Source organism: Coenobita brevimanus, chromosome 101 (assembly GCF_032717465.1).
Source record: "Coenobita brevimanus isolate Jiangsu-jjx chromosome 101, ASM3271746v2, whole genome shotgun sequence".
Taxonomy (NCBI): Eukaryota; Metazoa; Arthropoda; class Malacostraca; order Decapoda; family Coenobitidae; genus Coenobita; species Coenobita brevimanus.
This window is the reverse complement of record NC_137054.1, coordinates 70,807,243-71,039,742: the sequence shown is the minus strand read 5'-3', so window position 1 is coordinate 71,039,742 and position 232,500 is coordinate 70,807,243. Positions and strand designations below refer to the sequence as shown.

General features: G+C 42.2%; 1 protein-coding gene across 1 annotated transcript; it reads right to left on the bottom strand.

The window, feature by feature from the left end:
* Positions 1–64,619: 64,619 nt before the first annotated feature.
* On the bottom strand, positions 64,620–183,858 carry LOC145415085 (uncharacterized). The gene is made up of 3 exons (XM_080284498.1): positions 183,315–183,858; positions 65,697–65,854; positions 64,620–64,784 (listed from the first exon to the last, which is right to left on the bottom strand). Exons 1-3 carry the CDS (start codon positions 183,856–183,858, stop codon positions 64,620–64,622), a joined length of 867 nt encoding a protein of 288 aa, XP_080140624.1.
* Positions 183,859–232,500: the final 48,642 nt, after the last annotated feature.

The following is a 232,500-nucleotide window of genomic DNA, read 5'->3' as shown; positions in this document are numbered from 1 at the left end:
TTTTTTTTTGAGCTTGTGAAAATTCGAAGATAAGAAAAAGGTTAGGTGGTCAGGTGCTGGTAGGTTCATAAATGGGCTGTGATCTTGGGCCTAACGAACTCGAAGTGACTAAGTTGTGGCATAGAGTATAAATCGGGTGAGTGAAGTCTAGAATACACAGCAATATGAACTGGTGAATGTGTGAATAAAGGAGAAGTGGCGGCAAGATTCAGAATAGACTAAAATGCGGATGAGGTTGTGGCAAATACCGACTCAGGCAAGATGTTTCAACATGGAATAAATTTGAAGTCCAAAATACGCCAGAATTTAGAGTTGAGGAATACATGACCATATAGGAAGTAGATGATTTTATGATAATGCAAAGTGTACGAGGAAAGCAGACCAGGCTGTGGGCAAACAAGTGGTGGTGAAGTTAGGAAATGTGTGACTAACTGAAAATATGTGTCAGGCTGAGAGTACACCCGGAAACCCAAATGTCTTAAATGTAAGAAGGAGCAAGTTTTGTTGGTTTTACTGATAGCTAATAATAATGCCTAAGATGTGGGCTGGACTGCTGGCTGCCTCTCACCTATGGCAAATGGCTAAATGTTGGGTCTCTGTTTTGCGTCTTGCATATTTAAAACTACGCTTACTTAAGTCAACCCCTCTTTTTTTTTTTTCCCTCACATATTAAGGGGGGATTGGCTATTAATTCCTATTTCGAAATCAGCAAGGCCTCAGACACCGACACAATCGCAGTTAATCCAAAACTGAATGTGTGTCTGAAATTTTTGCCTTAGACTCAATGTAAACTCTAGGCTTGGCTGGTCTCATTGGGGTGGTTGGCTGAAGGGTTCTGTGTTAGTGTGGTTAGGCACGTGTAAACTAATAACAGAAGCCAGGTGTGAGGGATAAGGCCTGACGGTTTGTGAGAGAGAGAGAGAGAGAGAGAGAGAGAGAGAGAGAGAGAGAGAGAGAGAGAGAGAGAGAATTATGGATCTTTCGGTAAACGAGATGAAGAAGAAAAGTTAAATTTAAAAGCATGGACTGCACGATAAGCCTTTGTTATGTTCCATTCTTTACCTAAAAGGCGACCAACAACAGTCAAATTGATATCCAGATCCCTATTTGTACTGCTAGGTCAAGTGACAAGGAGGAACGAGACACTAACCAAATAATTTTCCAAAAAATATAGCTCACCTACGAATCTAACTCGAGTTCGTCCAGTTGTTTAGCTAGATGTGCAAACCAATACATCATGGGTACTTGGTTAATGCTCACGTACTGATTTCTTTTGATGTAAGTACTGTTAACACTGGCGTATCAGGATGCTATGAGGAGACAGGCAAGGTACCCTCATTACCAAGGGTGCTACCACAAGGCCATATTTTACGACCACTGCTATTGTAACCTCATTGTACCTTCAGGTATTGTGGTGGTGGACCCTCAGTGAGACAGGGATCACCAGTGCCACCTCCACCAACCCACCATCCCCACCAACCCACCAACCCCGTCAGCTGAGGAGCCATTGTCGCCTACACACAAGCACTGGTCACGCCCTCCTTTATACCCTCATTGGCGTCACTTGTACCCACTTGAAATTACTAAAGACAGGGCATTAACAAGCACTGCACGATTTTATTACATTAATGGAACTTCAAATTCAGAGATAAATGAAGAATAGACATCTCCAACACTACCCATCCTGTTGTTAAATAGTTCTCATTATTTTATTACCCTTTCCTTGCACCTCAAACGTGTGTGTACTGTATAGGTACATATCTGTCCTTAGCATTAGTTGTTGTGTATCGTACCTGGAACTAATGCGAGTCAAGTTCACGTTGTTGTTCAAGCGGCAACGCACAGCTGAATGCATTCGTATCACAGTTTGGTAGGCGGTTGAGTAGGATAACATATAGGCTGAAGTGTGGGAAGTGTGACTTACTTTGGCTAACTAAGGTATGTGAAGGTCGAATCATGGCAGACAGGTTGGCTGATTGAACGTGCCTGTGAAAAGAACAAAAGGCGGGCAGTGATGACAAGGCACAGGAATACTTCGATTTTCATTTCAACAAGAGCGTGAAAGCTTGATGGGCGATTTGGATATATGTGTGTGTAAATAAAGTGAAAAAGAAGAGGGAAGTGGATGCGTGACTGCGAAGAACAGGACGAATTATATTAAACAGAGGTAGCTGTAATGGACACTGGATACATGTGGGTATGTTGATGACACGTGACATGTGGCCTGCAGGGAGAGGGCGGCGGAAACACAGACAGCCAGACAGGGTGGGTATGTATAGGCAAGACGTGGGTGGGCAGGAGGGATGGATCGTGGGCTGGATAGGGTCGAAAATTATCCTTATAAGTCTTGTCCGTGGCGCCTGAGGCAGGGGAGGGAGACAGGTGGAGGTCTGTCCCTCGGCGCCATCATGGTGACTCACAGGCAGAGGCTTGAGTTGTGGGATGGGGAGGTGGGATGTGAGGGAGGGAGCGTGGGGTGGGGTGCTGAGGTGTGAGGGAGGAGTTCAGGATGGGATGTGAAGCGAAGAGTGAGGTGGATTTGTAGTGTGTGCAATGGGATGCACTTTTTAGGTGTGGGGTTAACTGATAGGGTGTGAACGTGACGTGTGGAATGGACTGGTGGGGTGTGCGATGGGGTGGACTTCTCAGGTAGGAGGTGGGATGTTGGAGTGTGGGGTTGGCTAATGGGGTGTTAGCTAGTCTGGTAGGAAATACGATGGTCTGGCTGGGATGAGGTATGCAGAAGGAGTGTGGATTAGCTTGGCAGGATGACTTGGGCGAAATGAAGGAGAGATCAGATGAAGGGCGAATTAGTGGGACGGGGATGAACTACAAGTGTGGAATGGGTTGGTAAAGGTGACTACAGTTTACAGAAAATCATATATACATTCAATTTCCATGGGAGGTAGGCTAAATTAAAATAAAATATTATAAATTTCCTTAGTCTGTGGATTTGCTGTTCTTTAGAAGTGTATTCAGTATTTATCTGCTGGCCTTTGAGCTGGATCACTTTAAACTGGGTGATCTTAAGTTTACAGGAGAGAGAACGGAACACAGTAATGCATGAGTCTACCGATTATGTGACGAATATATTGCAAGAAAAATCGGTAGATGTCCACGTCTTCTGATAAAAGAAGAAAAATGTTAGTCCTAGTGTATGGTAATGAGAAAAAACAAATATACCCACACTTGAATAAGAGGTTTATATAAATGACTGCACGCATGTTGTGTGTGTGTGTGTGTGTGTGTGTGTGTGTGTGTGTGTGTGTGTGTGTGTGTGTGTGTGTGTGTGTGTGTGTGTGTGTGTGTGACGAGTAGAACACTGAAGGTCATCCTACATAAGCATGAGCAGAATTCCCGTAACGCACATGGATATAAAAAAACACAGCCGATAAGAAAAGCATATAAATAGTCTCATATAAACCACAGACGTAATCAGAGGGAGTGTCGACGTAGGAAAAGGCTGCCCCGTCTCGCTCCACCCCTCCCCACGCATCTGCCCCCCTTCTCCTCTCCACATTCAATTTCCCCACACCTTTCCCCACCCAGCATTACCCCACTCCTCAAGCCGACACCCCCAACAGACTCGTCCCCTCCTTTCTTTCCCCACTCTACTCCACTCCTCCTCTCTAAGCACCACTCCACCCTGCCCCTCCACACCCACCTTCGCCTCCCTCATACCCACCTAACACCACCCCACTTTTTTGGAGAAGGAGAGGGGAGAAGAGGTCTGGATTATGATGATGATGATGCAGCCCATATCCCCTTTACTCATTCCACGCTTCCTTTCCCCTATAAACTCCACCCTACCTCACTTCACTCTAGCTTCCATCCCTTCCCTTCCCTATCCAACCCCTCCCCACCCCATCCCTCCAGCTCACTCTGACTCGTCCCACCTTTCTTTCCACACTCCACTCCAGTCTTCTTCACCACGTCCCACCTCAACCCACCTCTCAGATCCTCTCAAACCCGTACCAACCCTTCGTTCCTTATCCAACCCTACTCTTCGCACTCCCACTCTAGCCCACCCCACTCCGCCCCTCCCGCCCCATTTGGTGGCAGACAAATGGGTGGCAGGCAGGCGGTGGGTGGGGGACTAGACACCCACAAAAGCCGCCCTTATCGTTCTGTTTGTTGCTACCTCGCCACTCATGCAACACTGCCATACCTCCCTTCACCAGCGTCGTACCAGGGTCCTCTTGCTCCCATAAATAAGTACACTGCCATACTTCCAACATCACCATACTTCCAACATTACCATACTACTATACTACCATTCTTTACACAATACTATACTTCCGTGCCACCCCAGTACCATACTTCCTTAGCTTTCACACTAACCCCTTCACTCTAAGTAGACTCTCCCAGACTCTACAGCATATTCTGACACTGGCAAGAACATAGTAAGAATGACGTTATATGACAGGAGGAGTTAAGGGAAATGTGCTTTACTGAGGTGAATAAGATCGTCTGAATAAGAATGACGAGGGCTGGGTTACATTACTTTCTCTCCCATCATACAACCATTTGCCCCTTACTCTCACAATACAGTATTCTCCTCAGGTTTACATTAACAAACTACCTCTACGCCCTGTTTCTATGGTTATACACAGTACTGCACACTTACATCCCGCTCAACGTTAAACCAAACCACTTGCTCCAGACAGACCGAAGCATCTGGAGAAACAACTTACAGTAATTCAAAGTCGTCAAACCCAAGAGTAAAATAACACGTGCTTTGACGATTTAACATATACCTTCCTCATCTGCGAAGACACTGAATAGGCTAACAGCAGTGCCAACCGAAATCTATGGCGAAATATCAGGCTAGACGCACTCTCGGTAAAAAAAAAAAAAAAAAAAAAAAAAAAAAAAAAAAAAATGAGGTTACGTGGATTATACTAAAATTGCTCCAAGCATGAGAGGGTTTAGGGTGACAGTCTTGGCTTTTTCAGGTGCCTTTGATGTACCCTCAGCTGAATAAAATCGTCTGGCATAATAAGTAGACCAGTAGTGTTGTCTCGACCATGAGAGTGTTAATGGCCACGGTCTTAACTCTCTCAGACTTCCATGACACACCAAGCACAAAAAAATCGTCTGGTAAGTACTAGGGCTTTCCCTGTCACGAAAGGTTAATGATGACAGTACTAACTTTAAGTGAAATAGGATACCTTGCCATGACTGACATACCTTTCATCCCACTGTGAATGTAATGATAATTGATGATGATGATGATGATGATGATGATTGTGATCTCGATTGAAACACTAAGGATTAAAGCAGGGATGATTATCGTGACACTGATGATGGTGGTGGTGGCTATAATTTTACCAGTGTTAGCCTTTCATGATTTTGTTCCCATAGGCTTAAGGATCAAAAGCAGACAATACCATCTCTTTAAATAATACCATCCATCCTCCTTCAAACACACCAGTCTCACCCGAACGTCTGGTGTAACGTAGAAGCAATCCAGATGCTGAGGGGTAGCTCTTAACCGAGATTGTTCTTAACCCTATCAATCTGAGGGCGCGAATCCGGAATTAACGATGCAGTTGGGGAGTTAATTAAATACAGTGATACGGCCTCATCCTTGAAGGGGCTAATCTGTTTCCTATTAATAATCCTTTTGGTAAACAATATCGTCAGGTGTTTGTATAAATATGATATCCAGGTGTATTTAATGAAGCAGAAAGGTAATTAACTCTGAAATAGCCTTTACTCCACCGGGTGCTTAGATTTCCTTGAGCTGATGTATGCTGTTTGATGTTGGTCTGATCGGAAAATCCAAATGCTTCCGCAACAACTAAAAAACTAATCGAGATAACTATTTGACACCTATGAATTCTCTTGCCTGGTTAAAATCGCGTGATGTTAACCCCAATAATTAATGAAAAGTGTGTCCATGGCAGCCGGGGAAGGAGAAGGGGTTAACTGGAATGGTTCTTATCCATCTGAATTCTATGATTCTTTAGGCTGGACATCATCATCTCCTTTTAGCCTGGACAATAAACAGATGTCAGTGAGCTAATCGAGAAAGATTTTGAAAAATTAAGCTAGATAGTTTTTACTCCACTGACGGCAGGATCTCCTTGAACTAATTACAAAGCATCAAGTATTAGCTTAAATTTTCCCCATATAAGTCCATCCACAACAACCAAGGATATATCGAAAGCCATTATATTTTTGGCAATCAGGATTTTTCACATTAAAAAAATCAAACTAGCCAAAGCCAAATACCCCAGGCGTTCACAGCAACCCTAAAGCGTCCATAGCAACCCCAAAGCGTCCATAGCAACCCCAAAGCGTCCATAGCAACCTCAAAGCGTCCATAGCAACCCTAAAGCGTCCATAGCAACCCCAAAGCGTCCATAGCAACCCCAAAGCGTCCATAGCAACCCCAAAGCGTCCATAGCAACCCCAAAGCGTCCATAGCAACCCCAAAGCGACCATAGCAACCATAAAGCATCCATAGCAACCCCAAAGCGTCCATAGCAACCCCAAAGCGTCCATAGCAACCCCAAAAGCGTCCATAGCAACCCCAAAGCGTCCATAGCAACCCCAAAGCGTCCATAGCAACCAAAGTGCAAAGTGGCGGCCCCTTCTCGACCGGTTGGACCACTTGATGATTACAGGAAGCCCCATATCAGGCAAGGTCATCTGCGCAGAGGCCCCTTGATCCACGGTGGCGGTGCCTGGAGCTGCCCACGACTTTATTACCGTGTGTGTCTGGGCTGGGGATGTGCATAAGTAATTAGGCAGCCGCGTGCACGAAGCTGGCAGTATTTCTAAGAGGGCGACAGGAACCTATATGTTTATTTCTTGCCCACTATTTCCAGCGCCTCATGAATGGAATTATGCATGAAGAAGTTAATAGAATTTCTCCTTGCAATCTGCTGATGATAAAAGAAAGTTAAACTAAATTTTTCTTGCATACTAATTTGGAAGCTTCGTGAGTGAGGTTGTGAAGAGTGCTGGGCTGGTAGTGAGTTTTTCTCCCTCACTTTCTTTTTCTTTCTGCTATTCCCATTTCACTCTAACTTGGCCTAATAGTGGCATCTCTCCATCTTGAATTCTAAGTTGTTACAAAAGACTAACGCTAGAATATGATGCAAGTCATGAAGAAGTGCTGCGGAAAGGATGTAGAGCCACAGTATTGTCTTATTCCGTCACTGAGCTACGTGAAATAAGCTGCAAAAGGACAAGACTCTCAGCCAAGTTAAGGTAAAACGACTATTACTTATAAATTTCGTGAGTGGGGTTGTGATAGGTGACAAGTTGATTATGAAATTTTTTTTTTTTACTCTTTTTCTTTACGGTGGCTTCTCGACATCTTTATAACTGTGTGTGTGTGTGTGTGTGTGTGTGTGTGTGTGTGTGTGTGTGTGTGTGTGTGTGTGTGTGTGTGTGTGTGTGTGTGTGTGTGTGTGCGCGCGTACCAAGCTGTGGAGGAAGTTGATAGTATTTCTTTGTGCATTTTTCTCAAATGATGAGTGAGAGAGAGAGAGAGAGAGAGAGAGAGAGAGAGAGAGAGAGAGGGGCTCCTATTACTCACTCCCAGCTGAATAAAATCGTCTGGCGTTAGTTGCAATAAGAGTACCAGAACTGTTCCGACCACGGGAGGGTTAATGGTACCAGTAAAAACAATCTCAGGGTCCTATTACCCATTTTCAGCAAAACAAAATCGTCTGGCTTGACCTGGGACATAAAGCAAGAGTTGTCTTTACCACGAGAGGGGGATTTCTTGCTGGCTAACTCTACAACCTTGTGCTCCGAGTTATGGTCAGAAATTATTGATGATTCTCTAGTAAGGATAGAAATAATAATTAATTTGTACTACTGCCTGATAACTTGATCCATAATTTTTTTGGAAGGTTAAAGATGGTTAAAAACTGATACCCAACTGCCCTTTAAAGATGGAAGTAATTTTAACTTTTATTTTTGTTCCCATCAATCGATTTCATTCAGCTCAGGTGTAACTTCTAACCCTCCGATAACATGTACCTTAATTAATCTAAAATCATATCTCCAGACGATTTTATTCAGCTTCAGAATTGTCTCTCGTCGTCTAAGCCTCTAATGATGAGGCAATACTCGTTTTCCTAGAAGGATAATCCATACACTGCCTCCCGAAAGAAAACAGGAAAATTTCACTTGTCGTAAGAGCAAAATCTTGAATATAATGTTTACAGAAAGCTGGATCATAAACATATACTTCATCTGTTTTGAACATTCAATATTTTGCTGTTACTTCTGGTGCAACTAACAACTTCAGTACGATGACGTTTGATAGTCTCATCATATTCGAGGACAATTTCATTATTTTTTAAGGTAAATTTTTCATAAGATCATCCGGTGAAACGAAGACAAAAGGAAACAAAGAAAAAAAAAGAAAAAGAAAAACTGTCATCGCTGTCAAGGCATGAACAACTAGGCTAACTGTATGACATCAAATACTGCAACATTCATTTACCAGACATTTCCAAGCAAGCCACGGTAAATTGGCAATGTGTGTGTGTGTGTGTGTGTGTGTGTGTGTGTGTGTGTGTGTGTGAATTCTATGTAACAATCTTCATAATCCTTCATGTGTTTATTATACGATTATTCTTTATGGCACAACACAGGCGCGCGCGAGTGGTATTCCTTTCTACTTTTGCACATGGGGTTGGTGCGTGTGTCAGGTGTAGTGGCGATCGTGTGACAGTCAGGTGGTCAGCGCGTAAGCAGGCAAACACGCTGCTCATCGGCCGCGTCAGGAGAGAGGCGCTGCTGACAGACGCACCTCAGCACGGCGTAAGGTCACAAGGATTCACATTTGTCAGCTTAGTTGGGTTTCCTATCACCTTTTTCTATCACGCCTCAATACTAACATGTTACTTATGTCTACGGTACTTAGATAAAACTTGCATAAGTAACAACACGCCTTAATCCTTGTCACTTAGGTTACTTAAGTCTACGTAACTTGGATAAGGTTTGCATAAGAAACATCACATCTTAATAGTCAGTGTTATGTTACTTGTGCCTATGAAATTTTAATACACACACACACACACACACACACACACACACACACACACACACACAAGTAGCCTAGCAAGTAACAAAGGAAAAACATGTTAGTGGCAATACGCAAAAACTTAGACAGGTACGGAACACGTGCTAGGAGGCGTCCGAATCCAGCGAAAATACGACTCAAGCTTTTTAATTGCCTTGGGTGCGCCTGTCACTTCACTAATTAGTCAGATGCAAATGAGCAATAAAGCAAGGGGGTGACAATTGCAGAGAGGTGAGGAATATCGCACATTTGCAGCCGTAGCACAGTTGCAGTTTAAACACGTACGCTGTTTTTTGGGGAGTGGTTAGGCTTTTGTGGAAATTGCCTTGCTGAAAAAGGAAGTGAGTTAGAGAGAGAGAGAGAGAGAGAGAGAGAGAGAGAGAGAGAGAGAGAGAGTAAAAAAGAAAAAAAAAGAATAGAATAGAAGAGACGAGATGAGAAGAGAAGGGAAAAGATAGAAGAGAAGAGAGAGAGAGAGAGAGAGAGAGAGAGAGAGAGAGAGAGAGAGAGAGAGAGAGAGAGAGAGAGAGCGTCATACTAGGATCCTGAATTACTTCTATCGCATGCCAGGCGTGTCGATGTCCTATCCCATTACACATTAAAATAATGGGATGCACTTAACACAGGAGGTGCAGCACACGCCTGACACCTCCCAGACCACCCCATCCTCACCATGTCCTACACACACACACACACACACACACACACACACACACACACACACACACACACACACACAACCGTATTCACAAAGATCCCTGCCCCTCCAATCCCACGACGTATTTTTTTATTTTTTTTCATACTGCCTCCACATGTAAATAAATTTTGAGAGAATTTTGGAATGAGGGGATAAGATGTACCTTTCATTAACCCTTTCAGTATTGGTGGGCTTTTCTATAGTTATATAAAGTTTTCTTAAGGTCATAACACAAACATGACTATCATGTTCCCTGGTTGAAAAGATTAATCGTTTTCTATTCTATTGTCCATAGAAGTAAAACACTGTCGTGAGTTAATTTACCTTCTCGTATTTTTAACATTCATATTAGGTGTTTTTTGGATGTGAAGTGTCTGGCAGCTGTGAGAGTAGAGATAAAAGACTTCTTATATATACAATTTATAGATAAAATTTTAACTCAGGAGAGCTTGTTAACGCAATCCATGTCCTCAGTCACCATCCTAGACCCATCTGAGGTCACACGGATTGTAAAATAAGTTACGTCTAAGAGGTTCCTGCGGCTTAGGTCACCCACAGTTTCCGGGGTGGTCACACCCAGGGCGGGCAGGAATGTTGACCACTGACCCCTGACCTCTCACCGCAGGGACAGTTTCATAGGACATAAAGTAAAGGTAAATGAGCAGGTACTAGTAGGTAATTAGGGTGCTTCTCCAACACTGACGCTGTAATCTTTGTTTCTCACAGGGTCTCAGCGGCCTTGATGAGGAGCAGGGCGAGCAGACTTCCCTCTCTCTTGTGTCATTTGGCCGGAGTAATACGGGTCCCCCCCTAATTATGAGCTTAATGTGATGTGGGGCCCCTCTGTTAGCCCTGATCCACCACCTCCTTCATTTCTGTGACCTGTTCGTGATTACTGCCTCATCTTACCTGTAATTATCTATCTATCTATCAATCTGTCTATCTGTCTATCTATCTCTTGCCCGACGACGTATCCTTTGAGAGGTGGCGTCGACAGAAGGATCTCCATTCATTTCTGTCCCTATTCAGTAACGAACTCTCTTCCCATGACACACCAACCTCACTCATATATTCTCGGTCCTTATCTTTCTCTCTCTCTCTCTCTCTCTCCTCCTCGCATCCACCTCACTTGGGCTGAAGTTGATAACGTACTGTAGCATATTCATTTGCATCCTTCATCTCATTTTCAATTCCTGGAGTCACCTCTCATGAATATATTAGTAGGGAAAAATCACGACGAAAAGGAGTTGATCTCTCAGGGTGACGCTGCATTTCCTCCTCAGAAGAGATATGCAAAGCTGTGTCGAGGGAAAAAAAATCCTTACATATCCCTCTGCCCTAAATAATGTGGAAATTTACTGTGCGTCTGTCTAATCTATGAAATAAATGGGTAAAGAATAAATGAGTCAGATGGTCACACTACACGGGGTTTAATTAGTCTTCTTTGGAATTTCTCCGTTGGCTGACATATTTCCTTCATGGGTATTTGGTTTCCTCCCGCAACATCCTTCGTTTGGTATTTCCCGCTCACGTCGACAGCGTATCTACTAAACAAGGACACAGGTATATTCACAGACATGGTTATTTGTATGACCTGGCACATGTCTCTTCGAAAGCTTTGCGTGTGACGAAAAATCACAGGTATACCAGTCAAAGAAAACATGGCTCAGCGTACACTGCTACTCAGTAAGCGGATACTTAGCTAAAGATGCAACTCACAACAAACACACACGATTTTTCGGGTATCTTGCTCTTTAATCTCCTCAAAGTGCCATCTCAGCACCACGACCCGTTCACAAGGGCACCAACTCTCTCCAGCATCACCACCTGCTCCAAGTACCCCTTCCCCATCTACAGCAACTTCTCAGCTGACAGGATATTGAATATTCCGTAGGGAGTCAGAGATCACCGAACATAAACCTTTCGCCCATTTCAGTGTGTCGGTACCTGAGCTATGGCATCGGTTTCGAAATCTCCCAGCGGGGATCGTGTGTTTTCTTTTGTGGCGGACGAGTGTTGCATTAAGCCCCCTCCTGGCCGTCACCCATCTTTTGTTGGGTGTGGAGGTAGAAGGGATATGTGAGGGTGATCGGCTTACCTCGCTCTCATCACTGGAGGATTAAGGAGAATTTGTACTTTAATGCTGGCAGTGCAGTGAAAACAGACTTGGAAAGGTGTAGGTGCATATATGTACACAAAATGCTTGAGAGCTGTGTCGTGTGTATACAAGATACGATATATTATGGATTTTATTGTTCCAGCGTTAATTTACTGCAGTTTCTATTCCCATTTTCTCTTTTTTAACTACGGAACTAAGCTACTCACCTTGTATAGCTGCCCAGATGAGTCCCAGGCTCTTCAAAGAGATGCTGAGGGGTGGAGACACTTGAGGGTACACCTCCTCCTCCTCAGGGCCCTCAGGAGCACCTAGCAGGAAGATCATGGTGTCCCTGGGGCTGAGTGAGCAGCAGGCGTGAGTACAAATGGACACAAACACAGCTGAGGGCAGCTGCTCGCCTTTAAGGACCCTGTTCACCCGCAGGCGCAGTGATCTAATCCCCACGTGCTCCACTCGGGCCGTCACGATGTGCTCAGCCGTGTTGGCAGAAGTCGCGCGTGTCTCACAGTTTAACATGTTCGCGTAACTCTCAGCCTCGGAGCGTGACGCCTGAGTGGCCATCATTCGTGAAGACCTCCCTCTTGACCGGCGTCGGGATGACCTGTGGCGCCCTGACCTGCGGTGTGCCTCGCTCACCGCAAACAGTGTCAAGGTCAGCAGTAGCAACAGTTGTAACCTCATTTTCTCGCAGTGCACAAAACTGTTTCACTCTCACGTCCCTGCGTTTCCAGCCTCCCACACCGCAATAGAACGGGCCTAGCGAGTGAGAGGTGTACCGATACGAATAGAGGGGAAAGAATAATATTAATGAAGGGGTGCAAACGAGTATAGTGAAGTGCTGTGCGAGGCTGTATGAGAAGTGAGTGGTGTGGGGTGGGTGTAGCGCCGCGGCTGGTGGGCACAGACTGACTAGTGAGCTGCGACCCTGACCAGGCACCCTCGCCCAACCTGCCTCCTGTCCTGCACCTCCCTCCCTCCTCTTCCTTCTCTCCTCCTTCCTTTTTCGCTTTTCTTTCCCTTACGTCTCTTCTGTCCATCTTCCTTGTCCACCCTTTCAGTTATCTCACTCTTTCTTTCCTATATCTTTTTTCCCTTCCTCTGTCTCTCTCTCCCTCGCCCAGACTAATGGCAGCCCTGCATCTCCCTCATCCGCCCTTCTCTTTTCCTTCCCTTATTTCCCTCTTCCATCATGTTCGCTATCATCATATGCTTTCTTCATCCTTTCCTATGTCTAATTCCCTTTTCTCTTACATTCTTTCTCTCTCAATTTTCCATCTGTCCCTCTTTTCCTACAGTTTTTTGTTTCCTTTCTTTTCCCTTTTTTTTCTGCCTTCCCTTCACCTTCTCTTTTGCCTCCACGATTTTGCCTGTTCTCTCTTCCCTCCTTCTTCTCAATTGCTTCCTCACTCCCTCTATCTTCCATCTTCGTTTTTCCCTCCTTCACGTGTCATGACCTTCCTCTCTCCTCCCTCCTTATCTTAGCCATTACCATATCCGTCCATACCAATCTTCAAGCTACTTTCAGGTCGATGTCTGTGGGTCTGAAGACACCAAAACACACACACACACACACACACACACACACACACACACACACACACACACACACACACACACACACACACACACACACACTCTCTCTCTCTCTCTCTCTCTCGCTGTTGAATTTATTGAATCTGAAAACAATGAAAAAAATAACAGTACCACGATAAAAAGAATTTGACAGAAAGGAGCAACCGTAGTAGAAGTCCCCAAACTGGAGTATATTATTATTATTATTATTTTTGTTTTCAGCCCCGGAAATAATGTTAAAAACTCGGCTTTTCAACGACAACAGAAGAGAGGTAACCTAATTATCATCTTGTTGGTAAATACAAAAGCACTGTAAATATTTTCTTTTCGCAGTTGAAGAATGGTTAGTATCGCCATGAAACTCTACTAATTCTACTTGTAAAAGATAAGTCACTATCACTTTCAGTTTATCGTTAAGTACTCAGCATCTTGAAACATGTAAATAAATGAAAAGGTACGTAATATTCTGAACATACCATGTGAAGAACTGTCAGTATTACCATCAAAATCTGACGAATAACCAAGTCGCATTAACATTCAATTTATAGTCCCGAGTCCTCATCCACACTGAATACGGAATAACGCACAATACCTGCTCAGGTGAACGTGTGTATTTCCGATTTCACACACCATATTTTCTGACCACGTGAAGAACTGGTGACGCCTAAGTTCAAGCGGACCTTCAATTTTGTGTCACTTTCTCGAGGTCTCTTATCTCCGTTTTTATCCATGCGGCTAACTTTACGCAAAAATATTCTTTTCTCACTAAGATATAGGAAATTAGTAAGACACAGAAAAATCTTTATATTTGCCTTCATTCTGTCACGAAAAATTTTGATCAGGAAATACTTTCTTGGACACACACACACACACACACACACACACACACACACACACACAATAGCATGATGGGCTGACTGGTGCTTTGTAGTGAAAAAAGAAAACCAGTGATTAATGGCCTTTCAAATAAAAACTGAAGAGGTTAGAGAAAAATGAAAGAAAAAAGCAGACTATTTCGAGAGGCCTGGGTACACAAGGCATAGAAAGATGGACGTCTTTTGAAGGGGGGAAATCTGGCTACAGGCATAGAAAACAGTTCTATAATTTTGTACTTTTGTATATGAAGGACTGAGAATACCAATGATCTCTAATGGACAAAAATCTGATGAGAGTTTGTAATAAGACAAGAGATGCGTGACAGTAGTAATGGAGAAGGTGTACAAGCACAGGGATCACAAGAACGGTGAGCAGTGTAACAGAGAGAGAGAGAGAGAGAGAGAGAGAGAGAGAGAGGTACAACACGATAGCAAAGAAAGAGGGACTTGTTCGTGTGTGTGTGTGTGTGTGTGTGTGTGTGTGTGTGTGTGTGTGTGTGTGTGTGTGTGTGTGTGTGTGTGTGTGTGTGTGTGTGTGTGTGTGTGTGTTACTACTGCTGCTGCTGCTACTACTACTGCTACTGTTTCTGCTAATGATACCTCAACTGTTGCTTCAGTTACTACATCTACTATTATTACTACTACTACAACAACAACTACTACTACTAACGACAACAGCAACAATACTGGTACTACTACTACTAATATTACTACTACTACTACTACTGCTACTACTACTACTACTACTACTACTAATCATCATCATCATCATCATCGTCACTGACAGCACAATGTTGAAAATCTGTCACTTTAGAGAATGGATTAACGATTATACAGTGGGCACCATCCGAATTTCGCTAAAACACACGTCACGGATTCTCCAAAAACCCACTGACACTTCATACAAACACACCCTCAATGAGACAGCCTTAGCATAGACATTACGCTTAAGTGGTGACATACGGAAGTGTACGCAAGAGAACTTCCGGACCTTAGGGAATGAAATACCAACTTATGCGCGGGTCATCACGTAAGGAAAATGAATCTGAAATAAATGTATAAGTGCGTGCGTGGGCCACATTTTCTATGCTTATGTTAAGAAAGAAGGAACAAGGGCTGATAGCTAGAAAATGTTGTCCTTTTCAAAGAATATAACTCAAAGCTAATAAAAATCAAGTTCCATTGTGTTACAGATGCGTGGGCACTGCACATGAAAACTGGAGGTCATAGGTAGCAGGAAAAACGGATGGAGGAAAACTGCTCCAGAGTTAATGTGTTGCCTTCATAAAAGAACGCAATTTACATGTGACATTATCGGCCTGGATAGAAAAGGAAAGAAAATAGTTGTGCATTGATTGGTGTTGCTCCGCCGACGTAAAGAAATGCGATGAGCACGCAAATATACTGTGCCTCTGAAGAATGGTGTTCAGCAGGAGAGAGAGAGAGAGAGAGAGAGAGAGAGAGAGAGAGAGAGAGAGCGCTTCTTCACAAATACAGTTGCTGGGTTATGCGAAGTGTGTACTCAGTAAACATCTTATTAAAATCTGGTTCTGAATAGGCAGTGTGTCTGTGTGCCTATTGTTCATATCATTGTCCAAGCAGCTAGGAGCACACTGTTCTTACCTGCACGAGTGTGGTATGTACAAGTATTTATTTAACTGTGTGCTGTTTATTGAATTGATATTCAACCGGAAATTATGGATGTGTTTATGTAAGCTCAGCACGGTGCGAAGTTGCGTACATTAGGTGTTTGCACGACTAATTTTTGCAGTTGCGTAGATAAAGTTTGCAAGACTGCTTTCTGCATGCATGTAGTGCGTCCCAAGGTAGAAATAATGAGCATGACTGGAATGTGTGTGCATGTGTGTGTGTGTGTGATAGGTGTGTAAAGTGTACATGACTTGTGCTGGGTCAGTAACAAATATATCATCTTAATGTTTTAACTGTTATGCATTGTTACGAGAAACGAAAAAGCTGAACACTGCTTTTGGAGTCAGCAAGTTCTATATATTATGGTACTTCGTGTGAAAATACTACTCCAGATGAGCTACGTGTACTATTTATCTATCTATCTATCTATCTATAACACCTTTCAACCAAAAACACCAGCCATCAAAAGAAGACTGAATCGTAGTGCTCACTCTGAAACCCAACGTACAGAGCTGTTTAGGTACTTGCTTGCTGTGTGTGTGTGTGTGTGTGTGTGTGTGTGTGTGTGTGTGTGTGTGTGTGTGTGTGTGTGTGTGTGTGTGTGTGTGTGTGTGTGTGTGTGCATGACTGGTGTGCGTGTGCGTGCGTGAGGGTTGCGTGCGAGGGTCGGCGTGGCTGCGTGTCAGACATACCAACACCACCGCCTGTCACCACCTGTCAGTTCCTCCCATCCCCACCTGCATTCCCCAGACCCCTAGCCCTCACCAAGAATTTCCCTCACCCTAGCTTCATCTTTTCCCCATTTCTCTTTTCTTTTCCCACTTTCTCCCCTCGTTTCTTATCGTGTTTTCCCTTTTCCATTCGTCTATCCTCCTTTTCATTCCTCTTTTTTACTTTTCTCTTTCAGTTCTCATTATCTATTGCCTAACTCCTATTTTCTATTTTTATTTTCTCTCCCCTATCAGATATTTCTTCAACTTTTAACTATTTTTATCAGCTGGCATTTTTGTTCGACTTTCAATTTGTTTTACCCTTTTATGCATTCTCCTTCCTTTCTCATTTTTTCTCCACTTCCTACGAGTAATTCTTCTCCCACTTTTTACAGTTTCTTTTCCTGATCTTTAATTTCCACTTCGTTTTCTTCTTTTCCTTTCCATTTATCTCATTTTTCTTTTTCCATTTTGTGTCTCGCTCATTTCTCATTTTCCCTTCTCAATTCCTTCTCTTTTTCAGATTTCTTCCTCTTTCCCATCCCCTCACTCCCGCTTCCATGTACTTCACCCTTTTCTCATGTTTTCTTTATCTCATTCTTGTCCAGCCTTCATTCTTGTCATTCTTTCATCGTCCACGTTTCGCTCCCTATTGTTTCATTTTCATTTCTCTCTCTCTTCACTCATGATGTCTCCTTTTCTGCCTTTTTTCCTGCATATTTCGACTTATTTTTTTTAATTTCTTGCCCTTTATTTTTCCCCCCCCTGTTCTCAACCATGTTTAATCTTTCTTACTTTTTTCTAGTTTTTTTTTTTCTTACTGGTCTCTTCGCCGATTATTATTTTTGTATACTTTCTCTTTCTCCCAACTCCACAGTTTTTCTTCTTTTCGTCCCACTGATTTTCTTCCAATATTCCTCACGTCTCTTTGTACTTTACTTTCAACCCCGTGACATCCATATGTATTTTATTTTCTTATCTTTTATTAAACCTAAACAGTTTCACTAACTCCCTTCAATCAAACGACGTGATTTTTCTATGTACTCTAGAAAGTAACAAACTATTTTATTCAGCTTGGGAAAGTAATCTCGTACTGGAGGGATTAATGACAGCTAAATTAACCTGTCCAGTTCGAAAAATCTCTAAGGAAGTAAGGAGAATCGTCTGTAGGCACAAAGAATAAAGTAAAATAAGGCCAAATAGAATAAGCATAATCGAATTGAAAGGGTTGTAGAGTTAAAGAGAGAGTGTTTTGGCTGAATTAATTAGTCTGTCATCTGCCCCCTCCCCCAGTCTGAGGAAGTCCTTACATATAAAATTCTGATTAAATGCAGACGATTTTATTCAGCTCAGGGGATGACTTAACTCGGATCTGCAAGGGTTAGTGCTGATAATCCTTACGCCTTGTCCTTCGTCAACATCCTCTGCTTCTGTCATCATCTGACTTAATCCTCTTGCACCTTTGACTCTCTGTCTGTTTGTCCTGTGTTGCAGTTGCTTTGTGTGTGTGTGTGTGTGTGTGTGTGTGTGTGTGTGTGTGTGTGTGTGTGGTTCCCTATCATATTCATCACACTTACTAATGTCTATAAGTCACTGTCAAATCAAATGACCATTGAGAAAAGAATTGATCTAAGTTGTTGCAAAATACCTTTCCACGACGTCGCGAAGAAAAAATGTCCAAGAATTATGTTGTTATTAAAAATTTCGATCCATCTTAGCGTAATGAAAATGGCAAAAAAAAAAAAAAAGTTAATCCTTTCATGATGAGGACGTCTTTTCTAATTCACATGTGTTATATTGGGACTGGTTTGTACAGCTTAGGGATGATATTCGGTATGTTGTTGTTATTACGTAGCCTTCATAAACCCCTAAACAACCAGAATTCGCCTTATAAGCTGAGTAAAATCGCCTGGTTGTAGTCTGATCAAAATCGAAATAAGGGTGCCATCCTAGTGAGAGAGAAAAAAAACTGAATCATGTCTTCCACCCATGTCTGCCTATACACATGACAACAGGAACTTATTCTTCCCTCTCTCTCTCTCTCTCTCTCTCTCTCTCTCTCTCTCTCTCATATAATTACATTTAGTTACCGAGAAACACTTAAAATTGTTAGAGACAGCTTTCATTCACCCTTTCACTCTCAGCATTCTTTCCTGTACCAAAATATAATCGTCTGCTGGTTTTCAGATCAAATAAAAAAAAGTCAATCCTCTGGTGTTCTGATCAACCAAAAAAGAAAAAAATGGAAGTAGTTGTAACGTGGAAAAAAAAGCGAAGAAAAAAACCGCTCGATCACATCCGTCTGCCAATCCACATGAGGTGGGATAAAACAACAGGTCCCTGAGCTGAGCGTCTCTCCCTTGTTTTGTTAGCCAGACGCACACGATAAGGAGAGGACACGGTACACAGGGTTTGAAGGGCCCTGGACACGTACACGCCATGAGGGCAGGAAAAGGTGCACATGCCAGACAAGTGTGCTTACATGAACAGGAAGGAAGAAGTACTGGATGTGCACATGCTAGACAAGTGTGCATACATAGATTAAGAAATACAGGTGGAAAAGGTGCACATGCCGGACAAGTGTACGTACATGGACATGAAGAAATACAGGGGAAAAAGTGCACATGCCAGATAACTATACGTACATACGAAGAAACAAATACAGGTGGAAAAGGTGCACATGCCAGACAAGTCTACGTAGATAGGAAGAAAGAACTACGCGGTGTCCACAGATTACTTTTTAAACATTGAAATGAATTTAAAAGTACAAAACCGAGATAATTTCACACGATTTTCTGCTTATTAAAGAGAAAATGTAACTTCTTGACAGTATTTATCACACTCCTATGTAAATGCCATCAGTGACACGAAGGAATTAGGTCATGTCATCCAATTCAATGATTAGACTATATATTATCTTATCTATATTTTTTTTAACTCTCGATCAAGCAGCCCCCAGTGAGGCGAAGTATCATCCTGCTTGAAGATAATAATTAACTGACGGTGTTCCAACAATAATTTCACATATTCAAAACGTCAAGGTAAATATCTATTGTATAATATGTAAAGATAATCTGTGAATATCCTGTATCATAATGCCCATAGTTATTAAATATTTCGCAGCAATAATCATATTCGGTTAATTTATGTTCATATATGCCAACCTATAATATTCAGTAAAGGAAACCGCACGCAGTTCAAAAGGATAAACACACAGCAATGGTTGAACTTTCATGTTTTATTCTAATTAATCCATTCGATCACCTGGCGTCATTTGATTGTATGCATACCTCCCAAGCGTAGTAAATGGTTTCCTGGGTTACAAGAAACTATTTGGTTTGTCACTCGTTGTACAGTCACCTATTGGCAGTACTACATCAAGTGAGTGGAAAGTGGGCGCCTCCATCTACCCCAGCTATCAAGAACTAGGGCACTGTAACCGGATGGGGCCTCTAAGGGATTGTATAAAGGATGGAAGGTTATTATTGCTCACAAGGTGCTACTCAAGGGATGATGAAGCTGGTCACCCTCGCCTTAAATATCGGGACTGACTGGCCTAGACCCGATGTCCTACGATCTTAATGGGGGAGAAAAATATTGCACGACGTATAAATGAACTGACGATATTATTCAACAACGAGAACCTGTACGCAATAAAAGGGTTAAATAAGCTAGATAAGACCAAGAAAAATTACACAGTTTATGAGTAGTATCAGGTAAATCACGAAAATGTTATTAAAAAAATCGTAATGTCAATCATCACACAAGTGCACACGGATAAAACAAAAAACAATATACACACTTCATTAATACAGTTAGACATGTGCAAATGAAGATTCCCTACTATTTACAAGATTAGGAAATTAAAAGTCATAAGTGTGAGAATATACAACATTAGACAGCTGGTTCATCAAAACAGTACACCACAGACAGACAGGGCAAGCATATGACGTGTAACATTATGAAGGTATGTAAAGTTACAGACTATAAAATTCTTGTTCATTATTGTTCTGTATTTTCGTGTACTCTGTGATGAAAATGGAGAACAAGACAAGCGACACCACTGACAGCCGCACCCCCCCAGCAATACTAAAATGGCAAAAAATAAAAAGATAATCATTTACGTGGGAGGAGCGACCCCCGAAAGTTCAACATTGACTACAACTTGATCAGGGTGGAGGTCTACCGCCGTGCAAAAATTCGTATTCCTAAGTGCAAAGCTGTGACTTTGTCCCCCCCTCTACCTCCTCCTCCTCCAGGGGACAGGGGGTGAGAAAGCCCATCCTTCTTAAAAGCTTGTTTAAGTGAAGGTCTACTACTGCACACACACACACACACACACACACACACACACACACACACACACACACACACACACACACACACACACACACACACACACACACACACACCAAGTTTTACCAGGCACACATTCACGATTACGATATCCTCATCCTTCTTCACTTCCCCATAGCTATTTTGTGATACGGTAAACAGGATCCAGAAACAAAAATATACAATCAGGGAGGGAACAGTCATCAAGAAAGGATCCTGTACATTGGCCTTTACATTCGACCACCCATTAATAAAAAAATAAAAAAATCGAAATTCTTGGTTCCATCTCGTTCCCAAGTTCCATGTTGCTGGCAAGGAAGAATTATTTCCTTGTAAGTCATATGGAAGAGGGGCTACAACACCTGTCACACGTGTCTCCTTTCAGACATGGTAGGCTAATTGTTTTCTGTCACATGTCAAGCTTTTGCCTAAACTTTCACACTTACATTTTTCAATAATCACGCACTGCATCAAGCCATGAAAAATTTAGGCATTTCGTGCTAGGCCTAAAAGAAAAAAGGGCTTAATATATCCCTCTAGATATTTTTAAAAAGTTATTGAAATTTTGATATGTTCTTCAATAACTTCTTCCTTGTGTGTATGTCAGCTTTTTCTATCAACAGGAAATAAAGACGGAAATTTATATCACATGAAATACAAAATACGTTCAGTTAGGTCTAAAAAAAATAAAGGAAATATATAAACAGCGTTCGTCGATCACCTATGAGACAGACGTTTGCCATACTATTCAGCTGTGTCTGCTTTACACTCGGGGCATGTCCACCGCTTCCTTCCCTTATATATTAGTAAAACAAATGTAAAGGAGAGAAAAGAATCACATACGGGTAGAAAAACGTACCAAAAAGAGGTGAAACATTAAGCAAAATTTATCCGTGGCTGTATACATGAAGCAGAACGGAACACAGAACACGAAAAAGAGGGAACACGCTTGGTGGGGTAGAGGCAAGCCAGCATCACTCCAAACGGCGTGCAAACAGACTCGCTTGGCCAGGAAAAGGTTGCTGGCTTCCTTCCCGTCTTTAATTTGTTGAGAAGAGCGGCAGGCAAACACACTCCTCACGATCCCTGGGTTGCGTTAGGGTTCGGGAAAGGAGAGAGAGAGAGAGAGAGAGAGAGAGAGAGAGAGAGAGAGAGAGAGAGAGAGAGTAGATCGCTCAGGAATTACTTGAGATGAAGGGTTGGAGGCAGAAGACTTGACACAAAAAGCTCAGACGGAATACCTACATCAATCCTTCAATGATTTTACTATGACGTGTCTGAAATGATTATCTCGACTTTCTACGCATAAATTACTGTACTGTAGGTCATAGCCCACATTTCTAGCGCTTTTCTCTATGAGTTTACAACAAGTTCTGTTCTCTGCATTTACATCAATCAATACTCAATCAAATGTCCCACCAAATGCCAGTGAACACGTATCTGCAGTAAACGAAAAACAATTATCGCAAACCGGACACCAAGCAAACAGCCAGATGTTGAGATGATCCGAATATGTTCCCATTTGCAGTTTCTAAGCTGTTCTGGCTATTGTAACTTTTTGTGCGATAAACAAATGTCATACCATGAAGACTTCTCATGTATCTATAGCACTGCTTCATGATATGGTTGTCACTCATTAAATTTCGTGTCCTCTCCATCACTAATTTTTGACAATTTGTAAAAGAAAAAGTTTGTCATACATTTTTGCGATTTCACAAAACAAGATCATTCCCCAAGAGACAACTTTATAACTTTGCTGATGGGAAAGATTTAGCAGTGGTTTCGGGGATGTTTCAGACCTCCCCTTGGTTATAGTTGGTGGTAAACAATATTAGGTCCCTCGCATTTAAACCTGAGGCACAAAAACCGCTAAAAGATAGGGTGTATTCCATTACTTATCCCCGCAAGCCTTCATGTGGCCAGCGACTGTGATTACAGGTAAGTATTAAAAACCCACAACACAGGGGTCATCATCATCATCATCACAACCCACTTACAATAGAATGGGTGGAAACGAAAATAAGGAAAACACAGACGTAAGGGAACCTGCCAACAAAATGCAAAGGAAAATTGGCAAAACGTTCATCCACTCACAGTGCAATACTTCGAAAATCATTTATACTTTCTTCACAGTTTTTACGGAAAGCCAGAACAGAGCATATTCCAGATCATGCTTCCTTTGTGCCGGGTCCAGCTTCCCCGCCCTGACATCCGCCACCTTTTGCCTTTCCCGCAACGTCTAAATTAACATGAGAAAAAACTCTGAGACACAAGAGGCCTCATTAGTCCACTTGTCTCTCTCTCCCACTGAAATTTGACCCCGATTCTCCAGACTGCTTTCAGCTCATCGTAATAGATTTTCTTTTATCTTGCTTTCCGGTCTTGTTCTTTTTCTTTTCTCCTGGAACTTTGAAATATATCTGCAAACCTTTCATTCACTAAACTCTTTTCAAAGATTGGTTCGTCAGTTAGTGTAAACATGTTCTTTCTATATAAATGGCTAAAATCAACCTTGTCTTGTTGTTTGGATAATATGTGATTCCTTCTACATACAAGCTTCGTTTTGGTGTGAGTTTTGATAGTGCGTGTGATGTTAATAATATAAGATAGACAATGCGTTTTTCCTTGAATAATTTCAGTGCTCGAGTAAATTATACCCCTTATCCAACTCTTGACCCAGTTTCCAGAGAAAGACCAAAGATATACGTAGTTATTTATTTTTTTAATGATTTCCGCCAGAGAGAAACCCATAGCATCAAAAGGGAATAAAGCATCAATAAAAATCGAGGTTTATCAATGACCACTTTTCATCCGCTTACGCTCAGTGTTACAGCTGCGTCACTCAACAAGCCAACTGCCGTCACCGTAAATCTAACCTTCCCTCCGTTACAAGGGGTCGCAGAGAGTAACCCGTCAGCTGTGTGATGCTAACATTATTTTTCCAGTGGGGCCCCTCCCTCCCTCGACCCCTGACCGCGCCTTTGCCAGTGTCCACAAGGGTGTGTGTCGTGTCGGGTCCTCCTTCCTGCCCACTGCACAAGTACCCTACATCACCAAGGCCCTCACCTCCCCCGCCCTCGCCCAACAGGTACGGGATAAGTAAGAGTACCTTCCCCGCCCCGCTACAACGCCCTTTGATAGAGCAACAGGCGCCCAGGAAAAGTAGAGCGACTATTAAGAGCACGAGTGAATTTTGATGAGGGATGGGTTTGCACTCTTGATATATTTTTTTTTTTTTCGTCTTATGGGATTTTGCAGTTAAAAAATGACGACGTACAAAAGATGGAGGGGCAAAACTTCACCTCGTAACCCACTGCGTCTACTTCACAACTGAGACATATTCAGTTTCCTCCCTGGTGAGGTATGATAAGTGGATCATATATGGGCAGACAAATACAACAATCCTTCCCCAGCTTAGGAATATTTGCCAGCAGAGGAAAATGAAAGGTAAAAAAAAAAAAGGTGAAATATTAGGAAAACTTTTGTCCTAGACTGTAATATGAAGGTGGCATTTACAATACATGCAAATCCTACTCATAGTTTTTTTTTGGGGGGGTGAGTGGGAAGTATGTATGCATTTTCAGGTGCCAGCGAGGCTTGGTATAAGTATCCTATTCATAATTCTTTTAGGGGAAAGGACAAGGATATATTCTGAGACTCCTCTAACCCCATACAAACACCCAAATTATTTTGCGAGACAGCGGAACGAATGTATCTCAAAACATCACTTAGAGAACCTATATATTCCATTTAAAACTATTCTAAGGAGACAAGGATGAGGACATTTCGAGGCGCCACCCCAATAGAAGTTCAATTTACTATCACACTCGGCTTTCCTAGGTCAGGGAACACGCTGAGTCGATATGATGTAATGCCCTGGCGTATTGTTTTTACGATCAGTGTATCTGTGGGTAGTTTCTCCGAGTTACGATGACCGAATTTCCGATCTTATTTCATGCTAGTTTAGGGAGATTGAAAATGATACGACACCCATATCTTTGCTTCGTGTTTGCTTTCGAGAGTAGTGAGTTAGGGTGAATATGGATGTCTCTCTTATTTAATGACTGTTTTGAGAATTTTCCCAGACCTATGGAGATCAAAATAATGTTTGTATTTATTTTGCGTTTGCTTCTGAGTTTGTGAAAATAAGGATGACTTTTTCCGAGTTACATTATGCAACCTTATTCATTTATTTTTACATCCGAAGTCTCGCCTACTTCATTCACTCGCTACAGTTTTATTCAGTTTCCAGTATACCACATCAGGTTCAGGCCAATTTTCCTATATTTTCCCATTTATATTAGAAGTCGATTTGTTTAACCAATCTTCGCCAAACACCTCGATCCTACGCCTCTTCCCCCATCAGCGCCTTCGTTCACACAGTCCATCTGCTTCCTCTTCCTCCTTCCTTGTGCCTCTATCGCCATTACCCTCCTCCAGCTCAGTCCCATACTTCGCCCAAACTTCTCCTGGAGCCAGATACACCGGCAGGACCACATATCACCCTGCCGAGGCTGGGGAGGGGACGGGGAGGGGCGAGGCAGACAAGATCGCAGGGTAAAGGTAAACATTTCCACTCCGCCGCTGACAAAGCTGGCGAGACATTGATACACGCTGGGATGAATGGGGTCGGGGAGTGAGATGTGTACTGAGAGCATTTTGACTACGCCCTTAGGAGAAAATTTCGTTTTAGAAGAGTGGTACATTGTTTTTTGGTTTTGTGTTAATCATCTAAGAGATACTTCCTGACAAAATATTAGCCTGCCTAAACCCAGTGTCTTCGTTCAGTTTCATTATAACTAAAAAGTATAGTTTCCCTAACTCTAAGAACTATATCATGTTCTTACTCGGTGGTTTTCTTTACTGCTGAACAGAAACCTTCGAAAACAGGCAAAATTTCTGATTATCGTTTATGAGTCTCAGTGGGTTATTCGAGACAGATTATGAAGTGGATTTAAGAATAAAACAAGAGCGGTAATATGGTACGTGAGTGGTTTGTTCCACTCTCTCTTCTCCAACCCATGAAGCCTCTCCTCATAAATGGTACCTCTTGTGTTCCTCTGATGCCAGTATATCATTTTCAAGGTTAAATGATTCAGGCTGGAAACTCCATAAACCACACCCCCAGCCACTCCTCCTCAACACATTATCACCTACAACAGCAACCAGACAGCGACAGATTAATCTCCCACGGCTGAAAAATGAGATCAACAGCTCAAAAAAACTCCAGGTGTTGATAAGCGGCTTTATAACGAGGTGCCAACAACGGGGCAGAGTCGACGGTGGTGACAACGAGGCGGGAATAACAAGGAGGCTCACACAGGCTAATAACGATGTGCTGCCCTTGATTTACGATGGGCCAGGCGCTGATGGTATATAGATGTTAATACTCCTGTAACAAGCGGACGCCGCTTTCCAATCGAGTGCTTGATGGGATTGGGTGTCAGTGATAGAAGTGATGGGGAAACAGTCTACCGGTGTATATATATTGTAAATCATCTATCTATCTGTCAATCTAATCATCTATCTGTCTGTCAGTCTCTGTCTGTCTGTCTACGGTATACTTAGGTGTGTGTGTGTGTGTGTGTGTGTGTGTGTGTGTGTGTGTGTGTGTGTGTGTGTGTTCATTTTTCCATCACTTCAGTGCTATCACATTCTACATATCTACATATGGAATTATGTACTAGAGTTGTTCCGGTCATGAGAGGGTAAATAATCTAAAGAAGGCCCCTGCGTACAGATAAATGTTAATGTTACTGGCTGCCGAAGAGATTACGGTAAAAAAAAAACAATAAAAAAACAATATAATAGGAAATGAACAAGATGAACACTGATGATGGTATAATGTTTGAAACTCTATGTATTAAGTTGTCTATCACATCCCTATCAAGGTTATTAAAAACAGAATAAGTAAAAAAGCAAAACCGAGAACTGCCACAGAAACAACAGTAAGGAAAAACACACTACTCACCAATGGCACTAAACACATCACACAGCCATCAGTAGCTACGTAAAAAAAGAAAAGAGAAGAAAAAAAAAAACTATAGTGAGGGTTAACATGGGCAGCTAAAACAGTGAACTAAGCAAACTGATATTCAACTCCTGCGTGGCTTGGCATTTAGTAACATCGTCCTTCAAAGTGTTAGTGTTGGTGAAGGTAATGAAAGGTAAATAATCTCCGAAAGAAAAATGTCAGTGGAAATTATGAACTTTAGGCACATAAAACTCAACCACACCCTCACCAGCACTAAAGCATCGTCCTTCAAAGTGCTAAAGCGTAGGTGAAGGCGATGAAAGGTAAATAATCCACGAAGGAAAAACTAATCGGTGAAAATTACTAACTCTGGGTACATAAAACTCAAGCACACCCTCACCAGCACTTAGGCCAAAACGCCCTAATTTGAGAACTAACTTAAAGGTGTGATGTTCAGGTGATGGTTTTGGTAGCGTCCCCTGGGTACTGTTTTCTCTCTCCCTTTCGACATAACTCTGGGCCCGAGGGAGTCAGGGGGACGAGTGAGGTGAGGTGAGGTGGAAGAAGATGGTGGAAAGATAACAAAAAAAGAATCTAATGTTTGGCTTAAGTAATAACATAAACGTTTTTAGTACCGGGAAAATTTGTCATGCTGAATATATCCGTCTGCCGTTAGCAAGAACAGTGATAAATCATCGCAGTGAGAGGATTACTGGAGACTATTTTTTTTCCTCTAAAGTACGTGAGGTCTCTCCTAAGACAGCACATTACCTTATTGCTTTGAGAAGAATACAGTAGAAAGAGCGACATAGTAACTAATGGGTTAAACATCCTCTTGTATTAATGTTACCCTTAAAAGATTTTCGTTACTAGTTAGTGCTCAGAAATTTCAAAGCAAACTACATCTAAAGAGTTATGCAATACTTACTAACTGATTTCTTGACCTTTATTACAAAATTATATAATACTTATCCCTGAGGAAAAACTAAGATGGAATGTCACCCACGTATTCCCTGCGTGTCTGAAAAGGCAACTAAATGGAGTGGGAGTGGAAACAGCATGATCCCCACCTACTTGTCCATACTGGCGTGAGGATGAAGGAACCCCGTCGCCCAGTACTTTTGTTGCAAGCAGCCTCGTACCTCCAATGGCACAGGGGCTAAAGGTTGGGGATACTTTCTGAGACTTCCTTTCTACTATAATCTGTCGGGAAAATGATCAGCAAACTCTATGTAACTGAGAATATGGGCTACAGTGATAATATGGCTTATACTGAAATGTTTTGATGTGTACTGATTGTTAGCTGAATTAATGAGAATAATTATTTAATTATGGCGCCCTCACCCATGCAAACGCACGCATGCGCACCGCTCGCTGGTGCAGTGTTAACGCTCTCGCTTGCCAACTGGTGGACGGGAGTTCGTGCCTCGCTCAGGTTGCGAAAAGTTTCACTGACGAAGTGGGTGGTTACTGTCCCCCTGGAGCAAGGGGACGGGTGTGTGCGTGTGTGAAGGTCACAGCCTTGCCCTTAGATCGGACTATATGAGCTCTCAGCTCCCTTCCGGAAGGGTAAAAGCTGACGATCACGACCATCAAAGTGATCCTGACCGACCCGGTGATTTACGAACACATGGGCGCGCACGCACGCGCATGCTCGCACGCACACGCACACACGCACACACACACACACACATACACACACGATTTTCTGCTCTAGGGGATTATTTTCTACTGAGCTTAGTAGTTGTCGCCAAATAGCTAGAACAGTTGACATTTTTTTTTTCTTTTTTTAGCAATCTTCTTAACATTCGCCCCCAAAACATATCTGGGAATTAGAAATCTGACTACGTTTATGTAAGATTTGATATTTCAGCCATAATGCTGTGTAACAAGTCTTTAGATGTGGGAGCATTTCTTTGAGCGGCCCGGTCATTCAGTCACTCCCTCAGAATTTTCGCACTTCAGGTGTTTCACTCCCGTAGACTTTAGTGCTGCCCAGTATTACGGCGCTAATATTCCTGCATATGTCTAGAAATTTTGTACATGCTACTTAACAAGACGTACTAAGCCACTTTATGCCACAAATCTGAGAAATACAAGGATTTATCAAGAGCTTCTTTCACTACGGAGGGTATGTTAATGAATGCATGCAGCGTCTGAACCTAGAAGGGATTATTATTCAGAACATCATATAACTTCTCTTCGTAATGATGTTTTAGTTGGGTAGCGTAACGGGTGACGAGTGACGGCCACCTCCACCTGTTTACGCTGTCGATCGTCTAATGTCGGTGATGAGTGACAGGCGGGAGAGGAAACAGCTCACGTCATAGGGATCCAAGTCACCCTAAGCCTCTCCTTTCGCCTACCACTTTAAACCTAAATCAGGCGTCGCGTTTATGGCGCTTTAACCCCTTTAGCCAGTGGATGTATTTTCTTTTTTATTAGTGTTACTTGGGGGCGATTTTATTTAGCCTGAGACCTCTATTAGTAAAGGCTATATCCAAACTATCTATCTCGAAAAGTTTGATAAAGAAAATATAATCGCAGGCAGTAAGTATGAAAATTAATATAAAGTTCAGAGTGCTGTTAATCCTCTTCTGTCGCTCACCACTTCAAAATAAAATCAGGCGTAGTGTTTATGGCTTTTTAAGGATATTTTAGGCTTATTTTCGACGAGTTAGTGAGAAGTGAAGAGGATGGTGACAGCTAGAGGAGGGGGCGGTGAGGCCGGTGTGATTCTGCATCAGCCAGTCTCCTCTCTCAGCTTCCTGCGTTTCCCATCAGCGACCCGGAAAAGGATGGGAAGCTTAAGATGTTTTAATGACCGGTGGTTTAGTTGCGACGTGTGGGTGATTAATGGCGGTGGTGGGGAGGGTGGTTAGCGGCGGTGATGACAGTGAATGATAGCAGGGTCGAGTAGAGGGAAAGTGGGAGGCAGAGATGCGGTGATTAACGAGTTGGGTGATGGCGGTGGTGTGTTAGATGGTAGGAATGCATGATCGTAAGTGATGGCCATTTATGTTTAGTACCTCAACTCTGTACCAGTAATTATCATCCCGTGTTAGGGGGGGAGATTGAGAGGTATAGGTGAGCTGATTAGAGGTGGGTGATGGTCGCTGTGCTTTGTATGGTAGGAATGCATGGTCGTAAATGGTTACATTTAGTTCCTCATCTAAGGCGGTGACATTTATATTCCTAAAAAACAGTGCTGACATTTAGGTCTGTGAGATGAAGCCATGATTCCAGGGGCTTGACTGATGTGTGAATAAATGTCTGACCCATTTCACTAAGCATGCAGCTGGTACTTCTTCACTTAGGTTCTCCTTATTTGCCTCTGGAATCTATCTAACCCTTTTATTAGGTTGGAAAGATGATGATGATGATGATGATGGAATATTATATTTATGTGATTAATGGAGTAGGGATGCACTCGTTTCGTAATTATGTTTTTCTGTGAGGATGTGATGTGGTTGTACTTTATCCATCTTGTCGCTGAAGATGTAACATTTCCTAAACACTATCGAAATCTATTGGATATTTGGACTTCTTACCTGTTACCTATTTCCATCTCACTCAGATCTGTATCTTTGAACGAAAATATGAAATGCCTTCTATATATAGGCTACAGAATAAAAGACTGCAAAATTTTAGTAATATGTGAAAGGAAAAAGATGAGGCGATGCTCTTTATGATGCTACAGGCAAATACATGACCAAGTTACTCTCAAGTAGGTTTATCATGTTTGAAAAGATCTTGCTGTTTACATATCGGCTGCAGCTAAAATGGTGGTCATAATCAGTATCTCTTTCAATCTAACTTTATTATAGAATCTGAGGAGAGGATACTATTACCAGCATTACTTCCCAAACTGATTGCTACACATCCCAGTAACTGTTTGTCAGATTCTGTTTTACTTTCACACCACGAAACAATTTATTCGTAAGGATTAAGAGGCAGAGGATTGCTGTTCTGCATGCCAAAATGGACGCCTACCCAACAGCACGCTCGGGAGTTATGAGAGTCGTAATTGGTATCATTAACAACGCTCCCGAGGTCATTAACAGGTGAGAGGAACAATTAACTCTCAGGTACCTTCGTCTCACTAAAAGCCTTGCAAAAGATAACCGGCCATCTTCTCCATCTTGGTTCTTTAACAGTCTGAGCAGCTGAGATTTATAGTGTCATTCGTAGGGATTGATAGTGTGATTCGGCCACTGAGAGTACGTATGAAAGGCGTGATAATTAACAACGGCCATAAAGAAATTTCCGTAAGCTCTGAAACTGTCCAAGAACTTTTAGTATACCTGGATACAAAATGTCGGCGGTGGCCAAACTGTTCACTGTTCCGTCTGTGCACATGATGGTCCCCCCCTGGCGGTAAGGGGGTAAAAGTCAGCGTGTTATTTACGAGGCTGTTGAGGGACGGACGGGGTCTGTGGTGTGCCGGCCAGATCAGCCTATGTGGACCTGAACACATTTACCCTGATAAATATAGTGCAGTTATTCTGAGGATATCCCGACGCTGTGATATTTTACCGTATCTATCCACACTAGATTCCGCACTGTGGTTCCTCGCAAGTTATAGATATTTGTATCATGGACTGAAACTGTTGGAGATAGATGAGAAACTTTGAACAAAATAAAGAAGTTATCCATTAATTTTTTATTGGGATTTGTTTCTCTCAGCCCAGATCCTGTATATCTCATTTCTCAGAGCGAGAGGTGGGAAGTGTAGGATCTTTCCATGTTGCCAGACTGACTGTGATAAACAAGGAACACTACAGGACAAAAATAATTGGAAAAAAAAAATGAAATTATGTATGACGTTTAAAAAAAATGCTCTTTTTGCTCAAATTTAGCGTCACATATTCAACTCCAGTCCATATTCAAATGCAGAATCAGCACAGGTGTTAGCGACCATAATCAGTATTCTTTGAAGTTTCATGCGTCTGTGGGATGCTAAGTTTAAACGAACAGAGTAGTTTCCAATGGTATAGAAATTGAAAGTTTATCGTAATCTGTTTCTCATAAAGTTCATCCCTAAAAGGTTATACTGTATGACATATATATATATATATATATATTTTTTTTTACTGTATTCTTTCAATCCATAACTATTATTATTTTCAAAGGAATGGGTCTGAAGTGAGTTTCATTAACCTCTTCACTACTGGGATGCTCTCCTAAGCTGTGTATAATCATCTGGCAGGAGTAAAAACATGAGTAACATCCTTGAGTTAAAGAGTAAATAATTTTATCGCACAGTGTAAGGTAAGATTCTACTCACTGGCAATAATTTTTCAAGGTATCCTATTTATAAAATGTTTACCAGACCACAAGGTTGTCCTATAATAATATTCAGCCAAGAAAGTCTCCTCAACATAAATCAGCAGGCCAGTCTAAGCCACTAAAATGAGGAAGAAAACGCCTTTTAAAACGAGAAGCAAACCCAGTGCGGATCGTGTTTTTTTTTTTTTTTCTTGGTAGCTTGCCCTGTCTAGCGGTGCTCTCGGTTTTAAGATCCTGTTAATGATCTTGGAGGAAACTCGGTATGAAAATAAGATCCCTACTCGTAAAACCACAACTCCTGCAGGTTCAAGAAAATTTTTGCTAGTTAGGGTTTTGAGAGACTGGTGTGGATTTTAGCGTTTTCATTTTCCAGTAGTGTTTTATAATTATCTACAGTCTGTCTTGCGAAATCTTCCATATTTCTTACTATAATTCGAATATTTCTGATTGGTATATCTGTTAATACGATTAAAACCTTTGTTATCAGAATAGTAGTATCAGAAATGTGAGAATTTTCAACTAGTGCCTGAGGGGAAAAATGATCATGGATTTGAATAATGACAGACTTGACAGCAACTTAATACTGGTGACTCAGATCTTGACAAAAATACTGGGTTGGGAAGTGGTCATCAGTGAAGGAAATAGAACAGTAATATTATTCCCATACATATTGATACTGTTTCCAATGATAATGCGTTCTTACATGGTTATATTAATGTGTGTGTGACTCATGCACAGTTTAAAGAACCAACAAAACTTGAAAAAAACAATACAGAACTTAAAGGGCAGTCAGCAGGAAAACATACATCCACTATTTTGAGCCATTCATAAAGTTCTCACTCCTTACCATACACTAACCCAGGTGTAATAATTTCATTTTTGGGTCATGTTCTCAAATTTTCAGCATATTCGACCCATTATTCATTTGTTTATTTATTTATTATTGGTAATTCTGTGCACAAACAAAATGACTAACAGACAGACGCGGGAAACTTAACCTCCATCCACCTTCTGTGCCGAATATAATAATTGCAGTACAAGAACCATAACATTTCCCAACAAATGCGTCAAATTTCTCAAAGTTGCCTCGTAAACACACACACACACACACACACACACACACACACACACACACACACACACACACACACACACACACACACACGTATCCGCTTGTATTTGTAAGTCATATGGACAAAATCACAGAACAAACAGGCAAGGGAAAATTCAGATCAAACTAGCCACATACCGTAATCGCCATCGAAGCCGAACAGAACACTTGTCATTATTAGCATGACTGTTTTAGCGGCTGGTGGCTCCGCGCTTTTTTTTTTTTTTTTTTTTTTTTATAACATTTTTTGGAGTATAACTCCAAAAAGCTAACTCGAAAATCCAAGAAAGTTATTTTTAGGCACCAGTCCCAGGCACATGCAGAGTAATATCTAGCTACTCGGTCTACAAATAAAAGCGTGAGGTCGTGAAAAGTGAGAAAAAAAAGGCATATTCCTTTTGAGAAATATAAAAACGGCTGGTAATCAAAACTGAATTTCATTTTTTAATCATAGATATCAAATCCAAATAAATTTTTTACTAATTAGCTGATTGGTAAACACTTTACTCAATTAGAGGGTCACTCAGTGAAGCGCATCTCTCTGACAAGGGCAACGTAATTTCCAAACCACTTTTGCAAAAAATGTTTTCCTGATCCAGAATCTGTAATACGAACCGGATCGGTCCCAAAAGTTAATCGATTGTTCCCTGGGACATGGGCTATTTACTCACTAAACTTGATCCAAATCTCTCTTGGTTTTTGAGTAATCCTGCTAACAAACAAACGTGGGTGAAAACATATTCTCCTTGTCAGAGAAAATAATTATTCATCATATCAATACGACGTTTTCAGAATACCAACTTTTGATATTTTTACCCACCTACCTCCTCCTCTGCATCGACCATGACTAATGACCTCAGCAGCTTCTCTCCTCACCTGCAAATAGAAAGCAGGATTTACCATGTTTTGTTCGTCCTGGAGAGAAAAACAACAAATAATGTATCAGATAAAACACTGTAGAGGAAACCCTACGAGAAATAAGAGGTACTACTTGCTATGCAGCGTAATGTATTGAGAAAATATTTTGCACTGAAGAATGTGGCATGTGTTTTGGTAGAAAATAATACACCGACCAGTTTCAGCGTCTGTTTGTCTGTCTGTCTGTCTGTCTGTCTGTCTCTGTCTGTCTGTCTGTCTGTCTGTCTCTCTCTCTCTCTCTTTCACACACACACACACACACACACACACACACCACTGTACACTCTTTCCTCTCATGTCCATCATCAACCACGTAAATGCCACCACATACACAATCACGCAGGACACACCAAACATCCTGCCACCAAACGTCCTCAGTCAGCAAGCATATCCCCTAACACCTTTTCAGTCCACACTAACACCAGAAAGTAAACCCAGCCAACAGAGAACTGCCGAGAACGCTTCCAAAACTCGCGCTTCGATCTTCTTCCAGCCTCCTCGAAGCCATATTCTCCCGCTGACCAAACTAGCCAGGCGTGTAGGGGATCCGTCAATGTCTACTGGTAAAGTCTGAGTCCCAACGCCAAGTCTAGGCTTTTGGCGCCGCTTCTTGCACGTGAAATATTGTGAAAAGGCTGGGATGAATTATGCGCAGAAAGTTGATTTAGTGATAACAAGACTGATATCGGATATTCAGATACGGGAGAACAGCTGCGGCAAATACGAAAACGCCGCGGCTAAATTTGTGAAGGATGTTAATTTAGAGATGATGACAATGATAGGAAGATCTTGCTGTGTGAGTGAATGCTGTAATTATGACTCCTATTGAGAAAGGAAATTATGTTAAGATTACTAGTCTAGAGATAAAGATAAAATAGAATTCTCATCGGCTATTATATAAAGAGTTGGACACAATAAAGGAAACAAACGTGCAAGAAAGTGATTTAGGGATTAAGACTAGATTAGCTTATGGTCTGACACAAAGCAGCCATTGTGACAGGCTGACATTAAAAAATTCATAATAACCCCAATATAAAACATAGATGTAACTGAGCTTACTTTTCTTGCAACATTTATAGATACCGATGCTCTTCTTCCGCTTTCCAGTGTAAAATCCTTCCTTCTCCTCCTCCTTGTCATCATTTTTTTTTCTCCACTTTCTCCACGTTCTATTCTCATATTTCTCCTATTGTGTTTCAGGTTCATATGTCTTCGCTTACCCTTGCCTAAGCGAGAGTCTTATTCTTCTCCCTTTCAAAAATATAAAATCATCCTCATCTGCTTTCAGTCTCATACACTCCTTATTCCTAATTCTCCATTCTTCCTTTCACATACCTCTCCTATCCTTTGCAAGTTTCGCATCCCTCTTTCATTTCTCTCTCGTTCTTACACCTTTGCTTATTAATCTAACATAGTCATTCCTCTCTTCTAACTCTTCCGTCCTCAAGCATCTTACATCCCTCTCTCTCGACCTTGTACCTCCCTCCCCTTACTGTCAGTCTCTTAGCACATGCCTCCTCTCTGTCTCAGCACTGCCTATCCTTCTCACTTTTCCGTCCAGTCTCTCCTCTTCTTCCTCATCTTTCTTCATTTCCTCTCCCTCATCGCTGAACTCCATATCCATTCATCTTCCCAAGCTCATACTCTTTTCACTTCTCCCTCCTTGACACAGATCTTTCTTTTCTTCCCCCCCCTCCTCCTCCTCCTCCTCCTCCTCCTCCTCCACCTCTCTCACAGCCATTTTTCACTTGCCTCATCACTCTTCCAGTTCCCACCTCTCGCCTACCTCACCTCTTGCCTCTCACCCATCTCTCTTGGCCAGACAGACACATTTGGTCAGGGGGGTCCGACATGTGAGGTACTCGTGTGTTGACCGCCACGTCACTCCGCTGTCAAGGGAACGCCACGCCAAAGTTCCCTTGTGTTGCCAGCAAAGGGAAGAGTAGCACAGTGCGAGTCGCCACGGAACACTAATGCTTTCTAGAGGGATGTGTTACTGGGCAAGGGAAGTGGAACTGAGTATCTTCGTTTCGTCGCCACGGAACAAAGGTGCTCTCTGTAGAAGTCACCACGGAACACTGATGCTTTCTAGAGGGATGTGTTACTGAGCCAAGGAAAGGGCAACCCAGCAGGTTCATTAGACGCCACGGAACACTGATGTTCTCTGTAGAACAGTATGCCCAGACCTGGGGAGAGTAACAACATGCGTCCAGAAGTCACAACGACACAGTGGTGCTCTCAAGAGAAATGCGTTGCCGGGCCAGGCCAGGATAGTACGATGAGTTTGTAAATCAACCTGGAACACAAGTGCTCCCTTGAGGAATGTGTCGCCGAAACAGGGAACGAGTATCAGTATATGGAAGACACCTGTAATCTCGTGTATGGATTATTTTTTTATTCATTTGTTTTTCCTTCCTCCGTTCATTTTTTCTGAAAAAAAAAGTCCAGAAATAGCCACACAACAACACTGGCATGTGGTGGAATCTAAATAATCAAGTCAAGCTGTGTGCTTGTATGTGTGTCTGTATGTGCATTTGTTCGTTTCTTTCACGAGAACGGTAATAGATATCGGCACTACTATTTTTGCGATAGGTCGGGATATATCCAGGGAGCATCAGAAAAATACCAAATAGAAGTATTGCCTATCGCGGGCGACGCGACGGCGCGAAATTTTCGGACATCGCGACATGTGAAATGCCTGTCTGTGCGTTTGTTTGTTTATTTCACGCGAATAGTAATACGAGTAGATATCAACCTAATTCTTTTGCATTAAGTAGGGGTAAGTCCAAGGAGTGTCGAAAAAATATCAAAAATAAATTTTGGCGATCGTGCGCGATGCGACAGGGCGAAATTGTCTGAAATCGCACCGGGTAAAAATTAGAATATTTTTTTTCGACTTTCTGGTCAAGATTGGTCAATGTGGGCTCAATATCGGTATGGAGACAAAGATAATGGTATTTGCAAATATATTATGACTGAAAAGCTATTAGTCAGTCCTGCAAATATTTGTGGGCAAGCACTAGTACAGTATTATATATATATATATATATATATATATATATATATATATATATATATATATCTATATATATATATGTGTGTGTGTGTGTGTGTGTGTGTGTGTGTGTGTATGTGAGCATGTGCGGCCATGTGTGAGCGCGTGCGTGCTTACATCCATGTGTGTGTGTGTGTGTGTGTGTGTGTGTGTGTGTGTGTGTGTGTTTAGCCAAATTCAGACACTTTTTAGGTACAGAGCCTCTTTACACTCACATGACAGTAACTACCGTTTGGACTGTGCACAAACACTGGGGTAATTAATTTGCAGGTGTACTATACAAAGCAGCAAGGTTTTTCATTTTATATGTAAAGTATCAGTCGTTTACCTGCTCAAGTTTTCCCTCTACTAACTATAATGATCAGGTAGTGCTTAGTAAAAATATTGATGGATTTATTGCCTATGAAGGAGTTAAAGAAAGTAATAAAGGAATAATCAGTTACAGGTATTTATTATTAATTATTTTTTGGCGTGAGGCAGCATATTCAACAAAATTAAATTGGATCAGAAGGGAATATTTTAATGGCAAAAATTTTAGCACCTGAGTACCTTTTCCTCCTACATTATAGGAGTCTGAATTAAGAGTACCCCCTCCAGAAAAACAGTCTATTCACCTGCGTCCGAAAGCGCGAAGGAGTTATGCATTTGGTCCTGTGTGTCTGCCTTTCTATATGTTTGTTACCAAGATTATGAGAAGACTATTGGATGGAACTGCACCAAATTTGGCATAATTAATGAGCACCGTCAGAGGTATAGCTGATTGATTTTTAGCCGAATAAGTCGTAGGTCATACGTCAAGAGTAGTCAACTCAAATACCTTTCAACCGATTTTGACCAAACTTGGAGGAAGGGTTTAAATATAGGAAAGGGTTAAGTGAATCAAATTTTGGAACCAATCAGTCAACAGTAAAGGACAGATGGTAAGATCCGGCCTTGTATTTCAAATAGGTTTCATTCGATTTAGTTCAAACTTGGTACAATGGTTTAAGGATAGCCCATGATAAAATTATCCTATTTTCAGAGCAACAGATCAAAGGACAAAATCACAGGGGAAGATTAACTTAAACACTTTTCATCCGAATTAAATAAATATTGGTGGATGTGTTAAGGATTCAGGACGCATGAAACAATTCTATTTATAGAGTAATCAGTAGAAGAACATGGGTACGGGGCAGGTTCAAATGTTCTGTGTTACGTCCCTTTTGCATAATCAGCAGGCACCTCTCGTGTCCGAGCACAATGGCCATTAGTTACAAAGCATGGTAACGAATCGTGCTATATACAGTACATCAGAAGTGGGGATGGTGCTTCAGTTCATCAGTCTTTATGATTATATTCTTTCATTACTATACTTCAAAACTACAGGTGCTAAGTGACGGTGTGGACGGATATTTAGACCGACTGGCCGGTGCAGGTGTTGCACTGCTGTGAGTACTTCTTGTCAGTCCTGTATTACTCCTGCTATTCCACTCGCTGTTATTAAGCCCACGCGTGTGTGATAGGACTGTTACAAATGAAGTTTTACAACGAGGTCCATCTAAAAAGCATATTTACTGTAATTACCTTGCCTGATGTTCCGATCTTCACAAAGGCTTCCACTTACTATCTTCTCATTTATTAAATTGCACATGCATGAATGTAATTAGTCAACGTGCCACCTCTCCATGCCTTCCCTCGTGCTACACGGGCATCTGGTAGCGCTCATGACTGGAATGTCACTCAACCATATTGCAGAACTTCTGCCTATCAGAATTCTTTCATTTCCCGAACTGCATCTCTCTGAACTCGCTTCCCCAGAGTTGTTTTCCTCCAAATTTCAACCCACAGCTGTTCAAGTCTAACTGTTACAGATATTTTATGAACAGAGGACACCAGTAATCTGGTGTATGGATTATTTTTTTTTTCCCCCATTTGTTTTTCCTTCCTCCGTTCTGTTATTTAAAAAAAAAAAATAATACACAAAAGCTAAAATATTTTGGACATGCTACCTTGTTTTCTCAAACGTGTACAGAATTCTCTATTTTTGCAAATCTATACCCTTTCTATTTTCACAGCTCTCAATATTTCACTGTTCAAATATCAAATGGTGGTTTTGAAAGGCACTCCTTCTCCTGCCACTATCGTATACAATATACACTTCGCAAACGACGCCATCAAACACCCTGACACCAGCCACATGCACACACCGTCCCTGATGTAAACAAACACTCGGTACTTTGCCTTCTCGTCCGCAGAAACCAACACGGACGCTACTGGGGAAAGCATTTGGATAAGCGTAAGCGTAGCCCAAGTGGAAGTAGAAGGGCGAAGTGAGGCTCCATTCTCGTAGTGATCAGCGTCGAGGTATTCTTCGTGTCGGGAGATACAGAAATTGAAAAATAAGTAAAATAACAACGACAATTAAATCCGCATCAACTAAAATTTATACGAGACAGTATTGTTTCTAAGATGGCCAAAAAGTTAAGCAGAGAGATTTTCCTTCCCTCCTCCTCTTTAAGATAATTTATTTTCCTTAAGACGTTCGCCAATGCACCAAGACGCTCGAGGTTAATTAAGAAAAGTCAATTGCTGTCCTGGAAATTTATACCCTCAATTAAGCGACATGTCGGACCATATAGACAAGACACGGGATCGTAGACTAGATATCCTGAGAGACTTCGCAACATGTCTTCCTTAGCGATTTACTTTGCATATTACGTCTCTCTCTCTCTCTCTCTCTCTCTCTCTCTCTCTCTCTGTGATGGTTTTAGATGTATATAAAAACCATAAAAGGCAACATCAAAGTGTAATAATATATAATAATTCGCTAAGAAAAAGGTGCTCCCAAGTCCCCTATACACCTTAAATATACAGCAACACAGCATAAGGTCACACTGCTGAAATTTGGAAGCATTTATGTAAAGTGTTGCGTCACTACAAAGATCCAATATTGTTCACTTTTCTCGCGTCATTTATTCTTCTCAGAGATTACCACTAAGATCCTACGGCCTCTGAGGATTCATTACTTAGCATCCTACATGACCCGAGCTATCCGTAGGTCAGGCAGAGTTCAAAGGTCAGATGTTCTTTTTCCGACTCTGACATCAGTAAACGTTTCTGGTTACAAGGGGAGTTTCGTAGCGGCCTTGGGGAAGGTTGTGAGGCAGGTACATAAACAGTAGTTCCTCCTGAATTACTTAACAATAGGTGTATCTGTTGTATAATATATCTACACATCAGTCTACAGCAGCAAATATACACGGGAAGAAATGGATATATTATAACAGTAGGTGAATAACTGCACATCTTTTTATATTAATGTGTGCTGTTAGTATAGGTCACATAAAACTCTATGCACTTTCACTGGTGTTTGAGCTTCTGTTTTGTCGAAAGTGTGCTGGAAAGTGGAGGTTTGTGCTATACTTTCCAGACTAGGAACTCTTAAGTGTATGGCTTAGACTATATATCACGGCAGAGGCCTGGGGACTGGGCGTCTGTGGTAATGTAATATGAAAAAAAGAAAGCAAAATAATTAGATTTAGTTTTCTTTCGCCTCACCGCCACATTATAAACTTCATACTATTAATCTATGAGATCTTTTCTCTGCAGTTCGGGCGAGCTTGTGTGTGTGGAGGATTGTGATCTTGCAGTTTTACAGGTACACTGGCATACACTCCTTTTTCTCTTTTTCCAAATTCCTGAGCTAAGGCTGTTTAACTAATCTGATTCTAATTCTGAGTACAGAAAGAAAGCATCTTCCGGGAGCTACTGCTGCAAACCTAATCATAAACATCTGGTGTCTGCCCTTTATGTTATAGTGTGGATTTGTGCTGATCAGTTCCTTGTCCGGGGCAGAGCTACTTCCTCCTTTGTAAATGCAGTGGGATTTGCAGATCTAACTCTTCTTAAGCTTAGTGGCATTTTATAAAAACCCTTTCCATCAATTTTGTTTTTTCCTCTCTTCCTCCAGTTTTCCACGCAGATGACTCTGTTGCTGTGTCTTCCCCTGATGATGTCCAGTTCCTGTTAATATTTTGGTTACCATTCTCGTCGATTCCAGTGCCGTTTCTCCATTTTCAACCTGTTCTTACTTTTTTATGCATAAAATCTCTCTCTCTCTCTCTCTCTCTCTCTCTCTCTCTCTCTCTCTCTCTCTCTCAGTACCAGTAAGGCATATGGTCCAGACGGGTCCCTCTTGCTGTGCCTCCGTGATGACACTCTGCCTAGGTAAACAGTTGCGTGTTTGTCTGTCAACTTACACCCCTCCTTCTTGCTGGAAGTTTTCTGTCAGTCACCCTGTCCCAAGGAGAAAGAGATGGCCGTTCCTAACCACTTTAACTAAGGACCAACTGATTACATTTTTAGCATTTCTGAAGCATTTACATCAGTCTATAATAGTAAGATAATGGTGATTCTTTTTTCTCATTACCTTAATCTCAGGTGTTCAGTATGGTTTCCGTCAAGATCATTCCACAGGTGATCTTCTCTTTTCTTTCTTAGTCCTCCCCCTTTATTTCCTTGAAATATTTCCTTTTAATCTGGTCACATCCAAGTGTCTTCTGTTAGGGATGGGGAGCACTATTATTTTCGGTTACCCTTATCTTTGTTTCTATCTTTCCGTTTGTACCTTATTATAGTTATCGTGTTTTTTTTTGTTTTTTTTTTCGGTCAGTTGATAGCTACTACTGTTTACTCTTACTGCCACTGCTTTTCTAATGCTACCCATTGTGCGGTAGTGTTAGCATTACGTCTCTAAACCAGTTGTTCCATTATTACTACTACTACTACTACTACTATTATTATTATTATTATTATTATTATTATTATTATTATTATTATTATTATTATTATTATTATCATTATTATTATATGTATTAATTTATATAATTTACGGATGATATGCAAATCTGAAAAAGAACAGAGAATAACGCTTATCAAATTAAACACGAATCATATCCACCATTACAGAACGAGAATTATACACTGTCGCCGATAAAGATGACACATACAGTATATTCCTTGGTCTTGATAAAGCATTGCGTGGTTGTCACATCTAAGTCAACCTGAGTAGGGGTTATTGAAGCTGCCATCATTAACTTAGCCTAAGAATGGTAATATAAATAAAAGGGCACAAGCTATGAATTACACTAGAATTATTTTATCAGGAAAAAATTAAGGCTTGTTTTTAAGTCTCTTGAATGCGGCAAAGTGATACAGTTTATACCAAGACCTAATTTTACCCATTTCCTTTCTGCTTCAAGGTTCCTTATCTCACGAAAGGGTGTCCCGTACCTACTTTCTCCTCCAACTTTCCTTCGTTCCCTGATAATATGATGCAACCACTACTTCGTCCCCCACCAGCTTACCGTATCAGGAATGGGATCAGGGGGGACGGCAAGCCAAGCCAACCCAAGGGAAGATGACTCTATAAAAAGGGGTCTATAAAGCCTCCGCCATTGACGAGGGACAATGGCGGGTCTCTTGTGTGGTGCGGTGGTGGTCTATGGACGGATTCACCAACCAGCTTACCATCAACCGCTTCTAGTAACTATGGGTTTGTTTTTGTAGGAAAGACAAGGAGGATGTAGATTTTCCTAAGACTTGTTTTATTTACAGAAGCATATTTTAGCCGCAGGAAGAAGATTGTCGTTTACAGTATTATTGTTGTTGTCATTATTATTATTATTATTATTATTATTGTATATTTATTTATTTATCTACCTATTTTTTAGTCATTTATTTATTTCCAGGGAAAGAAAAGAAGGGTGTAGAAATCTCCTACGACTCATTCTCTCTCCAAGAATAAATTTTTAAAGCAAATTACCATGTGCTATTTTTTCAGCGAAGAGAGAAGGAGAAAGCATTAAAATCCTTGCGTGTCCTCGTCTTGTAAAAATAAATCCAAGTTACAAGGAAGAGAGTTTATCATAAATCCGTGAATCCAGGTTTAGAAGAATGCAGAAACTTCCCACGTCTCTCGTTCATCCTGCAAATTAAAATCCGAGTTACGAGAGGGAGTTGCTCGTAAGTCTGCCTGCGAATCGATGCCCAGGTGTACACAAGATGAGAGGACAGGTAGGCAGGTGGGCGGGCTGGAGGGTGAAAGGGCGGAGGGTGACAGGGTGGGCGGATGCAGGAGTAGAGGGTAAATAAAGGAGAATGAGCCACCTTGGACGCTATCAGGTAATGGAGACGTCTTGGCTACGGGGAATATTCTTTTTTTCCCACCTGGATCTTAAAGTATGCAATCTATCATTCTTACGTGTCCGGTATCTGTCATGGAATAAAAAACTTGCTTTCTCCTCGGACAAAGCGGTTCTCAGGGACACTCAGATTTTCTTGGTATCTGATTTACGGAAGAATGATGACTAATTACTTACCTGTATTGAACTGCATCTCAATACCTTTCGTGCATTTGAGAAGAGGCAAGGTGAAGAGGCACGGATTGCAAAAAAAAAATGAGTAAATAAAATAAGCAACTCTACGCATTTTCTATATATCTTTTTTCTTATGCATTTGACTTTGGACCTTCACTACAAAATCCATTCCCGAGGCCACACAGTCCTCCAAGAAGTCACCCGTCTGCACCAATACCCACCGTCCATACTGAATAAAGGCTAGGCCTGTTTCTTTCAAGGGTGGTGGGGGGTGAGTTTATTTAGCGTGGGTAATTTTATAACGTATGGGTGGTTCTCACTAAAGATTTATTGAAAAACTTGTAACCATTGAATTATATATTTCCTAAACTCTTCCCTGCCATAGTCTTGGATCAGTCTTGCGTCCTTTTGAACAGCAGTCCAACACTTTACCACTTGACCACTCCCATCCCAACCTAGCTTCCGTCCCCACTCAAACATCCATTTCCAGGTACATATATATTTACTTTTAATCTCCAACACCTGACTACCTTACCTGTTAATTCTCGCATCTTTTCAATGCCTTTTTTTTTTCTATTTTAATTTTCAGCCTCATTTTTACTACCATCAAAAATAAAGTAATTGGAAGTAGGAACAACACATTTAATAATAACTGAGATACCATTAATAACCATAGTTATCATTTTAGCTATTTTCTGCTGCTAGATAAATGTTTTCATGATGTGTACGTATTTTTTAGGGCAATTTTCATTTGTAGTGATTTTTTTTTTCTCTGGACCCTACCCCACGCCACCATTAGCTGGGAAAAGAAGTCTGGATGATGATGATGATGATGATGATGATGATGATGATGATGATGAAGATGAGGATGAGGATGAGGATAAGGATGGTGATAGTGATGACTGTGCACAGATAACATTGCAGAAGATATTATTCTATTTAAAGGTCTTAAAACATCAGAAAAATGCATTATTAATGGGGATATGGGGTAGGAAACTAGAAACTGTGCTGGTAACCTGACAAAACACGCCATCTTTATATATATATTTTGTCTAATTATTTCTTTTTATTATTGTGTACTCGACATTATCTGAAATGATCGTAATGCTACGTGTCTAAAATATATCACTGATAATGTAAACCTTTTATTGATCATTAGATGTCTTTAGTATAACATTCAGTTGTATTTGTTTTACTAGCAGAATTTTCAGTAGTTCAGCATAGTATCTTGGGGGAGGCGGTGGCTCAGTCGGTAGAGCGGTGGCTTGCAGTCCTACCGGTCCCAGGTTCAAATCCCCGCTGGGGCAGGGAACAGGTTAAGGATTTGAATTTAATAAAAAGCAGACTTTACTGATCAACCAGAAGACCCGCCGACATTTTGTAAAATTACCCCCACTAACACCAATACACCAGTCCTGCATGAGACAGCCCTAGCATGTATTCAGTATGGACGGTGGGTGTTAGCGCCGAAGTGGTGACATGTAGAGGTGTATGGTACGCAGGAAGACTACTGGGCCTTGGGAGCAGGCTGTGAAGCCTTTGCACAGTGTTGGACACATAAAAAAAAAAAGATGAGCATTAAGAAAGAGAATAACTCTAAAAATACTACTGATGCTACTACTGCTACTGCCACTACTTCACCTACTAATGCTGCTGATACTATTGCTGCTGCTGCTTCTGCTACTATTACTACTACTACTACTTTTGCTATTGCCACTACTACAACTATTATTATTACTACTAGCCTACTACTACTACTACTACTATTACTACTACTACTACGGTTAATAATAATAATAATAATAATAATAATAATAATAAAAGTTGGATGGAATCAGGAGGAACCAACCCCTTCGCCACGAATACGTCTATGTATGTTCTGTTCGTGGTCCATGCAGACGAATTTAGTATATTACGAGGAGAATTTTTTCGGATAGGCGCGGTTAAATACAGTCTACATTAACCCCTTTACTACTAGTGGTAGTTTCTAAATTTAATAAAACCATCTGGCTAAAATTTGAATAAAGGTATGGTGTTGAAAAGGACTGAGAATAATGTGACACTATGCATCTGAAAAAAAAATGAGAATAGAGTGACCATATTAATCTGGAAAGGACTGAGAATAGCACGACAATATGTATCTGAACATGCTGAAAAGACTAAGAATAATTTAATATGTATCCCAACTCATAAACCCAATCAAGCGTCCATCCAGGAATCATCAGAAGGACATTATTGGCCAAACACAGACACGCCTCAGCGGACACAACACTGACGGGTATCACACTATGGCTAAATATGGGGAAAATCTTGGCGTTATCCACACAGACACGTTGCTGGACCACGAACCCCATCCCTGACTTCCATTAGCACCTATCTGAGCTCCGAGCTTAGTTTTTCCACTTCTTTTTGCGAATCATGGTCGCTTTCCCGCTAAACCAACATCCCCCGTCCTCTCAAAACAGCAAAATCCGTCGAAACTGCTATCACCTGACCTGAATTTTATGGAATATGAAGTCCTATTAGGGATGGAGTGGGCAGACCTTTCCCTCCCCTCTGATTAGTGTTTTAGTCATTAGTGAACCTGCGATGGAAGAGGGTGTCATGTCTCGAAAGGTTGTTATCAGTTCTCGCCATCACTTCCCCCCATGTCTCTCTCCCTTAACACCTTCAATCAGAGGATATATTTATCAGTCTATTCATTTACCTTATTTATTTATTAATTCATTCCTTTATCGTATTTATCTGTATATATTTGTTACTACCAGACGAGTTTCTTCAGCGTGAGAGACCAACTTACTTGAAAACGGGTCCCTGGAGGTCGCACCCAATGTTTCAATACTAAAAAGTCTCCTAAGTTCCATGAAAGTCTCCGAAAATAGTAAAAATAAAGCACGAAAGACGTCCTCGGAGTGAAGTGTTAATGGTGACTGTGGTTATCTGGGCCTAGGCGTGTCCTCGGGGGGAATGGGTGTGTTATCTCAAAGCGAGAGTGAGTTTCTGCTTTCGCTAGTTTGGGTAGACTGCTCAGGCCTTGATAGGATGGGTCGTTATTCCCCATTTGTGTGTGTGTGTGTGTGTGTGTGTGTGTGTGTGTGTGTGTGTGTGTAATGGTGTGCATGCCTGTGTGAATATATTTATGTATGCGCAAGTTTGGATATGCATGCGTTTGTGCAGGTAAATGTGTACTTATAGTATTAATTCATTAACTAAGGGTAAACTTAACCCTTTATTGGCTCGAGGTATCTCTCTGCTGTATATAATCGCCTGATGGTTGTTAGATTACAATAAAAAGTTGAGTCTCTTGTCAAGAATTGTGGAAGGAATATTAGCACTACAGTTCCGGTAAAACATTTAAGAATATGATTAACTGGAGAATAAAAACTCTTACTACACACACACACACACACACACACACACACACACACACACACACACACACACACACACACACACACACACACACACACACACACACACACACACACACACACACACACACACACACACACACCATCAAGTATGTGTCGAAACCTAATATGATCTTGCAAAATTAACTAGTCAGTACTAACCCTTTCAAGCCGAAGACGTCTTTCATATTTTTTTTTCTGCTCAGTCCACAAGACTTTATTTAGAACAGAATTTTTGATCCTTAGCGTTTAAATTTTACTTCAACTCCTTTACTGCCAAGCGGTTCTTATAAGATTAATAAAATCGTCTGATAGCGGCTAATCAAAGCACAATCAAGACGTTATTCGTGGTGTAGGAATGAACAGTCTGGTGTCACGTAATGGTCAGAAGCCCCAGATGGCCCCAACACTACCAGATGTAACTAAATATCAGCAGAGATAAATACTGATTCTCTTCATTGCGGTGAATAACTAGCCAATGAACACTTGATCCGAAACCCAGTAACGTGAAGAGAGAAACCTGCACTTTACACATTAAAAAAAAAAAAAATCATCCAGTCTCTCTATAAAGTGATTTCCGTACCCAACAAACACTTCAAAATATTACGTAAGAGTTCCATTATTCTTGAACCAAAAATTAAAGGTAATTTTAATGTCCGCAATTCTCCCACCTCACGCGAGCTCATTAACCTGCACCCACACTTCACCACCGAGAACTTACGTGGCAAAATGAGAGCCCACGTAACTGTCATCGTAAATCAGTGCGTGAGGGATTTCGGGCCCTGGAGAAAAGGCAGCCATACTTGGGGTGCTCCAGCCTTTGTGCAGGATTAGTAGAGAGAAAAGAATCGTAAAAAGATTGCAAGGATAGGCACCCAGACGGCACTATTTCAGCTTTATCTTCATTTTCATATCAATGGGTGATCAGATAGAAGGCTATGTAAGGGAGTGAGGTCAGACTGAGAGGGTGTGGGGATGGGACTGAGGGCAAGGTGTGAGGTGAGAGTGTGGGGAGTGGAGTGACACCAGAGTAGGGTGTGACGCTAGGGTGTGGCAGAGGGAAGTACAGGTAGGGTGGGGATAGGGAGTGAGAGTAGGGAGGGGAGAGGGAGAGACTGAGGTTAGGTGGGGAAGGGAAGGGAAGAGAGGTCAGGGTGGGGAAGGGGAAAAGTGGAAGGCCAGGATGCCGGGAGGGGAGTGAGGCCAGGATGTGGGGAGGGAGTGAAGTGAGGCCAGGATGTGGAGGGAGTGAGGTTAGGGTGAAGGAGGGAAGAAGGCTTGGGTATGGGGAGCGAGTAGGGTGGAGGGGGGGAGGAGTATGGGAATGAGTCCTGAGAGGGAGAGGGGTGTGGGGGTAGGGTGTAGGGAGTGAGATTAGGGTGAGGGAGGAGAGGAGGCTAGGATGTAGGAAGAGAGTAAGAGCAGGGTGTAGGGGAAAGAGTGAAGCCAAGGCGAGGCAGGACAGAAGCCAGGATGAGGGAGGAAGTGTGACTGGAAAGTAGAGAGAAAAAAAAGACGACAAAATATCACTCAACCCAACCACTAAAACTATAATATAAGCCAAACTATACAACTATATTACTATTTCCTCTTTCACTCACTATACCTTCGTGACCATACCTCTCCTCCTCTAACTAAACATCCCAACAAAAACGAAGTCGACTGGCTCTCCTGAGGCTTCTTGCGTTACCACTCCCTTACCCATTTGACATCATTATTACTGCTGTGAGTTGTGGTAATTATCTGTCTGGGTCATTACCTTATGTTTCTGTTCACAGGAGTTTATGACTTCTGAAGTGCCTGTGATTTAAAAGTCTGGCCATTAAGGGACATGGGGTCCTGTCACTGCATAATGTAATTCGCTGCATGATGTAGGTCACTGTCTTTGAGCTGTATGGTAACGTGTGAAAATTCTCAGTGTCTTGGGAAAAAGAAGTCAATTAGCGCCTCCTTGGTTTTGCTTTTAGGTTGTAAGTGTAATATGGTCTGACATTAATGCAGATGATTTTAGCTCATTTGTGTGACTTTGTTTACCCTATGATAGCCTAACTTTTTATTTCACACCTATTGAATGCATATACTTACGACTGAAAAGGTTAGAACAGTGACTCACTCTTAAATACCCAGACTCGTGAAAAAAATGATGCGGAAAAACACAATTAACTTTGGGTATTCCCTTTCAGATGCAAAAACATTACCTCATTGCGATTATGATTATTTATGGGCAACACCTGTATTTACACCATAGTAAATTATATTCCTTTCTCTCTCTCTCTCTCTCTCTCTCCTTGCTCTTTATCATCAGGGAGTGGCACAAACATAGTAAATTATATCTCTCTCTTTTACCTCCCTGTTTTCTGTACCGTGAGGAAGTTACGCTAAATACAAGGGGAGGGGGACTATGAGAGTGAGGATCAATTAATCTGGATCGTCCTGCCACCACCATATTTGCCGGGATCGCTGCCAAAGTTCCCCAGATGAGGCCTCGAGCGTCTAATCTGTCCCACCACGGCCCACGCCCACCGGAGCCGCTTAATTGTGTGGGCGGGGTGGTGTGACGAGCAGGGTGGGCAGAGGAGTGCAAGGTAGGAAGGGGGTGAGAGGGGAGGGGAAGAGGCAGGAGGGGGAAGGGCACAGTGAGGCAGGGAGTGGGGAGAAAGGGTAGGGGAGAGGACGGGTGGGACAGAGAGAGGGGAAGGGGAGTGGGGAGAGAAAGAACGGGGTGCATTTAGATAGGGAAGAGGGTGGAGAGGTTGGACGTAGGTGTGGAGAGGTGGAACGAAGAGTATAGTGACAGGAGAGATTAGGAAAAAAACAGGATGCAGCGAGGAAAGGCAGGTTGGGACGAAGAAAAGTAAGATGGGGTTAAGAGAACGAGGGGTGGGAAGAGACAGAAAGAGGAACAGGATAGGTACACGTGAAGCGAGGCAGAGTGAGTGAGAGAGGTGGGGTGGGGAGGGGAGAAAGAGAGATGTGGGGCGGGGAGAAAGAGAGATGTGGGGCGGAGTCCAGAGAATTGAGGCAGGGCAGGAAGAAAGCGGTGGTGCGGGGCAATGAGAGCAGAGCAGGGCGGGGCGAAGAGAAGGTGGATGGGACTGAGAGAGGTGGTGTGGACAGACAGAGGTGGGGCGGAGTACAGACTGCTGGGTGGGGCAGGAAGAGGGTGTGGGGGAGGTGTGAATCAGGGAGAGAGATTCCGGGACGGGAAGTGGGGGTAGAGGGAGGGAGGGTGTTGGGCAAGAAGAGGGAGAGGGAGGCAGGGTGCAGAGAGTGAGGTGGGGCGAGAAGATGAAGGGAAGGGTGAGGGGAGGCAGGGGAGAGAGCGGTGAAGTAAAAAGGGGCAAAGAGAGGTAGAGTAGACAGAGAAAAGGTGATGAAGGTGAGGGTAGTTCTGTTATAAGAAGCGTGTGTGTGTGTGTGTGTGTGTGTGTGTGTGTGTGTGTGTGTGTGTGTGTGTGTGTGTGTGTGTGTGTGTGTGTGTGTGTGTGTGTGTGTGTGTGTGTGTGTGTGTGTGTGTGTGTGTGTGTGTGTGTGTGTGTGTGTGTGTGTGTGTGTGTGTGTGTGTGTGTGTGTGTGTGTGTGTGTGTGTGTGTGTGTGTGTGTGTGTGTGTGTGTGTGTGTGTGTGTGTGTGTGTGTGTGTGTGTGTGTGTGTGTGTGTGTGTGTGTGTGTGTGTGTGTGTGTGTGTGTGTGTGTGTGTGTGTGTGTGTGTGTGTGTGTGTGTGTGTGTGTGTGTGTGTGTGTGTGTGTGTGTGTGTGTGTGTGTGTGTGTGTGTGTGTGTGTGTGTGTGTGTGTGTGTGTGTGTGTGTGTGTGTGTGTGTGTGTGTGTGTGTGTGTGTGTGTGTGTGTGTGTGTGTGTGTGTGTGTGTGTGTGTGTGTGTGTGTGTGTGTGTGTGTGTGTGTGTGTGTGTGTGTGTGTGTGTGTGTGTGTGTGTGTGTGTGTGTGTGTGTGTGTGTGTGTGTGTGTGTGTGTGTGTGTGTGTGTGTGTGTGTGTGTGTGTGTGTGTGTGTGTGTGTGTGATACTAATAATACTACTACTACTACTAATAATAATAATAATAATAATAATAAATGAAAAACAAGAACAACAATAATTATAATAATAATAATAATAATAATAATAATAATAATAATAACAATAACATGGCTGAAAATAGATAAGTTTGGGACTGTCTTTACAAGTGCTAGTACTTCATATAACCTTAACTAGTAATTGTTAGTCTCTGGCACTGATTCAAACCGCTGTGCTATAGATATAACATACAGTGATTTAGCAACGTGTTGGACAAATGTGATGTGTGATGATGCGTCGTGAACCTAAGTATACGCCTAACCCTAATTTCACGTACTTTATAGACAGCTATCTGTCTATCTGTCTATCCATCTGTCTTTCTATCTATTTATATCATTTTGTATTGCATAACATCATTGTATCATGGATATTGAGTGAGTAATATAGAACCAACATTACAACTATAATCCTGCTATAATAATACTTTGATATTTCTATTACTCTATTGCTACTATTATACTATACCACTATAATACATACCCGTATATTACTCGTACTATAATGCAGTAATGCACAGTAATGATTCAGTAGCTGATGGTACTGTTGAATGTGTGTGTCATAATATAAAGTCAAGTTTATGCTTAGACTACGCAGTTCCGTTCAAAGCAGTCCATGTTCAACAACTGACGTCAGACATCATCACATCTCACCACTTAGACACCAACACCCATCGCCCATACTGAATTCATGATACAGCAGTCTCATTCAAGACTGTTATGATGGTATTAATGGTTATTCATGTGACAAGTCGGTTTTTAACGTAACTCTTACTTCCCAAACCGCCTCGCGCTTGAGATTATAATAATAGTAGATCCTCGGATATTGCTCTTAATGCTTTAGAGATGATGTGGATACTCTTTGCGTCACAGTTATTGATGGCTGAGGCAGGGTACTTCATCCCAACACTCCAGCTTGATACTCAATTCATCTACGTTGTAAGCGGGTAAACAATTGCTCAAGTATAAGAAATTGCCGAGACTGCTTTACCTTCTAGCTCAACGCCGAGAACCACCTACTTCCTGTCGATCATAAAAAAGAGGCAATTACCGGAGCCAGGGAGATGAGGGAAACAGCCAGCACTGCCGTACTTAACAGAAACAATGTTGAGACTTCGAATGTCATGACCACAACAAAGAAAACCGGCTTATCTCAGGAGGCAGCCACTCCTGTGTAAGACTGGCGATGATCTGGGCTCTTGGTAAATTCAAATCAGCAGATACTTGGGTGTCAGGAAGCGATATGATCTGGCTTAGAATAATCGCTCTCCGTGGATAATTTACGTGCGCGTTGGTTCTTTTGGGTGGTGGGGTTGTGCTTCAAGACAGGGGTCGCGTCGATGTAGATGAGTTGCGGGAAAACTTGAACACCCAGCCTGAAGCTCCCCACCTGTATACATTTCTTGCTACACTGAAACTCACCTGGAAGTTTGAGAGATGTCTTCCAAAAGTGTATCAGTTTTTTAGTTACACATCGGCACTGGGCAAATATAGTACTTCTTTTTGTACATATGGGCAACAGTTATTAATCTAGTGACTCTCCAGACCCTGTATATAAATCATTACTGACTAATACAGCATCGGAATGGAATGTTGGTCCTGCGTGTTTGGAATACTCCTTCCTCTAGCAACTCGATATATTTAAATTCGCTTCCGGATAATGAATCACTTAGTCTGAAGGGATATTTGAACCGAGTTAAATATTTACTTCTTCGACGAGTTCAAGTACGAAGGATCTTTGTGATCTGAAAGGAGAGATAACAAAAAGGCTGTCATTATTGTTTGCTGATACGCTTTTATAAATCTTTCAAACAATCTGTAATGCTAAAAACTATGCTTGGTATGCAGTTACGTCCTCTCGCATGTTCCATACGAAAAGAATGGGTACTTACTGCCTATCATCGGCCATCATAGAACGAAATTATGACACAGGAATAATCTTGTAGGTATTTTTGAGTGGCCGTGTGTTTATCTTTGAGACACGTCACTTCCACTCCTTTAGCGTCGCCTGCCCGCCCCGCTAGTGAGCCCGCATACAAATGACACCAGGCGATAAAATACAGCGATTGACGTGCCTGTGGGCTGCACCAGGTCAGCATATTCCAGCACCTACAATCATCGAAGAACCAACATCATAATTCGGAGACCTAATATATCATCCTTATATTAATAGGTGCATAGAGTATAATCCTGTCAAGCATGTAAAATATGTCATCTCGATAATCTATATCCTCAAGACTCAAAAATATCACCTGCTTAAGTTCCCCATAATTTTCTTCACCAAATAAGAAGAAAATTGACGATTCGGAAAAGCAAAACTGGCACACAGATAAGAGAGGAAGGAAACATTTCTCATAAGGGTTAACTTTAGTCCCGAAGAGAGGATAAAGAAGGGTATATGGTGGAAAAGAGGGTGGAGTGTGGGTGGGTTGAGATAGGGGGTGCTTCAGTGGTGAGTTTAGGGTGGGGGAGAGGAGTACGAAGGGTGGGGGAGGGGAGAGTGAAGGGTGGGGAAGGGTGGGGAGGAGTGAGGGCTAGGGATGGGGGAGGGATGGGGAGGAGTGAGGACTAGGGATGGGGGAGGGGTGGGGAGGAGTGAGAACTAGTGGTGGAGGAGGGCTGATGTCAGGGTGGGGTAGGAATGAGGGTAGGGTGAGAGAAGTGTGGGGGCAAGATGGGGAAGGGGTGAGGGAAGGATGATGAGCGGAGAAGGGGTGTTGGCAGGGCGGGGGAGCCGGAGGGGGAAGGATGATGTGTGGAGAAGGGTGCATGAACAGGGTGAGGGAGGGGTAAGGATTGGGTGGGGGAGGGTAAGGAGAGGGGAGATGAAGGGGTCGAGGAGGAATGGTGGGTTGGAGAGGGGTAATGGGAGGGTGGGGATGGGGTAACGACATGATGGGGGAAGATTAAGGGCATGGTGGGAGAAGGGTGGGGACAAGGTGGGGAGGCGTGAGGACAAGGTAGAGATGGGCTGAAGGAATGATAGAGGAGAAGGGGTAAGGGAGGGATGAGGGGAAGGGATGAGGGAAGGATGAGGGGAAGGATGAGGTGACGAAAACGCGAACCATGGACCGCATTCTTGGTATCTAGGTAAACTTCTAACGTAACTTCCTCGGCGATTTATTCAGGACGGTACAGATAATTATTTTCTTGCGTATTTCTGTTATCAATATAGCTTACATATATAACACACAGGAGATTGGTAAAGTGCTATATGTAAATAAATAAATAAATAAATAAAATTAAAAATATAAATACCTGTACATACGAAAACCTGCAAATAAAGATAAAAAATAAAGATAAATAAGTAAATACCTGAAATTATAGATAAATAAGTAAATCCCTGTAAAAAGTAAAGATAAAAATACCTGTAAATAAGTAAAGATAATTAAAAATACCTGTAAATAAATAAAGATAAATAAAAATACCTGTAAATAAGTAAAGAAAAAAAATTCCTGTAAATAAATAAACAAATACCAGTAAATAAGTAAAGATAAATAAATAAATACCTGCAAGTAAATAAATAAAAAACAGTAAATAAATAAATAAACAAATTATATATAAATACCTGTAAATAAATGAATAAATACCTGTAAAGAAAAATAAATGTGAATAAAAATAAATAAATGCAAGTAAAAAATATCTAAATAAATAAATAAATAATGAAATAGATAAGGGAAAGGTGTTAGGAAGCCTCCCAAGCCAAAAATAAGCCCCAAGCCCCCCCTTCTTCCTAGAACCCACTCCCACGCGCTGACCACAGGTATTGCTGCGCTTCCTCTCAGCCGCCGCCCTCCTGCCCTCGCCTCGTCCCTCCTGCCCCGCCTCGCCCCCTCCTGCCCCCGCCTCGCCCCCTCCTGCCTCCGCCTCGTCCCCTCCTACCTCCGCCTCGTCCCCTCCTGCCCCGCCTCGCCCCCTCCTGCCTCAGCCTCGCCCCTCCTGCACCCGCTAAACCCATTCCTCTCCTCCAAAGCCTTCCTTATCCAGCTTGGTCGGTTCTCCTTCTGCCACGTCGTCGCCGTGTCCTATCCTACATTAAGAGTCTATTTGGAGATTTTTTTTTTCCTGTAATAGACAAAATCGGATTTAGAAATATCTCTATATCTGTCTATAGCCAGACGCCCTAATCCCCTAAGGGGGGACCACAAACAAATCTCCTCCAAGTCGCCTTGACCCCTGGTATTTCGCTGACTATCTCTCTCTCTCTCTCTCTCTCTCTCTCTCTCTGTCTATATATATATATATATATATATATATATATATATATATATATATATATATATATATATATATATATATATATATATATTATTTCATGATATTTTTCCAAACTACTCAAAAGCAGGCTGGAGTTATTTTGTTAGAGATTAGTATCCTGGACTTTTTTTTTTTTTTTTCCAGAGAAAACTTGTGCTGCCTGCTGTGGAAATAAAAGTCCAAACCAGTGACCTAGTGGGACAGAGCACACGCTACAGATTAAGGAGCTGAGTGTTCGATTCCACTCAGGGGCCACTGGTTGATTTCAAGAAGGACACCCGGTGGAGAAATGGTACACACTCCGATAAAAACCCTCCAGATAGTGACGCCACCCAAACCACTCAGAGGGGGGAGTGTATGTCGTAAAACTGCATTATGAAAAGTACCACAAGGATAAGTGAGAAGACACCTCTGCAGTTTTCCTTGGATCAGTCAAAGCCCGGTAATGGAGATAACTTTGATACCCACTTTCCAATTGGAGTGTAGGGGCAGAGACTGATTTTTACTTTAATATGAAGTAAATTGGGACAAAACTTCCAATTCGACAGGTGAAAGAGGTATCTGGTGCAGCAATCAACAGTTCTATCAGGTGACTCCAGATAAACCCACAAAAGACAGTTCAAATCATCTAAATGGGGTAAATGAGCTTCGACACAGGTGAAGCCATCCTCCACACCTGTCCATCATCCCCTGCCAGACTGCATTAGAACCAGGCATACAGCTTAAGTCCCTTCACGGCCTGGTGAGTGTTATCCCTTTTCCTGCACATCACCGCCACTATCACTAAGGAAAGGGAAATGCCTCTCGTTCTTTTCTGCCTCCTCACCCTGATCAGAGAATGGACTAAGGAATTCAACCTTATATTTCGGAATTCAATTATATCTGTCGGTCTGATAGTATTGCCGGCCAGTGACGCACAAAAATGATTAAAAAAAAAAATTGTTTTCTCTACTTTTTTCTTTCTCATAGCGACGTGCCTTGTGTGTCTCAGTGATCAGTAAAGATACACCACTGAACTGTATGACAAATTATTACGAAAGATCAAACGAAGACATAATGGTAATCGTATTTTATTGATTCAGAGGAAAAAATGAAATAATGTAGATCCTTTATTGATATTGTTATTTGAGGGTCGATTCTGTGTCCTGATAGTTAACAGTCTCAGGCTTCTTTGACTCGTTTTTAGTTGAATAAAATCGTCTGGCATTAGCTGGAATAGAACACTAGAGTTTTCCTGACCTGGAGGGGGTTAATGAACAAGCTGAACCTATAAGCAAAATTACATCCTCGAACACACACACACACACACACACACACACACACACACACACACACAGAAAACAAAGGCTAGGGATCAAGGAAAGAACTGAGAGAGCAAAGGGAAGGCCACAACCGTGATTTACCGTCGCGTCCCTCAGCTCCAACGCCGACGACATACATTAGCGTCAACCCGGCTATCTGTCCCGGCATCTGATATCTCTCGGGCGGGTCCACACACCAAAATTCATTATGTCTACTTTCGCCTATCTCATGGGGTGCGGGAACTACCTGGAGATACGAGAAGGGGGAAAGTTTTATCTGCGACTCTGGGGAAGATGGACGTCGGTGAGATGAATTCGCGACCCTCTCCTGCCAACCCTTCCAGCCAATGACGCCATTTTTCGTTACCTTTTGCTATACTACCTACGAATTGTTATTATTATTATTATTATTATTATTTTGTTTTTAGACAGCCCCTTAGTGGAAAATGTGCTAATGAAGGCTACCCATAATCAACCCTTCGAGCCCAAGACATATTTTTCGCTTTTATTTTACTAACTACGAACAATTTTCTTCTTCGTCCTCTCTTTTTTATGAGAAATGTTCCTTAATGGAAAAAAATGTTAATGAAGCCTATACGTACCTTCTCTTGTCTAAAAAGCCTTCCTTAGCTGAATAAAATCGTCTGAAGGCTGCGAGAATATGAAAATACGTAACCAAACTGACTGGATTATTTTCATTATTATTATTGCTTTTTTTTTTTCAGGCTGGGAGTGAAGAGGTTGGGATGAGACTGAGTGCCAGAATTTCAAAGGGTTAAGGATATTACGTAACAATTTTTCCTCAGCTATTTATTTCGCATATTTCACCCTTTTATATGTTATCAGTGCAAAGTACGTCGAGAGTAAAAACAGATATACATCATGCAAGAGAGTATGAATGTGGAATAAACAAAATCGCTAAGGGAATGGTGTTAGGAAGTCTGCTGTTTCAACGGGGGTACAGCAACGTGACAGGTGGGAGGTATGGCTGACGTGGGTAGTATGTCGTGGCCGTGGTTACCTCCTCACATTCTTAGGCTTCAGATCATTGGATAAAAATACCCCTTGGATACTATCACAGGAATATATACTCCTCCTGGTGAAAACAAGATATGGATGAGAGACTGGGTAATTTTTAATCTGTATTTTATTAATTTGGTGTTTGTGCATTATAGGAACAGCGATTTTTCGAAGCGAGTTCAATGCATCTGCTGTTAGCCAGAAGAGTATACGGAGCTCCACTGGTGAATGAGTTTAGCGAGGAATGCTTAGTCCTTTGAAGAGCAGAGATTACCAGATTACCCTAAACTGAATAAAATCGTCTGGCGTGAGTCAAAATATATTGCTAAAATACGAGTATGTCATTACCGATGGCCACTTTGACAGCCGAACTTAAAATAGGTCACACTAGAATAAGATATTTTTCCCGATGACTACAAGACCTTATCTACAATACTACGCATTAAACAACACAGAAAGAACAAGGGCCAAAGCACTTCAGTCCCAGCCCACCGTTGCCATCAAAACAAATGGCCTCCACACCTGAGTCGCGGCCAGGTAACCAAACCCTGATGAGTCCCGGAGGCAGCCTTGGCACCACCTGCTCGTACACACCCTACCCTGGCGCCACCATGTCCAGGTAGCGAACGTACAAAGCTGTGGTCCATTTGTTTAGGTTTGTTTGTTAGGTTAAGGTTACGTTAAGTTAAACTGGCTTAGTAGTATTAGACCTGATTGGGTTATATTATGTTAGGTTGGTTTAGGTTGGGTTAGATTAGTCTGCAACTGCTGTTAGTCAATTATGGTTAGGTTAGGTTAGGTTCTGTCAGGTTATTCTATTAGAGTTATGATAGGTTAGGCCGTTATGCCATGCTATGTTAAATTAGGATGGGTTTGGATTACCGGTAAATAAAGTTAGAACAATCCTCCTGGTAAGAAATGACGTCGAATGATGTTCTGAATGTCTTGAAGTACGAAATCCAGGGTACAGTATGACCTAGTGCTGGTATGATGGTTCCAGTCCTCCCTATGCATCACAAACGAGACCTAACTTATTCTTGCTACTCTCGGTCGATTTTAGTCAGGTTGAGGGTTTCCTAGTAGTGAAGGTGATATTTGATTATAGTTTGAACAATCCGTCGTAAGCTGAATACCGTCGCCAGAAGAAAGCAAAAATGAATGAAATATTAGGTCTTCTAGCTGAAACCGTTAATGCGTAAGGAGAAACACGGGTATTTTATGGTGTAGTGAACTCATTTATTGCTCTTTGTGCTGCATATACCGTAAGCCTTTAACAGTAGACTCATGTTTATTTTATGTACGAGAAAGTGAGAGTTTAATAGATATAGTGTTTATGCATCTGAGACCAGGAGTTTTATCCTCAGGCTCAAGTTTCATCCTCAGCACATTAAAAAATCCTGACAATACGTAAAATAGAGCAGGTCATGGCATTTTACACGTTAAGGTAAGCAACATATAAGAACGATTTCCACCCTTTCAATTGTGATTTAAAATATTCTTGAAAAACTGCAGAGACAAGAGTTTGCTTTCCTACACGAAAACGCCAAGGAAATGCCGTGCACGTTCCTGTTAATGCAAGATGGAAGGGTCACTTAAGTAATTAGGTTCCTTCGTCCCTTGGGCAAACATTGAAGGGGATTACAGTGCCTGGGTACGTGTGCTCTTAGCCTTTCAGTCCTAGGACGTCATTTCTATTTTATTCGTGCTGTTTCCAGGTGACTTAATTGCGCTTAGGGGAAACTTTTCTAACTGGTGAGGTGAGATAATACGTGTTAGATGCAGCCTACATACGAATCCCCTCTCTGATCAGGAATGTTAGAAAACGGAGGAAATTGAGAAGAGACGAACTGCTCTCTTCGGCTGGACCAGATACCACTTCATTCCCAGAGATCTATCCTAAAATTCAATAAAATTGTCTGGTGTTTGCTCAGTTAATGTAAAAAATAATCGAGTTGAAGGGGTAAAGGGAACAAGACAATACCTGGGTTCGGATTCACAAAGAAGCTTACGATCATCTCCCTCCCGTATCTCGGATTAATTTTCGGAGGAAGAACAAGAGACAAGGGAAGTTTCCGTATTCCTCTATTCTAGTCCTTCCTCCAAAAAAGCAGTCTGAATTACGAAAGAGAATGAGATTGTAAGTCTGTCTGTGAATCTCAGCCATTACCATATACGAATATTCCTGAAAAATTGTGTCCCAAATTCAAGAAATAATTCGGGACAAGACTTAGCCTTATATTTCACCCTTTGTACGTCTCACTTTCCTCTGCTGGCTAATATTTCCAAGCTGAGAAAGAGGCTTGGTATGTTTCTCTGGACATAAATGGTTCTCCTTTATATGATAAGTAAGGGCGGAAATAATTGATGCTCTTTTATATGATACCTAAGGGTGGCGGAAAGTGATGGCCAGGCCTTAAGTGTGAAGTACCATGATGTGGATTAATAGGAGAAAATCTGTACCCTCAGTGCACCGTACCATCCTAATCTGAGGCATTTGGATCGAGTCAGGAGGTCACTTAGCAAACCAAATGATTGTGTAATACTGCAGTAAAAACACTGCAAGATGAAATGAATCCTGCTCTTAACACTGAATTTAGCCGAGATGCCTTTCGGTTTTTAATGCTTTTTCTTTTTCTCTTCTTTTATTATTATTTTTTAGAAGTCGCTCTCCTTCCGCTTTTGTCTTTCGTTCCGTAAATTGTTATAGACTTCTGTAGCATACTTATTTCTCAACCGTTTCTCTCTAAGGATGTCCCATTTATGCAGTCGATGTTGTCCTATGATTTTATTTGGCTAAGAACACAGTATTTACCGCACATCAACCCCATCCAATTCCTAAATCTGGCATTGCTTTATGTTTAGTTATCTCGAAAGGGACAAGTTTTGCTGGCTCTCCACCTTGGATCCATTCTTTATTGAGTTTAAGTAATGCTCAAAAGTCTCTCTGAGCTGATGAAAATGTGGAGAAGAGAGAAAACACACACACACACACACACACACACACACACACACACACACACACACACACACACACACACACACACACACACACACACACACACACACACACACACACACACACACACACACACACACACACACACACACACACACACACACACACACACACACACACACACACACACACACACACACACACACACACACACACACACACACACACACACACACACACACACACACACACACACACACACACACACACACACACACACACACACACACACACACACACACACACACACACACACACACACACACACACACACACACACACACACAAGACGCAATCATAATGAGAGAATCAAATAGGTAACACATGAGGACGAACCATCCCAAACCTTCCCCCTGAGACGGGCAGAGGTTTACTATCGCCTTGCCCATTCAACGCGACCACGCACAAGGGAACGCAATTACGCCAGGTCGGTATGCCCAGCCCTACGATGGCGTCAGGAGAGCTACCCCGAGTCACACAACACGCTGCACATGATTTTACAAGCGTCACCTGCAGAGCTAATGAGATGCTTACACCTTCCCAGCATCCCTGTCCATCCTACGTCCCACCCATCCCTCCCCTGTTTACCAGTACTCCTTCTCCCTTCCTCTATCCTTGAGATCTCCCTCCTCCTCTTTTCCCTTCCATCCTACTAGCCAACTTCTTCCCATCCTCAAAATTCCTCTTTCTTCCTTCCTATTCCATACCAACCTCCAGTTTCCCCCAAGTCTATCCTCATATCCCCCCCTCCCATCCTACTAGGAATCCGTTCCCTCTCCTCTACTCTCCCTTTCCCCTCCTATCCTCAAATCCTCTCCCCATCCTTCAATCCACCTCCTTCCGTTTTCTATTTCCCATCCCCCCCTCCTGTCCTTAAAGCCTTCCCATTCCCATTCCCATCCCCATATTCCCCCTTCCCCCTCCTTTCCACAGTTCCACCCCCGCTCATCTTACAGTCCACAGTCCTCTTCCCTTTCTACATATTCCCCCGACCTTACAATCCGCCTTTCTTCCTATCATCTAGTTCCTCTTCACCCTCTCTCTTATCATCAAATCTTCTTCATTTCTCCCTCTGTCTTCCTGTCTTCTAATTCTTCCTTCTCCCCTTCTGTCCTTTTTTTCGCCCCTCTATCCATCCTATCCCCACTCCCCCTTCTCTGTCCTCCGAGTTCTACCCCCTCCCGTCCCCTATCATCCTTCAATTCCCCTTTCCCCCCTATCCTAACATTTCCCCCTCCCCCCACTTAGTCATCCGGAGGACCACCCACCTCTCCCTGATTTGCAAAGCAGCGGGGGGAAGGGGTGAGGGGGAAGGGGTGGAGGAGGAAGGGGTGGAGGGGGAGGGACGCAGGTGGGACGGCTGGGTGGATCAGGGAACTAAATGTGGAGTGTGGGCAATAAAATGGAGCTTATGCAAAACAGGGACGAGGCCGAACGCGATAATGGAGTGTAATGCTAATGGAGGAAGAGAAAGCTATTAGAAAAAAGCTTCAGAAAAGTTAATGGAACGAGAATAAGTTACTTGGATTTCAGTAAAGTTAATGAAGCAAGAGTAAGTTATTGAGAAAAGCTTCGACTATGGGTGACTGGGCCAGAAAATTATGCACCACCTAACAAGGAGAGTTAATAAATAAGGTGTATGAGATTATAATTGCTGGAAAAATTGGCCTGTGTGGAATGAAAGAAACTAATTTATTCAAGAATGAGTCATGGATAGCCTTAATTGAGAAGTTAAGGAACATTATGGAACGATAAGTTGCATAGAAAATGATTTAAAGTGACAGCTAAGGTTAGGATGGTGGCTATGATAGGGTGATTTTGAAGCAGGGCGTGTAGAGGCCTTAGATTTATCCGCGACCTTCAATAACTAGGACGAGAGAGAGAGAGAGAGAGAGAGAGAGAGAGAGAGAGAGAGAGAGAGAGAGAGAGAGAGAGAGAGAGAGAGAGAGAGAGAGAGAGAGAGAGTTATCTTTTAATGCTCCATAGAGCCTTTCATAACTGAGAAGAAAGAACGATATAGAGGAGAGAAGAGGAGAGGAGAGAGGTGAAGGAAGGAGTGGAGAAAAAAAGAGATGCGAGGAGAGGAGAAGAGAACGAACAAGAAAAGGAAAAATTACACGATGAGAGAAGACAAGGGAACAGAACAGAACAGGGGAGAAACTAGGAGAATAAAAAGTAAAGGGAAGACAGGAGAGACGAGATAAACATATGAAAGAGAAAAGAAAGAGGGAATTAAAGACGAGAAATGATAAAAAGGGAGGAGGGGGTACACAGCAGGACAGGAAGGATTAGAACTGATGACCCTTCCCTCTTCCCTACATTATCGCCTTGTTGCCTTCCTTACCCTAATGCCCTCCACCCTCACTTACACCCTGTCTCTCCCACCCACATCTCCTACAGTCCCCCCCTCCTTCCCCCCATCTACCCGCGGACTATGCAGCTTCTAATCACAGGCCTTCGCTGATACGAGACAGGGAGAGGACAGGAAGGGGGGAAAAAAGGGGAAGGAACAGAGAAGGGAAGGGAAAAAGGCAGACAGAGGATGAGGAAGGTAGGTAGGGGACAAGGAGATGGCGAAAAGACGAGGGATGTGGGAGAGAAAGGGCACGGAGGGTGTAAGGAAGGAAGGAAGGAAGGAAGGATGGAAGGAAAGAAGAGAATAGCGAATGGGGGAAGGGAGACAGAAGAGTAAGCTGGAGGAACCTAGTACGAGCAGGCAAATTGCAACATAACATATAAAGACATATAAAGCAACAACCATCCAAGTAACGAAATGTGAAAATTGAAACTTAAGACCATCTAAATATTCTGGCTACCGAAATTTGTATCCATTCTTTATAAATAATGCTATACAGTACTACCATGCACAGTTGTACAGTCCAATTATCTGTACACCTGCATCTCATACCATGTACCAAGGGATGGGCTGGAGATGGGATGGGGGTTAGAGAGGATGCACTGAGTGAGTATGAGTCGGGTGATGAAGGATGGGGCTGCGTGGGGTAATGCAGGGTGGCTTGGAGTAATGTGGGGTGGCTTGGAATAATGTGGGGTAGCTTGGGGTAATGTAGGGTGGCTTGGGATAGGCAAAGGTAAAATTGGGTGAGGTGGAGCGGGATGAAGCAAGCGAGGAAGAGTAGCAGGAGTCTGGGTAAGGTGAGCTAAGGTGGTGGAGGGTGAAGCAAGGTAAATTATGGGCGCGTCCTGAAATTTTTGCCTAAGGTTTAGTAATTATGCCAGCCATTACCTGGTGCTCTGACCTGACTAGAAGGCACGGAGGGTCTTAATTTTGGGGTTCTCAAAGCAGTCACCATACTACCTCATCCCTTAACACTGGTCACTACTCTTCTGTACTCTCTACCTGCTCGAAGTACCTATCTAGCAACTCACTGTTTTCTTCCCAGCGCCCTAATGCTGAAATTAACCGGTAGTCTCAAGTTTTCTTCATACAAGTAACCGGTTAACTTTGGAACTGTCTTTATCAACCTTTTGTTCCCTTCGATTATGACCTCCAGTTTTTTAACGTCGTGTGTCAAGGTATCTCGAAGTTAACGGGTCTTCATTTTAGTTTTCTGTTGTTCAGTTTTCTCTGGTTCATCCTCTGGTTCTTTCTCTGAGCACAAAAAAACACAGATGGATTAATAAACTGGTATGATAAACAAATTCCATCCCGGTAAACACCCTTCTGGGATTTAATGAAGTCGAGTTTATCATCTACAGGTGGGGGTACTAGGCCGACCTTTCCCACGCCGCGCCGCCTTGGATCCATCTTAATCAGTGTCTCAAGGATCAAGGTGTGGCGTCACGAGATAGAGGTGCACCACTAAGCCACACTAGTCCCCCATCTGATTGCGAGGACGGTCATCATTTCCTGCTTGACAGTTGTTGATGAAGCTTGTTAGGTAGTCAGGCTGGGATGTGTATTTTGAGTCAGATAAGAAAACTATAAGTACGGATACAATCATGGCCGGCATCTGTACTGTCACTGTCCTCACAAACTATGTAAGTGTGTAGAGACAGCTAACGTTACCTGGGAATACGGGATGGTCTCTGCACAGCTACGGTACACTGACACATATTTGTTTCGTTTGGCATAATGATAAATGAACATACAAGAACATAGGATTTCTAAATTTGTGTTTAACTTAATCTAAACTTTGATCCCATAAATCCATTTGAAAGTCCCAAACAAAATAAAACGAGAAAAATGTGTCGGGGATATTTGCCCAGTGAACTATTGTACAAAGTCTGAAGCGAATTGTTAAATAATTAATGAATGACACCAAACTGAAAAGCGTCTGGATAAAAGAAAAAAAAAAAAAGGAAACCTGACCAAATACAGAAGATCCCGACACAGTGATATGGAGACCTAAAGATACATCATAGTCATCACAACCATCTTTCTCCAAATTATTTCACACCCTGTATCGCTAATGATACAAGAAAAAAGAATACTTGCACACGTATTCCCTCTCTATCATAATGTGTAACCAAACTGGGAGAGAGCGTGGCATTTTGAGCCTCCTCCCTCGCCTTGTGTTGGTGTCGGGGTGTGGCGACCTTCCGAATAGACCTTGTGTAGTGCAAGCAGCCTCGTCGCTCCTCTGACAGGAAGGGGGAAGGTGGACGTGGGATTCCTTCTCTTTTGAATCATGTAGAGAAATATGAAGAGTCCTATAATACATCTCCCAACCCATTTAGTAATGAAAAATAAGATTATGATGATGATAACGATGATGGAATGGCACCCACAGTTATTAAGGAAATGATAATGATGATGATGATGATAATGATGACGATAATGGCTATAGATCTCTAATGTTATATCAGTAAAAGCTTAGTTTCAATAAGGATGAACAACCACATTATTAATTCACAATCATCTACTCTCCCATCAAAGCAATACAAACCTCATCGGCGAATCCCACCGGCAGGAGCGCCTCGGTAAGCACGGAGCCCTTCTCATTAACCAGATACAGGGGAAGGAACCAGTGGAGAGGCCTGAAGCACACTCGACACACCTCCTCCCTGTCGCCTCCCCGGTCGTCAAGGGCCACTTCGTCAGACTCTGCTGGTTAGTCTGCTTGCACTGTACACAAATTAGCTTCTTGGACAAATCTCGGTGCAGGAGATGTCGAAGAGAATTTATCCCGGCGGGGTGGTGGGCTGGAGGGATCTGATGGTGAACCCGGATCTGTGTGTTCTCAGTGATCAGACTCCGTGAAGTGAAGGCATCCTGTTTTCATTGTCGTTTTTCATCGTGTTTTCTCTTTCGTTTTATGTTTTCTTCTTTTATCCCCCCTCTCTCTCTCTCTCTCTCTCTCTTTTTATCTTCCTCTTAATAGCTTCTTGTTTTATGTTTTGTTCACTTTCTTGACTTCTTGTTTCATCTTCCATAGTTTCTCGTCTTTTCTCTTTGTTTTTTGAATCTGTCCTTTCTCGTGTTTTGTTTTCATCTCTCTCTCTCTCTCTCTCTCATCTTTTCGTAGGTCCTACGTAACATATATTCAATTACGCCCTCTCCTTACCATTCCTCACCTACATTAATTAACATCACTGCAATATATGATAAATTCTCCCTCTGACTTTCTAAATATATTCAAACACTTCACATAAAGCTAAAAACATAATAATAATCTCCCGCCCAACACTCTTTCTCGTTTAAGCTTATAATGATCTTCCATATCTCTTATCTCAGTCGTTTCCATCTATGTCCTGTGAGTATCTTAGGGCCTGACAGACTCCCCTAGCCTTCCCTCTCTATCCCACGACCATATCCACCTCCCGTCCTATAGACAACATTCTCTTATCCTTCCCTCTCTATCCCACGACCATATCCACCTCCCGTCCTATAACCAACATTCCCCTATCCTTCCCTCTCTATCCCACGACCATATCCACCTCCCGTCCTATAACCAACATTCCCCTATCCTTCCCTCTCTATCCCACGACCATATCCACCTCCCGTCCTACAAACAACATTCTCCCTCTCCATCATTCCCTCACAGGGCCCATCCGTCTAGCCACCCGCCCCTATCCCTTATCCTTAACCCATGCAACTTCACTCCACCCTCTTCATGAATCTGTCCAACCCTCCATTCCGTAAGCGATCAACTGTGTACCTTTTCCCACCTCTCCGGCACACCTGCGTCTCATTTTGCTATCACTACACCTCTCTGCTATGAAAGTGTAGACATTTGCCCTACATCAGCTGAAATTTTGTGTCATTCCACTATGCATATCTATCTGGTGGTCAGTTCATCTTCCGCGATCCGTTGTGAATATCTATCTGACATTCTTCTCGGTCGGTATAGCAGCCGATCTTTCCTTAGTCATTTGTCCATATAAATTACTCACAGCTGTTGTTATAGAGTCGGCATCACAATTTGGTTCCCTGTAACTTACCCTCGTTAATTCTCGCCATCTTATTCACCATATAGCGGCTGGTTCGTGTCCTGCCCATTTTCATCAACCAGTTATCGTAAGAACACCACGCATCGCTTTGTTCCCCATTGCCTATTACCCATCAACTCATGCTAGTTAACTTAGGCCGCTAGAACTCAATCTTAGCGGAAAAAAATCGTAAAGCGTTTGCAGGACTGGAATACTAGAGCTGTCCGGACCATATGGGGTTTAATGGTACCAGGACTAACATTCCCAGGCTCCCATACTCACTGTCAGCTAAATAATTTCATTTGGCGTTAGCTGGAGGAAAATATTACCGGTAGAAATGTCTCGATCATGAGAAAGTTAACGATCTACAAATTCACTGCCATTTACTTGACCCCATTTACTCGTTACAGTCGTTTTCATCAGTCCTTCTTGGGAAATTCTGCGTTGATTTTAACAAAGATGTAACCCCAGAAACTCAAAGAGACTCAAAATAATATCTGAGTTCTTTTTCTGTCCCCTCACTCCATTTTTTTCTCTTGTCATCTCCATCTAGCATCTTGCAAATCGACCTCTTCATCTTATCCATTCAACCTGACTTTATCAAACTGCGTCCCTGGTAACTCGTCCTTATCCACCCATCCTCATCAGTTGCTTCCCATCAGTTCTCCCCATAAGCCTCCATTTCCCGTTCCTCGAAGCTCTGGGCCAATCGCAAAACATCCTCCCAACGTATGCAAATAGCCAATGTCCACACGGGGAGTCTATCAAAGGGACGAGTGCAAGCTGGGGATGGAAGGATGCAGGAGGATGGGATGGTGTGGCAGGATAAGGGGTAGTGGTGGGATAGGATAGGGCTTTGACGGGATGGAATTATGTAGTGGGATGGAATGTTTAAGCGGGATGGAGGATTGTGGGATTAAATAGTGCAGTGGGATGGAGGTTCTGATAAGACTGAGATAATCCCTTGAATATGATGATGCTTACCTACCTATCAGTATAAGGACAATTTCTTTTTCTTTTTTCCTTTTTTTTTAAAGCTTAGGAGAGACTATTCGAACAGGAGGGGCAAGATAAAGCTTCCATACCCTCATAATAAAAGCTTCTTTTTTTTTTTCCTAAGCTTATTGCAATCGTCTAGTAGCAGTGAATATAAAATAAAGATATCGTCCTCTGGCTAAGGGGGTTTTGAGGGGGATGAGAAGCTGCGGTAAAAAAGAAAAAAGAAAAAAAAAAACTTGTGGTGAGACGGAATGCTGAGGTAGAATACGAGGCTCGAGCAGGAAGGAATGTTAAAATGGAATGAGATAACTAGACTGAAGTGGAATGTTGGGATGGGATGAAGTACGGGGATGAGCTGGGGTAGAGGAAGGTAAGAGGTTGTGCTGAAATAGACACCAAGGAGAGATGGGACTTAAAAGAGAGATTTAGAGACGTCAGGGATGCGTCATGACCCAAGGACGGAGAAGAAGATGGAAGATGCGGTGGGCTGAAATAAGTGGGACGGCCGGGTCAGATAAATGGTGAAGCGTCATGGCTGGGAAAGGTGGGGGAGACACGAGATAGAGTGGAGTGAGGGGCAGAGAGAGTGGGAATGGTGTGGGGGACATTGATGTGAGGGTGGTGAGGGAGGTGGTGGTGATGGGCGTGGTGTTGTACAAGGTGGGGTGGTCTTGAAAACAGGTGGTGGAGTGGGGATGCTGTGTGTTTGATGGAGGTGGGGAGGAATAGAGAGACATTTTGTGTGAGAAATTGTGATGATGGTGGGGGTGGCGTGGGAGAGAGGTGGTGGGAGTGGTGTGGGAAATACAGATGACGGTGATGGTGTAGGAGAAACAGAATGAGTGATGAGGTACACAGAGATGCAGAAAGTGGAGTGGGGGACAGAGTTGGTGTGAGTGGTGTGAGAGACTGATATTATGGCAGTGGTAGCTTAAAGGTTACCTCAACTTGTCATACAGCATCTGAATATGTTAAGGTGCTTACTGGCAATAAATCTGTTAAACCCATCAGGACTTAGTGGTCACCATATCATCCATCTATCTAGTCACTTCCTTCTTACTTCTCTGACCTCAGAGTACTCCATCACCAACTTCATGTGTGATGTAGGAAACAATAGCTCTAATAATTTTAGACAGCAATACTAATTGTGTGTGTGTGTGTGTGTGTGTGTGTGTGTGTGTGTGTGTGTGTGTATGCGCACGCGAGCACATATGCTTTTGTGCGGGAAGGGAATTTTGATCAAACCTGTTGGAGGAGAGTTAAAAAAAACTGGACGAGAGGCACAATAGTATTACCAATAACGAACGATGAAGCTGCATGAACACCAGTAAAATAAAGGTTTGAAAATAAATATAGGCTACCCATCACCTTAAAAGTGGGGGGAGGGGGATAGGCACCCAGAGAAAACGAACGTCGCCTCCCATTTCCGGGGACCCTAATCTATATTTCTCCTCAGCAGACCGACGCCATAGCTAGACACCTGCTTCGTCACGTCTACAACGCTGCCGTAGTAGCATCCGATACCTTACTGTGAGCAGAATCACCCTGGCGTCTGCCTAATGAAGAATGTCTGCTTCGTCTTGCCACAGATTTTCTCAGGTTACGTGTCTGGGTTGAAGCCTTATAAAAAAGACAAAAAAATAAAAAAACAAGTAGGAGGGGCTGCGTCTGGTCGGTCAGGCACTCTAAGCTCCTCTGGTATTTCCTCTGCGGTAAAAAGTTGAGGAAGTTATCGGTAAAAAGTTGAAGAAATTATTATCTTTCAACATCCTGACCACCTATCGATATGCGCAGGTAAGGGAGGTTTGACAGAACTGATTAACCCATTAACCATTTTACCTGTTTATCATATTTAGCCTAAGGACACTTTTTATTTTTATTTTTTTCCTTGCTATCACCAGACGATACTGAGTAGATTTCTTAAACTGGAGGGGGTCCAATAAAGCGTTAATTATTCCTTTACTAATAACTGTCCAAAATAAGGTAAATAAAGGTGTCTTCTGGAAATCTGATTAAAAATAAAAATGAAGACGGTATTTTAATGACGATATTAAGGAAATGATCATCTTGCAACATTCTGACCACCGATATTTACTGGTACAAGAGGTTTCACAGTACTGATAAGCTCATTTTCCTTTGTGTTTAACGATCAAAATTTTAGTTGATCTCCAAAAATAACTGATGGATGGATGGAGTTGGTAATGCAGTGGTAAATCTGACAGTACTAATAAACTCGTCACTCTCTTTGCAAACCTAGTTATTTCTAATTTAGTTAATGAGTGTGGGTGTCTGACGATTATGGGAAGAGGCAATGAAGTGGAGTGGACAGATGTTTTGGTGGACATGATTTCAACTCCAATTTTTGCTTGGTATGGTTTGAGGATTTCAGTTAAGTTCCTTTCAGTACTTTTTTCTAAAAGACCTTCCAACACGTCACGAAAACATGTTCATAGTAACGTAACATCACAACTGAGGGTTAGTGCCAAGGCGGTGACAGGAGAGGGTGTTTGGTGTCATCCGATTTCAAGGAACAGGATCGAGTGTGTTGCTGTTCATCGTTGTCACAGTACACTCAGGTATATCATCGCTCGGGCACCTCAAGATATTCTTCTAAGTCCATTATTGCTACCATTTACACACATGATACGTGGTTTGCCTTAGGAACAACAAGAATAGGCTTTGTTATGTACCATCTTGTTTGCTAATATTTTACTCCTGGTGTTAGAACTTCGGTTGCCAGTTCCCTAAACAAAGATCTTGAAGGGATTGCTTTATGATGCAGTAACTGGGATATGAAACCTACTCTCACCAAAAACTTAATTTGATCATTATCTCCTCACACACACACCACAAAGCCAGCCAGGAGACAGGACGTGTGTGCTGGGCAATCCCCAGGTCCTGTCCTCCCCACTTACTGTTATTTAACCAGCCCATACCCCACTGACCGGGCTAATGTATGGCCCGGCCTGCACTACAGGGGCAGGGAATCTATAAACGAAACGAAACGATTATCTTCCTAGCATAATATAACATTCATTCATTCATATTAAGCATTATAAAATCTAAAGTGTAGCTTACAAGAAGTTAACTATTGGCGAAAACACAGGAATCGATTCCTCTTTTGTGTCACAGAAGGTTCGTAAAAAATAAAAATGAAAATGCTTTTGATACTCTTCGTGGCAAATCTTTTCTTCGGAACTGCTTCAGCCACTTAATGTGAACAATATTTGAGTGTTGCTCCCAGTCTGGATGTCTGCTGCTGACCCAATTGAACCTACTGGTTAAGAAATTGTATTCCATTATTTCTAGTACCGGAATATCTAGTATGAGTTGAATTTTATGTTATGGTCGATACATTAGTTCCTTTTAGTGCATAGAATTCTCCATACCACTTATCATTTATATTGATTTTTTATCCTCACCTGTTTCATCCAGAATGTGTTACGAGAAGGGTAACTGTTTTGCACACACGAGCATTTTCTATCACTCGTTTCAGTACCATTCAATTATCGCAAAGTTTTATTCTTACTACATTACCAGATTGCTGAAATAGTCATTCTAAGTAATTCTGACAATGATTAAGTACAAGTTAGTCTTTGACAACTTCAGCTTAATATTTCACTGGTTACTTCCTATGTTGACTGTTGGGTTAATAGTCTGATGTTTTACAGAGGGGCTGGCAAATTTACTTGTTAAAATAATTATAATCATCATCATCATCACTGTCATCGTCGTCATCACCGTCGTCGTCATACTGCTGCTGTTGCTACTACTACTACTATTACTACTAATACTACTACTACTACTAAAGTAAATAAATAACTAAAATAATATAATAAAAACTAAAATATCACACAAAATTCACTGTTGTCCCTATTTTTTCAACTACAAATTTCTTTTTCTATAAATCTTGACCCCCCTTGCCTCCAGACTCCCAAATAAGCACTGGAGGGAGCTTATCAGGGAGAGGAGCCCACGGGATGAGCCTAGCGTGAGCAGGATCGGGCGTGGCTGAGGTGATGGTGATCCTTTATGAGAGAGAGAGAGAGAGAGAGAGAGAGAGAGAGAGAGAGAGAGAGAGAGAGAGAGAGAGAGAGAGAGAGAGAGAGAGAGAGTTTTATAGTTGAGACTGCACATCATAACAAATTTCGCATCTTATCTGGTCGTTTTATTCCACAGTGTTTTGCAGTTGAAGTTTCATTTTTTCTTTCATCCTGTTCGTTAATACTGTTCGTTTTCATTCATACATTATTTTGTAAAACGTTGTGTTAAGGCATGTGGGCTTTTTTCAGAGTCTCCAACCTATGCTGAATAATTATACTACTCGTCTTTTCTTGTGCATTTTAGATACGAGTTTACAAAGGACAAAGCTTCCCTTAAATGATACTGGTTATCCTGATATCCTCTTGCCAGATACCAAGAGCCTTTGCATGAATTTCACTCCGTAGAATCCTCCATCAACTATTTTTCTTCGTACGTCTACATACTCCTCACTTAGTTCTAATTTAGTAGATGGTGATTAAAGACTTAAATAACCCTCGTGCATTCAGGTAGATAAAAAATACACCGGAAAAACACAGACATCTTGAGATTACCTGTCTACCAAAATCAGATTCCTTCCTCCAGCGCCTTTCTACCTGGACATTTACATATACTTTCCCCATAAAAGCAGTGCGTACCTGCTGATGAAGAACTTTGTTTACTCTCTTCCCCATTCTGGAGAGTTAAAAAAAATAAACGTGGGGATTCACAGAGATCGTCAGCACCGTATTCACCTATCTTCCAAAAGCCCTTCCCATAAAAGGAGTCAGCCGGTGATTAAAGACCTTGCGCATTTTCTTTTCCATCCTTGAGAAACACAAATGAATACATATTGAAATGTTCAGATATAATTCCACGATCTTGTAAAATCAAGCTGTAAAAATTCTCCACTTTTCAATATCAGTGCAGTCTAAAGCATTTTACCCTAAACCCCGTCGGTAGCTAGTAGTGAAAGACTTAAAATTTCACTCCAAAAGAGGCAAACGTATACAAACATTGAAATCCACAGAGATATTACCCCTATCTCCCAAATCAAGACTTAAAATCCATTGTTTTCCTATCCGTACACTCAAACACACCCTAACCTAAAATGCAGTCAGAAGCTGGCGACGAAAAAATCCCTCCACACTCTTATCCAATCAGGTATGAAAAAGTTAAATTAAGGTAACTATGAAATCCGCTGAGAAAAAAAATCCCAATCTGACAAAATTATAACTTAAAATCCGTCTTTTTTCTCTCCATCCATTCTAAATCACCACGGCTATAAAAACAACACACTTAGAAGCCAGTGATGAAACTCCTAGCTCACTCTCTCTCTCTCTTTTTTTTTCACTTCCTAAGAGGTAAAGGTTAATACAGCCTAAATTCACCTAGAAAATTTCCTCCTTTTTAAAATTGTAAGTTTACAATCAATTGCTTTTCTGTCCGCACACTCAAAAAAACGCACAGAAAAAAAAAAAAAAACAGTAGCTTGTGATGAAAGGCTTCGCTCACCCTCTTTCCTATTTTGTCTGGTCAAAACTCAAACAGAGGTCTTGAAGGTGAGGGAGACGTGATGCCTTGCCGGGGTGTGAGGGGTTATCTGGTGTGTGGGGTGAGGGGGGAGGGAAGGGGCAGAGGTGAAGGAAGGGTGAGGGGTGGTGTGAGGGGTGAAGGGTGGTGCTAGGGGTGGTGGGGGGGGGTCCAGCACACTCCCTGATGAGAGATAAGCTGCTCCACACAAGGGTACCTGAGGCTGGATTTATAAAAGATTAACCAATTTTCAACGTAAACAGACCTTCACAACATTTAAATATTATCACAGATCGTATTATTTTTCCTAATTAATCAGTATAATACTCACTTTTGCAAGATTATAAAGTGTTTGGCTGCTGCAAGAGTGAAGCCAATCGTATATACAAGTCATCGTAACAGGACTTTGGCTTAGCAGGGTTTATACATAAGATCCTGATGTAAATAATTCTGTCACCCACCAGCAAACTCACCATGTGCAAGGAAGGTAAAGACGAGAAGCTGGCAAGACGAGGAAAAGAGTAAACAAGACAACAGGTAAAATAAACAAGCTACAATAAATAAGATAAATAATTACCTAACTAAATAAACAAAATAGTGATGGAGAAACATAATTTTGTAACCAAAAAAAAAAAAAGAAAGAAAGGCAGGAACCCTAAATTTTAACCCTTTTAACCCCATGATGTTTTTTCTCTTTTTTCTTAAGTCATCAAACGAGTGTATTCAGCAGAGATAAGAAGTTGCGGAGTGTAAGGATTAAACTAAGGATTTAAAAGAATTTATATCTTGGAGGTTAGGAAAGTAATAAACTTGCACTGGAATCTTATGGTAACTGGATAAAAAGATGAAAGAGATTAATTGCAGCAAAGGCAGAAAAAAAAAAAACGGAAATAATTATAAACATTGGCGAGCATAACTTAAAAAAAAAACAGAAGCACTGGAGACTTGGTGAACAGAAAAGTTACGAAAGAAAACTAACTCCTAATTTAGCAAGGTAACGAAAGCACAAAGTTAGATATCAGAGACCTAAAAAAAAAAAGAATGTAGTATCGTTATGAACATGGAATACGAGCACAGGATGGGAAACAGAAAAAAAAAAAAATTGACAAAAACTATTACTAGGAAAGGTTACGCGTTACAGCTAGAAAAATAAGAACGAAAAGAAATGACTCAAAATTCTGAAACGTAAGAATATGAAAACAGCGTCACAAGTCTGATACAAAAAAAAAAAAAAAAAAAAAAAAAAAAAAAAAAAAAACGAAAAGGCACTGAATTATAAAAGGGGAAAAAAAAGGAGCTGGGTCAAAAATGTAAAAGTAATGAAACCTTAGCATACGAACTTTAAAGAGAAATTTAACACACTGTTTTTTAGAAATCTGGGAAAAATAAAATCAGCTTGAGATTCCTTGGATTAATAACAGGTCATCTATGTACCCTTCAGTAAGACGGCGACTTTAAGTAATTCATTCTTGCAACATCTAGACTTTGTTCCTCTTGCTAGAGACTTTCGACTCTCAGTGCCTACTTCCTTAATCCCTTCACTACGAGAGATCCTTCCTCCAGGCGATGATATGCAGCCTAGGAGACAATTTGAACTGGAGGGTTAGACACAGCCTTCATTAATTCATCAAGTGCTTGGGCGTCCACGTAAGCTGAGTCAAGTAAATGGTAGTAGCAGGAACTATATCTATCTGCCAATCAATCAATCAATCAATTAATCAACCAACCAATCAATCAATCAATCAATCAATCAATCAATCAATATCTCTCACTCTCTCAGACGCCACTGTATGGACGGGGTTATGCTCAAGAAAATCGTAGGACGGTACCAAAAATAATAAGAAAAATTACTTCTTAACACTGAAATAGTTAAAGATGGCCAAAGTAATGAGAGTATTGTTGTTTTAGAAGACTCATAATTCTGCCCGTGAAGCTAGGTATACAGACTCCTTAGACTTTTCTTTCCCTGTTAATATACAGTGAAAATATTTCTCCTAAATTGAATAATGTCCTCATCGAACTAAGAGGGCTTGGTTCGTCAGCCCAAGGACGTACTTTTTTTTTAGGCTTGCTGCTACCTGGTCAATTTATTCAGCCAACGTCAGCACCCCAGTAATGAATGGGGCAATGAAGTCTGTCTCTAATTCCAGTTGAAAAAGTCTCCCCTAATCTGATTGAAGGCGTTTGTGGGTGGCAAGAGCAGGCAAATGAAAGAAAAAAAAGTTAGCGTGATTTTTTGTCCAACAAGCTTACTAGGAATAATTGCCTCTCCTGATCTGAATAAACTCACCTAACAGTATTAAGAATATATATAAAACTCGTCAGTGCAGCGAAGGAGGTCGTTTTTATTCCGGATTTTCTCTCCGTAAGGCCAAAGCTAGATGTTAACATTTTAAAGCTGCTTCGCCCTTTGACCTTAGGACCTGCTTAAGAACAGGCGGAGAGAACTTAGAGACGATGATTTTCCTTGTAGATAGTGCACCTTTACTTAGCGCCAAAGTGTACGTGTTTATATAAGATTGTAAGGGAAGAAAAAGGTGCTTACTCTTGTCTCTAATTTGTTTGGAAGAACTACATAAGCTACCCTAGTAAGAGATTGTGTCTTGTGCTATCTCTCAGGGTCCAGGTTTCGTATTCTCGTCGGTTAAGAGAGGTCCCTAACACCTCTTCCTCGGCGATTTAGTTTTGGATATGGCTGGTAAAGGCCCTTCTGTACGTTATTTATGCAGAGTATGGCGGTATTGGAAGAATTAATATAAGACAGACGAGAAGAGTATGGTATGATAAACAGAATAAATAGCTTAGGAAAGGGTGTTAAGGAGGAGGTGCTAATCAGCCTCCTAACTCGACAGGAAAAAGAACTTTAGCACTATACCCATTTTACTCTAACTTGGCCTAAAATTGCAATCCTTTTGTCTTGAATTCTCTGCTGTGGGAATAGATTGTCACGAGATTATGATACTTGTCACGAAGAAGTGATCTGGAAAGAATGTAGAGCCATAGTATGCTCTTATTCTGCCACTGATTTACACCATCCAGGCTGCAAAAGGACGAAAATCTGGGCCAAGTAGAGAGAAAGCGGTAAATTTTCTGGTGATGTAGGGAACAAATGATCTTGAGAATCCACTCTGTACACAACACCTTATGGGAGAGAGGATGCGATAAGAGGAGATAAGAGGGTGAACTTAACGTCTTTGTGGCTTCCCTGAGACGCAAACATGAGCTTAACTATCAGGCACGCTCTCGCAAATTCAGGTAGAACCGCCGAGAGGGAAAAACTCGAGTTATCAGAGGACACTTCACACTACTCAGGGGTAAAGTCTTCATGGGGATCGAGGAAAGGTTTGTTGATGAGATAATGGACGATGGGGAAAATATAATCAGGTTCCAAGGTTTCTTCCTCAATATATTTTGGTCTTTCTTAGGGCTTCGAAATTCAAGTCAGTGTTATTATTGTTACTGCTATGGTAACTCTCTTTTTCTTTACTTGTGTTACTTCAGTTTCTTTTTCTGTTGCTGCTTTACATTCATTTTTATTTCACTGTTGTGTTTTTTTGTTGGTGATGTGATCAGAATAAGGCTATATAGATAAATAATGATTTCCTCGGCAGTTCTATCCACTTTCACTGTCCTATCTATGAAACCATATAATTTTGGCAGAGTTGATTTGGTCTGAAAAACATGTCACATTGATGCCTACTAAAAGATACTGAAAATTATCCATAGGTAATAGGGATTCTTTGAGTGGACAAAAAAGGGTAAGAGACGAACAACGTGCATGTGCATCTTACTATTCCAAGACTGTGTTTGTAAATATTCAAGGTGTTGTTATTCACATTAAGTAGTAAGTCGCTGTTCTTCCTGCTCACACGCACTCCAACAAATCCCCTCCTAATATCAGTAACTGGTAATTCTCCCCTACCCTTATATCTCTTTAAATTAATCCCCATTGTCTTGTACGTCACAGAAATCGTCCTCCACTCATATACATGTTTTCAGCAATCCCTCCCCCCTCATACCTGTTGTCAGTAATCACCCTCCCTTTAGTAATCCCTATCCCATCATACATGTTCTTAGTAATCTTCTCTTAATGCCCTCCCGTCAAGCGTATTCTCAGTAAATCCCTTTCGCTCATACCTGTGCCAGTAATCCTCCTTCCTTCATACCTGTCCAAGTAATCCCCCTCATACTTGTTGCCGATAAATCCTCTCCCTCGCAGTCAATTATCCTTCCCTTATATGTGCTTATACTTGTACCTAGTAATTCCCTTCCCATATACCTGTACCCGGTAAATATTCTCCTCCTTCCTCTCATCCCTCCCCACCCTCCTACATCCAGCCAGCACCACCTGTGGGGAGAACAAGGTCCACTACATGCTCTTCCCTATGACCAGCTCCGCTCCTACATCATCTCACCGTCCACTAGCCCTCCTCTATCCCTATCCTTCCCTGCCGCCGGCCCTCCCTCACCTTAGTTCCTCTCCACCTCAACCTTTTCTCACCCTCAGCCCTCGCCCGCCCCTCTCTGCTCCTATCCACCAGCTCTCCCTTACAACCAGTCCTCCTCCATCCCAACCTTTCCTCACTCTTAGTCCTTCCTCCCTCACCCCTATCCATTCCTATCCCCCAGTCCTTTCCCACCCTCCCCTCTAACACGCCACCCCCTTCCCACCCCCTGCCAATTAAGCCCCCACCTACACCGCCCAACCTGTACTCGCCTGCTACTGCAAAAAAGGGACCGTACTTTGCAATAATCCTACCTTTTCATCAGGCAGCGGTCCTACCTTGCAACACTGACAGTGACCGTATCATAAAAATGTGGCTCCTTCTTGTAATAGACAGTGGGGCCACTTAGTAACAGAACTAGTGGCCTTAAATAGCATGAGAATAAGTGGCTTATCTTGCAACAGAAAAGTGGCTAACCTTGCAACAGAGATGATGGCCCCAACTAAGAGCAGACACTGGCATCACGGTGCAGTAAAAAGTGACCCTGCCATGCACCAGGAAAAGTGGTCCGTCTCTGGAACAGATACAGTAGCACTAAACTGCAACAGAGACAATAGCAGTACCTTGTAACAGAGACCGTGGTAATATTTTGCAACAAAGTTAGTGGCGGCGCATTGCAACAGAGACAGTGGAAGTACATTGTAACACAAAGGAAGTACATTGCAAGAGACTGTGGCACTGCTTTGCAACGGCGGCACTACTTCACAAGAGACAGTGACACTACTTTGCATTTGACAGTGGCAGTTCTTTGCAAGAGAAAGTGACACTACTTTTCAAGAGCCATGGCACTACTTCGCAAGAGCGCGTCGAGTAAGCAGGGACTTCTTTGCGTCAGGAAAGGGACTGCTTAGTGTTTGTCCAGCGTCTTAAGCATAAAAACATGATGCTCGTAATGTTAGCAGGGAACAAAGTCATAAGAAGACCTTTAGCTTTACAACCTTCTTCCGACCGCGAGTAAGGAGAGGAAGGGTTGGGGTGGGCAGGTGAGGTCATGTCATCCTTAATTATTAGTTTTGATTATCCTTGGCCCGTATTCCCGTCGGTTCAGGAAGCTCTCTAACGCCTCTTCCTTAGTGGTTTATTCTTTTATTATGGCTGGCTAATATCCTTATGTACGTTACTTTACACAGAGTAAGGTGTAACAAACAAAACTAATCGCTTAGGAAAAGGTGATAGGGAGCTTCCTTAACCGACGAGAACATGGGACCTTATTGGTAATGCTGGCTAGACCGACGTGCACACCATGAACATATATTTATCAGTTCCGTGTTTTATTTTTTCCTTTTTTTCTTTTAGTTGTTCAGGCACTATAATTTTTCATTTTTCAGGCGTGTAGATGTCCTAAGTCCTTCCGTGTCATCCCTCAATCAGTCACTCTCCAGTCACTCACTAACGAGGTGCGGCAGACTGATCCTTCCGCGGGGTTACGTACAGCCTCCTCAAGGACAGCGAGGGATTGTCGAAATGGGATAAGGGAGTACGTTATGACCTGTTTATTTCTCCGTCCTTGATAAGTACATGTAGGTATTGATTAGACAGACTTTTCTTCCTCGCATTAAAAAAAAAAAAAAAAAAAAAGATATGGAATAATCAGATTTAACAAATGCCTTCCATTACAGTTCGGTACATTAATCTAGTCACAAAGCAAAAGTAACTTGAGAAAAAAATGAAGATACACTCAATAAAGATTTAAGCAAGTTACATATCGTACGAGTCACATATTGAATGTTGAACCATTTAGCCAGAGAGAGGAAATAAAGGCAAACAATTGACATATCATGTAACACGTCCCTTTTCCTTTTAAGAAATACACAGTTGACTGAAAACACACACATAGCATGACTCCAGGCTACGTACTTCCTTCTCTCGTTGACTCAGAAAACACACACTCAAGGCTGTATCATATGGCAAGACAAACGAAATTACAAAGAATTAGCCACATGTTTACAAAGACGACTAAAAACTATACACTGTCAGCAGAAATTAAGACGCGAGTACCATGAAACATAAAAATGAAATTAACAGGAATTCTACTAATAATAATACACTGTCAGTACGAATCAAGACTCGGTAATCGCTTCTCTCGTTGATACTGGACCCGCACAATCAGGGCTGAACCATCTAGCCAGAAAGGTGACCCCGGTGCGCCTTGCCCTTGGTGTCGCAGACGGGAAGATGTGTTGCTACTCCCGCCCTTATCTTGACCTGCTCACACTGCTCTATGGGGGACAAACACACTAGCGGCCACTCCCATACTCTGGTTTCTCAATGTCCTTCCATATTCTGGTCTCTTTCTCTCTCTCTCTCTCTCTCTCTCTCTGTAATTAAGCCATCAGGAGTTTATTTTTCTCAGTTTAGGAGAAAGCCATCGAACTGAATGAGTTAATGAAGACTATATCAGATCTCTCCTGTTTTTTAAATCTCACCTAAGCTACATAAAATTGTCTTAAGATAGTAAGAAGAAATTGAAAAATGCGTCAACAAAATCAAAAGAGGATACTCGAAATTTGATCGTTATGGGCGCCAGGGTGATTCAGTGATTATCTCGTTCGCCTCCCGGTCTACGTTGCCCGAGTCTGGTTACAAAAGGCAGCGTCTGTAGTATGTCTTTTCATTTGATGTTTTGTCATCTCTTCACCTTGAATGCTCAGTTGTAACAAGAGATGAACACTAGAAGGATGTTAGTCATGAAGAAGTGCTGTGGAAATTAATATTAGTAGTAGCAGTAGTAGTCGCAGTAGTAATAGCAGTCGTAGTAGTCGTAGTAGTAGTAGTTAGTAGTAGTAGTTTACCACCTAAATTATATATAAAACTACTTTTCTCAGCACAGTTATGAAAGAAGCACATGAAACTAAATGCCAACATAAGTACAGTATATATAATTAAGAGTTAGACCTACCTTGAACTTCACATACTCATCCCTATGCAAACACGTGCCAACTCCATTATTACGGCCGCAAAAAAATTAGGAAAAAATACAGACACATCTCTCGCGGCCCGAAAAGGTGACGTAATAAGAAAATTGCGTGTGTGTAGCGTCGCCCTCTCTCTTATCTCCACTTCTCTGTTTTGGGACGTCAGGGAGGGAAAATAATTATAGAGGGAGGGAGCGATGGTGTGGTAACGTGACGGAAAGCCAGTGTCTGAATACATTGACGCAAGAGTTCAAAGCACATTCTCCTAGGCGATTCACTTTGCATATTGCGCAGTGTCTGAACTCATTTCACTGACGCAAAAGTTCAAAGCACATCTTCCTGTGCGATTTACTTTGCTTATTGTTCTCCGTCATTGATCTGTATGTTATTTAGATAGTCGTAATATTGACATGTGTCTGTATTAACATGCAAACGACACTAAACCCCATTACTGATGCGTATGTTAGTTATATCTTGCTAATATGGGCAGCAGTAGTTTGTGTCAGTAACATACACAGTCTACTAAAGTGTAATGTGCTGAATGAATCGCTAAGGACGAGATGTTAAGAAATATCCAAAACCATTGCTACATAACCCAGTAAGGCTTCGTAGTACTTACCCCAAAACGATTTATTTTGCAGATTAACACCTCAGTATTTTCTCGCACGTTATCTGTATTCTCAGCCGTCGATACCTAGTGCATAAATAACATCCCGGAAGGTATTAAGCTGCAGTGAACTACATAAATCGCTAAGAAAGAGTTGCTGCGAAACCTAATGAAACCAAAATGCGACATCTAATGAAACGAAAATACGGAGCAGTGTGAAGGGAAGAATTTTCCTCATGCGGCCATCTGACACAATATTCATAGCTGATGTTTAAAAGAGGTGAGGTAATTTTTACAGGAGGCGAGATACGTCCGTGATATGCATAGGGTTAATAAAAATTTCCAACTTCCTCTTTATTCAGGCAATGATTATAGATTTTCATTTATTAGTTCCTTTTATTCTGGTTTAAAGAAAAATGTTCTTGCTCATTTTCAGTTTTGAGTAAGATAGATAAAAAGCATATGGAAGAAAATCGCCAGTCTGTAAAATGTAAACATGAGTAGGAAAATTAATGATCAAGCGAATACTGTAATAATAATGATGATGATGATACTATTACTAATATTACTACTGCTACTACTACTGCTACTACTACTACTACTACTACTACTAATAAAGCAATCATATTTTATCAACCGGGGAATCTACACAGGATCGTACGAATAAAATCTGAATCATACCATTAAGAATATGAAACCGGGCAAACTAGGTAAGGTGTGTGTGTGTGTGTGTGTGTGTGTGTGTGTGTGTGTGTGTGTGTGTGTGTGTGTGTGTGTGTGTGTGTGTGTGTGTGTGTGTGTGTGTGTGTGCGTGCGTGCGTGCGTGCGTGCGTGCGTGCGTGCGTGCGTGCGTGCGTGCGTGCGTGTGTGTGCGTGTGTGTGTGTGTGTGTGTGTGTGTGTGTGTGTGTGTGTGTGTGTGTGTGTGTGTGTGTGTGTGCGTGTGTGCGCGCGCGCGCGCGCAATGAAACTACGGCTACAATAATTATTCCAAAAACTACACATTCCTTGGTTCACTCATTGCTTCTACCAAGGTTGAATCGGAAAGGCATCACATTCTCAGCCAGGTGCAGAGCAAAGACGATGAGGCGTAAATGGTTGTAAATGGATGGTAATGAATTCTGACGACGCTGCCCTGTTGATGTTTGTGGTGTCGACGGGACCACCCTTGCGCGCCACCCTACCCTGTGTGTGCGTGTGCGTGTGCGTGTGTGTGTGTGTGTGTGTGTGTGTGTGTGTGTGTGTGTGTGTGTGTGTGTGTGTGTGTGCGTGTGCCTTGCCATGCCACAACGTCGGCACTAATACTCACCGTCCTTACTTAATACAGGCTAGTGTTGTCTCATTCAGGACTGGTGTGATGGTACTGTCAGGGGTATTTTTGTGACATGTGAGTTGTCGCCGTGGAGAGAGAGAGAGAGAGGGACGGCACGAGACTGGGCGAGGGAGGTCAGGGCAAGGGTCACAGCACACACACACATTTTTGTCGTGTAATGTGTTTGCCAGAGCCTTACTTCATAGTCCTTTTTTGCATTTCATATGAACAACTTTTTCGAAACCACATTTAAAAGGTTTTCTGTGGAGAGTAGAAATGTTTGGTTCTACTCTGTGTATTCATGATTGTATATTAAAGTAGGATATTATTCTTCCTTGCATTAAATGTGAAGAAGTTTCGAAGGGGAGTGCAGGTTTTATTGACTCTCAGAAATTCGCCTAACCAGCATTTACAAGTATAATATCAAAGGGTGGACGAGATAATGCCAAGACAGACTACGCCTACACCTGGACCCCTCTCACCTGAGCCAGTCTCGCACAGGTGAGGCGAGGCGTGTGGGCGGCGACAGTGAAAGTGGGTAAAGGTGTTGTCACACGAGCATTTTTTTTTTCCAACTTTTCCCTGGCTAATCGATTATGGTTAACACTACATCGGTAATTTAAAGGAAATATTGTACCGGTACTGTCACACAAGCTTTTCCATTCGTAGTGGAGAAGAAAAGTCGCCAGCATCCCCGAAAAAGTCGCCGTAAAATTGAGTTGCCTGTGAAAAGTTGTCAGAAATCATGTTTGTGGCACCCCAGTCTCTCATCAAGCATTCTCTCTCTCTCTCTCTCTCTCTCTCTCTGCATGGCATATCTCCTCATTCGACTTCTTTTTTTGGCCAGGGTGTGGCCATCCGAAGTATGTCTTTTTTTTTTCTGGTCACTTTCTACCGCATGTTGGAAAGTGCAAATTATTAAATGTATCTTGACAACAAAAAAAAGAAAATGGTTATTATTAAGAGAGGATGTATAATAAATGAAAGAAAATATACAATTACCGGTATCTGTTCCTCCAAATTCATCGTCAGCTACCTGCGCCGAAGCTCGAAACAAATCTTCAGAGAAATCATGACAATTTCTCTTACAGACAGTAAACAGGCAGCGAATTTCGGTGCTTGTAGCTTGGCATAAGGGGGTACGAAACTTTGACAGCGAATGTACAGTCGGCACCGTAAGTCCTGTCGCTTCTCCTGCCTCTCTCCCCACGAACTTTGAAAATCTGTGTGGTGGACCTGCAGCAAACGACGCTAACGGCATTTACCTGAGGCCAAATGAAGCCATCAGTGTAGGTTGCTAAGGATTCGCCTCACTGATCTTCAAAGGTCAGAGAAAGAAAAGCAGGAGACTCGACAGAACTTTTGATTCGGACCGTACACCCGGAAGTGAAATCCGTGTCCCACCTCGTATAATAATATCTGTTGTTGACAATGTGTGGAAACAGATGGTGCGTATCCTCCTTCTCAGTCCAATGGAAAGGTAGAAAGGCGAGGAGTATGGATTAACTGACGATGGTGATGGTTGTGGTGATGCTGGTTGTGGTGGTGGTGGTTGTGGTGGCCGTGGCGATTGTGGTGGTTGTGATAGTGGTGGTTGATGGGACGGTAGTGAGGTGGAGGTGATCGTTGTTAGTGGTGCTGATGGTGGTAATGGCTGTATTCAGTTTAAGGTACACACTCGTCTAAGGCATATAAATAAAAATCTAACTAGGCATAGAATAGCATATATCTATTTTTAGTGACTGGTATATGATAAATGAGCGAGTCAGGTCCTTATGGAGTTTCTTAGTCCTTTATATTGTGCATAAATATGGCGGATATTGTGCACAGATTCCTCTCTACTCTCCCTGAGGATGTGAATTCTCGAAAACGCTCAGAATGATGTCGAATTTCACTACATTAATAAGAAATAGAATCCGCAAGTAATATACGGTTACTGCAACACGGTTTAAAGAACTCAAATCCCTTCCTGCTGTGTGGCAATATGTAAAGCACAGCGGGAGGCTCAAGGCTGTTTTTGCTGACCACCTCACGCAGCGATCAGTACAGGTGAGGACTGGGCGAAGGCAGGTATGATGGTACTACACATGATGGATGAGGGCAGCACTGACCCCCACGCTGACCTCCGCGACCCCGTAAGGCATGGATCAGAGAGGCGATGTCACTCCTGTTAACCCTTCAGCCAGGGTATGTCATATCTATCTTCTTCCTGCTACCTTACAAGACTTTTCAGTGTAGGCGAGACAACTCGTACTCAAAATATTAACTGATAACTGTATCCAACCATACGAGGTCGAGAAAGTCTCCTAGGGTGAATCAGTCATTTAGAAAAGAGAATAAATTAACCAAAAATAAAATGGATAGCTGAACAGATTGACACAGTGAGCCATATTTTCGATGCATTATGAAGCCCTCAAGTACTTCTCTGTTACTATTTTTTCGTGCATGTTGTTGTTGTTTTTAGTAACCCAGGTCTGTGGCTGAGCAAATCCATCAACCGCATACAAACAATCGCTCCTGAAGGGCCGTCTGCTGCAGTGAATGCATGTTTCCTTGGAGTAGAGAGAAAAATGAGGAGAGGTAAACTGGAGAGGAGAGGGGGCCATGAAGGGGAGAAGAAAACTGTGGGACAAAAAAGTATGGGGGAGGGAGGAAACATGAGACAGAGAAAAATGAAAGGGAGGAAAAATGAGGGGGAGAAGAGAAATGAGGGGGGAGGAAAATAAGCAAGGAAAAGAGACGACAGGAAGAAAAGTCTGGGGAGGAAAATGTCCGCCAGCATGGTGATGGGATGGGTAGAAGGGAAGGAGAAGGAAGGCTGGAGCAGGGGATCGAGAAGAGTAAGAGAGATGTAAGGATGGAAGGAAGGGAGGAAGAAAGAAAGAAAAAGAAAGAAAGAAGGAAGGAAGGAAGGAAGGAAGGTAGATAGAAAAATGGGGAGCAGAGGAGGAAGGGAGAAAGAGCGACGGAGCAGAGAAGGAATAATGGAAAAAGATCAGAGGTGCGAGACAGAGGAAAGACTGGATATAGAACAGTGACGATATTTGAGGAGAGGGAGAGGAAGGAGTTGCTGGGAGCGTAGAGGAAGGTGGAAAAGAGGACACCATAGAAAGAAACAGGAAGGAAGGGGATAATTTAGGAGCAGGAAAAAATAGAAAAGAGTATGGAGGGAGGGGGTTTAAGTTGTAGACAGGGAAAGGAAAGGAAGGATGTGACGGTAAGGAGGAAAGGGGAGGGGGACAGGGGGTTATTAAAGGGAAAGAATGAGGTGAGGGAAGCGGGAGAGGAGGGGAGGATAAGGGTACGGAGGAGGGGAAGAGAGAAAGGAGGGAAAGAAGGGATGAGAAGGTAAGGAACAAGGAAGGAAAAGGAGAGAGGAAGGAAGGAAGGATAAGAGGGTATAGAAGATGGAAAAGAAAAGCAAAAGAAAGAATGATAGGAGCATGAAGAAGGGTGAGGAAGAAATAATGAAAGAATGGATGAAACGGTTAGGAGAAGGAGGAGAAGGTGAATAAGAAGAGAGAGAGAGTGAGGAAAATGGGAAAGAGTGGAGAAGATGACGAATGAGGTTATTAAGAGATGGAAAGTAACAGAAGGGTGGAGTGGAAAAAAAAAAAAAAGAGTAAGAAGGAGTCTTGGGACAGGTGAAATAATGGAGACAGTCGAAAAGGTGAGTAAGGAAGAGGAGAAGATGATGTGATAAACGAAAAGGATCAGTATGTAGGGAACAAGGTAAAGGAAAAGGTGAGAAAGATAGAAAGACAAAAGTATTGGAGAGTCTGGAAGGAAGAATAAGGAGGAGGAGGAGGAGGAGGAGGAGGAGGAAACCGGGAAGAGCATGTGAGAAGTGAAAGGGATTAGGAGGGGAGGAAATGGGAAGGCGAATGGGAATAAAGAATGAAAATATTACAGCAGCATGTGGCAAGAATAAGAGAGACAAAAGTATGATGTATCACACTTTAACCTTACTGTATTCAGGCGATTATTATACGATTTAATTCGGTCCTAGTATAGAAGGAAATGATTAAAGCGAGATCTATCCATTCCAGTTCGCAAATTCTTTCCTGAGCTGAATAGAATCGTCTGGAGATAACGAAGGTAAAATAAAGAATAGGTCAAAATAGCGAAGATGTTAATTGAGGCAGGAAGAAGAGACAGACGAAATTATAGGAGTCGGTGTCAGGAGATGAAGGTACGTGTAATGTAATACCTTGGAGTGACAGGTGCATCCCTACCGGTTCTGAGGAGTGAGTAAGGAAGATTTTGCTATTAAGGGATAACGTTAAGGACAAAAAATTCTTCACTATTAAACTGCACATACCTCACAATTAGGGCATGACCACCACTTTCCTCCCTGGCATATCAAAGTGAATTATCTATGAGGAGAGAAACATACCAAGCCTCCCTCATCCTAGAAATACTACCCTGCAGAGGAAGGTGAGACGTATACGAGGTGAAATATTAGCCACACCTATCATTTCCATCGTGTTGTAGCTATAGTAAGTCTGTTTTCCTCTGACAGAAATGAGTCACTATCGCAACGTGGTTCTTAGTCAGATCAGCTCAGTCTGACTAAACCTGGCCATTAACCAAGCTTTAACAGAGCTGAAATAGGTTAGAGATTTTTGTTAGGTTAAATGCCTTATGGTACTATTGGGTAGTGAGACAGACAGACAGACAGACAGACACACACACACACACACACACACACACACACACCGCTCGCTGGCGCAGTGGTAACGTTCTCGCTTGCCATCTGGTAGACGGGAGTTCGCGCCTCTCTCAGGTTGCGAAAAGTTTCACTAAAGAAGTGGGTGGTTACTGTCCCCCTTGAGCAAGGGGACGGGTGTGTGGGTGTGTGAAGGTCACAGCCTTGCCCTTAGATCGGACTATATGAGCTCTCAGCTCCCTTCCGGGAGGGTAAAATGCTGACGATCACGACCATCAAGTGATCCTGACCGACCCGGTGAATTACATACACACACACACACACACACACACACACACTCTCTCTCTCTCTCTCTCTCTCTCTCTCAAGCAAACAAAAAATCACCAAGTCCCTCCCGATTCTGGATCTCCCGAATACAAAGCATCCAATTCTAGAATCTGACATCACGAGATCACGACACCTCCATCATACCCCCTTCAGCAACTTGACTTCCTTAGCATTTTGACCTCCTTAGCAGTTTGACTTCATTAGCAATTTGACTTCCTTTACACTCTATTATTTATGCCGCCAGTCAGTCATCTTTTATTTATTTTTATTTTTTTGGTTAGAGGGAGAAGTGTGATAATGAAGTGGCTACGAGTGTGAGGGGTGAGTGTCCCCGTAGTGGGCCGACACTCACTCCCCTCCTCTCATTTAAGCTCCTTCCCATTTCCCTGAGGTTTACGAGACGTGCCGTGTGAGTGGGGGAGGTGAGGGGTGAGGGGGTGAGGGTAGAGGGCAGGGGTCAGTGAGTGCTGTTGGAAGAGGGTGTAGTGTGTGTGTGATGGGGAGGGGAGATGGTGTGTAGAGCATTGTATTTGAGTGTGTGTTACGGGTACCAGGCTATGTATGTATGTATGTAGGTAGGTAGGTAGGTAGGTGTGTGTGTGTGTGTGTGTGTGTGTGTGTGTGTGTGTGTGTGTGTGTGTGTTAGTATGTGTATGTGTAACAGAGGTGGTGGTGTGTGGTAGACCCATTAGTGCAGCTCATGGCTATTGTAGTTGTGACCGCCCCGTCTCTCTATCTCCCGCCCCATCTCTCAGCTCCCCGGGAACGCACCTTAATAAATTCCACGGATTGTATCTTTAATGCCCTCGTTGACGCTAAGTGAACCAGTTGGCATGGTGGCCCTTGCTGGCCTCTCTCTCACAGGCAGAAGTGATTATAGAACCTTACCTCACTGCCATATTTTTGATCCTGCTTCCTCCTGACGATTCTATTTTTTTCGAAGGACGTTCCTGCCAGTAAAGAGGTTAATGAAGGCTGTATTTATATTCTCCAGCTCGAAATGCCTCTCTAAAGCTGAATAAAATGGGTTAACGAAAGGAAGAATGATTGAAAAAGCTCACGGAACTGAAGAACTTCATGCTCTTGATAACATTACGTGAACCACTTGGCATGGTGGTCGTCACTGGCTCTGTGTTCTAGCGTTACAAGCAAAAGTGGTGGTGGGATTTCGCCCCTTTTCTGAACGTAATAAAATCATCAAACGACTCTGCTACTACTACTACCGGTACTACTACTACTACTACTACTACCGCTAATATACAGAATTAGTGTCATCGTCCTGAAAGGAAATATGGTGATTGTTTCTATTCTCAGCTACAAGAAGTCTACCCTGAGCTAATAATTATAGCCTGGTAAAACAGTGGAATCAAAAGCCCGCGTCATTGCACTGAAAAGGTTGAGATCACAGTGATAATCGTGCACTGGATTGTCCGATGCTCTGTAGATGGACTAGTGGCTGAGAATTTTTATTTATTTATTTCTTTTTCTTTTTCTGAGGAGGAGAGGTACAGGCTTAACGAATCTAAGAAAAAAAGGATTTAGTCAGTAAAGGATGTACCAATGTGATATAAATTTAGCACTGAAGTAAAATAAGCTTTTATTAAACAAGTGATATGTTGCTTGGACTATTCTCTGCCTCTTGACATAATGGGCAGATGGTCTCGTGTAATTTGGGTCACTGTGCTTCACTCTTATACACAGTACTTGGCTGTATTCTCGGGCGCCAATTCTTAATGATATGTTTTTTTACGTTGCTACTTGTCTTAACCGTCTCATGGCCGGGACAGCTCTTGATCCAAGCTAACGCCAGACAATTTACTGAGCTGAGAATGAGTTGCAGCAGCCTGAGAATGTCAATATCTTCTTTTGCTTTATATCTTCCTAATGATGACATCCTTTACATAAGTAACATGAAAGAGAGATTTTATTGCTTAATCCGGGTCGATCTGGTCGTGCAAACCCGTCGAACACAGGTAAGTAGCTGCCTCTGTGGGCCCGCCATACAGGTACAGTACAGTATATACACCGTGTGGGGATCCAGCACCCCCTTGTGACAGACAGAGCCACAACTACTTCATCCAGGGTGTATAGTGCCACCACATGTAGGCTCCTGGTCAGCGCCACATGAGAGAGAGTAATACCGTAAAATATGCAAGAATAAAATGATATGGAAGAGATACTAGGGACTGTTATATCAACTAGAATCTCTTGCTTCTGATGTGCTGGCTTTCCTTCACCAGACGCTTGTTATCGTTACCTTACTCTAGTATCACATTTTTATCGCTGCCACAAAGTAAACTGACTAACCCATAATTTGAAGGAATTTTTCGTGGCTCCTAAAAACCAATCCCTTCACCTTCAGTGTCAAGATGTCTGTATTTACTTTCTTTGTGACCTCTTATTTGCTCTTATTCTTCGTCCTTGAACTCTCTGTGCGAAGGGTAATTCTGGAAATACAAACTGAAGCAGCAGACAGACTTCTTAACCACACTCCAGCCTCCATGTCTCTCAACGACTAGGAGATACAAGTGCTGAGAACAGAGGTGAAAAACTTGAAACAGAAGGTCACAAATTTTGTCCTGCGAACAGTGGTATCGGACTCTAACGAACGGTCAAAGGACGGAAGTATTTTGTATCTAATTTAAAACTCATATTTGTATGGAACTTATAACACTTAAAATCATGATCAATATGACCGTTTACCTAGAGCCTAAATAACATACTTGGTGTGAAAGCATATAGAGGGTGGGTATACAGGTAACAGTAACAGAGTAATATTAACATTAAAATAGTTCCTTGTCAAGGAGATTAATATTCCTCCTGCCCAGTATGAAAAAAAAAAAAAAAAAAAAAAGACTGCGGATCTGTTCACACGATAAAGAAATGTTAAATATTCCACTCACATTGTGTTTTGGATTCTGCTAGCATGTGTACTGCATGGGTCATTTAGTTTGTGTGATCTGCATCCTATAATCACACACGAGTAAACGAATGAGTATTGGTGTATAAATGTTGAGGCTGACGTCAGAGAAAATAAAATCAGACGAGAAAGTGACAAAAAAGTCCTGTAAATATGTGTGAGTGACGAGGTGAAGGAACGCAGCTTAGGAGACCTCCCAAGTAGGTATAATGCTATAGTTAATCGCACTTAGGGAACTCTGGAAGATTATTTACATCTTCATTTTCAGCTCGAGTGACCACAAGACCACCCCTGCCCTCACGACAACCTCTGCCCGCCCCGCCACCCACACACTCATCCGCCCACACACTCTCCCACGCCCACGTCTGTAATGAATGAGTGGGTGGCAAGTGATGGGCCAGACACTAGACACTGATGGCCACTCCACACTCAGAACTTTACTTTTCTCTCACTGTAGACGTTTGTAACCTGAGTGTGTAAATAACTACAAATTTACAACATCTCTTATCAGTATCATCTCTTTACACTTCTTTCCAGCCTTCATCTTCCATCTACATTATACATTCTGTCAGTCTCACTACTTTATCATTTTTTGTTCCTTCCTCTCTAAACTTCACTGATCTTTCACACTCGTCCTAGGTCATCTTTCGATTATATTCACTCTCAGTCTTCCAGCCTTCTTCTCATCCACACTTCTTTCAGGTTGTGTGTTTTTCCCTCTTCTTCCCTACTCCTTTCCATCCGTCATCAGATCCCAGAGTACAGCCGACACCCGCAGCGCTCTCTATGGGTAAGTTATGAACAGGGTGATGACAGTTCTCCCCTCCCACACACTCCCTCACTCTCAGTTTTTGCTTTCCCCTTCTCCTTAACTTCTCACTGGCTTCTCTATTTCAATTTGCTATTTCTCATCCTTATTTCATTGTCCTTACTCTAATTTTCTTCTCTCCTCTGACTCATCTTGAGTTTTTCATTCCTGTTTCACTCTCCTTACTCTGATTTTCCTCTCTCTTCTTTTCACTGGCCTACTGCTTAGACAAAATTACTTTCTATTTTCGCTTCAGTTACTCTCCTTCCTCCTGCTCACTTTTTTGTCCTCTACTCTTTAGTCTCCCACCTGTTCCACTACTTCACCTAGTTACCTCACATTCCTACTTACTTTACTTACTCTGATTTTTTTTCTTTTTTGTTTGGGATCTCGCTGGCTTTTCTAAGTCTTCCTTCTTGCTTTTCATTCTTCACATTCCCACTTCGCTTCTCACCAACCCTCGTTGTTTGATTTTTTACATTTCGTTCGTGTTTTAGTCACTTTCCTTCCTCACTCATTTTCCATCCCACTTGCCCCCCTACTTCAACTAGATACTCTTGATTTTTACTTCACTTTCCTTCCACAATCACTCTTTAATTTCCTCTTCTTCTCAGCCACCTAACAGTTCTCCCACTCTTTCAATTACGTTTCAGATTTATATCAATTTTCCTCGCCCCTTCTCAATGGTTTTCCTACTTCTGCTTGTTGCTTGTCATCCTAATCTTACTTTCCTTCCTCACAGTCATTTTTTTTGCCTCCCCCTTCCCTCCAGCTCTCTACTTCGATAGCTACTGTACTTACATCCCTGCTCTTCTTACCTTTACTGCCAACACTTTAGATATCTTTTGCCCCACTAATTCCACCATTACCACACCGAAGGCTTATAGTTTCTTTTCTCTTTAGTACTGCAAAATTTAAAGTTATTTCCCGCTTCCTCTCCTACACAAGACACTACAATTTTCCCTTTCGTTTTATTCGTTACCAACACTTCAAAATTAACTTCTATATTCCCACGTTCAAGAAATGTCCTCCTTTCCACGTCTCCCTTTTCTGTCTAATGCCAGCCGTCCAATCAGTCTATCAACCAATATAGATAGATAGACAGACAGAGAGATAGATTGACATAGAGAGAATTCCTGCCCACTGCTATCTACATCCCACTGATCCTTTTAGCTTCACATCTCAATAAATAAAATCTCAAGCACATTTAACACCAGATCTTACGCACAGAAGGAGCAAAGGGGAGGAGGAGTGTGTGTAATAAGAAGTTACTTAATTTCACCAAACAACAATTCTTACTAATACAAAGACTGCAGAATTATTCATTTGCCCAATCTCTTGTATTTGCTAGTCGTTTTTCCGGGCATTTTCTTTCTCACTATCCTCTGGTTTGTTCAGTAGTAACATATGCAGAAAATTTGTGAAGTTCGGTGAATAATATAGAGCTGATTATCTCGAGTCTGTCTGCTATCTTATATGACTTCTTGTGAGCTTGTGAGTAAATGAAATAAAGCAGTAAAAGGACCAACTTAATGAGCGCCAATAACGTCTACAAAACTAAGCTAATGCAGAGGAATATTGTGTCGCTGTTTACCTGTCCTTGACTAAATATAATTTCCAGTATTAAGTTTCCTCCAAAATCGTATAACTTTACCAACGTTTATTCTTATCAAGCTTTTATGTTAGCACACGAAACGCCCATTAACACAGTCTGGCCCCTCCTCCATTTAAGAGATACAGGATTACACGGCCAACTTACCTCCTCAGTTTTTGAAAGGTTGACCACATGCGACACCAGACATCTCCCTCAGGAAAGAACATTATTTCACCTTACCTGGAAAAAAAAAAAAAAAAAAACTGACGTTAATATTTTTTTACTAACAACAACAACAACAACAACAACAAGCGGTGCCAAGGCACAGCTAACCCGTCCCGACAGTCATTTTAGTGCTGAAGTATAAACGCAACAAGATATCTAGTAAAAGACGTCACATATCAAATTTGGAGGAAATCGGGTGAAAATTGACGATTTTATACCCATTTGAAATTTTAGGCCCGACCCACCTGACACTGACCCCTCCACCGCTACCTGGGGTATGACCTCCCTGATATAATGAGGCATGTTATAGGATGCAGATTTGAAAGATGCACCTTTAGGTTTTGGTTTCATGTCGATTTGACGAATTTAAAAAGGAGTTATGGCGAAAAACTATTTTTTATTTTTTTTACATTTTTGAGGCCTACAGCCTGGGCCTGGGCCCAATTTGGCCTAAAATTTAACCAGGTGATCAGAATGTCACAGCCCATCATCCCTGTAATTTTAGTCAAAATCGCACCTGTAGTTTTCGCGTAAAGTTGTTAACAGACAGACAGAGAGACAGACAGACAGACAGACAGACAGACAGACAGACGGACAGACAAACAAACAGACAAACCGAGTGAAAACAATACCCGCCCCCAAGCCCTTCCGGGGCGGGGACGGGTAACAACAACAATGACACATATTAAATAGATAATATTTTCCAGGTAATTCTCCTTGTGGGTGAGAAAATACAGCTTGCTTATACCTGTACATGTGCTATGTAAAGTAATTTCGGTCATATACACCAGCTAACCACATTATAAACGAAATATCAGTGTATATTAGTCTTGAGGCCCAGGAAACTCCATTCTAAATGCCTGGTGACGTAGTGGTTAATCTCCCTAGCCTTCCTCCCAGTGGTTCCAAATTCCTTGAGATGCTTATAGGTTAACTGATCCTATATTGCCATTAGGGTCGTAGGCTATACCCTTTTCACCTAAACCAGATTTTCGTCCTTTTACGGCTGGTTTCACGTACCTCAGTGGCCGAAAAGGACAATACTACAACTCTACATCCTTTCAGTTGAACTTCTTCATGGCTAGCATTATAGGCTTGTGTTAATCTCTTGCTACAACTCAGCCTTCAAGATGGAGCGACGGCAATTTTAGGCCAAGTTAGAGTAAAAGGGGTAAAGTCATTTGCTCTTAGGATCAAAGGTATGGAGGCTGTAAAAGGCTAAACCCATTTACTTCGGAGACAGTTTAATTAATTAATTTATTTATGTTTTGCTATTTCCCAGTGGACTTATTTAGCTTACAAGAGTCCAATGAGAGCTGCCTTAAAACTCCTTCTTTTTAAAGGTCTCTCCTATGGTCAGTAACACTGCTTGAAGGTTGAAAGACAATTACAAAACACATCATCGGCGTGAAGGGATTGCAGAAAACATTTACTGACAAAAAAATGAACAAAAAGAGGAAAGCAAACACGCGCCACCCTTGCATACTTTGTTCAGCAAGTAAAAATATCTGAAAACTTTTATATCACTGTAATGGATTGTGAGATTTAACAAAAACTAATACAACCCTTCCTATGAGATTAAGAGCAAACAAAAACAAAGACAAACACATATAAACCCTTTCCCTGATATCTGGCACCTTGCCAAAAATCTTTCTAACAACTTTACCTCCTCATCCTTCCCTCCTCTTTTCTACTCTGATGGTTCTGTAGCTATTTCTTCTACTGATAAAGCAGATCTCTTGGCACAGACTTTCTCCTCCAATTCCACCTTAGACGATTCCGGTGCTGTTCCTCCATCACTTCCCCCCTCTGACTTCCTCATGGCTGACATTAAAATTTCTTCAGTTGATGTATTTTCTGCCATTACTGGCCTCAGTACTAACAAGGCATATGGGCCTGATGGAGTCCCTCCTGTTGTTCTCAAAAACTGTGCTTCTGTGCTTACACCCTGCCTAGGCAAACTATTTCGCCTTTGTCTGTCAACTTGTACCTTTCCTTCTTGCTGGAAGTTTGCTTTCATTCAGCCAGTCCCAAAGAAGGGTGACCACTCCCAACCCTCCAACTATCGTCCAATTGCTTTAACGTCCTGTATTTCAAAAGTTTTCGAGTCAATTCTTAATAAAAAAATTTTAAGGCATCTTTCCTATCACAACCTTCTTTCCGATCGTCAGTATGGGTTCCGTCAGGGACGCTCCACTGGCGATCTTCTCACCTACCTTTCAGACTCCTGGTCATCCTCCTTTCGGGACTTTGGCGAAAGCTTTGCCATTGCACTTGACATCTCAAAGGCTTTCGATCGAGTCTGGCATAAATCTTTAATTTCCAAACTGCCCTCCTACGGTTTCTATCCTTCTATCTGTGCCTTCATCGCTAGCTTCCTTTCTGGTCGTTCTATAGCCGCTGTCGTAGACGGCCATCGTTCTTCTCCTAGATCTATCAACAGTGGTGTTCCTCAGGGCTCTGTCCTATCACCAACTCTCTTCCTTTTATTCATCAATGATCTTCTAAGCTGTACATCTAACCCTATCCACTCATACGCTGATGACTCCACCCTTCATCTTTCCATTCGGTTCCCGCAACGCCCATCTCAACAGTTACTTCAAGAAACAAGGGATGAGGCTATGGCACACCTAATGTCTGACTTGGCTCGTATCTCTGACTGGGGTAAAAATAATATGGTTGTCTTTAATGCATCTAAGACTCAGTTCTTACACCTATCAACCCGACAAAATCTTCCACAGGTATACCCACTAATGTTTAATAATATTCAGATTAATCCTGCATCATCCTTGAACATGCTTGGGGTTTCATTTACTCGGGACTTATCTTGAAAGATCATATTACATCTCTTGTAAAATCTGCTTCCAAGAGATTGGGTGTGCTAAGCCGACTCCGCTCTTTCTTTACCCCTGCACAATTGTTGACTCTATACAGGGGTTTTATCCGCCCCTGTGTGGAGTACAACTCTCATGTGTGGGGAGGCTCCCACATACAGCTCTTCTCAATAGGGTGGAGTCAAAGGCTTTTCGTCTCATTAACTCTCCTCCTCTTACTGACTCCCTTCAACCTCTGTCTCTTCGCCGCACTGTTGCATCTTTATCTCTTTTCTATCGCTACTTTAATGGTCACTGCTCCTCTGAACTGTCTGCTTGCATTCCTCCACCTCTACGACGGGCGCGTAGCACCCGTCTGGCAGCAAACTCTCATCCCTTTTCTGTCCAACTCTCTAATGCAAGAGTTAACCGTTACTCCCAGTCTTTCATTTATGCAACAGGTCAGCTCTGGAACTGTCTCCCTCTGTCTGTATTTCCTCCTGCCTATGATCTCCAGTCTTTCAAACGTAGTGTGTCCAGGCATCTCAAAATGATCGGATCTTGAATTTGGCTCTCTATTGTATTTTGTTTTTCTCTTGGAGGGAACTGTTACGGCGGGCTCATGGCCTTTGGTTCCTTCTTCCTTGCATAAAAAAAAAAAAAAAAATCAATCAAAAACAAAGGCCAACAAATGCATGTAAACCCTTCTCGTGAGATTAACAAAACAATAAAAAACAGAGACAAAAAAATGCATGTAAATCCATTCTGTGAGATTAACAAAGGAAACAGAAGAAAAAAAAAAAAATGTAAACCCCTTGGAATGATTTTAAAGGAAGTGCTTCATAAAAGGAGGGACTTGAAGTAAATTTTAATTAAGTACGACTGCGTGTACAAGATGCAAACGATCAGTCAACAATAGTAGCTAAATTGTAAGTGAGGACGCATGATAAAATATTTTTTCATATAAACGTTAAAGGCATGTTTCATTGTTTGTGTATGCATGTGTATGCTTCTTGGTGTGTGCATTTGTTTGTGTTTGTATGTGCACGTCTTTCGAATGGCATGTACTGAATTGTGTGTATGTGTACTTGTATTCATGTGTATGGATTTATACTTGCGTGCTCACATCCTAGAAACCATCATTTATCTGCCTGGGGAGAAAGAACGCACCCAAGCAGTTAAAATAAATTGTGGACTCACTGAAGACCTTGTCAAGGTGGACAGGACACACACACACAATTTTTGGTGACGGTCTTGTGGATGTCAGATGAGTTACTGCAGAAAAAATGATAAACTTTGACCCTTTCTCTGCAGATTGTGGTTTTTATGGTGTGAGTGAAAATTTTTAGTGTTGTCATAGTGTCGTCGTGGAAAGAATGTGTCTGGTGTAAATTCTTCATCAGTTTCACGATTACAAGTAGGTTTCAAGTTCGAGCTGTGTGGTAGCGCTGTGTTTGTTATTAGACTGGATGGAATTCCTTGTAGGCGAAATACTGTGGAATTTAAGTAACTAAGAAATTACAGAACATAATATAACTAAGAATTTATTGAACCTACTGTGAAATGTAACAGAGAATTATTGAACATACTATGGGATTTAAGTAACTAAGAAATTAGTGAAAATACTACGGAATTTAAGTAACTAAAAATTACTAATCATACTATGTGTAACCAAGAATTTCCTGAACATTATCTGGACTTTACGTAACTAGGTAATTGCTGTACAAAGTTTCTGGATGCTGGTAGATACTTGAAGCTTTGTATGTAAACACGGAACTGGGAAGGGGGAGGGGGGACTGTCCATTATGCTCGATTCCCTCTCCTTTCTGTAATTTATTCCATTTTTGCTACTGCCAAACCATTTTACTTAGACCCACAGAACACTTAAGTATCAAAGAGTTTACTGAAGGTTATCTATGAGGCATCCAGTTCGAAAGTCTTTCTAATATGATTAAAATTATATTAAGTTATCGAGAATACATATTGCGTCTTCGGAGAAATTGGCTAATATTTAGAATGTATATTACGCCTTCTTCGTATAAAAAATTACACTGATTAAAAACTTTGTGAAAACGCTATGGAGAAATAATACTGAATCTAAACTTACCGAGTGTGCATATACAACTTTTTTACCTAGCTATAATGATTTCACCTCAGCTTAATACTCAGCTCCTCTCACAAAGCAGCACCAGACAACCACCGCCCTGGCCTCCACTACCCTCCTGTACCTCACACACACATTATGGCGCCTCAACGACCCTTCAAAGCAGTAAAATATGTTCACTCTATCATCTCATCGCCTGCAGGGCACGCGAGAGGAAAAACCCTGCCACTTTTATGAGCGATGACAAGGGTGGTTGTGTGGAGGATCAATATTGCCGTCCTCATCATCACCTCGTCAGTGTCTCCCAGCTTCAGTGCCATCGTCGTCTCGGTGATAATGGCAATCACTCGCTGGCTACCTAAGTTCTTGATTGCCGTCATAATAAACTTTTTCATCTGAGTGACTAGACACATGATTGATATAGCTTGATGTTTCTTATAATCGATCGTGAAAAAAAAATGAAAATAAAAAGCAACCACTATTATTACACACACACACACACACACACACACACACACACACACACACACACACACACACACACACACACACACACACACACACACACACACACACACACACACACAAGAATGGATTAAGGCTACGGCGATCCCACTGACCAGCATTTGTGCTGTATGCGGCCTCGTACCACCAATAAGGGACATGAAGGGAACAGGAGGAGGTTAGAGAACTGAACCTGGAGTTTCTCTTATTCACAGTTTTATGTTTGTGACAAGCTCAGAGTCGTGCTTTGAATCACCACACCGCAAGTATAAACGAGCACTAGACTAATATGGTGGTGATATTGATGATGATGAGAATACGATAGTGATGAATGGTTGGCCTGGAGTATATTAAGAAAAAAAAAATGGGAAACTGGAAGCCCAAGAGAAGTTTCCTGGGGGTCTATAACAAAAAAACTATAATCTAGAACGAAGAGAAATTAGTCGAAGGTGTAAAAACAGGAAACAGGAATTTTAAACTTCAGACCCTAGACAGGTTTGGCAGTATAATTATGAGCAAAATGCAGGTAAAAAAAGAATTAAGAATGTTGTTGATGGTGTTGGGGTGAGTGAGGGGTGTTATTTGGTGTGAGTGGTGGTGATGTGAGTGAGTAGTGTTGTGTTGGTGTGAGTGAGTGAGTGGTGTTGTGTTGGTGTGAGTCACGGCTATTGTGATGGTCTGTGAATGAGTTGGTGTGGTGGTGTGCGTGAGTGAGAGCTATTGTGGTGATGTGTGAAAGATTGGTGTGGTGATGTGAGTGAGTGAGGGGTACTGTGATGATGTGTGAATAAGTGGTGTGGTGGTGTGAGTGAGTGAGGGCTACTGCGATGGTGTGTGAATGAGTGGTGTGGTGGTGTGAGCGGTGTTACTTGGGGTGAGTGAGGGATGGTGTGGCGGGCATCAATCAGGTGGTGTGAGGCTACTGTGGACCAACACCACCAGTATTTACCGAGTGTGAGGAACAGTCCATCTCAACCTACCCACATCCATCACCCCGGACGGCCATCACACCAGCCAACACACGCGATTTCACAACTTCCAGAATCCACGCCAGGGCAGACGTGAGGTTCTAAAATTCATCAGTAACCCTCTAGACTTTATTTACGACTGGTGAAGGCCTGATGATAGCCAACGATAACGAAATGCATAATCGCTATCAATATGTAATGATCTAAAAAAAAACTATAAAACCTTAGTAACACAGACTGTGCACAAAGACTCAGACCAGATATGACAATAGTGTGGATGTCATGAAAGTATAGTATGACTAGAAACATAGCTGAACACTTAGGAATCTTAGGTTAAGATTAAGGTATCCACACTATAGTTTGACGACCTACTGTATATTCTTGGCTTCCTCCTTTTTTTTCTTTCTTCCATACACGTTTTTCAGCACGGGGCCATATCTCTATTTCTCCACCAGTTTGCTTCATACAGTCGTTCCTTGGGTAAATACCCCTCAGCGCCTTTTTCTTATTATATAGGGTTTTAGGGGGTCAGAAGACAAACCATAGACACACACTATGGAATCCAATATCCTGAGTGTTCATTAATCATATGGTCATTTGCACAGAAATAGGACAACAGGTACGGCTGTGTGAAGACCATCCTGCACTCCCTTAGTATTGTTGTATGTAATTTTCACTGAAGTATTTGAGTTCTATATTCACTTTACGATTTGATATCCCATTTTAAGACCTGGGTAGAGATACACAGGAGAATTACAGTATGAGTGTGATTTTTCAAAGGCACATCATTAATACTGCATAACAGATATTGTTGTTGTTAAGACCAGACAGGTAAAGTTTCCCAGTGTAATTCTGATCTGCCAAAGCGACAGACAGCAAAGCATATCGCATAACCTACCTCTTATTAACCCACCTAAATGTTTTGTATACCAGTAAATTCAAATATGATTCTCTTTAAAACAGAATGAAGTAAACGAAGATTGAACGCGTGCATGTTATTCTTTAAAGAAAAGGTGAGTGAGTCATTACATCAAACGTAATTCGTTCTGATATTATTGGATCTCTTTTCCCCCCCTTTTTAAAGAAGGCTGATGCTGTGTGGCAGGTGTATGAAACAATGACGAAGAATGTTCCAAGGTCTGTGTGTTTATGTACATGAACTAACTAGACAAGTTAGCTCTTGAATTAGTGAGCTGGAGAGAAAAGGCTGAGTGTGTGTGTGGATAAATGTGTGTCGCTGTCCGCCATGAGGGAAAAAACAAAAAAGATGTACCGATAAGTAAAAAGGCGAGAACAGTGCCAGGTGTAATAGAGAGGGTAAATATGGTGCAGGATGGTGGTGAGGACAGTGAAATTGAAGGGAGTCAGTGAAAGCAAGGGAGTTGATACGACGAAAAGCCTCTGATTTCACTCTGTTTACAGATGCTGGATATGGCGAGATCCCATACAAATCAGCAGTAGTCCACACAGGGGCAAAGGAGGCCTAGGTACAGGGTCAGCAGATAAGGACAGACTGCTTCGAATTTCTAGTCGACCTCGGGACCTTTGAACAGGGTCTCGCAACTTCTGACTATTAATATCATGGGCAGAAACAGGGACCTGGAAGTTTAGGTCGACGGTAGTGTGTCAATTTGGGGAATGCTTGGTGGGTGTTTTCCTTACCATTTACGCTCGTATATTTCACTGCAATATACATCGAAGTCTTTTAGGTTTTCAAAATTAATGCAGTTTTAAAGTAATTTTTCAACAGATGCAAATTACATGACTTGGTTGTCCACGAACTCGTATTACACGGCTATCTTGTTCCATGTTTTGAGTTGTTTTGTGTACTGCCGCCGGGATCATTCCTTCACTTCCAGCCAACTTACGTGCACAGCTTAATCGCACATCTCAAGGAAGGATAATAAGCACCTGTGATGACATATAACACTGAAACAAATCCTAGGGGAGCAGCCAAGAGCCATAAAGTACGCTGACATTTACAGATCGTGGCGGGATAAATTGCTAACCTACTAATTACATTCAAATCCCCATGTATCTTGATAGGAATAATTACCACTGCTGCAAATTTGTGATGCTATCGAGTGGGAATTTATAAGCCAGAGGTGATGTGGGTGTGGTATGTGCTGTGATGATTGTCTGTCTGTCTGTCGTGCTGTTGGAATGGGTAGGGTGGTGGTAGACTGGGTACTTCTCTGGCCTGAACGGTATCATTTGTGGAGGTAAGCATCATTAATTCAGTACTCTTACATTTACTCTTCCTCTCCCTGTACCCTATCTCCCCCCGACTCTGTGTGTGTGTGTGTGTGTGTGTGTGTGTGTGTGTGTGTGTGTGTGTGTGTGTGTGTGTGTGTGTGTGTGTGTGTGTGTGTGTGTGTGTGTGTGTGTGTGTGTGTGTGTGTGTGTGTGTGTGTGTGTGTGTGTGTGTGTGTGTGTGTGTGTGTGTGTGTGTGTGTGTGTGTGTGTGTGTGTGTGTGTGTGTGTGTGTGTGTGTGTGTGTGTGTGTGTGTGTGTGGGTGTGTGTGTGTGTGTGTGTGTGTGTGTGTGTGTGTGTGTGTGTGTGTGTGTGTGTGTGTGTGTGTGTGTGTGTGTGTGTGTGTGTGTGTGAGAGAGAGAGAGAGAGAGAGAGAGAGAGAGAGAGAGAGAGAGAGAGAGAAAGAGAACTTGCTGAGCCACCATGCTACAACTACTAACGGATTGAGTTGATGGGTAGGTAGATAGGGAAAAATACGTGTACTGAGTAGGTTCGTAGTGTAAGTAGGTCCATGGTTGGAAACGGTCCATGTGGGCAAAACGGTCCATGCTAGAATAAGCCCTTGAGGGAAATGGACCCAGTAAGTAGTAACATTAATGGGGAAACAGGTACAAGGGAGAAAGAATGTCCATGTGGGGTTTTGGTGTTTCCTCATGAAAAAATGGGTCCATGAGGGAAGATAAATCCATGGGGATAATATGTTAAGGGAGGATTAGATACATGAGGGGGAAAATAAGGCCACATGGAATATTGGTACATGGCGGAAAATGGGGTCACAGGCTTATGGGCGAAATATGAGTAGGTTCATGGTGAAAAGTTCACGAGGGAAAATACATGGACTGAGAAAACGGGTCCACTGGGAGACTAGGTTTATTGGAAAAGCGGGTCCATGAGGAAACAGGTCCTTTGAAAAATCAGGTCATTGGGCAAAAGCTTTGGCGGAAAATGGGTCCAAAAGGGAAAAGAGTTTATAGGAAAAACAGGTTCATTACGGAAAAACAGACTCACAGGAAAATACTGTATGTCTATGTGAAAAAAGTTCATTGGAAAGATTTGGTCGACATGGGAACAGGTCTCTAGGGGAAAGTAGGTGGGAGAGGAAATGACCCATAGGGAGTGTTGCTGGAAACTAACTCGTGTGCTAGTCTTCTCAAATATTCCTCCCTTTGTAAACTAAATCTACCTTTTATGCTCCATGGTTTTCTCTCACAATTACAGGATGGAAGTTACTTAGGATGGTACCCTTTGGCCTACTGCGGTTAGCTAGTTCCTCTACAGTATGTTCCTATATTCAGCCAGAGGCCAGCCTTTGTAGGAACTCATGTGTCATGCATGCGAGTTATGCCCCTCAATACCACGGACAAATGGAAGTTGTGCTTCTCGTATGCCCACGAGAAAGCAGCAGATGTCAAATTCAACGTGGGGTGGATTAAGAATTATTTCCTTGTTGAGCAGTCGTGAACTGATGTGTTGATACCTCTACAGTTGTATATTAAAAAATAATTACTTCAGGTGTTTTTATCAAAGACTTACACATGACGACATAGGCAGGCTCGAGGATCGAACATGCTATAAATGCCACTGATAAACTGATTTTTGCAATAAATCTTCATTCCAGACTGGACATCTTCCAATGTCATCACCAGATACACAGCGCCCATCCTTGCAGTTTAGTCAGTCTTGTGCATTTTACTGGATAATATAAACCTGGTCTGGTGTTGGACTGTTCAGATTTGCAAGAGTAATGATCAGTGTAGTTATATTGCTGGAACTTCACAGCCAGTTTCAGTAATTATCAATCTATGATGCTTCTCTTTTTATGGGTCTTCTTCATTAGCATGAATTTTAGCATCTGTTAGTAATATTTTAACATCTATACTGTAAATTTGTAACATCTCGCTCAGTATTTTTCTCTGTACAAACCCACCCCATAGCATCCTCAGTAAAATCCCTCAGTAATGATTGTTCAACAACAACTGCGTATCATGCATATGGCGTAACAGTTAGGGACACCTCTATCACATTACATATCACAGTACCAGGATTCACTAACATCTCACAAGTTGTGTGTGCGTCTCGGCACCATCTCCTTGTATCCGTACCAGTCAAGGTAACACTCATTGTATCTTTACTGAAAATGCTGTAGTTTTACTCCATGCACTCTACTATTTGAGGGGCTAAGGCACTGCTATTTAAAGGACTTTTATTGGAGAATGTTGCACTTTACAATCGAAAGCACTTTCTGACCTCAACCAGTGGACCTTGGATGGGATCGACTTCTTGACCCCTCGATCGGTAGCATGCGCTCCAACCCACTATACCATTGATAATACCCTCCATTAATTCTACAATGCTGACAGAGTTATTCTTACTCCCTTCCAAGCCACCATTTACTCAGTGCCCGACGGTTCAAATCAACTTGTTCACCCCTGGGTCAAGTGAGATGTCAGAAGGACTACCCAGCGACCCTACCTGTCAGTTCTCTCACTTTACGCCGGGCGGAAAGTGATTTGTCAAGCTAGAGGTGAAGCCACTGCTGGGCGCTTTATCTTCGGAGCACGCTTGGAGTGGCCACGGCAAAAACACCTCCGAGCCTTCCTATCACAACTCATCGCCGCCACTCCTAACCATTCTTGTCCATTTACCCTCATGTGCTCCTCCACTTTACTCTTCTCTCCTCCTCGGTCCTCCCCTCTTCTCTTGAAAATAAAATCGTTGTCAATAGTAAATAAGACTCATTGCTGTGGAATGAGTGTATTGTCTTTTTCCTATCGACTAGAGAACGTCTGGTCTTGTCACTGAATCTGTGACTGGTTTAATCTATCAGCCAATCCTTCGTACAGTGAAAAGTGGAATGAAGAGGAAAGAAGAAGCTATTTTATTTCTAAGTGCAACGACATCGTCAGCTAATGCAGTGTGAGGTGATCCGAATATTGCAGACACATCAAACATAATATAGAAAAGTCATATAAGTTCGAATAAATTTGGACATAAAGTCAGATCACACGTTGTGCCAAAAACAACTGAGAATGTAGTTGACGAGACCCAGGCGACGCCCTCACCTTGTTTTCTTAATTTCTACAAACCTGTACAAGGCTCAGGAACAGTCTCTCACAAATTGTTACAAAATATCGCAGTGGGATTTAACTGACGTGGAAAAGCGTCAATAAAACAAAACAAAAAAAGCAATAACAAAATCAAAAACAAGCAGTAACAAAAACAACAGCTACTACTACTACAACTAGTAGTTATAGTAGTGGTAGTGGTAGTAGTAGTAGTAGTAGTAGTAGTAGTAGTAGTAGTTGTAGTGGTAGTAGTTGTAGTTGTAGTAGTAGTAAACCCAGGCTCATTTGGAAGCGAACTTGGTGGACAAAAGGCTAAAGTTGCCCAACACCTGCAGTCTGCCACCCTCCTTTCGGGGGATCGGGAGGAAACTGAGAGACGTTTGTACAACCGGGTTATTTCGGTGCCGCCACATAGAGTTCCCCCCCACCTCCTTCCCCCCCTCCAAAAAAAAGTTGAGCAAAAAAAGTATATCTGTTGCTTCATCCCACTCTCACACAACAGTCTGGTGGTTAAGCGTGCCCTGAAGGACGACTTTTGCCTCTTTCATCTATATGTGTCCTGAAGGCATTTTCGCCTGTTTTTTTCCTTTACCATCTTTACAAATAGACTCAAATCTTCTGTTTACTATATATCAATAATTTTTGGTAGCCTCACTCATTATGTCAAACAACTCTCAGTACATCCTTGTTTCGTTACCTACTCTCCTCTTACTTGCCCTCCAGTTGCTGTAACAATCACCAATGTTTCTTTTTGTTCTCGTGTGGCTCAAGTTTTTGCCTTGGTAAAGTAAACTGTCCAATACATCATAGTTGCTGTCATCCGCTCACCACCTCCTTGCCCTCCAGTCCCAGCACAGGGTCCTAGGAGCAGCTGAGGTGAGGGTGTAAGATAGCGGTGTGATAGCCCCTGCAGGTGTGATGAATTGCCCCAGATGCCCACCCAGCCCAGCCAAGCACCAGCACTCCCGCTATGGACCCTCCGCCGCCCCGCCCTGCCCTGCCCTCCGCTGGTATTTCCTAGGAGGTCCTCGTGCCCTAAGCCACCCTCATAAGAAACACTGGCTCGTATGTATGCCTTTTTCCTGGATCTTATTTCTCTTTTCAGGACTACTTTCTACTTCTCCTGCGACGTCCCACAAGCAAGTTTGTTTACAGTATGATGTGTTTCGCTAAAGACAGATGGGAAGAACAGACACTGGCTCACATTTTATCCAAGCTAAACAGGTCAAGGGGCAGAGGAGTGAACTGCTGATCGTACCACAGCGAGATCGATCATGAATGGAGTACGAAACAGACTGAAGATATGAGTTTTGTTGAAGCTAAATTCATGTGTAGTTCAAAAGACCCAAAGACATAAGATCAAAACACCCCACAACTCGCGTGTGTTATCCATATTATATTAGTAGTGAATGGGAAGGCTCTCGCTCATTTCAGTGGAGACAATTCAATATGAAGGTATGTGTGCTTTATGATGGTGAGTGTGACGACTACAGAGAGGCCAGAAATGAAGACAGACAGACAGAGACAGACAGACAGACACAGACAGACAGACACAGACAAACGGACATAGACAGACAGACACAGACAGACTGACACAGAGACAGACAGACAGACAAACAGACACAGAGACAGACAGACAGACAGACAGACACAGACAGACAGACAGACATACACAGACAGATAGACAGACAGACAGACACAGACAGACAGACAGACAGACACAGACAGACAGACAGACAGACACAGACAGACAGACAGACGGACGGACAGACAGACAGACAGACACAGACAGAGACAGACAGACACAGACAGAGACAGACAGACACAGACAGAGACAGACAGACACAGACAGACAGAGACTGACACAGACAGACAGACAGACACAGAGACAGACAGTTACAGAGACAGACAGAGAGACAGACAGACAGACAGACAGACACAGAGACAGACAGACAGACAGACAAGCAGACAGACACAGACAGACAGACACAGAGACAGACAGACAGACAAAGACAAACACAGACAGACAGACAGACACGGACAGACAGACAGACACATACAGACACAGACAGACAGACACAGAACGACACAGACGGACACAGACACAGACAGACTGACACAGAGACACAGACAGATAGTCACAGACAGACAGACAGACAGACAGACAGACAGACAGACAGACAGACAGACACACACACACACACACACACACACACACACACACACACACACACACACACACACACACACACACAGAAGCATAGGCTAGATGAAGAGCAATTATGATACGCCTTAAAATGAATATAAGTATTTATTGCTCTTCTCATGTGTCTCTTCAACATCAAGTTACTATTAAGGAAAATATTGCACACTGAACATCGCTTACAAAAACTGCTCATTGACCAGCTGCCTTTGATCAGTCTCTCTCTCTCCTATTCGCTTTGGTGGCATTAGAATTCTTTGTGGGCATGATGCTAGCGTTTACCCTTTCTAGTTAATTAAATCACTTACGAATGTTTGACTCGCTACCGTAACACTATTTATTTACCAGTTTATTTACCTATTTATTTGTTCTAGCTGGGAGAAATCGCCAACACTCTGAGTTAATTTATCATCCTGAGGTGTAGGTTACAATAGCTCCAAGAACCATTTACCTATTTCCTGTACAAACACCCCTGACTGGACCAAGGGGTATCGCGCAATCTCCCCAGCTGCTGAGCCTCTGGAAAAAATCTTGAAGTGTTGGTATAAGAGACGTGTAAAGACTGCAAGGTGTCCAGTTGCAGGAAAAAGTCTTGGGGCCGAAATACCAGACTCGTCGTGTGTTGAATAATATTAAAGTCTCACTGCCAACTTTCTCTGGCCCACACCTTGTTCTTATTTTTCGTATTATTTGTATAGGACTTTTAAACTTTTATTTGCAATGTAAACAAGGCTGTTGAAGATGAAGACTAATTTGTTGGGAAGACTCGCTTTGTTTGTTTATTACTAGGATTATTTTCAGGATTTTCCCGACAGATGAGGCTAGTATTATGTGTAAATGCATTCTTTCATATATCAATAGAGGAAGGAAAAACAAATTAAATAGAAGAAATCCATACCCCAGATCACAGGTGTCCTCCATTCGTTAAAAAAAAATCTATAAGAGGCTGACTTGAACAGCTGTTAGTTGAAGTTATGAGGAAACTAATCTGGGGAATGCAAATGATTAAACAGGGTTAAAAGATCTGAAAAGCATCAATGATTACGCTTCAATATTGCAAATTAAATCAGCTATAAAGTTCTTCGTCCATAATATAGATCAGTGTAGTCACGGTAATAGTATTTGGGTGTTATAACCTGCGCATCAATCCATTCACTACGAGAGTGTATTAGCTTATTTAGGCTACCTCTAGAAAATTTTATTCAGCAAAAAAAAAAGTCTTCCCATCCTGAAGGGGCTGATAAAGTAATCCGGATTCTCGTCAGTTAAGGAAGTTCCCTAGCACCTCTGCCTTAGCGATTTATTTTTTGATACGGCTGGGTAATATCCATCTGTGTCTGTAATTTATGCAAAAAAAAATAAAAAATAAAAAATAAAAGAGTGTCGTATTGGAATGATTTAATGACCCACAGTAGGATGGTATGATATAATAAGGAAAATAAATCGCTTGGGAAGAGGTGTTAGGGGGATACCGACGGGAATTAGGTCTTGCTTTTTATTCCTCCAGCTTGATAAGTCTCTCGTAAGGCAAATGACGTAGTCTAAGGAGGCAGGAGGAAGTTTAAATATCTTCCTTGGACTGAAACGGTTAAGAGAGAATCATGATGAATATTTGTGGAGATACTTCCATTGACAAAGTTCATAACGTTTAGATACGTAAATTGACAAGGACACATAAGTAAGTAGGTAAGTAGGTAAGTATGTAAGTAACTGACAAACTGACTGACTGATTGACTGACTGACTGATTGACTGACTGACTGATTGACTGAATGACTGATTAACTATCTAAATACTGTGCTAGTTTATAATAACCCAGTTAATGTTTTCTTATTAAGGAGTTCTTTCTACTTAATTTGTTAAAGTGAATTTGTGAGTATACATATTACATTCAAGGACCATCTCCTGACATACTGTTAATATCCTGATAAAAAAATTATGATCATATTTTCTCCACTGATATCACATTATTTCTTTTTTAATTAACGTAACTAGGATACAACCATTCTTGTAAATGACACACTATATTTACGTGTCAAAACTGAGAAAACGAATTAAGAGTACTTCACCTCCAGACCTCCAGTGTCACCCATGAGTCACTTTATCATGGCATTTTTAACACTTTACTTGCTCTTGAACGTACACTGGGCTTCAGACCTTACATGCGGTGAATAGCTTTTCGATTTACGGCTTGGGATCCCGCAGAAAAATTAGCGATATTTGTGACACCAATAGGAGAATACCGCATGAATGCCAAATTTACGAATCTTCTGTGTTTTGTCCCATTTGGGTATAGGGCAATGGCTTTGGTTTTTATGGAGAGGTGTACAGACATACCTCTCCCTATAAAAAGCATTAAAAACCGTTCCTTGATGGTACTAATGATTAAGATAATAGCCCTTTCACCCAATTAGGAAATATCAAGAGCATACCGGTAGCTAGAACTACGTTAATAATTGCTTTAGGGAAAATAATTCGGTACGCATTAGAGAGCTTAATAGTACTTTCCTCAACATTAGGAGACACTGGTACATCACGAACAACTCTACACGTAAAAATAAAAGCCAAAAAGAATAAATAAATAAATAAAATAAAATAAAATAAGTAACATCTGCGACAAAGTAAAGCGAAAGAGGACTCAGGCGCCATGCTTTTTATTATTATTATTATTTTTAATTTTTTGAAGGACTGCACTAAATGAATATGTAGAAAATCAAAGTTATACCGAACAGATATTTTCATACTCTTCCAGTAAATATAAAAGCTAGTGGTAGAATGTATTAAAAATTGTAACCACTGTACAAAAGACAGTACCAGATTAATGAAATAGAAATCAAGCAAGGAGTAATAATGAATTGGATTAAAGAATTTTTGGTAAAGTAAAATCATGCAAGAGAAGAAAGTGCCCCAAAGTCAAAAGAGGGCAGTTCTGTATTTCATCAGTGTGTTCTTTTCCTTTCTACCTTTTGGTCGAAAACCTGGAACCTAATACAATTTTTATAAAGTTAACACAGTGACTTTCAAACAAATGTAAAGACTTCCCGAATTACTAGGTATTACATAGAGAGTTGATAGAGAGGTTCTTGATAAACGACACAGAAAAAGGCAGATGGATATAATCAACGCAATTTATATGCAGAAGTGGATATGGGCAGGTCACGGCTTTCGTAAAAACACTTAAAGATGCATGATTATGAAAGAGATGCATAATTGTGGCAAAGGGTGGTAATCCATAGATGGGTAAGAAGGGAAAGGGAGACTGTGAACAAGCTGGACATATTAATTGCGAAGATTTACCGATACAGGCTGGAATAAGTTAACAGCCAATAGGTCAGAGTGGAGAAAGAAAGGAGAACTTCATCTTACGGCGGATTGTCTCAGGCTGATGATGGTAGTGGAGACAGTATTGCTCAGCCAGTGTCTTATAAGTGTTTAATGTTTTACGTCGTTGCCTCCTATGATTTCCCCAAGCTGAAGAAAATTTTACCTGGTCTTGTTAAGTAAAATTACAACCTGCCACCACTGTAGTGAAGGGTAATTCGAGACAAGGTATTTTGTAACCCGGTAACTGTTAGACTTTATTTCAGCTAAACAAACTCGTCAGGCATTATCATAACCATCGAAGCAAAATGTTATGGGGAATAAGCCAATACAAAGAACGCTACATAAAGAGAAATTCCACAACACACACAAACACCGCAAAGTAAAATAAAAAGACAACACAAACACACAACATACGCAAATGCCACGCAAACATCACAACATATACAAACGACATAACACACACACACACACACACACACACACACACACACACACACACACACACACACAGACGTCACAACACACATATCCGCCACAGCAAACAAATCCCACGAAAGACAAACTCCACACAACACAACAAACGCCAAAATACACACAGGTGCCAAAACACAAACACACAAACACTACACCACAACCCTTCAGTCGCACCCTACGCAAACCAGATCATCTCCCACAGCGCTCAGCAGCCACAGCATCAGGGCACATCTCTCAGCAAGGTGTCATCAGCCTCGAGCATCCCCATTAATTCGCAGTCCAGGTCCTCTCGTTAGCCTGAGCGACGGGGAATTAGTCAGGGCGAGAGTGACGGAGAGGTTCTTGGCGAGCGATGACAGACGGGGAGTGATGGATCGTCCCCTCTCTTTTGTCACTGAGTAAGGACGGCGGGTTATGAGTTCTGGATTATCGTTTCCGTGCTGTACGAAACTGAACTATATTTTCTATGGTGAAGACAGTGGCTAAGGGAATTGTAGAATAGTAAGCATACCGATGAAGTCATGATGAGACGAGTGAAGAAGCTAAGGATGTTGTAGTGTGGTGAGCGTAGCATTGAAGCTATATAATAAAATAGTAGACTGATTAGCTTAGCAAAGAGGCTGTCTATGGAAAGTTAGACTGGTGAGTAAAGCCGAAAAAGCTGTCTATGAAAACAGTTGACAGAACAATCCTAAGAAGTTGTCTAATGGAGAAGTAGATTAATGAGCATAGCAAAGAAGCTGCATAAGGAAATAACAAACTGATGAGCAGTGAGGAAGATGCATAAAGAAAGAAAAGTTAACGAGATTTACGAATAAGATGCTCAAGGAAACAGCAAATATATGATACAGACGATGTGGGAAATACTGTAAGCAACAAGATATCAGGAAGCTTAAAGATGATGTCATAACAAGTGGTATATAACAGACACTTCGACTACACACAACCTCAAGAAACATGCAGTAAATCCTTATCATTCAGGAGATGTTTCTGGGATGGGGTAGCTTGGGTGCCGTGTGAGAATTCAGACTATGCATGCCTTAGAGGTAAGTTTTTTTTTTTACATTATTCCTGTTCAGCAAATATGCCTTTTTTCTTGCGGGCGGGGGTAAGAAAGTTAACACAGAGTTCAGAACAGGATACGATATGCCAGGAGAGGGAAAGAAAAGCACACGAAAATATATAAACTGAAAGAAAAAACGGTATCATTTTTACTTAAGTGTTTGTAAGCTAGCTCCTGACAGATTGTTTAGTGGTAAAACCTGTAATATCAACTACACACACACACACACACACACACACACACACACACACACACACACAGAGCTGCAGTAATCACGGCTGACTGGTGCGGTGTCGGGCCCAAGAGAGAGTTTACGAGCAGGACTAACTGGTCGGCTTCTCTGCGGCAACGAGCGGCTTTGGCGTGACGAGCAAGGCCTCTGATTATGAAGGTCACTATCCACTGTGTTCACTGACAGTCTTAGATACAATATAAAATACCGAGAGTCATACGTCAGTCCAAACATCACAGTAGGAGACGCGGGTGACACCTGAAACTCACTCGCGGCTCATATCAGGTAAAAGATGTATACAGGTAACTACGAATATAACGACTGTATGAAGAACTTAAGCTATCATTCTCTAATAAGTTGTCTTTATTTAATTAAGCATATACTAAGAACCAGCATTATCAGCCCTAAATTTAACATCATCATCGTAAAGGTCAGACTTAGAACACGAAGCTCAAGCAGCCTACTGTCATGAGACCAATACCATGAAATAGTGAGACGAAAAATTGTGCGGTTTCTGATTTCCTACTCTAACTATAAATTGTACTCTCGGATGGCCAACTTTAATACCGGCTGAAGTAAGTTATTGTCGAGGAATGCTTTCAAAACGATTATAGTGGCAAAAAATTAAGGGCATGCTGAACCACGAATCACATGCAAGAGAGTATTAAGGACGCAAAATAAATCGCTAAGGAACAGGTAGCATTAATTCTTCCATGCAAACGAGATCACGGCTCAGAGACGTGAAGCAGCTGACGAATGAAAAAAAAAAAAGGTTAAATCAGGGCTCATAATTTATTTGACCTAAACTTGAATACATTTACCTTAATGACCTTCCCACCTGTGCTAAAATAACACTAACAAGTCAATTTAACGGCACAAGAGATCACTAAGAGACGTGCATGGTGAGAGATTTAGATTAAGGCAAGAAAATAAATAGACTCCTAATCATCTTACCTAATCATGCATGCAGTTTCCAAATGACCACCCTAATTACCAAGATAAGAAGTCGAGCTACCGGCGCAAGCGATCACAACGAGGAGTGAAAGACATGGCGTAAAGAGGGCACGCAAATCGACGCTCTTAATAATGTATATCAACCGTGCATACAGTTTCCTAATGGCCTCCCTAACTGCCAAGATAAGAACAGCTACCGGGACAAGCGATCACAACGAAGGGAGCAAGGTGAGAGAGATGGGTGGCAGGGGTCAGGCAAGAAGATCACACGATATGACCTAAAGCCTGGGCGGGAACAGGTAAGTACATGACACGCCGCCACGATAACACTCGCCTTCACGCTCCGCAGGCACGGCTGATTTGCATACTACCCTGGCGACTCCCGCACCGCAAGACAGGTGTGCGTGCGGTGGGGTGTGTGTAGGTGGGGTGGGGTGTTTAAGGGAGGGAGGGAGAGATGGCATGAGAGTGTGTGTGGGGGGAGGAGATGCATATAAGAATGAGATAGATATGATTATGACTGACTGTGAGAGGAATGCAGGTAAACTGGGGTGATGGGGAAAGAGCCATTCTGTTTAAGTAGAGAATGTGCATGTGTGGAGAAACAGCGTGCATAGATTCTCCAAATACGGTAAGGAAATTCGTTCTCCGAGACGCAGGAGTCGTATTACGCGCCAAATAATTACTTCTCACATCCTCGCAACTCACCTCTTGGGCACTAATAACTAAAAGATCACACTGAATATTTTGAGAAATGGTGTAATGCTTTTGGGTCAGGGCGTTTGGTATATGACATGCCTGAAGATATAATGAAAGAACTTTGAAGGATGGTTTAACGACATGTAGGTTCTGTAATTATTCTGCAGACGAGTGCGCTATCGAATCTGTGAATTTGCGTTAAAGTCGACCTCCTTAACCATTCGATTTCCACCTATTTCAGGAAAAAGTGGGTTTGCGAGCATGTGAATGTGGCAGCGTGCGTTTTTAGTAAATATCTGGTGAGGAAGTGTGTTGATGGAGGAGCGCATGAGGTAGGGAGTGAGCTGGTACGTTTGTGTGGAGTGTGAAATGAGGGAGTGGTAGAGGGACACTAATCTTCAGCACTAGCAACATCATGTAACTTACACCATAAAGTTAATTGTATCTTCACCACTGTGCGTTCTTAACCAAACATCATCTCGTGGTAACTACTTGTAGAAAACTGGGTGTGTCTGTCCGGGAAGATATAGTATTCGTGGAAGGGTGAGGGAGTGAAGACGGAACTTGTGAGTTTGCGTGGGTGTTGGGTGGGGTGACGAGTATCTGAGAGTGCCGCAACTATGTCACGGTTGTTCTGGCGGACAACAAATACAGACGGAGTGAGTATAATGTAGCATATAAACTCTTTCCCTCTCATCACTGGAGGACTAAAATTTATCAGATAAATAAGGATTTGGTTTTGTTCCAATGAATTAATTTGTAGTCGTATATTTATACGATGATTCTTTGACGCTGCTGACTACTGATAATTTAAACTAGTAAGTAGATTTCATGCAGTCATACAAGTACAGATATATCCAAGTAAAATATATAAACCCACTTTTTTTTAAAATTGCTGTATGCCTGAAAATTCGAAATGAAAGTATACTTATGAAATATAAAAAAGCGGCTACGCATTTACTCTCCGTAATTAAAAGGAAGCAGAGGGCAAATTAAAAGACAAACAGAAGGTGCTTTGAGGTCGCGTGCTCCGTCCCATGCAAGGACAACACAGATGGTGACGAAGTGCTGGTGGGGACAGGTGTCAGATAAGGCGATAAAAGGGGGAGACTGAAGATAGGTGCTGAGAGCTGTGCTGGTGAGATGCTGTGAGTGATGACGGTGGTGTGACGTTGGCGATGAGAAACGAGAGAGACGAGATAGAAAGAGCTACTGAAAAAAAAAAAAAAGATGGAATGGTGAGATGGAGGGGGAGGTGAAGGTGATGTGGCGTTGGAAATGAGAGTCGAGAGAGTTGAGATAGGAAGAGCTACTGAAAAAAGGTGTAGCGGTGAGATGTAGCGCGTGATGAAGGTGGTGTGGCGTTGGCTAAGAGAAACGGGAGAGACGAAATAGGATGAGCTACTGAAAAAAAGTGTAGTGGTGAGATGTTGTGGCTGTTGGCGCAAGAAAGATGGTGGTGGTGAAAGGAAGAGAACTGATAGGAACACCAGTGAGAGGTAGCGAGTGAGGAGTGGGGAGTGAGAGGTGCGGGGTGAGATATGTACAGTGATATAAGGCGAGTGAGGAGAGGTGTCGTGCGAGGATGGAGGATCAGGACTGGCATTGGTGTGAGGATGAGGGAAGTGATACTGAAAAACAGTGGTCTGGGCAGGCAAACAGAAGCCATGAAAAGTTATTATCATGCAAACGAACTTATTAAATCTCATGTTACATTAAATTTTTCCATCCTGAGCCCTCTAGGAGATAATGACCGAACCTGAAGTGGAAGATGGCGTGAAGAACCACATAATGAAGGAAAGATTGGTGATATGGAAGATGGGGGTATTTTTGATCACCGTCACCCCGAATGACCTCTAAGCTTAGGCTTCTGGAAACTAATGACAGAAACTGAGAGTGACATGAGGCAGTAAGAGTGGCAAGGAGTGGTGACGTGACAGGAGGCGATGACAGTGGCTGAGTGGTGACAGTGACAGGGAGTGATGACAGTAGGAGGCACTGGTGATTGTGGGTTAGTGGGTGGAGAAGTAGAGAATGGTGGGGGTTACCATGAGTAGTGAGAGTGATGGTTAGTAACAAGCAGTGATCACAAGCCTATGAGTGGACCAGCACAAAACACAGGCCGTGGGAGAGGCGACATATGTGCATTGTCCCCCGCCTCCTCAATCACTCCCACACAACACTCGACCTTGTTCATCCTTGCGTGTTTGCTTTTGCCATTCATTTTATAAATATAATACCGCTCATGTTTAACATTAATCATATAGGGAAAATTTTCGTACATGGATAATCTACAGTATATAGTGAAGTGCAGAGGTGTTATTTATTAACTAACTGATTGGCTGACTCTAGAAAATCTGATTCAGACAGCATAACAACAAAGATCATTGCAACCCCAAGAAAAAAAAAATCACCCAATATGCCTCACACACAAACGCAAATGCACACCAACTACAGAAATTTTTTAAAGACCTCCCCCGCAAATCTGCTGAAGTGCAAAAAGTGCCTGGTAATTAATAACGAGAATTAGTAGCATAGGACTATAGAGAAAAGAAGGTGGGCATAGAGATTTTTATTTACTACAATCTTTGAGGATGACAGCAATGGAGTAATTGTCCCACTCTACAAATACGAACATTTTCTCCGTTTAATTACGTCTGTTATCCTTTCTTTATTCTTTTTTTCCTTTTTTTTAGGTAAGAGGGGTAACACACTGCAAATGATCAATAGCAAGCGGTTAATAAAACGGTCGGTGAAATACAGCAAAGTTCTTCGAAGGTGATAATGTAAAAGTTATACCTAGATTTAATTGGTCTAAAGTTGAACATCTAAGCTCGCTAGGCACAAAGACTATGTGTGAGCTGGTGAGGATGTAGTATTCTAGTTTTGTCAGCTGTTGTAACCTCTTTTGTACGGTGACTTCTTATTCGCTTTGTTTCTGCTAAGCCAGGTGACTATATTCACCTTAATAATGACCTCCATGTAGTAACAGAATCAGAAACAATCTCCTTTTCCTTCATTAATACAATAACGTAGTATTATTCCCATTACCTACAGACGAATCAGTTTAACTCATTGATATCCCTCGTAATGAAAGAGTTAAGACTGTCAATAGTGAACATGTATTGAAAAAACACAGAGATTGTCAAAGTTGCGAAGTTCATCTGATCACCATCATCTTATTTCTAGAAAAAAAAAAAAAAACAGAGGTTGAAGGAAGGATTCAGAAACAGGAAAAGGGAAAAATAAAAATCAGCGCATATTCAGCACTGTCAAGTGAAATGGCACACACATCCATTTCCTCGTCATTCAAGCCTTAGAAATTTTTGGCTTCGTTTTTACAGTTAATCAGATGATTTCACGAACTTGAGAATTTTCATATCTGTAATTGCAAACTATTCTCTTACAATGAATACAAGAAGAAATGAAGAAATGTTTCTTCATTTCAGGAGCATTCCGCAACACGTTACTTATTCTTTAACTGAAATCATAATTCAGTATTGGCAAAGCTTTCCCTTACTACGTGACAGAAGAACTGGCATTTAACCTTGGACAACTGGTTAGAGGTAAACGAGTATCCATTCACTAAATTTCCCGTTCTCTTCAAACCTAAACCGCAGTGAGCAAACACTACCTGTGCATATAAGTTCTTTACCAAGTCACTAAAAAAAAAATAAAATATAAATTAAAATAAGCCGTCCGTGTTTACCAAAGACACACACTTGGGCCTGGAAGAAGCTGAGCCGGCCAAAGTATACTGAGAAACCACGGAAACACAACTTAAAATTGGTGAAGTGGTATGTGTCACCTCTCGCGGTAAGAAAAAACTATTATTTTTATATTCTCGTACCAGACGATTACTCAGAGAAAGGAACAGGATGAGGTGTGTCCACAGATATAGAAAGACAAACAAACAGATGGAGAGTTAGATAGATAGATACATATATATAACCGGATGCTATTAATCTGAGGTAGATCAAGGTAACATTAGAACTAGAAACAGGCATTTAAATTTACCTGTCTGAATTGAAAGCCCGGCAATAGGAAATATACATATACAGTGGCTTCTTTGAATGTTAAGTTACCAATGCAAGATGTCAAAGGATGATAGCAATGTATTTAAGGCAATGACGAAGGGTGGGAGAGCCCCTAAACAGGCTTCATGGGTGGGGGAGGAGGGGAGTGGGGGTACAGAGGAAGGATCCGTATTGTGTTGGGGAACTGGGAGAGAGTGGGGTGATATGGCGTGTTGAGAACTGGGAGGGAGTGTGTGTGTGTGTGTGTGTGTGTGTGTGTGTGTGTGTGTGTGTGTGTGTGTGTGTGTGTGTGTGTGTGTGTGTGTGTGTGTGTGTGTGTGTGTGTGTGTGTGTGTGTGTGTGTGTGTGTGTGTGTGTGTGTGTGTGTGTGTGTGTGTGTGTGTGTGTGTGTGTGTGTGTGTGTGTGTGTGTGTGTGTGTGTGTGTGTGTGTGTGTGTGTGTGTGTGTGTGTGTGTGTGTGTGTGTGTGTGTGTGTGTGTGTGTGTGTGTGTGTGTGTGTGTGTGTGTGTGTGTGTGTGTGTGTGTGTGTGTGTGTGTGTGTGTGTGTGTGTGTGTGTGTGTGTGTGTGTGTGTGTGTGTGTGTGTGTGTGTGTGTGTGTGTGTGTGTGTGTGTGTGTGTGTGTGTGTGTGTGTGTGTGTGTGTGTGTGTGTGTGTGTGTGTGTGTGTGTGTGTGTGTGTGTGTGTGTGTGTGTGTGTGTGTGTGTGTGTGTGTGTGTGTGTGTGTGTGTGTGTGTGTGTGTGTGTGTGTGTGTGTGTGTGTGTGTGTGTGTGTGTGTGTGTGTGTGTGTGTGTGTGTGTGTGTGTGTGTGTGTGTGTGTGTGTGTGTGTGTGTGTGTGTGTGTGTGTGTGTGTGTGTGTGTGTGTGTGTGTGTGTGTGTGTGTGTGTGTGTGTGTGTGTGTGTGTGTGTGTGTGTGTGTGTGTGTGTGTGTGTGTGTGTGTGTGTGTGTGTGTGTGTGTGTGTGCAAGGGAGTGAGAGGATGTAGACCTGGAAAGTGTTCAAAGCATCCAGGTAATTAAGAGACAGGTATTGTGCATGTAGTTCAAGGGTAGGGGGATGGCGGATAAGTGATGGGAGGCTGCAGAGAAATAAAACACAGGAGAGTCAACATCCACGCCTGTTTGAGGGGCCCGAGCTGGCTGTGTTCCGCCCGACCGGTCTGTAGAACTATTCCTTTGTCGTCTGATATGGAGGCAAACCGGGGCTGCAGTGTGCCTGTGTGTGGTGACTCAGGGTTTAATCTGGGGTTTATTTAGCCAGGGTTGGACGTGCACACACAATTTATCACCAGCTAACTCGATGCTGTGTTCTTTTTTTTATATACTGTTTGTGTCCTGAAGCTTTCGTCTTTACTTTTCCTCCAAGCATTGTAGTTTTGATAATGTTGCGCTTTATTGCTTTGAATGTTATGCAGTTTTAATGTTCTTTTGAGCGACGGCATCTTATAACATCTGTATGATTCTTGGAAATAGCAGTTCTAGCTACATTTTCGCCTGTGTGATTATGCCATGGGCTAAAACTATGTTGCGAAATTGTAATAAAAAACAGAGGAACACACCTGAAGGAAAAAAACTGAATTCAGATACAAGTTTATCATTAAATTTACAAGAGTGAATAGGCACCATTTTTTATCAGTGTCCTATCGCTAAAAGTTTACCTAAGTTTCCTTTAGATAGGCCCTGTAAATATAATGTTTCTACGGCCACATGCTTCTATAGGGAGTTATTGTTATTTCGAGAGACAGAGAGAGAGAGAGAGAGAGAGAGAGAGAGAGAGAGAGAGAGAGAGAGAGAGAGAGAGAGAGAGAGAGAGAGAGAGAGAGAGAGAGAGAGAGAGAGAATTACTAGCCACCTATCACAATATTTTTTTCTCTGCTTCCACGCCGTCGCACCAGCTCACGGGAGTCTGACAGTGCGATGTTGCCCCCTTTTATCGTTTATCGGGCCAATCTGACGTGGGAGTGCGGCTGTCTCATCAGTGGTGTGGACAGCAGAGTGGGGGGGAGGGTGGAAGATGGGAGAAAGGAAGGAGAGAGAGAGAGAGAGAGAGAGAGAGAGAGAGAGAGAGAGAGAGAGAGAGAGAGAGAGAGAGGACGACGGGGGAAGATGGGGGAAACGAGAGGGAAAGGACGTCTGCTCTCATGTGGCCTAGCAGGACTTGGGGATAGATAAGGATTTTGACAATATGTATCTATAATATTGGCCTCTATAGGGACACTTTAACAAATCACGTTGGTATAGTAGTATCACAAATTTACGAAAATACTGTATGCCATCTTCTGTATATCCCAGATTTTACGTAGCAGCCTTTCACAACAACTGACATTAAAAATAGTTTAGGTGAGAAACGCAATTATTTAGGTTTTACATGGAAGGGTGTAGGGAGGTCCGTAGAGGAGAGTGATAGAAAAGCGGGTGAAGCTGATGATGGATGGTGAAAGATGAACCATGTCAGATTTAATGTATGTAGATGGTTCAGTGGTGTTCGGTAGTAAAGTGAACATTTGTAGACTAGTTTAGAATCTACTAGGAGTTTTGTGCCTAATAGTACGGATATTGGCGGTAGTTGAAAGTTATATAATATTGAAAAAAAAAGAAAAGAAAGAAACAGATTCAGTCCGTAATATGCTAGTGAATGGAAAAGACCCAGGAGTGAAGCATTACCTCTAGTATTACAATATAATGGAAGAGGAATAAACAGCTGCTCAAGGATAAAAGGTGGACGCCTCTACAAGGAGGATGAAGCAAGAGTCTGTATAAGAAAAGTGAACGAGGACTGCATCAGGGAGTGTCAGCACATTACCGATATAATATTAATGTAAGACTGATGTGACATGAGTATGCAAGGATCAAGAAGGAGAGCAATGGAAAACATGATGAGGATATGGACTAGGTAGGTGAGACAGAAACTAATTAGAGACAGTGATGCACATAAAACAGACACGTAAAGTATGAAAATTACCTGACCATTGAGTGTAAGGTGATCTGTTGGTACCGACAAGTGGAGAAAGAATGGATATGCCTAGGGTGGTGACCTAGATTTATGTTAATGAATGAGTGAGTAGAAGGCTGTGTGGCAGATGGAGAAGATGGTGTGAAAGAGATCTATGGATAAGTGAATGTGTAAGAAAATGGGGTACCAGACGTAAAGAAACAAGAAATTGATCTGAAGTTCATAGCGAATTGATGAAGTTCGCAATAAGGCGTCTGTTACCAGGGTTGCACCTCAATTCATCTGAAAGCTGATTGAAAGCCTCATATTCACAGGTGGATACGGATATTTTTTTTTTTCTTCCAAATTAGACCATGAGGATTTCAGAATCTTGATTGGAGAATGAGTAGATATGTGACTCATTTCACTGGGTATTCTGTTTCTAATTCATATCATTTGCCTGTTGTCATTTTTACCGCTGTTCTCCATCTTCCGTCTTCACTATTTTTTTTCACCTGCGTTTCCTTCTTTACTTTTGCACCTTTTCCTTCCCCGGCCTCATGGCGTCCGCATCATTTTTCTCTCCTTTCCACTTTCTCATCTCTACTTGTCATTCTTCATCATTCCCTCCGTTTTTTTTAATCCACTAATTATCTCCTTGTCTTCCACTTATTTTAGCTTCAGTTCCACTTAAAATCTCTTTGCTATCATTTCCAAGTTCTTTATCTTCTTTCCATAACACAGATTTTCTCTCTCATTTTTCCCTTTCTTCTTCTTCTCCTCTCATCATTACCTGTCTTTAATCACTTTTCTTCCTCGCCTATTTCCCTCCTAAGTCTCTATTTTCTTTCACCCTCCCACATTTCTCATTTTCTTCCTCTACTTTTAATCTCCCAAATTTTTATTTTATCTGTCTTATCTTCACCTGTTTCTGTCCACTTTTTTTCTCCTCAAGAGTCCTCTTCTCCTCCTAAGTTTCCTTCTAAGTCTTTCCCAACCAATGCCCTCCCAGATCCCTGTCCCCTTTTCTTCCTCGCTTTTAATCGCCTCCCTTTCTTCATCTCTGGCCTTACTATCCCTCAGGTCTGTCCTTTGTTATTGTTTCTGCTCCACATCTTCTTTCTTGTGCCATTAACATTACCACCTTCTCACTTGTTTTCCTCCATCACTCATTTTCACTTATCTCTGTGTCCACCTTTACGTCCTTACCTCACTTTTGCCACGATTCTTGTCCTTAGTGTTCCCTACGCTTATTCTTACCACAAATTCGGCCATCCTACGCACCCTTACTCTCCCTTTTCCCTCTATATCACGTTATCAACAATCTTCATCGCCGTTAAATAATCTTCTGACATTCACCTGCACATTCAACAACTTAACATTAAATACACTTTCACTTATTACTTTTATACAATTAATATAGTCTTTATATCATTTTGCCAGTGATGGCTCTCAAACTGCTAGTATCTTGTAATGTAGATATTAATTAGAATACACTTGACATTGTAATATTTCTGTAACTAGAATAAGCACAGTATATACACCTCCACAGACAGGTTCCTTCTTTACACCTGTCTAAATTTCTGTTTGGTTAGGAAACTCATTGTCTTTGCACTCCTCTTTGAATGCTTCTCCAACTCTTCCTTTTTTGGCTCCCCTCCTTTACCTGTCATTGGCCACAGCTGCCCCTCTGACTCCCATCTACAGGTACTTAGCTCTCTACTGTACAGCTTTCCGATAATACACTTAACTACCCAGGTCTTTATACCTCTATGTCGTTGTTGATGTCTGGAGTGCTAGCTTTTGGAGTTACAGCTGTGACACTCACCTCTGATGACTTTTTAACAAAGCTAATCATTTTTTTTTTCCATTAGATGCGCAGTGATAAATGTTGTTACAAGACTACCCATGTGAGAAGATAAACCTTTACAGAATGATAATGTTGTAATGAGATTTGTCAAGATGCTGGAAATAAAGACCAACGATTACTCTTTGTTACTGAAATGGCGAATGATGGCCCTTTAACATGAACAGCTCTTGTTTAATCTTGATCTCAAATAGCCCAACACTAAGTTCTATCAGACATTCCATTGCAGTAGTAAAATAACAGCCATTTCTTCTGTTATATTCAGGTGCTAACTACGATAAATTATGTTGTTAGTTAGTTATTCCATCCCATAAGTTATATTCATTCACACTCGAATACCACTCTCCTTCATTCCCCTACCTCCCTCAGGCTGACGACTAAATTTGGCGTCAAGGGAAATGCAAATATATACGAGACGATTTTCAGATTGTGGTTACTCCGTCTGGACACCACTACCATCTCACATTCCCTTAAATCTACCCTAACCACCATTCTCCGCCGCTAAAGGTAGTTTCATGAATGTGTTGGAATATCACTTTGGGGGAATTTAGATGGATGTCAATAAGCAAACATGGACGTACGAGTGTGTGTGTGTGTGTGTGTGTGTGTGTGTGTGTGTGTGTGTGTGTGTGTGTGTGTGTGTGTGTGTGTGTGTGTGTGTTTTACTTATAAATGAGCCTATATTTTCAACCACAATTAGGCACACGTTTGAAAGTATGGAATTACACGTGTAGGTAAATATATGGATGGAATTTCACATTTGTTACTGTACTGGAAATCGCCATGTTTCACCAAATGGGGTAGGACAAGACACAGCCGATCTTATCAACCCCAAACGACCGCCTCAAGACCCATAAAATTGCGAGGAAAGGACAGATTATACAGACGTCTTAACTGTAGCAGGTTCCTTAGGGCTACAGAACTAGACACAGCCCCGTATTCTTGGGTAAGGAAGCTTCCTAACACCTCTTCCTTAGCAATTTATTTTTGGATGTGGCTGAGTAATATCTTTTTTACGTTATTTAAGTAGGGTTACTAAAAAGATTTAGTGAACACAGAATAGGGCTGTAAATTGTAATAAACAAAATAAATCGCCGAAGGAAAGGTGTTAGGAAGCTTCCTCAACCGACGAGAATACGGGCCAGACTTAATTTCAAATATTCTCTACGTCGCAGCTAAGACATATTGTATAAAGAAGGTGTTTTAGGAAAATTTCTATGTACTGACTCTTGACTCCTATCCCATCCTACACCCGTCCCACCCTACACCCAGCCTACACCCATCCTCGCCTACTGAGGGGTGGTGAGGGGCGCCCAGGAGTGCTTATTTAATTCCCCGGAACAGGACGGCGTGGAGGACGTCGGCGCCTTTACCGTGTCGCTCCTGTACGTGTCGTAGGATAAGCCCGCGTCAACTGGGGAGCCACAGAGTCAACAGGAGGAGGCTGTGAGATGAAGTGGCGTGAAGGGTGGCGGTTTGAGCAGTCTCATGGCGCCCAGCTTTAGTAGAACCGTTTCCTGTTAGATTTATGTGTTGGATTCAGCTTTAATATTGTTTTCGTATTCCTTTTACGATATTTTGGTAATGAAAACCCTTCACATTTTAAGACAGATGTGGAGTTGTTATCGGGAATGTTTTACCTGCGTGGTATTTGTTCCTGTACTTCAATGTCTCTGGGTAGATTTATACGCACTACAATCGAGAGTCGTGGCAAAGTACCATATGAGATTTCAGCGATTTCTGACACTGATAGCAGGATTATTTCAGTTTCAGGACTTGTTTCTTGTGCTGGTAGATCCATGACTGCATTTTTCTCCTTGCATATCCTGTCACTTCTGATCAGATTAATTCAATGACAAAATAATGTATTGCTAAATCGTGTTATTTTATTAATTATTTTCGCCGCAGGAAATATAATGTGCCAGCTGAATACAGAGGCTGGTCGTGCTCGTAAATGTAATAACAGCTCATCTATGTTAGTTCATACAGGTAGTCAACGCAATGAAAAGGTATTAGACTGATGACAACACTACTGCCAAAATTGAAGCAAGAACACCATCAACATTTATTACTTCTACACAGAATGAAGTAAAGTTAGTGTTTTCGACGAATGGAGCTTTGACCATGAGTACAGTTTAATATAAGCGAAACAAGTATTATTAAAATGTACACTATGAATGAAGGGGAATGTCGAGCAGGTTCTGGCTAGGGTATAGGTCTGCTGGGATGCGACCGATAGATAAACAGAGAACTGGATAGATAGAAAGAGGACGAAGCATGAATAATTCAGAAGGGGAACATAGACCTATTGCCTATGTACTGAGGCCCCGCCCTTGTCCATGGTTGGAAATGGTGAACTGCGGCGTGTGGATAATTTTCTCTGCCTCTCCATCCAAGCGGCATAACTTTTCCTCTTTTTTTTTTACCTTCCTTTTTTTGGTAGGGCAGTTAGTACGAAGAGAAGAGGTTTGTCAATAAAGGGGCAATAGGTGAAACGGAAAAGAGTGGTACTGTGCTGTGGTGTTGATTACGTGGATTGTGGAATTTTGTGGCCTATATGTGTTTATGAACGATTAAAGTGAAGATGAAAACGTTACCCATTAAGGTTGGTAGAAACGTAGTGTTGTAGTATAGCTTTTTCTTTCTCCTTCCTCCATATCTTTTGGCTACTTTTCGACATTACTCTTTTTTTTTTCTTCTAATTCTCTTCCTTACTCTTTTCGGCCAGTCTACAGTATTACTCTTTCTTTTTTCTTCTTCCTCCCCCAGTTTCCCTTCCTTCAGGTTATATTCGTCTCATTATTAGTCCAGTCTCTTTTCTTTCTCTTTCCTCTGTTTTTCTTGTTCTCTCTTCAATTTTCATCTTCGAGATTTTGGTTCCATCTCTCTTCTCCCCAAACCACTCTTGTATATTATTTTCGCATTTCTTCCCCATAGTTTTTCTTCTGTTACAACAAGACAGTATTTTGTTCCTGGCCTTGTCAATGTAGAGCGATACTGTAAGCTAACAATGACATAATTTGGCTCCAATGTTGTCCCTTGTGATGTGATTCAGAATATAATAATGCACGAACACAGCATACAGTAAGTCCAACGTTAGGGATTATTGTTTGAGGTTTCAGACTTTGGATTTTGATGACTTTAGGTATTTCTGATTCTCTCCTACTTTATTCTCCATGCAACAATAAATTCACTAAATGATGTTTCACCCAAGAATATAACTGATGATAACAGTAGGGGTCTTCAATTCCTTTTTTATGGATCTGCATATAGGATTAATAATATGAAAGTACTTAACGCTCTCAGGCTTCCATGACTCTCTCTCTCTCTCTCTCAACTGGATAAAATAGTTTCCACTCTGCCAGAAATGAATACTAGAGTCGTCTCTTCTCTTTTCTTACATTTACTTTCTTCTAATTTCTACGTTCTTACTGGTTCTCCTTTCTAGACGAATCTCTTTTTAAAAATCTGGTAATCAGTCAGACTACTAGAGCAGTCTCGACCATAAAAGGGTCAACTCAAGTGTAGTTCTCAAAGTATTCCCTATAGTAGGTTAGAATGACCCAGAGACCATGGGAGACCACCTACCACTAGGCCACACCACCCTAGAAAAAAAAAATAGTGAGCAGGTCAGTCAAGTACCGGCACAAGAAAGGCTTTAGGTTTTACGGGCTTCTTTATTGAGCTTACACAGTGACGGTATTGCACTGAGCACCCTGGCAACCCACCCACACAGTGTTTAGCCCCTTCAGCCAGAGGACGTCTTCTCAGGACCCTGCTATATGGTGGCGATATACCCTGTTTGCTCAGGTTTTCTTAGTTGTTTCTTTCCTCCAAAGACTTGTCCAGTTCCGTGACATTCCTTCAATTCATCACAAATTCACTTCAAAGGGAGTACACATGTTCCCTTAGCAAATAGCAACAGACACCTTTTCAATTATTATTTCTATATTTTTTGCTATTTCAGGCCTATAATAAAGTTTTATGGGATCAACGGGCAAACCATATAAACACGCACAGTTCGTGAAATGTGCGAAATAACGGCAACACGAATACAGAGCTTCCCAGCTATTTCTTGAAGGTTCTCGAGTGTTAGAGACTATTGAGGAGACCATGCGGCATTCCCTTAATAGAGAATGTGGGCAATCTTTATTTTATTCTCAGTTTTGAGATTCGCAGACCATTTAATTTAGCTCCGGACAGACTTTTCGAACTGGAAGTCTTCGCTTAAGTCTTGAATAACCTCTTACAGAATCTTGCTAAGCTAAATAAAGCGTCTGACAGCAGCAAGAACAAGAAAAACTTATATACGATACCTTGCTGACGGAGTTAAAGAATACACTCTGGCTTCTCCACCTGACTCTCAGATAAATATAATTGCCTGGCGTCACGTAAGATTAAAAAAGTAGAGTTGTAGTGACCATGAGAGGATCAATGGCGACCAATTGCACTGCTAGGATATTGTGACTCTCAGCTGAAAAAATAATCTGATGTTAGCTGGAATATAACACAAGAGTAATTCCAGTCGTGAGGGGGTAAATCCTGGCCAGAGAGCTCAACAGATCATTGCTAATTCACGCGCCTCTGGTAAGACCCTAAAGTTCACTAATTTGAGGCAGACAATTAAGATCTTCATCAATGGACGGCAGATCGATGTGCTAAGTGGGGAGAGGTCCTTAACGTGATAAGTGATCGCGAACAAGAGAAAGGGAGGGAAGGGGGGGAAGGAGGGAGGTAAAGGGAGGGAAGGAGGGAGGTAAAAGGAGGGAAGGAGGGAGGTAAAGGGAGGGAAGGAGGAAAAGGGGAGAGGTGAGGAGAAGGAAAAAGTCGAGAGTAAAGACCTCGGAAGAGAAAGACGTCGGAAGAGAAAGGAGCTGGGAAGAGAAAAGTCGGAGAAAGTAAGAAAGCCTGTTAAAAAAGAAGTAGGAAGAGACAGAAATCAAGAAGACAGAGAGAAACGAGAGGAGAATAGACGTGGGGAGGAGTTAAAAAAACGGAGGGCGAAAGGGGGATGGGGTGGAGAGGACAGAGGAAAATGGAGAAGATGGAGGTAGGAGGGATAGTGGCGGGAAGGATGGGTAGGTGAAGAGGACAGAGAGAGAGACACCGGGAGGAGAAGAGGTGAGAGGAATATGGAGAGAGGAGACTTGAGAGGAGGGATGACAGAGAGGAGAGTTGAAAGTCGGTGTAGGAGAGATGAGAGGTGGAAGAAGAGAGGAAATTAAGAGAAAAAACTGTGGGACAATAGTACAGCTGTGAGAAGAGGAGAAAGGGTGAGAAGGCGATCAAAGCGAGGAAAGAAGTGGGGAAAAATCAAAGGTGCCTGAGAAAGAGAAACAAGGAAAGGATAAGTAAGGATATATTTACAGGAGGAGGAGAGGGAGAACAAGAGGAAAAATAAAATGAAAGGAGGCAGAGGAAAAGAGGAGGGACTGGCGGTGGAAGGGAAGATACAAAGAGGAAATAAAGAAGGAAGGACGTGAAGGAAAAAAAGTGCTGTAAGTGAGGGGGAAGTGGAGTGCTGATGGGCAGAAAAATGGCGTGGAAGAGATAATGAGTATGGGAGGCGAGGGAGCGATGGGATGATGAGCAAGAACAAGGGAATGAGTGTGGGAGGGTGAAGGGAGAAAAGGAAGAGGGATGGGAGAAAGGAAGGATAAAAAATAGGTAGAAATGATAAGTTGGAGAAGATAGGGGGTGAAAAGGAAGCGGGGAGAGAAACAAAAGATTCAGGAAAGGAGGAATAGCAAAGAAACTAAAGAGAAGATGAGGTGCGTTGGATAAAATAAAGAAACTGAAGGTGAAGGAGAGCCAGAGAGAGCGAGAAAAGATAGTGATGAGGGAGATATAACAGGAATAAAACACAAACAAAGGGAAGGGGAGGAAGGTAAGAAGGATAGGTCTGAGAAGCTGGGTGGTGAGGATGAGGCGCAGGGATGGCGAGAAAGAATAGGGAGGAGATGAAGGGAGAGACATACAACAGGAAGATACAAAACAGGCAGAGTGAAGAGAAGGGAAGTAGGAAAGATAGACAAGAGAGGCTGGGTGGTGAGAGAGGGTGGAGAGATGGCGAGAAAGGATAGGGACGGGATGAAGGAGGGAGGGAGGGTTGGAGAGGTGAGGTGGAGAGATGGCGAGAAAGGATAGGGAGGAGATGAGCGAGGGAGGGAAGGCTGGAGGGGTGAAGAGGGTCAGATGGTCAGAAAGGAAAATGAAAAATCAGATAAGACGAGGTGATAGCCAGGGAAGGATCTGCTTAAAGCGTACCTTACCTTAAAAAGAGGCGAGTCTCTAAAAGGAAAAACTGTTGAAGAGTACATGAAAACTTTGACTTTGTTTGGAACGCCATAAGAACAGAGAGGAAGAGTGAGGAGAAACCAAGAAAGAGGCGACTAAAGGGACGGTAGAAGAGAAGAGAGCGCAAAGAAGAGAGAAGAGACAAGGAGGGAAAATTGCCAGGAATGGAGAACCAGTAAGAACACAAAAATAATAAAGCAAAGACGAGAACAGAGGAACGACATTAATGGACAGGCAACAAGAAGATAAACAGGAGTAATATAAAAGGAATGAAAACCTACAGGTGCAAAGATGTACTTAACAAGCAAGTGACAAAAGCAAAGAACCAGGGTGTAAAAAGAAAAAATGAAACGACGAGAACCGGGGCCCAGAGCTGCCAACGCAGAGTCGCTGGATACGCCTCTGCCAAGCCTTGCACACCGGACTCGCCATACGACCTCCATCACCTTGCTGACCTAATCAGCTCATCGTCCCTTCATATTGTATCAATGACAAAAGTTTGGTCCTAATCCATCTAAGGTTTCAGGAAATATCACGATCACAAAGATAAACTAAGTCGACCCTATATGGCCTTGACCTTTGACCTCTTGGCCTAGCAGACCTAATCAGTTCACCATCTCCTCATACTGCATCACTGACAAAAGTCTGGTGGAAATCCGTCGATAGGGTCAGGAGATACCGCGCTCACAACAGTGTTACGGACGCTCGGACCCACGCGCACACGCATCCACGAAAGCACGGACGGAGAGACCAATCACTTTATGCCTCCTCCAGCACAGGTGGGCGGAGGTATAATAAAAACAAAAGAATTTACTAGTACAGAGTAACTACTAGAAGCGAGAACCGAAAGAACGGCGAAAAAACAAGAATGGAGAATCAACAACAAAAACGAGAGAGAGAGAGAGAGAGAGAGAGAGAGAGAGAGAGAGAGAGAGAGAGAACCGACAAAGGCACAGAACCAACAGAATACGAAAATCACGAGAACAGAGCCAAAAACAAGAGAAATGACAATGAAAGAGAACGGACATTATCATAGAACCATCGAGAACACAGAACAACAATGAGAGGGAACAAATAAAAAAAAAAAAATGAGACTCAAGACGAATGGAGTGTCGACAGGTAAGGAAATAAGGTGGGCAACTTCCTGTAACCTGTTCCAACTTACAGCCCGATGATGCTAGCTGTGAGTGGCGAAACGTTGCAGAATAAAGCCACCTCCTCTTCAAGTCTGTGTATTGCTTCCCTCAACCATGTGCCATATATATACTCGTGTGCACTTCCCTGGGGACAGATGCATAGAAACACACATACACCAAGGCAAGAGAAGCTAAAAAGGCAGTCATTAAGGTTTACAGTATTCATGCAGCCAATACTCTCTCGCTTATATAGACATTCGTACACTCAGTCCAACTACAGACAGACAAGTGGTGGGCGAGGTATTTACACACACACTGAGGGAGCCCCGCGGGACACAAGGAGTGGTAGAGGGAGAAAAAAATATCAGGGGTAACTACGATTCACCAAGTCTTGCTAATTAAGTGGTGGAGTGAAATGGGTGAAAATGGCAATGAGGCGATGTTTGTCTGTGGGTGTGTCTGGGTCTGGGGAGGGACGGGTGACAGGTGAGAGAGGAAGAGGTCACGGTGAGGTGAAGGGAAGGTCAGTGTTAGCAATTGTAATGGTCGAAATGTATAATTGATGTAGCTGGTAGATTACTAATGGAAAAAAAAAAAACTTGTCACCTTTTTCGTAGATCTGTCTATGTAACTTTAGCCAGATGCCTTAACACTGGAAAGGATGGCCACAAACGAATCGAATCTATATAATCATTTCATACGCTATCAGGCTGCCATATCTCCAGCTCATACACCCATCACTTCTCTCTCTCTCTCTCTCTCTCTCTCTCCACCCCATTTTTTCATCTCATCTTCGATCTTCCCCTCCACCTTACATACCTTCTCCCACTCAACCTCTTTCTATCCATGCTCTCCACCTGGCCATCCATCTGAAGGTACTACTATAGTCCTTTCCACCATATCCACATCAGCAGCACAACGCCCCTTCACTTCCTTGTAGTCCAGAAAACTGTTTAATGCGTATGGTGGACTCTATAAAAACCAATTGAACGCCTGGTGGACTGATGGATTACGGAGCTCTAGCCGAATGTGGCCAAAAAGAGCTTACATTCGAGTGCTCATCAAAGTTTACTGATCAAATAATACAAGCCGTAGATAAACCACTAGTTACACGTTAAAGGTCTGTACTAAGTAGGCTATCATCGAACTCCATTCTCTTGATGGTGCATAGATACAGACAGATATCCATCCATCCATCCATCCATCCATCCATCCATTAAAAGTTGAAGGTGAGGCAATCAACATTCACTAACCTGATGTAGCGTGACGAGCTAAATGGGTTCTACTTAATCCTTGTACTGACCAGCTTAAACCTTGTACTCGTAAGTCCACTTAGTACTTTCTGCCATCTAAGAGAATGCAGTTTTGATGCTGGACACTTAAATTCTTCCATATGTAGCTAGTTTGTGCTATGTTTGACTTCTACCCTAATTCGCTCATTTGTGTGGCTTACGGATACAGAAATACCCTAACCGTAACAAAGCCATCACAACCAAATTTCAGGCTAGGAATGGAGCCCCTGTATCATCCCCTGTCATGAGAACTAATGGCCCGACACCGATCTCAATTGTAGCGCTCAATTTTAAGTAGACTTATAATGTCGCTCTCTCTCTCTCTCTCTCTCTCTCTCTCTCTCTCTCTCTCTCTCTCTCTCTTTTCTGTGTGTGTGTGTGTGTGTGTGTGTGTGTGTGTGTGTGTGTGTGTGTGTGTGATCGTGGATTTATGAAACACTGATAATCTGAAGGAAACGGAAAATTATCCTGCAATTTCCGGAATGGATAAAACGAAGGTTCATTTCCAAAAGATGCCGTGCACCTCCAAGACCTCTCTCGGTAATCTATTTTTATCCTTATTTATCATTTATTTATTTACTTTTTTTAGCGGAAGATGTACATAACTACATTTTCGTCCTTGTACTTTTTTGCATGAGAACATATGTACTCTAGTCCGTAATAGGTTAGACAAATCATCTTGGGAATATAGGGAAGCTTATTATTATTATTATTATTATTATTATTATTATTATTATTATTTACAGAAGATAAATAGAGGAAGGAAAAAAATAGAAATGAAATCCATACACCAGATCATAAATGTCCTCCATTCATTAAAAATCGCTTAACAGTTTGCTCTAAATACCGGAAAATGACACGAATAATTGACATACAAGCCGTTAACTTAATCACTTCGGCCAGACAATGAAACTACGTAATTTATGATGAGTAATTTGAAAGCTATAATATATTCTGATAATGCAGGTACAAAGAAACATACAAGGTTTTATGTAATACAGGTGCGTACTCTCAAGGGCAATGTGGTAAGCAACACGAGAAGTACAAAGTCTGAATCGTAGTTTATGATTTAGTTGAAGGTGATCGCTGAGGGAGAAGCAGATGGTAGAAGCAAGCAGAGGAGGAAGTTAATTGAAGGTCACCCCCAAGGATTCATTCTTGTTAGGTCACCGAGTTAATGAAGGCGTTAATGAAGGAGTTAATGAGAGGCACAGCAATGAGCAAAAGTCCACAGACAGTCATTCGCCAGCATTTGTGTTCTGCTTTCCATATTATTCACTTTATCCCAAAGGACAGAGAGTATACTTCGATTACATATTATCAAGTTGTATGCATCATACAACTATTGCATGAAAATGGTACATGCAACGCTTTCCCCTGCCAAAACCTGTAGAGATGTGGCTGCAAATTTCTGCTCAGGGGTGTAGAGATGGAGATTAAAGTTTGCCTAATATTTCACCTCTTTTGCTTCTCACCTCCCTCTACTGGCTAATACTCCTGAACTGATAGAAGGCTGGTACGTTTATCTGTCCAGGGATGATTCGCTTTGGTATAATTCATCAACAAGCAAGGTGACAAACAAAATAACTGAAGGAAGCACCGTGGAATAACAACAAAAATAAAAGTAATAATAATAATGATAATAATAATAATAATAATAATAATAATATCATCATTATACACAGAAATGCGTGAGAAGTCAGAAGTGTACGAAATTCTATGAACAACGGACTTTTATCTCTGACTGTACCAGAGAGAATGTTCAGCTGGGAGCACTTAACTGAAGTCCAACGAGGCACTAAAGAATGTGAGACAATGGAAGAGAATAAAGAAGTTGGCACAATACTAGCTGAAAGGGTCACTTAGTATGCAAGCCTTGCCAAATGACCCTATTCAACACCTGCTCCATCCTACCAGTACCCAAGTTACACAGGCATCCACTCTGCTCTACCCAACATCCGCCCTTCACATCCGCCCTACCTAACATCAGCTCTACCTTACCCACCTATCGAACTAATCTACTTAGTACTCACCATACCTTACTCTAGATCCATCCCGCTCTACCTAAAACCCATCCTGCCTAATCTGACAAACTACACTATTCACCACATCGTCTGCCTCACCCAACACTCAGTCTGCCTTATCCAACACCCACCCTGCCGTATGCGCCCCTCACCCTTCCTTATCCAACCCTTCCCTTGCCTTATCCAGCACCCATTCTGCTAATTGTACCTCTCTTCTTTCCTTGCCCACCTCTTCTTATGCTCGACTCAACCGTCTTTCTTCCACACCTTCCCTTATCAATCTATTTCCCTTCTCTATCTGCTTCTCTCCTTTCCCTGCTTCTTCCTTCTCGTCTCTACATTTAATTATTCCATTCCCCACCCACATCTCCCCCTACCCTACTGACCTCTCTCTCATACCTACCATCCCTTTTCCTCCTCCTCCTCTACCTATCTCTCTCTTTACCAGCCTGCCTCTAACCTTGCCTATCCACATTCCTCCCCTCCATCCTGTCTTAACATCCACTCTCCTACCTTCCTATCCTTCGACCCTACTCAGCTCTGACCTTGCCCTATCCACCCCTTTCCCAACCGGCTTTCCCAACTCAACCTCCACTCTTTTACTTGCCTCTCTTTCCATCCTACCCATGTCCCACCTTGCCTTCCATACCCTCCCTTCCAGCCACCCTTCCCAACACCCACTCGGCCTCAACCACCCCTCCGTCTCCCATCCACCCATCCCAGCTCTCACCTTGCCGCACCTACTCCTTCCCTTTGAGCCTACCCTACCCCATATCAACTATCTTATCCTCCTCTCCTACCCTTCTCAACTCTCACCTGTCCCTATCCACCCCTTTCCCTCCCAACCAGTCTCCCCAGCACCCACTCACCCTCACCCACCCCTCTCTCACTAAGCCTGCCCTAGCAAACATCCATTCTTTTACTCTCCTCTCCTATCCCATACAGCTCACACCTTTGCCTACCCACATCTCACCCAACCCACCACTCACCCAGCCACCCGACCCATTACCCACTCCACCTCCCCATCATCCTCCCCATTCCCCCTCACCCTCAACCACCCCTCCACCTCCCATCCACCTTCCCCGACCCATCAGGTGAGTCTATGGTCACTCTCTGAATCCACATGTTAATTATGGAGGTACGTCTGAGGGCCCGCTGACCACTGCCTCCTGATTAATGGACCCTGCCCTCCGCCGCTACCCCTCCCAGATGCTAATGAAGAGTTACTGCCACACAAAACCTCGCGCCATTGTGCCCTCACGCTCGTCTGCCCTAAACTTCTCGCATCATAAAGAAACTGAGGGATGGCTTGAAGTTGTGGAATGTGTGATCGTTGCGCGAGATCAAATTTTAGGAGAAATATAAAGCTACGACGAAGGGTAACCATCTTTTAATATTTTGAGTACGATGCTTGTATAATTTTGTACTTTATCTAGTTGGTACATAAGTCTTCGTGTCCAGATGGAATTCCGCCAATTGTTTTGAAAAAGTGTTCCCCTGAACTTGCCTCTGTCCTAGCTAAATTATTCAGACTATGCATACGTACTTCTTTATTCCCAAATTCATGGAAAGAAGCCAATATCCACCCAGTTCCGAAGAAAGGAAGTTCGTCTGACCCCTCCAATTACAGACCAATAGCTATCACATCTTCTCTTGGTAAGGTATTTGAAACTTTAATTAATAAGCATATTGTTAAACATCTTGAATCCAACAACTTAATTAATGATAGACAATACGGTTTTCGCCACGAAAGATCCACCATTGACATACTCAATTTCTTAACTCATACCATCCATCAAACAATTGATCTTTTTGGAGAAACTCATGCAGTAGCTCTTGATATCTCTAAAGCTTTCGACAGAGTATGGCACCGTTCCCTGCTGTCCAAACTCCCTTGCTATGGACTAACGTCTTTTGTTCCTTTGATTTCTTCTTATCTTAGTGACAGGAAAATAAGAGTAAAAGTAGATGATGTATATTCGAATTTCCACTCAATTAACGCCGGCGTGCCACAGGGATCAGTTCTGGCGCCAACCCTATTTCTGGTTCATATTAATGATCTCTTATCTGTCACTCACAATCCCATTCACTCATATGCAGATGACTCAACACTACATAGTTCATTCACACTCAGACATCCATTTACAAAGTCTAATATCTCTACCTCTCAACTCAATACAGCCATCTCCATAAATCAAGATCTATCTACAATCAGTGAATGGGGACAAAACAACCTTGTCTCTTTTAATGCTAGTAAAACTAAATATATACAGTTTACTAATAGACAGATATTGCCAGATTCGTACATTACCTTCAGTGCTACTAATATTCCCATCTCCAAAAGTATTGAAATTCTTGGTGTCTCACTTAACAGTGCCCTCAGCTGGACCTCTCATGTCAGATCACTTGCTAAAACCGCCTCAAAGAAACTTGGATTATTGTACAGAGTCCGTAACTTCTTCGCCGATGAGCAGTTAGCTATAATTTATAAGAGTCATGTGCGCTCTCAGCTTGAATATTGCTCACCCTTGTGGAATGGTTGTGGAGAGGTTGCATTAAGACAACTAGACAAAATTCAGAATAAAGCTGTTAGAATCATTAACAATCCTGCCATTACATATAAACTACCTCCCCTGCAAGTAAGAAGGAATGTTGCCTCCCTTGCATTATTTTACAGATATTTTTTTGGCAAATGCTCCGACGAAGTTGCGTCCATGGTGCCACCTCTCCATGCCTTCCCTCGTGCTACACGGGCATCTGGTAGCGCTCATGACTGGAATGTCACTCAACCACATTGCAGAACTTCTGCCTATCAGAATTCTTTCATTCCCCGAACTGCATCTCTCTGGAACTCGCTTCCCCAGAGTTGTTTTCCTCCAAATTTCAACCTACAACTGTTCAAGTCTAACTGTTACAGATATTTTATGAACAGAGGACACCAGTAATCTGGTGTATGGATTATTTTTTTTCTCCATTTGTTTTTCCTTCCTCCGTTCTGTTATAAAAAAAAAAAAAAAAAAAAAAAAAAAAAAAAAACCCTTCGTATGATTGTAAATCAGAAATGAAAAGTTCGCCAGTCTCCTTCTTCATGTATAATACTGAACATATATAAAACTTACTGTCGTCATACTGCAACACACTAGTTAAAAAGATGATTAAAATTTCCTATATCTCCATTAAGTACCGCTTAAATTATTTACTTATGCTGCTAAATTCGCAAGGCTGTAATAATGAATGAAAATAATTTCTCAAAGTTAGACATCGGACTGACTGTAGAAATATATCCTCTTTTATTCATATGATCGTTATGTAACGATCAATGCCAGCCAATCTAATTAAATCATACGACCTTAATACATCTTTGCCATTACTCCTTTCTTTCCAACAGGTTTAGTATTTTCTTAAGTAACAACCAATCTTCTGAACAAAGAAAACATGAGCTCAGGAAATAAAGAGACAAACCTTTCGCAAATTTCGAACAGAAAAACGAGCCTCGTCTTCGCCCGTAAATTCTGCATTAATCAGCTGCGAACTGAATGAATTAGGAGGTGTAATTGCAAGCCATATCGGGGAACTAAAAAGGTGGGAGGGAAAGAGGCGGCAGTCAATAATTCGCTCTGAGAAATGAAAGTAAAAAGAAAGTGGAGAGACTGACGATGATGGCGATGAGGTTATACGAAATTTAGCGCATGCATTTAAAGGACATTAATTTGCTGCAAAAGACAGGAAATTATTCCGAAAGAGAAAGATATGAGTAAAAAAAAAAAACACTGTGAAAGATGAGAAAATACGAGTGTGTGAGAAAGAAAAAGGAGAGAGGAGGGGAGCAGCCGTGGAAGGTATGGGTGGTTGGCTTGTGGGAGGATGCAATTAGGAGAGGAGGTCATGGAGAGGGACAGAAAGGGTTGAAGAAGGAGAGGACAGGGTCAAGATAGGTGATGGGTAATAAGGAACAGACGTGACTAATAACAAAAGACTGCGGCAGGTAGAGTGAGGGTGGGCGTCTTGAGGTGGGTGGAGTCAGAGGAGGAAGGGTTGAGGTATGGAAAGCCAAGGAGGAGGGTCTCAAAATCTCACACAGATTTCTAAACTATTTTGAGCTTGTGTTGTGTTTATCATTGACTGCTTATACATGAATCTTTACTAATAGAGTTATCACACATTTCGAAGGCACACGAGTGAAAATTAAAGTGAAAAAATACATATAATAAAACTCTGCTCATAATGGTGAACTGCTCAAAACTTATTTCATCGAAGTGGTTCAGATCCTTGGTAAATAGGGAATAAGGGGCGGATTGACAGAGGGAGGGAAAAAAAGGGAGGTGTAAGGGAAAGGAGGAGACAAGGGAGGGACTCAAGGTGGGAAAGAGGGAGGTAGGCAAGGGAGGTGTAAAGGAAAGAAGAGAATGGAGGGAAGTATATGGAAAATGGGGGATTGAAGGAAGGAAAGAGGGAGGGAAGAAAGGGAGGTGCGAAGGAAGAAAGGGAGGTGCGAGGAAAGGAAGGGCAGTGCGAGGGAAGGAAGGGAGGTGTGAGGGAAGAAAGGGAGGTGTAAAGGAAAAACGGAGACACGGGCGGGAAATTACGGAAAATGTGGGTTTGAATGAAATATTGGAATATGGAAAGAGGGTGATTCAGATATGGAATCCATGACTAATGTTGAAGAAAAAGACTCCTGTCAAAAGAAGGTGTGTCTGGTGGCGGGAGGACCATTACAGACAAAGGAGGGTGTTGCCGAAGGAAGGGAGTTTGAGAGTGAGAGTGTGCGTGAGAGTAAGAGCTAGTGAGAGCGAGTGAGGGCAAGAGTAAGAGCAAGAATAAAAGTGTAAGAAGAGGCGATATATAACTAGCAAACAGATAGGTAGATGCACCTGGTGAGGGAGAGAGGTGGAGGAGAAATAAGATAATGATGAGAGAGACGATAGGGAGGTACAGAGGGGTGTCAGTGAACGTGGGAACGGGTAGAGATATGAGGTGATGAAAGAAGGAATAAAAACTGAGAAATGACACTGATAAAATGGGATTTACCAAGGGAAAGGAGGAAGGAAGTTGCACGAAATAAGGAAGATGGAGAGGACCAAGGAAGGGGGAAAGGATCAAGAAGAGAGTGGGAGTCTGGAAGCAAGCGATGGATTATAAAAAAAGACTGGAGGGAGGGAGAATATAGGTAAGAAGGGAATTGGCAATATAGAGTAAGGGAATGAGGAAGGAAGGAAATGAAAAGAGGGAATGAGGAAGGGAGGAAATGAAAAGGGGGTGGAATGAGGAAGACAGGGCGGTGTCAAGTCGTGCGGAGGGAGGGAGGAGTGGTGTAAGGGCGGGGGTCGTGTGGGGTCACCAGGTCACAGGACTCCACCCCGAGGGCTCGTTCAACCCAGACCAGGTGCCTCGCCTCTGGTCCTCCCTATACAGCCACCTGCCTTCGCCTGCCCTGCCCTCTCCTCGTACATCTGCTATCTTCTGCTTATTACCTTCTGCTATCCCCCACACCTGCCCTGCTTTTCATTATGCATGAGACATTATCTGCGTTGTAATTTTTATCTTCGACACCTCTACACCGCCACCTGCCCTCACCTGCACTGCCCTTTCCGCATACACCTGCTAATAATCTGTGCTGTACTTGTTATCTTTCACTACCCACATCAAGTAGTAAAATATATCATGCCTTTTTCACCACACTTTTCCTATTTATTCTATGTGCCCTCACCATCGATCCTAACATAATACAGTACTGATTTATGAACCATTTACAAGAGTTTTTTTTTTTTCCTTACTGTATCATTCAACTACAACCACATCGAATCTCGGTAACCCGTTCAGTCCGAGGATGCGTTTCTTAATTCTTGCTATCTCGGCGATTTCATTCAGCTTTAAAGATTTTTTTCGAACTGAAGGGGTTAGATACAGCCATCATTAATCCCTTCACTAGAGCGAATCTCCTATACAGAATAAAACCGTCTAGGGCAGTAAAACAAATAATCGTCCCGTGGCTGAAGGGTTTAATTAACAGTAAGATTTTCTCACAAGTTCCCGCCCCTTTATCTCTGCGCCCTTCTTGGTATCAGCGAGCGGCCTTTTTTTTTTCTAGTCCTGCCCGGAAAAGGTGGCCCAGTGACATGCTAATGCTCTTGAATTGCAGGCTACACCACACGGCAACAACCTCATTCGCTTTAACACGGGAGTTGAGATGTAGGTATAAGCGTATTTGATGCTCTCAGGCTCCTATGACTCAATCTTGGCTGAATATAATTGTCTAGTGTAAGCTGGAAAAGGATTCTAAATATGTTCTTGACCATGAGAAGTTTATTATTTTTATTCAGCAGTAACTGAGGTCTGAACGAAGTATTTTACATATCGTGAGGAAAACAGAAGGACTATGTATTTCTTACTTTAACTCGTATGTGTTGCTGCTTTTAACAATGGTATTTATTTGTCATCTGAACTGTACTTATCGCATGCTTATCCGTGTTCCTCTTATTGCACTGACTTTCCTCTGGGTTGTGATATTATGGATTTTATAACATGCCTATTTCACTGTGACTGTACCGTATGTATCTATCTAGCTATCTATCTCTCCACCTGTTTATCTATCCATTTATCTATCTATCTATCTACCTCACAAATAGATAACGTTTGTAACACTGGCAGAGAAAAACGGGAGTTAATCAAGAGGGGCGCGTCTTCGTGCCGGCATCTGAAAGTTTTGTGCCTGTTTATGTGGCAATGAACCACTGCCCTTTACTAGGTGTGGATTCTAGAATCGTCTGGATTTACACGTCTTTGAGCAAGTTCATGAAATAACATTAAAGATTCATTAAACATTTGCAAATTTTCCCTTCTCTCTATTGATATAACTGACTTACCAACCGTAAAAGTATCGACTGTAATATGTTATCTAGTCAGTGAATATTTGTGCCCGTGCATATATGTTCATGACTGGCCGTGTGTGCATATATGTGCCTGCGCGTGTGAGTGCTCGTCTGCTGGCTGGGTTTGTGAGAGCAGTTTACGTAGCACTTGTGAGGCCTTGTGCGGGGCAGTGTGGGTGGGGAATCACTGCACCCCTTACCTGTAGTGATGCGGGGGTGTGCTGACCTACGCCCTCACCACCCAAACCGCAACCCACACACCCCCACACACCCTCATACACCTACCCGGCCTTCCCCTCAACCCACACACCTCCACACACCACCCTTCTCTTCCCTTCTCCCCACCAAACCCCGCTTTCCATCATCCTCCCATTCTCCCTGTCCCCTATCCACCCATATACCAATCCGGCCCTCCCATACTTCTCAAATCCTCCCCGCCACCACCGTCCCCCACATCCTCCAGACTTCCACCATTCTCCCCACCCTCATCCTCCCCCACCCTCTCCACCCACCACAGCCCTACATCACCCACCCCGGTTCTCCGCCCTCCATACACCATATACAGTACACCTACACACACACACCATACAGGGCGTTCCTTGTCCTTTGATTCTAAAAAGAGTATAATGATGGTGGAAACTGATACGAGAGGACAAACCTCAACAAAAATAACTTCAGAGAAATGTAATCTGTGATCCTTGGTTTTTTCAGTATAAAATGCCTGATTTCGCACTATTTTTGGTCATTTTGGTTTGTTACTCTGAAATTTACGGATATAAACTTTAATGTACAACTAAAACTTTAGATTTTGAATTATGTACACCCTCTCCCACTCTAAAATTTCCAGATTTTCCCCTGCCCAACACCCTGCCATACCCTACACCTTCCCATACCTTACACCTTACCTTGCCCCACGCCCTGGCCGGGTCATCACGCTGTCCTGCCCAACATTGTCATACCATACATTTTGCCTTGCTCTACCCTTTACCATTCACAGCACCCAACCTCCTTGCTCTACGCCCTGCCTTACCTAGCACCCTGCCTCACTCAACAACCTGTCCTGCCTTATGCTCAGCCTTACTTAACACCTTGCCATATCCTACACCATGCCTTACCCAGTACCCTGACTTACCCTACACCCTGCCTTATCCTACAGGCTGCCTTATCCTACAGGCTGCCTTATCCTACAGGCTGTCTTATCCTACAGGCTGCCTTATCCTACACCCTGCCTTATCCTACACCCTGCCTTATCCTACACCCTGCCATATCCTATACCTTGCCTTCTCCTGCGCCCTGCCTTATCCTGCGCCCTGCCTTTTCCTACACCCTGCCTTATCGTAAATCCTGTCATTTCCTACATCTGCCTTGCCCTACACTTTGCGCTGCCCTACAACCTTTCCTACTCATGACTGCCTTACTTACAATGTGCAAAACTGCCCTACGCTCTCACTTCCCCATCCTGCCTTATGCTCTTCCCTACCCTCCCTTTCTCTGCTCCCTCACCCTATGGTCTTCACCCCATTGTGTCCATTTCCTCCCTCCTCTGCATCGCCCTCTCCTCCCCATCTCTCCACTCTCCCCTACCCTCATTATTCCTTCCCTTACCCTATACTCTTCACTTCATTGGGCCCACCCCCGCTTTGCTCTGCCATGCCCTATCCTTCCCTTGCCCCAGCTCCTGACCCCTCCCTGCCCTCCCCCACCCCCGCCCTCCCCTCCTCACCCAGCACTTGCCCTCCCCACCCTGTCTTGCCCCACCGCACACCCTCGCACTCCACACCTGCTTCTTCTAACCACTCTAGTACCGTCAATATTTACTCCATTGCAATTTATTTCCCCAGGTGGGTTAAATATACAAATGATGCAACTTTCATGAAGATATAAATATAAACCAAGTTTCAGGGTGGGTAAAATAGAGCTTGCAATAGGACCAACTACTGATATGATTAGTTGAGAGGCTGTAGGTGCGGTAATGCTTAAAAAGATGTGGGATTTTCAACCCTGGGTGACAAAGAATGAGGCAACACACAGAGACGGAGTGGGAGGAGGGGGTGGAGAAATAAAAGAGGGAGGGGGAGGGGGAGGAGAGGAGAATGGGAGGGGAGGGGGGAGTGGAGATGGGGAGAGGATTGGCATAATAAGGTGGAGGGGTTAAATGGAAAATAAAGGAGGTTAATGGATGAGGGTGATAAGAAGGGGAGGGGGGGAAACGAGGGTCGAGAGGGAGGAGGAGGAGGAGGAGGAGGAGGAGGGGGAGGAGGAGGAGGAGGAGGAGGGGAGATGGGCGAGGAGGAGGAAGAGGGTAGGCAAGAGAGAGGGAGTGGGGAGGCAGAGGAAGCTTGAGAGGCTGAAAGAATGAACGAAGGAAGCTGCATAATCACATGAAAGAATTGGATAAAGACAGAGGGGGTCAAAGGATGAAGATGAATCAGATATTTGGGCAAAGAGCAGACACAGAGGCTTGGTGAGGAATGGAAAGGTAAAACACAGTGGAATGAAATGAGCGAAGGAGAAATGAAGGAATGACATGGAGTAATGGAGGAGATATAAAAATTGAAGGAATGAAAAAGAGGGAAGAAAAAAATAGGATAAGAAACTGAAAGGAAGATGAAAAATTATTAGAGAGGAAATAGAGAGTGGAAAATAAAAAGTCTTAAACTTATATCTATCGACTGTAAAAGGCATTAAGTCAGACGATCTATTTTTTTTACTAAGTCCCAATTTTCCCTTAGAACACAAACCACAACAGTCAAAGTTCCATGCAGGTCCCTAGTGGCTATATTGGATGAAGAGGGGCAAGGGGGAAACTAACTGCGCCTAACAGTCTGACCGGCACTAAAATCGACCTCGGGTTCTGCCAGTTGCAAGTTGGAATTGCTAACCATAGTCTCACCTGCTCCCCCCGAGGTTGGAGGGGAGAGAAACATGAAGTGAAGGTGAACTAACTGAGGTGGAGGTGGGAAGAGGTAGAAGGAAGGGGGGAAGGAGTAGAAAGGAGGGGGGAAGGGGTAGAAGGAAAGGGGGGAAGGGGTAGGTGAAAGGGGTAAAGAGGGTTTATGTGTACACGGGGTAGACAGGTAATGGAGAAATCAGGTAAAGGGAAGTGACGGAGGACAGAGACTAGAAAAGAGAATATAAGTCCATTAAAAAAAAGAAATGGTTTATGATTTCTGAGGTCCGTGTGTTGAGGAAGCTCCCTAACACCTATTCCTAACCGATTTATTTTGCATATTACACTTTGCCGCCCTCTTCTGTGTTACTTAAATCATCCTGATATCGCCATACTCTGCATGTATGGTGTATAAAACGATATTTGCCAGCCGTATCCAAAAAAAAAAAAAAAATAAATAAATAAATCGGTAAGGAAGAGGTGCTAGGGAGCTTCCTTAATCGTCGAGAATACGAGCTTTGGATCACGCAATTAAAAAAAAAAATGCTCGTATAAATTCGTTCACTTTGACTAGGGAGAGATCTTCGTTATTTTGCAGCTTATTTTCCGTAGCTAAATTGCTGAATAGGGCAACACTACAGCTCTACATCCTTTTACGTAACACTTCTTCGTGACTAGCATGATAATCAGTGCTAGTCTTTTGTTACAGCAGGTCATTTAGTTCAGGTAGAGAGTTTTAGGATAGTTTAAAGTGACCGGAGTATTGAAATGCAAGGACTGTCCAAATCTGGGGCAATAAAAAATGATAATTGTTAAACTCAGCTTTTGTGACTCCCAGTGATGAAGCCTTCTGTGTTTTTATTCATTTCTATCTATCTGTCTATCTATCTATCCATCTGTCTATCTATCCATCTGCCTATCTACTGCTGCTTCCATATCGTTTAATTCAGATCAGGCAAGACTTTGATATGGAAGGTTAAATTTAGCTCTCATTAACTCCCTTCTTACGAGAGGCTCTTCTAAGCTGAAATAAATCAACCGAAAATACCAAGAATTTAATCTAAAAACTACGCCATCTTATTTAAGGGTCTGCCATTGATAAGAAAGATAAAACAAAGCCTGAGTGATTAAAGGCAATTTGATATGGATGGATCAATTGATGTGATGATGTTAGAAGACTGAGTCACTGGCTGGGGAAGGTAAAATTGATAGATTAGAGCCTAAAGGAAATAGAGAGCAAGGAGGGAAAGAAGTCTAAGGAGGGTTGATAGCTTAAGGATGTTAGAAAGTCTTAGGAGGATAGAGACTAACGAGGGTAGAAAAAAACAGTGTAAGATAGGGACTAGGAAAGGAAGAGAGGATGGAGTATATGGGGAAGAGACAAAGAAAGATGTACGAGCGTGGCAGAGACTAAACAGAATAGGGATAGAATATACGGATAGAGACTAAAGAGGGTAGGGTTAGAGACAGAAAGCAAGGATAGAGTGTAGGGATACAGACTAAGGAAGGTAGATGATAGAGGGAAGGGAGGGTGTATGATAGGGAAGGTGGGCTCATCTCACAACAGTACCTAGGGGTGACCAGGACCCTCACAGAGCATGGATGTTATAGACGGCAACAACACACGAACACACAGCAAGGCAGACGCTGTGGAGACGGGAAGTGCAGTGGGTGGTAGTAGCAGTAGTAGTAGTAGTAGTAGTAGTCATCATCATCATCATCATCATCATCATTTCTTTATTTCGTAATACAGTATACATATACAGATTACATAATATTACATAACCCAGAAATTCCAGAGGCCTGTGTACAGTACAGAACATACTTAACAATAGCATATCCTTCCGAAAGATGGAATTTGGTAGTCACTGAAAAAGTTATAGACTGTACACAATATACTCACATATATACGTATAAATACATATACATATACACTCACATGCACATACTGTACATAAAAATAACAAATCACTGCTGCTCTCTTAGGGCAATAAAAACTATATTTAATGATATAAAAAGATTACAAATTAAGCTTTAAAACACAGGAAAGAATAAAAATAAGTAAACCATAATGCTAAGACAAAAAATATAAAGATAAAAAAAATCCTTAGAAATATCTGCAACTTATAAAAACAGAAAATCTACAGAAATAAATAAAAAATTATATAAGCATGTACTAAGAACTAAGAAAAAAAAGTTAAAATCTAATAAATAAAATAATAATAAAAGGCCACATATGACTGTACATAAAAGTTATCAAAAACTAAAAAGTCTAAAATATAAGCATTACTAAAAGTGAAACTAAAAAAAATTATATAAAACAACTATACATATACAGTATACACACACACACACACACACATATATGCATACATATATACACACATTCATATACACACACACACACACACACACACACACACACATATATATATAAAATGTGGGATAAAAATCATGATAGAATTAAGCTAATAGCCATAAAACATACAAGGATTGCGTCTGTCCTCGTGCCTTTGTATCCAGTCAATCCGAGATCTCAGAATATCCAGCTCTTCATGAAAAATATTAACATTATATACATCTCTGAAGTATTTGAAAAGGTATTGCATAAAAAATCCCTCCTTGATAAGTGGGCTATTAATCCTAAAGATAGGGTTTAGCAACCTGAACACTCTCTTACAGTACCTGGCTTGGACTAGTGCAGTGTGATGCCTGAGCAGCAGTTGATTACACCGAGCTGCCGTGATGTGACTGCTGGCAATCATCGGTACTTCACATATATGCTTTAATGCTTTGCTAAAAGCAATCTCAAAAGCTTTGAAATATTTTGAGTTAAAAGATGAATCATGGTTCCATAATGGAAGTCCGTAATCTGGTAAACAATAAGATTTAAAAAGAAATAAAAATGTGTCCCTGTCAACGGCTTTAAAATCCCTAAAAATACTATTAAATGAGGCATAAAAATTATTAAGTCTAAAAATAATATCGTTATTGTCTTTAAAATTAAAACAGACATTATGCCCAAGATAATTACAAACCTTTACTACTTGCAGTGTATCACCGTTCAGCTCAATGCTCTCTGTTGTCTCATCCACTTTGTTACTAAAAATAATACACTTAGATTTTGTCCTGTTAACCGTAAGCAAGTGTTCATCTATACAGGCACAAAGTTTACTATATAAAGTGTCCATTTCTGTAGGTGTCTCTGCCAGTAGTACTAAGTCATCTGCATAAGCTAATATATTGCATCTGAGTTCTCCATAGCAGCATCCAACATCAGTGTCTGTTATCTCATTAATAATGCTGTCTATATAAAAATTAAATAAGAAAGGTGACAAAACTCCTCCTTGTCTCACACCTTTCTCTATAAAACAGTAATTACTAAAAGAATCTCGCCATTTAATATTAGCTTGCTGATTTCTTAGGTAATGCAGAATCATTAGTACCACGTCAACTGGCAGAGAACACCGTAGCAACTTCTTACCTAAAATAAAGTGGTCTACCCTATCAAAAGCTTTACTTAAATCAATGAATGTGGCTAGGCCTGATATCTTGTACATAGAGTATCGCTTCATAATTTCCCTAAAAATAAAACAAGCATCAGTGGTTGATGAGCCAGATTTAAAACCAAACTGTCTAAAATTTAAAACTAGCCTCTCGGATAAGATATCTAAAATAAATAATTCAAAAATCTTTAAAAGGCATGATGACTGCATTACTGGTCGATAGTTAGTAGTAGTAGTAGTAGTAGTAGTAGTAGTTGTGGTGGTGGTGGTGGTGGTGGTGGTGGTGATGATGATGGTTATAATAATGGTGGTTGTTGCAATCGTGGCTGTAGTGATGGTTCCAATGACGGTGGTAGTCTTGGTGATGGTGGTAGTTGAGGAGGTACTGGTTATAGTGGCAGTGTAGTAGAAGTGTTAATAGTGATGGTAGCAGTAGTACGAGTTATTATGGTAGTGGTGGTAGTAATAGTGGTGGCAGTAGCAATGGCGATAGTTTTATAGTCGGTTTGCTCATGTGATGGAACTGAGCCTTTCTTACATGTTGAATACAAAATAGTAGTTGTATGAAATTTGAGTCTTAGTTTTATAGTAGGGACGAATCTCCTTGGTTACTAGCCAAATCGATCCTCCGGTCTGACTACTCTTGGCCATCAACTGCGCTGGAAGAGGAGTGGTTAAGGATCTTTGTCAGGTTAGAAAAAAATGTGCCATAGTCGCAGTGTCATGTGCTTCGTTTCTCATAATTTTAATCGTCCCTAAATACTGACTGCAGTCCTAGAATTTCTCTCAGCTGAACAAAATAATATAGTGATAATATTAACAGAAACACTAAATGCATCCACAGCAAGCAAAAATTAACTAGTATTTTTTGACACCTCGGAATCTAACATTTCTCTCAGCCGACTAAAATCGTCTGGCGTTAGCAGAACAAAATATCACTGTCCGTCCACAACAGCGAATGGATTAATAACAATATAGGTTTGGTAACTCATTATATCAATTGACTATCTATAATTTTTTCCCAAGTGGTTATCAATATTTTAAAAAGAATGAGGGTAATTTCATGTAACATTATCACGAACGGGTTAGCTGGGAAGGGCCACACATATTATATTAACGTACTAAAAGAGAACTCCCATCTTCTCGTCTCTTCACCCTCTCCCCTACAACCCCTTCCCCCATACAGTGCCCCTAATTCCCTAACTCCATCCTCCTTACCCCTCCCTCCATCCCAACTCCCGGTCCAGTATTCTCATCTTCCTTCCACTGTCTCCCTATTCCCTTCCCTCTTCTCCCATGCGCCCCCTCCCACCCACGGTCCTCTCATTCTCTCCCTCCATCCCCTTCCCCTCCTCTCCCACGTTCCCCTCCCATCCACAATCCTGTCATCCTCTCCGTCCACTCCTTCTCTCCATTCCTTTTGCATGTCCCCCTCACCTCCCTTCAGTCTTTTCATCCTCTCCTCCTCTCCTTCTCCAATCCCCCTCCTGCTCCCTCACTGTCCCCCCACCCCACCACCCACCCACAATCCTCTCACCCTCTCCCTCCACTCCCTCTATCTCCCTCCCGCTCCTCCCACGCCCCCCCAGCCAACATTCCTCTCATCCTCTCCCTCCTTTCCCTCTCTCCCTTTCCTTCCCTGCCTACCCACCTACCCTCGATCACACCTCCAGTCACGACCCACCCCTAGCGAGCCATAATGCAGGTAGGAGATAGCATTGCTTCGTAATTTTCCCACCTGTTCCTTGATTATCTCAGGTGGAACACGTGAACCTGGCAGAAGGAGGCACGGTTAAGGAATGCGTGTACTTTGAATGGCCGGGATTCACAAACACACGTACTAGGTCGCCATTATGATTTATTTTCGTAGGATGGACAGAAGTATGAGAGAACAGAGGTTTGCTATGTCTCTTGTTTATCCTCTAATTACAAATCTATCCCAAGTCACAACAGCGAATTGGTCGTAAGTCCGGCAGTGAATCTGAAGCCAAAATGTCTTAGGTATTCTTCTTCTCATTATTAGTTACTTATTATTATTATTATTATTATTATTATTATTATTATTAATATTATTATTTTTATTATTATTATTAATTACCGGTACTCAAAAGATCATGAAACATTTGAAATTAAAATATTATGAGAGGTGTAATCATGAAGCAGTGAAATTCTCCCAGCCACACCCACCGTTCTGGATCAAGCTTACTCAAGTGTCGTAGATGGTGGCTCAGTGAATTTCTTGTAAACAGAATAAAAAATAATATCTAAGATTAGTCACTCATAGTTCTGCCTCGCTGGAGTCACTCCGGAAGAATACACAGCTAGTTTGCAGATGGATAAAAAATTAGTTATAATCATTAAGGAGACGCCCAGGAAACAAGGTACCGTATTTATTTTCTCTGGTACTGTTACCATGTCAGGAGGAACACACGGTTATCACAATTTTCGAATACTGGAATAAAAATGAATTTCTGTTTTTGTTTATTTTTTCTGCCTCTCTGATCTATAAACACATTAGGTCATTTTAATCTATCGCAAGACTATTTTATTCACTTGGTAAACCTCTAAAACCTGTAACATATAAGTTTCCTATAAATTAAATTCATATAATTATAAGTGTATGAAGTCAATGTGCATCCTATGAAAGAGATTAATTACACCTTAGCAGCCAACACAACAGCGTAAAAAAATAGCCCAGGTAAGATCATATTACTCTAGAAATTTTGACTAGCTTAGAAAAACGACAGGAACAAAGTCTTAAGAAACGCCAAATCACATCACATCACAGGGAACGTATCTTAGCTTACCTCCACAAAAAGCAATTCTTCATGGCAATTCAATATTTTCAGAAGTATTTATGTTCTGTTATCTTTTTCACGTTATTATTCAGTCTAGTGCAGTTATGAAATGAGGTAGCTCTATTGGCTGAGATAAAAACATAGATAAACGCAAATTGGGCTCAGCAATGTGCAAGAAACTAGACTCAGATCCTCAATTTTTCTGTCAAGCTTTCATACTGACATCGGCAGGAACCGAAACGGGTGTCCAGGCAACGAAAGCCACCAACAAAACCCTTGCCGCAGAAAGAAAAGAAAAAAGAAAAAAAGAAAGTACGAAATATCTAACAAGACATCTTCATGGGCCAAAGAACACAGGCACCATATTTACAAAGCTTCTTGAGTTTAAGCTGTGTGTAAGATTGTTTATATACTCTTGTCTTCACTTACACAACTACCATGCACTTCACAACCAAACTATAATAAATAAAGAAGGGAACGAAAACTAAAAACAACACGATTTCTGGTCGCAGTAAGCTGTTATGATGTGTTTATCGTGGAAACTGGTTAAGATCCTTCATAAATACGATTCCTGGATTTCATTTCCACCTAAACCGACACCCTAAGCCCTTCCAGAACCCGTCTATACTCCGTCCACTTTAACCTGATCTAAAACTGCCATCTCTCCACCCTGAAAGCTGCCCTATGACAATATACTAACATTATAAGACGATGCTAGACACGAAGAAGTGCTATGGAAAAGACAGTAGAGATAAAGTAGGGTTTTATTAACTACTGAGGAACGGGGAAGAACCTACATAGTGACGAAGAAATTCAAGTTAAGGTAAAGGACTATAGTGGTCTTTTCCTGAGATGTTTGATGGAAGAAGAGACGACGATGACAAGCTGGAAGGATTGAATGGAAGGAGAGGCATGATAAGTACTGGCTGGAAGCTCTGCATGGAAGGAGAGGATGACGAGGAAAAGCTGGAAGGTCTGGCTGGAAGGAGAGACATAGCAAGGACAAACTGGAAGGTCTGGATGGAAGGAGAGAGACAGCGAGGACAAACTGGAAGGTCTGGATGGAAGGAGAGAGACAGCGAGGACAAACTGGAAGGTCTGGATGGAAGGAGAGAGACAGCGAGGACAAACTGGAAGGTCTGGATGGAAGGAGAGACAAAACGAGGACAAGCTGGAAGGCGAAGATGCAGGATATGTGATTAGACAACAGATAACGACGATTTTCCCCTCTTCCTTTACCCCAGTAACCTCTTCACTACGACGATACATTACTTAAGCTTATAAACATCGTAATGTCTACCTATTAAGATTTTCATGGAAGCCATATCTCACCCCTTCATATTAAGAAAATAATCACATTTAAGGTGGACGAAATGGTCTGGTAATATCAAAATAGAAATAAATTAATAAGATAAATAAAAGTCGTGTGGTTGAAGGTATTAGCACAGGTGATGGCGCCAGCTTGTCCAAGGGCAGGGCAGCAGATGGACCATTGGGGAGTTACAGGTAGGAGGAGTGTGAAAGGTGAGGCGCAGGTGGGAAGGACTAGGGAAGGTGAGGTACAGGTGGGGAAGACTGCAAGGAGTGAGATGAGAGCCTTTTATGGGAAGGAGGTTGCTGAGCTTGCATAAAGACAAGGCTGTTTTTGCTTTTTATATGTAAGACTACGACAACATTGGTGGATGTGTCAGGGGAATGATCAGTGAAGATGAGAAAGCATTATTTGATCAAACAGATAAGAGGACGGGTGATGTATTGGCGCAACACGTATCAGGCAGGGAGAAGACACGCACACCAAAAATAATAGAATCTTAGATACATTCAAGCACGAGAATGACTAAATTTAATCGCCTGAATACAATGATTAATCTGAACATATCTAAACAGGCAGGAAAACATTAAAGGATGTATTAAGGATATGCAAATCAGAGCCAGGGAAAGAAAATCTAACGAAAGAACAGTGTCGACTCCAGTGACAGATACAGAACTGATATCGTAACAAGCGTCTGGTTAGGAGCCAGTGTGTACCATAATTTGCATTAGAGGTAAGAGGTGAGACTTTCAAAGCAGCGATGTTGAATGTGTGTGTGTGTATGGGCGGGAGTGTTTGTGGTGTGTGTGTGTGGGGAGGGTGTTTGTGGTGTGTGTGTGTGTGTGTGTGTGTATGTATATGTATGTGTATGTGTATGTGTATGTGTATGTGTGTGTGTGTGTGTGTGTGTGTGTGTGTGTGTGTGTGTGTATGTGTATGTGTATGTGTATGTGTGTGTGTGTGTGTGTGTGTGTGTGTGTGTGTGTGTGTGTGTGTGTGTGTGTGTGTGTGTGTGTGTGTGTGTGTGTGTGTGTGTGTGTGTGTGTGTGTGTGTGTGTGTGTGTGTGTGTGTGTGTGTGTAAGAAAAATATGCTTGCTTGTGACTTTGGGAATGCGTGTGTGTGTGTGTATGTGTTTCTTTGCGTAATTTGTGCAGAAGTATAAATAAAATTAGTGTTTCAGTGTAAGAAAACCATTATCATATAGCACCTGAATGAACATGCCTATGTGTATTCACGTCTGCTGAAGGCTGAGAATGAATGTTGCTAAATATGTAATGTGAATGCAGTGGGTGTGGGTTAATGCAGGCACTTACATCTTTACACCTCGTTAACGACTACCCATTAGAGCGTCACGACCACTACCATAAGCGAGTGGGGGCAGTGCAGAACGATGGGGTCTCGTTCCACTTGTATCTCTTGGGGAGCGAGAAGGGCTGGGATTAGAAAGATGAAAGGATTGGCGAAACAAGACATGGGTAGGTCTGATTAAAACTGGCTAAATGGACTGAATAATTTGATATGCATTAATTACCCTGGAACCATAGCTAATTTTAAACAGCCTTGATTTTGATTGCTTGTTGTTATTTGCCCTTCAGCCTTAGCACGTGGTTGAATGTATAAGATAAAATTAATAATATATACATCTACGATTTCTTCTCTTCACATGTTAAAATATCTAGCAGTTAATAGTCACTTCATTATACTTCACCACTTAGGAATGCCATTTTGACTAACTTAGGCAGTTTTAGTCCGCTGAGGGAAATTCGCAGCATCCAACAGTTTAGAATCCGAGCTTAGTGCTGTGTAATAGGCTTTAAAATTAATGTAATCTGGTACTTTGATCTGCATATTCAGTCATGTGTTAGAATGCGATGGGATGACGACTGAGCCTTAGGAAAGTCTCCATGTAGAGTGAGTGGAATGACACTTTCTTTTCATGGCAAAAATTTCACAAGGAACCCTTCCCACTTGGAGAACAGTTACCTACCATGTGTCACTCCTCGCATGAATGTTTCACCCTCTTTACGATACCATTAATCCTTTTAGCACTATGATGTATATATTATTCTGACTAACACAAGATGATGGTATTTAGCGTTGGAGATATCGTTCGACGTACAAGCACTCGCACACGCACACAGGCAGTCTCCACCATCTTCCCTTTTCTTCGTCTCTCCTCATTCCCTATCTCACCTTTCACCTCCTCTCGCCCTCCCTTCTCCTCACCCTCACCTCTCCTTCCTCCTCTCCCCCTAACCTCTCCTTCCTCCTCTCCCCCTCACCTCCCCTTCCTCTGTCTCTTCACCCTCTCCCCTGGTAATAACAGCCTCTCTGACGCGCCCCTGTCATAATTCCAGGTCTGGCAGGGGTAATTGCCACCCTGGGAATTGGTTTGACTCTTTTGTTAACCCTGATTACAGAGCCAGGGTGTTGACAGGGTAGAGCCACACGTCAGAAAAAACTCTAAACAACCGCTTTCATTTTTTTCCATAACTACTTCACTCCGAGTGAGTGAGTGAGTACAAAGGAGTACAAAGGAAAGCAAACAGCAACAGACCTCATGGTCCTTTCGAGGCTGTTTGTTACAGAGTAGACTATCACTACAAGATCTAACTCTACATGCTGAAGGATAAGGATAGTAAAGCAAGACGGCTCCCCCCACCTCCAAACCCTCCAGTTAAAACTGGTAAGAAAAGGTGAGAAAAACCACCATGTAGCATGGAAACACTGACACGGAATTTTCATAGGAAAGACTGAAATGGAAAAGTTACTTTCTATAATACTTTACCTATAAGCTACATATGTGAATAACCTGAAAGAGAAAGTAGTAAAGTAAAATGATTAATCGAATAATAAATAACGCATGACAATATGTACGTTTACGTTGAGTTAACGGGGCGTCTGATGATACAGCGTGGAAATTGCACAGTGCACAGTGTGGATGTTCAGGGGTGGTGTGGCAGCCTTGCCTGGCGCTGTTAAGGTAGGCAGCAGTCAATCAGGCCCCAGCTCCGTTCATTCCACTGAGACTAGGAGATTTCCCATGCGGGACAAGCACACAAGTCACCTCCTGAAGCAGTGACCCCTGGCACATTAAAAAAAAAATCCCAATGGTGGTCACTTAACAAACAGGGACCCTGAGTGATCCACGGTCCATCACAGGTCGAAAGTATGAGTAGTGACCGTTAATCAGGGCTATCTGTGCATATACTATATTTGCATTTGTAAATTGATCCAGGCTCTAAAAATTGAAAAAAAATATATATATATATATATATATATATACATGTACAAGTGTTTTATTCAGGAGTAAACATATTAAACTGGGGTTTAGTCGACAAATACTTATCGAGGCGACCTTTAAAGGTCAGTACTGTATTAGAATTTACTACATTGGAAAGCAATTTATTCCATATATTTACAACTCTATTGAAGATGAAATGCTTAGCTTCAAGCGACTGGATTCGTTTGCCAGCTATTTTATACCCACTGCCTCTAGTGTAATTCGAGTGATCAGCTGTGAAGTATTTATCAACAGCCATGTTATCATGTCCTTTAAATATTTTGAATACTTGAATTAAATCTCCTCATATCCTTCGTTTAGTTAGGGTAAATAAATTCAGGGCTTCTAAACGTTCCTCGTACGGTTTATTTCTCAATCTAGGTATCATCTTTGTCATCCTTCGCTGCACTCTTTCAAGCTTTTCCATATCCTTTTTATAATGCGGTGACCAAAACTGAACGCAATACTCCAGGTGCGGGCGTACTAAGGAATTATACAAAGTGAGGACAATATTATCGGATTTATATTCAAATGCCCTGCCTATGAATCCAATCAATTTATTGGCTTTTTTTCACAGCTTCTGTGCATTGTTTGCTTGGTTTTAAATTGTTTGTTATTATAACACCTAAGTCTTTTTCATGGTTCACCCTATAAAGTTGGACATTATTCATGCTATAACTAGCTCTTACATTTTTGCTGCCAATGTTTAGCACTTTGCATTAATTAATACTGAAATCCATTTGCCAAACTTGGGCCCAGTTAAACAGTCGATCAAGATCTCTCTGAATTGCCTGTCTTTGGAGTACTGGATCTGCTCTGTTACCGGTACCTATTTTTGAATCGTCAGCAAATATTGAAATTTTACAACATAATCCTTCATCAAGATCATTGATTTATATTAAGAAAAGAACAAGACCTAACACTGAACCCTGCGGCACTCCACTTGTAACGTTTATCCAGTCTGACTCTTTTCCGTTTATTACCACTCTTAGCTTTCGTCCGGTAAGCCAATCTTCAACCCACCCAAGGACCCTGCCGCTGAACCCATGTGCCTGTAGCTTTTGAAGGAGTCTTTTGTGTGGACCTTTTTCAAAAACCTTTTGAAAATCAAGGTAAACAACATCAACTGATTTAGTGTCGTCATACATGCTCAGTATATCATTGACAAAGTCCAGCAGATTCGTGAGGCAAAAGTGATTATTACGAAAACCATGCTGCGAATCTTTTATGGGATTGTTTGATTCTAAGTGTTTCACAATCTTGTCTCTGATAATAGTTTCAAGCAATTTGCAAATCACCGATGTTAAAGTGAGTGGGTGCGAGTGCGAGTGCGAGTGCGAGTGCGAGTGCGTGTGCGTGTGCGTGTGCGTGTGCGTGTGCGTGTGTGTGTGTGTGTGTGTGTGTGTGTGTGTGTGTGTGTGTGTGTGTGTGTGTGTGTGTGTGTGTGTTTTATTCATGCGGTTTTCAGATAATTTCAGTCAGTCTAGGAGACTCTTCGAAACAGAAGGCTTACATACAACCATCATTAACCCATTCCGTACGAGAGGTCTTTCCAATGTTGAATATAATTAATTTGGAGGAAGAAAATATAAATAACGAGAGAGAGAGAGAGAGAGAGAGAGAGAGAGAGAGAGAGAGAGAGAGAGAGAGAGAGAGAGAGAGAGAGAGAGAGAGAGAGAGAGAGAGAGAGAGAGAGAATTATTTTTGGCACCACTTTCACACTTTCAACCCATGAACACACCTTTCGAGGAATTTTTATCTGCATTAAGGGGAAAATCTCTTTGCTTTCAAGTCTGCAGCACTGATTTCTGATTTTTTCGTAACTTCCATTTGATGATTCCCATATGTAAGCTTAACAAGAGCGAAATACAATCGAGTGCTATAAGTGTAGGGTCTGAACCTCTTAATATTCCTGGTATAGTTTCTTGTGGCATTTGGGCCCCTTTGGGAATACACAGGATACCGCTGAACGTGGCTGAAAGTGGTGTTAGTAATTTTAACAAGAGCACTTAGTAAAGGGCATCCCTCTTTATACCATATTATCAAAGCGACACTTTAAATTTTACTGTCAAAAATGCAAAAATTAATAATTCTTAAATCTAAATGCTGATATTATTTTGAAACAAGTGTTTGGCATCATTACCATACAGCAATATCTGTGTGTTTGTTCAGCCTTTGTATTAGTTAAGAGAAAATTGTCTTCAGAATCTGTCTACGTCACATGATCTTACAGTATAATAGTAAAGACTAGTTCAACAAGAGCAGCAGGGTTTATAAAACGCAGGTGAAGAATTTATTTACGCAAGAGACCAGGTTAATATGAAGAGCTGCGGCGTGAAAGTGGTATAACAACTGTTCTACGAATGAAGTACTCCGGGTCCTGAGAGTTATGATCTTTTGTAGGGTAACGTTATACTAATGTTTGGCCTTTTCATCATCATCAATATACTCCTCTTGCTCCTCCTCCTCCTCCTCATCATCATCATCAGCATCATCAGTATCTATTACCACCGTCATCATCATAAGCATCACTAGCATTCTTCCACGTAATACATCCTCTGTTATGGAATTTTACAACAGAATACCAATGCAAGCGAGGTGAACTACCCAAGACTCTCTTCCCTTGTGGTCCATCAAGTACTAAACGCCTGGACCGGAATCATCAACATCCTGGACCCACCTCACTGCTACGCTTGAACTCGCTTGTCAGTGTCCTCTCTCGGGAAGCTAGATAGACCGGTTCTCCTCCTGCTCGTTTATTCATTCCTTTCTATCAGTCCCATCTGTCCCTTTCTGTCACTTTTTTGTCTGTCCATGTGTTACTCTTCCTCCTGCTCCTTTCTGTCACGTTCTGCCTGTTTCTTTGTCACCTCCGTTTGTCTCTGTCACTTTCTTATCAATTCCTGTGCCACGTTTCCTTCTGTTTCCTTCTGTCAGTTTCTCGTCTGTTCCTTTGTAAACTTTATATGTTTCTTTTTTTGTCACTATTGTCATTCCCATGTAACTAGTCCCCCCCCCCCTTTTTTTTTTTTAGTTGTCCCATCTCTTACCACTTAACGTCAGTCCCTTTCTTCCGTCTTTTTCTGTATGTTCTTACCCCTACCACTTTTTCCGTCCTCTCTTTCCTCTTCCACTTTTATGTCTGCCCTTTTCACCACCACTTCTATCGCTCTCCCCTCCTCTGCCACTTTAACCTGTGCTCTTTACGCTAACGTCCTTCAGTCTGTCCCGTCCCCTGCCACTTACACGTCTCCTCTTTTCAACTTTTTTTTCCCTTTCACCTTTACCTCTGTTCCTTACCTTGTCACATCTCTGTCCATTACTTTTCTCTGCTGCTTCTCCATCACACCTTGTTTCCGTCGTGATGTCATTGTTCTACAGCGTTACATTCCCCATCATGATGTTCCTTCTCTCTCCACTGTCATTTTCTACTCTTGTCACTGCCCTGATGTGATGTTCCTTAGTCTAATCGTGTGTCAGTTCATATCTTCAGCTCATATCCTGTCATCTACCCGTATTGTAATGTTCTTCTCTGTCCTACTTGGTCACTAATCCTGCAACTACTCAAGATGCCATGTTCAATTCTCTCATCCTGTGTTACTTCTTATCCTGACACCACCGCTGCTCTGTTTCCCTTTTCTCTTTCCTCTTGTCTAGTTTGTCACTTCCACACTTCCAACATTATAATACACTACCGTCTTCCAACACAAATATATATAATTTTCATTCAGTCCTGACCTCTCCCATTCACCTACTGCTGCTTCCACTTCCTCATCACCGACACTGCATTTAAATCACTCTTCAAAATCACACTTTCCCTCCGCTCTACTCCTCAACCAATATTCCTTTTCATTCTGGCTTCCATATCATCAGCTGGGAATGTGTAGCCTATGCATACTAATCCAACACCTTACAGGCTATCCCTTCATAATACTTATATCCAATTACAGGAGACCTACAACAATAAATATAATCTGTCTGTGCAATAGTACTGCTTATAGGCAAATCTGAGACTGCTATAACCTATTCTTTGCCTTTAGAGTACGATGGATTCTTACTGTATCCTTGACCCAGACACTTTCATTCATCTTAAGAGACACCTCTTTTTACTGAAGTGGCTAGAATCTATTTCCATTATTTCCTTCAGTAAGATAAGAATTATTTGTGTCTTATTCTAGATCCCGCCAAACGTCTATATTCGTCATTAGCGGGACAATTTGTAGTGAGAGGGTAAAAGTGGCATATTTCTGAACGCCACTTTCTCCCCTTACACCATGTTACTTATCGTCCCCAAAACACACCCACCTTATCTTTCGCTCGATCAGGTTTCAATCGCCTAAGATGAAGGCATTCTCTTTATCGACATCTCACGCCAGATTATCCCCTGTGAGCGACGGCGAGATATTATCAGTAGACGTGTTGTAGGAATAAAGGAATACCTGAATTATGGGAAAATTATGAAAATCCTGTATACAACCTTTCTTAGAGCACTGATGTGGCTTCTAATAAAAAGGTTATGAGGCAGAAAGAATTTGGGATGGAGTTTTACAGTTGTCGGCAAATTTACATAATATAAAGCAGATTACATAAATTACATGGACGATATCGAATTTAGGTGATGTGTGGGCTTGTCAGAATGGATGTTTTTTTCTCTTCCATTCTGTCGTTTCTCCAACCGAGAAAACGTTTTCTGTGCAAGTGTGCCTCAATTTCTGCCAGTATCTGTTGCGTTTGCTCGTTCGCGCATGTGAGCAAGAGTGTTTGACTGATATAAAGAGAGAGAGAGAGAGAGAGAGAGAGAGAGAGAGAGAGAGAGAGAGAGAGAGAGAGAGAGAGAGAGAGAGAGAGAGAGAAAGTCTTTTCTCAACACCCACAATTAACGGGTCGCAAAATATAAACACAGACTATAAAGAAGACGGAGGCGAGACCCTTATAGCGACCTAAGACTGTAATTACTGGTAACTTACAACTGAGTGCCATACAAGGAAGGGGTGTTTAAGATCGAGCCGTCTCACGATCACACAAATCTGCGAACTTGAATTGCTCCTCCGTGATGCACCCGAACGAAGATTAGAGAGGCGCTGTTTTAATCCGAATTGTAGCGGTGTATTCCCCTTCGATATAAATAAAAATTCCACTCAGAGAATTATATTGCGAAGTAAATTAATTATACAATGGATAAACAGTGTCTATGGGAAACTCAGAATTTATATTTCTTTAGAGCCAACCAGTAAAGTGAGTGAGTTCTGTTTGTTAGTCTTTGCATTAGGTTAGGATGGAGATAAGAGAGAGTGTGTGTGTGTGTGTGTGTGTGTGTGTGTGTGTGTGTGTGTGTGTGTGTGTGTGTGTGTGTGTGTGTGTGTGTGTGTGTGTGTGTGTGTGTGTGTGTGTGTGTGTGTGTGTGTGTGTGTGTGTGTGTGTGTGTGTGTGTGTGTGTGTGTGTGTGTGTGTGTGTGTGTGTGTGTGTGTGTGTGTGTGTGTGTGTGTGTGTGTGTGTGTGTGTGTGTGTGTGTGTGTGTGTGTGTGTGTGTGTGTGTGTGTGTGTGTGTGTGTGTGTGTGTGTGTGTGTGTGTGTGTGTGTGTGTGTGTGTGTGTGTGTGTGTGTGTGTGTGTGTGTGTGTGTGTGTGTGTGTGTGTGTGTGTGTGTGTGTGTGTGTGTGTGTGTGTGTGTGTGTGTGTGTGTGTGTGTGTGTGTGTGTGTGTGTGTGTGTGTGTGTGTGTGTGTGTGTGTGTGTGTGTGTGTGTGTGTGTGTGTGTGTGTGTGTGTGTGTGTGTGTGTGTGTGTGTGTGTGTGTGTGTGTGTGTGTGTGTGTGTGTGTGTGTGTGTGTGTGTGTGTGTGTGTGTGTGTGTGTGTGTGTGTGTGTGTGTGTGTGTGTGTGTGTGTGTGTGTGTGTGTGTGTGTGTGTGTGTGTGTGTGTGTGTGTGTGTGTGTGTGTGTGTGTGTGTGTGTGTGTGTATTTTTTTTTGCTTTAAAACACCTGATTTATTAGACAATGATGGTTGAGCCTTATTCAGTGTCTTTCTACATTTTGCACATCATAATCCATGTATTTGTCAACGATAATGCATCATCTGCGTCGTAGGTGCAAGGTTAATGAGAGCAATACGTGCTTTTCTTGTTACTGTTGTTGTTGTTACTACTGCACCTGCTGTGGCTGTTTTAATGCTTGTCTGCCATTGCTTGTAAAGTCCGAAGAGCAGAAGAAATGAAAACATAAGCTCTTCCTTGTGTTTCCCGTCCACACATTTTACCTAAGTTTTACTGTATACCGTTAATGTCATGCATGGCGATCAAGACAATGTGAAGTTGTTGTCAGTGATGTTGGCGTTCTGACAAAGAAAAGTATCGTTCTTTGTCTTGAAAACTGTCTAGGTTTGTCGCACTTGACTTCCGTTGTGCCCATGTTGTCTATCTGCCTTCCTCTCTCACTCCTCTGTTTACTGATCTCTCTATTTGTCTCGTCTTGGCTCATCTCCCTCTCTGCCTTCCCTCTCTTTACATCATAATTCCCTGATACCACACATTCCTGCCTCCCAAACTTCCTCCTTCCTAACTATCGCCTCATTCACCGCAACCTTCTCTTCCTCAACTCCACCCCTTTACGGCCTTTCCTTCTCATGTTTGTCCATTGAATCCTGCAACAATGGGGCTTAATAGAGAGAGGTAGAGACGAGGTTCATAGACGTTTAAGGGGCCATTAATAAGGGGGTGTTGTCGAAAAAGTGTAAGTGGCGGGACGAGGGTATTGTGCATGTCTCAGATGAGGGTCGTTTAGGGGGGCAAGAATTCCACTTCAGTACTTTCAAATCTATGGGAGTTTCCTTAAAAGCTTTCTGGTATGGGTTTTATATTTCATTTCTAAGCGTATTTTCTAGAATCTAAGCTTACCGTAGTCTCCAAAAAATGACCATGGTAAATTAAAATTATCTTTGACCTGAGTCCTATGAGCGAGTTTCCCAGTAATATACACTGCATACGAAGTTGCTAAAACAGTATATATACAAAATGAATTCAAAAATAATCTGCACTGGAGTTTCTTGTTTCGATATTCAGACCACAAAATCTATGGGTGGCTTCTGATGAGTTAAATGTCTAAAATGTGACTTCTATGTTAATGTGGTTTCTACTTCACTCGATTAGACTATTTCTTTCAAGGGCAGGATATTATCGTGTTCTTTGGTCTAGCTGCCATTGGATTTTTTTTTTTTTTTTTTTTTTTATCTGTGGGAGGCTTCTGCACAACAGTGGGTTAGTATTATAGTTCTTTGAGCTTAACCTGGCTCGGATTTTCGTCTATTTTTCAGTTATTTCACGTAGTTCAGGGACAGAAAAAAAACAATGTTACAGCTCTACATCCTTCCCATAACATTGCTGCATGAAAGCATCATTTTCTTCTGTTAAGAGTATTCCAGCTCAACAGTCAAGATGGAGAGATAGCGATTGTAGACCAAGTTAGAGTAAATGTATAGTGAAGGAGCTTTGAACATTATACACACACACGTAATGGAACGAAGAATCATCTGGCGGCTAATCTTTGAGGGTCTAAAGCTGCAAAATCTTAATTATGTGCAAAAGCTGGCGTGATGAAAGAGGACGTCTGAATCTGATAGTCCTCCACATCAAAATTCAAGGACGCAAGATGAACTCAAGCATGTGATGATTCTAATAAATAATCGAATAAATAATCTGTGGTTTCCTTTCGAGGACAGAGAAATTTATATAATAACTAAGGGCAAGATTAATTTGCGGGGTTAATGGCAGTAGTTGAGAGCGATGGATTGGTCTCAAGAACGGGGCTTATGCGAGGTAATAAGCTGTTCGATAGATATATAGGCTGATAATGGCTCAAAATATATACTATCAGGGTGTCGACTCATGAGATTTTACGATGCCGCATCACATCAATGAAACCCGATAAATATCTTAGAGATCTTGTGGTGCAGTAATTGAAAGACCGCAGAGAGGAAGATGAGCAAGAGTTCCCTGATATTCCTCTGCCAGCACTGTCCTTCCTTCCATACTTCTCAATCCTCCTCAGATGACAGCGAGTGACCTTCCTTCTCATACTCCATTATTGTGTGCTTCATACTGCTATCACATAAACCCAGCTCATGTAAAACCCTCCATTGTCATAGCCTGTAAAGAAGTGTCGTCTAACATTCTACCCTTTTTTAGCTTCTCAGTTTCCTCCTCTGATTAATATTCTTTGCTGAGAAAGGCTTGGTATATGTCATTTCATAGATTATTGTTTTTGATATGACGCGTCAATGAGTAGAGTGAAGGATATACACTAAGTGTGAAGAAGACGCAAAAGAAAAAAAAAATCTCGAAAAAATAAAAGCACTTCTGAAGTTAAGTCTTTACTAAGGCATTGAATATCTTATGCAACGTGAAGCCACCATTTACGAGTTTCCTTTTACTATTTTCTCATTTCCACAAAATATCAGTCTTATATGGCAATCAGCATTTTACTATAGAGTCTTAGTCATGGTTGCACGAGTACTGACTGATATCCTGAGCTCAAACTTAAATGCAAATAACCTTCTTGGTTCTTGGGGAGGGGGGGTCAGGTCATTTAGTAAATTGTTTGTGATGTTATACAGTTACACTCAGTCGAGGAAAAACTCTCAACAAAATACTGTACATATAAAAATGAGTCAGCCTAGTTTTCCAATTTCTTTGTGTTATTTTGAAGTACGTCTTACATAATCGCTTGTCTTAATCTGATTTTCTTTAACATTAAAAATAAATATCTTTACTACCCTCACTACTTTATTTCCCATTCCTCCCTTCTTTCTTTCGCAGTGCTTCGCTTCTCTCTGCATAATGTTCCAGTCTTACCTTTCCCCCTCCCTCCAACCTCCATCACGAACCCTTCCCTTTCCCACTTACCTTTCTTCCTTCTCCCTCCTTCCTCCAGTTCACTTCTCCTTCCTTAATGACCCATCCACTCACCTTATATCAATATGGTGAAAAAATAACAGCAACTATACCCTAATTCTGAAGTCCCCATCTCAGGTAGACTAAGGAGAGAGAGGAGGAAAGGGTGGGAGAAAGGAAGAAACGGAGTGAGAAAGGAGAAAATAGAGGGAAAAAGGAGGAAAGGGAGGAGAAAAGGAGGAAAGAGAGAGAGAAAAGAGGAAAGGGAGAGAGAAAAGAGGAAAGGAGAAAGGAGGAAAGGGAAGGAGAAAAGAGGAAAGGGAGAGGGAAAGGAGGAAAGGGAGAGGGAAAGGAGGAAAGCGAGGGAGAAATGACGAAAGGATGGGAGAAAGGAGGGAATGAGAAAGGAGGAAAGGGAGTGAGATAGGAGGAAAGGAGGGAGAAAGGAGGAAAGGGGGAGAAAGAATGAGAAAGGAGGAAAGGGAGAAAGAATGAGAAAGGAGGAAAGGGAGAAAGAAAGGAGGAAAGGGAGATGAATGGAAGAAGGAGAATAACAAAGGGGCTAAAGGAGGCAAAGGTGGAAAATGGAAGGAGGAAAGTAGGAGCCGAAATAGGAAAGTAGGAAAAGGGAAAGTAAGAGCAGGGGCTAAAGGAGGAGGGAAATGGAAGTAATAGAGAAAAGTAAAGGGACTGAAGGAGGGATGAGGAAAGGAGAAAGGAAGTGGGGAAGAAGGTTGTAGGAGGGAAGTGGAGGGGGCAGAGAAATAAGAAGAGGCTAAAGGAACGGTAGGGCTCTTATAACCTTACGTTAATTAAATAAAGTCCCTTGGTGTAAACTTCAATAAGATACGAGATAATTCGCGACCATGACGTGGCTGGCAGAGGTGCTTTTGTGAATGAACTCCTCCACTCCAATGAAGTATATTGCATTTTATTTCTTACTACCAAAAGAAGACTATAATCAGTTTCTGAGAGACCATACGAACTGGAGGAGTTTGATAAAATCTTCATTAAAATCTTCACTACTTGAGATTTGTCCTAAACTAAGCAAAACTTTCTGGTGGTAGCAAAAATAAATAATAAAAATGCAGGTACGTCGACTCGCAGAAGGGGCTAAAGCAAAGTGCAACTGGGAACAGCTACCGACTGATATAAGGCAAGGTAGACATTCCAGGAAGGTGATATTAAGGGGAGATTGGATACCTCGCCTTGCCGCTCTTACAGTCCCTGGAGTACAGTATATTTTGTCCCCACTTACCCACACTGACCACCTATCGCGGGGAAATGGTTGATGGTGCAGCGTGTTGAATAATATCTGTTTATTTACCTGTCTATCTGCTTATTTACCTGTTTGCTTATTGCCTGTCTGTCTGCTTCTTTGCGTATCTGCTTCTTTACCTGTCTGTCTGTCTGTCTGCTTATTTACCTGTTTGCTTGTTGCCTGTCAGTGACTTTCTCGAAAACCATGCTCGTGACATTGCCCGTAACATGTCCGTGACATGTTGCTAACATGCTTGAGGCATGAATCTAACATGTCACGAGCAGTGTTTTCGACAATGTTCGAGGGGAAATGTGGCCGCAAACTTAGACACCACAGCCCTAACACAGAAACCTGTGTTGAAAAATTCCACAACTCAGGACAGATACCTAACCTTAGAATTTATTCAGTCAGGGAACGCCTCGCTCACATGTTGCTCTCAAGAATGTGCACCGCTACTTCCAGATTCCAGTTTTGTTAAAGCACACAGGGAGGCTGAGGACAAGATGCTGATAATAAAGGACAACCCCCTCGCTGGATCAGTAAATCAGCAGGTACCCCCAAATTGGAAACCTTGATGGCTGCAATAAAAGCTGATTCATAATTAGGTGATATTCTCTATGTCTCTCTTTTTATTTGTCCTTGTTGTTTTTGCGTGGAGGTTTGGTGTACATGTGAGTGGTGGGTCTGGTTAGACAGGTACTGAGAGTTGGCATCCGATAATGAGATAAAGGGCTGAGTACAAGATTATAAATGCGATGTGCAGGTGACTGGACATACCTAGTGGGATAAAAGGTGATTAAAGAAAATATATTAAAAGCTGATAAAATTTCGGACTCGACTCTTCAGTGTTAGTATTCAACGCACGCAGGTAAAAAACAGGTACAGATATCTGTTATTAATTGTTTCTGCAATAGTGTAACCGCAGGCCCAACTTAATGTGAACTCAGTGGATTGCAGACAGAAACTGCTCTTCTTCCGCAATGCACCATCCTCCATGCGGGGAACAGGGAAAGTTCTGAGGATTATTGCACAACCAGGCAGCTCCACCGCCTGTCATCTTGATACCCTCCTCAGTACCACATCTGAAGCGAATCCTAATAAAAATGAAATCAACTTTAATTGTGTCTTTACTGGAGATGACTTCTTTCTCTCTCCTTCTAGCTGCCTCCAGACGGTTGTACTCATTCAGGGGACGATTCACGATGATGAAGAGGCAGTTAATTCTTTCGATAACTTTCAGACATGATGCAATAGCCTACTGGTAACAATAATAAAATATAAAAGACGTTATCGTAGGGCAGGCGGTAACTGTAGGTAGCTGTGGAGGGTGACTGTAGGCTGCTTTTGAGGCTGTGTTTGCCCTACGCTAGCACACACAAGGAAGACTGTGCAGTAGTGTTTTGTCCTGTGTCTAGAGGTTAGAACAAGAGAGAGAAAGAGAGTGGGGAGGGAATTTCGAAACTGTACGTAATGGATGCATATAACTTAGGTCTAAAAGAGAAAAAATGAAACTATCTGATGCATGACTGCTGCAGTGGCGTGAAATGGGGAAGGGCATACGGACCCGTTGAAAGAGTACATGAAAAAAGAAAATCAGAGCCATTGAAGATAGGAAGAAGAGAGAAAGACAAGAACACACAGAGGTCCGGATGCAGTGAGGGAGGGAGTGGGGGGGGGTAAGGGGGATCTGAGAACTAGCATTTACTCTGCAAACCTCGATATGTTTGCCTGAGATAGCCTGGCTGGGAGAGACGAGAGGGCGGTGTAACAAACTCGGTCACAATTTCCTCGCTCTCAGAGTATGCCTTTGTGCTGTTTTCCTTTATATATTGTGAGAAAAAAAAGTAAAACATACATAAATACATATAAGAGCATTACTTCATACATAATTCTTTACCTGATCTATACCTGAACACATGCAAGTAGGCTATATTCAGAAAAAGTACACAAAGATACATGCATACTCATAATAATACAAATAAACTGGAAAAATGACTTGATTATACATGTATTATCACACGCTCATAAACGTTCACGCACACATACAGACGCAAAAGCACGTCACTGCACGCTCGTACAAACTAACAGAGAAGACGGACAAACGAGCACTGTCACACGCCAATTACACTTGACTTCTAATAGTTCTATGATCTGCCTGTGACGGTGATGACTTGTGAAGATGGAAAGGTTAAGTTCTCAGGCCATTATGACTCCCCCACAGCTGAATAAAATCGTCTGGCTTTAGCTGAAAGAGGAAGGCAGAAATTTTACGATCATGAGGGGGTTAATAGTAGCAACATCAGCACTATTAAGCTTCTGTACTCACTCTCAGATGAATAAAATCGTCTACCTTCACTTAGAATGATATACTCGACAACGGAGAGAGAGAGAGAGAGAGAGAGAGAGAGAGAGAGAGAGAGAGAGAGAGAGAGAGAGAGAGAAAAAAAAAATATATATTACCAAAGAATTAAATATTTTCTATCAATGGCACTGTGAGGGCTCTGAACTTAACCCCTTGAAATCCGAAAACCGTAAAAGGATGTTTTTAAAATGCAATGACCTCTGACCTACACCTATGACCCTGGGAGAAAAATACCTCAATATGTGTCCATACGAGTTGGGGAGAGGAGGTTCTATTTGGGGAGGGGAGGTTTTATTTGGGGAGATTAAATTGTAAATCCCCTTATGAGCTCTGTGGCTGGGAGGGTGTGCATTGTGAGTTGTAGACAAGAGACCTCAGTAACAACATTGCTTTGTTTACTCTCTCTCTCTCAGCAGAAGAGGATGAATATTCTTTTGCGTAAACAGGACTTCATAAATGGACTGCGTTTAGTTCTCTCGCTTGTTATGATAATCAGATCCTGGAGGAGAAGGACCAGGGATGAAGATTAACGCTAGAAGTCAAAAGTCATGGAGGTTACTCGAGTTCGGATTTACGAGGCACCTTTTGCGAGGAGAGGAGGGCAGTGGGTGGGAGGAGTTTGAAGGAATTTAAAAAGAAACCTGACATCAATACTGGTCTACTTTTACGAGACACCTTTTGCGAGGAGAGGAGGGAAGTGACCGGGAGAAACTTTCGGGAATTTATGTAAAGAAACTTAATATTAATGTTTGACTATTTTTACGGGATATTTTTTGCAAAGTGAGGAGGACTGCGACCGGGACGAGTTTAAGGGAATATAAATGATGCAACGTGATATTAATACTGGACTATCTTGGCGAGAGACCTTTCCAAACAGAGTAGGGTAGCGAGAGATGTTTGAGGAGATCTGAGAGCCGAGGGAATGTTGCCGAAATGAGTGTGAGGGAATTAATGTGAAGTGAGACAGCTCGGGAAGTGAGGAAGATGGTGGACTGAGTGAAGCGATAATGGACTACCTTTCTGAGACATTTTGCGATCTGAGGAGGGTGGAGGCTGTGAGGCATTGAGGAAATTTGAGTGAGGCAACCTGGAATTAATACTGGACTGCATACATGAGGAGAAAGGAAGCTGGAAAAAGTTTAAGAGCGAGGAAGAAAGACAACAAAGTCCAAACTACCTCCGCAAGACCCATTTTACCAAGAAAAGAGGGTATGTGACTGGAAGGATCGAGGAAATGAAACAAACAAACTATATTTACGAAAAATATTTTGCCCAGTGAAGACGACACGCGGCTGATTGGGAGTTTGAAGCAATAAGAGAAGCAACCAGGTCAATAAAGCCTAGATTACTAATTTGAAGAATATTTTGCAAGGTCAGGAGGGGTAGAAGTCTGTGAGCTTGAGGGAGATGGAAAGAAACTTGATCCGTCATACTAGACCAACATTAAGGGACACATTTTGCTTAGTAAGGAGGGTAGGTGGCTTGAAGGAATCGAGAGAGAGAGAGAGAGAGAGAGAGAGAGAGAGAGAGAGAGAGAGAGAGAGAGAGAGGAGAATGTGCGTGCGTGCAATGGCCTTGTAGCAAACCGGAGCTGACATCAAAGTACGCATGTTGACAGAGAGAGAACAAGTTGGTGGCGTAAGTTGATGAGAAGGAGCTCCGGCTTGATCTATGCAAAGACGCAAAGAATAGACCATGAGCGGGCACAAACTTAACAGGGGAGTGTGTGTGTGTGTGTGTGTGTGTGTGTGTGTGTGTGTGTGTGTGTGTGTGTGTGTGTGTGTGTGTGTGTGTGTGTGTGTGTGTGTGTGTGTGTGTGTGTGTGTGTGTGTGTGTGTGTGTGTGTGTGTGTGTGTGTGTGTGTGTGTGTGTGTGTGTGTGTGTGTGTGTGTGTGTGTGTGTGTGTGTGTGTGTGTGTGTGTGTGTGTGTGTGTGTGTGTGTGTGTGTGTGTGTGTGTGTGTGTGTGTGTGTGTGTGTGTGTGTGTGTGTGTGTGTGTGTGTGTGTGTGTGTGTGTGTGTGTGTGTGTGTGTGTGTGTGTGTGTGTGTGTGTGTGTGTGTGTGTGTGTGTGTGTGTGTGTGTGTGTGTGTGTGTGTGTGTGTGTGTGTGTGTGTGTGTGTGTGTGTGTGTGTGTGTGTGTGTGTGTGTGTGTGTGTGTGTGTGTGTGTGTGTGTGTGTGTGTGTGTGTGTGTGTGTGTGTGTGTGTGTGTGTGTGTGTGTGTGTGTGTGTGTGTGTGTGTGTGTGTGTGTGTGTGTGTGTGTGTGTGTGTGTGTGTGTGTGTGTGTGTGTGTGTGTGTGTGTGTGTGTGTGTGTGTGTGTGTGTGTGTGTGTGTGTGTGTGTGTGTGTGTGTGTGTGTGTGTGTGTGTGTGTGTGTGTGTGTGTGTGTGTGTGTGTGTGTGTGTGTGTGTGTGTGTGTGTGTGTGTGTGTGTGTGTGTGTGTGTCGCGCGCGCATTTATGACGTAGTTCAGGTTACAAACAAGAGGTGAAGAATAATCTCAGATATTTATGGCCTTCACTATATGGCGATTTTTTCTTACAAACACTTCACACTGGATGCCATTCTGTCGATTCTTCAATAATTCAAATCGGACTTGGTACACCTGTTCCATCGGCATTTAACCTGTTCTCCTTCATTTTTTACTGGGCTCGTTTCAGTGATTTTATGAGATCAAGGGTCAAACCATAAAAAAAAAAAAAAAATACTTCGAGCGATGTGGTAGTATGATAATATGAGTCCGTAGAATTTATCAGCTTTTGCGAGGAGGATTGCAGACAGTACCATATGAGAGTGCTGGTGATTTTTTGAAGACCAGCCTGCTTTCTTTTGGAATGCTGTGAACTTTTAATTAAGAATGCAACTTCTGGCCCAACTGAAGGCACTTGAGTTTCAGAGGGAAGAATGTGACGAGGCTGCTGAAAACACTCAAGTATGATGTACAGCAGATCGCGGCAAAGGAGGTGGGGTAGGAGGAGAGAGAGGGAGTGGTCAAGGGAGGGACGTAGAGAAGGAAGATATGTGATGAAGTGAGGGGAAGAGGAGGTGCGTGAGAAACGGAAGTTAGGAAGATGTCAAGGCAGGGAAGTGCAGAGGAAGCTGTAGGGGAGGAAGAAAGGAAAAAGCGTGCTTGACAGGCAGATAAGGCTTTAAAAAGGAATGCAAAGAGGAAGAACCGTGGGGAAAATTTTTAAGAGTGGGTGTGTGGGGAAATGAGAGGGAAAGGATAGAAGTTTAAGTTTCGGAGGAAGAAGTAGCGAGGACTGCGAGTGCGTATGAAAGATGGGAAGAAGGGTATGTTTGAAGGGTTAGAAGTGCTTGTCCAGAAGGAATAAAGAATGAATGTATGTGAGTCGGGAATTGGACGTGTGGGTGTCGAAACTGGTAGACTGAGGGTATGGGGCGATCAGTGGAAGGGTCGGGGTGAGGGAGGAAGCACTGGGGTGAGGGTGTAAGGAATGTGGTGAGGGAGTAGGCATTGGGGTGAGTCGAGTGAGGGAGTGGTTGTCAATGTGGTGGAAGTGAGGGGGGAAAAACGGGTGAGGGAGCGTCTGAAGGAATGAGGGGTGAGGGCAAAAGAAAGAGTAGTGTCTATTAGGAGAAAGGAATATGTTCGTGGGAAGAAGGCAGTACAGTGAATGTCAGTAGGAGGAAACGAGGAGGGGAGGAAGAGAGGAGACGGGGAGGGAAGGGAGGAGAGTGGGGAGGAGGGAAGGGAGGAGAGTGGGGAGGAGGAAAGAGAGGAGAGTGGGAAGGAGGGAAGGGAGTAGAGTGGGGAGGAGTGAAGAGAAGAGAGTGGGGAGGAGTGAAGAGAAGAGAGTGGGGAGGAGGGAAGAGAAGAGAGTGGGGAGGAGGGAAGAGAAGAGTGTGGGAAGGAGAGAAGAGAAGAGTGCGGGGAGGAAGGAAAAGATGATAGTGTGGAAGAGTGAAGAGCTGAGAGTAGGGGAAGGAAAGAAGAGGGAGGGGGGAGGAAAGGGAGGGAGGGAGGGAATGAGTATGTGTGTGTTTAAGGAGAGGGTGCCGAATGAATATCTGTGAAAGTAAGAGGCCTGAAGCTAATTCTGTGTGAGGGAGGAGAGTAGCTGTGTGTATCGGAGATAAGGATTATAGGATAAGTGTGTCGCAAGGAGAAGAGCTGGGAGAAGACACCAGGGGAAAGGACTGCACGTTTTGCCACCCCAACAAGGAGACACCCACGGACAGAGATGAATCAGTCGACGGGGTAGCGCAAATAAAAGACAAGGCAGAGACAGAGTGAAAGCAAGCAGCGCTGAGGTGGTTGGTTACTTAGGCAGACGCAGAAGAGCAGGCTGGTGGTGCAATATGTTCAGGACTGAAAGAGCAATTTTGTTTAGCTGCGTATAATTCTTTCGACTGCTGATTTCATATTGCATATACTTTTCCCGTTGCGCTGCCTGAGCTCTTATTATGTAGTGGTCGCTCTTCGCTTTCCACTTTTTTCTTTTTATCAAAGTCAACAGAAGGCAAGATACACAAGATCAAAAAACACTGCTCTAGGACTGACACAATGCACAGCAGACAGCAGAAATTCGCTTCAAGCATCCCTGTATAATATGAGCCTGATAGTCTGTTACAAACAAGAAATTTATCATAAGCTATTGAAAAAATCTGTATATAGTAACTTAAATCTCATCCGTCAAGTCTCTGCAGTATAGTGTTACTAGATCATAGGATATCATTCAAGGAAGGCTGACGTGCATTTTCTGCCGTCGACTGAATGTGACAAGTTTGATCCATATACGAGTAGATAGGGTTTCATGGGATAATGCAGCCTCCTTTACTTTGACCTTGAGCCACGATCTTAATATCTGATCATTTTTCACCAAAATCGCATCATCTCTTAGAAGACGAACATAAAGCATGCGCCAGTTTTACTCAAATAGGATCAAGCATTCATGAGATCCCGTTACACATATTTCTCTATCTCTATCTATTGCCAGACGCTTCAATCCCGTACGGGGTGGCCACAAACAAATCGCTTCCACGTCGCCCTGTCCCCCGCCATTTCACTGCCCTGCTCCCAACTCACACCCCCCTCTCTTATATACCTCTCCACCCCATGCCTCCATCTCATCCTCGGCCTCCCCCTCCCTCTCCCCCCCTCCACCTCACTCACATACACGCTCCTCGTCAGTCACTCACCCTCCATCCTCTCCACATGGCCAAACCACCTCAGTGTGTTCCTCACATCCACATCCACACCACAACGCTCCTTTATGTCCTCATTTGTGAGCCTGTCTCTCCATGTGACTCTACAGGCTCCTCTTAAATAACTCATTTCCACTGCTCTCACTCTTGACTTGTGTCCTTCCAACAACGTCCAAGCTTCACTTCCATACGTTAGAATTGGTATCATAATGCTGTCATGTAGTAACTTTTTCACTTCCATGCTCACTTCCCTGTTTCTTATCACTGCTTTCAAGGAACCAACACTCTTTCTTCCTTGTTGTACCCTTTCAAGCACTTCACCCTCCAAACTTCCATCATTACTCATCACACTACCCAAGTACTGTACATACATACATACATAAAACATGCATACACACATACTACATACATTACAATGCATACATATATGCATATATATTACATACCGTACATACCGCACCAGAATCGAATCCTTTCCATCCTTATATGCCATGCTATGTGCCAAGTTTGATCCAGGTCAGATCCTCCATTCTAGAGATAACGTAGCGAGCTGAACTATGTCCTTGACCTTTGATCGTGAAATCTGACATGCACTAATATCGAATCAGTTCTTCTCATACCCAACACATGCGCTAATATTGATCTACATCGAATGACGCCTTCATGCTCTTACGGTAAAATACGTAAATACATCTAAACAGACACAAACAATGAACAGAAACTTAATCACTATAACTCCACCTTCGGGGTCAATAATAAGAGAAGGAAAGTGACAGAAAATGATATCACACAATTTCACTCATAATTTCACAGTCATCCTCCTACCTTGATCTTGGTCTCTCCTTATTTTCCCATCGACTTTCCTTCTTACGAAAATCAAGACTTCAAGGTCATGATAGCCTGTCAGTAAAAGTAGACTACACACCTTTTCACTCAGCTTCGGTAACCCCAAACAATACTGCATAATGCTCAACATCCTCTGCAAGATCACCATCATCTCCGACATATGATCCTACACAGATGGTGGGCTCAGAAATTCTCACTGCATAATAACCAATATTTCACCACCTGGCTTCACCTGGCTTTCAACATAATTAACCAGGTGCTAAATATTGACCCTGATTATCGTCGATCTTCTTAGTATAATCAGAGTGTCGACGAGCCGCCACAAAAACTCGCCCTGAATCCACGTAGCGAGCCAGGTGGAAGGTGAGAGACGAAGGTAGAAGCGCCATAACCCTCCTCCGATCCAGGAAGTAGCAGACTCCAATTGGTTCAAGTAGAGTAACGTACAGGGTAGCTTAGGTCTAGTGTGATTACTTTCTTGTTTGCTCTGCTTAGTATTTATCTTATTTTATTTTTGTACAGCAGACCACGTACCCTCCACAAATCCACTCCGTCCCTTCCGCGGCACATAGGGAACACGTGGAGAAGGAGTGTGGGAGACCGAGGACAAGATGGAAGGATGGGAGGGAAAGGTATACGAGCGAGGGTGGTGTGAGCTGGAGGGAAGGCAGTCTGATGGTAGAGAACAGGATGGCATGAAGACAATTCGTAGTCACTCTTACCATGATTAAGGTGTCTCTCTATAGACAGGTAGGTAGACAGATGGTTATTATTTGTGTATATCATCTGTTGCCTTGAATACTTTTGTGTTGGAACTATTAACGGAAAACAGAAAAAAAAAAATCCAGACACAGAAAGAAGGTACGTAACATGCCACGAATATGAGTAATATTACACTAGAAAAGCGTACTCTTGAATGGCTTTTTTTTTTTAAAGGTTCCATACTTGTACAACCGTGAAGGAAACTCCCGGATAAGAGAGATTTGTGAGCAAAAGAAGTGTATGAAACTCACGATAGCTGACATTTGAATTGTAGTGGTGTATGTGTAGAAGGCATCTCAAATTAGAAACGTCAAATTTAACTCCGTTTCTTTATGTCAAGGGTTCATCCCTGGCCATATTGCTTCCGGAGCGCTGTATTACATCAATGAACATTTTCGTCAAAAACAAACTGAATCGTGGCGCACCTTCTAATTACCGGTACCACATAATTCTACCTTACTGACGAGTTTATAAATACTGTACGACCTACAGATTTGTTTGTAGTGAGAGATGCACAGAATTTTCAAATACCTTTTAAGTATTATTTGCAATAACCGAAAAGTGAAATGCAATTAAAGTATTTTCTTTTTCCACCCTTCGTTTGAGTTCCTGTAATTAAGTATAATATTTTAAACTATGATTATTATACCTATAAACAGGACCCTTAACAACCTACTCCGCTTAGTGAAAACCGAAAATTTATTAAAAACACACGCTTGATTTATTACGTGGTCAAATTTTGTGAAAGGCTGCTAAGGCAAGAGAATCTCCGGACACACTTCTCCCTACCCACCAGTGTCCTCTCATCTCAACATACACCATCCTCCCTCACTTATCCCACCACCACGCCCCTTCACTTGATTCTCGGGCTGCCTCTTCTCTTAACCATCCCATTCTCTTACACCCATAGCAACCCTCTCACCTCTCATTCACTCCATTCAAATCACATCAAAGTCACATCCCTAGCTACATGATTAGCATCCTAACTTTTTTTTTTTTTCCACGATACTGGGGAATATGGGACAATACAAAAAACAAGGAAAGAGAAATTAGGAAAGTTGGGGAATCATAAACAACAAACCCAATCTCTCTATAAACTATGAAATAACTGCTTCTCTCAATCTAGAAATTAAGAACAGCAGATTCTTCCCGTGTCTGTGTCCCTCCCTGGTGACTGTGGTGGCGAGGATGGTAAACAAACAGAAGAGAACATTACTAGGGGTGACTAACGCCGAAGTCCCTGAGAAAACACTGCTCCGCTCACCACCCGCCACTCAACGAGGCCCAGGATGGCAAAAGGGGAGAAATAATGGAGCTTTCTGGCCAAGAGTAAACAACCCCACTCACTCGGGTCGCAAGGTGTTACAGGCCAAGTAGTTCGCTAAGGAAGAGGTGTTAGAAAGCCCCTATGCTGATGAAAGTGGTCCTAGGAGTCCAAGGGAGAAGTCAGCGCCGCTCTTCTGCACTTATCTGGTTTTGATAGATGGACTTAAACTCCTCTATTCTTGCCGTCTCCAGTGTAGGACCGGTTTTTCAGACAGGAGGTCAGATACAACTTTCACCGAGAAGAAGAAGTCTTTCCTAATAAAACTGTCTGGAGGTGGTAAATACAGTATGTCAAAAAAAAAAAAGAAAAAGAAAAAAAACTGACGTCCCCTGATTCGTATATTAAACAGGATTCTTTGCTGTCACAGAGTTTCAGATACCGCTAAGCATGTTGTAAAATATTCCACTTGTGCCTTCCTTTCCTTTAATAATCCGCAATCTTTTTATTGGGCATTATGCGTAAAAATACAGTTTAATCGTGCTTAAGGTGAAATGGAACTAACGAAATGTTCATGTACTTTTTGGCATAAACATAGTCATAACAATAAATAAAAGTAGCCTAATCAACCCTAACGTAGCTATCTGCACTTAATTTGCCTCAGTCTAGCTTACCTTAGCCTGCCTCATTCTCACCTAATTATACCTCACCTCACTTCATGAAATCTAACCTAATCTAACCCCAGGAAGCCTAACCTAATTTAATCTAAACTAACAAAATCTAACCTAACCTAACATTGCCTCAATTCAAACAATCTCGTAAAATCAAACCTATATCACCACACCAAATATCACGAAGCCTTCACTAACCTCACCAAGAACTTAACCTAACCTAATCCAGCTTAACCTCACCAAACCTCACTATCCTCAATCTACCTATTTAATTTTTGCTTTACCTTATATAATTTCTTCAGCCAGACAGTTCTGTTGTATTTAGGGGAGACTTATTCAACCTATAGGTGTAATATATTGACCATTAACTATTTACGAAGCCTCCCTTAAGCTGAATGGTAATGTCAAAAGTGGCAAGAAAAATCGATAGGAGTACATCATTCAAGAGAAGTGTTTTGCCACTCTAACCCACCTTCCCCTAACTAAACCAAACACCTGCCTACCTTGCCCTAACTAAACCAAACACCACCTTTATTCGTGCCTCTTCGCGCTCTGGAGACGGCAGGTGTGTCCCAAACGATGTCCATCCATCACCCCGTCCTCTACACCCTACCCGCCTCCACCCACCCCGTCACACCTGCGCTGGGAAAGATATCTACCCCTCACCTGTCGCCCCGCCCACCTGCCCGCCCCTCCACGCCCTCCGACACCTCCCATCTGTCATAAAGCCTTCGTTTTTAATAATGTAGAGTATGCTTTATAATCTACATTGATTACATTTGTCTTGCCCGTTTACTGAATTGCATTTAGACAAAATTCCAACATAAGTAGATATATTTCTATGATGAAAACACGCAAACACACGCAAACACACGCAAACGCAAACACACACACACACACACACACACACACACACACACACACACACACACACACACACACACACACACACACACACAAACTTTAACACAATCTTTTCCTACACACAAATGTTTTACTTTTAACACATACTATAACTCGTCCCCCACCTTACACCACAGCCTCACAGCCCAGCCCTTTTCCGACACTGCTCGCCCTCCTAGACCTCACCTTTCCTATCACCCTTACAACGTTCAGTGTCAATACCCATCAGTAACAGGGGTGAGAGCGTTGTCCCAGCCTTGATATTGTCACCTGGGCCCTGTTTGACACCGGACGGATCCTTTGTGACACCAACTTCTCTTCGCCAACAGGGGGATCCAGACAGGTAAGGAACTGCTACCTGTTTCTTATCAGTGTATCATTTATCTGGACGGAATTTCTCCAGCCATTTTCATCAGAGTAATTTTATTTTAGGGTCAGTATTGTAAAGAATGCTTCAAAAGAGATTATGTTAATCGTGTACATTACTGTTAAATACTGTTACTACTACTACTACTACTACTACTACTACTACTACTATTACTGCTGCTGCTGCTGCTGCTGCTGCTATTACTACTATTAGAACTAATAATAATAGTAGTAGTAGCAGCAGTAATAGTAGTAGTAGTAGTAGTAGTAGTAGTAGTAACAATAAACAACAATAATAATAATATGGTAATAATAATAAGCCTAATAATAATAATAAAAATAATAACAATCATAATAATAAAAATAATAATAATAATAATAATAATAATAATAATAATAACAATAATAATAAAAAATATAATAACAATAATAATAAAAAAATAACAATAATAATAAATAATAATAATAATAATACCGATACTAACAGTCTTAAAGAAATAATTTAAAGATGAATGACTAGAACACACATTTCCCAATCAACAAATGGAAATACACAAGTGGTAAGTGAGATTATTTGCAACATTAAACAGTTGCAGCATCTAAAGTCAAAAGAAAGGTGAATACAAAGAAGTTAAGAAAATTAGGCTTCATGACCGAGAAAGCAAGTTGGATATCAAGGAACAATGGCCAAATTTACGAAGAGGAAGAAGATTATATGAAAAACAGAAATGAATACGAAATGATGATTGAATTTTAATATACCAGTTAATTTGCATTGATAAAATATAAGGATGACATAAAGCAGAAGGGTGGAGAGGGAGAGGGATGGGTGAGGTGCGTGAGGAAGATTGGGAAGGAGAGTAGAAAGGATATAGGGAAGGAAGAGAAGAGAGAAGAGAGAGAGAGAGAGAGAGAGAGAGAGAGAGAGAGAGAGAGAGAGAGAGAGAGAGAGAGAGAGAGAGAGAGAGAGAGAGAACAGCGACGGATGGAAGGGGTAAGAGGAACAGCAATGGATGGAAGAAATTTAAGAAGGCAAAAGGAGAATGAAATAGGAATAAGAAGGGAAGGAAGAGACCAAAGACAGCGAAGACAGGAAGCATGAAAGAAAGGGAAGCAAGGGAAGAGAGGGAAAGGAGAAAGGACAGAGAGAAGAAGGAAGACGAGGGAAGTAGAAGGAAGGAAGAAGAGGGATGGAGGAGGAAGGAACAGGAGGAAGTGTGAAGTGAAAAAAGGAGGGAAAACGAGTGGAGGAAGGCAGAGAACGAAAACTGAGAAAAGGGATGAAAAACAGAACACTGAAGGAAAAGTGGAGACAGCGAAGGAAGGTAGGAATAGAAGATCGAGTGAAGGAAACACTGGAGGAAGAGGAAGGAGGGTTGGTGTGGGAGGGAAGAGGAGGAAGATTAAGAGAGGAAGGAAGGAGTTGAAGGAGGGAGGAGAGGAAATGGAGAAAGGAGAGGGAAGAGAGAAGGATCAACGGAGAAGGACAGGAGAGGGAAGGAGGGACTTAAGAAAAAGGAGCGCCAAGGGAAGGGAGAAGATGGGAAGGAGAGAGAAGGGAGAAAGAATAGAGATAGCGAGGATGGGAAGGAAGGAAGGAAGGAAGGACGAAGTGCTAAGAGAGGAAGGAAAAGGAAAAAGCGAATAGAGAATGGAGGAGGAGGAGGATGGAAAAAAAAGAAGAGTGAAGAGGAGAGAACGAAGGAAAAGAAAGGAATGAGAAAGGGGTGATGAGGGATAAAACGGAAGAAGAGGACGAAGGGTGAGGGAAGGGAGGAAGAAAGGAAAAGGAGGCTGGTAAGCGGAAGGAAGAGAAAGGTGGACGGAGGGGGAAGGAGGATAGAGGAGAGTCGATTAGAGAAGGGAGGAGACAGAAGAAGGAAGCATAGAAGGAAGACAAATGGATGGAATAATGACTGAGGATGAGAAATGAAGGAGAGGGATGGAACGAAGGACAAATGATGGAAAGGAGGAAGAAAAAAAAAAGAGTGAGTGAATGAAGAACAGATGGGTGAGATGGGGAGGAGGGTTTGGTGTGAGTGCTTGGGGGAGAGAGGGAGGGCTGGTGTGAGGGAGGAGGGGAGGGAAGCAGGGAAGGATGATATGACTGAGGGAGGAGGGGAAGGAGGGCTGGGGTGAGTGAGGAAGGAAGGAGGGAGGGTGGGGGGAGGATGGTGTGAAAGAGTGAGGGCGAAAGAGGAAGGGTGGATTAGCGTGGGAGAATAAGGAATGGAAGGAAGGGGGCTAAGTGAGTGAGAGAGGCGAAGGAAGGAAGAGGAGTGAGGAAGAGAAGGAAGAGATGAGGAAGTAAGTGTGCAAGAGGAGGGAAGAAGAAGGATGAATGGAAAGGCACGAGAGGAAGGAATGGAAAGGAGTGAATAGGAAAAGGGAGTGAAGGTCAGTGTGACTGAGTAAGGAAGGAAGGAAAGAAGGAAGGGAGAGCTGGTGTGAGGTGTGATGAAGGAAGGAAGGAAGAAGGGAAGGAGAGGGAAGTGGGCAGGTTTGTGTGAGGCGTGATGAAGGAAGGAAAGAAGGAAGAGGAGGAGAGGGAAGGAGAGGGATGTGATGGCTGGTTTGAGTGAGTGAGGTCTTACGGTCGCAGTTTAAGGCGGGGCTCAACAACTGCCCTTTTTTGCCCTTTACTGCCGGCGGGAGGTGCGGTGCTGGGGGCGGCAGAGGGGAAGGACGGAACAGGAAGACATGCGGAAGAGAGACAGAAGTGGAAGAGATGGAAAAAGCATAGATGACGAAGAAAGGCGAAGGATGTGAAGAAAAGAGAGAACGGATAGAGGAGGGGAGGGACAAAAAAAAAAAAAAGTGACGGAGATGATGACAGAAATAGAAGATTAGAGACAGAAGAGGGATGGGAAGACAATAGAGGAAGCAGAAGAGGGTGGAAGGGGAAGAGGAAGACAATAAAAGGAAAGAGAATACAATACGAGATGATGAGTGATGTTGAGATGAAGACGAAAAAGGAAGACCTACAAGGGAAGATGGAAGACGTGGAGAGAGAGAGGACAGACAAACAAAGACATACATACATAGACAGACAGACAGACAGACAGACAGACAGACAGACAGACAGACTGACAGATGAAAAAAGGGGAGGGGACTAAGTGGATGGGAGAAATGAAAGACAAATGAAGGAGATGCTGCATGGAAGATGAGAACTAGGGCGACGTGGAGAATAAGGGAAGGTGATGGGGAATGAAGGATACAAACTGATGAAGAGTGAGTAAAAGAGAGAAAAAGCGAGGAGGGAGGAGAGATGGGAGTGAGGGTAGGTACGAAGAGAGAAAATGTGGAGAGGAAGGACAGAGGACGGGCGAGGAAAGAAGGTGGGGGAAGATGAGGGAGGGAAGAAGGGAAGGTGATGAGTGAGGAAAAGTGATGAGTGATGGAAGGTGAGGAGTGAGGTAAGGTGAGGATGAGACAAGGTGAGGATGAGGGAAGAGGAGGAGGAAGGAGGAAAACAAGATGGATGGGCAATGAGGAAAGATAAGACGCGACGGGAAGTAAAAAGAAAAAAAAGGAAACATGAGGGATGAAAAGGGAGAAAAAGAAAAAAAAAGAAGGAAGGGAGAGAGGGGAAGGAGGAGGAAGGATAGAGGAAGGCAGTGGATGAAAGATGAGGAAGCATGAAAAATTAGGGGGACGGAAGGCGAAGAAGGAAGAGACTGAGGGACGAAAAATTAGGAACGACAGATGACACACAGACAGCCGAAAAAGGGCCAAAGCAACACAAACCAAGACGACATCAGTAGAAGAAAATATGACCATAACTAAGAAATTAATCATGAGAGAGTGTGCGGTACCAAGAATAATTAGAAAGCAGACACAAAAGTTAAAATTTTCTCAGAACTCAAAGACGAGGGACCCCAAAATATAATTAATATCTGAACAGAGTCAAAAAGAACTAAGTACTATTGTTTATAAATCAGACTTTCAAGAAATTACTAATTGTCCAAAAAACTGAAAGTCTAAATGTACTTAATGACAGTGGATGTGATTTATATGAGGGGAAGTTTATACAGCCACAGGTCTTAATAAGGACATACAAACGCTGGCCTCACCTCAGTGTGTATCAGGGACAGCTAAAACACACACTGCTCGTTTTTGGTATTCAGACCGTAGTGCGAAAATCATTGTTGGCTCCAGACCGAAAACTATTACCAGATACCAGTTTTGTACTATTCGTTTATATGTGTTTATATATCTATTAGTCTATATCTATCTATCTATCTCTATCTGGCTATCTGTCTATATCTATCTATATCTGGCTATCTGTCTATATCTATCTATATCTGGCTATTTGTCTCCTATCTATCTAAGGAATACAATACAAATTACTGAAACCTTGAAAGAAATAAACTATCTAGAGGCTCCTACATCCAGCCTGACATGTAAAGAGTGACAATGCTTTCATTTAAACTAAACATAATAAGAGTGCCAATAGGAAAATACGAATAAATACGCGGCCATTGTGTGCTACCTGTCCTTCAAATAAGCTAAGGTGAGGCCACTTTCCATGTCTTAATTTAGACTTGTGGGTGTACAGACTCCCCCTCACATAAATCACATCCACTGCCACTAAGAACAATTCAGACTTTCTATTTTTGGACATTTCGTAGTGGCTCTAAATCTGATGTAAAAAAATAGTCCTCATTTGTATCAATGAACCACGTCAGGTATTAAGATTTTTGGTAATAGTGCCTCGTCTCTGTGTTCTTGAAAATGATAGCTCTAGTGTCTTTTCTAACTGTTCTTAGTATTGCACGTTCTCTTATGCATCTTTTCTCAGTTATAGAGATAGTTTCTTATACTGATATCGTCTTGGTTTGTGTTGTTTTGGTCCTTTTTCGTCTGTCTCGTCTGCTCATCCTGATTTTTCGTCCCTCATCCTCCTCCTTCCTCGCCTGTCGTCCCCTTCCTTTTTCATTCATCCCCGTCATTCATCCCCTGCATTCCTATGTCTCTCTTCTCTCTTCTTTCGCACTTTGTTTTCTTTCGTTCTTTCTTCCTTTCCGTTCCTTAAATATTTCTTAAATATTCTGGACTACGCTAGCCTAGCCTCGAGCCCTAAGTCCTGAAGGGAGTTGCCTAATATGAGATTGGCTGTTATCGAATATACAAAGATATACTACTGCTACCACTGCTACTGCTTCTACTACTACTACAACCACTACTACTAAACAATAATACAGTAATAACGGAAGTGAGACAGGAACGGTGGATAAATGTATGAAAGGCGCCTCTTGTTTTCAAAGTTATTTTTTTTGTTCTTTCTGGTTTAGTAAAATGACTCTAGACGGAAACCAATCCTTGAGGCCATTTACACCATTTCCCTATACCTGTCGAAATTCCTGGCTTTGGGCGGGGTGACGCGCATAAAAAAAGGAAAATGAATGAGAAAGACCACAGTGTTATGCAAATTACGTTCAAATTTGTTGAGAAAGCCGTAGGAAACGAAAATTTACCTGAAAGTTAGGGGATAATAACATACCAATATCCTTAAACAGAAAGTGATTGGAAATATAGATCGCATTGCCTCACTAATTAAATAACACTGTCCTAGCTCTTCTACTGTACATTCCCCACTCACTACACTCTCATCATAACCATAGTTGACGGTGGATGAAGGGGGGAAGAGCACAGGATTTTCATATCAAATGGTCTGGCCGCGTATCAATAAAGACTGTAGAGTAAGGTAGGAGTATTAATAAACAAATAAATTAGTTAAATAAATAAAAATAAATAATAGAGGAGGTGTGATTGTGTATATTTACCGAACTGTGTAATAAGACAAAACATACAACTGAAAATACTTATAAATCAAAATTAACCTTGTCTTTAAAAAAAAATTTGGTAAAGAGAAAAGGATTAGTACGACGCAACTGACAGCAAAAAGACAGACATTTTCATTTTTCCGAGGCTGTGTGTAGCAGGGATGTAGAATTAAACATAAATATACATATAAATCTATCACATTTTATATATTTGCCTTTCTATTCACCCTCTCCCACCAACATCATTTACACGAAGATTAACACCTGCCTCCGAACACACTCATGTTACGTAAAGAGTATTTGTTCAGGGTACTAGCACTCCCTATTCCAAAAGACATACAAGAGGAAATATATGTATGTAAATAAGCAAGCAAGAAAGCTGTTTAGAAAGTTGGGCCCGGGTAAGTCAATCATTGCTTCTGTATCAGCTAAATTCAGGAGAGAAATCATAAATACAAATATGAAACATGTGTTATTCATAGCAACTATATCACAAACATACACACGCAAACAGTATGCAAATGAATTATTTACCTTGTGCAGCTGACTCCGCGAGCCTGAGCATCTCCAGGTTGAGCTTGATGGGTTGAGAGGTCACTTTGTAGGCTGCCTCCCTGTGACCTGCCCTGACCTCCTTCCGCGTCTTGACCTTCAGGAAGAACAGCTGTATATCCCCAACTCGCACTCGACCACTACACGTCCCTCTGGCAGACACCCCGTCCACGCCAAGCATAGCATCCGAGGTCACAGCGGGGTCATTGGCGAGGTCAAACGGGTTCTCAAGCATGGTGGCCTCGTGATGTGACCTGTCGTCTGCCAGGATCGTTCCCAGGTGATCTGTGTATACATCCTCCCCTTTCATGAACTTCTTGACCTTAATTCTCACCAGATTGTACACACGGTCGGACCCATGACCTCTGCGTGACCCGAGATGCATGACCTTCGCCATGAGTACCAGGTCAGACTGCTGGACGGCCTGGTGAACGTAGTCAGACCAGCAGGCAGGAGCAGGCCGCACCAGCATCAGCAGCATCAGCAGGAGGATGATGGGGCCGGTCGCAAGCTGGCGGGCCGTCATTGTGAAGTTGAGTGGTACCAGGAGCACTCGCTGACTCACGCCATTCTACACTCCAGGATCTATGCCAGGCCTTGCTTTACGTGTGCTTTACTTTACACACATTATTTTGCACATCTGATTTTGCACTTGTGTTACTCTGCACATACGTTTACATATACATTAACGTGCACATAATTATGTTTATCTGCACATACGTTTACACACGTTACCCTGCACAGCCGTTTACATATGTTACTTTGAACATACGTTTATCTGAACTTTGTGGCCAGCACATACGTTTGCACATACGTTAATTACTCGTAAGTAAATTTACACATGCGTTAAATTAGACATACGTTACTTTACCTTCGTTAATTTGCGCACACAATTCTTTCTATAAGTTACTTTTCACATACGTTGTGTTCCTCACATGGTACCTAACATATGCCCTGCTAAACGCGTATGTTAAGACACTGTTACTCTACACGTACATTACTTAATACATTCGTTACTTTACGCTTACATTACGCAACACATTAGTTACTTTACACTTACGTTACTTTCGATACGACACTAACATCACTGATACAGAGATGAAGGACATTTCACAAGCTGCTATCAGTAATCTTATACCACTCTCTTGATTTGTTTTTAGGCTTGCGATAATTACCACTTCACGATTCAGTATCTTGTTGCAAAATCACTTCACTATCCTCCAAAGATTCACAAGACACTTAGATCCACGCGCACTTCCCTGGTTGCAGCCTCACTAGTTCTTGTGGCGCCTGAAAAGAAAAGAAATATTCAAGATTAATTTTTGCAATACTGTCAGTGAATGAATGGATTATTACCCCATTCAGTATCACGACGTCCTCTTCATATTATTATTGCTGTTGTCATATAATTCAGCTCACAAATCTCGTAATAGCTTGGGGTTAAAAATAGTTCATAAGCCTGGCCAATATAACGTCAACTGGATGAGTATTATGGCCATCGCAATGAAGGGGTTAAAATTGATGGGGTTAAAATTGATGGGCTTAAACTAATATCTCTGAAAAATGTGAAGCATATGTATTGCTGTGCTTTTTTAACGTACAGTGTGTGTGTGTGTGTGTGTGTGTGTGTGTGTGTGTGTGTGTGTGTGTGTGTGTGTGTGTGTTTATTCTACACTTGTCACTGTTTGTCGACTACGTACACAAATTTTACCTCATTATGAATTTAGCAAGTCACGAGTTTAATGAGTAGCAGGGCAGTGGACTTTCCATGTCTTTGTGTAGGCAGAGTGTCTTAATTTTTATGAACAAATGCATGACACTTGCTTTTGTGGAGTGTATTATAGCTTATTTCTATCATCTTTTTGGCAATGACGCTCTTCCTGCCATCAGATATTGTTTCTCGGCTCAGGAAACACATTTGGTAGTTCAGGAAGTTCATATAAATAGTTCCCATCCCTCACACTACGAAATGCCTCCTAAGTCGAGTGTAAGGGAGCGTCAACACTTGCTCCAAATATGTGATCGACAAGAGGAAACGAGGCTCAGGGGTCCGTCCAGCGCTCAGACACTGATATTGCTGCGGCTTTAACCAGGTGCTTCGTTTCATCCTGTCGGTCACATGTTTAGGGGAAGAGCGGCCGAATCCTAAAACTCGTCAGGCGGAAGAAAAAAAAAATAATAATAATTGTTTTGAAGCAGTTAAACACATACCTCATACGTAGATACTGAAAAATTACTTCCATTTTTGCAACTAAATAAATAAGATCTTTTTTATGCAACGTGGATGAGTATAAAACAGTACATTATCGCTGACTTAATTTATCGAATAGGAAGTTGAAGGTTACGCAATTACCCTTTCAACCCGCGGGCACAGTCTGTCATAGGGTATTCTTGTTGCTGCCTGACGATTTTATTCAGCTGATACGAACATTCCTACTATACTCTCTTCACCTTAACTTGGCCCAGATTTTCGCCCTTTTTTTTACTGATTTCCCATACCTAAGAGGCAGAAAAAGACAATGCTTTGGCTCCACATCTTTCCATTGCACTTCTTTGTGACTAGCATAATTTTCTAGTGTTAATCTACTTACAACTCGGCAGAGAAAATGGAGCACTGGCAATTTTAAGCCAAGGTAAAGTGAACAGAGTATAGTGAAGACGTTAATGAAAACTTTATTTTTTTTTTAAATCAAGGAAGAAGGAACCAAAGGCCAGGAGCCCACAAGATCGTTCCCTCCAAGAAAGAAGAACAAAAGATAACGGAGCCAAATCGAACCCCTCCATTTTGAAATAATATAATCAAATGCAAATAAAATCGTCAGGAGATTGCAGGAATGAAATAAACATGTTGTCCACGAACTGAAAGGTTAAAGTGTATTCTGCAAGGGATACTATTGCATATTACGCAAATAAGACAACACAGTCACTCGCCCACAGTGCACAGTATCGCGTCACACCAACAACAGTGACGCGGCAGGTTCAGGCGACACTACACAGGGTGACGTGACAACTCGGTCTCTCCCTGCCACCTCGCGCATCACTGTCACAGCATCATAAGGCACAGTGCACACTGCCACCATTTCAGTGCACAGTACACCATCATCACCTATCGAAAGTACATCGCAGTTCTCTACACCGTGAGCAAATAACAGAACACTATACATAAACGCCACAATAATTCAGTATGTTCCTCCAGCACAAACAATACACTACTCCACACCGTCACCTCTCACCACAGTACATATCTTCCCACGTCAATAGCACATCACAGTTACATACACCGTTGGGAAAATGTAAGTCCACAGCACAAACAAAATCTACAAGGTTCACATCACCATCACAACTAAATAATTCGCACTGTCCTATACTATCACATTCTTTCGCAACACATCGCTGTCTCGCATTAGAAGCGCATATACCCAGTGAACGAAAAACAAACAGAACACGGTACATATCAACAAAACACGCAAGAGTCCACATTATTCCCGTACAATTAACCTAGAAAACACAGAATTCATTTCAATATACCTGTCTCCAGATCAAATCATCTCTGCGTCCTTTACACACAATAACACTCCATAAAAAAGATATACGTGACAAAACTCCACACTAAGAGGTAACAGACCGCATCACCACACGTCCGCACTACACCACACCATATCTCAACAAGCGAAGCATAACCAAGAGTACAAACCTTACTCTGTCAGTCGCCATAAACTGAAACCATGGCAACAAGTGGGCGGGCCTGGCAGGGTGTGTGGGGCATGGGAGGGGCGGGGCGAGAGCGAGACAGCACTCAGCGAATGAAACCCACCTGAGATATTCTAATCATTTGAACCAGGACGTTATCTTTGCTTTATTCTCGCTAAGTGTAGGCAGTTTCATTTAACGCACTTTACATCGTTCAGCACCACAGCAGGGCATAAGAGAAACCTCACTCGGATGCCTTAATATCTAGACTATCACGTTTGTCTTAGAAATGAAGAGTCCCTGTCTCAACGGGGGGGTTATGTGAACAATCGCTGGATTAACAACACCCGTGAACACACAAGCTATGAAACATTTTCACTTCAAATCAGTCATCTTATCTTACTTTATATTTTAGTATGGATGCAGAGAAGTTTCGATAATATTACACCTTATGCCCTTTAGAGAACTTCAGAAAACCTAGGGGGGGGAGGGAAGCAAACTCTCACAGACTGTCATTATGTAATCATGATTCGAAACACTTCCATACCAGCCAGCGATCTCACAGCGACTCTGCCCGACTGTCGCCTGTCACAAATGTCTGTCGTGTGTGTGTGTGTGTGTGTGTGTGTGTGTGTGTGTGTGTACTACTACATAAGCGGTATCCTTAACTCTACTTTCTTAAACAGACACATAACATAAAAAAGATTAACGACCTGCACCACATCAACGTTACGCCACACTAAAAAAAACTTCTTAAATCTACGCTACAGCACACCACACTGCACTACAACAATCTGCACTACACCATTATCGGGCATCATACACCATACTACGATGACTATAACAGCATGTCATATACACCACACTACAACTATCTAAGCTACAACTTTATACATCATTGTATAACGACCTGCAGCATACCAATAAAAAACAACGAAGGCCATCACACCACATTACAACAATCTACATTAAGTCAGTTTACAGCACAGCATGCCACATTATAACGACCTGTGCCAAACAAGAATAAAGTACAGCACAACACAGCACACGGGGCAAATGCAACAACACAGGACACTACAGTGATCGAAGCCACGCCATTATTAACACACCACACTTACAAGACCGACACCACACCCCAATACAGCTCAACACCACACTTCAGCACTAACAGACAGCACAGCACACCACCACACTACGTTATGCCACAAATCCCAAGCATGAAACCCCAGTACCCCCCCACACGGAAGTCCCAGTACACAATCGTAGTAGTCTGTTGTGAGGGGGACGGTCACACAGCCTTGACCGCCCGTGCAATGAGTGGCAGCACGCACTTCTCAAGGTCACTGATGGCAAAGAGGAGGTTAGTGGGGTGGGTGGGAGGATAGGAGGAGAGGGGTGAGTGGTGTGGATGGGAGATGAGGGAGAAAGGGGTGAGTGTGGAGCGTGCGAGTTGGAAAGGGAGGGAGAGCTAGTGAGGATGGGACTAGAGAGGGTAGGGAGGAAGGGGAGGGATGACGAGACAGGGAGGGAGAGCAAGTGACAGTAGAATACGAAGGGGAGGAAGTTAAGGGGCTTGCAAGGAAGGAGAAACAAGAGAGAGCTAGTGAGGGTGACCTAGAAGAGGCTGGGGAGGTAAGGAAAGGTTGACGGAGTAGAGTGGGAAGAAGAGCATGTGATGGTGGAATGATGAAATGTAAACAGGGTTGCCGTTTGCTTACTAACCTCACTGATCTTGTAAGGATTAGCTCTTTTTTTTTTAATCAGTAAGTCATTATTACGCTAATTATGCACTGTGCTCTAATGATAGAGTGGTATAAGTATAGGAGAAACCTATATCAAACATACGGCGGCTTGGCAGTAAAACCAGCCTTCTCAACTTATGTTACAAAGCGATCCTCGCTTTGTTTGTGCACTGAATAAACTGTTATGCCACGTCAAGGTCACAGCCGAAGCACATGCTATCTATATTAAGTGATGACATGTTTTTAATAGGTTCTTGAAATTCGTAAAGCGCGCGCACACACACACACACACACACACACACACACACACAGAGCAAGCGTGCTTGATATTAGCGTACCAATATTATCTCTCTGTGAAGATCTGACACTATGGCGCTCACACTGTTGCCAAGATCGCCGAGCGCAAAGAAAAAGAACTACACCTCTTTCTCGTCTCCCCATCCACGTTTTTGTTGCCAGTTTTAAATTCCTCAGCTATTCATTAGTCTTCCCACTCTGACGCATAGAAAGCCAGAAAGCCACAGCGGGGTTAGTACGGGAGGGCAGATATGAGGCACAAACGGTGAAACAAAAGATTGTGGTAGCGGAAAGTGAAATGGTCAGGTTTTGTTACTCTATTATTACGGGCTTGAGTTAGTTTGTGAGCGTGTACCCCAGGCCCCGTACTTGTAAAAATCATCCATTAAATTTGTCAGGACAGGAGAAAATCACAAAAATTAGGCTTACTCACTACGCCATCGTTATAAACCAGAGGCATAGATCGAAATCATAGGCTGCTGCGTTAGTGGTGTGTCCTACAAGCGGCAGTCAAGTGATTCGAACACAGATAAACCATCCCCCGAACATGAGGCCAGTACCAAACAAACCAAGCCACCGAGACGCCTCTGACGCACGTGGACCCCCCTCCTCCTCCCTCACTAGCACTGGGGGTGGGGGTGGGGGATGGGTGAGGGTGGGAGGGTGAGCATGGCGGGCCGGTGGTGGGAGGTGCTGTCCCTGACCTACACTTCATCGAGACAGTCCTTCGAATATCACCACCACAGAATGAATGAATAAATGAATGAGCTGATGAATAAGTATGTAAACGAAAAGAAATAATAAATATGTGAAAGAAAAGTGAGATAATGAATGAGTACATGAACGAATAGTAAGTTAATGTGTATAAAAGGAAAAAGTGAATGAGAGAATGAGCCACCAAGTGCATAAACAAATGAAAAGATGAATTAATGAATGGTTACTTACAAACTAAATGGAGGTGAGGGATAACAAGAGGAAAGAGGGAATTATAGAGCCAGAGTGAGTTATCAGTAAATGTTGACACCATCACAAAAACACCAAGTACCACTCACGCAGGGATGCAAAAACTAAAACTCTGCTTGCCACCTTCTCACACGCAAGCTTTACACGTAATAAATCCTACTTGTTTTTATTTTAGTTTTGTGAGGAGCGTAGAAATAAAATACGGAGTTCGAGCATGCAATGGTCTGAGTACGAGATAACTGTTGGGTGTGTTTTCTGATGCTAACAAATGATGCTTCTCTGTATATTTGTTTAGCTTTGCCTTTCATTTTGCGAGCGTAATATCTCGAAATACATTTCTACTTGACTGTGCTATATATATATATATTAAACCATTCTGCTAGCTTTCTTTGGAGGTTATGATAAGTTCCCTGATATAGTGAGATAAGATTGCCGTAGCAGTTCGTAAATTTCTGACAAATAAGTGATGGAGTTAGGACACGCGATGGTCAGAGTAGGTGATAACTGCTGGGCGGGATTTTTGATGCGAATAAAATTTAATGATGTATCTATTTACCCGTTTACCACCTGATTTCTTTTTGATGATAAATATTTGCATCATGTGTTTATACTTTCTACAAGCATTTTTGAAAGTTTCTGCTGCTTCAGCTTATGAGTGTTACCAGTTTACAGTGGCATTTATCCATTCATTCATTTGTGTATGTATTTTTTATTCTTAATTGCAGTCCGTGTTGCAGAATAAACTATCACTATATATTCAGTAATTCATACATTTATCTGGGAGATTAATACATAAAGTTTAATCTTGGAGAGTTATTTGCCCATCAGTTCTCAACATGCACAGCAAAAATGTGCAGCGCACTCCATAGCAGGCGACTCTGTGAAACCAAGAAGCTCACAACAATTGAAAACAATACCACAGATAGCCTTAAAAAGATGTCTAACAATAGCCTATTTACCCCTAAAACTGTGTTCTGCAACAGGATGTTCCTGGTTGCCAGGTATCGCTCTCAAAACTTCCATTATCCTCCTCCTGCTCTCTCTAATAAAAAAAAGAAAAAAAAAAAATCGCCTTGTCCCTACCCTCAGGTATGCTATGGAGTGGGAACATAAGAGATATCTATTGATATACTATAATTTTGTCAACAAATCCACGAGGCCTTATTGCTCGGCAAGTGTCGTTTTAGAACTAAAACTAACATAAAGTAAAGAGATGTGAGCCTAGTTAGCTAACAAAGATCGCATTACTTCGATTTGCAGAAAAACACTGACGTCCTGCATCCCCAGTCAAAGCATCTCGTCCCCATCATTATCCCTGCGAAGGTGGGAATAAAGCACGGAAAAAAATACCCGTCTACACATCAGTATCTTTCCCTTAGAGAGAGAGAGAGAGAGAGAGAGAGAGAGAGAGAGAGACAGGAGGATAACTCGTATATCCGCCTGAACAGGAATGGACCAAAACATTAATGCTAAAAGACTTCCCAATCCCAACGTGTAGTCTACCAAAGGATTTATGTGCCACAACCAAAATTATTCTGATCTGCATGCGCAATAATTAGATGTTGCATATGTAATTCCTGCTACTCCAAAGGTAAGCAGAGTACGACCATATTTCACAGACTTCTGTTTTAATACACTGGTTTGGTTATGCATCACCTGTTTTCACATTAAAGTATGTTTTTCTCTTTCTCTGGTTTATATCGATATTAGTCTGCGTTATCCAGAATCTAGAGTTACCTGGCCTTCATAGCGATTTATTTATAACGATGTGAACCAGATCTATAATTTACTCTGCACATATATAATTTACCCTGCACATATATTCAGTGGTTCTTACCTTCATATAATCACTAAGAGCACTGGTCTCTGTGGTACCTGCCTCTGGTACTATGCCGAAGACGAGCAGCTTGGATTTCTTCAATAAGCAACTTTGGCTACGGTAGGGATCATCGGTTGCCAGGTAACTGGAGTACTAACAGAGGTTCCGCAGGCGAAACAATATATTTCGTGCGTCTGGTTCATTCATGTTGGGTTCAGCCTTACTAAAATACGCTTAGGTGATATTCCTAAATAACGCGCTATCACTTGTTTATGCAGGCAAGAGTTTATTAATCATATTGTGTATTATTGATTTCATGGTTTTTCTTCTTGTTTCCGGTAATTAGTGATGGATGAACACAGTATCGGCAACGTGATTTTGTATTCACATACCACAAACATCGCGGCAGCAGCGGGCATAAAGTCCTCCCCATCCCCCAACAGACGAAATAAAGACGACTGCCACAACAAACACGGACACACAGATAAACTCAGCTGTCTGTCTCATTCGAACGTGCTGACGCCTGCCTGCCTCGAACAACAGCTATTGCACCATTACGACATGCTTGTAAAATACTCACGAATATGACTTTAGTAACGTACCCTAAACGGTGTTCCAAGCACTGTCCGAGGGTAAGCGTCTCTGCAGTTTTAGAAAGTTGAAAGACTTCCCCCTATAAGTATTGAGATAAGACACCGCTGCAGACTGGACGGAGCTAACGAACCTGACCCGAAGGAACCTTTACCTAGGGAAATGATCCAGTTCCAACGCTAAACGATTCTCTCTCCAATTTGGGCTAACTCTCATCAAACCGTCAGCAATTAATTCAATCTTTAATGGACTTTATCACAAAAGTGGACAGTTTCATCTCAGTCTGGCATATATTCGGTCAAATTTCGGATAATCCTCATTTATTTAGACGTCGATTCAGACAAATGAAGCTCCGGATATCGCACATTTGCCTGGAAACTTTTATTCTCAGACCTTCTCTTCCCATACTTCTTTTGTATAATTGTTATTCTTTCTTACCCTCAGTTCTTTCATTCTCCATGTTATGTTTCTCCTACACAACCCAAAAGTCATTCATTCCATTACTTCCGAAATGCTTCTTTTTCCATATGCTTGGGTGCTGGACAGGGGCGCCTTCACGCGGTGGCAATGATATGACTGGGCGGCTTCACTGCCTGGTCATACAAACGTCCCACAGCTCCCACCCCGTCCCCCGAAAGGAGGATGGCGGATTGCAAGAGAGGGGCAACTCAAGGCTTCAGTTCACGTCAGATGAACCTGGGACCACCACCACAACAAAAACTACAAAACAGCGATAACAGCAACAATTAAAACAACAAACAACAACAACAAAAGCAGCAACAACAAAGACATGCTTGTGTGCGGGAAAGACAATGATGTATATGATTAGAACATTTAACTCGCAACTAGAACATCTCGGGTTCAGTTCTAATGCTAACTGGACAAATATTACTCCCTCCCCCCCTGTCCTTAATAATACACTATGGAACCTGGATGTAAATTTAACTGATGCGGGTCGTATTTTCAGGGAAGATCGGGACTTAGAAAAACTTGATTGGCTTTTTTAACGACGCTCGTGGAGTTGATTTGGCATTACTCTTAGCTTTCTTCTTCTTCGCACACTTGTTTTTCCATATTCTATTCCCCCTCCCTCTCCCCCTCCTCCCAAGTTTCTTCATCCATTCATTTAAAACCCCTCCAGTAACTTTCTTCTATAATTGCTCCCAGTTCCTCTTCCTCTCTTCATTCCCCTCTACGAACACTCCCCTTTCAACTCCCGTCTCTCAAATCCCCCGTTTCACAACCATCAACCATCCCACGCATTCAACCCTGTCAAAATTCTTCCTTCCATCATCTTCGCCTTCACATCCCCTTTTTCATCCTCCCAAAAGACTTCTCTTATCGTTCGCAAAATTCTGGCTATTTTCTTTGCTTACTCCATCATTTCCTTTTTCTTTCTTTTTTTTTTTTCTTTTTCCCCGGATCGCCCTCCTATAACCCCTTTCCTCATTTTCTACATTTCTTCCATACCCCAGCAGACACGCTTCCATTTCCACATCATTTCATTATAATCCATTTCTTTCCTCTTCTCGCGTTTCCTTGCATCCTTTCCTCGTTGTTTCATCCACGCTTTCATTGACGCATTACCCTGCACACACACACACACACACACACACACACACACACACACACACACACACACACACACACACACACACACACACTTGCATAGGGAGAGGGAGAACAGTCGACCCTTCACGTATATGGGGCGCTCCACATGCCTCTCCACCCTGGTCAACTTACCCCTGCAAACAAACGGGTCAGGATTTGTCAACATTACAACATTAGGTCGAGGGGGCGGTCGAGAGCAGAAAGGCTGTTTGGGTGCGGTTTTTGGTGTGCGAGTCTTGTGTTTCCTTCTCAGTTTTGGCACAATTGGTTAGGAGGCCAGTGGAAAGCAGCGGAGAGTGCGGAAGAAAAAATCAGGATCTGTGTGTACGAGTGTTTTGCTAGGGCTTTAGAGTTAGGTTCGGAGGGCAGTCAAGGGAAGAGGAGCGATATGAATATGAATCTAGGTGTGTGAGTCTTGATCTGATGTGATTTTAGGTACAGACGTTGACTTATTTTAATTGGCAGCTTGCAGTGAAGTATTGGTGTGTTAGTGAGAGTAAGGCTATGTTGGAAGGTTTTACTGTGATCAATATGGGACAATGTGCTGGCGTAGAAATATACTGACTGATGCAGCACTTATGTAAAGAAATGGATTCGTCCTCTGTTTACTGTAGTGTAAACTGAGAAACAGCAAAAGGAGTTGCCAGCAAGAGATCTTTTTTATCACATATTACAAAGTGCTGGGGAAGAAACATACTGACTGATGCAGCAGCTATGTAAAGAAGTGGGCTCTTAATCTGTTTGCCTATGTGTAAGCTGAGAAACTGCAGAAGCAATTGCCAGTAAGAGTTCCTTTTTATCGTATGCTGTGTGCCCTTGTGACATTACCGAAGTTTACCTCAGTGATTTATATTATGCACAGTGACCAGTTGTCTGAACACCTTCCGCCAGTAAACCCTTGCGTTAATTAATTAGTAACTTTATTCGCCAGGCAAGAGGTGAAGAACATGAGAAAGAATATTAAGAACGACATAAAGCTTAGCGATGTCAATGAGACTCCTAGAAAATGCGTCAGTTTGGTGGACGTATCGAGTACCTTTGGTTGATCTGAGATAGGCGCGTTCCGGAGGGCGTGGGACCCAAGCGAGGGAGGGGAATGGCTGGAACCTGACGTAAAAGGGATGAGTCTTCTCCTGGCAGTGTGGGCGTCACCCTGCGCACACATCCCTGCCCACCTCACCAGCTAGAACACGGGGCCTTCTCCCACCACTCCGGATGATCACAACCACCAAATTAACCACCATAACTTACCATCCACGCCTTAACCAAGACTTAAGGAACAAAAAAAGCGATCAGGTAGGGGATACCAAAACAGGTTCGTCCAGGAACTATACCGGTGTGTAGGGAAGATATGGCGGGTGTGCAAACGAAGGTGCTTGGGTACCTGAAGACAGTTGGCTACATACCTGTCTTGCCTCCTTCTTACGCTTCCCTCTGTCACATCTTCGACCAAGTAGTGAGATACAAAACCAGGTCAAGAAACTGTGTAGGTGTGTAGGGAACGTATGACTGGTGTGGTAAACTAAGGTGCTTGGGTTTCTTAAGACAGGTGTGGCTCTGTACCTGTCTGGTGTTCTCTTCTCTTGACGTCTATGATCGAGTAAATTCAAATGTAACCAGCCAACAGGAATTAATCTAAGTGTTCTTCTTCTTTTTCTTCAGGTCTAGAATTATACAGACGCTGAGGGAAAGCATGGGTGAACTCAGGGTGTGTGTGTGTGTGTGTGTGTGTGTGTGTGTGTGTGTGTGTGTACCTGTCTGGAATCCTCGCTCACCTGCCATCTGTCACAACCACAATGGGGAAGTTTAACCCTATACTTTCACCCCCTCAATTTTTTAATCTTACACTTGACGTAGCCGAAGGGAAATTGATGATTACTAGGGCTGATACACTCCACTCGTGTTTTTGCTCCGTGTTGACGTAGCCAGGAGGAAGAATACATAAGATTAAATGGATATCTTTCACACATTCGATTATATACTTACCCTAAGACCGACAAATGGGCAGCCACAAACTCAGAGAATAAATAAAAATATAAGTACATAAATAAATAAAAAGATAGACAATAGAACAAGGGTATCTAAGTGCTATAAATGCCTTTTGAGAACTGGACTGCTTTTCAATAATCAACAGAATGGGTCTATCCTTCAGGTGTTGCAAGAGCGACTTAGTCAGGTGGATTACTTTACTGTGGATGGTTCTGCCGCCTGTGGGATGGAGCCGGAAATATCGAAGGGGTGGACGATGAGTGAATGAATACCGTGATTCATGTCACTTGATACGTTGATAATTTGCCCTTTTTTTTCTCTCTCTCTCCTAGTTTCCTTTACTGGATCCTGGAAAATTATTCGTATTTTATTTTAATGGGAAAAACTCGTAATGATTGGATGATGATGATGATGATGATGATGATGATGATGACTGCTCTGTGCGGAAGGCAGTTTTCATATTTGCCGTAAACGCTTAATACACATTGAAAGTATTATTCTGTATTAAGTTGGCATTTCATATTTACAGAAAGACACGAATAAATGCCGTGGACGAACAAGTCAGTGGGTTTATTTACAAATGTACAGTTCCGGTCAGAAATATCGCACCATTTTTTACTCAAGCAATTGTGAAGCTCTTACAGGGTATTGTGAAAAGTCTGTTGGTGTCCGAAGGTTGCATCACTGAGTTTCTGAAGTCGTTGCTCACCGTCTCATAAGTTATCGTAAGGAAGTGGATCCATATTAGTGTCCGCAGCTGTACATTCATTATCATTACACCGTTCCCGTATAATGATTTCGTTCTTTCTTCATTAACAACGCCATCAGTCTCTCCTTCCACCTCGATCTCCTCTTCCTTTTCCATTTTCATAATCTACACATTTTTCACCATTTTCTTTCTTCCCGTATTTCTTCCATCTTCTCCTCATCACTTAAAGAGTAATATGTCATGACGCTGAGAAAAACAGTATTATAGAGAAACATGTAGGTATGCAGCCAAAGAACACCAGTCAGTCAAGCGGTCGGAGTGACGTGGACTTTGTAGGCATGACAGAGTTTGAAGACCACTCTAAATAGCAGGATATTCATGAGCACTCGTTCCCCATTCCATATAAGAAATTTCATTAGATTAATAAGAATGTAGAAGTGTAAAATACCGGTATAAGTAGAGTTATGACGGTGATGGTAAAAGCCAAGCCCATATTATCTTTTTAAGGGATTTAGAAACCTTGGGCCAGACTACAGTAATCCCGAACATTTATGGGCAGGATACCGACCTACGCCTCTAGTAGCATTAACATGATAAAAAGCCTTCAGTCACCCCTGGGAGATTCAGACCCTAGCGCATATGGCAAAGAAGCCTCCCCAGTTAGTGTATTCTGTCACTATTGTACGCCCTCTTTATCATGACGGATATTCACCCCTTTCATGCAGCTAATGGGTAAGTGTATTGAGAACTGAGGGCCAATTTGAGCAGTAACCAAGGAGGCTTAATCCTGCTTCCAAACTAAGGATTATCAGAAATCATACGACATCGATTTAGTATTTTTGTGTGGGCCCAGTTATGTAAGGTAAAGACAGGGCTTCTATAGCTCACCTGGATGTTGATCAGTATATTAAAAGTTATGACATGTGAATAAAACAGTCCCAGTCGCAGACATTGAGCAGCAGTATACGGGTAGCTGAAACACCGGGGATCATTTGGACGCGAGCCTGATGAACCGCAGGCATAATGTACCCTTCTTCTACAGTCCGCCATTCTCTTCCCGGGGGGCACTGAGGGGGTTGAGGAACGTTTACCTAACTGGGCAGCTCCACCGCCACGTTATATTGGTTTATGTCGGTGAAGGCGTCCAGTAAGGGCTACCTCTTCATCCTGTTTAGATGTATACAATTAATAAAATGAAAGTATAGTAAGCGTTACACTGAGACAGTCAGATGCATAACAGAGAATGACACAATCGCTAATTTATACGCAAGAACAAAGTACATTCTCCCCTCCCCCCATCCCTCCATTTCGAGATAACAAAGAGGCTTCATGTTTCGAACAATATCATTCAACCCCAAAACTTTGTTCAGGAGTTTCTTACTTACCTATATTCAATTAGTGAAATATACTGGAAAAAGTTTCTAGATCAAGAGGTATTTCTCGAAACTTAAAGCCTGCCTCCAAGCAAGGAAATTAAGGGTCTGGGTGTGAGAACTGGACTTCCGCCTCTACAACGCGTAAGGGGGCGTCCACACGTGTGCTCGAACAAGCGCTGGCAACATGTAAGCAAAACAGTAACAAACACGCTGCAGACATGATGGGAACAGCAGCGTCCAGATCATGTTGGCAACATCATGATGAAGTCTCAGCTGCCCGGTATGGACACGCTTATCCCATCGCCTCTGCTGCCAGTGTTCGAAGCTGCACTGAAACATGTCTCCATACATCCGTCCAAATACTGCTGCATACATTTACCCGAACATGTTGTCAGCTGTGTCACCTACATATGTTCGAGGGCACGTGTGGACGCGCCCTAACGGAGAAAGTTGTTTACGCACCACGGAATCCTTCTCTTTCTACGCTAATCCCTCCTGATCGCGTCATTGTAAATCCAGCGAGCGCTTTACCTGCGGGTCGGCGACAGGTGATAAGAGGCTTTGCAGCTATCATGCCTCCATTGTATCTTATTATATGAAGGAGTGTTGATGTCGGATTCTGATATATCTTCTCTGGATTGTACTTTGGGTCGTATAAAAGGCGTGTGTACATTATTTTCTTCGCAGGCATCAGTACTCTAATTACCTTTCCTCAGCTAAAATTAACTACTTTTAGCTTAATTTAGAAGGAAACTATTATGATTTGTTAATAATTTTTTTAAAATTTAGATCAACACTACAGATTAACTTTCCGATAATAAATTTTTGTGGAATCATCAGGACATCAATTCTCTAACTATCACTTTCATCTGCTTAAAGGGAGGAGGAAGAGAAGGACAATGAATAAATAAATAAATAAATAGATAAATAAAAGAAGGAAGAACTCTACCTCACCTAGCAGAACTTATTGTTACAGTAGGAATACAACTCATATAAAATTAAAACAGGAAAGCTTGGAAAATAATAATACAGATATAAAAAGCCTCAGGTATAATAAGAAAATTAGTAGTTAAAGTAATGTAGAAGAAAACCAATGAAATTTCTGACGGTAAAAAAAAAAATCCTCTTTAATCCCTTCACTACGAGAGGTTTCCTGAGTTTAATAAAATCGTAGGGTTGTTGCAATAGATAAATAAATGAATAAATAAATAAAGAAAATAGTAAAGCCATGATCGGACTGAAGGGGTAAAGAAAATCCAAAGGTTATCCACACGCAACGCCTCCACCCTGTTTCGTATCGGCACTCCTCATTCCAAGTTTGCCAGTGTACAAAAAAATAAAATAGAATAAAAATAAAGCTAAATCCAGGCAGCCAAACGACATTACTGTTCTAAACTTTACTACCTCCTGTCCTCTTGATGACCGATATGAGCCGAAATGTGTCCAGTGTTTGTATATATTAGACAGACTAGTAGTAATATAAATCTTGACACTTGGAAGGAGCTGGCAGTGCGCATCAGAGGGCATGCAACACAAACTCACTTACGACCAATTCTATATCGTAACTCTGGTGCTGATTTGCAGGAGGGATGTGTTAGAAAGCGTTAGGAGGAATACACTCAGGTGGTTTAGCCATGTGGAGAGGATGGAGAGTGAAAGACTAACTAGGAGTGTGTATATGAGTGAGGTGGTGTGAGGGGGAGACCGAGACTGAGATGGGGGGATGGAGAGGTATATGAGAGAAAGGGGTGTAAGTTTTGGGGGCAGCGAAATGGCAGGGGACATTACAACATGAAGGCGATTTGTTTGTGGCCATCCCTTACGGACTTAAGACATCTGACTATAGACAGACAGATAGACAAGGAGGCTGTCGAATCTTCCTCCTTCTCCTGTTCTAACTTCTCAAATGCATCTTAGTTACGAGACGAAAATCACTCAGATTATAACTTTTTTGCAGTGGATGAACAGGGTAAGGAGTGAGAAAAAAAGAAAAAAATCTCTTCCTCTGTCTAGTTCTTCCTCCAAAAAGCATATCTAAGTTACGACAGGAAATATATTATCATGTTTGTATTTTTTCTTGGAGGGAAAAAATCTTGCGGCCTTTCAGCCTTTGGTTCCTTCTTCCTTCCATGAAAAAAAAAGAAAATCCCACCCCAGCTTACACTGAGAAAAATCAGAGTTCTTTTCCCGCGCCGGTCAGATTGGTGGATTCAGTCTGTTTCTCTGTAATCCCTGTTGAAGTAAAATTAGGGATTTGGATGTAAAATGGCTGATGCGGGTCTTATTTTAATGGAAGAAAGGGCCTGAGAGAGAGAGAGAGAGAGAGAGAGAGAGAGAGAGAGAGAGAGAGAGAGAGAGAGAGAGAGAGAGAGAGAGAGAGAGAGACTCAATAACTGTTGTGCAATCGATAAGCATAAATGTAAAGTCGTTTTCTTCACAAATAGTGTGTTTGTGCAGACCAGATATCGAAACCCTCATGTATTTTCATTAGAACAATCCATTCGACGCTGATGCCGTGTCTCAAAGCGCGCACACACACACACACACACACACACACACACACACACACACACACACACACACACACACACAGGGCAGTTCACGTAATATATATAAAGAAATTGATGAGACGAAATTGGTGATTGGTTGACAGGTACCATATTAATGATCTTGCACATAATCCAGTTGAACTCATAATGTCACCCACAACTGCAAATAAAGGAGGCAAGAAAATTAAAGCTTGGTATTGTGTATCCCTCTTCACATATTTTCGGCGTGAGGGGCTGACAAGGATAGCATGTGCAATAAACGTGTTCTTTATGAAGCACTAGGCTGAACACCACACCTTCACCATTTCTGGCTTACGGCAACACTGAATTAAAACTCACCAAAGATTAAACTCAGAGTATCAAAATATATAAAAGATTTTCTGCATGAATTTCCGTGTATCGAAGCTGTACTACATTACACAGAGGTATATATATGAGTAAAGAAATTACTGGTATCATCATTATTTCTGTACTGTTTCCCACTCAAAAATGCATTGGATAAAATGAAAAATAAATACTAACCAATTAGCTATATTTTTTGTGCACAATGCTAAGACAGACAAAGATAAACTGACTTGCTATTAGAAGAGGATGATCTTGGCCTTTCAGATAAGCTCTGATAATATACTGGTCAGAGTTAAACGATTTTACGATTTACAGTTTTATTTGTGTTGCCTCTTTATTGATAAGGTGTTGAAAATCGAGCCTCTTAGCATTAAAAGCTTTTTGAGATATCGGCCTTACAAGGAAACCAGGCGTCTCATAAAATATAAATCCAAATGAAAGTTAAGTATTTAGTGGAGTGCGACTGGAAATAGAGTTGTGGGAGATGGGTAGAACGGGGAGGAGGTGTGAGGGGGATGAGGTAGAAGGAGATGAGATGGGAGGGGGATGAGGTGGAAGGGGGATGAGGTGGGAGGAAGAAGGGTGGTGGATGTCATGTCCAAAACTTAGGCGTGACCCAATCTCCTGACCCTCCCCACCCATTTGACCCTTCAAGCCCTCTTTGCATTAACGACCTCCCAGAGTAAATTGTTTCCCCATCAATGTAACCATCAGGCATCGTAAAGTTGCCATAAACCGCTGGCAGTCACCTAAAGAAGCCCAAGAGAATGAATAGATAAACTACGTGGACGGGGCTAAACGTCTCTGCCATTGCTAGCTGGCCATGTGAGGGTGCCGTCAGCTGCGCCGCCCAAAAGTAGATTCTGCAAAGAGTTTTTCTAGACAGGGACAAAGTGTGATCAAACAGGCCTGAGCTGAGGGAGAGGCGAGGGGTGACGGTGAGGGAGTGGAGGAGTGGCTCTGCCTGGGAGTGTACGTGAAGGTCGAGGGGGACGAGATGTGCATGAGTGGATCTGGGCATGTACAAAATAGTGCTAGAATCATGTTAACCAATCAAGAGCTTCAAGGTGTGTCAGAAACCACTGGAAAGAGTAACAGGTAATCACAACAAATATTAGGATGTATGTAGGTTAGAAGGTATGTCTTAGAACGTATGATCGTAGGCAAGGAAGTTTGTTTTAAAGTAACGAGCCACCAACAGGCGGCCAGCCTCCTGCAGCTGCGACACTTTAACTTGGCACTCTTGTCCTTAACACTCATCCTCTCTGTTGTGATTCGCTAGTGATATCGCATTCAACCCTGGGTATTATGGTATCAGTGGGTGTGTTTTTAAAGACATGCAGGTGGTGCCAAAGACAAAAATAGTGAACATGGCAAGGGCAGTTTCCAATCCACGAACTGTTTCTTGCAAAAGCCGATATCAAGCCCCTCAACCACACAGTTCCCAAGTCCACTGTTCTGTCCACTTCACCACCAGAAAATTGTAGACATTGTTAGGGAATCAGTGTTCAGGTAAAATCAAACTGTCACAGGGTTCTGAAGAGTGATGGATGTCTGATGGTCAGCAAGTTTTAGAATAAGAAACAAACTGTAGGGAGGATATTGGGTATCACAAAACGACAAATATCAACCTATAAGACTGTTCATAATGGCTAACGGGAGCCATTCTCATTCGCTGGAACACAAAGCTTGGTCTAATCTGGGAAGAGTGCTGTCTAGATTTATTATAAATTTCGAAGGAGAATATATCAGTCATATCGCTAAAACTTTCTAGCATGCATCCCTTCTTTCCCTGACTCAAAGTTCCACATTAGAAGGTCTTTATAGTCGAATTTCAAGTAGCAGAAAGAGAGAATATGAGGGACACCAAAAATAAAACCATGGATCTTCAAAGATAAATAAAAAATATGACCCTTACCCCCTTTCCACACATATTTATTAAGGAAAGCCCAGCATTAGTCCCTTTATTTATGACAGTAGATTATAGTCACTAGGCCTTAACTAGCTCCATTAACCCCATGTCAGTCGCCATGACAACGTAAATGTTTCGTTGGTCACAGTCTCCTAGGCCGAAACGATAACCTTTGACCTCTCAGTGTGTGCTAGGGCCATCGGACAGGTGTGAGGCCAACATTCGTCTCACCTGAGAGTCCTAATTTCCTACTTATCGTCGCAGGAAACCACTAGATGTCTTGTACGTGGATCCAGCTTTTCTTGTACGTGGCTCTTGATTTTCATGTACGTGGCTCTTGATTTTCTTGTACGTGGCTCTTGATTTTCTTGTACGTGGCTGTTGCTGTTCTTGTACGTGGCTCTTGATTTTTTTGTACGTGGCTCTTGCTTTTCTTATTCGCGGCTCTTGATTTTTTTTGTACGTGGCCCTTGATTTTCTTGCACGTAGATCTTGATTTTCTTAAACTTGGCTCTTGATTTTCTTGTACGTGGCTCTTGATTTTCTTGTACGTGGCTCCTGATTTTCTTGTCCGTGGATTTTTAATTTTAATGGCGTGAGTTGTTAAATATATATATATATATATATATATATATATATATATATATATATATATATATATATATATATATATATATAGCCACATACTGTAGTTGTGTTAATGTGAAGATCCCTTTGAGTATGATTTTTTTATATTTGATTTTGGCCAAAGAAAATGTAAGTGTGGTAAAGTATAATGTAAGTGTGGTAAGGTAAATGTAAGTGTGGTAAAGTGAGGATGTGTCTGGATTTGCACATACTGCCGCTCTCTACCTGTCGTCCAAAGGTGATGTAAAATTTGAGTTAATCCTTCCACTACGATAGCGTCTTTTAAAAATCTTATTCTTGGTAACTACAGGCGATTTTAGGAAGGTCTGGAGGGATTTTTAGAGCTGGACGGATTAGCTGGTGCTTTCATTTATCCCTTCAGTAAGAATGGCCATTCCCAAGTCTAATAGAATCGTCTGGAAGCAGCAATAACACACACACACACACACACACACACACACACACACACACACACACACACACACACACACACACACAAGACATCATGTTGAAGGGGCAGACGTTTTTCTCTATGGCAGTGACCTCCTCCCATTGCCACACCATTTTTCATATCACCTTTATGAATCCTAATGCATGATCTTAACAACCTTTCATGTTAACTCCCTTGGTTGCCATCAGAGGGCAGCCAAGACGGGAAATCTGAATGGCAAAGTTGGTACGAGTCCTGTGAATGATGTGATGGAGGAGATTATGCGTTCAGGGATAATACATTCACTTTAACCTGGTCCAGATTATTGTCCTACAGTTCTTCTCGTAGCTCAGTTGCAGAGAAGGACAATGCTGTGGTTCTACATCCTTCCTGTAGCAATTCTTCGTGACTAGCAGCATACTCTGGTGTTAATTTGTTGCTATTACCCAGCGTCCAAGATTGAGGGATGGTAATTTTGGGCCAAGGTAAAGTGTACAGAGCGTAGCAAAGAATGTCTGGTTTAAAGATATGATCCGTTTTACTCCTTTACTCAGATGACGTATATTCTACTCTATTTCTAATACTTAAAGACGATTTATTTTGAGATTTAAAGACGATTTTATTCAGCTTAGGGGAGACATTTCAAACTGGAGGGGTTAGATAAAACCTTAATCACCACCTTTAAAACCCAAAAGCTTTCCTAAGTTGTTTAATATCATCTGGAGGAAGCGAGATTAAGCTCCAAAGAACTGAAGAGGTTAATGAACATGGGAACAATTATTGATCTTAGTGCAAAATCTCATTAACCATATTTCAGATGATAACTAACTCACAACTCTCTCAATATAATCGCATAATAAGCTTACTAACCCAAATAAGATCTTGAACATGGCTCTCTGTTATATTGTTTTTGTTTTTTCTTGGAGGGAACAATTTTATGGGGGTCTGGCCTTTGATTTCTTCTTCTTTGCATTAAAAAGAAATCACCATACATTAGTACAATCAGAATTATTGGTATGAATGAAGAGCTTTATTTCAGGCCAGATCAGATTGAGTCATCATGTATTCGCGTGAAGCCCTTGAAATGTTTTATGTTAATAGAGCAACAGCCTTATCCAACCCTCCCAATTAGCTTGTCAGTGGGGAAGCACCGGGAGATAAGGTTTTTATGGCTACACTCAACCCCTGGGCGCGGATACGATTAACACCTAGCGAGGGAAATGGACTGGAACGGATGCGAGAGGCTTTTACTTCTCTGTTCTCTTAATTTTTTTTTTTTGTTCTGTGTGTGTGTGTGTGTGTGTGTGTGTGTGTGTGTGTGTGTGTGTTTATTAATGAAAGCAGAAACATCAATTCGTAGTACGATAAACTAACTAATCTTGCTTGCAAATTCACGTCTTTACACGGACAAACTGAAAAGTTATTGGATTTACATAGAAAGAGGCAAAAAAATAATATATGGTTGGCATAATGCGGCACAACAATACGGGGTAATGAACAGAAATATCACGAAAGTAGTAAAGAAGAAACAAGACACCCGTAGTTATGGTGCGAAGCGGATATTTCTCACTCGATTCACCACCTCAATCCCCACACGTATGCTCGAGAGTGAGGTGAGGTGGGGTGTTGATTTTGATGGTAAACAGTCCCATGAACCATTATGACTGAGCAGACACCTAAACGTAGTATTAATCTCTGACCCACATCATTCACTACTTACGTGTTCGACCGCCTTAGATTTGGAAAAGAAAAAGTGGGTGAAGAATTTTTGCCAGAATGAGAGAGAGAGAGAGAGAGAGAGAGAGAGAGAGAGAGAGTGTTAGTTGCACATATTCTAGTTTGTTTTGGCTATGAGAGTATGCATAAGAAAAGCTAATAGTACAAGTACGTATGGAGACAGACATGGAGAAATAGAAAAAATATAGACACACAGGTAGATACAGAAAGAGAGACAGACACGAGAGACAGAAAGACAGACGAACAAAGGGAGAGTCACTGCCCTCTGTCGCGACCATCAAGGGGGATCTAGGGCGACAGGTAAGTGCCCCTTCCTCTGGTCCTCCCTCATCCCCCTCAACAACACACAGGGATCACGCCCTCACTCACCCTGTCCCTCCCTCACCCTCGTAACACTGCCCAGCGCTCGTAACTTTCGCTCGGGAATGTGCTACTCGAGGATGGACAGAGGATGAGGGAAAAGTGAGTCCTGAGTCTAGTACCATGGGAAATGTATATGATTCAAGCTTAAGGTCATATTTCGAATACATGAGAGGAGTACATTGATAGGATTAAAAATGATGACCCCTTGCCAAATACAATGAATATGACAAAAGCTTGAGATCTTGCCTTGAACACAGTGAGAACACCATGATAAGAATACAGGTTAGGGTCTTCTATCAAATATTATAAGGGATGAAGGAAGAAAAAACTTAAGAGACTTGCTCTGAAAACTATAGAAATAATACCTTGAAAGTAATGAAAGTGAGTGTTCTGTGGTGAATACTATGAGAGATGAAGGTGACTAAAGTTTTGGGTCTTCTTTCGAGTGCTATGAAAGGAACCACAAGAGAAAAATGAAAATGAAGATACTAAGTCGAATATTGTTGGTAACGAAGATGGTTAAAGAAAGGGATTTGTATTGAACGTTGTATGATGTGGATGATGATAATGGTCGTGAGTTGAATGCCATGTTCAGTGAAAATAAATGTATTCTGATCTTGCTCTGAATACCATGAGCGTAAGATCATGGTAAGAGTGAAAGCTAGGGCTCTCCGCTGAATACCATGAATAATGAAGATGGCAGCAAATTTAGGGACTTACCTTGAACACCACGAAAGAAAAATACCATAAAAAGAGAATAAGTGGGAGTCCTGCATCCAGACTGAAAACAAGTCGCCCTTTGACCATAACGACACGAATGAAAATAAGGTTCTGCGCAGCCTTTCACACACACACACACACACACACACACACACACACACACACACACACACACACACACACACAAAGAAGAAGAAGAAGAGCGAATGACGTCATTAAGGCGAAAACGCTGAACTGAGCAAGCGTTTATACGTTTTTCTTTTTCTTTTTTGGTATATTATCTTTTAAACCATCTCAAGTTGACTTCATTTCACTGCATAACTTTACGGTTCATTTATATTCTGTCACTGGCATTTTTCATGAAGTTTGTATATCGTCAGCAAACATCACAAAAATATACCTTTGACCACACTGTTGGTAGCAAAAACAGGCCAAAAACACGAGGCAAGACTAATGAACCCCAGAGAGATTAGCATACAGTGCACCATTAGGAAGTGGGGACGTGGCCACAAGAGTACCAAGGGAAGGAGGACAAAGAGTGGAACAACATTACATTAGATATGGGGGCGCATTTATAAAGGATCCTAACTAACATGGAGGGGTAAACAAGTCTCCATAACAGGTAACTCCTATCACATATCTTTTTGTCTTTCATATTTTATCACCTTTATACTTACTCGAAATTGATTGTGACGTGTTCTGTAGCTGTATTACTGAGGGCAAGAGTATATATAATTAATCTTCCATACCATTTAGGCTTAGGAGAGTTTGTAAATATGAGTCTTAGTAGTAGGGGGTGTCGAATTGGGGTTGGAGAGGAGTTGCAAATTAGCACCTTCACTACGATGACATTTACAATTTCGTTCGTCCTTTTTACAGACGATTTTATTAGGCATGGGAGAGATTTTGCTTTGTTTTGGAGGGGTTAGAAGTGGTATCATTAACCCCTTCACTACAAGGATCCTCCCCTGACACTGAATAAAACCATCTGGAGTTAAGAGGAATGAAGTTACGATTTAAGTCCTCCACAACTATGCGTATTTTATTTTGTTCAATCTTTTATTCAACTGAGGAAGAGTTATTGCAAACTGGAAAGGTTAGATATATCCAATAACCCCTTCAGTACAAGACGCCTCCTTTTACAGTGAATAAAATCGTCTCGACGCATCAGTACGAAAATGAAAGAAAAAAAAGTTCCCTGGTCGAAAAGGATAAAAAGATATCTAACTGAGAGACAGGAGTTTTTCAGTGTAATTACTCATTTAACTCTTTAGATGGCAAAATTTCTACGTAGTAATTATTCTGATTACCCCTAGACGCCTCAATTCAGATGGGGGATAACTTTGCCCTAGTAATGGTTAAAACAAAAGTGACTGGCAGCTTTAGAAATATATTGCTTAGGTGGAGGTGTTCGTCACGTGCTTCAAGAAATACACAGCGAATTGCACTGATCCAGTCTTAGTTTCAGTGTGCAACAGGGACACACACACACACACACACACACACACACACACACACACACACACACACACACACACACACACACACACACACACACACACACACACACACACGAATCCCCATTAATACCCTTTCACCACCCGGAATTATATAGCCCCAAAAATTTTCATAAAGCCAGTTCGATATATTTATTACGAAATGGTGACGAAGAAGTGAGTGGGAATCGAATGCTGGAGGAGAAATGCTGGGCAAAGGAACACGGGCTTGAAGAGAGAACCTGTATTTTTTACACAGGAGAAATCATCAGAGAAATTACCAATATGCCGGGAATCGAACCCGAGACTCTCAGGTGAGAGCCAGGCAGCATACCACTACACCACGACCAGGTAAAAGTTAACTCACGTTGTCACAATCTTGTAACCAACGTCCCTCCGCCCCCACTGTGGGCATGAAGAGGATGAGTTAACCCCCTGGCACTCGGGCAAGTAGATGCTTTTAATCTATCCCAAACACTTACGGCAAGTCAGAATGAAGAGAGAACCTGTATTTTTTTCACAGGAAAAATCATCAGAGAAATTACCAATATGCCGGGAATCGAACCCGAGTGCCAGGGGGTTAACTCATCCTCTTCATGCCCACAGTGGGGGCGGAGGGACGTTGGTTACAAGATTGTGACAACGTGAGTTAACTTTTTCCTGGTCGTGGTGTAGTGGTATGCTGCCTGGCTCTCACCTGAGAGTCTCGGGTTCGATTCCCGGCATATTGGTAATTTCTCTGACGGGCTTCATTGCCTATGCCCAGAAACAGATTAAAAAAGAGAAAAGGAAATAAAAGAAAAAGGAAAAAGAAGAGAGACATACTGTACAGTGCGCGTCCCTAATGGAAGAGAGAGATAGGGAGTGGAATGGTTGGTGAGAGGACTGAGAAGTGAGATTAGCTTATTCACTACGGTAAATCCTCTTGTTTCACCCGTGCTATCTCCAGACGGTTTTAATCACTATGGCCTGATACCTGTTAAACTGAAGCTCTTGGAAAATGCCTTAGTAATTTTTGTCACTACTAGAGCTTAAAAAAAAAAAAAGAAAGAAAGAAAGAAAAGAGTCCTCTGATGGTAATGTCTCCAAACGATTATATTCACATGAGGAGGATTTTTCGAAACACACACACACACACACACACACACACACACACACACACACACACACACACACCTAAAACCTTTTTTTTGGTCTTGACTGGGTAATGGTGACGATATTGCCTTAGTTAACCCCTTCAGAACTACAGTTGTCTGAAATCACATAATATATATATATTTTTATAATAATTTCGTTAAAAGTAAGTAGTGTCACGAGGCTGAAACGACAAACCACTTCAACACAGCTACGTATATTTGTAGATTATTCTTATTACTAACAGACGATTTTATTCAGCAGCGGAGAGTTGAGGGGTTTATGAAGACTATACAGGGTGCAACCCCTCCAGTTCGAAGAGATTATCCTCAGCTAAATAAAATCGTTTGGGGATAACAATAGTATAGAAAATCGTCTGGCTGAAGGATTTACAGAGAGAGAGAGAGAGAGAGAGAGAGAAAGAGAGACAGAGACAGAGACAGAGAGACAGAGAGAAGAAACTGGGAGCGGAAGAAGGAAGGAGAGGACGCTTGGGGGAGATGGAAATAACAAGGGCTGGATGGTAAATAGCACACCACTTTGCGTAGGGAGGAGCAACAGAACTTGGGAAGGGCAGGGAAAATTAGCCTCTTTCAACCGAGAACGTCTTTTTTCTCGCTATATACCTCTTTCCCTTAAACCATTTTTTTTAAGATGGTGAGAAATGAGCTTTAGTGAAGATATTAACCGCTTGACTCCGACGACGCGTATATTCTTGCTACTTCTCTTGGCTGTTATTAAGTTTAGGTGACGTGAAGTGGAATGCAAACTCATACTATTTTAATGTAATTTTTGGTGCATTTCTGGTTATGCGTTATGGCCAACTTGCATCCCACAGGACTGAGTATAAAAAAATAGGGACCTTGCACTCCACTTTACGGTTTAGTGTTTAAGCATAAGACACTAGGAGACTCTTTTTATAATGGAGAAGTTAAAAATATCCTTCCTTAACCCCTCCAGTAAATTCCTCTGAAAGTAGCAAGAATGGACTGAAGGAGACTAAACTAAACTAAAGGAGTTGATGGATATTATTTCTCACCCTTTTTCCTGAGCGAAAGACTGTTGCTGAGATGAGTAAAATCGTCTGGAAGTAGCAAGACTGAAAAAAATAAATAGCTAGAGTGAGGTGGTTAAGGAAAGGCGGGGCATACAAGGGATGCTGCACGGAAATTGGTTTGGTGAAATGGCTGGGGGAATGGAGGGTGTGGGTTGGCCTGGGGTAGGTAAGAATAATGGAGGTAAGGGGTAGAAAATTTCTCCCTTCCCCCCCCCTCTCTCTCTTTCTCTCTCTCTCTCTCTCTCTCTCTCTATCTATCTATCTATCTATCTATCTATTTGCCACTGTCTTGAAGGAACAATAGTGACGATCAAGGAAAAAGTTAAGTAAAGAGAGGAACTGGTCGTGGCAAAGGGAAAGAGGGGAAGTTTGGGGTGACGAGGGCGAAGAGAAGTAGCGATGGGGAAATGATAAGAACTAGACTTACGTATAGCCACTGGATTCCTTCTGGTGTCGGTGAGGGAAGGGGAGCTACTTAGATAAGGGTGGGAGGCCAGAGGTGACAGGAGTGATCAGGGCGTGGCTGTCACTCTTACCCAAACAGGGAAGATCTAGTTTTTTAGTTTAATTAATTAGATCAGTTCAAATTTAGGGCTCAGAGAGAGAGAGAGAGAGAGAGAGATGATGTGCTAAATCATGTAAGATAGAGGTTTCATTATGTACCTCACCTGATCACTTAAAACAGCAAGTGAGGTGACTAGTTGAAATACAGAGGCTTGGAGGCGATTTTGACACTCACCCTAGGAATATATTTGGGATCAGGCTTGTGTTAATAGCCACGGGAAGTAGAGGTCAAAGAGCAGGCATAAAGTGTCCACACAGTTAAATATTCTGGATACTACGACTGTCACATCAAAGGCTATCTACATCTGATTGCTGTTATTACGAACCCTTCTAGGCCTTTTTTTTTCGCTTTAAAGATTACCGTTTTATGCACCTGCTGAAAATTCCCCAGGTAAATAGGTTAATACAGGTAGCGATACTGACCACACCTGTTGCTGCTATGAACCTATATAGATACTACAGTCAGCCTGGCATCAGATAACTGTGTTCAGCTCTGTGAAGTCTCAGGTGTCCAGGGATATATGACAAATACCTAGAGTCACAAACAGCTTTACGGCCAAGTCCTGTTGTAAGTGAGATTTGAGTTTGCAGGAAGTAGGCTGCAGAGCCCTCTCATATCAATTGTTCTTCCTAGAGAAAAAGTAAAGCCTTAGTAATGAAAGATTGGCATAGGTTATCTTGTAACACTTAACACTGTATGCCATCCCTTTGCCACCACACTATCTACTGACAACACCCCTTCCCCCCACATTCACCCCCACCCATACCACCACCCCACACGTCACCAGCATTCCCGCCTCTCCACAAACCCTCCTCCACTCTTAGCCCGCCCACAGCACCATCCCCACCCTGCCCACAACACCATCAACACCCCCAGCGCCCTATAACATCACTTCCACCACGCCCAAAACACCACACTAACCCACCCTATCCACAACCTCTCCACCCTCCACCCCACTCACAACACCACTTCCATCCTCCACCCCTCCCACAATACCACCTCCACCCTCCACCCCGCCCACAACACCCACCCATACATCTTCCTCTCCACTCATTAGCATCCTCGGTTAATCTGATTGGGCCATTGGCAATCTCAGGTTACAAATTCCTAGCGCTACCTATACCTGTCCTTGCACCTCACCTCTCCCTTCACCTCCAATTAACACCTTCAATACGAGAATTTATTATTATTATTACTATTATTATTATCATCATTATTATTATTATTATTGTGGAAAGTGTTAAGAATATATGGAGTAGATGGGAAGCTGTTGAATGCTGTGAAGAGTATGTACGATGGTGCGAAGGCTGCAGTGCGTGTGGATGATGAACTAAGTGAATTTTTCTCTTTGAAAGTTGGTTTGAAACAGGGATGTGTCTTGTCTCCATGGTTGTTCAATCTGTACATGGATGGGGTAATAAAAGAGGTACAAGGTAGGGTAGTGGATGTTGGGGTGGCCCTGGTGAGAGAGGATAGTGTTTGGAAACTCCCTGTACTGTTGTTTGCAGATGATACTGTGTTGTTGAGTGAAGACGAAGGGGAGCTGCAAGGCTTGGTGGATGAGTTTGAGAGAGTGTGTAAGAAACGGAACCTAAAGGTGAATGTAGGGAAGAGTAAAGTGATGGTCTTTGAGAGAAGTGAAGTTAGTGAATGTACAGCAAGGTTGGATGGTGAGGAATTGGAAAATGTGAGTACGTTTAAGTATTTGGGTAGTGTGATGAGTAAGGATGGAGGTTTGGAGGGTGAAGTGCTTGAAAGGGTGCAGCAGGGAAGAAAGGTTGCTGGTTCTTTGAAAGCAGTGATAAGAAACAGGGAAGTGAGCATGGAAGTGAAAAAGTTACTACATGACAGTATTGTGATACCAACTCTAACGTACGGAAGTGAAGCTTGGACATTGTTGGAAGGACACAAGTCAAGAGTGAGAGCAGTGGAAATGAGTTATTTAAGAGGAGCCTGTGGAGTCACGTGGAGAGACAGGCTGACGAATGAGGATATAGAGGAGCGTTGTGGTGTGGATGTGGATGTGATAGGAAGCGTTATGAGGAACACACCGAGGTGGTTTGGCCATGTGGAGAGGATGGAGGGTGAAAGACTGACGAAGAGAGTGTATGTGAGTGAGGTGGAGGGGGGAAGAGGGAGGGGGAGGCCGAGGATGAGATGGAGGGATGGGGTGGAGAGGTATATGAGAGAGGGGGGTGTGAGTTGGGAGCAGGGCAGTGAAATGGCGGGGGACAGGGCGACTTGGAGGCGATTTGTTTGTGGCCACCCCAAACGGGATTGAGGCGTCTGGCAATAGATAGATAGATAGATAGATTATTATTATTATTATTATTATTATTGTTGTTGTTGTTGTTGTTGTTGTTGTTGTTGTTGTTGTTATTATTATTATTATTATTATTATTATTACTATTATTATAATTATTACTATTACCTTCAGACAATTTTCTTTAACTTATGGGAAACCTCTCTCCTAAACTGAATAGAAACTCATGACGGTACGAAAAGAATAAAAAGAAAAAGAAAAAAAAAAAGGCTATCGCAATAAAAGGTTTAAGCGAGAGCAATGATAAAAGGGGAGTAACAGGGAAAAAGGTTAACTGGTATTCCTGACAAGACACATAATAAAACTGGGTAGGAAGGCCAAGGAGACACAAGGCATATATAATTACGGTAATGATACTGTCGCCGCCCTATTAGCAGCGGGAGTGTTATGGGATATTGTCACATTGTTCGTCTGCCTATTTGTATCTAGGCATGTACCAATCACAAGGACAATATTTATGATGGTACACTATTTTCTTACTTGTTATATTAACGAATTTTATACACGAGGGGGAGGGATGAGCAAAATTGTGTGCAGGAATAAAACATTAAGATAAAACGCTCAATATCAAAATAAATTAGAAGTTGAAAAGACAAATCAAAATAGGTAAAGACTTAAAAAAAAAAAAGAGATGGAAAGTGAGCTAAATTGTAAGCAAGCAGAAAACATAAACAAAGATAAAACACTGAATATCAAAATAAATCGGAAGCTGAAAGTACAAGTCAGAAAAGGAAAAGGGTTAAGAAAAGACAAGAAAAAATGGGGAAAGAATATTAAAACAAAATAAAACAGTAAATTAAGACACACTTATTCACGCTTGAGGATAATTCAAACAACTGCAGCTCAAAACGTCTCTCCTCACCTGGATGTTAATTACCTGGATATAACAAGAATAAGAATTAAGAAATATAACATTCTAGCGAAGTACTTATTAAATCGGTGCAATGGTCAGTATAAGATTTTTTATTTTAGCTTCGTATGAGGGAGGTCAGACAGACAGGTTTAATTCAGGTTTAATTTGATCTACTGAGGTTCGATTAGGCCATTTCAAGTTCTGTTCATTCAAGGTATCCACATCGAGTCAGGTGTTTCCATTCCGGCTTAGCTCATTTAAGTCCAATATCAATCCAGGTGCATCAATGCCTATTAAAACGAGGTCATGTCCTTTTTATACTTTCAGGGTTTATTATGCCACTTCCGGTTCACTTCCGGTACACTTCCGGTTTAATTCTGACACTTCCGGTTTAATTCTGACACTTCCGGTTCACTTCAGGTCACTTCAGGTCCCTTTCCGGTTTAATTATGCCACTTCAGGGTCATTTCAGGTCCCTTTCCGGTTTAATTATGCTACTTCCGGTTCACTTCAGGTCACTTCAGGTACATTTCCGGTTTAATTATGCCACTTCCGGTTCACTTCAGGTCATTTCAGGTCCAACAGCATTAATTCAGAACCACTGGGGTCACCATTACACAGGCTCCCAGTTAAGATAGGTTTAGACACTGTTAATTGGTCTCAAGTCCTTTTTTCAGTCGAGGTCTGTTAAGGTCAGTTCAGGTCCATTAAGGTCAGTTTAAGTCCATTAAGGTCAGTTTAGGTCCATTAAAGTCAGTTCAGGTCCATTAAGGTCATTTCAGGTCCAATAAGGTCAGTTCAGGGCCATTAAGGTCAGCCCAGATTTATTTAGGTCAGTTCAGGTCCATTAAGGTCAGTTCAGGCCCATTAAGGTCAGTTCAGGTCCATTAAGGTCAGTTCAGGTCCATTAAGGTCAGCTCAGGTCCATTAAGGTCAGTTCAGGTCCATCAAGGTCAGTTCAGGTTCATTAAAGGTCAGTTCAGGTCCATTAAGGTCAGTTCAGGTCCATTAAAAGTCAGTTCAAGTCCATTAAGGTCAGTTCAAGTCCATTAAGGTCAGCTCAGGTCCATTAAGGTCAGTTCAGGTCCATCAAGGTCAGTTCAGGTTCATTAAAGGTCAGTTCAGGTCCATTAAGGTCAGTTCAGGTCCATTAAAAGTCAGTTCAAGTCCATTAAGGTCAGTTCAAGTCCATTAAGGTCAGCTCAGGTCCATTAAGGTCAGCTCTTTATTTCAATGCGTTTTTTTCTTCATAGGCTTTTTCAGGTCAACTTCAGGTCCATTATAATTCTTTCCAGGCCAATATAGATCAATTCAGGTCAGGCCTATGAAGTCACCTGTACATAATTTTATCAGCCTGTTCCAGAAGAGCATTGGTTTTCGGTACGTGAAATTATGGGAGCTTGCGTGTTTTTTTTTTTTTTTTAATTTACCTGTTAATGCATTGATTTGTTTATTATCTATCTGTCTATCCACCTATCTATCCTTGTTTCTTTCTCACTATCTCTCTTCTTTCTATCTACCTGTCCTTCTTTTTCTTCCTTTCTTTCTCTCTCTTTACTGGGGCGGCAGAAAAGGTGGGTTGAGCGAAGGGTGGGCTGGATGGGCTTTGATGGTGGTAGATGGTGGGGCAGGGAAGGGGGTGTGTACCAGGTGACGACAGGCGCTGAAGGTCTGGCGGTGTGAGAGGAGGTGAAAGTATAAAATAAGGCCTCCACGAAGAAGAAGAAGAAGAAGAAGAAGAAGAAAAAGAAGAAGAAGGCGAAGATGAAGACGAAGAAGAAAAAGGATAAAATAAAGAAAAGGAGAAAAAGAATCACTACCACTACTACAAGCAATAGCTGCTTCTACTACTGCTACCACTACTACTACTGTTACTGCTTCTGCTACTACTACTACTACTGCTGCAACTACTACTACTACTACTACTACTACTACTATTGCCATCAAAAGAATGTATGCACTCGTTGCTTTCATATAATTATCGTCATATATCGAAAATTAAAATGATATAACGGAAAGGTCAACTACAAGTGAAAACTGAAAGATTAATAAAAAACAAAGAATAAAAGCCATGAACACTACAAAGGAGTAAACGAAGGAAGAGAGAATCGAAGGAGAGAATCGTAAAATTTGAGAAGGAGAAGGAGGAGGAGGATGTGACGGTAAGCCAAAGGAGGGAATGGTGTTGGGGAGTGGGGGGAAGGGGAGAGATAGTGTCGGGTTGTAGGTAGCACTGATGGAAGGCTGGGGGATTAGACTGAGAGTGAGAGAGAGAGAGAGAGAGAGAGAGAGAGAGAGAGAGAGTCGTAAATCACAGACTACACGAATCTTGCGGTTCTTTCGAGGCGATACGACCTTACGCTTTTCACTGGGAGAAATTTCCCTCGTTTGAATAAAAAACATCATAAGAAACACAATCCTACGAAGTCTGCCGCAATCACTGAAAGAGCTTATTCTACTAGACCAACTTACTTCGCTATGAGAGAGAGACAAAGAGAAGGCAAAGGGAGGCCAGGAGCGTGGGCGATCTGGCAGTGAACAGTTGTCTAGTGCGAGTCCAAGAGCTACCCACGCTGTATTAGTAGTGCATCGAGGAAGTATTCAGTAAAGGTCAACAAATCCCTTTATAAATGCGCGGTTCAGATCCCTTCATATGAAAACCCAGCCCTCTTGGTCAGTAAATATTAGCTAGTTACCACACCCTTTCCAGCAATATTCTGATCATAACTGTATATTGGCTATCTATACTTAAAGCAAACCGGAGTCCACATCACCCCCTTAGTGAAAGTTACTAAAATCATTGTGCTACATTCCTTCTAATAATTTTAAATCTACTTATAGACAAATGATGGTGTGGTCCCAACCAGTTCCATGATCCCACCACCTTTGTTATATTAATCTCTATCTATCTATCTATAGCCCGACGCCCTAATCCCGCAAAGGGTGGCCGCAGACAAAACGCCTCCAAGTCACTCTGTCACCCACCATTTGACTCCCCTCCCCCCAACTCACCCCCCCGTCCCTCATATACCTCTTAACTCCATCCCTCCACCTCATCCTCGGTCTACCCCTCCCTCTCCCTCCCTCCACCTCACCTACATACACCCTCTTAGTTAGTCTTTCATTCTCCATTCTCTCCACATGTCCAAACCACCTCAGTGTATTTCTCCTAATCTTTTCAACCACATCCACATCTACCCCACAACGTTCCTTCACTTCTTCATTCGTCAACCTGTCCCTCCACGTCACTCCACATGCTCCTCTCAAGTAACTCATTTCCACTGCTCTCACTCTTGACTTGTTCCCCTCTTGCAAGGTCCACGCCTCGCTTCCATACGTCAGGGTAGGGATCACAATACCATCATGCAGTGCCTTCTTAACTTCCATACTCACCTCCCTATTTCTCATCACTGCTTTCAGTGTACCAACAACCTTTCTTCCCTGCTGTACCCTTTCACGTACTTCATCCCCCAAAGTTCCATCCTTACTCATCACACTACCCAAGTACTTGAATGCACTCACATTCTCCATATCCTCACCATCCAACCTCACTGCACACTCTGTGACTTCATTCCTCTCAAACACCATAACTTTACTTTTGTTTACATTAACTTTCAGCTTCCTCCTCCTACACACTGTCCCAAATTCATTCACCAAACCTTGCAACTCCCATTCATCTTCACTCAACAATACTGCATCATCAGCAAACAGCAACACCGGAAGCTTCCAAATCTCACCCTCATTCATTATGGCCACCCCCACATCCACTGCCCTACCCTGCACCTCCTTTACAACCCCATCCATATAGATATTAAACAGCCATGGAGACATCACACACCCCTGTTTCAGTCCCACATTGAGATCAAAGAACTCACTCAGCTCACCATCCACTCGCACCGTAACCCTAGCTCCCTCGTACATACTCTTCACAGCACTCAACAATTTCCCCTCCACCCCATATATTCTTAATACCTTCCACATACCTTGCCTATCTATTCTGTCATAAGCTTTCTCCAAGTCCATGAAGGCAGCATACACTTTCCTTCCCTTCTCTAGATACTTCTCCACTAAACATCTTAGAACAAATATCTGATCTACACACCCTTTTCCCTTCCTAAATCCCCCTTGTTCTTCTCCAACTAGCTCCTCTGTCATATGCTTAACCCTATCAATGAGTATTCTACCATATATTTTACCAGTCACACTAAGAAGGCAAATACCCCTATGGTTACCACATACTTCTCTCTCCCCTTTTCCTTTGTACAGAGGAACAATTATACCTGATTTCCAGTCCTCTGGAACCCTTCCCTCTTCCCAAGCCAATCTACACAACTTCCATATCCACTCCACAACAATCTCACCCCCATACCTAAGCATTTCACCACACACTCCATCAATTCCTGGGGCCTTTCCCAGCTTAATCTTCTTCATCGCTTCCACTACTTCCGACCTACTGATCTCTTCCTCCCTCCTCTCATCTCTTCTTCTCCCAGCCATTCCCCAACCACTTATACTCACACTGCTCTCACTCTCTACATTCAACAAATCCTCAAAGTGCTCCTTCCATCTCCTCAATTTCTCTCTCTTCTCCACCAACAATCTATTATTCCTATCTTTCACTCCCCTATATTAAGTATTTGTATATTCGGCTACAAAGCATCGATTGTTGCAGCCATGTAACTGGATGAGGCGATGCGTCTAGTACCCCGAGATAAATATTGCAATTGTAACTGCATTGAGTCCTGTTACTCATCCGTTTGCTGTATACTCCTAATGACTGTTTAGGGTTTGGCACATACGACACAGTGCCAAGAATGGAATAATTTGAGCTGAACACTGAATAAGATTTGGCACATACGACACAGTGCCAAGAATGGAGTAACTTGAACTGAACACATGAATGACGATGGTGCTTATCATCAGAAACAACTATAAAGTGAAGTCAAGGTAGCGATTACTCTAGGTAGTTACGCCTCTCCATTTCTGACACCCAAGCCCGTATTCTCGTCGATTAAGGCAGCTCCCTAACATCTTTTCTTGAGCGATTTATTTTGCCTACTGCACCTTACTGTCTTCTTCCGTGTTATGTAAATTCTTATACTGTATCGCCTCACACTAAGTACATTACGTGCAAAAGGATAATACTCAGCCACATCTAAAAATAAATAGCTAAGGAATAGGTGTTGGGGAGCTTCCTTAACTGACGGGATTACAAGTCCAAATCCCGGAGTACATCCAGCGATCGTGATAATGGACTCTCTCTAGCATCTCTTCATCAACGATCGCTATCACTCCCTCCCGCCACTTCAGATTTCCTTTCTGCATGTAGTCCTTCACTTAATTTCCTACCACGCTCCCGTTCTATCTCTAAAAATGCCTGTGTTTTTATTTTCAGTTGTAGGAACATAAAGTGATGAGCAGCCACTCATATCTTAAAAGTAGATGTTTTATTCATTCTTACACATCTGCACACCAAGCCAGATGCAGCTGTGGCAGTATTTCCTTATTCTGTTTTATGATTTTAGTTCCTCCTTTACCTGGTAAAAATATTTATGTTCATCTCTCTCTCTCTCTCTCTTTCTCTCTCTCTCTCTCATAGTGACCTCTCGAGCACTTTATTCTTTCTACCACCCGACTTACTAAATATAATATCCCCAAATTTTCCCAACAGTATCATCAACATCATCATCATCATCATCATACCATTTTACATCAGCAAATAGGGTGGATAAAATCGAGGGTAATAATTCAGCTAAACATCATCGATTTTTTTTTGTCTCAGTAAATAAATCGACATACTTCTGTGGTCAGTTCAAATACAGTGCAGGATCGAATTTGTAACTGGAGAGCCAAACTTCCTTTTTTCTCCTCCTTCCAAATTTTTAAAAGTTTGCCATGATTGTCCAAGTCCATGCAGTATTTTTTTGGTTTGTTTACATCTTTTTTTTGCAGGAGTTGTGTTTTTACCTCCGCCACCTGATCCAAATTCCTGAATGCTGGTTTAGGGTAGGTTTAGTTACTGACGCCCTTGTACAGTGTATTAGATTCAGTATTGTTTGTCTCTCATCAACAAATACTTTTTTTATTAATCGTTGTTGTTATGATTGTTGTTGTTATTATTATTATTATTATTATTATTATTATTACTATTATATTATTATTATTATTATCATTATTATTATTATTATTATTATCACTATTATATTTATTATTATTATTATTATTATTATTATTATTATTATTATTATTATTATCAATCATCGTCATTATTATTTGTTCTTTATTTACGAAAACGTGTAATTTTTAAAGCATTTTCATCACATCATCATCATCATCATCATCATCATCATCATCATCACCACCATCATCATCACCATCATCATCATCAGATTTCATTCCTAAGATCGCATATTCACGAATTTTCTTGATTCTGTTATGCATACTTCACACCACAGCTTCCCTCTACCTCCAAGTCCTGCTCCATTTCATGATAAATATTGATTGCTGGAGAGAAGAATGATGCCACTTATCACTCCTTTCCTGAACAACTCTCTCAGTATAATGTGAAAGTAATCAGAAGCTCTAATACCTCCTCATAAACACTCTTATAGTTCCTGGTAAAAGCTCAATACATTTCTTTTTACCCTTGTTCTGGTCGCGTTTTCAGTTTATGCTAGTCGATTTTATTCAGCTGAGAGTGAGTCCTAGAAATATGAGAATGTTGATACCGTCGCCATTAACCCTTTCATTGTCGTGTGTTTTGTTGTATTTTATCAGCTCACGACAGACGATTTCATTCAGTTAAAGGTCATAGGAGGGCGTGAAGGTTAAAGTGTCACAGGTAAACTAGAAGAATACCGAATACAGAAACAGGCAAAGGGCCATACATCATTTCAGTCATCACATGCAAGCCTTCAAAAGCATCGCCAGAAGCCAATAGTAAAAAAAATGGCTTTCTGGAATATAAGGAAAAAAAAAACTGTTAGATCTCAGAAAAGTAGGACTGCTCATTCTGATTAGGAAAAAGAAAGAAAGAAAGAAAGAAAGAAAGAAAAAGAAAAAAAGACGAACATTACATTCCTATATTTTATCGGTGAAGACAAGCATTCTTAAATGTGATCTGGCCTAAATATTGTTCCTTATTCTGACCTGGATGGGGGTGACCGTGGACGTGCGTCGTGTGCAGGTGTGAGAGGGTAGGTCAGGGCAGTCAGGAACCCCATGGTCGCCCCACCAGATGACCGCGTGTGGGCGCTAGGAAGGCAAAACACGTCACTCCTTCCCTCCACCACACACATATCACATTACAATCCCCTACCACCAGTTACGAATTTTCCCTCTTGGTTCACATCGCAGGGGGTAGTAATTCCTATTTAGGCGTCACTTATTTTCCCGTCATATTTGCACACACGCTGAGGAGATCGCCACTTGCCTGCGAGCTACAGGAGCTCCAGCGGCACTACTACCAGGATTATGAACACTTGGTCTCCTTTACGCCTCCTCTGTGTCACTCTACGCTGGGGAAACGAGGAAGGACATGGGGGAAAGAGGAGGCAGGCCGGGGCGGGCATGCGGGAGAGAGGGGCGAGCAGGACTGGGGAAGGTGAGCGAGGACACATGTGGGCCAGAGTTGAGGCACCACCGCCGCGGCCAGCTGGGTGGAGTGCGTTACCAGGAACCAGTTCTTGCGGCACACCATCCCGGCCCTTCCGTTGGCTCCCGTGCTCGTTACCAATGCAGATGATGGTTATTGTATGGTGGAAAATAACACACAGATAGCCACCCATCACTCCATTAAATACAGTGTACAAAGGTCACTGCATCTCATTATGACTTGCTGTTTGAGAGGGACTGGACAGGTAGGCACAAGGCGTAGTCCTAATGATATGCGTACAAGACTGTAAAATTCATCGCTTCATATGGGCAAACTCAGACCGGTTGCCAATTGTTCTCCCAACGAGGCCAACTCGAACAGAAGATGAGGCTGCGTGAGGTGCATCTTTAATTATGAGTGGGGAGATGTTTATTGCTGATAATTCGCTTTATTTGTTGTAAGCATGACTGCACCTGCCACCCTATCGCTACTGTGCGTAATGAAGTATGACAGTGACGATAAATACCTTGTGATTTATTGTACCCAGGTCGTTCCTTCCCTAGCCCATTTGCAGCCGCTGCGCCTCGACAAATCTCATGTTGAATTCAGCTTTGTCTACTTCTGTGTCTGCTTGCTTACATGTCTGCTTGTTTAGACAGTCACTGCATCGGACAATGAGAATGACCTTTGGATAATGCTTCTCTTATATTATTATTCTAATCATGGTCCCCTCCAGCCAAGACAGACATCATGAACATAATAGCAAAGTTGGTGAATACAGTAGGTGAGAAGAATGTGTGAAATTTAGTGAGAGTATTCATTCGTGAAGTGCAAAAGAAAGATAAGTAGAGTATGAGGAGACAAAATAGTGAAGAAACGATTTAATGACAGTAAATCACACTTATCCTTTACAACATTAATTGATAAGATATAATAAGTATCTTGCAAATCAATACCCTTCCTTGAAGATGAAATAAGACAATATCAGAAGAACATAGAAGATGAGGATAATAAATGTTAAGTAATTTCATTCCCCCCCCCTCTCTCTCTCTCTCTCTCTCAACCAGCCCACGTAAAGCAACAAGAACGGTAAAAACAGGTTCGGGTAATTACACAGTCGCCTCTATAAAGCAGTACAAAAAACAGTATCAAGAGGCAGTAATAACGGCCGAACTCTGACGCCCAACGAAGCTGCAACAAGAGCGGCAACAACACAAGCTGTAACTCGAGACGGGGGCCCATTATCTTAACAGCAACAGCAACAACACACAAGGGTTTATGAAGTGAAGCGAAACAGTAGCCCAGATAATTTCAAGCTAATTACAAAGGCAGGACTGACAGCAAATTAGGAGCACTGAGAGAAGAGCCACACAAATAAAAAAAAAAAAAGAGCAAGGTCACGGGACTTCTGAAGAGGCTCTGAGTTGTAAAGCCTTGTTACTGTCTTTACCAACTCTCAACAGACATCGCACGTCACACTCTCTCTCTCTCTCTCTCTCTCTCTCTCTCTGTTGCAGTGTTACATCATTACCTTTACTCTTACTATTATTATTTCCTTTTCTATTATCTACTATTCTCTTGAAATCTCTACTTCTATGTCACTCCTTGTAATAAACAGGTAACTTTCATTCGGAAGAATAATGTGCAGTGTAATAGTGCTAGTAAGAAGAGGGTGATGCAACACTGCAGGAGAGAGAGAGAGAGAGAGAGAGAGAGAGAGAGAGAGAGAGAGAGGTGATTTCGTAAGTGGAGCACAACTGCAGATACGATATGGCGTTAAGTGCAGCCTGTTTTGATTTCTTTTTTAAGTTCAAAGTAGGAAGACAAGTTACAAGTATCGTAACCTCATGACTCACGTAACCTGTCCTTCACACACGGTCAATTTACATGTTAGGCACTGTACCGAATTAAAGCATATACAATATATCTATATCCATCAAGCTGTCTATATATCTATCAGTCTATTTACATTTATCATGGAATTTCGTCTCTGGGAATACAAGATCTGTGTGATTTGGTTAACGTAATCTCTCTCTCTCTCTCTTTCTTTCTTTCTCTCTTTCGCTCTCTCTCTCTCTCTCTCTCTCTCTCTCTCAACGTCCCGTCAGGTGAGGTCCGCCCTGCCCCCTAGAAAAGCACAATGGCTTGACCTAATTGAAGACTACCTGGACGCTCCTTAAGTTTCCTAGCTCTGGCGCCAGCCCAAAGACGCTCATCCTTATCATGCTCAACTCTCCTCTTGCGTTTTTTTCCTAGCATGACCCCTTATATAACAGCATATCATTTTTATTTGATTTTTACTGTTGCTGGAAGGTTTTATTTAACTCACTGGGTAATTTCAGATAGCAGGGGGGTAGATATGGCAATTTATATACCCTTCACAGCTAAAGACCTTTCCTAAGTTATGTAAGATTATTTAGTGGTAGTTTAATATAAAAAGTACATCATCTTGGTGAAGCGATTAATGGTGATTTTTTCTTCCTTTTTTGAGGATAAAAGGAGAGATGTTAAGACCAGGGATAAACATCGGAGAAGAAATGCTGATCAGTGCAACAGGAAAGGTTAAAATGGAGGGAAAATATTAACTTACGAGGAGGAGAAAGAAGGAGAAGAAGAGGAAGAAGAAGAAGAAAGAGAAGAAGAGGAAACATAAGGAGATGGAGGGAGAGGAGGAGGATGAAGGAGAAATGGACATGCAGAATTAAGAAAACAAATAAAAAGTGAAATTAACATAAGATTAGTGGGGTAGGAAAACAACTTCAGAGAGAGAGAGAGAGAGAGAGAGAGAGAGAGAGAGAGAGAGAGAGAGAGAACTGTGACATAGATCATCATGTGTACCTCTCGTCAAGTTTTTTTACCCTCCTCTCTCACTGCTTCAAGAGTGTGAGCTAGTTTTTCTCTCCTTAACATAGTTGTGGGGGTGACTTGTGTAGGGGGAGTGTGGGAACCCTTGTGTGACAGGTGGAGAGAGAGAGAGAGAGAGAGAGAGAGAGAGAGAGAGGGGAGAAATTCAATCTCTTTATTCATAGTAATAACCCAAAACGCGACTGTAAATGAGGATATATCTAGTAATCAGTCTGCTAACTAGAATATCTGAGTTAGCACATCAACCGCGAAAACATTGATACTTGATGCCGTGAACGTAATTTAGTTTTAGTTTAGTTACCATCTGAATGTTTTATTCACCTGTATTCTATCCTATCATAAATTACTTCTTCATTACTCCCGCCAATAGAGTCGGAGGAGGTTATGTGATCACCCCTGTTTGTCTGTTTGTTCATGGGATCTCAAAAAGTTACTGATGGATTGCAATGAAATTTTGTGAATATGTGGCTCATGGACCAACTAACTGTTTACTAATTTTTGAAGGTGATGTGAGCTCTAGTCTCGGTTCAGGATTGTTTTTCGTTTGTTTGTACACAAGATATCTTCAAATGTTATCAGAGGATTTTAATGAAATTTTGTTTACATGTGGATCATAGACCAAAGAGCAGTTGATTGAACCTTGGTGGTGATATGAGTTGTCTGGTGTAGGCGTTGGCGGAGGTATTAGCTCTCTGAGTCCTGTCTAGTTATAGCTTTAGTTAGTATATTAATGTGTGATGGCTTGTGTAAAATTAGAGGAGTGTTTGTCTTAATTCATTGCCTGAAAAATTAATCAAGACTTACCCTTCAGAGTCCATGCCACTGTAATCTATTAAGTCCCCAGGGAGGCAGCTGTTCATACACAACAAGGGCAAACAATAAGCACCAATAAAACTAAGCTAGTGTATAAATCATGTTGCATCATCGCCAGGAACGGGTCAGTGTTGCATCAGGACACCGCCACGTAGCCTGTTACCAACATAACGTGACCGGGAATCATTTATTGAACAGTTACTAATACACAACACAGATTATCAAGTAAACTGCTGCACAGCGATTTACAGAATTTTCCTCTACTGAAAACTGCGTACATCAAATTACTGAATGATCATTTCACTGTTTCCGGCATCAAACCAGTGAGTAAGTTATGTTATCTCGGTAATATGCGCATGTATGGCGTAATTACATGCCTGCCTTATTTCACACGTATTACTTTTCACTCACATTTAATAAAGCACAACCCAAGTCGGTCAGGAGATTGAGTCACATGCGTATCCCAGTGACCCCTTTCCTGCCTGCGAGTTCCGGGCAGTGGGGATAGCACCGCGCGCCACACACGAGAGCCGGCGAGTGAGCACCCTATAGTGATGAGAGGCGGCTAAACCACAGCCGCGGGTTGCCACAGGACGCGTGCCTAACCTTCCACACCACACGCGGACACCCTTGCACGCGGAAGCTACTGTAGGTGCGTCTGTGAGCTGTTCCAGGGTTCCTCGCGCTCCTTTATATACAGCTAATCCCATCATCATCATCTTTATCATTGTCTAAATTTTTATAACATGCCCATCATTAGTGTAATCTGTGAGCTGTATAAAGGTTCTGCTGTGCTTTACAAATGTGAAGTACTCTTCTTCTCCTTCTCCTCGTCCTCGTCCTCCTAAACATCATCATCATCGTCATCGTCATCTACACTCTCATAACAATCCCACCATCATTATCATCAATTACCTGACTAAGTTACCTAGTACTAGAAAAAAACTGAACGGAGTCCATCAATGGTAAAGAGAACCACATACGCAGGAGAAACGTCAATAGTGAAAAGTGGAATGGGCAAAACATCCACTTATTCATCTTTCAAAACAAAAATATCTGTATTCTATTCCGTATATATTGTAATTATTGTACCGTTCAATATTTTCCCACTTATAACTTCCTTTGTACTGATATTGTTTTTTCTTTGGGTGTTTTAAATTCTTTCGCCATGGTTTGATTTCCATGTCCATTTCCCTCTCTATAAACAACGATCTTAAATCCTTCCAACAAGGTCACTGGCATTAGCTTCTGCATCATCTACCCCTCTTGCATATCTCTACATACCTTTACACGCCACACACTCCTCCATCATTGACATTTAACCTCAGTGTATAGCACCCGATAACACTTCTTTTTCCATACTAATCCAAACCACGCCATAATGCCCCTCTCCGCACATCGCCCCTTCACTATCCTGATTGGCAACACACCAGCTGCAAATCACACCAGTTCACACCACACCAAACAGTATCAAATAGCACCACTCCACACCACTCGTTTACACCTTTGCAAATTACTCTTCCCTCTCTCTTACACCCAACACAATTTTTCCACAGCTGACACCGCACCAGCTGCTCTACACCACATCAAAGGACACCACTCCACACCCTCCTCCTTACACTATTCCACACCTGTATTGGGACATCTCTCTCTCGTTGCCATCCTACATCTACATGTCCTAACCACACCTGGCCATCCAACATATACCTCACCACATCACACATACCACACGACATCACACTTCACTACATTACATCACATCACATTTACTCTCTACAGGATCCTTCACTCACACCTCCCCCTCTACACCACTTTAAGCTTACATTTCCACATCTAATCCCACACTAACTCATTCACACCATATTACAGCATTCTATACCCCCTGCATTCCACACCTTCCACGCTATGCCACTCTACACCCCACACACTCTCACTACATCAGCTCATCCACTTCATATCACAGCACTCCAAGCCCACGTTATTCCACATCCAAACTTTCCACTTCTGTACCACCCTACTCCTCCGCCCTTCCACACAACACCTTCCCAGCCCACACCAGTTCCTCAGAGGGCAGGTCAGGGGCGGGGCACAATGGTATCATGGGAGGGCTGGTGGAATGTGTCGGGAAGGAGTCACTCACCATTCTGGGGACTGAGGCGTTCGGCTGGAATGTCACTCTACCGTGGCTGATGCGTCGTCCAGGTGAGCCTCTGTTTACCTGTAGGAACTGTTCTTGTTTACTCGCTGTTCTTGGCGGGGGTGGTGTATAATGGAACTGGAAATTTTCTTTACACTCTTCCTGTACTTAAGATGAATGTTTCCTTTATTATCAGCAACATTTATTCATTCATTCATTCTTTTCATCATCTTGTTAGCCTCTTATAATGGAAAATATCTTATTAATTCCTTCCCTGGATGATAGCGTCCTTGCTGATCTTTGATTCTAATATTTTTTATGTTTACTGGTTTTCGATATTTCCCTGCAGTGTAGGCTATAAGCATATCCCTGAGGTCCTCGTTACAAACCCGTTATCCATATCCAAATGATACAAGGAAACTTAAAGCAAGACACACCGATTTTTCTTTAGACTTACTCGAAGGAGAAGAAAATTCTACATCCCCTACACCCCTCCATTTTCTCCCTTCCTGTGTCATGAAAGCTACAGTGCTGCTTGCAAACATGACACGTGGTGGGATAGGAACAGAGCTACGATAATATACAAGGATGGGAATTTTCTCAGCAAGCACCTCCCTCCCCATTTAGTTACCTTTTATGACACACTGAGAATCTGTGGCTTTTCTTCCCTCTGCTTAGGAGATATCACTGTCATGGAAAGTCTTAAACAAAATACTTAAACCTAACGTGGCCACACCTAAATCTAGCGCCTAACAATATTCTGCCACAAAACTGTATCGTTGCTCACCCCTATTTGGCAAGCGTCTGTCCTCTAAAGGCATTGTCCCTCTCCCAGTACCACTTCATAAAAATTTTACAGCACGTTAAAAATCAACCCTGGAATTGTACTACTTTCCGGAGCATCACTAATGTTCCTGCGAAGAAAGCGTTTATGGGTATTTTGTGGTTGGGTGAGGATAAAAGGAGGATCAGTGTGAATGAGGAAGAAGCCCGTGTTCTTTTTGGCAGAGGAAACTTCGCAACATTTCGTCCTTAGCGATTTGGTTTGCATATTATACCGTATCATTCTTCTTCTTTGTTGTTTATATCCTTTTACTATCGACAATGGTGGTGGCTGGTAACGACCATCATCCATTCACTTGATGTGGTAATGCTTACTCCGACCTTCATTTTTACCAGTCTCTGTGTCTGCCCTCCTCTCTTCTTATTTCTTCCCATCTCTTTTTTAACTTTTCATTTCTCTTCTTTCATCTTCAGGTGACTCTACACCGGGTGACAAGACTGATGGTTTCTTGTACCCAGGAAACCATTTACAGTTCTGGGTGGTAATCATCTAACCAAATAACAAGGTGATGTGTAGCCTAGCCTGTTATGGTGCCAATGTTAACTAGGTGGAGAAACGCACATGCGACATCCATCCAGCGATCAAACCTCCACATTCTTCCCCGAGCCTAGCTGTGGCGATGCGCTCTCTGCCGCAGCCAAGCATCAGTTCATTCCATGGGAGGGCCCTGCAGGGGTAGTTGTTTGCTTGCGACTGATGGGTATGTTCGATTTGCCAGGCCGGGGTTAACAAGAGCAGCAACAACAACAACAACAGCTATCGGCATAATTTACATCATTAACAATGAAGAGGGTATTGAGGTGTAATGTGGACAGGATAAATCGCAAGAGAAGAGGTGTTATGAAGTTTCCAGTTCCGACAAGAATACGAACCTGAGGGGGATTCTAGCTGGAGGGAGGTGGGGAGGAGCTCAGGTGATCCAGGTGACAAATGATTGGATGGGGGGCGACACTACAGAGGGAGGGACGGTGAGGAGAGGGGTGGAGGGGTGAGGGTGAGTGAGGAGAGGGGTAGAGGGGTGAGGGTGAGTAAGGAGAGGAGTGGAGGGGTGAGGATGAGTGAGGAGAGGGATAGTAGGGTGAGGCAAATTGAGGAGGGGAGTGGAGGGGTAAGAGAGGGTGAGGAGAGGAGTGGAGGAGTGATGGACAGTAATAAGAGGGGTGAAGAGGTGAGGGGGAGTAAGAAGAGAAGAGAAGAGAAGGGGTGAAGGAGAGTGAGAAGAAGGGTGGAGGAGTGAGGGAGTGAGAGGGAGGAGAGGACAGGAAAAGAGTGGAGGGGTGATGAAAGACGAGTGGAAGGATGAAGGAATGAGGCTAGGGGTGACATTAGCTGGGAGGATACGAGAAGTAGTTTAGATGATCTAGGAGACAAATGATAGGGTGGGGGGAGGGGCGACATTATAGGGGTTGAGGCAGTGAGGGAGAGGGACAGAGGAGCGAGGAGAGAGATGGAAAGTTGAGGAAGAATGAAGAGAAAGATGAAAGAGTGAAAGAGAAGGTGGAAGTATGAAAGAGAGGAATGGAAGGGTATGGAAGTGGGTTGGAAGGGGCGAGGGAGGGTAAGAGAGGGAGAGCAAGGGTGAACGAGAGGGATAAAAGGTGAGGGGGAGAGTTGACAGGGTGAAGACTAGCGAGAAGAGGGATGGAGGGTTTGTGGAAAAAGAAAAAATGGAGGAGGAAGAGGGATATCAAGGTGAGGGGAGGGTGAATAGAAGGATGGAGGAGTGGGGTAGGGTGAGAAGCAAGGTGGATGAAAGAAGACTAGTGCAGAGGGTGAAGGAGAAAGAGAGGAGTGGTGGAATAGTGAGGGAAAGTGTGAAAAAGGAGTGGATGGATGAGGAAGAAAGAGAGACGTAGGGTGTGTGTACGTGAAAGAACGCTGAGGGGGAAGAAAAAGAGGTGGGGTAGCGAGAGTAGGAAGAGGGAAGGAGGGGTAGATTCAGGACAAAGAAGGAGAGCAGGTGTGAGGCAGTGTGTGGAGAGAGCAGAAGTAGTAGGACAGCAAGGTGAGAAATGAAAAGATTAGGGTGAGTGATAAGCGAGGGAGAAGGGTGAGGGTGCGGGAGAAAGGTGAGGGCAAGGGAGTAGGGTGAGGACAAGGGAGAAGGGTGAGGGCGAGGAAGAAAGGTGGGGGAGGTAAGAGGAGGGTGAAAAAATGAGGGAGAATGAGAAGTGGAACCAAAGAGCAAAGGATAGTTGGAAAAGGGGTGTAAATGTGACCTGTGGATGAGTGGTGAATAGGACGGAAGGTGAAAGGAAAAGAAGAAAAAGGCGAAAGATGAAACAGCTGAAGGATAAAGGTAGGAAAGTGAGTTAAGTGGTAAAAAGATGGAAGGTAGCAAGAAAGCGTAAGGAAAAGTCAGAAAGGGTAGAGGAAGTAAAGAAAAAAGTTCATTTAAGAGAAAAAGTAGTGTTATAACGCGGGACTGAACGGGAAAGACAAGAAACAGCACACATGGTTAGAGTGAGAGCGTTCGACGGGAGAAAGCTAGATTTAGGGAGAGATTATCAGGGCAAAACGGAGGGCAGAGTGTGTATGATGGGGGAGAGGGTGAAGAGAACAGAGGTGTAAGGTGAGGAACGGTGCAGACAGGTCGATATAACAAGGGTGTAGAAAAGTAAAAAGAGAAAGTCATTCGTCACAGGACCCAGTGTCAGGTAAGTGGGAGACAGAATGAAGATAGGGACAGAGAAGAAGAAGGAGAATAAAAGTGAGGAGAGGCAGGAGGGATAGAGTAAGGAAGAGACAGTGGCAAGCGTCAGGTGCAGAGAATGTAGGAACGTACTGGGAGTATCTAGATAACTAAAATGCATTCAGAGGGTACATTCCTCCGCTAACGCCAATAAAATTATGATTTAATACTGTAAATCCTCGCTCCCACCAAAAATATTTTTACGATCTCACAGTCAGATAATTCTACGGTCTTAGTCTGTCCTGTTACACAACTCAGAGAGCGCATACCTCTGGCTAACACCAGTTATATGTATGATTTATTAGTTCATCCGCATCCGGGTCCACCTCAAAATCGATTCAACTCTTCCTTGACCCACTTTCCACCTATCCACAAGATTTTACCGAAATCCGATCACAACTTTTCGAGATATCTTATACACAAACAGATAAGCAAACACGGATGAATACATAACCTCCGTCGAACTTCGTTGTTGGAAATAAATATACATTGTACAATGAACTCAGCATGAAAACCGAATTTTAGTGGATAATAAACAAGAAAAAGCTGAACACGTGCAGAACATGGGGAATAAAGAAATAGTTTTGTGAGGAAACATAAATAAAAATGAACAATATTTACTCTCAGAGGGCTTATCTCAGGCAAGACAGCGCCATCCCTATTTTGATCTTGACCTGTGACCTTTGTACCAAGTTTAATTTTGTTTTTTCTGTGATGGTTCTCAATCATTATTCCAAATTTGGTGCCGGTCCATCCACTAAATTCTGCTTAATATTGCTAGAAGACAGACAGACAAACAAACCAAGCCAAAACAGACGGAGATGATGAGAAAGTAAGGGAGGGAAATAATACGGGGAATAATAAGAATACGGGAAGGAAACGCTAAGAACAGGGCCCGTATTCCCATCAGGTAAGAAGGCTCCCTAGCACCGTTTCCTTGGTGATTTGTTTTTGGATATGGCTGGTTAATATCCTCTCCTACGTTATTTATGCTGAGTATGGCGATATTGTAAGGGTTCATATAACAAAAAATGTAACAATAAGATGTAATTAGCAGGTTAAATTACTTAAGAAAAGGTGTTAGGGAATTCCTTAACCTGCCAGAATAGGATCCTCAAAACACCAACATAAAGGGAACGATGAGGCATAGGAGTGATAAAATTAACCTCTTCATTCCGATTATGTAATTTTATGTTTTTACCTCTTGCCCAGGTAATGAAGAGGGACGCCTTCGTGTGGTGACATTGATGTAAGTGGGTAGCTCAATTGCCTGGTTATACAAACGTTCCCACTACCTGCCTATTCCCTAAGAGGAGGATGGTGGA

Bases quoted from the DNA above. Each gene is read 5' to 3' on its own strand.
- LOC145415085 (XM_080284498.1), bottom strand. From the start codon at position 183,858: ATGACGGCCCGCCAGCTTGCGACCGGCCCCATCATCCTCCTGCTGATG. The intron at 65,855-183,314 runs GTAAATAATTCA...ACTAACCAGCAG, and splicing joins CGCGGAGTCAGCTGCACAAG to AGTCTGACGAAGTGGCCCTT. The intron at 64,785-65,696 runs GTTTGTATTGCT...ACACTTACATAG, and splicing joins CGGTGGGATTCGCCGATGAG to TTTGTGAGGACAGTGACAGT.